This window comes from Passer montanus, unplaced genomic scaffold (genome assembly GCF_014805655.1).
Source record: "Passer montanus isolate IOZ18808 unplaced genomic scaffold, ASM1480565v1 scaffold160, whole genome shotgun sequence".
Classification (NCBI taxonomy): Eukaryota; Metazoa; Chordata; class Aves; order Passeriformes; family Passeridae; genus Passer; species Passer montanus.
The window spans coordinates 488,887-768,732 of record NW_024363161.1 but is presented as its reverse complement, the minus strand read 5'-3'; the positions used below and the strand labels follow the sequence as shown (position 1 = coordinate 768,732).

Here is a 279,846-nt window from a genome sequence, read left to right as displayed (position 1 = left end):
CCATTCCCAAAAAACAGCGCCATTCCCAAAAACCAGTGCTATTCCTAAAAACGGCATTGTCTCCAAAAAACAGTGCTGTTCCCAAAAAACAGCATTGTTACCAAAAAAGGGCATTGTTTCCAAAAGTGGTGTTGTTCGCAAAAAACAGTGCCATTCCTAAAAAACGGCGCCCATTCCCAGAAAACAGCGCCATTCCCAAAAAATAATGCCATTCCCCAAAAACAGTGCCATTCCCAGCCCCTTCCCAGCTTGTTCCCATCCCAATCCCATTGGTTCCATTCACAGCCTATTCCCAACAACTCCCAGCTTATTCCCAGCTCACTCCCATCCCAATTCCACTTTTCCTATTCCCAGCCCATTCCCAGTCTCATTCCCATCCTGATCCTGCTGTTTCTGTTCCCATTCCCAGCCCAATCCCGCTGTTTCTGTTCCATTCCCAGCCCAATCCCGCTGTTTCCGTTCCCATCCCGCTGTTTCCATTCCCATCCCGCTGTTCCCGTTCCCATTCCCAGCCCAATCCCGCTGTTCCCATTCCCATCCCGCTGTTCCCATTCCCATCCCGCTGTTTTGTTCCCGTTCCCAGCCGATCCCGCTGTTTTCCAGGGAAGGGGATGGTGTCCCTGAACGGCCACGCCGGCCCCGTGCAGTTCCTGGCGCTGGCTCTGAGCACTTTGGCCCCCGACGCCCTCCGGGCCGAGCAGGACGAGCCCGACGAGGCCGAGGAGGAGAAATCCCCGGATCCGGAGGGGCTCCAGCCGCGGGAAATGCGGAAAAAAGGGATTTTGTTACAATACCGGCTGCGCTCCACGGCCCACCTGCCCGGGCAGCTGCTCTCCGTGCGGGAAGCGGCACCGGGAACGCCGGGAACGCCGGGACACGCCGAGGAGGATGGATCCATCTACGAGCTGGCCGACGATCCCGACGTGTGGGTGCGGAGCCGGCCCTGCTCCCGGGATTCTTCCCGCAAGGAAATCTCCTCCGTGGCCATCGTGTCCGGAGGCCGCGGGTACCGGGATTTCCGGGCGGAATCCGCGCGCCGCTCCGGAGCCGCCGACAGCTCCCTGCTCATCTGGCAGCTCCCGCTGGCGCTCTGAGCCCGCCTGGAATTCCCGAATTTCCTACCTCAGGAGTCCCCCGAATTCCCGGGAGCGGCGCCGCCCTGGGCGCTTGAGCCGCTGCGAGGAAGAAAACTGGGAAAAAACGCGGGATTCTCCCCCAGATCCAGCGGATCTGGAGCTGGGAGCGGCGGGGTTTGCCATTCCCAAAAAACAGCGCCATTCCCAAAAAACAGCGCCATTCCCAAAAAACAGCGCCATTCCCAAAAAACAGCGCCATTCCCAAAAAACAGCGCCATTCCCAAAAAACAGCGCCATTCCCAAAAAACAGCGCCATTCCCAAAAACCAGTGCTATTCCTAAAAACGGCATTGTCTCCAAAAAACAGTGCTGTTCCCAAAAAACAGCATTGTTACCAAAAAAGGGCATTGTTTCCAAAAGTGGTGTTGTTCGCAAAAAACAGCGCCATTCCTAAAAAACGGCGCCCATTCCCAGAAAACAGCGCCATTCCCAAAAAATAATGCCATTCCCCAAAAACAGTGCCATTCCCAGCCCCTTCCCAGCTTGTTCCCATCCCAATCCCATTGGTTCCATTCACAGCCTATTCCCAACAACTCCCAGCTTATTCCCAGCTCACTCCCATCCCAATTCCACTTTTCCTATTCCCAGCCCATTCCCAGTCTCATTCCCATCCTGATCCTGCTGTTTCTGTTCCCATTCCCAGCCCAATCCCGCTGTTCCCATTCCCATCCCGCTGTTTCGTTCCCGTTCCCAGCCGATCCCGCTGTTCCCATTCCCATCCCGCTGTTTCGTTCCCGTTCCCAGCCGATCCCGCTGTTTTCCAGGGAAGGGGATGGTGTCCCTGAACGGCCACGCCGGCCCCGTGCAGTTCCTGGCGCTGGCTCTGAGCACTTTGGCCCCCGACGCCCTCCGGGCCGAGCAGGACGAGCCCGACGAGGCCGAGGAGGAGAAATCCCCGGATCCGGAGGGGCTCCAGCCGCGGGAAATGCGGAAAAAAGGGATTTTGTTACAATACCGGCTGCGCTCCACGGCCCACCTGCCCGGGCAGCTGCTCTCCGTGCGGGAAGCGGCACCGGGAACGCCGGGAACGCCGGGACACGCCGAGGAGGATGGATCCATCTACGAGCTGGCCGACGATCCCGACGTGTGGGTGCGGAGCCGGCCCTGCTCCCGGGATTCTTCCCGCAAGGAAATCTCCTCCGTGGCCATCGTGTCCGGAGGCCGCGGGTACCGGGATTTCCGGGCGGAATCCGCGCGCCGCTCCGGAGCCGCCGACAGCTCCCTGCTCATCTGGCAGCTCCCGCTGGCGCTCTGAGCCCGCCTGGAATTCCCGAATTTCCTACCTCAGGAGTCCCCCGAATTCCCGGGAGCGGCGCCGCCCTGGGCGCTTGAGCCGCTGCGAGGAAGAAAACTGGGAAAAAGCGCGGGATTCTCCCCCAGATCCAGCGGATCTGGAGCTGGGAGCGGCGGGGTTTGCCCGGTTTCCCTGCGTGTGTGTGTGTGTGTGTGTGGGTAATCCCTAGAGATAGAAATCCCTGGATTATAAATAGGCTGTAAATTATTACCTGTAAAAAGAAGGAATCTGTATATATTGGGAATGCCGGGAAGAGCGGGAGCAGCTCCCGAAAAAGCGGCTCCGGCTGCAATATCCACTTCTGTTCCCAACTGGGAATTTGAGGATCTTCCATACTGAAATCCCCTGGATTTGGGAGCCGAGCCCACTCGGCTTCCCGAGGAAAGGAAAACAGGGGAAGCGTGGAAATAAATCCCATAGGAATGGCCGTGGTTTCCTTGGTTTGTGGCTTCGGGGCTTTTCTGGGATTTGGGAGCAGCATTCCAAGGGTTCTGCTTCCCTGGGAATGCTCCAGGATGGGGCTTGGAGCAGCCCAGGAATACAGGTTTCCAATGGAATGGGATGAGCTTCCAGATGATTCCAACCCATCCCGGGACTCTGGGATTCTGATGCACCCCCTTGGAGCTGCACATCTTAAAAATCAGGTAAAAACGCCCAAAATTTCCTCTTTTCCCACTGGGAATGGGGTGGGATGGAGGGAAAATCCATCCCTCATTCCTCTATTTTTGCCCTCTCCATCAGCACTGGAGAAATCCCATCCCAGGGAGTCGGAAACTCACCCTGGGACTGGATCCATTCCCGCCTGTAATGGGGATTCCATGGGGAGCATCCCAGGGGTGGGATGGATACTCCCGAGCCCTGGAATGGGAACTGCTGATAGATATTCCATCCTCATCCCAACTCTCTCAGGGATATTCCATCCTCATCCCAACCCTCTCAGGGATATTCCATCCTCATCCCAACCCTCTCAGAGATATTCCATCCTCATCCCATCCCTCTCAGGGATATTCCCTCCATCCTCATCCCAACCATCTCAGGGATGTTGGAATCCATGGAGCAGCCGCCGCCCCCGCAGGGCCGATCCGGCGCCAGGGGCTGAAACGATCCCAAAGAAAATCGGATTTGCTGCTCCCGCTCCCTCTGAGCTGGGCACCGAGCCGGATTGTCCGAGGCCAGCGCTGCTTTTCCCACATTTCCCATTCCAGGCTGGGAATTGGGGTCAGGGGGTTGATTCCAGGGCAGGCCCCGCTCCTGCCTGCCCCGGGGGTCCCGTGTCCGACACCGGCTGCGTCGCCCGCCTTGGGGACATCAGGTGGCATCGAGTGACACTCGGAGGCTTTTAACGCCTCACCCCGGCACGGCTCAGCTGCTCCGGGCGTCAGAGAGCTGGGAATGCTCCGGATCCAGGGATTTCATGGTCTGATTCCTGCGCACAAACACCGCAGCGGCCCCGGCTAAAAATAATCAACGGTGGCTGCATTCGGGGCTGATTGACGAGCTCCGCAGGCGGCGGCGGCTCCTGGGAATTCCGTGGGATGAGGGGTTGGGAATGGGACTCATGAGGGCTCATCCTGTTTGGAAAAACTTCCCAGGGTTTCAATGTGGGTAGAGAGGGAGCAGAGCCAATTCTAGGGGAGAAATCCAGGAATATTTCACCCCCAAGGTGGGCAGAGCTTCCATGTATTCCATGCAAGGAGGGGCAATTCCATGCTTTCCCTGCATGGAGAGGCTGGAAACTGGAATGTCCATGACTTGTGGGGGCTCATCCCCTTTGGAAAACCTTCCCAGGATTTCCAGTGTGGGTTCACAGGAAGCAAAGCCAATTCTAGGGGGGAAATCCAGGAATATTTCACCCCCAAGGTGGGCTGAGCTTTCCTACCTTCCATGCAAGGGGTTAGAATCTGCAACTTGTGAGGGCTCATCCTCTTTGGAAAACCTTCCCTGGATTTCCAAGATCAATAAATAGGGAGCAGAGCCAATTTTAGGGGAGAAATCCAGGAATATTTCACTCCCAAAATGGGCTATGGAAGAATTTACGTAGCTTCCGTACAAGGTTGGGTTGGACACTGGAGTGTCTGAAGCTCTTGGGGGCTCATCCCATTTGGAAAACCTTCCCAGGATTTCCAGTATGGGTTCCTAGGGAGCAGAGGCAATTTCAGGGGAGAAATCCAGGAGTATTTTGCCCTCGGATGAGTTTTTCCCCTTCCTTGAGCAGAATTTGTCCTTCCCAAGTTTTCCAGTCCCTGCTGAGGAGGTCCCTGTCCTGCTCATTCCAACTCACCCCAGCTCTCCATGCTCTCCTGGGCTACAAACAGGAATGCAGAGGAAATTCCAAGGGTTTTCCTCCTGGCTGCTCTTCCCAAGGAAGCACTTCCATGTGAACTCCTCTCTGGCTGCATCCGTGTGCTGGTGGGAACTGGGGATGGAAAAGATGGACATGGAACACTCCAGGTCTTGTTCCTGGGATCTGGAGCTCCTGGGAAGAGTTTTCCAAGTTTCCAGAGGCAGCTGCCTCAATCAGGGATCATTGTTCCCTGCTCTTCCTGGGAGTTGGGCTCTGCCAGCAAAGGGTGCCAAGGGGAGAAGCTGAGGGAGCTGGGAACATTCCAGATCCTGCTCCGGCCCTGGAATCCAACCTCATCCTCCGGGCTCGCTGAAAAAGCCTTTCCTGCCCCCAAATGCCTCTCCTGAAGGATCTTTGGGATGTGGACTGGCTCTGCGGGGCAGGATGTGGATCCTTGGGTGGGAGACACGCAGACATCCCCCAGTCCATCGGACATCCCCCATTCCATCGGACATCCCACACTCCATAGGACATCCCCCAGTCCATCGGACATCCCCATTCCATCGGACATCCCCCATTCCATCGGACATCCCACACTCCATAGGACATCCCCATTCCATCGGACATCCCACACTCCATAGGACATCCCACACTCCATAGGATATCCCCATTCTATCGGACATCCCACACTCCATCGGACATCCCACAGTCCATCGGACATCCCACAGTCCATAGGACATCCCACACTCCATAGGACATCACACAGTCCATAGGACATCACACAGTCCATCGGACATCCCCATTCCATCGGACATCCCTCAGTCCATAGGACATCCCATACTCCATAGGATATCCCACATTCCATCCCACTCCCATCCCCTGGCTTGGGCTTTGCAGGGGATTCAAGGGAGCTGCTGCTGAGGCCTTTCTGGGTTATTTTTGTCTCATTCCTTAAGGAAAAGGGAGGTCGATTAATCATTCCTGGATTTTCCTGCTCCAGGACGAAGTCCTCTCATCTTTATTTCCCTGTCACTCCAATCTCCCCCAAAACCAGCTTAGAGCTGGTGCCTGTCCGAGCTTAAACTCCCCCAGGGGCTTATCCTGACCGGATTCCTGGTTTTTGACAACCCTCTCAGAGCTCCGCGGCTCCTTTTCCCAAGATAATGGGATTAATTACAGCCGGATTTGTGTTCCCTGCGCTGGGTTTGGAGGAACCGCTCAGAAACGCTGATGGCTTCGCCTTCCCCCTCCTTCTCCTGCTGGATTTGGGCTCTGGAATCGCTTCCCTTGGAGCTGGTGAGTGACCAGGAGGCTGCGAAGATGATGGGGAAGCAGCAAGACCAGGAGCTGCAGGATCCCAGGGATTTTGGGAGGCTGGGCTGAGGAAACAGCAATGGCGGTGCTGGAAGGGGATGTTGGAATGGTGGATGTTGCAATGGTGGTCACGTTGGAATGGTGGATATTGAAACGGTGGCCATGTTGGAATGGTGGACGTTGGAATGGTGGCCATGGTGGAATGGTGGATGTTGGAATGATGAATGTTGGAATGGTGGGTGCTGGGATAATGGGTATTGGAATTGTCGCCATGTTAGAATGGTGAATGATGGAATGGTGGCCATGTTGCAAGGTGGCCATGTTGCAATGGTGGATGTTGAAATGATGGCCATATTGCAATGACGTATGTTGGAATGATGGACACAGTGGAATGGGATGTTGGAGCCATGGCTGTTGGATGATGGCCGTGGTGGAAGGGGATGTTGGAATTATGACCATGGTGGAAGGGGATGTTGGAATTATGGCCATGGTGGAATGACAGATGTTGGAATGATGGCCACACTGGAAGGGGATGTTGGAATTACAGCCATGGTGGAATGACAGATGTTGGAATGATGGCCACACTGGAAGGGGATGTTGGAATTACAGCCATGGTGGAAGGAGATGTTGGAATCATGGCTGTGCCACTGGCCAAAGCCAACCCATAATGATGATGGCCCCATGGCAAACCCATAGTGATGCTGATCCCATTGAGAGAAGGAGCCATGTGCCACAACAAACCCTGATCCCAATCCTTGGGAATGGTGGATCCATGACCAAACCCCCACCCATCATGGTGCTTGACCCCATGGCAAACCCACAGTGGAGGGAACCCATAACTGATGTCAATCCCAATCCCCCACTGGGATAAGGGGCCACGTGCTGCACCAACCCCTCATCCCAACCCTTGGGAATGTTGTCGTCAACCCCCCAAGCCTGTGGGGGTGGGACAAACCCATCCCCAGGACACTCTGGACCTCCTGGATGTCCGAGCCCCCCTTCACCCCCACCCTTGAGCATTAATTGTGTGCTAATTACCTTCTCATTAAGGCTCCAGGCCAGGCTCTTTCCCAGCTCCACCACGGATTTGGGCAGCTGGGAGGAGGTCGGGAGGTCCATCCCTAATTCCAGGCCCGCGTGAGCACCCCCCATTAGTGTAATTAGCCGTGCTAACGAGGAGCTGTGATGTTTTATGCATGGCGCCTAATTTAACTCCGGCAAGCTCCCGCTAAATTTAACTCCATTAATCATTGATTCCCAAGGGGCCGGATCCCTGATTAGCGTCACATGGATTAGGGCAGGAAAGGGATTTAAAATAAACCCCCCTCGCCCTTCTCCTGCGGGAGACGGAGCCACCGGTCCTTGGATGAGTCTGGAATGTGGCTGGAAGGCGTCGCTCCTTTCCTGGGTTTCTTGGTGCTGTTTTCTGGGAAAAATCAGGGAAACAAAAGCATTGTGGGATCATTTCCCCCTCCCCATTCCCAATCCCAGTTTTCTTGGCCATGTTTACACAGCAGAGCCGTCAATGTTTAATTTTTTATTGCAGGCTCCAAGAGTTTATGGAGCAATTCCCAGATTTCCTTGATGAATTCCCAAGGGTTGGGAGCCTCCGGTTGGTCCTGCATCACTCAGCCCATCCAGATGCCAGCAGATCCAGCAATCCCCACCACGGACATTGAAATTCCTCAAGGAGTTTGAGGACAAGGCTCGAGTCCCTTTGGTGTCCAGCTGCTCCCAGTTTCCTCCCATTCCTTAAGGAAAAAAATCCCCCTCATTATTTCAGAGTCACTGGATTTTAAGGGATTTTCCCCCTTCTTTAGCCCCATCCCTGCTGTATTCCATGGATTTGGACCATTCCCACACCTCCTGCTCAGGGATGGGGATTTGGGAGATGTCCATGAGCCTCTTCCAGCAGGTGGAGCCACCAAAATACAGACATTCAGGTCTAAGCATCCACATCCTGGGATGGGGGAAAATTTGGATTAGGGAGTTTGAGCTTCCATGTCCTGGGATAAGGGACACCGGGATTTAGGGCGACATTGGGATTTTGGGGAACATTGGGACCTGGGGGTGTCTGACCATCAAAATCCCGGTGGGGGGGAGGATTCTGGGATCCGGGTTGTGCAAACATCCAAGTCCTGGATTGTGGGGACATTGGGATTTGGGAGGGACATTGGGACATGGGGGTCTGAGCATCCTTGTCCTGCAATGGGGCAGAACATTGGGATTGAGGGATCTGAGCATCCAAGTCCTGGACTGGGGGGGACATTGGGATTTGGGGGAACATTGGGATTTGAGGGAACATTGGGATTTGAGGGAACATTGGATCAGGAGTCTCCAAGCATTGAAATCCCGGCCTGAGGGGTGATTCTGGGATCTGGGTTGTCCAAACATCCAAGTCCTGGATTGTAGGGACAGTGGGATTTAAGGGGGACATTGGATCAGGGGGCTCTGAACATCCCAGTCCTGGAACCTGGAGTTGTCCCAATATCCAAGTCCTGGATTAAAGGATCAGGATTTGGGGGGTCTGAGCATCCCAGTCCTGGATCAGGGGGACAGCAGGACCTGAAATTGCTGAGTTTTCCTCCCAGGCAGGTGAAAAATGAAGGAGAAATGGGAAAACTGGAGCCAAGGCCAGGCTGGGATCGCGTCTTCCCAAGGCCCAGATGGAGCAATTAGAGGACAAATCCTTCCCGGGGCTGATCCCACTCCAGGAACGCAAACACTTCCACGGGGGGTCCTTTCTGAGGCTGCTGCAAATTCCGAGCCTGTAATTCCTTGATGGAAATGGGATATTCAGCTACTTGAGACGGCTATGAGAACAGCGGAAAACATGGAAAAAGAGCATTTCCCACCTGTAAAATTCCCTGGGGCAGTGGGCTGGGAGCCAAAAATCCCACAAAAAATGAATGTCCAGGTGTGTCATTACCCAGCCCAGGTGGGTTTGGGATTTGGGAAGCAGCGGGAGAATCCCAATCTGCCTCCCTTCCTCCTTTAACATGTCCTCAGGTCATGGATTCCGGCCCTGGGGAGCAGAACCAATTTCCCAACGTTTCCAATTAAACGCTTCCCATCCGAGCCGTTAATTAGGACGTTCCAGGGCACTTCCCAGGCACTCGAATTTCCCAAATATAATTATTAATATCCCATGAAACAATGAATTATCGCCCACAATTAAAATTAATTACGTTTCTCCAAGTTAATTAAATTATTCTTCGGATAGGGAGATGAGGGAATTCCAGTATCCAAAGGAGAGGCCCCGTGGGGGACCTGGAGGAAGCAGAAGCGGGGAGGGGGCAGTGCTCCAAAATTCCAGGTTTTTCTTGGCTTCCCATATTCCCTGTCCCATTCCCTTGGGCTTGGATACAGTGGGGTTTTCCATGGGAAAAAAACCCCCAATCCTGATATCTTCCATTCTCCAGGAAAAGAGATTTGAAATAAATGCTGATTTTTATGGAAAGTGGGAATTGGGTCTGGAGCAGAGGCCAAGGAATGCTCAGGGAATGCTGAGCAGAGCATCAATCCATGGGAACACATTCCCCGAGCTCCAAACCCCCCAAATTCCAGCAATTCCCCCTTCCACGGCCCAGGCTCGGTTTTTTTCACCAGGTTTCTAAATGCAGGGAATAATTCCAGAGGTTTGGAATTCCCTGTGGAAGGAGTGGCTCTGCTCCAGGCCCGGCAGCTCCTTTGTGTCCCACCAGGATCCAAGATCCAGGATCCAGGATCCAGGATTGTTTGCCCTTCCTTGTTCCTGTCCATAAATCTCCGTTATCCCCCGAAATTGCCTGGAAATAACTCGGGGTCATGGAGCTGCTCCGGGTAATTTTCCTGCATTTATCCACTGGGAGGGATGGGATGGGATGGCTCGAGTGGGTTTTTATTCCCTTCTCACTTTCTTAGCTGGATTAACCCTTCTGTGGGAGGAAAAAAAGAGGGAATGGTGAGATTTTCCACTCTGTGTTGTTCTCTTCATTTGGGAACAGCCCCTGGGCCTTTTCCCACCCCTTTTCTGGGAAAATTTGGGAATCAGGACCTTATGGGGAAAGGGAGAAAAGGAAAAGCTGCAAATAATGGGAAAATAATGGCAAAAAAGGAATTTCTCTTTTTTGAAGGGTCCAAGATGGAGTTAAATCCCAATGGATTGGGATAAAAGAAGGGATTTTGGGATGTGTTGGGTACCTGCGGGGGTCTCCTCTCCCTAAAAATTTTTGGTTTATCCCCCTTTCCTTCCTCTCCCCTTTCCTGCTGCATTTATTCCCATCCATATTTAAATCTCGATGTATAATTCAAATATTCCTGCCCTGGATTTCCTCATTCCAAGGACTTTCCTTCTCCGGGAGTCCCTGGAGTCCCTCCCTGGATTTCCCCCATCCTCGATGTTCCTGTTCCGCAGCCAAGGATAAAAACCCTCCTGCAGATCCCCAAAAGCCCCACAAAAGCAAAAAATTCCCACTGAATCCCAGCCAGAGAAGCACTTAAACATCTCCTCAGTGATTAACAAGGAATAAATGGCTGGATTTGGGATGGATCTGGGATTTTGGAGCTGCACAGGGAGGAGGGAAGAGCCGTGGGAGAAAATCCCACTCCTTGTTTTACATCGCCACCGATTTGTTCCCATTTTTCTCCCATTTGCACCCAGGAGTTGAAGCCAGTCTGGGAAAAATGGTAAAAAATTCCCTCTGGATGTGTCCAGGAAAATCCAGGCTCTGCTGAGCCCCTTCCGTTAATTCCAGGAAAATATTCCAAATTCTGCTCTGCAAGAGGAGGGGAAAACAGGGAGAAAAATCCCTTTATCCCCCGGGAATTCTGTGTTTTCCCGCTTTTCTTAATCTCAGGGGATTTTTGGGATGCCAAACTTGTCATCACGGGGAGATTTTTATTATCCAGAGGTTTTTAGGAATGCCCAAACCCTTTCAACTCAAATATTTTCCAAAGAAAACCGGGGACAGGGAGTAAAGCTCAGCCTAGGCTGGGTTTAAACCCAGCTTTGACCTCAGCAGGAGCCGCAAATCCTTCCCCAAGGAGCCAAAAAAGAGGATTTTCCTGCAGGAAGCAGCTGCCTTGGGTAATTTCCATTTAAATTTTCAAGTTTTTACGTAAATTTTGCAGCTTCCCCATTGTTTTTGGAATTTCCCTTTATTTTTTCCAATTTCCCCCCACATTTTCCCCTATTTTTTTTAAATTTCCCCATTATTTATAGAATTTCCCTTTATTTTTTCCCATTTCCCCTCCCTTTCTCCCTATTTTTAAAAATTTCCCCAATATTTTTGGAACTTCCCTTAATTTTCCCCACTCCCCTCCTTTCCCCTTATTTTTAAGAATTTCCAATGATTTTTTGAATTTCCCTTTATGGTTTTCCAATTTTCCTCCTTTTTTTTCCTTTTTTAAAAAAATATTTCCCCATTATTTAAGCAACTTCCCCTTTTTTTTCTCTCCCTAATTTCTGTTCCCCCCCCACACACACTTTTTAATACCTTTTTTTCCCAAAATTTTCCCCATTATTTTTGGAACGTCTCTTTATTTTTTCCCAATTTCCCTCTTTTTTGAGTTTTCCTGGCTGGGATGGGATTTGTGCCACCCCAGTGTCCCAGCCTGGGATTGGGATGGGATTTGTGCCACCCCAGTGTCCCAGCCTGGGATTGGGATGGGATTTGTGCCACCCCAGTGTCCCAGCCTGGGATTGGGATGGGATTTGTGCCACCCCAGTGTCCCAGCCTGGGATTGGGATGGGATTTGTGCCACCCCAGTGTCCCAGCCTGGGATTGGGATGGGATTTGTGCCACCCCAGTGTCCCAGCCTGGGATTGGGATGGGATTTGTGCCACCCCAGTGTCCCAGCCTGGGATTGGGATGGGATTTGTGCCACCCCAGTGTCCCAGCCTGGGATTGGGATGGGATTTGTGCCACCCCAGTGTCCCAGCCTGGGATTGGGATGGGATTTGTGCCACCCCAGTGTCCCAGCCTGGGATTGGGATGGGATTTGTGCCACCCCAGTGTCCCAGCCTGGGATTGGGATGGGATTTGTGCCACCCCAGTGTCCCAGCCTGGGATTGGGATGGGATTTGTGCCACCCCAGTGTCCCAGCCTGGGATTGGGATGGGATTTGTGCCACCCCAGTGTCCCAGCCTGGGATTGGGATGGGATTTGTGCCACCCCAGTGTCCCAGCCTGGGATTGGGATGGGATTTGTGCCACCCCAGTGTCCCAGCCTGGGATTGGGATGGGATTTGTGCCACCCCAGTGTCCCAGCCTGGGATTGGGATGGGATTTGTGCCCTCCCCGTCCTCCACACTGGGATTTCATCCTCTCCTTGAGCTGCCCCATAAATCCCAGCCCACCCTGGAGCCTTTCCAAGCCTCTGGAATGGGGGACGCCTCCCTGAGGGCACCTTTGACGTCCCAACCTCCTTTTTGGGGTCGCTCCGGTGCCAGCAGCGTCCTGGATTTTGGGATCTGCTCCATTTCCTCCGTCCTCTGGCCAGGGAGGGACTTTAATTAGCAGGGCCTGGAATTAGGGCATTAATTTGGGAAGCAGGAATTGCTCCGTGTCCCTTGTGCTGCGTTGCACCAACCACGGCTGCAAAACACCGAGAATTTGGCAATTCTGGGGGAAAAAACCAAAAATCTGCCTTTTTTCTTTAATTTTCTTCCTGCTGTGGTGGAAACGCCAAAGGTGGGGAAGGCCCAGCTGAGCTTTTCCTGAGGAAAGGGAACAAAAATTCTGTGGAATCAGGCACTGATTGAAATTCCAGCTTGGATGGAGCTGGAAAGGAGGAGAACGCTGCAGTCCCAGCAGGTTTGGGAACCTTTGCGGATTGGGAATTGGGAATTGCTCCCTGCTGGAGCCACCAAGCTTGGAAAAGGCCTCCAAAACCATCAAGTTTGGGAAAAGATGGGGATTTTTGTAACCATGGACCCCTCCATGGGGTTTGCTTGGGGTTTTGCAGAGGGAATCAGGAATTTTGTAAAGGAAAAAGGAATTTTGCTCAAGGAATAAGGAATTTTTGCTGAGGGAATAAGAAATTTTTGTGGAGGGAATAAGGATTTCTGCAAAGGAAAAAGGAATTTTGGAAAGGAAAAAGGAAATTAGCAAAAGGAAAAGGAATTTTTTGGGGGGGAATAAGGAATTCTGGACCCTCTGCATGGGGTTTTCCTGGGGGTGTGCAGAGAGAATAAAGGATTTTGTGGAGGGACTGGGGAATTCTGAAGCGGGAATAAATAATTTTGCAAAGGAATAAGGAATTCTGTAAAGGAAAAAAGGAATTTTGCACAAGAAATAGGGAATAAGGCTTGGGTGGGGCTGGACAGGACAAAACCAATTCCCAGCACGTCCAGGAACCTTTTAGGGGCAGAACATTCCAGGGAATCAATGGAGTTGTTCCATTTGGAACCGGGACTAAAAGCCTAATTCCAGCTTTTAATGGGCCGGGAGGAAAATGGGAAGCGACATAATGGGATGAGCTGGGAGCCGTAATGGGATGAGCTCTGAGCGGAAAAGCTCCGCTGAAAAGGGAGGGAAGAGCAATTAATGGGATCGTTTGGAGGGATTTGGGAGCTGGCTAATGGAAGTGTCAGGGCTCCCTTGCGATTGGAGGGAAACCTGACTTGTTTCTCCCAAAAAAACGGCGGAGTCGGTGCATGGAACAGCAGGAGGAACTGGGAAAGCTGGGATTGGGTCCACCTGAACTCCAGGTCTTCACGTGGCGGGAACATTTTGGGAGAAATCCTTGGTTTTGGATGGATAATCATAATTTTTGACATTGTCTTCCCTGCTCTCCCATTCCAGCCTGGTTTTGGGAAAATTTGGGATAAATCACCATTTTTTGAAGGACAACCACAATTTTGACATTGTTCTTTGCTGCCCTCCAATTCCAGCCTGGTTTTTGGAATATTTTGGGATATTTTGGGATAAATCCCCCTTTTTTGAAGGACAATTGTCAGTTTTAGCATTGCCCTTCCCTGCTCTCCCACTCCAGCCTGGATTTTGGAATATTTTGGGATGTTTTGGGATAAATCCCTGGTTTTTTGAAGGATAATAATCAGTTTTGGCATTGTCCTTTCCCTCACATTCCAGAGTGTCCCAGCTCGGCCTTGGCTCCAATTTTCCAACTCCTGCAGGGAATGGGATGAGGATCCTTGAGATTCCCACTTCCAGGACTGGAATTTCACCTCCCCAAATCCCATCTCTGCAGGGAAATCGTGGATTCTCCAGGATGGATGGAATTTTGTTATGTTGGGAATTCTCCTCCCTCTTGTTCCCGGGGCATTTTCCCACTCAGTCCACAAATCCACATCCCAGAATGGAATTTTCCATATTTTTTCCTCATTTTCCATTCTTCCACCAACCCCTGGGAGATGCTGGGAAAAGACATCGGAATCGCTTCCAGCCCCATTCCCATCCCATTTATCCCCCCTGTGTTTTTCCCTCCTCCATCCTCTTGGATTTCCTGGGAATGTCATGTTCCCTTCTTGCTGCTGGATCAGCACAGGAAATTTAGATCCAGGTGGAGCCAATTTCTGTCCAGAACCTCCCAATTTTCCTTGTCCCAGAACATCCCTTGCTCCAACCACAAACTCACGATCCTCTCTTATTTTCCGTCTTTTTCTCCCCTCTCTCCCTCATGGAATTGCTCATTCCAGGTGTTTCCAGGTGCTGGCAGGGAATAAACGCCGGGATCAGGAGTTGTTCCATTAAATTAAATTTCTCTGTTCCCATTATCAGCGGGAAAAGCACAGCTGAGGAGCTTTGGGAATGGGGAAATGTCCTTATCTGCAATTCCATATGTGCCAGGCGCTGGGAATTGGGAACTGGGAACTGGGAATTGGGAATTGCTCCCTGCTGAAGCCACCAAGCTTGGAAAAGGCCTCCAAAATGACCAAGTTTGGGAAAAAATGGGAATTTTTGTAGCACCAGACCCCCTCTTTGGGGTTATCCTGGGGATTTGCAGAGGAAAGAAGGAATTTTGCAGCGGAATAAGGAATTTTGTAAAGGAAAAAGGAATTTTGCACAAGGAATAAGGAATTTTGCAGAGGGTAGAAGGGATTTTGCGTAAGAAAAAGGAATTTTGTGGAGGGAATAAAGAATTCATGGGATGAAGGGGTTGGCCCCAGGGCTGGACAACACTTCTTGGCCCTCTGTCCATGTGGATGGAAAAACTGGGATCTGGAGCTCTGGAAGTGCGATCTGACCCCATGGAATGAGCCACAGAACTCTTGGATTCGATGCTCAGAGTGAAGAGGAATATTTCTGTTTAACCTTAAAAATCCCTTTCCAGAGCTGGAGTGGGTCCCTGGCCATGGATCAGCAGCTCCTGGTGGATTCCCCCTGGGAATGACCTTGGAATGACCTTGTTTGGGATGCCCCAGGTCCCAGAAATGATGAGTTCATCCCCCAGCTCACGTTTATCCCAAAAAAGCTCCGGAGCATCAATTCCGTGTTCAGCCCTTGGAAAAGCTCCGCGATGACCTTGGGTGTCTCCCTCTCCTGCTCAGCCTCGGATTTTATTTAAGGGAAGAGAAAAAAGGGGAAAATAATTTGGAAATAAACCAAATAATGGGATTGAAGCATCAGGAAGAGCAAATTATCCCATGGGATGATCTTGGAATGTGATGAAGGCCCCACCCCAACCTGAGATCAGCAATGACACTTCCTGGACAACATCCTGGGAATTTTCCTGGCTGGGACGGGTTTTGTGCCATCCCCATGTCGCAAACTGGGATTGGGATGTGTTTTGTGCTGTCCCAAACTGGGATTGGGATGGGTTTAGTGTCATCCCAGACTGGGATTGGGATGGGTTTTGTGCCAATCCCATTGTATTTACTGGGAAAACGGGAAAAATAAATTCTAGTGAGCTTGAGTAGAAGTAAAGCCTCATTTGAGGCCATTTTCCTCCTGTTCAAAGTGGGATTTTTATGGGTTTTCCTGGATTTAGAGAGTTTTGGGGAAAGGGAAGATTTGAGATGAAATGTTATATTTTTTGGGAATAATTCCTCGTAAAGGGCTGGTCCCGCCCCGTTGTGTGCCGGATCACTTCTCCCTTTTTTTGGGATTTGTTGGAGGGATTTTGTTGCACAAAATGCTCATAATCCCACAAAAAAAAAAAAAGGGAATTTTCATTATTGGAAGTAAAGACTGGAGACACAGACACGCTGAACCACAGCAACACCAAACCTCTCGTTCTTCTCTTAATTAATTTATCAGCATCGAGCTTTTCCCACCTTTCCCCTTTTCCAGTGGATCTGCTGAGCGCTCCCCACCCCGCTCATCTCGTTCCCCCGGGATCCGCTCCCGCGCTGTCGCTTCCGTGAATCCTTCCCACCCTTCGCGGGTGCTGCCGTGTCCCCGAGCCGTCCCTGGTTGATTTTAAGGCTCCGTGACAGGTCAGGGACTGGATCGGTGGCGTTGATCCCGGGATTGCGGCGGAGCCGCCGCCGGAGCCACGGAAGTCACAGCGCATTAAGGGCGTGAGAAGGCCCCGTGGTGGCACCGGGAGATGATCCTGGCCCACAGATGATCCCAGCCTGGAGGTGATCCCGGCCCGCAGATGATCCCGGCCCGCAGATGATCCTGGCCTGGAGATGATCCCAGCTGGGAGATGATCCCGGCCCACAGATGATCCTGGCCCGCAGATGATCCTGGCCCGCAGATGATCCCGGCCCGCAGATGATCCCAGCTGGAAGATGATCCTGGCCCGCAGATGATCCCAGCTGGGAGATGATCCTGGCCCACAGATGATCCTGCAGAGCCAAGGGATAATTAACGAGCATTTAATGATTCCTGATGGCCGACCAGGGTGGGATAAGGCAGGAGAGGGATGAGTTTTCCCCGGATTTGGTGCCTGTGGGGATGATCGTGGTGCTGGAGCAGGTTGTGTGCGTTCCCACTGCGAGATCCGAGCCTTTGGGGCGCTGTTATCTCAAATCAATGTCCTCTTCCTCCCCCTTCCTGCTCCAACCTCTCCCTTTCCTCCTTTGGAGCGTGACAGTCACGGATGAGTTGGGATTATCCAAACCCTGCCTCGCATGCTGAAGGTGAAGGTGAACCCACCTTGGGTTTCTCCTTTGATTGGGTGCCAGGACTGCCCAAAAAACCAATTCCTGCCTTCTCTCCCATCCTTTTCCTGCGAAATGCCTGGATCCCGCTGGCGCCTGCAGGGAGGAAGTCAACCGGAAGGGAGGAAAAGCTTGGACTTGGATCCGGAGCAGAAACCAAGCCCTGCTGGTGCCAGGCCTGGAGCTGTCTGCTCCCGTCACGGTGGGGGTTCGTTTTTGCAGCTTTTCCTGCCAAAACCACCCCGGGGCGGCTCCGCTTGGATCCAGCTCCTTCCTGGGAGGCTGGGATCCCATCCAGGCCCTGCCGGGCGGCTTTGGGGTCTCTCGGAGCAGAGAGGGATGATGAGGTTTCGCTCCAGCCGAGCCGAGCGCCAAAGCTCTCGTTAAAATTGAAGGCGCTTGGCAGAGTTTAAATCTGAAACTTGGACAAAGCCGCGGTTTTCTCCCCCCCAAAGTACAATCAATTCCTTTAGTCTATAAATATCCTCTATAAATAGCGACGGGAAGAGGTTTTAATATTTCCAAAGGCTCTTCTGGGGGAAGAAAAGCTGGAAAATTGGGGCTAAACCCCTTTTTTTCCCCATATTGGCTCAGCAAATGCAGCGCCGCACCCTCGAGCACCCCAGAAAAGCCTCTTGGCTCTGCTCCGAGAGCCTCCAGGAGATGGGTTTGGAAAAAGCTCGGGAATAAAGCGGGTTTTTATTCCCAGCCGGCTGTCTGGAAGAGGCCGAGTCCGTAATGGGGTCAATGACTCGGCCGCGCTTCCCCCGGGCTTGGCAAGAACCTGACAAATTGCAGAGCTGCCGCCCGCCTGCGCTGCTTTCCCGAGACCTCCGAGCGGGTCATTAGTGCCTAATTAGCGCCTAAACGCTCTCATTTGTCCTGCCCTTGTCAGCCCGGCCCGGGGAGATCCCGCTCGGCCTCCTCCTCCGCATTCCACAGGCTGGAGCGCGGAAAGGCGAGAAAAGCCATAAACCCGAGGGGCTTTGAGTTTCTGCTTCGCAAAGAGATCCAATCCCAGCCCAGCACGGGCTAAAGCCTGGCTCGGCTCTTCATTCCTAGACTTGGCCTTTTTTTTTTTTTTTCCCCTGAGCCCTGCTTGGCTCTTCCTTCCTAAAGCCTGACTTGGCCTTTTTTCCCAGAGCCCAGTTTGGCCTTTCCTTCCTAAAGTCCAACTTGGCTCTTTCTTCCTTTCTAAATCCCCGTTTGCCTCTTCCTTTCCAGAGCCTGACTTGGCCTTTTCCTTCTAGAGCCCAGCTTGGCCCTTTCCTCCTAAAGCCTGTCTTGACTCCTTCCTTTCTCCATTCCCACTTGGTTCTTCCTTTCCAAAGCCCAACTTTGCGTTTTCCTCCTAAAGCCCAACTCGGCCTTTTCTTTCCAGAGCCTGACTTGACCTTTTCTTCCTAAAGCCCAGCTTGGGCTCTTTCTTCCTTTCTAAATCTCTGTTTGGCTTTTCCTTTCCAGGGCCCAGCTTGGCCTTTTTTTTCCAGAGCCCAATTTAGCCTTTCCTTCCTAAAGCTCGACTTGACCATGTCTTTCTAAAGCCCCACTTGGGTCCTTCTTTCCCAAACCCAACTCAGCTCTTCCTTTCCAAAGCCCGACTTGGCCTTTCCTTCCTGAAGCCCCCAGCAGGGCTTGGCCCATCTCCATGCCTCCTTCTCCTTCTTTTCCCAAGGAAATGATGGAATTCCCATCCCTGGAAGTGTTCACACCCTGTGGACGTGGCCCTCGGGGCTGTGTTCAGAGCTGGGTTCACGTTGGACCCCACGACCTTGGGGATCCTTCCCAACCTCCCCAGTTCCACGATCCCTCTTCCCTCTGCTGGCTCGGGTGCCGCTGTCAGCTCCTCCTGCTGAAATCGCCTCCAGTTTAGGAATAAATTCCCAGGTTTTGTGTTATCGGGATGGCAAATCGAGTTTGGGGTGGGGTTGAAACATTCTGATGGTTTTTTCCCTTCTTTTTCCTCCGGATTTTTTCCATCTCACTCAGAGCCCAGCTCGGCATCGCCGGGTGACAATGTGATGACAGCGGCTCCGAAAAGAGGGGGAGGTGATGGATTCGTGCAGGGGGGAGAAAAACGGGGAAGAGGAGGGAGGGAGGCAGGGAAGGAGGTCGGGAGGGAGCGAGGAGACGTGGAGATGCCACTTCGCCGCTCGCGCTCCCCGTGATTATCCCATCCCGGCTCCTCGGAGCTGGATCCACCTCCCCTTCCCTGGGAGATGGGACTCGTGTCCTCCCCCGCTTCTCCTGGCTTTTCCCAGGGTTATTTTTATAGATTTTGTATTTTTTATATTTCTACTTTTCCATAAATAAATCAGGAGCCATCCCAGCGCTGTGCGGTGTGAGGACGTGGAAGGAGCCACGTGGATCTGGGATTGTCCCTTCCCACGTTCCACCTGGAGCACAAAGAACGCCAGGGTGGCTCCAAAATTAAAGCAAAATGGGTCTTTTCCCTAAAATAATGTGGAGTTTTCCTCTTTTTCCCCCCAAGCTGTGGGTAAGACCTTGCAGGCTGAGTTCATTAGTTTTTAATTCATGTGCAGTTTGGGCTGGAACCCAGCTGTGTGAAAGGTCTTTTGGGATGCAGATTTTTGGGATGAGGGTTTCCATCCATGGAGGCAAAGCAGGCTGGGATTCACGGTGGGATCCAGGGGTTGTTTTCCCTGTGGTTCCCTTGTGAATCAGTTGTCAGCTGTGCCCTGGCTCTAATCTCATCCCAGGCCCTTCCTTTGGATTTTGGGGATCTCGTCTCCCCAAACCCTGATCCATAGGTGCGCCTGCATCCCAAATTCCCAGCCAGAAGGAAAATCCTTCATGTCCAGCCTCCGATCCTGTGGCACGTGGGGGTCGCAGAGGCCGGAGCTGCTCTCAGCCAGGTGAGAGCTGACAGAGAAACCCGGACAAATCCCGATTTTTATTATTTCCTTCTTTCCCCTCATTTCTGTCTCACCTTGAGCTCCCCCCCGGCTCTTCCCGAGGCGGCGGCACCTGGCTCCGGGATTATTTTTCCCATCCCTTTTTGGCAGCGCTCCCTCCTCCGGCACAAACGCAGCTCCTATAAATAACCACGGCTCGTGCTCGCTCCCCCTCCCTCCTTCCCTCGGATCCGTCTTCCTTTCTCCTTGTCTGTCCCTTTCTCCTGCCGGGAGGAGCCGCTGGAAAATCCAGGAGTGGGGGTTGAGCTCATCCATGTGCCCCTCATCCCTGGAACTGGCTGCACCCAAAGCATGTGGGGGAATTTTTAATTGGATTTCTGCAAACCTCCCCACCTGCCAGTTTCCTCCCCAGCCCCCCCATCATGAATTCCTGAATTCCCTTTGATCCTTCCCTATGGTCCCAAATCCAGGCAGCCGCCCCCTAAAAATTCCCCCCAAGGATGGCACTGGGTTTCCACCCCAAAAATATCCTGAAATCTGTGCATTTCCCAAAGGAAAATGTTGGTGATGATGTTTTCCAGCCTTTTTTGGGCACGACAGGTTTGGAATGGACTGGGAGGGAATGGCTGCGTGTGGATTAGGAGCAGGGTCCCTTGGCCCATGGGAATGTGGAATTCCAGAAATAATTCCAGGGCTGGTATGAGCACAAAGCTCCAAAAAGTCAAAATTATCCTGATAAAATTGCCTGAATTTTTGGGAAAAGCTAAAACTGAGCTCAACCTGGAGGATCCCGAAGGATAAATTCGGGTCTGGAGAGCGGAAACCGCTCCACGTGCGGCCAAGGATGGATTTGGGATCCCCCATCCCAGGGGATGGCGGGGACGGCAAATCCACCTTGGACTTCGGGTTTTTCCAGCAGGGAATTTGCCGGGAATGTGGCGGGGTTGGGATAATGAGATGCTGCTCACGCTCCCTAATGAAGTGCCGAAGGAAGTCGGCGCCGGCTCCCGGCAAATTAGATCGGGATTATTGGAGCAGTGAGAATGGAAGGATCCGAGATGGTATCGGAGCGGGAGGGAAGGGCTGGGAGGGGAGGAAGGATGGAAACCCCTCCCAAAACCTGGATCAGGGCAGGATCTCGGTGGCCAACTGGAGCGGGAATGGGATGTGGGAATGGGATGTGGGAATGGGGTTCTCTGGAGCATCCCCAGCTTTCCATGGGCTGCATCTCCCCAGATTTGCTTCTGATCCCATTCCTGGCTGCATCTGGCTCCCCTGCAAAGGAGATTTTCCTACAATTCCCAGCTGGATTTGGTTCCCTGCTCCTTTCCTTGGATGTGTGCAGCCTCCAAATGTGGCACATTTGGGAATGTGGGGGATATGGGAATGCTGGAATCCTCCAAACACGAGGTTTTTGGGAATGTGAGGGATATGGGAATGCTGGAATCCTCCAAACACGAGGTTTTTGGGCATGTGAGGGATATGGGAATGTTTGCATCCTCCAAAATGGAATGTTTGGAAACATGAGGCTCAAGTTGGGATCATGGTCAAATTTCTCAGGAAAAAACCCATTTCCAATGGATTTTTCCCCAATTTGGCCCTTCCCATCCTCAGCCAAGCACTGCTGGGAATGGGATGAGCCAGATCCGGCTGCCGGCTCCCCCATTTCCCTTCCAGCCACAATTCCCAGCTGGATTTGACTCCATGCTCCTTTCCAGGAATTCCTTGGATGTGTTTGCATCCTCCAAACATGACAAATTTGGGAATATGGGGGATATGGGAATGTTGGAATCCTCCAAATGTAGCGATGTTTTTGGGATTAGGAGGGATATGGGAATGTTTGCATCCTCCAAAATGGTGTTTTGGGAATATGAGGGAAATGGGAATGTTCTCATCCTCCAAATGTAGCATTTTTGGGAATATGAGGTTTAAGTGGGGATCGTGCTCAAATTTCCTTGGAAAAAAATGAGTTTCCAATGGATTTTCCCCCAGTCTGGCCCTTTCCCATCCTCAGCCAAGCACTGCTGGGATCAGGATGAGCTGGATCCGGCTGCTGGGTCCCCCTTTTCCCATTCCCACAGGATCCCTCAGGAAGGAACCACCCAGCAACGGAGCTCATTAAAAGCGTGGAAAACACAAATTTAATTAAAACCAACCTTGCCTTTACCAGGAAAATAAATCCGCCCTTTTCCATGGAACAATGGATTTTTCCAGCCCTCCCGTGCCGGGATTCCTCCCTCTTTTCATCCCTCTCCTTTATTATCCCTGGCTGGGAGCAGGCGCTGCCTGATTTCCATAAATTTGCATCAGGAATTGGGGGGAGAAAGGAGGAGGGGAGAGAAAAAAATCTGGAAAAATGAGATTTTCCAGTGCTGAGCTCGCTCCGAAGCAAGGAGCCCCAGCTGGAGGAGGGAAAAGGCAGGAAGGGGTGGGAAGGATCCTGGATTTTTAAAGTTCACCCATTCCCTGTTTTTTGGGGGAGAGAAAAACTTTCCCAAGCTTGTCAGGGAGCCGGAATTCCCAGTTTATCCAGATGCAAACCTCTAAAACAGGATCCGCAGGGCAGCCCTAATTCCAGGGATTTGTATTTTTCCTGGGAAGGATCTGGAATTTTCTGGCTTTTCCACGCTGGAAATGTCGGCTGCGAGTTTCCAGGTGAGGGAAAGGCCTTTGGGACCTCTGGGGCTGGGCTTGGAGGATGGGATGGGATAAAATCTGGGATTTGGAGGCTTGGTTTTCTTCAGGATTGGCTTTTCTTGGGATTTAAGGAAAGGCCAATCCATGGGAGCATCATCTGGGTGGGAGAGGAGCATGGAGATCCAGATGTGGGAATTATCCATACGTGGGATAAAATGTTTGAATTCCCCGGCTGGAGAGGCTGAATCCCAAAGCTGCTCCATCAGGATTGTCAAAATTATTCCCAATTGTTTCTTGGATGGGATTTTCCAGCTTTTTTGTGGATAAGCACAAGTTTTTGGGATGGTTTTCCTCCTGATGGAAGTTTCTAGGGATGGAGACCAGAGATTGAGGGACCGAGGAGATGTTGGGAAGAGGCTTTTCCTCACCCCCTGGAGCCTCTCCGTGGCATTTCCAGGGATCCATCCCTTTTCCCAGGGAATAAAGGGCAGGAAAAGAGGAAACAGCCTCAGGGTGCAGCAGGAGGGGTTGAGGGTGGATATCAGGGAAATTCCCTTGTGGAAAAGGTGGAGAAGCCCTGGAATGAGCTTCCCATCCCTGGAATTGTTCAAAAATCCCTCGAGGCATGGAATTCCTGTGGGAATGGTTGGAATCCATGACCTTGATGGCCTTTTCCCTTTTCCCACCTGAACAATTCCATGATCCAACAGCCAAGGATGGGGATTGACCATGGCGTCAAATCCCAAATCCCAAACACTTTTGGGATGTTTTCCTTGTTTTTACTTGGAAATAAACCCAGCTCCGAGGGTTTTCCATTCCCAAGGAGAAAATGATCCCTCAATCCACAGCGAGAATCCGGCAGTTTTTTGGGGAGGGAATGCCCAGAGGGAGCCATTTCCAGGTTTTTGGGGCTCAAACTCTTTCTCTTCCCATTCCATTCCCACATCATGGATGGATCCTGGGCATTCCTTTATCCCTGTCAGAGGTGGGACAGGTGCCTGGAAGTGATGCGGAATTCCCAAGATTTCAAGGAATTATGGATGAGTTATGATGGTGCCAGTCGAGGCTCGTGGTCCCATCAGATCCCATCCCAAGATCTGGGGGAATCATGGATGATTTATGGAATTCTGGAGGATGGCAAAGGGGCGTGGTCCCGCTGGATCCCACCTTCATCATCCTGAAGTCGGGATTAAATCCGGGATTTTTGCAGCCGTTCCCAAGCCCTGGTTTCCATATTCCAGCCAGTTCTGAGGATGGAGAAGGTGGGAAAGAGCTGGAATAAATTCCTGGATTTGAGGAATTCTTATGGGAGTTCATCTGCTCATCCCGGAAAGGGAGAAATTCCCGGGAAGTCGACTCGTGTCACATCCCAGCCGGTTTTTGGTTCAATTCCACGGAAATCCCATTTTCTTCTCTGGAATGACCTGGGGCAAAGACAAATCCCTGGAATTGGGGCTTTGCTGCCTGCTCAGCCCTTCCTGGGCTTCCACCTTGGATCCAGCTTTGATCTCCAGCCCTTCCCCATCCCGCTTCAGTGGGATGTCCTTCGGGAATGAGGGCTGGAATATTTCCAGGGGTTTTTTCCCTGGTTTTTCTCCTCCTGTGTAGAGTTTTGGGGGAAACTGAAGCATCTTCCCCCCTTTTCTTTGGTTTTCCAGCCTGGATTTTCTGCCTTTCCTGGGAATTTTCCATTGCCTGTTGATCCAGGCTCATGGATGGAGATTTTCCTCTTTTTCCTCAGCTTTTTTTCCCTTTTCTCCCTTTTTTGTCTTCCCCCTCCCTTTTTTGTCTCCCCCCCCCCTTTTTTCCCTCCCCTCCCCTTTTCCCCCTTTTCCCCCTTTCCCTCCACTTTTTTTTCTTCTCGGAAAAATTTACTTTTGTTGGTACCTCCAATGCAAAACCAGCACACCCTCTTTTTCCCCTTTTCCCCTTTTTACAATTTTTTCCTTTTTCCCCCTTTTCCCCTTTCTCGAGCTCCCTTTTCCCAGGAAAAATGCAGCAAAAAATGGATTTTTAAGGAAACCTCCCCTGACCTCTCCCCATGGATTTTGGGATCAGGAGGAGTTCCTCACCTTGGGAAGCAGAGCAGCAGCTCCTCCTGATCCCCTGGAATTTCAGGAGCTGCTACTTTCCCAATCCAGGGGTGAGAATTCCCATCAGGAATTCTTCCAGCTGAAGGAGGAGCCTCCCGCTCTTCCCTCGGGAACGGGAGCTGGGGGTGGATTTTTCCATCACCGCCTCGCACTGGGAATATTTTACACCTTTTTAGGTTTGGTTTTTTTTAATTTTTTTTTTCCAGGGGGCTGGAGAAAAGCTCTGGTTTGTGGATTCCAGAATTCCAGGGTTTTTTGGGGAGGTGGGAACAGCTGCACCCACTGGTGCCACGGAGTCGCAGTGGGAGTGGGAAGCTCCTGGGAACGCAGGGAGCAGCGGGAATGTGCCGAGCGGGATTTGGGGGAATTTCTGATGATTCCAGGCCTGTTGTGGGGTCAGGTTGGTTTTCCCAGTGTGGGATGTTCCCGTTGGATCTGTTCCCGGCCAAGCCAAAGGAAGGAACGGCTGGAAAAGCAGGAGAGGAGAGGTTTTGATGGGAATTCGGGGGTTTTTGGGGTTTGCAGGAGGAAAGAAGTGAAGTTGTGCTGGGATGACAACGGGATTTGTGTTCCTGGAAATCTGGGGTTTTTTTGGGATTTGCAGAAGCAAGCATCAAGAATTGTGTTGGGAGGATAACAGGATTTCTGTTCCTGGGAATTTGGGGGGTTTGGGGATTTTGCAGGGCAAAGCAGCGAAGTTGTGTTTGGGGGACAACGGGATTCTACAGTGCTCCTGGGATTTGGGGATTTTGGGAATTTTGCAGGAACTTGGAAGTTGTGCTGGTGCCACGTCAAGGATTCTGGGAAAGGAAGGCAACAAAGCAGCAGGAGGAGCCGGGATTCCCAAATTTTGTATGGAAACATTTCCAGAGCTAGTGGAGCTGTGGAAACTTGGAGCGATCTGAAGGAAAAACCTCTGGGTTCCAGGATTTTGGGATCCCGGTGCAATCTGGATTTAATTGGGGTGAGGGGATTGAACCCCCCAGGGAGCTGGGAATGAGCTGGGAAGCTGGAATTGGAAAGGGAATGATGATGTTGGGAAAGAAAAGGTCAGAGTTGGGAAGTGGTGGGAAAATCCCGCCGGATTCCTCTGCCAAGGATGCAGCTTTGGGAGCAGCCAGGAGAGGTTTTGGTGGGAATTTGGGGGTTTTTTTGGGATTTGGCAGGAGCAAATCATCAACACTTGTGCTGGGGGGCGACGGAATTTGTGCTTCTGGGAATCTGGGGATTTTTTGGGATTTTGCAGGAGCAAAGCAGTGAGTTTGTGCTGGTATAACAATGGGATTTGTGTTTCTTGGAATTTTGGGTTTTTTTGGGATTTTGCAGGAGCAAATCAGTGAGTTTGTGCTGGTATAACAATGGGAGTCATGTTTCTTGGAATTTTGGGGTTTTTTGGGATTTTGCAGGAGCAAAGCAGTGAGTTTGTGCTGGTATAACAATGGGATTTGTGTTTCTTGGAATTTTGGGGTTTTTGGGATTTTGCAGGAGCAAAGCAGTGAGTTTGTGCTGGGAGGACAACGGGATTTGTGTTCCTGGGAATTTTGGGGTTTTTTTCTGGGGATTTTGCAGGAGCAAAGCAGTGAAGTTGTGCTGGAAGGATGAAGGGATTTGTATTCCTGGGAATTTTGGGTTTTTTTTGGGATTTGCAGTAGCAAAGCAGTGAACTTGTGCTGGTATAACAATGGGATTCGTGTTTCTTGGAATTTTGGGGTTTTTGGAGATTTTGGAGAAGCAAAGCAGTGAGTTTGTGCTGGGAGGACAACGGGATTTGTGTTCCTGGGAATTTGGGGTTGGGCTGCTGGGGGGTGCAGCCAGAGGGGACTGGCAGCATCCTTGAACCCCCACTTTTCCAGGGAATCCGGGCTGTTCCCGATGGCCGGGAATTGGCCGTGTGGGACCAGGAGTCATCCTGAGTCAGCACTTCCAGGTGGGCCGGGCCACCCGGAACGCGTGGGGGAGAGCGCCTAAATCCGGCTGGGAATGACTCAGAGCACGAGGGACTGGCTCAGCCACCCCCAGCTCCCTTCTCCTGGATTCCCAAAGCTCCGGAGGAGAAGGAAAGCTCCGGAGGCCTCAGAGGGATGGATTTAGGATGGCTCTGCTTCCATCCCTCAGGAAGCTCCAGCTTGGCCACTCCCATTGGCATTTTTTCCTTGTTATTTTAATTTATTCCTGAGGATTTCAATTTTTCATGGAGCTTCCCATAGTTGGAAAAAACCCCTGGAATGTGCAATGAGCATATTTCTCATTTTCTCCCTCCTTTTTTTTCATTTTTCTCCTTTTTTCTCCTCCTTTTTCCTGCTCCTTTTTCCTCCTTTTCTTCCCCCTTTCTCTTTCTTCCCTACTTTTTCCTCCTTTTTTTTGTTCTTTCTTCCCTTCTTTTTTCCCCTCTCCTTTTTTCCTGCTCCTTTTTCTCTCCTCCTTTTTTTCCTACTTTTTTTACCTCCTTTTTCCCTCCTTTTCCCCTCATTTTTCCTTTGCCTTTTCTCCGTGTCCAATCTGGGACAATCCCTGTGGCAAAGGCTGCTGGGGTGGCTCCATCCCTTCCTTCCCAACCCCTCCCAGGGCTCTTCCTGCTCCCATCCCAGCTTTTCCAGCTCCTTCCAACCTTGGGAAACTTCTCCCCGAGGAGCAGGAGCCATTCCAGGGGAGCAGATGGCTGAGGAGGAGGAAAATCATGGATGCAAATTCTCCGGGATGTCTTTGCAACATTCCCAGTCAAGGTCGTGCTGCTGGGAAAAGCATCCTGCAGGATCTTCCCCCCGTCCCCCAAACTTTGGGATATTTCATGGATATTTGAAGCCTTCAAGCGAGGAATCCTCATCCATCAGCTGGGACAAACCTGGATTTTTAGGGATGCTCAGGATCCTGGGATGGCAATTCTGGGCTTGCAGCAGCCGGAATTGCTGAGAGTTTGTGACATCTCCACAAAATTACCATTCCCAGATTTCCCAAGTCTGGGAAATTTCCCGGATTTCCCAAGTCTGGTTTCCTTGTGGGAAAATGGGATCTTCTGGAGATTCCCCACAAGAAACCCTTTGGAATGTGGGGATTTATTTGGATATCCAGGGGAGAATCAGTAGAAACGGACCCAAAAATTCTCAAAGCCACAGAACTTCCCTGGACCCCTGGAAAACTTCCAGACTCCATCCTGGGATGAGAAAATTCCATGTTTATTTCCCCCCACGTGGATTTAGGAGGAGCAGCAGAGCCAGGGGTGCTGGAATTCGAGAGATCAAAGGAATTTGGGCCTCATTATCTCCAAATTCCAGGGAAGCTGAGGCTGAAAGCCGGGAAATCTCCCAGCAGCCGAAAGCTGAGCGGGATGGAGGGAAAGCAGAATTCCCAAATCCCTGCTCTGCTGACGAGGTGGAAGCGCGGAGCTGAAATCGCCGTGGAGCCTTCGGAGCCGCGGCGGCTCCGAGCGGGAATAATTCCGCTTGAAAGAGCCGGATTGAGGCGGAGAGGGATTTTTCCCAAAGAAGTGACAGCTCGGAGCTGGGCTGTGGCGTGGGGAGTTATTTTGGGAGGAAAGGCGGATTTCAGTGTCATTCCAAGGAGTTTCATCTTCTGTCGGCAAACTCCATCCCTGGATTTTGTGCTGCCATTGGAACAGCTGGAATTATTTGTATCCCAAAGTTCTGCCTCATCCCAAAATTCCTGCTTGCTGCTGTAGGAATAACCGGGATGAGGAAGCCTTGGCACAATTTATCCAGGGAATCTGGGGCTGCTCCGTCCCTGGAGTGTCCCAGGACAGGGCTTGGAGCACCCTGGGATAGATTTGTTCCAACCCGAAGCATTCCAGGACTCCATGTGTTGGGTTAGGCGGAATAATTGGGATAAGTCCTTCCCTAGGAGGGTGACAAGACCCTGGGATGGAATTCCAGAGCAGCTGTGGCTGCCCCTGGATCCCTGGAAGTGCCAAGGCCAGGCTGGATGGGGCTTGGAGCAGCCTGGGATCATGGGAAGTGGATTGGAATGGGATCAGCTTCCAGATCCTTCCCAACCCATCCGAAAAATTCCGGATTTGTCACAGCCTGTTCCCATCTTTCCATGACCAGGTGGGGATGGAACCAGCTGGAGATGTCCCCGTTTCCCAGCCAGTATTCCCAGCTTCCAGCCAATATTTCCAATTTCCAGATCAAAGTGAATATTCCCAGTTCCCAGTCAATATTTCCAGTCAATATTCCCAGTTCCAAGCCAATATTTCCAGTCGATTTTCCTGGTTCCCAGAAATATTCCTGGTTTCCAGCCAATATTCCCAGTTCCCAGTCAATATTTCCAGCCAATATTCCCAGTTCCTAGTCAATTTGCCCAGTTCCCAGAAATATTCCTGGTTTCCAGCCAATATTCCCCGTTCCCAGTCAATTTGCCCAGTTCCCAGAAATATTCCCAGCACCCAGGTAAATATCCCAGAAATATTCCCAGTTCCCAGTCAACATTCCCAGTTCCCAGTCAATATTTCCAGTCAATATTCCCAGTTCCAAGCCAATATTTCCAGTCGATTTTCCTGGTTCCCAGAAATATTCCTGGTTTCCAGCCAATATTCCCAGTTCCCAGTCAATATTTCCAGCCAATATTCCCAGTTCCTAGTCAATTTGCCCAGTTCCCAGAAATATTCCCAGCACCCAGGTAAATTTCCCAGAAATATTCCCAGTTCTCAGCCAATATTCCCAATTCCCAGCCAATATTCCCATTTTCCAGTCAACATTCCCAGTTCCCAGTCAACATTTCCAGTCAATTTTCCTGGTTCCCAGTCAATATTCCCAGAAACATTCCCAGTTCCCAGTCCTGGATGCTCCCCACGCGTTCCCAAATCCCTTTGCTTCTCGAGGGCCCTCCGTGCTTCCGGGGCTGGAATTTAATTTTGCTTCCCAACCAAAAAATCCCCACACCCCCCCAAAATCTCCTGTGCAGGAGTGAGAATTAATTAAATGAATTTAAAATTAATTAAATTAATTAAATTAATTAAATTAATTGAATTAATTAGTGGCCATTGTGTCATTAACGCCAGACTTTAATTAAATTGTGTGGAGATAACGACTCTGGAGCTTCCCAACAGCCGAACATTCCCAGGATGAAAAAATTCCTCCTAAAACCCATCCAAGGCGAGTCCTGTCCTCCGGCGAAGCTCCGAAGTTGGAAATTCCAGGTGATTTTCCACCGAAAAATGGAAATTCCTCCTCTCCCTCCCCTCTTAGTCAATATTCCCAGTTCCAAGCCAATATTTCCAGTCGATTTTCCTGGTTCCCAGAAATATTCCTGGTTTCCAGCCAATATTCCCCGTTCCCAGTCAATTTGCCCAGTTCCCAGAAATATTCCCAGCACCCAGGTAAATATCCCAGAAATATTCCCAGTTCCCAGTCAACATTCCCAGTTCCCAGTCAATATTTCCAGTCAATTTTCCTGGTTCCCAGTCAATATTCCCAGAAACATTCCCAGTTCCCAGTCCTGGATGCTCCCCACGCGTTCCCAAATCCCTTTGCTTCTCGAGGGCCCTCCGTGCTTCCGGGGCTGGAATTTAATTTTGCTTCCCAACCAAAAAATCCCCACCCCCCCCCAAAATCTCCTGTGCAGGAGTGAGAATTAATTAAATTAATTTAAAATTAATTAAAATAATTAAATTAATTGAATTAATTAGTGGCCATTGTGTCATTAACGCCAGACTTTAATTAAATTGTGTGGAGATAACGACTCTGGAGCTTCCCAACAGCCGAACATTCCCAGGATGAAAAAATTCCTCCTAAAACCCATCCAAGGCGAGTCCTGTCCTCCATTGAAGCTCCGAAGTTGGAAATTCCAGGTGATTTTCCACTGAAAAATGGAAATTCCTCCTCTTCCTCCCCTCTTTTCCATCCTTTTGGAGCTTCCGGGTGTTTCCTGGGATTGGATCAGGGAAATCCAGGATCTCCTCAGCTCCTTCCCGTCTCTTGGAAAAGACAATCCCGTGGGATGGGGAGTGCCGGGATCCGAGGGTCACCCATGGGATTTGTCCATGGGATTTCCAATGCCACGTGGGCTCCTGTCCTCCGGCGAAGCTCCGAAGTTGGAAATTCCAGGTGATTTTCCACCGAAAAATGGAAATTCCTCCTCTTCCTCCCCGCTTTTCCATCCTTTTGGAGCTCCCGGGTGTTTCCTGGGATTGGATCATGGGAAATCCAGGATCTCCTCAGCTCCTTCGCGTCTCTTGGAAAAGAAAATCCCGTGGGATGGGGAGTGCCTGGATCCGAGGGTCACCCACGGGATTTGCCCATGGGATTTGCCAACGCCACATGGGGTTGGTGGTGGTGGCACATTCCAGGAATTCTTTGGAATGTTGGCTGCAGGGAAAGCTGGGAAATTGTTGGCTGCAGGGAAATTCCCAAGGAATTTTCCTGGCTGCGCTGGAGGGAAAATTGGGATTTATTCCATGGGGGAAATGTTCCCAAAGCTCCTTGTCCTGCAAAAACTCCTCTCCAAAGGGCCACGCCAAGGTTGGATTTATTGATCCAGGAGCAGAGCCTGGAGCTCGGGAATTCGGAACCTGGGAAATGTGGGATAGGGGAAAGGTGAAGAATCAGGAGGTCCTGGAGGAGGAACCAGAAACGCTGGGAAAATCCCTGGGGGAAACTTTACTTGGTAAGAGGCTGGAATGTGACCGTATTTTGTGGATTTGGGATCTCTATTTTCTGGATCTGGGATTTATTTTGTGAATTTGGCATCTATTTTATGGATTCAGGATATGTTTAGTAGATTTGGGGTCTGTTTTCCAGATTTGGGATCTATTTTCTGAGTTTGGGATGTATTTTGTGGATTGGGGATATATTTTGTGGATTGGGGATATATTTTGTGGATTTGGGATATATTCTGGATTTTGGATCTATTTTGTGGATTTTGGATCTATTTTCTGAATTTGGGATCTCTTTTCTGGATTAAGGTATTTTCCCTTTGTGCCATGGTTTGGATTCATTTTCCAAGAAAATCTTCCCTGTCTCCCTCAGATCCCTTTTCCCTGTTTTTCCCAGCTCTGCTTTCTCCACCTCTTTCCAGGTGTTCGGATGGATCCAATCCCTCATTCCCGTCCCTCTCCTGCCCGAGGAGCAGCCATTTCCGTATTTATTGAATTCCTTCCCCGGGATCCGCAATCCCCGGCTCATCCCACTCCTGGTGCTGAGGGGTGGAGCGGGGATGGGAGGAGTGGGAAGAGACAGAAGGGAAAACCGGCAGGATTCAGGATCCTGCTTTTCCTGCCCTGTTCCTGCTTGGAATTCCTCAGCCTGGAGCAGCCCAACCATCCCAGCTCCCATGGGAGCCACCAGAACCAGGTGGAATTTTCCAGCTCCAAGGATCCCGTGCTGGGATCCAAAGGCTGCTTTCCATGGAGTTCATGGAGAAGGAGGCGCCGGGATTCTCCTGGAGATGGGAGCGGGATTCTGGAATTCCTGCTGGAATTTTGACACTTCCACATGGGTGGTTCCTGTCCCAGCTCCTGCTCCGGCTGCTCCAGCAGTGATGGGAAGACGGAAATACGGGAGGATGGGAAGATGGGAGATGGGAAAACGGGAAGATGGAAATTGGGAAGATGGGAAGAATTGGGAAGGCACCAGGATGGGAGGATCAGGGCAGGATTTGACAGCGATTCCCAAATTCCAGAGCAGCACTGGTGGCACTGACACCTCCTGCTGGGAGGAATTCCCAAAGGAAGCAGAGCGATCCCTCCAGGATATGGAATTCCCAGAGGAAGCAGAGCAATCCCTCCAGGATATGGATGCAGCAGGAATTCCCCAAGGGGAAGCCAAGCCGGGAATGCGGGATGGGGCAGAATTTGGGAATCGGGGATGAGCCGTGCTGGAGGTGCCAGCCGGGAATGCGGGATGGATGGGAATTGGGGAATCAGGGATGAGCCGTGCCAGGAATGCAGGATTGTTTTTCCAGGAGTGTCAATATCCCGGGATCCATCCCACGGCATCTCTGCTTGCACAGCCCCGGCTCTGTTTGCTCCCGAGCCTTTGGGGTGGGAAATGTTTGGAAAAGCCACTCGTCCCGGTGCCAGCTGTGGGAATCCCGCTGGATCCGCTCCTGCCGCCTTCCCGGAGGCTCCAGGGACCTCTCCCATCCCACTGATCCTGCGGAGCCTTCCTGGACTCCATTCTTCCCAAGGTTTGGGGAAGGAGGTGGAGCTGGAAAAGCTCCCAGTGGCATTCCCAGTTTGGGCATGTCCCAGCACTCCAAATTCCCAAGGAAAGAATCTCTGAATTCCCAAGGAAAATCCCCTTGATGGGCAATTTTCCAGGAAAAATGTCCCGTTACCTATGGAAATATCCAGGATAAACCTGGGATGGGCTCCTGAAAGCTCCGGCACTGGAAACAAAGGGGATCCGAGAGGCCTCAGGCAGGGAAGGATTGGGGTGGACATCCAGAAAAAAATCCTGGAAATCTCTGGGATGAGATGGCAGTGGGGCCAGGCTTGGGGACCACGCATCACCTGCAGGGAAAAAATTCCATGAAAAACTGGGAAAAACAAACAGCAGGAAGGAGGGACCCGTGCAAAGCCAGGGATGCTCCCAAAAAATGTCAGAAATATCTTAAAATTTCCTAAAATCCCAACTCTTGGTGGAGCGGCCTCAGGCCTGTGTAGAATTGTTCCCACTTTTCCAAGGGGTTTTCCCTCTGTCCCTGTGTCCGTCGGGCTGGGAAAGCATTCCACGGGTGAGATTTGGGGCTGGAAAATGCTCTGAGGGGTTTTTCCTGTCGGCTGGAGCTGTAGCCAGGTTTTTTGGGATTTCCACTGGAAAATTCCCTGTTGGAAGGGGCTCTGAGCATGAAATGAGTAGATTAAGGATTTATGTTTTTTTAATTTTGGGGAATTTTTAGGAGCTGCCAAGTGCCAGCAATGCAGAAGTAGGCTTAAGATCCCCCATCCTTCCCCTCTATCCCAAAAATTCCACATCCAGGCACTGATTCTGTTTTATTCCCAAACCAGCACTTCTGGCCCTTCTTTCCAAAAACCAGCCCCCATTCTCATCTGGCTTCCTGGGTCCCTCCAAGATAAATCCCAATTATTCCTCTCTCCCCAAATCGTGGGATCAAACCCCAAATCCGGCTGAAATCCCAAATCCGCTTCCCTCATCCAGCCAGGAGTTTTGGGGCTCAGCTCCAACTCCTCACCCTTCACCAGGCCTTGTGTGGAATTGGGAATATTCCCTCCTTTTTTTTTCCCAGGCGTCTCCACTAGAGAACCGGCTCAATCCCAAAAAAATCCCATGGGAATTCACAGAGAACCCAAGTCCATCCTTGATCCCCTCGATTCTACAGAAATTCCAGTAAAAATTCCAAATTCTTTGCGAGCCTCAGGTTTTCCCTTCTTTCCCCTCCTTATTCCCCAGTTTTTTCCATCTCCTCGGATTTTTTCCCGTGGTTGAGCTGGTGACCAGCCCAGCTCCGGGAGTGCCGGATATTCCCAGCCTTTCCTCGCTCCCACTCTTGGATTTTCCTGGTGCTCTTTCTGGATTTTTCACCAGGGAATTTTTCATCCCAATCCTCCAGTTTTTTGTTTGCTCCTCCTTTCCAAACCCCATTCCAGGAGGGACTTCCTGCTCCAAAATTCCTGGAATTTGTCCGAGGTGATGTTCCATCAAAACTTCCTCCCTGGGATTTGCTCCCCAGGATGATGCTCTGGGATAAATTCCTGATTATTCCAAATTTAGGACTCCACCCCTGAATTTGGGACTTTGTCTTTCAATCTGGGATTTTTTCCCTAAATTTGGGACTTTCTCCCTAAATTTGGGACATTCTTGCTAAATTTGGAGTTTTCTTTTCCAGTTTGGGACTTTCTCCCCAAAATTTGGGACTTTCTTCCAAAAAAAGTGAGACATTCTTGCTAAATTTGGGATTTTCTTCTCTAATTTTGGACTTAACCCCTGGATTTATTCTGGAAAGATCAAGGAAAAAAGAGAAACTGGAAAATTTTCCCCTTGGGAGTTTTTTCGGCCCAAATTCCCATTTCTGAGGATTCTCACCTGGAATGTGCTGCCCCAGATTCCGGCTGTTCCCAAGAGACGCCTGGAATGAGGCTTGGGCCTGGTTTTCCTTGGGAATCTGGGAAGGACAGGAGGGCACCAGCTCCATCTGAAAACAGGGATTGATTTTTTTAGGGAGTGAAGGGATCCAGCTTTAGATGGGAACACAGGAAAATCCGTATTTATGGAAAAAACCTCGGAATAATCATTTGGATGAGGCAGGAGCAGCATTCCCCACTCATTCCCTCCCTTCCCAAGGCCGGGAATTCCTCAGGGCATTCCAAGGCAGCTCTCACCAGCCACTGGATTCACGGGGAATTAAAATCCAGGGGAAATGGGAGCGATCCGGACACGGCGGGATTCGCACCCCGCGATTTCCAGAATTCCCTGTCTGCTCCGATGTCCCGGGAGCGCCTGATGGGCCGGGAGCTGCTCCTGGGAATTCCCCTGGAATCTGGAGGCTGCCAAGGAAGCTTTGCCTCCAGAAAACGAATCCAGCTCCCAACATTCCGGGTTATTCCCCTTTATCCTTCTCCCCAATTTGTGGGATTTGCTCCGGGGCGAGGTTGTGCTGAAAGGGGCTGAAATTCCCATTGGGAAGCTGTGGAATTGTAAGAATTTTTTTAATCCTGGTTTATTTTTGTTTTCCAAGGAGGTGTCGGAGCTGTCGGATCTTTGGGAAGCAATTCCCAGCTTCTGGAAAATCTCCACCCGCCTCATCCAGGGGTGGCTCCCATCCAAAGGAATGTTCCAGCCATGGAAACAGCCCTGGCTGAGGAAAGCGGGAGTGCTGGGGGAGCAGAAGGGTGGGAATGTTGCCTTTTTCCATGGAAAAATGGACAGGAAGAGCCAGACTTTGGGCTCCGGCAGCCGAGGGAAAAAGTCCTGGACTGGGGCATCCCGTGGTGATGGATTTGGGAATTTGTGACTCCTGGTTGTTCAGTTTTTCATGGAAAACTCCTTGTAAGGGGGAAATGAAGGATCTGAACTTGGAATTTGAGATTGGATTTGGTTTTATCCCAGATTTCCAGGCATTGAGGGATGGGTGACTCCAGAATTTTGTCCTGGAGTCTTTTCCCAAGCAGAGCCCCAAAAGAGGATCCTGGGAGAGAAAACTGAGATTTTCCATGGAATGGCTTTCAGGGGGATTGGAGCAGCTGGAATTCCAGCCCAGCCAGTAACACCAGTCTGATCCAAACTGGTGGGACTTGATTCCCAAAAAACTCTCTGACAGGAACTACCAGGAGCCAAAAATGCCCAAATCCATCACCATGGCATGGCCCAATCCAAGACTTTTTCTCTGGGCTGGAATTCCAGCTGTTTCCCATCCCCACCCCAGGGAAAACTTTTGTCCCAGCGTTTTTAACCCAAATTTTAGCCCCCAAAAAGGATTCTGAGCAGGTTTGGGGGTTTTCCCATGGAATTGGCTTTGTCCAGCTGGAAATCAGGGAGCGTTCCCCTGGGATTTTGGGAATGGGTGGGGGTGGAAGGCTGGAGGGAAAGGATTTGGGAAGACAGGGAGAGCACCTGGAAATGAGAATAAGGGATAAACATGTGGATTTTTGTACAGAAAGAGTTGTGGATCTCCAGCTCTTCTGCCCTCAGGAAGCCCCAGGCATCCCAATCCCTCTTCCCAAGGAATCCTGGCAGCTTCCCGAAGTCTGAGAGTGAAGGCAAACCAGGAAAAGCTGTGGGGCAAGGCCCTGAAGGGGTTGGGCTCCCAGCCAGGATGGAATTTTGGGGAGCCTGGGATCATTCCAGGCTGGATCCGGGGGTTCAGGGAGACAGGAATTGCCAAGGGAAGAGGGGGCAGGGGGGAAGCGCTGCTCCCAGTGCATCCCTGTGGGTCCCTGTGCATCCCTGTGGATCCCTGCTCCTGGATCCTGCATCCCACATCCCTGCCTGCATTCTGCTCCTCATCCTGAATCCCAACCCCATCCTGCATCCCAGCCCCTCTGTATCCCACATCCCTGCTGGATCCTGCTCCCTGTCCTGTAGCCCACATCCCTGACCATATCCCAACCCTGGATCCAACCGTATTCCTGCCTGCATCCAACATTCCTGCCTGCATCCCATTCTCATCCTGGACTCCACATCCCTGCCTGTGTCCTGCTCCTTTTTCTGCAGCCCACATCCCTGCCTGCATCCCAACGCGATGCCCGCCCGCCGCCCGGCGCGGGGGCCCCGCTGAGCCGCCCCGCGGGCACCATGCGCGCCATGAGCCCCCTGCCCCTGTGGCTGCTGCTGTGGCACCTGCGGCACCTGGCGCTGGGTGAGTGCCACCCCCAGGGGACAGCGACACCCCCGGGGCCGCGGGAGGGATGGGGTGACCCCCGCGCCCCTCCGGCCACGGGGCGGGCTCGGGGCTCGGCGCCCCCGCCCTGGGGTTTGGGGTGGCTGGGGGAGGGATGGGGGGCACCCACGGGGAGGAGAATCCACGGGTTTGGAGTGGGGAATTGGGGTTTGGTACCGGGGGATGAGGTCTGGAGCTGTTAGTGGGGCACCCCCTAACCCAGTGCTGGTGTGGGAGCTGTTATTGGGGCACCCCATAAACGGGAACTGGTGTGAGAGCTGTTACTGGGGCACCCCATAACCGGTGTGGGAGCTGTTATTGGGGCACCCCATAAACGGGAGCTGGTGTGGGAGCTGTTACTGGGGCACCCCATAACCCAGTGCTGGTGTGGGAGCTGTTAATGGGGCACCCCATAAACGGGAACTGGTGTGGGAGCTGTTAGTGGGGCACCCCCTATCCCAGTGCTGGTGTGGGATCTGTTAATGGGGCATTCAATAACCCGGTATTGGTGTGGGATCTGTTATTGGGGCACCCCATAACCCGGTATTGGTGTGGGAGCTGTTATTGGGGCACCCCATAACCCGGTGTTGGTGAGGGAGCTGTTATTGGGACACCCCCTAAAAAGGGGGGTTTTAACGGGGCACCCCCTACCCGGGCACTGCCGCTGACCCATGAGCCGGGCGCTGGGGTGGAGCCGTCCTTGGGGCGCCGTTTTTGGGGTGCGAGGGCCGGGGTCTCACCCTCGGGGCCGCCCCGTGTCCCCTTTCCCCGCTGCTCCCCAGCTCCGGCTGCGCATCCAGCCCTGCTCCAGCCGCGGAGGGGGGGCTGTGCTTTGGGGACCCCCACGAGCTCAGCTTTTGGGGGCTCGCAGCCCCTCCTGCCCCTTTGGGATCCCCAAATCCCCCACAAGGAGCAGCACCCCCCAAATTCCCGCTGTCCTGGGGGATTGCAGCTCCCGAGCTCCCAAAAACCCCGGGACTCCCCACGCCAGCCCCAAACCCGGGGCTCCGGGGAGGGAAAACCGCCCGGGGAAGGAAACTTTGCCCTCGTCGCGCCCCACGAGGAAGGAAACTTGCGCCTCGTCGCGTGGGATTTCATTCCGTGTCCATTCGAGGCGAATTCCCTCTTTTTGCCCCAATTCCCGCTCGGCGGGTCTCAGGTGGCCGCTCCTTCCCGAGACCCCGGGAAACGGGAGCTTTTCCAGGCGCCGGGAGATGGAGGCACGAGCGCAGCCTGCTCCGCATCTCCCCGGTTTTTTTGGGTTTATTTGGGTTTATTTTTGATTTTTAATGGACTTTGTGCTCTCCGGGAAGCGCCGGCGGGCGCTGCAGGGCGCGGGGCGGGGGAGCCGCGGCTCTGCGGGGCCAGCTCCACACAAAGGAGCCGATTCTTCCCCGCCTGCTCCCGATCCATCCCCCGGGCACGGCGCAGCCCCGGCCCAGCCGGGCGCTGGGATCGGGGCAAGAATTCCCCGAACCCCTCTTTTCCCTCGGCCGTGGGGTTCGGGTCCTGCCGGGCTGCGGCTGCTGCTCCGAGCCCCCTTCCCGAGCAGCCCGAGCATCCCGCGATCCCAGCACCGGGAATAAAACCTGCTCGGGAAAAGGGGGGAACTTGTGCCAAACGCAGCCCCGGCTGCCTCGCCTCCCCTCCCCGCTCTCCTCCGCCGCCGTTTTAAGGTCATGGATAGACAATTTCCAAGGAACAACGCATCCCCCCGGCTTTCCCGGAGCTCCAGCTGTCTGTCACTGGCGCAGGGATCATTTTTCCTGCCTCTCTCCTGCTTTTTTTCTCGCCGCAGATCGGGCGGTTGCTCTCGTGCTGTTGATTTCCTGAGAGCGGCTGCGGGGGAATCTCTGCTTGTCAGGGTTTTTTTTGGGGGGAAAAATGGGATCAAAGTTGGTTTGTGAAGGGGTTGGAGGAGCTCGGGGAGCCCGGGGGGGTTGGGGGTTAGGAAGTGATGGATCCGGCGTGGGGAATTGTTTGGGTTTGGGCATCCACGAGCTGGATTTGGGCTCCTAAACCCCACTGGAACTTGGCTGCATCCCGAGGATCCGCCGTGGTCGGCATCTCCTTCCCTATGGAAGCCGTCCCTGTGCTCATTTTGGGGTTCCCAACCCAAACCACCCCGGAATTCTGTGATTCCCCCGCTCGGCTGTCCCAAAAATCCCATCCCGAGCTCTGTTATTCCATCAGCCAGCCACAAATCCCGGCCAAATCCCGGGCTGGGGGCGCCTCCCTTTGCTCGGGGCAGCGGGGGCTGAGCTGCTCCCGAATTTGGGGGAGGGGGCAGAGCTTTGTTCCCGAATTTGGGGGGGCAGAGCGCTCGCCATTCCCGAATTTCCGAGCGCAGATGGCTTTTTCCTGGCTGACGGCATCCTTGGCTGGAGCCGCCGCCGTGCCCTCCCCTCCCGTCCGTGCCCTCCCCATCCCGGCTGGAGCAATCCAAGGGATCCAGACCCCGGGAAGCTCCAGGTGGGCACGGCCCCACTCCCCGCTGTCCATCCCTGCACCTGCCGTGTGTCCCCAAAACCCTTTTTTGGGGGAATTTTTCCTGCTTTTATTGTCCCCTCATCCGCATCCCGGAGGTTCCCCCAGGAATCCTCTGGAATCGCTTCCCACCCCACAAATCATCCGTGGGAAGGTTTTTTTGGGGCTTTCCAGCCCTGCTCTGCATCCTCACCGGCTCAGGAAAAGCCCTTTTGTGACCCCGAGCGCAGCCGGGATCATTCCCGAGGTGTTTTCCAGCCCTCCGGGAGCATCACCCCTGCGATTCCTGCTTTTTTTCCCCCTTTGTCCCCGGCTCAACCTCTTCCTTTTGCCAAAAAAAGCCGCCGGGGCCGGGGCTAAGTGGGTTAAGGAGCCGTCAGGAGGGAAAAACGAGGCCACGCGGAGGAGGCAGCGCTGGACCATGGAAAAGGAGAGGAGCGCCTGGAAAAGGGGCTGGAAAAGCTGGAAAAGCCCCCTTTTCCCTGGCTGAAATGCCTGAAATGCGGCCCCATAAAGGGCTCCTGGGGCTGTTTTAGCGCCCTGGGAGGGATCAAAGTGTCGAGTTCCTGCAGATTTCCAGCGCCTTTATCCCGGTGGGATTTGCTTCGGCTTCTGCTTCCAACCCCAGCCGGGGAAAATCTTTTTAAAAAGGGAAAATTTAAGTGTCTGAAGCTCCTGGGCTTTGCAGGGAGCTGTCCTTGGGGATATTCTTGAAAAACCCAGCTTGGGAAAAGCGCTTTGCAGTCGGGGTTTTGCCTGGAATTCTCTCCCCTCTGCATTCCCCCCGGAGGTTTTCCTGGCAGGGGTTTTCCCAGCTGACAGGGAGCGCCCCAGGTGGAGCATTCTCCAGCCTGGAAAATGCGATTTTCCCTCGTTTTTGGAGGGAAAACCCAGCGTGGAGCTTTCTCCAGAGTGGTGAGAGTCACCTGCTCATGTTTCTTTGGAATTTGGTGGGAATTGTGTCCTGGGGGAATGAGGGAAAAGGAGGAGCAGGGGTGAAATCCTGCTTTAATTCACCTGCAGGTGCCAAAAATCCACCCCACATTCCCGCTGTCCTTTCCTGTTCATGCTTTTCCCATCAAATCCCGCGTTCAGCTCTTTTCTGGGAGTTTTCTCTCCCATTTCCACGAATCCCACATTCCCACGGAGCCTCTCCAGGTAAATCCAGGCCGCGCAGCCCCTTCGGAAAATCCCCCTCGCTGTGCTAATTGCCCTTTCCCAATTAGCCCAATTTCCCTCCTCCCACCAGCTGCGTTTTGGAGCCGCCACTTCCAATCCAGAGCTCGGGGAAAAGCCGCAGCTCCGGCGAGGATCTTCCCTCTCCTTGTGCCTTTCCAGGATAACCGGGATAACCTTCGGGAAGGGAAGATATTCCCAGCTTTACTGCTCCCTGGAAAGGCTCCTGTGGCTGCTCCCAGAGCGTTTCCAAAGTCCTCCAAGCCCAAATTCCCTTGGGATTATTGGCATCCTCCAAAACCCAATCCCGGGAATGTTGTAGGGTTTGGCTTAGGAACGTCGGTGCCCTTTGGCCTGGGATGAGGGATTCTGATCCAGGTGCTGGGACCCTGGAGCTGAGCAGCCCCTGCCCTGTGGGGGCTGTCAGGTATTCCCAGCTCCATCCATGGGCTCAGCCTTGGAATCTTGGGATGCTTTGGGTGGGAATTCCATGGCCAGGGACAGACCCCACTGTCCCAGGTGGCTCCAAGTCCTGTCCAGCCTGGCCTTGAACATTCCCAGGAATCCAGGGACAGCCACAGCTCCTCCGGGAAAGCTGTGCCAGGGCCTCGCCTTCCTCACAGCCTGGAATTCCTTATCCAGAGCTCGGGGAAAAGCCGCGGCTCCAGCGAGGATCTTCCCTCTCCTTGTGCCTTTCCAGGATAACCGGGATAACCTTCGGGAAGGGAAGATATTCCCAGCTTTACTGCTCCCTGGAAAGGCTCCTGTGGCTGCTCCCAGAGCGTTTCCAAAGTCCTCCAAGCCCAAATTCCCTTGGGATTATTGGCATCCTCCAAAACCCAATCCCGGGAATGTTGTAGGGTTTGGCTTAGGAACGTCGGTGCCCTTTGGCCTGGGATGAGGGATTCTGATCCAGGTGCTGGGACCCTGGAGCTGAGCAGCCCCTGCCCTGTGGGGGCTGTCAGGTATTCCCAGCTCCATCCATGGGCTCAGCCTTGGAATCTTGGGATGCTTTGGGTGGGAATTCCATGGCCAGGGACAGATCCCACTGTCCCAGGTGGCTCCAGGTCCTCTCCAGCCTGGCCTCGGACATTCCCAGGAATCCAGGGACAGCCACAGCTCCTCCGGGAAAGCTGTGCCAGGGCCTCGCCTTCCTCACAGCCTGGAATTCCTTCCCAGTAACTCATTTCAATTTCCCCCCTGGAATTGTGGAGCCATTCCCTGTGTCACATACATTCCCAGGAATCCAGGGACAGCCACAGCTCCTCTGGGAAAGCTGTGCCAGGGCCTCACCTTCCTCACAGCCTGGAATTCCTTCCCAGTAACTCATTTCAATTTCCCCCCTGGAATTGTGGAGCCATTCCCTGTGTCACATCATTCCAGGCCCTTCTGAACGGATCTTTTCCATCTTTTCTGTCAGCTCCTTCAGGTCCTGGAAGGCCAAAATTGGGTCAACCCAAAGCTTCTCTTCTCTCCAGGCTGATCATTCCCAACTCTCCCAGCCTTTTCTTGGATCACCCTGGAGCCTCCTCTGGATTTGCTCCATAGGGCAGAATTCCCAATTTTCCTGCTCTGGGATCAGCCCTAGACTTGGGAGGTTTCCGTGCCCTGCTCCAGGTCCTTCTCTCAGGGCTGCTCCATGTGCTCATCCCAGCCTGGATCCACCCTGGGATTGTCCTGCTCCCTGTGCTCATCCCAGCCTGGATCCATCCTGGGATTGTCCTGCTCCCTGTGCTCATCCCAGCCTGGATCCATCCTGGGATTGTCCTGCTCCACGTGCTCATCCCAGCCTGGATCCATCCTGGGATTGTCCTGCTCCATGTGCTCATCCCAGCCTGGATCCATCCTGGGATTGTCCTGCTCCACGTGCTCATCCCAGCCTGGATTCATCCTGGGATTGTCCTGCTCCATGTGCTCATCCCAGCCTGGATCCACCTGGGATTGTCCTGCTCCGGGTCCTTCTCCCAGCCTGGATCCATCCTGGGATTGTCCCACTCCTGTTCTTGTTAAACTTCAGGAGATTCCCATGGGCCACTCCAGGACTTTTCCAGGTCTGGAAGCCTGGAGGCTCCTCCAAACCATTCCAGGCCTTGCCTGGACCTTGCATCCCAAATCCATGGCTGGTCCTGGAGCATCCAGATGATCCCAACAGCCGCCTCTTCCTATGGAGATGTTTCCTGTGGTGGTTTTTCCCACAAAAATGCTCTTTCCTGCTGGGAATTCCTTGGCTTTGGAGTGCTTGACCAGCTCTCACCTCGTGCCCCAGGATCTGCTGAGGAAAAGCTCTCGGGATAAGAGTGGGGTTTTAGTGGGAATGCAGCTGAGCAGAGCCCAGGATCTTCCCGAGGCTCCGGCAGCGCTTGCCGAGGGAAAAGCTCTGCAGGGAGCTGGGAATGGGGCTGGGAGCTCGCCCTGGATGGCTGGGAATGGGCACAATTCCTACCTGGAACAGGTGTGGGGGGGATGAAGCAGCATCACCCCCTTGCAACTCCCAGTGATGGGATTTTGTGGGATTTTCCTCAATTTTCCAAGACAAATCCTCGACTTCGGCCACACCACATCCAGCTCTGTGCTCAGACCCCACAGAGAGGAAAAACGAGGGAAGGAGCCCCCAAATCCTTAATTTTGGGAGGCAGCTCCAGCCGAGCGAATTCCCGGCTGGCGAATCCCGGCGGGAGGGATGCAGCTGACGGCTGGGGCTGGAATCCTTCCCGATCCAGCTGCTCTCTGTGCCCTTTTGTTTGCTTGCGCGGCGCTGCCGGGCTCGTTCCGAGCTCGTGGCTGGCGCTCCCGTTCCATTCTCTGCTTCCCACTTTTCCCCTCTTTTTTTCCCAAAATAACCCGTCAATCACGGGCTTGTTTTCAGCGCGCTGGGGCCCGGATCCGGCGGGAACGCCAAGGGCGGGCGGATTCCAAAGGCAGGGATAACAACCCACGGCTGTTGTTCCCTCTTTGGAATTGTTGGTTTTATCAAATTAGGGGCTGGGGGCTCTCCAAAGCCTTCGGATCAGGGAAGGTGCTTCATTCCCACTCCCAGCTGGGATTCAGCTCCAAGGAGGTTGGGGGAACGCCAGGAAGCACCACAATTCCCAGTGAAGGGAATGGAGGTGGGACTGTGCCTCCACTGGGCCCTTCCCAGCCTCCAGGCCACAGATTTTGGCTCCTCTTCCTCATGTGGAAGATCCCACCTGGAGCAGAGGAGGCAGGGAATTTGTTTGTCTCCTGCCCAAAGCTCTGGAATAATTTCCCATTCCTATAATTCCTTGGTCAATATTCTTTGGGCAGAGGGGATTAAAAGCCCCTCTCCATCTCCTTGTGCTCGGGGATAAATCCTGAAGCTGCTTCTGATCTGGCCAGGACAGGGAAAGCGGGAGCTGGGAATCTTCCTTTGGGATGCACCTCCTGCTTCTCCACCTCTTCCTTCCCTTTCCAAGGATCTGCAGCTCCAGGGAAGGGCTGGCTCCAGGGAGAGGAGGAATATTCCTTCGTGAGGGGAGTTTGGGATCAGAGGGATGGATGGGAGGAAGGGTGAGGAGGGATCTGCTTCCTCATGGTCTCCTGTCCATGGAAATGCTTTTTTTGGGGACAAATTCCATGGATAAGCCTGGATTTATGGGTAGAATGTTGCTTTGGAGGCCACGCGTGCCAGGCTGGTCCCAAGGTGGGAATTGCTCCTGAAACTGGGACCTGGAAAGGAGGGAAGTGATGGAAGGGACATTTTTGGGCAGTGATTGTCACCATGGGATGTTCTGGCATGGATTTGGGAATCTCTGGCTCTTCCTGGCGGGACTGGGACAGCAGGAGAAGGGCACAGAGAATCCAGCTCAGCAAATTCCAGCAAAATCCTCAGGACTGTCCTGATTTTGGGATAAGGGGGATGCAGATGGGCTCTCTATGAGCCTCTTGTGGAGGTGTTCCCCTTCCTCATCCTGAGTTCTCCATGGCTCCATCTTTCCTTTGGAAAAACCCCATGGATTGGGTGGGATTTGCCTGGGAAGGGATTTTGATGGGATGGAAATTCCCAGCCCAGCTTTGCCCCTCTGGAGGGAGCATTCCAAAATTCCAGCTCCAAGGCTTCGGAAGATTCCAAGCCTGGATTCCTGGACCAGGATTTGGGATTCTCCTGCTGCTCCGTGGAGAATCTTCCTCCTTTTTTTAGGCCTGGCCGCCCCCGTTCCCTGCGGATGAAGCTGCACAAAGTGTGGGAACACAGGATCCACGTGGGAACACGGGATCCACGTGGGAACACGGGATCCACGTGGGAACACGGGCTCTGCCATTCCACCCTCTGCAGTTCTGGAGCATCCCGAGAACCGGGGGCGGAATTTGGCTCCTTTCCTGGCCTTCCTCCTAAAAATAAAGCAGGGAATGTTGGATTACGGGAGGACCCCGTGACTTGGAGAGGGGTGGGAGGGTTTGGGGGGCTGGAAAGGCCAATGAAGCTGAAATATTCCCAGGGAACTGCTGGGGAGTGGGATTTTCCATGGGGGATGGATGGATGGAAGGATGGATGGATGGATGGATGGATGGATGGATGGATGGATGGATGGATGGATGGATGGATGGATAAAAATAGATCCACTGTGTGGGATTTTCCATCCGGGACAACAGGCTAAATCCATTGGGGAGTGGGATTTCCCATGAAGGATGGAAATGCTGGATCCACTGGGGGATGGGATTTTCCATGTGGGATACGAGGCTGGATCTGCTGCTGGAAAAGCACAGGCAGATCCTGTTCCAGAAAAGATCCAAAGGATTCAATTCCCACCAGGAACAAGGGTCCCAGAGAGCCCATCCTGCATGGAAAAGCCTCCAGCACTCTGGCTCCACTCGGAGTCCTTCCCTTTGGAATTGGATAATGAGATGTTTTCCGTGAACGCCAGCTCCTGGTGACCCTTTTGAAGTTCTGTTTGCATCTCCCTGAGTTATTCCAGCTTTTTTTCTGTAGGGAAGCGCTTTGTGAGGAGTGGAGATTATTTGGATTCCTCCTGAATTTCTGCCATAATTAGTGTGGGGATTGGGAGGCGAGAGGAGCTCACGGAAGCACTTCCCAAATGAAACCTTCCCTTTCCTTGGAATTTGCAGGGTTGTTTTTATTTAGGGCAGGAAAATCTGGGAGATTCCATGTGGGAGAGAGAGGGTTTGGGCAATGGGATGGTCGGGATGCTCCCTCTGCTCTTGGTTTGCATGGATCACGCTCCAGATCTGCTCCAGATTTCCCACCAGGAGAAAAAAAAGTGTGAAAAAAATCCTGGAGTTTTTAGGCTGAAAAGATTTGATTGGAATGATTTTATCTTGGGGGGAGGGAGGAAATGGGAATAGGGAGCACTTCCAGCCTAGAAAATGAGTTGGGAATGGGAATGCAGAGCACTTCCAGCTTGGAAAAAGGAAATGGGAATGAGAAAGGAAAACACTTCCAGCCTGGAGAATGGAAATGGAAATGGAAATCACTTCCGACCTAGAGAATGGGAATGGGAATGGGAATAGAAATATAGGGAGCACTTCCAGCCTAGAAAATGAGTTGGGAATGGGAATGGAGAGTACTTCCAGTTTGGAAAAAGGAAATAGGAATGAGAAAGGAAAGCACTCCAGCCTGGAAAATGGAAATGGAAATGGAAATGGAAATGGAAATGGAAATGGAAATGGAAATGGAAATGGAAATGGAAATGGAAATGGAAAGTACTTCTGACCTAGAGAATGGGAACGGGAATGGGAACGGGAATGGGAATGGGAATGGGAATGGGAATGGGAACGGGAATGGGAATGGGAATGGGAATGGGGAGCATTTCCAGCCTGGAAAGTGGGATGGGAATGGGAATGGAGAGGACTTTCAGCTTGGAAAATGGGAATGGGAATGAGAAGGGAGAGCACTTCCAGCCTGGAAAATGGGAATGGGAATGGGAATGGGAATGGGAATGGGAATGGGGATGGGAATGGGAATGGGGAGCTTTTCCAGCTGTTTAACATCCCAGGCACTCCTCTCAGCCCCACTGAGCAGGAAAACCTCCCGCATTCCCAGCCTCTCTTCCCGCCCTCCCGGGAGCACTGAATTAAAGGAATATTGGATGATCCCACGCTTGGTTATGTTTTATTAATGCCGAGCCTCGGCCTCCCAGCACATCCAGAGGATCTGAGGCTCTGCCGGCCGTTTGTCCCTCTTTTCCAAGGTCTGGCTGCCACTGTTATTCCCAATCCCACTCCTTATCTTGGCTGGTAGGCCAGGCTGGGGTCTTCAGGAACAGGAGGGAAATTTGGGATGAAAAATGGGAATGTGTGGTTTGTCTGAGGATTCTCTGTGTCCTGGAGGGCTTTGGGATGGGAGTTTTGCAGCAGGAATAGGGATGGATTTGGGAATAGGGATGGATTTGGGAAAGCCGAGTCATGGACACCATGTGGAGCCATGGAAAAATCTCCTGATTTTCCAGCTTTGCTCCATCTCAGGGGTGGGACAACCCCCAGAATGTTAGATTTGAGGGAAAAGATCCCAAATAATGCCAACATTCCACGAGCAGATCTAAAGGAGGAATCAGGGCCGGGATATTTCTCCATCAGCCTTTGGGATCAGCGGGAAAAGCCAAACATGGATAATGGGACAGCTCTGGAAGTGCTGGGAGAGGGAAAGGTGCAAATTAGCAGTGATTTCCCAGGAGAGCAGGGATGGATCGGGATTAAGGGAAGAGCCCCAAGGAGATGGATCGGGATTAAGGGAATAGCTCCAAGGAGATGGATCAGGATTAAAGGAACAGCTCCAAGGAGATGGATCAGGTTTAAGGGAACAGCTCCACTCCAAGGAGATGGATCGGGATTGAAGGAAGAGCTCCAAGGAGATGGATCGAGATTGAAGGAAGAGCTCCAAGGAGATGGATTGGGATTAAGGGAAGAGCCCCACACATCCTCTCCATGGAAGGAGGAAGTGTCAGGAATCAGCGCCTGGAGTCGGGGCTGGAAGAGGGAGCTGTCTGTTAATTCCATTAGGGATGCAGAATTACCGGGAGAGCAGAGGGATTATCAGTCACGGAGTGTGAACCTGGAGGAGAGGAAGCAGTGATCACAATCCTTCTTTGTCCAGGGAATGGGGCTGGAGAGAACGGGAAAGATGGAGCTGGGTGAGGTTGGGCCAGGGAGATCCTGAGGAATGGGATCACAGCGTTCCCAAGGGATGGGATCACAGCGTTCCCAAGGGATGGGATCACGGCTGTCCTGAGGGGTGGGATCACAGCGTTCCCAAGGGATGGGATCACAGCGTTCCCAAGGGATGGGATCACTGCTGTCCCGAGGGATGGGATCACTGTTGTCCTGAGGGATGGGATCACGGCTTTCCCAAGGGAGGGGATCACGGCTGTCCCAACAAATGAGGGAGAGTTTGGATATGGCTGCCCCTTGTCCCTGTGGCCTGGGAGAAGCATCTCCAGGCCAGGGCCAAATTCCAGAGCTGGGAATCCTGGTGGGCATTGTGGTTGTTTCCATGGGGGGTCTGGAGGAGTCTGTCCCAAAAATCCAATCTGTCGGACCCTGAGGCCACACAGCCCTTCCCTTCCCTTCCCTTCCCTTCCCTTCCCTAAAAACCTCCAGAACATTCCTTCAGGGATACCAAGGATTTTCCAGCTGAGCTGAGACCCTTTGGGGCTGATCCAGGTGCCCCAGGCACCCCCCAGGTCATTTTTTTGGGCAAAAGCCGCACATCACACCCGGAATTCCAAAAACAAAGTGGATTTTGGAGCTCCTGGGACTCCTGCATGGACTGGTTTTATTTTTGCTCTTTCTCTGCCTGAGGTTGTGCCTCCGGAGAAGGAGTTCAGAAGGGAAAAATCCCAAAATATCAGTAACGATGATCCCTGCCCGGTTCCTCCGGGCAGGAATCGATGGAAGGAGCAGAGATCGCCCGGAGCCGACAGCTGGGAGGGAGGGGGGATCGATGGCTCCTCGTTTGTCACCAATCAAAAATCTGGGATAATTGGATTTCCTGCAAGTGGAGAAATAAATCAGGGAATTCATCATCCAGGTCAGGGTCACCCCTGCTCCAGGGCCACCGAGGTTTGGGAAAACCTTCTTGGAACTGGTGGGAAACCCAGGGGGGGCTTCCAAACTGAAACCTGCTGACTTCCCTGAATGGAATTAATGATTTTCCCTATTTTTCCCATCCCAAGCCTGTGGGTCTCCCGATAAAGCTGGAAAAAGAGGAGTTTTGGGGAGGACTGGGGAGTTTGTGGTGGGAAAATTCCTTCCTGGGGTTATTTTTGGGGGCAGGAGAACCTCTGATAACCCCCTGCTGTTTTTTCAGGATGGGATTTTTGGGATGTCCAGATATCCCCTTGCTGTTATTCCAGGATTTTTTGGGATCTCCAGATATCCCCTTGCTGTTATTCCAGGATTTTTTGGGATCTCAAATAACCCCCTGCTATTATTTTGGGATGGGGTTTTCTGGGATCTCTAAAAAACCCTTATATCTGGAATAAAATATTCCAGATTTTTTTTTTTGAGATCTCTAATAACACCTTACAGTTACTCCAGGATGGGATTTTCCTGGATCTCGGATGAACTGGAAAGGACCTTGCTTTCCCCTTCCCAAGTGGGGAAACTGAGGCACGGAAAGACCTGGAACCATGGAATGCTTTGGCTTGGGATGGACAGGGACATTTTCCACAGGTCATTGTTTCAACCTGGACTTGAGCACTTCCAGGGACAGGGAGCAGCTCCTGGCTCCTTCCTGCTCCGTTGATTATTCCCACTGGGATTAACTCCAGCAGGGATTAACACCCCGAGCTGTGGCTTCCCAGAATTGGCTGCTGGTGCCATAATCCCCATCCCCACAGAGCTGGAACAGAGGGAAAATCCTCAGCTGCTGTCAGCAAATCCCTCCCAAGGCACCAACTGAGCTCTGCCAGGGGTTTGGGATTTTTTCCCCAATTTTCCAACCCTCAATTCTGGTTTGGGGCTCTAAAAAGGAGCACCGGGTGCAGTAATTCTCTTTTTTTACTCTGGGATTGCATTCCTGGGATGGATTTTGTACGGCAACACCATCTGGGGATAAAATCCTTTATCCCAGGTGAGGTTTTCCATAATCCTGGTGCCCAGGGGTGGCATTCAGAGGGTGCAGCTTCCTGGGAAACTCCAGGAGCATCCGGCTGGTGGGAATCTCTTCCTTGTTGGGATGCAGAGCTGAGCTGCTGGAAAAGGAGGGCTGGGAAATTGTTGGTGTGGAGGAAAATCCCATTTCCAATATTTTCCAGTGCAGGATCAGGATATGGCCTCTCTTTCTCCTGCCACACTTAATTCGGGATTAATTCCACATCTGCACACGGAGATCAGATCCCGCTGTGTTTTCCGTGGAGCTGCGTGATTAAAAACCAGGGAAAAGCAGAACGGGGGGAATTTTCAGCCCTGGGACACCTGGACATTCCGGTTTGGAGCGTTAATCCAAGTTAATCCAGGTGTTGAGGAGGCACCATGTTCTGATGGAAGGATTTTAGGGAATGTTGAGCTATTCTGGAGGCATTCCATTGTATTTGGTGGTCGGTGGTCGCTCCCGCTTGGTAAAATTTGGATTGTAGGAAAAATCCCTGCCTGGTGAGTTTGGGATTTGCTGGGGATAGACAAAACTCCGTGGAAATGGATCGGAGAGTGATCCATGGGGCAGCTGGAAAAAATAAGGAAAAATTGGGATTTTTTTTAACAGTTCTCAGGTTTCACTGGGATCTGCTAGAAAAATGAGGAAGGAACTCCTTCCTGGGATTTATCAGCAGGAGGGAATTCCTGCCCTGCAGCCCAGACTGGGGCTGGAAGCACTTCTGGGTGGAACACTCAGGAAAATCCAGCTGATGTGGAGGAAACCCACGGGCAAGCAGGAAATCCTGCAGGAACAGCGTTTGTTTATAGGGAAAAGGGAAAATTTGGGATGAGAGGCAGCACCTCCCACCTGCCGGGCCTCGTTTGCCCAAAATCCATTGGCTTCATCCCATGGAATGGCAATAAAATCGGGGAGCGACCGATTGGGAGAATTCTGCTTTAGTTAACTTGGGGGGAGTTGATTGGCAGCTGGGAATCAGCCCTGATTTGCATATTTGCATAGATGCAAATGAGGGCCGTGATCTCCATTTATCAAACGAGGTGTCTCAGACCCAGCCTGGCCCTGTGGAATTTTTGGCTCTGTTATGGTTCCAGCAGCTGTTCCAACATCTGGGGAGAGGCCACGAGGCGCCGGCGGAGCCATCGCTCCAAATTAGGGATGGTGCCAGGTTTTTGAGGGAATTTGGCTCTGCTGGATTCACCTTCCCACCTTTCCCGGGATGAGGCATCGTTTTGGATTCTGAAAGCACCCAAAATGATCCAAACAAAATGAAAAATCTGGAAAAATCCTTAAATAATGAGGAAAAGCGGTTAATGGAACAGGAGAAATGACAGCGGAATGATGACAAACGTCTGGCTCTTCCCAAAATCCCGATCCAACAACCCAGGAGCTCTTCTCAAAATCCAAACCCACTGACCCATCACAGGCTCTTCCAAAAACCCCAACCCAATGACCCACCCCAAGCTCTTCCCAAAATCCCAACCCAACAACCCATCCTGAGCTCTTCCTGAAATTCCCAACATCTTCCAAGCTCTTCCTGAAATCCAAAGCCAATGACCCATCTTGTGCTCTTCCCAAATTCCCAATGACCCATCCCAAGCTGCCGCTTTGAGCAGCTGTGGGAGCTCCAGTGGGGTGTCCAACATTTTATTTTATGGGAATATCAGTGGGATGAAGATGTGGAGATAAAATATTCCCCCCTCCAGCACTGCCGGGGGGGCCGAGGGATTTTATGGAAACATTGGAAGGGGAAAGTGGGGGAAAAGTTATAAATAAAACTTCCCAGCGCTTCGGTAAATGCTCCTAAACATCCTTCCCATCCGGAGATAAATATTCCATGTGTGATTTACAGCCCTGCATTCCCAGGCTGTGTGGGCAGGGGGATAAAATCCCATAAATCACTGGGAATATCAATGCAGCCACCACATTCCCGCTGATAAGCAGCGTGGGCCGGGAAAATCCATCTTTTCTGTGCCAGCTGCGCCTTGACAGAGTTGATTTAGGGAGTTTTGGGATTGGGAGGGGCTTCCCGAGTCTTGGGAAGGTCTTGGATCCTTCTTTGTGTGTTTTCATGGAGAGGGATTCTCTTCTGCAGGAGTTCTGTTTTGGGAGTGTTGGGATTTTGTCCCAAACAGAAAATAATTCCCACCCATCCCAGGGAAATACTGCCCAAATCTGACAGATCCTGGCTTTCCAATGGATGTTGCTTCCCTCCTGTTTTTCTTGTGTTCACCCCCAAATCCTCACTTTTCCAGCATCCCTGGTTTTGTTCCATCAATCCCAGGGACATACTTCCCAAATCCAACCAACCCTGATTTTCTGGTGGCTGTTGCTTCCCTCCAACCCTGGTTTTCCTGCGTTCATCCTGAAATTCTCACTTTTCCAGCATCCCCCGTTTCGTAGCCACTGGATTTATCTCCTGGGATGGGCGGGATGCAGTCCTTAGATCCACCATGGAATTTAATCTCTGAGCATCCAGGAAATCTCTGGATTTTTGGGATGAGGGATCCCCTTAACAGCCAAATGATAATTCCAAAGCCATTCCGGGCGTTTGTAGCAGGGCCTGGTCTCCCTCCAGCCAAAGCCGTCACGCTTTTCCCTCCAAACATCCATCTTTTTCCTGGAACGCCGCATTCCCTGTGGATTTGTGCCGGAGATGTCGAACAAGCACGAAATCGACGCCGCGAGCCAAAGCCAAGCCGGGAACGGGCTCCCTCATCCCGTGCTCCAATGAGCCGGAACAGCTCCGAGGAGCTTGGGAAAAGCCGGATGAAGACGTTCGAGGATTTATTCCAGCCCATGCCCAAGCCACAGAGCTGATTCTGACGGCCCGGTCCCACACGGATTTGTTTGTCGGGAGGCGCACGGCAAAGGCGGAAAACGCTGGAGTTTTCCTGGGATTTACTGGGTGTGGAGAGAGCTGGATTTGAGTCATTGTGGGAAGGAAACTGGACAGGGAAAAGTGGAACTGTGGGAAGGAGGAGATGGAAGGAGGATGGAGATTGGAATCAGAGAGATGGGACACGGCACCACCGGGAGGCTCCCAAATCCCAAATTTCCTGTGGCCTTTCCGCTCCCAAAGTGCCCAAACTCTCCCTTTCCATCTGAATTCCTTTATTGTGCTGAGGTTGTGCTGATGGAGATGAAAATCCCACGGAGCTGCAATGTTTGGAATGCTTCTAGCCCAGCAGGATCTATTTGGATCTCATTCCTTATTTTTCTGCTGCGTCTGGAGCTGCTGGAATCGCGGAACCAATCCCACACCTCCAGAATATAAAAGTGACTCCGGAGCTCATCATGAGAAGAAAACCAGCCCAAAAATAGATTTTTCCTGAAGATCCATCAGTATCAATCCTTGGGAAGCCCTCGGGTGGTATTGGAGATGCTTCCCATGGACACAAGGACATTGGGAATCATGGCACAGAGCAAATTGGGAATTAATCCTTTTTCTTTGGCTGGGATATTTTGGGATATCTTTTCTTTGGGATATTTTGCTTTGGATGAATCTGGGATTTAAGGAAAAAGGGAAGCTGGACAATGGTTAAAAATTCCCTCTCAATGGGATTTAGGTGTTGAAATCCTTGGAAGCTGGATTCGGGGGACTGGTTTTATCGTATTTTATAAAAATAGGGAATCATGGAATGGGTTGGATTGGAAGGACCTTAAATCCCACCCCAGTCCCTGCCATGGACAGGGACACCTTCTCCTATCCCAGGTTTCTCCAAGCCCAACCAGGCTTCAGACACTTCTAGGCATGGAGCAGCCTCAGCTTGTCTGGGCTGAATTCATCCAGAAAACTCCATCGTTCCATAATTCCCACAAGGTTTGCCCATGGAATGTGACAGGAAACAGCCCCCGGGGCCCCGGCTTGAAGTGGTTCCCTCACTTCATCTTCATTTGAAAGGGGCTGGGAGGCCAAAGGATCTGCTCTCAATCCATGGATTGATCCAAAGGATTGATCCAAACCATTGATTCCCATCACAAAGAGGCCTGGGACACATCCATGGGGTCTGGCACGTTCTGCATCCCACTAATTAGAGAAAAATGGGCCCAAAGCATGGGCTGGATGTCCCCCTGCTCATTCCATAATTTTCTCCTGATCCATAAAAATTTAGGAGCTGGTTTGGTCCGGCAGCCCCGCCTAAGGAATAATTCCAGATCCAGCTGCGGAATCGTTCCCTCCCACTTATGGAAATGAGGGAGGGAAGCGGCGCCTAATGAGATGTTTGTGAGGGAAGAGGAATTTTAATTACTGGCTCTTAATTGTCTGCTCGGCCTGTTAATATCCCATTTTCCCGGGATTAATGCCATTCGCTCCCTGCCAGCCGGGCTCTTCCTCGCCCGGGGGTGATGCCAACTTTCCCGGGTTTATCTGGGGAATATGCCCGTTTTCCAAAAGCCAGGATGACTTTTGGGAAGGCAACAGAGGGGTTGAGGAAGTTTGACCCTGCTGGCGCTGAGCTGGTGGATTTTTGGGAAGCAAAGCTGAATATCCAAGGAAAACTCAGCACAAGGCTCCCCCAGTCCATTTTTCCCACTTCCCAAAGGCCCATTTTCTTGGAAGCGTGACGCCGACTCCGGCTGTCATGTCCCATTCCCTGGCTGGTGGTAAACCCGTGCCAGACGCTTATTCCCGTTTAAATGAGAAATAAAATCCTGCCGCAGCTTTCCAGGAGGAAAAGCTCCGGATTCAGCAAAATTCCACCTCTCCGGATGGGGCCGGCTGGGAATTCTTTGCCCTTGGAGTCCTCCCGGGTTAACAATGAGAGGCATCATCATATTCCGACTGTAAATTGTCCTGGAATGTCATAAATAAGGCATGGCCAGAGCCGGGGAGGGAGCGGGAAGGAATTTGCTGCGTTCCCAAGAACAACTGGAGCTGCTGAATTTTTCATGGACAAGATGTTGCAAAGTGCCGCCAGTCAGAGCGCATTCGGTTCTTGCGGATCCAGGGGTTCCATCCCCAGATCCGCCAGAGCTGCAGACGTTCCACGGTCAGGAATTTGTGGGAGCACTCCCGGCTTTTTCCAGGGGAGTTTGCACCCCTTTGTATCCCACCTAAAGGGGTGAAATGTCTCCTGCTCTCCTTAAATCCTGGGGATTGTGGGATATTGGCTGGTTAAGGGAGCGCTGGGGTCTGTTTTCCTGTTCCCTCCTGGTTTTCCCATCCCAGCCCAGCCCTAGGAAAAGGGAGGCGGAGGAATGGGAGGGAATTATGGATAAGCCCCATTAATCACTGGCTAATTAAAATGATGAAGTGTTCATGTTGTCACCGGCTCCTCGAGGATGCTGGGGACATTCCAGAGGGGGCTGGAGCTGCTGGATCCCAAGAATCCCCTTCTCTGGCTCCACCCCAAGCTCCCACTCCGCTCTGATCCGCTGCTGCTTCCAAGGACCCTTCCTAAAAGGATGGGGAGGGGTTGGACTTTGGGGACACGGAAATGGGAAAAATCCATCCTCAGCTGGGGCTGCCCCACCCTGTGATTTGTCCAAACTTGGATGGGACTTGGAGCAGCCTGGGATAGTGGGAGGAGTCCCTGCCCATGGAACAGGATGAGCTTTAAGGTCCCTTCCAATCCAGTTGCAGAATTCCACTGGATTGAGATTTTTGGAAAGCACTGGGAGCCAAGCCCAACCAGGCTTCAGACACTTCCTAGCATGGAGCAGCCTCAGCTTGTCTGGGCTGAATTCATCCAGAAAACTCCATCGTTCCATAATTCCCACAAGGTTTGCCCATGGAATGTGACAGGAAACAGCCCCCGGGGCCCCGGCTTGAAGTGGTTCCCTCACTTCATCTTCATTTGAAAGGGGCTGGGAGGCCAAAGGATCTGCTCTCAATCCATGGATTGATCCAAAGGATTGATCCAAACCATTGATTCCCATCACAAAGAGGCCTGGGACACATCCATGGGGTCTGGCACGTTCTGCATCCCACTAATTAGAGAAAAATGGGCCCAAAGCATGGGCTGGATGTCCCCCTGCTCATTCCATAATTTTCTCCTGATCCATAAAAATTTAGGAGCTGGTTTGGTCCGGCAGCCCCGCCTAAGGAATAATTCCAGATCCAGCTGCGGAATCGTTCCCTCCCACTTATGGAAATGAGGGAGGGAAGCGGCGCCTAATGAGATGTTTGTGAGGGAAGAGGAATTTTAATTACTGGCTCTTAATTGTCTGCTCGGCCTGTTAATATCCCATTTTCCCGGGATTAATGCCATTCGCTCCCTGCCAGCCGGGCTCTTCCTCGCCCGGGGGTGATGCCAACTTTCCCGGGTTTATCTGGGGAATATGCCCGTTTTCCAAAAGCCAGGATGACTTTTGGGAAGGCAACAGAGGGGTTGAGGAAGTTTGACCCTGCTGGCGCTGAGCTGGTGGATTTTTGGGAAGCAAAGCTGAATATCCAAGGAAAACTCAGCACAAGGCTCCCCCAGTCCATTTTTCCCACTTCCCAAAGGCCCATTTTCTTGGAAGCGTGACGCCGACTCCGGCTGTCATGTCCCATTCCCTGGCTGGTGGTAAACCCGTGCCAGACGCTTATTCCCGTTTAAATGAGAAATAAAATCCTGCCGCAGCTTTCCAGGAGGAAAAGCTCCGGATTCAGCAAAATTCCACCTCTCCGGATGGGGCCGGCTGGGAATTCTTTGCCCTTGGAGTCCTCCCGGGTTAACAATGAGAGGCATCATCATATTCCGACTGTAAATTGTCCTGGAATGTCATAAATAAGGCATGGCCAGAGCCGGGGAGGGAGCGGGAAGGAATTTGCTGCGTTCCCAAGAACAACTGGAGCTGCTGAATTTTTCATGGACAAGATGTTGCAAAGTGCCGCCAGTCAGAGCGCATTCGGTTCTTGCGGATCCAGGGGTTCCATCCCCAGATCCGCCAGAGCTGCAGACGTTCCACGGTCAGGAATTTGTGGGAGCACTCCCAGCTTTTTCCAGGGGAGTTTGCACCCCTTTGTATCCCACCTAAAGGGGTGAAATGTCTCCTGCTCTCCTTAAATCCTGGGGATTGTGGGATATTGGCTGGTTAAGGGAGCGCTGGGGTCTGTTTTCCTGTTCCCTCCTGGTTTTCCCATCCCAGCCCAGCCCTAGGAAAAGGGAGGCGGAGGAATGGGAGGGAATTATGGATAAGCCCCATTAATCACTGGCTAATTAAAATGAAGTGTTCATGTTGTCACCGGCTCCTCGAGGATGCTGGGGACATTCCAGAGGGGGCTGGAGCTGCTGGATCCCAAGAATCCCCTTCTCTGGCTCCACCCCAAGCTCCCACTCCGCTCTGATCCGCTGCTGCTTCCAAGGACCCTTCCTAAAAGGATGGGGACGGGTTGGACTTTGGGGACACGGAAATGGGGACAATCCATCCTCAGCTGGGGCTGCCCCACCCTGAGATTTGTCCAAACTTGGATGGGGCTTGGAGCAGCCTGGGATAGTGGGAGGAGTCCCTGCCCATGGAACAGGATGAGCTTTAAGGTCCCTTCCAATCCAGTTGCAGAATTCCACTGGATTGAGATTTTTGGAAAGCACTGGGAGATGAGAAATCTGGGAACGGGAGCACTGGGCCATCTCCATAAATAAATCTTGGATTTCCATGCGGGATGGAAGGAGTCAGGCACCCAGAGAAGATGTGGAAGGGGCTGCCTGTGCTGCTGGGATTCCTTGGAAGGCTCCATTACTCCAAGGCCTTTCCTTGGGACATTCCCACCCCATCCCATCCCCTCCCTCCCCTCCTCCCCAGGAACCTCAGAGAAATTCCAGCTGCTTGTGCTTCACCCCTGACCATTCCCATGGAGTTTGTGGGCAGAAATCCCCATGGAATGCTGGAATGGGCTGGAAATTGGGTTTTCATCCAGCATCCCGCACTTCCAGGGCTGGAGCAATTCCTGCCTCATCCCTGGGAGCTCTTTTGTAATTGGAAGCACCGAGCTTGTTCCAATGCTCTCCTTTATGAACGCGTCACTCCCGATTTCAAAGGACATTTCCTTTATCCCTCCCTTCCCCCCTCCTCCCCCTCCTTCCCTTTTCCCTTTTTTTAAATCCCCCTTAAACTGGACGGTGCCAGAATTCCCAGCGATTGCCAGCAAAAATATCCTCTCCTCCCCAGGGCTGCCATCTAATCAGAGGGATGAATTTCCAGAGGGCTGAATCCGATCCGGGGGAGGCCCGGCCCGGCATTCTCTGGAAAACCTCGGATTGAAAAGAGCAAAGGGGAAGCGGAGCGAGGCTGAGAAGGGGACGCAGATAAAGGGAGGCTGATAGCGCGAGGGATGACTGAAATTTGGGATGGGCTCTTCCTTTTGGAAGAGTTCTTCCCACCCAGCCGTTCCCGTCACAGCCGCTTTGTTCTCCTCAGTAAATCCCAAAAAAAAGGAGCCGAGGGAGGCTTCGGAGCAGCGCTGGCACCTGGCAGTTGTTCCCTGTCGGGAGGGGAGGATGAGGGATGGGATTCGCACGTCAGCCACAGCCAAGCAGCGGGGTCTGGACGGCTCCATCTGGATTCCTGCTTTATTTTCCTTTGTTTTCCCGCTTTTCCCCCTCCCCTCCACGCATCCTTGGCCGGCTCCTGTGGGGACTCGGCATCTGTTTCCCTCTCCCTCTTCTCTCCTTCTTTTCCACAACTTCTGGACTGGTTTTGCTCTGGATTTGAGCAGTGATGCTCTTGGAGCATTTGAATTTTCCCCTTCCTGCCTTTTCCAGGCCCAGTCAGGGCTCTGGATCCTGATCCCACAGCACCGGAGCAATAAATCCTGCAGCTCCAGAGCTTCCAAGCAGGAGAAGCTCGGGTGCATCCAGTGGTCCCACCCTGATGTTTTTAGGGACGAAATGTCTGGATTTAAGGCCCAGCCAAGCCAGAATTCCCAGGAGTATGGGTGGAAGCTGCTCCCAGTGCCAGTTCTGAGTGGTTTTCCAGCACATGGAGGAAGCAGAGAGGGGAAAAATTCCAATTTTGGGGGATTTTTTTGGCCACCCAGAAGATGCAGGTCAGGGATGGGTTTGGAGGAGGATTTCCTTGGAAAAAGGCTTGGATGGGTGGATTTGCTGGGATGGCTGGGGCCATCCCAAACTTGTTCCTTTTTGAGTTTAAAAACCCACCAAAAATCAGGGATTGGTCCAAACACCACCAAAAGCCTTGGCCGGACTCGTATGGGGGTGGATCCCTTTCCCATGGAAGTACACGGGTCTGGAAGGGAATAGCTTGGGAAGAGGGTTGGAAAACATCGGAAAATGCTGAGCTGGGAACTCCTGGATCCCATGGATAGAGGGAAAATCCAATTCCCACTGCAGCTGGGCTGGGATGGGGATGGATCCATTTCCCATGGAAGTGCACAGGTCTGGAAGGGAATAATGTGGGAAAAGGGATGGAAGACATCCAAAAATGCTGAGCTGGGAACTCCTGGATCCCATGGATAGGGGGAAAATCCAGTCTCTGCTCTGGACTGCAATGGGGATGGTTTTGCATGGAAGTGCACAGCTCTGGAAGGGAATAATGTGGGAAGAGGGATGGAAACCATCCAGAAATGCCACTCCGGGAACTCCTGGATCTCCACATCCCACGGACAGGAGGGAAAATCCAATCTTTGCTCCAGCTTTGCCAGTTCCTCCCTGGCTCCCTTTAATCTCCGGTTGATCCGGGGGCAGGCAGGAGCTGCGATCCCGCCCGGGGCTCCGTGGAAAGGCAGGAGCTGCGGTCCCACCCGTGGCTCCGTGGAAAGGCAGAGCTCTTCCGCACGCACGGAGGCTCCATCCCGGATTCCTCGGGGCGGATCCTGCCGCGCTGCCAAGGATTTGCTCATCCCCCACCCTCCCCGCCGCTTTTCCGTGCCTGTTGCTGGTCCCGGCGTTCGGAAATGTCAAAAGCCGAGCGAGGGGAATCGGGGCAGCCGGAGAGACCTCGGCTGCCCTTCCTCCCTCCCTCCTCCTCCTCCTCCTCCTCCCGTTCCTGCCTTTTCCATCCGCACAGCCCCGAATCCAAGGGGCCCTCGTGCAGCCTTGGCAATCGCAGGGATTTAATATCCCGCCCGGGGCTCCGTGGAAAGGCAGAGCTCTTCCTCACGCACGGAGGCTCCATCCCGGATTCCTCGGGGCGGATCCTGCCGCGCTGCCAAGGATTTGCTCATCCCCCACCCTCCCCGCCGCTTTTCCGTGCCTGTTGCTGGTCCCGGCGTTCGGAAATGTCAAAAGCCGAGCGAGGGGAATCGGGGCAGCCGGAGAGACCTCGGCTGCCCTTCCTCCCTCCCTCCTCCTCCTCCTCCTCCTCCCGTTCCTGCCTTTTCCATCCGCACAGCCCCGAATCCAAGGGGCCCTCGTGCAGCCTTGGCAATCGCAGGGATTTAATCCCCGCTTTAGGAACAAAAATAAACCCTGGACAGGCAGGGAGAGGCTGGAAAGGCGCCGGCCCCAGGCGGACAGGGAGTGCTGGCCAGGATTTGGGTCAGTCCCAGCCAGGAAAACCAGGATTTTGGGATACAGCATCAAAATTCCCTCATTCCAAGCATCATTTGGGGCTGAAAAGAGATTTAACCCTCAGCCCTACCCTCAAACAATCCCAAAAATCCACTTTTCCCCCCCGTATTTCCTTGTGCAGAGCTGTTCCCGCAGCCCCCCAAAAGCAGCACAAAACGGGATTTTCCGGCTTTTTCCCGGTGTTCAATATTCCAGGCCACGCTGCCCTGCTGCCGCAGCCGGCACGTGTTCCCGGAGCGTGTTCTCCCGCAGGTCGTGCCTGGGATTTATGGCACAAACACCTCCAAGTTGTTTTACAAGGAATGCTGAGCCTCAGGATCACCGCCTGGGAGGCACAAAAATCCCGGGAATTCACCTTCTGCCCTCGCAGGGCATCTTCCACAAAGGAATCTCTGCTTTCCTGCCCCATTTCCAAACCTGCTCCTGTTTCCCGGACTTTTGCTCGGCTCTTTTCCCACCTGGTGTGAGGAGAGATTAAAAAAAGAGATTTTTCAGTGGGTGGTTTTTGGGTGGCAGAGCTGTTCCCGCAGCCCCCCAAAAGCAGCACAAAACGGGATTTTCCGGCTTTTTCCCGGTGTTCAATATTCCAGGCCACGCTGCCCTGCTGCCGCAGCCGGCACGTGTTCCCGGAGCGTGTTCTCCCGCAGGTCGTGCCTGGGATTTATGGCACAAACACCTCCAAGTTGTTTTACAAGGAATGCTGAGCCTCAGGATCACCGCCTGGGAGGCACAAAAATCCCGGGAATTCACCTTCTGCCCTCGCAGGGCATCTTCCACAAAGGAATCTCTGCTTTCCTGCCCCATTTCCAAACCTGCTCCTGTTTCCCGGACTTTTGCTCGGCTCTTTTCCCACCTGCTGTGAGGAGAGTTTAAAAAAAGAGATTTTTCAGTGGGTGGTTTTTGGTTTGTTTTTTTTTTGATGTCCCAGTGTCAAGCAGGGCAGGATGCCTGGGATTTGCCAGGCTGTCAATCCATCAATTCCCAACAGCCGCAGGAAAGGCAGGAAAATAAACCAGGAATGCAATTCCTGGCCCTGCTGCCCCCCTGGCTGCTTCCCTCTCCCGATTTCCCAACAAATCGAGGGGAAAGAGGGAGAAAAGGGACGGATGGAGCTGCCCGGGCTCTGATTTTCCTCTGGAGCGAGGCTGGATCTGGAATCCGGCTGTGGGGAGATGGGGAAGGAGCTGGAAAACCCTCGGGTGGGGGTTGTGCATCCTCGGGGGAAGGTGTTGGGGAATTCCCATGAGGAATGAGGAATTTGGGAAGTTTTGTGCAAGCACGGGGCAGGGAATGGGGAGAGATGATGGAGCCCAAAGGGAAGCTGTAGGCAGAGCAGGAATTTGCAGTGGGAATGGTGGCCGCTGGGATTTTCTGAAATTCAGGAAGGATTTCCTTCAATTTTTGGCTTTTTTGGGGTTGTTTGGGATGGCTCAAACCCATCCCTGTGAGGGGTCAAGGCTTTCACTGGGAACTAACAGTGCCATTAATCCATAAAATTCCTGGAAACCAGCAATTCCAAACTTCCCTGGGGCTCAGCTCTCTTTCCCTGTTTTTTTTCCCCACTTTTCCAGGATATCTGACAGTCAGCATCGAGCCCCTGCCCCCGGTGGTGGTGGGAGACGCCGTGACCCTGAAATGCAACTTCAAAACCGACGGGAAAATGCGGGAGATCGTCTGGTACCGGGTGAGCTCCGACCCCTCGGGAATGGGAATGCGCTCGGGAACAGAAGGTCAGGGCTGGACCAGGCAGGAAAGGCAGCCGGAGCTCGGGCTGATGGGAATAGCAATTCCAGGAGGAGGAGCGAGGCAGCTGGGCTGGCCTGGGAAATGTGGCTGGGAGGGATGCGGGATGGATTTGGGATCATCGGGATTTGGGATTATTGGGATTTGGGATCATCGGGATTTGGGATTATCGGGATTTGGGATCATCGGGATTTGGGATCATCATTGGATTTGGGATCATCATTGGATTTGGGATCATTGGATTTGGGATCATTGGGATTTGGGATCATAGGATTTGGGATCATCATTGGATTTAGGATCATCAGGATTTGGGATCATCATTGGATTTGGGATCATTGGGATTTGGGATCATTGGGATTGGGGATTATCGGGATTTGGGATCATTGGGATTTGGGATCATCATTGGATTTGGGATCATCAGGATTTGGGATCATTGGGATTTGGGATCATCAGGATTTGGGATCATCATTGGATTTGGGATCATCAGGATTTGGGATCATCATTGGATTTGGGATCATCAGGATTTGGGATCATTGGGATTTGGGATCATTGGGATTTGGAATCATCATTGGATTTGGGATCATAAGATTTGGGATCATCGTTGGATTTGGGATCATCGGGATTTGGGATCATAGGATTTGGGGTCATCATTGGATTTGGGATCATCAGGATTTGGGATCATCATTGGATTTGGGATCATCAGGATTTGGGATCATCATTGGATCTGGGCTCCACATGGAGCCCTCCTCTTTTTCTTTTTGGAGTGGCTCCCAGGTGGGTTTAGGGATGGCTCAGGATTGGGTTGGGGTTTGGAGTCGGAGCTGAGGTTGGCGCTGCTCTGCCAAGAGATTGGTGGGTGGAAAATGATGGGGAAAAGAAGGAATGGGGGAAATTTGGGATATCCGGGTCTGGGGAGAAGTTTGGGGTTCTTCATGTGGAGCTTTCAGAAACAAAAATTACCCTGTTCCCAACATGTTTGGGAATTTGGGATGTTGAGCAGGAGGGAAGCTCCTGGCTGTATTTGGGAAAGGGGGGAATTTGGAACCTGGCTTTCTTTGGGAAAGGGGTGAATTTGGAACCTGGCTTTATTTGGGAAAGGGGGGAATTTGGAACCTGGCTTTATTTGGGAATGGGGGAAATTGGGGGCCAGTTTTATTTGGGAAAGGAAGGATTTGGATGTTGGTTTTATTTTGGAAAGGTGAATTTGGGGACCAGTTTTATTTGGGAAAGGGGCATTTGGATGTTGGTTTTCCTTGGGAAAGGGGGAATTTGGGGACCAGTTTTATTTGGGAAAGGGGCATTTGGATGTTGGTTTTCCTTGGGAAAGGGGGAATTTGGAGCCTGTTTTTATTTAGAAAAGAAGGATTTGGATATTGGTTTTATTTGGTGAAGGAAGAACTTGGAGGCAAATTTTCTTTGGGAAAGGAGGGATTTGGAGCCTGGTTTTATTTGGCAAAGGAAGGACTTGGAGGCTGGAGCTGCCCCTGGATCATCGTTCCCAAGCCTTGATCCAGCTTCGGGTTCATCAGTCCTGACCTTTCTCCAGGGAAATTTGGGATAAGATGCCAACCACAATTGGTTTTATCCAACAAAACCTGAAGTTTTCCAGGGAAAACTCCTGGAGGAGGCAAAGAGAGGGCAAGGAGTGCCAGTGACATCAGATGGAGCAGCTGGGAATATTTTTCCTTGGATTCCCATCCTGTTCCTGCTCCCTGAACAAGGAGCTGCTCTTCCCTAATGCTGTCCTCCATTCCCAGGTTTATAAACAGGGAAAAAGGATGGGTGCAAATCCGACTGTTGGAACTCTTCCCTAATGCTGTCCTCCATTCCCAGGTTTATAAACAGGGAAAGGATGGGTGCAAATCCGACTGCTGGAATGTGGTGTGTGCACAGGAACATCTCCACGGAATCCGAGATGGATTTTCCTGTAATTATTTATGGATGGACCCCTAAACGCTGGACAGGCAGGGAATAGAACCCCAAACCTGCCCCGAATCCAAAATTCCAGCTTGGAATTGGCTCCACCTCCCCCTTTTTTCAGGGAGGAATTTTTTTCTGCTGGCTCCGCCGTCTCCACCAGGTTTTTCCTTCCCTTTTCCACTCGGTAATATTGGATTAACCCACTTTCCCGGGAGCTGGATTTGCATAATCCCCCCTGCGAGGAGGGATGTGGGAGCGGCTGCTGCTCCGGAGCAAACGATGCTCCGAGAAACCTCGGAGGGAAAGGGAAGGGCAGAAATATCCCAGCTGTGATTTTTATCCCCACAAATCCTCCCTTTCTTCCAGGGGTTTTTACCTCTCCTTCCCTCTTGCTCCTTTCCCAGGGAGCTTCCCAGGTTTGGGAAGTTTAATTTTTCGTGGAGCATCTCAGGATTTGCCCAGTTCTTTCCTGATTTTAAGGGATTTTCTCCTGTTTTTCTCCCTGCCTTGCCTCAGTCCTGGACTTTTGCAGCTTCCCAAAGCTCCCGTGGCAGCTCCGGGGTGTTGGAGGTGATGGATGGATCCGGGAGAGCCGGGGCGGAGTGCCTCAGTCCTGGACTTTTGCAGCTTCCCAAAGCTCCCGTGGCAGCTCCGAGGTGTTGGATGGATCCGGGAGAGCCGGGGCGGAGCCTCTGGAGCTGTGGGATTCTGTTTATTCCGCCTGTAAATCATGGGAATGTGGCTCCGGAGCGCTGGATTGGGGTCACGCCCAGCTCCTTGTTCCCGGGATTTATTGGACAGGAGCAGAAGGAGCTCCTGGAGTCTGAGGGATCTGAGCTGCTCCAGGGGCAGGAAGGGGCAGGGAAAGGGGGGAGAGAGGAGGAAAAGTCAATGGCAGCACTTTGGTGGGGACTGGAGTGGGGAATAACCCCTGGATCCATAACCCTGGGATGGATCCATAACCCTGGGATGGATCCATAACCCTGGGATGGATCCATAACCCTGGGATGGATCCATAAGTCATTGGATCAATCCACAACTCATGGGATGGATCCATAACCTGTGGGATAGATCCATAACCCACAGCGTACATCCATAACCCCTGGGATGGATCCATAACCCCTGGGATGGATCCGTAACCTGTGGGATGGATCCGTAATCCACGGGATTGATCCATAACCCGTGGAACATATCTATAAAACCTGGGATTAATCCATAACCTGTGGGATGGATCCATAGCCCCTGGGATGGATCCATAACCCACGGGATTGATCCATAACCCATGGAATACATCTATAACTCCTGGGATGGATCCATAATCCGTGGAATACATCTGTAACCCATGTGATGGATCCATAACCCCTGGGATGAATCTATAACCCACAGAGTACATTCATAACTCATGGAATGGATCCATAACCCCCAGGATGGATCCATAACTCCCAGGTGGGTGATCCCGTTGGGATCTCTGCACTCCGAGGCTGAGGAGCCTCATCCCATGGGTGAAACCCCATGGAGAAACCCCACACTGCAACCAGCCCCTGCAATTCCAGCAATTCCTGGATTCCCCAGGCATGAGGGACAGCAGGGACAGCCCTTTCCTCCCGCTGGGAAACCCCTCAGCTGCTGGAACGCCGCTGTTTTCAGAATTCCTGGGATGAGCAAAGGGAATTTTTCCGAGAATAAACAGGAACACATCCCACAGGCGGAGGCGTTAATTAACATCCAACAATCCCAACACCTCCGCAAGGTGTGATGTTCCCGGGAACAGGTGTGAACATGGATCTGCACCTGGAGAGCTCCCGAAAAAGCCTTGGCAGGAGACGGGGGTGGCAGAATCCGCTCGGAATGAGGCTGGCAACACCCGGACCTGTTCACTGGGTCCCGGTGCCGGCGTCTCCGGGGTTGCGCCAGATCCCAGATTTGTGTGGTCGGTGCCAGGATGGGAACTGGGAAAATGACTTCTTTTCCCAGTGGAGCTCAGGAAAGCAGGAGAGGGAGGGAAAATCCTTGGAGGCCCCACTCAAGCTCTGTGCAGCAGGAAGGGAAGCGGAGCTGAGCTGGGCTGGGCCCAGAGCATGGGAATTTGGGAATTTGGGAATTTGGGAATTGCAAACGGGGTTTGGTGGATCTGGGGTGTCAGACCAGGGCCAGGAACCATTCCCTGGTGCTGAGTGGGATTCCTGGGATGTCCGGAATGAAGGGTGGGAATGGAGGGGAGCCCACGGAGCTCTGCCTCCGTTAATTAGAGTTTGGTGCTCAGGGTAATTAGCGGGGAGGGAATGAACTGGAGCTGGGATTGCTGGGAGCAGGGCCCTGGCATTGCTCCTGGTGGTATCCCTGCAGTATGGGAATTGCTCCTGGTGGTATCCCTGGAGTATGGGAATTGCTCCTGGTGGTATCCCTGCAGTATGGGAATTGCTCCTGGTGGTATCCCTGGAGTATCGAAATTGCTCGTGTAGTATCCCTGGAGCATTGCTCCTGGTGGTATCCCTGCAGTATGGGAATTGCTCCTGGTGGTATCCCTGGAGTATGGGAATTGCTCCTGGTGGTATCCCTGCAGTATCGAAATTGCTCGTGTAGTATCCCTGGAGTATGGAAAATCCAGAGTTTTCCAGGATAACGAGTTTTTCCCATTGGTTGTGACTCTTTGAGGAATGGGTGGGGGAGGCAGGAAAAAACCTAAATCCAGAGTTTTCCAGGATAACAAGCTTTTCTTGTTTGCTTCTCCAGGGAATGGGCAGGAAAATCCTAAACCAGGAGTTTTCCACTATAGAGTTTTCCTGGTTGATTCTCCAGGGAATGGGCAGGAAAATCCTAAACCAGGAGTTTTCCACTATAGAGTTTTCCTGGTTGATTCTCCAGGGAATGGGCAGGAAAATCCTAAACCAGGAGTTTTCCACTATAGGGTTTTCCTGGTTGATTCTCCAGGGAATGGGCAGGAAAATCCTAAACCAGGAGTTTTCCAGGATAGAGTTTTCCTGGTTGATTCTGCAGGGAATGAGCAGGAAAAAGTGAAACCAGGAGTTTTCCAGGATAATGAGTTTTTTTGCAGTTGATTCTCCAGGGAATGGGCAGGAAAATCCCAAATGTGGAGTTTTCCAGGATGAAGCCTTTTCCTGGTTGATTCTCTAGGGTATGGCAAGGAAAAACCTAAACCCGGAGTTTTCCAGGATAATGAGTTCTTCCCATTGTTGTGATTCTCCAGGGAATGGACAGGAAAAATCCCCTAAATTCAGAGTTTTCCAGGATCACAAGTTTTGCCCAGTTGATTCTCCAGGGAATGGGCAGGAAAATCCTAAACCAGGAGTATTTCAGGATAAAGGGTTTTCCTGGTTGATTCTCCAGGGAATGGACAGGAAAAAACCCTAAACTGGGGTTTTCCAGGATGATGAGTTCTTCCCAGTTGATTCTCCAGGGAATGGGCAGGAAAATCCTAAATCCGGACTTTCCCAGGATGATGAGTTCTTCCCGGGGCTCTGACGTGGACACTGCACCCCCTCCTCCTCCTCCCTCCCCAAACACGGGGAGTGCTGCAGCTGCTCCAGGGAATTTTCCCTCTTTCCAGAGCCATTTCCATTTGCTTGGAGAAAGGGAATCCATCAATCCATGCTCGGGACACGGAGCCTGGATCAGATCCCAATTCCGGCCCTTTCCAACCGCTCCCTTCATCCCACATCCATCACTTCCCAACGATTTTGGGTCCTTTGGGCATCCTGATGGGAGGCTCCAGAGATTTTAATGGATTTTGGGAACAGCAAATGTTCATTTTAATGGATTTCAGGATTTGATCGGGTCACTGTGGAGGAGGGGGAGGCAGGCAGGAGCTGCCTTGGGAACAGCTGAGTTTTGTCGGGAATGGGATTTTTCCTGGGATTTATGAATAATGCAGGAAGAGCAGTGTCTATAATATGTTCGTGTGCTTCTTTTCCCAAAATTCCTGGATGTGGAGGCATCCATTAGGACAGGAACCATGGGATGCTGCCTGATTCCTCCTTTTATGATTCCCAGTTCAGCTGCAAATTCCTATGGAGCTTCTCCCCCCAAAAAATTCCCCCGTGCCTGGAAAAAAGGCTGGAATTAGGGCTGATCCCTGGAGAGAGAGAAATCCTGATGAGGCTTTTTCTGGAATTCTCTGGAATTCCCTCAGGATTGGAAGCGGCTCTCCCAGAGGGTGATTCCAGCTCCCCTTGGATGGGGCAGGATTTGGTCCCACATCTGTCCAGATGTGCTGGGAAAATCCCAAGGCTGCAAACGCCCGATCCATGGCTGCCACCTCCATCATTCCCAGCACTTCCCACCCTAAAAGAATCCTTAAAATCCCTTTGGATTTGGCTCCCTTCTCCATCCCGGAGCAGCTCCCAGGTTTCTCCTCAAACGCAAAGAAAAGTCCGGAAAAATCCTTGGAAACTTCCCAAGGCCGGAGATTTACAATTCCTGTCATTTTTTCCACTTTTCTTTATCCCTCATCCATGCCAGGGTGGAATTCCTTTCCCATAAATGCCTCAGCCTGGGATAATAAACTGGAACAGGTTTTTTTTAGTGATGGATTTTTTTTCCTCCTTTTCCACCACTTTTTGCCACTAAAAAATCGGGAAGAGGGGAAATGGGGAATAACTGCAGAATTTTGGCCAAGTGTTGGGTGGGGATTTGGGGTTTTGTCCTTGGGAAATTTTGGATTTGAGGATTAAATCCCAAAGTCTTCTTCTGCTGTTCCTGGTTTATTTTAAAAAATGGGAAATTTCACTCTCTGCTGGGAGCTGGTTTAGCCCCAAAATTCCCATTTTCCTCCATATTTTTCCACTAAAACTCCTCCTGGAAAGCAGAGAAGATAAATCCAGAGGCACGGGAAGACACAGGGAACAGAGTCCTAAAAAAAAGCAATTTTCCATTTAAAAGTGACAATTCCCAGGTGGAAAATGGAATAACAGGATGGAAAATGTAGACTGAGATTTCACCTCAGCAGGGCACCATAAATCCATAAATTCCAAAGAAATGAAAGATGCTGGGATTCTATGGATAAATATGGAAGTCACGATATAATAAAAACAAAAATTAAAATAAAAACAAAACCAAAATTCTAATATAAATATTTAAATGCACCAGATAAAATATTAAAATTACTATATTTACAACATTTAATACAAATTAAAATTTAAATAATTTTATTCAAATCTAAATAAATACCAAAATAATAAAAATTACATTAAAATGCAAATAAATATTTTAAAACCTAAATAAATACATTCAAATTTAAACAAATCTATTCAAATCAAAATCAATTTATTCAAATTCTCAGAACGAAAACCCTTTGAAATATTCCAAGAAGGGCCCAAAATTCCCAGATTTGGGACACTGGGGTTGTTTCCCGCAGGTCACTGACGGCGGCACCATCAAGCAGAAGATCTTCACCTTCGATGCCATGTTTTCCACCAATTTTTCCCAGATGGAAAACTACCGGAAGCGGGAAGACCTCGTCTACCAATCCACCGTGCGGTGAGTCCTTTCTCCCTATTAATTCAAATTTTTAGGATTTTTTTCCCTATTTTTGCCCCATTGAAAGGATTCCAGCAGAACCCATGCCCCTTCCAAGGAGTATTCCCAGTTTTCCTGATGATTCTCAGGGAAAAGGTGGCGAAAATGGGGATTTTTAGAGGTGGGAATGGGCAGAGAAATCCAACGCTTGGGAAAATTGGGAAAAACAGATCCATATTTATTTATAAAACAGGAACAGGAGCGTCTCCTTGCTTTTATTCCAAGTGGGAATCACTTCCAGAATTCCAGGTTTATTCCTGATTCCACACCTGCTCCATTCCCGCTGCTCTAAAACCGACTCTGCAGCTTGGAAAAAAGGTCAGGAGAGGCTTCAACCCCGGGGGAAAAACTGGGATGGAATTTCCCTTCTTCCCAGTTTCTTTCTGGCTTCATTTCCTCGGGAAATGAGAATTTCCTGATCGGATTTTCCCAGCTCATTTTTCCTGGTGTGGGGAGTAAGAAAAACCTGGATTTCCTCCAGTCTTGGGAGGTTTTCCAGCTGGAAATATCCAGAGTGGCCCAGGAAGGGCTGGGCCTGGCTCATCCCATGGGATGAGCGGGTGGGAAATGGGAAACCCTTCCCAATCCTTTGGGATTTGGGGTTTTTTGGGGTGTTTTTGGCTGTTTTTCCCTGCTACGTTTGGAGTTGGTTTTTATCCGTAAGGAAAAGCACAGCTGCGTGGGAATGAATGTGGATTTAGAGTGGGAAAAGGGCGGGAAAACGGGGCTGGGGAGGGAATATTATGGGATGGATCAGGAGGAGCCTCAGGCCCTGCTCAGGAGAGGCTCGGGAGGAGTTTGGGATGCTCAGGGAGGCGTCAGGAGATGCTCAGGGATTACTCCGGGAATGCTTCGGGAATGTTCTGGACATGCTCAGGGTGCCCGGGGGTCACTCAGAGGATACTCAGGGGTCACTCAGAGCATACTCCAAGGTTACTCAGAGGATACTCCAGGGATATTCAGGAGAAGCTCGGGATGCTCATGAGGATGTTCACGGGGAGCAGGAGTTACTGCAGGGTTACTCAGAGGATACTCAGGAGAGTCAGGGGATGCTCAGGACACTCGGGGGTTACTCGGAGGATACTCCAGGCATGTTCAGGAGAAGCTCGGGATGCTCACTGGATGTTCAGGTAGGTCAGGAGGAACTCCAAGGTTACTCAGAGGAGTCAGATGATGCTTGGGATACTCAAGGGTTACTCGGAAGATGCTCAGGGGATGTTCTGGAGATGCTCCAGGGATGTTCCCGGGATGTTTAGGAGATGCTCCAGAGTTGCTCCATCCCTGCTTTGGTTTCCCTGGATCCACAGAGCTGCTCCTCAGATGTTGAACAAATTCCTGATTCCTGTTTGGAAAAGGTTTTGGCAGCTGCAGGCAGGAATTTCCCATCCCTGACTCCGGGGCTGTAAATCCAGCTGTAAATCCAGTGCTTCCCTTGGGATTTGGCCGTCACTTGCCTCCAGACAGGAAAATCAGGGAATTAAACTGGATTAAAACACTCCCTGTGCCCACGGGAGGAATTCATGGGATGAGGATTCAAACATTCCCTTTGCGTGGAATGAGGGATCAGGAGCATCCCTGGAGCAGGAGCAAGGATCAAACATTCCATGGAATGAGGGACTGGGAGAATCCTGGAGCAGGAACAAGGATCAAACATTCCATGGAATGAGGGACTGGGAGAATCCTGGAGCAGGAACAAAGATCAAATATTCCATGGAATGAGGGACTGGGACAATCCTGGAGCAGGAGCAAGGATCAAACATTCCATGGAATGAGGGACTGGGAGAATCCTGGAGCAGGAACAAAGATCAAATATTCCATGGAATGAGGGACTGGGACAATCCTGGAGCAGGAGCAAGGATCAAACATTCCATGGAATGAGGGACTGGGAGAATCCTGGAACTGGGAGAATCCAGGAACAAGGATCAAACATTCCATGGAATGAGGGACTGGGAGAATCCTGGAGCAGGAACAAGGATCAAGGATTCCCTGTGCATGGAGTGAGGGATCAGGAGCATCCCTGGATCAGAAACAAGGAACATTCCATGGAATGAGGGACTGGGAGAATCCTGGAGCAAAAGAAAGGATTAAACATTCCATGGAATGAGGGATTGGGAGAATCCTGGAGCAGGAACAAGGATCAAGGATTCCCTGTGCATGGAGTGAGGGATCAGGAGCATCCCTGGATCAGAAACAAGGAATCAAACATTCCCCGCTCATGGAATATTTCCCAGACCCGACAATGAAAAGCTGCCACTTTCCTGGCTCCAGCGCTCTGTTTTCCTCCCTTTCTCCACATGTTGAAGAACAAATGGAATTTGGGAGCAGAAAATTCCCCCGCCCCAGGGCCAGGCACTTGAAAGCCTCGGGAATGTTTGGGAAAGTGGGTATGGAGCTGGGAGATGTCATCAGGAAAAGGGTTTTCACAGCTTGCCTTTTTTTCCCAAGGAAAACAGGAGCTGGTAGGAGGAGGAGATCATCCCCAGAGCCAGTTTTTCCAGTCATTGGATTTTTTTGGGAAGGTCCTACTTGATTTTGGGCTCTCAAAGAACTGAAACAAGCCCAGGAAGGGTTTGGGGACAGAGGAAGCATTTCCCAATCCACGTTTTTGTTCCTGTTCATTCTCTCTTTCTTTTCCCATCTATTTATTCTCTCTTTTTTTGGGAATCTTTGCCGTGGTTCAGGCACAGCTGGAGCCATCCCAAGGAGCTTTATCCCAAGAGGAGCCATCCTTATCAGTGTGATCCCGGTCCTTGGTCCTTACCAGCGCTATCCCTGTCCTTATCAGTGCTATCCCCATCCTTATCAGCCTTTTCCAAGTGGAACCATCCTGGGGACATTATCCCGGGAGAAGCCGGCCACATTTGCGTTTTCCCGGTTTCTTACCAGCGTTTTCCCAGGCAGAACCATTCTTATCAGCTTTTTCCCGGGTGAAGCCGGCTTTATCAGCGATTTCCCGCTCATGATCAGGGTTATCCCAGGCAAAACCATCCCAGGGAACGTTATCCCGGGAGAAGCCAGCCGCATCTGCGTTCTCCCGGTTCCTTATCAGCCTTTTCCTGCTCCTTATCAGCGTTTTCCCGAGTGGAGCCAGCCCTATCAGCCTTTTCCCGGCCTTATCAGCACAGCCCAGGGGCTCCGGCACCGCCTCCTTCCATCCCAGCTCTGTGCCGTGAAGAGCAAAGCTGGGAGAGATCCAGTCCCTCCAATCCCGTTTTTTCTCCTTTCCCTTGATTAAAATCCCACCCTCGTCCTACAGCGTCGCTTTGGGAATTCCCATATCCCTTTTTTCCCTGTATTTCTGAGTTGAGGATGCGCCAGGGAGCGTTTGCCTTTCCCGGGCCGGTTGTTCCCTGTCTCCCATCCTTGGGAATTCCAAACTGAGCCAGCCAGGCCCCAAAATCCATGTTCAAATCCAAAGGAATCCTTCCAAACGGGCTGGAACGGGATCAGAGCTGCTCCAAAGTGCTGCTAACGGGAGATTCCCGATCTGTGCGTGGATAATCGGAGCCTGGAACAGATGGTGGAGGCTCGGTTGGAAGTGTTGTATCCATGGAAAGGAGGGATTGTTCACTTCCAGGGGATCCTTCATGCGGGAAGGCAGCCAGGGGCTGGGAGAAGGGAAAAGAGGAACTGGAATCCCCCTGGAAGGGAAAATTCCCCCAAGCAGGATTTTTAACTGGGATGCTCCATGAGGGAATTGCTCCCATCCACATGGGATGGATGAGGTGGGATGAGGCTGCTGGAGAGGAGGGATGGATCTCCTGGAAGAGGGAATGCTGCCAGCTGGAAGGTGGGATGATGCTGGGATGCTCTTCTCCACCACGGCGGGATGGCTGTGCCAGCTGGAAAGGTGGAATGTTGCTGGAAAAGCAGGATGAGGCTTCTGGATGGTGGGGTGGGATCATGGTCCTGACTGGAAAGGTGGGATGCTTCCAGCTGGAGAAATGGGATAAGGATGACTGGAAAGGCGGGATGCTCCAGCTGGAGAAATGGGATAAGGATGACTGGAAAGGCGGGATGCTTCCAGCTGGAGAGGTGGGATAATGCTTCTGACCGGAAAGGCCGGATGTTCCCAGGTGGTGAGGTGGGATGAAGCCACCTGGAAAGGCGGGATGCTGCCGTCCAGTGAGGGAGAAGGGTGGGGTGCTTCCAGCCATAGAGGTGGGATAATGGTCCTGACGGGAAATGTGGATGACTGGAAAGGCGGGATGCTCCAGCTGGAGAAATGGGATAATGATGACTGGAAAGGCGGGATGTTTCCAGCTGGAGAGGTGGGATGATGCTTCTGACCGGAAAGGTTGGATGGTTCCAGGTGGTGAGGTGGGATGATGCCACTGGAAAGGCGGGATGTTTCCAACTGGAGAGGCGGGATGCTGCGATCCAGTGAGGTGGAATAACGCTTCCGACCGGAAAGGCCGGATGTTTCCAGCCATAGAGGTGGGATAATGGCCCTGACTGGAAATGTGGGATGTTTCCAGGCAGTGAGGCGGGATGATGCCAACTGAAAGTGTGGGATGCTTCCTGCTCGAGAGGCAGGATGCCACCATCCAGTGAGCTGGGATAATGCTTCCAACCGGAAAGGTGGGATGCTTCCATCCACTGAGGTGGGATAATGCTGCCAGCTGGAAATGCGGGATGTTTCCAGCTGCAGAAGTTGGGATGGTGCTTCCGGCCAGAGAGGTAGGAAGTCACAGATCAGCAAGGAGAGATGGGGCCAGCTGGAGAGGTGGGATGGTGCTGCCTGGAAATGTGGGATGCTCCCAGCTGGAGAGGTGGGATGGGATATTGGCTGGAAAGGCAGGATGCTCCCAGCTGGAGAGGTGGGATGGGATATTGGATGGAAAGGCAGGATGCTCCCAGCTGGAGAGGTGGGATGGGATATTGGATGGAAAGGCAGGATGCTCCCAGCTGGAGAGGTGGGATGGTGCTGCCATCTGGGAAGGAGGGATGGTGCCAGCTGGCACTGTGGGTTGGGTGGGATGGGATGGTGCCGGCTGGAAAGGTGGGATGGTGCCGGCTGGTGAGGCGGGATGGTGCTGCTGAATGGAAAAGTGGGATTCTGAGGACCAGAAAAACGGGATGCTGAGGATCAGCAAGGTGGGATGCTGAGGACACTGAGGACCAAGTGGGATTCTGAGGAGCAGAAAGGGGGAATGGTGAGGATAAGAAAGGTGGAACAGTGAGGACCGGAAAAGTGGGATTCTGGGGATCAGAACTGTGGGACACTGAGGAGCACAAAGGGGGGGGTGGTGAGGACCAGAAAAGTGGGATGCTGAGGATCAGAAAGGTGGGATGGTGAGGATTAGAAAGGTGGGATTCTGGGGATCAGAAAAGTGGGATGGTGAGGAGCAGAATGGTGGGATTCTGGGGATCAGAAAAGTGGGATGCTGAGGAGCAGAATGGTGGGATTCTGGGGATCAGAATTGTGGGATGCTGAGGATCAGAAAAGTGGGATACAAAAAGTGGGATGCTGCTGGCCAGGGAGCGGGGATGCTGCCCATCAGCCAAGTGACCCTGTGCAGCCTTCCAAGCATTCCAGCTCCAGCAGCATGGATTGTTTGGCACAACTCCTCCTCTCCTGTTTTTCCCAAGTCTCTCTAAAGCCCCTGGATAAAAGGTGGATCGATGAGCCCTCTGGCTTCACTGGGAATTTGGGATTTGCTGTGCGGAGTGTCTGGCAGGGCTGGTGTCAAGGTTTCCATTGGCATCTGCGGGCAGGCGATGTCTGTGGCCATGGATTTGTGCTCCATCCACGTCTCCTTCCAATAATGCAATTCCTTCCCCTCGGAGGAGCTGTCAGTGCCAGGGAACTCCGGCTGCTAAAGCATTCCCGAGCTCCTCCCGCAGACTTTGGAGTTATTAAGAGTTTATTGATCCCTGTCCAAAGCTGCGCTATCCGGGTGCTGACGGATGAATCCCACGGGAAAACAGGATGGGGATGGAGGGGTGAGCACTGTCCCTCCTCCGCAGCCTTCCCGAGGTCCGCATTTCGGACAACGGTCCCTACGAGTGCCACGTGGGGATCTACGACCGAGCCACGCGGGAGAAGGTGGTCCTGGCCTCTGGGAATGTGTTCCTGAATGTGATGGGTGAGCGCCAGGATCGGGATCGAGGGAAAACACTGTGGGGTCTTAGGGTGTGGGAACAGCAGGGATTGGGATTGTTCTGCCATCCTTGGGGGTAGGAATGGGGGTGGAATGGGGACAAGGATGGGGATGGAATGGGGATGGGGACAAGGACAAGGATGGGGAATGGGGTAGAGACAAGGACAGGGATGGGGAATGGGAGAGGGACAAGGACAGGGCTGGAGATGAGGGTGAGGATGGTGTGGGGAGGGGGATGAGGATGCCCATGGGGATGGGAATGGATATGAAGGTGGGGATGGGACATGGAGAGAGATAGGGACAGGGATTGGGACAGGGAATGGATTGAAGGTGGGAACGGGGATGGGAGCAAAGATGGGCATGGGAATAGGAACAAGGATGAGAATAGGGATGAGGATGAAGATTAAGGATGAGGATGGGATGGGGGTTGTTGAGGACTTAATCCTGACTTCCCTTCTCTGCCCCTGCAGCTCCCCCAACGTCCATCTCGGTGCTGGCTGCAGACACCCCGGCGCCCTTCAGCCGCTACCAGGCGCAGAACTTCACCCTGGTGTGCGTGGTGTCCGGTGGGAAGCCCGCGCCACTGGTGAGCTCCCTGTGGGATCATCCATCCCACTGGCACAGGGAATAACCCAACACCTCCTCTGGAAAATCCACCAGATCCTTGTGCTCTTCCATCAGGCCAAACCTGCTCCCCAGATCCCATCTTTCCATGGAGACTGTGGGATTTGGGAGTAGGGAAAGGACCAAACCTTTGGGATTCAGGAGCAGGGAACCAACCAGGCCTTTGGGATTTGGGAGCAGGGAACAAACCAAATCTTTGGGGTTGGGGAGCATGGAATGAACCAAACTTTCAGGATCTGGGAGTGGGGAAAGGACCAAACCTTTGGGATTTGGGAGAGAATGAACCAAACCTTTGGGATTTGGGATAGAATGAACGAAACCTTCAGGATTTGGGAGAGAATGAACGAAACCTTCAGGATTTGGGAGAGAATGAACCAAACCTTCAGGATTTAGGAGAGAATGAACGAAACTTTTGGGATTTTGGAGTGGGGAAAGGACCAAACCTTCAGGATTTTGGAGTGGGGAAAGGACCAAACCTTCAGGATTTGGGAGTGGGGAAAGGACCAAACCTTCAGGATTTGGGAGAGAATGAACCAAACCTTTGGGATTTGGGAGTGGGGAAAGCACCGCGCGTTCCATCCAAAGGGATGCTGAGGACACCCCTGCCACACTCATTGTCCCCTTTGTCCCCTCCAGGTGTACTTCAAGCGGGACGGGGAGCCCATCGAGGCCACCCCGCTGCCGGAGCCGCCGGCCGGCGCCAGCAGCTGGGCCCCCCGGAACCTCCTGCACCGCGACCTGGACGACACCAAGCTGCCGAAATCCCTGGCGGCAGACGGCGAGCTGGGAATGGGAAACCCCTTTCCCACGGCGGATCCGCCGCGGGGGCTGGCGGCCGAGCGGGATTCGGTGACGGAAAGCATTCCCGAGACGGTTGTGAGCCGGGAATTCCCGCGCTGGGTGCACATGGCTGAGCCCATCTATTATTTCCGGCACACGCACGCGCCCGTCAGCGACGGCACCGTCGAGGCCCGGGCCACCCTGACGTGGACCCTGAACCCCCAAATCGACAACGAGGCGCTCTTCAGCTGCGAGGTCAAGCACCCGGCGCTCTCCATGCCCATGCAGTCTGAGGTCACGCTGGGTAAGCCAACGGATTTGGGGCTTTTCCTGGGTTTTAGGCACTTTTGTCCGTTTTGCAGGATTTTTTTCTTTTTTTCTTTATTTTTTTTGGCTTTTCTGTTTTCATTTTTTGGCCTTTCTCTCCGGGTTTTGGCCTTTCCCTAACGTTTTTTGCCTTTTCAACCCATTTATGGTCTATTTAATATTTTTTTATTTTCCCACTATTTTTGGCCTGTTTTCCTTTTTTTTCCCTTATTTTTTCCTTTTTGTTTCTTTACTTTCCTCTCAGTTTTTGGGTTTTAAATTTTTTTTTTGCTTTTTTTCTCCATTTTTTCTTTTTTAAAGTTATTTTTTGCTGCTTCTTTTTTTTTTGGCTTCTTTTTTTTTTGGCTTCTTTTTTTTTTGGCTTCTTTTTTTTTTGGCTTCTTTTTTTTTTGGCTTCTTTTTTTTTTGGCTTCTTTTTTTTTTGGCTTCTTTTTTTTTTGGCTTCTTTTTTTTTTGGCTTCTTTTTTTTTTGGCTTCTTTTTTTTTTGGCTTCTTTTTTTTTTGGCTTCTTTTTTTTTTGGCTTCTTTTTTTTTTGGCTTCTTTTTTTTTTGGCTTCTTTTTTTTTTGGCTTCTTTTTTTTTTGGCTTCTTTTTTTTTTGGCTTCTTTTTTTTTTGGCTTCTTTTTTTTTTGGCTTCTTTTTTTTTTGGCTTCTTTTTTTTTTGGCTTCTTTTTTTTTTGGCTTCTTTTTTTTTTGGCTTCTTTTTTTTTTGGCTTCTTTTTTTTTTGGCTTCTTTTTTTTTTGGCTTCTTTTTTTTTTGGCTTCTTTTTTTTTTGGCTTCTTTTTGGCACTTTCCCCCCATTTTCCTGGACTTTTCCACAGGGTTTTGTTTTCTGTTTTAATTCCACATTTTGCTTTCCTTGCACCCATTTTCTCTCTCCTTTTGTCCTGTTCTTCTGGGGGTTTTTAGGTACGCGTGGGGATCCCATGGGGTTGCATCGGGATAGAGGTGGTGATGCCAAGGCTCCACAAAACTTTTGATGAGAGGAGGGAATCTGGGATGTCCCTCAGGCAGGAGAAGGGATTTTCCAGGTGTTTATGGCCCCCCAGCCATGAACAGTGTTTAGGGTGGGGTTTGCTGGGATAAAAAAGGATTTTTGGAGAATCTGTGTCGTGATGAGCAGAAAGAGGGTGTTGGAGCTAAGGATGGAGCTGTCACCTCCATCCCAATGCCAGGAGATCCAAGGACATCCCATGACCCTTAGTGGCCGCCACAAAGCTCATCCCAGTGGGAATTGCCAGGGAGGGAATTCCTGAGCTGGCTCCTGCCTGTGGAGCTGTGACAGGTTGATGGGATTGAAGCCAGGGAATTTGGGTCCCCACATTCCCAGGTCCCTGGAAGAGCAGAAGCTCCTCAGGTGACTGTGGGATCAACAGGTCCATCACCACCTCTCACCCTGCCAGGAGCTCCCCTCCCCTCTCCTGGCTCCCTCTGGAAGAGGCTGAGCTCTCCATGGGGTTTTCCAGCCTCAGGACACTCCTCTGGAAAGGTTCTCCCAGCCTCCAGCCAGGTGGAGCAGCCTGGGCTTTGCTCCAGGCCAAGTGGAACACTTGGCTCCTCATCATCTCCTGGAGAGCTTCTCCTTGGCTTCCTGACATCTTCACATTAAATCTCTTCTTCAGCATCCAAAACGTATGGAAATCCTTCATTTTCCCACTTTCTGGAGCTCTTCGGTTTTAGATCCAAGGTCAAGACCTCATGGTTTTGCTGTTCTTGCCCAGGAGGTCCAAGACCTGGATTGGCACAGCTCAGCCCACATTGTTCCCAGTCCCCAAATCCAGGGCTCTCCCCATCCCTGGAGGTGTCCCTGCAGCTCCTTGGGTGCCCATCCACTCCTGATTTTTGGGAACCATCCCAGCAGATCCCCTTAACCCCTTCCCTACATCCACAGTATAAATACACACTATGGGTATACCTAAAGCATAGATTCCCAATAAAAGAGAAGATATTCCCAATAAAAGCTGCATTAAACCCAACACCAACCCAAAAGCTGCCTTTTGGTCCCAATCAGGGCGTGGTGGGATCACCTTCAGGGCATCCCACCTGGTCCTGCTCCAGAGGGCCACATCCCACCTGGAAAGAGCAGTCCATGGTCTCAGGGTGTCCAGCAGAGCATCCCAGGGCAGGGATGGCCATTCCAAGGGCTTCCAGCATCCTCCACCACAGCTCTCTGGTGGCTCTTTGTCCCTCTGTGTGCTGCTGGGGTCACACCCAGGTCCATTTTGTCCCATCCATGACATCTGGCCCAGCAGGGACATCCACACAGCCCCAGGTGGAAGCAGGAGCAGGTCCGGTGTGGTGTCCCTCCATCCCAGCAGAGGAGCATCCCTAGTTTGGCATGGGAAAAGGGATTCCTGTTTTTTTCCATGCTGTCCTTGGGATTTTGTGCCAGCCAGGCTTTGGGGTTGCCTTCTGTGCTAACGGCACCTGGGTGAGACTCACCAAGGCCACATTTTTTGGGAATACTCCTCTGAGGTGTCCATCTCCCTGGCTTCAAACCAACCTGATCCTTCTTGGCCTTTTTTTCCAAGTGGAGAAGGGCTTGGTTGGGAAATAACTCCTTCCCATCAATCCATCAGCCTCACACTTCTCCCGTTCTCCCGCCCGGGGGGTCCTTCCCTCCCTGTCCATCTGTCATTCCGGTGTCACTCAGCCTGGCCATCAATCACAGAGCCGTCACCCCCTGGGCTGCCACCCCTGACCGGGATCATCCATCAAAGCCTCGTTAACCCCTCCAAGGGCAGCCCCGGCACCGGGAATGTCGCGTGGCACTGACGGCTCCTCCTGTCCCCTTCCCGTGCAGTTGCTCCCAAGGGTCCGAAGATCACGATGACCCCGACGAGGGCGCGCGTGGGGGACACCGTGCGGATCCTGGTGCAGGGCTTCCAGGTCAGCATTCCCACGGCTGCAGAGGCCAATGGACAGCCTTGATCCAAGGATGTGGATGTGGGCTTGGCTTGGTGGCCTTGGTGACATCATGGTCCCTATGTTGGGATGGGTTGACCAAAGTTGTGGCTGTTCCACCCTGGAAGTGTCCAAGGACAGGCTGGGTGGGGCTTGGAGCAATCTGGGACAGTGGAAAGCGTCCCTGCCCATGGCACGGGGTGGGATGGGAGGAGCTTAAAGGTCCCTTCTAACCCAAACTCAGACCTAAACCCAGACTCAGACCCAGACCATATTCAAACCCAAAGCCAAATCCAAACCCAAATCCCAGCTCAAACCCAGGCTTAGACTCAGACCCAGACCCAAACCCAAACTCAAGCTCAGACCCAAACTCAGACTCAAACCCAAACCCAGACCCAGACTCAGACCCAAAACCAGATGCAAACTCAAGCTCAGATTCAAACTAAATCCAAACCCAGACTCAGACCCAGATGCAAACTCAAGCTCAGACTCAAACCTTAACCTAAACCCAAACTCAAACCCAAACCCAGACCCACACTGAAGCTCAGACTCAAACCCAACCTTAAGCCCAAGCCCAAACCCAAACTCAGACCCAAACCCAAACTCAGACCTAAACTCAAGCTCAGACTCAAACCCAACCCCAAGCTCAAACCCCAACCCAAACTCAGACCCAAACTCAAGCTCAGACTCAAACCTAAACCCAACCCCAAGCCCATCCTCAGCCCCAAGCCAGATGTGATGCTTTCATCTCCAGCTTTGCTCGTTCCCGCTCCCCTCTGACCCCGCTCTCCCTGCAGAACGAGGTGTTCCCGGAGCCGCTGTTCACGTGGACGCGTGTGGGGAGCCGGCTCCTGGACGGCAGCGCGGAGCACGACGGGAAGGAGCTGGTGCTGGAGCGGGTCCCGGCCGAGCTCAACGGCTCCATGTACCGCTGCACCGCCCAGAACCCGCTGGGCTCCACCGACACCCACACCCGCCTCATCGTCTTCGGTACGGCCTCACCGCGGCCCCGCCGTGCCCCCCGCGGGTTCCTGCTCACCTCCTCCCCCCTAAAATTGTTGCTCTGCTCTTTGTTTCCCGCTAGAAAATCCGAATATTCCCAGAGGACCAGAAGACTCCAACGGTGAGCGGTGCTGGTGGCACCGGGATTTCCATGGAGATGCTCGGGGAGGGAAGGGCCATGCAGAGGGCCTGGCCTTGCCTTGGCCCCGGCCCTGGGCCACCTCTCCTTGTCTCACTCCGAGCCCTCACCCATCTCTCCTTGCCTTGTCCCAAGCTCTTGTCCATCCTTCTTTGACTCATCCCAAACCCTTTCTGATCTGTCCTTGTCTCATCCCAAGCCCTTTCCCATCTCTCCTTGCCTCACTCCAAACCCTTGCCCATCTCTCCTTGCCTCATTCCAAACCCTTGCCCATCTCTACCTCGCTCCAAGCCCTTTCCCTTCTCTCCTTACCTCATTCCAGGCCCTTTCCCATCTCTCCTTGCCTCATTCCAGGCCCTTTCCCATCTCTCCCTGCCTCATTCCAAGCCCTCATCCATTTCTCCTGGCCTTAATTCCAAGCCCTCATCCATCTCTATTTCCTCATTCCCAGCCCTTTCTCATCTCCTAGTCTCACTCCAAGCCCTTTCCCATCTCTCCTTGCCTCATTCCCAGCTCTTTCCCATCTCTCTTTGCCTCATTCCCAGCCCTTTCCCATCTCTCCTTGCCTCATTCCATGTCCTTTCCTACCTCTCCTCATCCCCAGCCCTCTCCAGTGTCCTCAGGAACATCCTTGCACCAAAAGGGACCCCGAGGATTCTCCCACCCCATCCCTCATCTCCACCTGACCCCACCCAACCCCCAGGCCAAGCTTTGGGGGGAGATCCCCTCCTAGCCAGTGGTGCTCCTGTCCTGCTCTGAACCCCAGCGTTGGGATGTGGCTCCATGAACTCCTGATCCCTTTTTCCTCCTCTCCAGGTTCACTTCCCGGCCACTGCGGCTTCAGATTCGTTTTGGCGCTCACCCTGACAGTGATCCTGGAGCTCACGTGAAGCTTCACCTCCTCTTCCTCCTCCTCCTCCTCTGTCCAGCTCCTCCCAGCATTCCTGCCTCCAGCCATCGGGTCTCCCGCTCTTTATTTTCTATACTCTTGACAGTCTCGGTCTCTTTCCGTGTCTTGGCTTCCTCAGACGATTGAATTAAAGGGAAAAAGGAAAACCTCTTCTGGGAGAAGGTCGTAATTCATGTTTTACCTGTGCTGGGATTCCCACCTCCATCTCAAGGTTCCCAGCACTGTCTTGGGATTCCCAACTCCGTCTTGGGGTTCCCAGCTTTGTCTTGGGATTCTCGGTTGTATCTCGGGGTTACCAGCTCCATCTTGGGATTCCCAGCTCCGTCTTGGAGTTCCCAGCAGTGTCTCAGGGTTCCCAGCACCATTTTGGGACTCCCAGCTCTTTCTTGGGGTTCCCAGCTCTGTCTTGGGATTCCCAGTTGCATTTTGGGGTTCCCAGCTCTGTCTCAGGGTCCCCAGCTCCATGTCGAGGTTCCCAGCTTTGTCTTGATGCTCTCAGCTCCATGTTTGGGTTCCCATCACCATCTAAGGATTCCCAGTTTTGGGGCTTTGCAAGTTCTTGGAAGGGGGAGCAGGAGAATTCGAGGATTCAAGGACCAAATTTTCCCTGGAAAACCCCACGTGCAGCATTCCCACCACCCCGAGATGCTCCAGCCTCGTCTCCCCGGGGCGAGGACCGGCACACGGCCCCGGCCCTCCCGAGGCCGCGGAGGCGGCGCCGGGAGCCCAAAGCCGTGGATCACTGGGTTTATCCGGTGGGATTCCGGCTGTGCTGGGAGCCAGGGCCCCCGTGTGCCACTCGTCCCGGGCTGGCTGAGGAATGACAAGTGACAGCGGCTCCCGACCCCAAATGTCAGCGCTCACACTTGAGCGGGCAGCGTGTCCCGTTGGCACCGGGCCCCTCGTGGCCAGCTGTCCCCATGGAAACGGGCTGGATCCGGCCATTCCTGCCATGCCCCATCCCGGGAGGGCGTCAATCCCGCAGCACGGCAGCTCCTGGCAAAATCCAGGTGGTTTTGCCCCAGTCCTGGAGGCTCTCCAGCCTTTTGCTCGTTGTGGAGCACCCGGCTGCGGGCCGGGATCTCCTGTGGGGAAAGGATCCCGAGGACGGGGCGCTCCCAAGCCTTTTGCTCTGGGAACTTGTAATCCTGGAGGATTATTCAGCAGCCATGTGGTGCCTCATCTTCCCAAAGCCCCGCACGAGCGCTAAGCATCATTATCACCGTGATGATTAATTATTATTAAGCAGATTCCAGCCTTTCCCTGCTCTGTTGCCAGCCTTGCTGCTTTCCCAGCCTCGGAGGAGCTGAACGAACCCACAGCAGCTCCAGAGCTCCTTCCCATGCAAAATCCCTGAGTTTTACCCTTTGGATTGGGAGCAGTTGGATCGGGACCGGCTGGGATGTGTGGGAGGATCAGCAGCTCTGCTTCCATCCCAAAGGAATGGCATCCAAACATCCAAATCCCATTGGACCTGTGCTTCTACTCCACGGACAAGAAGAAAATCTTCGTCTTTTCAGAAGAAAATCTTCATTTCTTCAGGAATTCTCCCTGCCTCAGTTTCCCTCCACGCTCCGGAGGGCCTCCCCCATGGATCTTCCTGCCCTTCCTCATGGATCGGAGCCGCTCCAGGAGCCTCATCCCGCCCTAATTAAACAAGCGCCAGGATTAAACAGCCATTAGGCCTCCCCGCTTGGAACAGCGAGCATTTCCAGCCGCCCGAAGCTCCATTTAAATGCAAATGTGGCGGGTTTAGCCCAGAACCGTGGAAGTGAGGAGCATTCCCGTGGAAACGAGGAGCAATTCCCGCGGGGGGCCACCACCGGCTGCGCTCGGTGCCACCCCGGGAGCGCTGGGATGTCCCCGGCCAGCGGCTGGGACAGGAACGCTGGGCTGGGTGGGCCTGCATCCCAAACCCTGCCCGAGTCGGGATGCTCTGGGAAGAATCCCTGGGAAAAGGGATGGATTTCCTGGCGTGGATGGATCTGCCAAAGGCTGGGACCTTCCGAGCGCCAGCACAGAGTGAGGGGATTTGGGAGTTTCTCCCCATTTTGGGGCAGAGCTACTCCCTGTTTTCCTGATTTCCGGCCAAAACGAGGCACACAAAGGGAATCCATTCCACCACCCACAGTCCCACCAGAAGGAATCATCCACGCTGTGCTGGACCCCCCTTCCCCTCCCCACCCTCTCCCTGCAGGTAATGGCAGAGACCCCAATTTTCCCCCCTTTCCCCCATCCCCGATCCCGTTGTTCGAGGCGCCGGCAGTGAATGATGCAGGAGGAGGCTGGAGGGGAAAGGAGCGGCTCAGGTTGTTCCATTATTGATGAGAGCTGACAGATCCGCTCCTGACAACCTTCCGAGGAGATCTGATTAGCTCGGAAAAAAAGCACCGAAACCGCAGCGCCTTCGCGAGGGGCTGACGGCAGCTGAAAACCCCAAAGGAGCGGCGTTATCGACGTTCCCGAATTCCAGGGGACTTTGAGAAAGGTTCTAGCAGGTTTGGAAGAGGTAATTACGCTCAATTAGAGTCACAAGCGCCGAGACGTCAGCGCTGCTTCTCCCGCTCCCCTCACACCGCAGGCAGGGATAAACGGGGATTTATCCAGCGGATAAATTTATTTATGGTGCGTTCTTTGGGATAGCGGGACCGGGGGTGCTCCGGCCCTGCAGGAAAGTCAGCGGCAGCTTCGCTCCGCGCCTCCCCCGCCTCCCCCCTCGTTGCCGGCTGGGTTCGCGGGGCTGCCGAGCACATGAATAATTCATCCTCCTCCTCCTCCCCGGCTCCCAAGCGCCGGGATCTTTGCAGATCCAGCCCGGGATGAAAGCCCGGCAGGAGCGGTGAAGGGCCCGGGAGGTCGCGGCTGCCAGACCCTTTCCCAATTAGCCGAGCCCTGGAACGCGTGCCCAGACTCCACACGCGGCCCTCCTCCCGCAGCTCCGACACCGCCCGGGCTTCCAGGCAGGGAAAATTCTCCTTTTCCCAAGGTTTTGGCCAAACCGAGGGCCCCAGGGATGGATTTGGGGCTCTGTCTCCAGCAGGATGGAGGAGAGAGGCCGGGTGGGTTTGGCTGGCGCTGTTTTGGATGCACGACACCACCTGTGCTCCAAAACCCAGCTTTAAGCGAAATATCTTAATTCCCCCAAGCTCTTCTGTGCTGCATTTCCCCACAAGGGGGGGCATAGCATCCCAAATATTCCCCTAAATATCCTAAATAAAATATCCTAAACATCCTCCATTGGTGGATCCGTGTTCCCAGCAGGGACGAGCGCAGGGATCCCTGAGTGCCGAACCAGCCCGGGGGTCATTCCTGTGCTCCCTTTCCATCCTCTTCAGGGATACAAAAACATTTTCAGTGTTTAGAGCAGGATCCTCCAGCTGGAGGGTCAGGGCACCCAGCCCCATCCCCTCCACCACGGGAATTTCGGCCTTCCCGGGAATTTCAGCATCCCAGCCTGGGCAGGGGACACCTCAGCACCCAGGGGTGCCAGGGGTGGTGGAGAATCTGCCCCGAGGGGGTTCAGAGGCTCCTCCCCACCCCAAAATCTCGGGAACAGGCTGGTGGGGATCGGCTGCTCGGTTGGGATGAGGTCTGGGAAGTTGAGGACACCGGGAATGAGTTCCTGAGCTCCCACTGGAGACCCCTGGCAAGGCCCCCTCGCGCCGCAGCCCCCCACGGGCTGGGACACGGCACCAGCACACCCCCCACATCCCCCGGCTTCATCCCTGAGGAAAATCCCAGCAGGGAGCGAGTCCCTGAGTGAAAGCAGGAGCTCCCACCCACCCCAGCTTGGCTCTTTCTTCCCTCGCTCTTTTCCGCCTCTCTCGGGTGTTCCCCTGGGTCCGATCCCCTGGAGTTCTGCTCCCTTGGCGGCGGTGGCAGCGATGCCATTCCCCCCCACCGTGGTCCTATTTTTGCTGTCTTTGGGACAAGAATCCCCCGAAATCTTCGGAATTCAGGCCAGGAGCAGATCCACCACCAGCACCTTCCCGGGGAGAGAACGCAGCCCTGCCGTGCCTCAGTTTCCCCATGGTGACTCCGATCCCTGCAGCATCCCTCAGGAATGACAACTCCCATGCCGAATTCCTCCCTGCTTTGATTCCTTCCTTCACTCCTCTCCTCGTGCCCACAGCCGAACTCCAGCCCGGTTTCCTGCCCAGCTCCCGGATTTTCCCCCTTCCCGACGCCCCCAGCTCCTTTTCCACCAGCTCCTCCTTCCCGGCCACTTCCACGGCGGCCTCCGAGAGACCCCACAAGCTCCGGGGCTCTTTCCCGTCAGCCCTCGTTAGGCAGCGCGCGGCAAACCAGGGCCGCTGAATTAATTAATCACTGAATTAATTAATCACTGAATCAGCCGCTGAATTCGTCACCCGGCCGTGCCGCGGAGCAGCTGCTCGGCATCAGCCCAAAGGGCTCCCGGCTGCTGCTCCCTCCCTTTTCCGGAGCGCCGAGGGATGAGGAGCCGTCGCTGGGCACAACAACTTTTTTCTTTTTTCTCCTTTTTTCGTTGTGTGACCCTTTTTAAAGCACCGCAGAGCAGAAGCAGCTCCCCGGGGATGTTTTTCCTGCCTTTGTGCCCTTCCCCGAGCCTCTCTCTCCGTTTCCCAGGCCAACAGAGCCGGCCCTGGGCTGCACCTTTCCCTGGAGCCCAGCCCATCCCAAACATTCGCGGCTCCTCCGGAAGCCTCCTGCCAGCTCTGCCCGCTCAAAGTCACCTTGTCCCGGCCCGCCGCGCTCCGGCCTCTCCCGGCAAATCATTAATCGGCTCCTCGGCATTCCCGCATGGAAAAATGCCCCAGCGGGTGCCCCCGGCCTGGCACTCGGACATGCAGCTGCCCGGGAAGCTGCTCCTGTCGGCGGCTGCGCTGCTGCTCCTGTCCCTGGCCTTCAGGTTTTATAGGAACCGCTCCCCTCCCCCGGGAAAAATCCCACCGGGAGAGCAGCGGGAGAACCGGGATGGGGATGGGGATGGGGCTCTGAGGAGGAGGAGGAGGAGGGATGGGGGGGACAAAGCTGGGAATGGCCCCGGGATGCGGCACGAGGCTCTCCGGGGGGAGCAGAGCTTTCTAAGGAATGAGGAGGAGGAAGGAGAGGAGGTGGCTTTGGAGCTGATTCCCAGGAAAGCCCGGTTTGGTCCGGCCAGAATGGATAGGGAGCTGGGAGGGAAACTGGGATGGAAGTTGGGAATGAAGTCAGAAAGTGAAGCAGGGGTTGAGCTGGGGAGTGATCCCAGGAACAGGACGGGAAGTGAGCCGGGAAAAGAGCTGGGAAAAGAGCCGGCAAGCAAGCTGGGAAGCAGGCTGGGAATCAAGCCGGGAAACAATCCAGGAAGAAAGCCAGGAGGTGAGCCAGGGAGCAAATTGATAATGAAGCCGGGAATGGAGTCAGGAAGTGAGCAGACAAATGAGCTGGGAAACAAGCTGGGAAATAAATTGGGAATTAAGTCAGGAATCGAGCTGGGAAGTGGCCTGGGAAGCAAGCTGGAAAGTGAGACAGGAACTGAGGGGGGAAGTGAGCTGGGAAGCAAGGCAGAAATTTTGCTGGGAAGTGAGTCGGGAATTTTGCTGGGAAGCGATCTTGGAAGCAAGGCAGGAGTCGAGGTGGGAAGCGAGCCGGGAATATCGCTGGGAAGCGAGCTGGGCTCTCACGACCCCGGGGCCGTGGCCGGAGCCCGGGGCAGCCCCGCGGGGAGGGACGAAGCTGCCCCGAGCTCCCCAGGGGTGCCCGATGCCCGGACAGAGGGGGATGGATGCGCCCAGAGCACGGAGCAGGATCCGGCTGGAGCAGGGAGGAGCAGGGAGGGCAGCACGGGGACAGTGCGGACCCTCAGCGTCACCTCCAGCCTGGGGCTGCTGCTGACGGCGAGCGAGGCGGGCTCGGACACCTCCTACTGCTTCTCCTCGGTGGCCAAGATCCAGGTGGAGGAGAACTTCATCCCGGAGCGCCGGGACAAGGACGGGGATAGCCCGCCCAGGCCCGGCCTGCGGGGCAAGGTCTACGACTACTTCATGCAGTCCACGTCCGAGTCGGTGTCCAGGCGGAGGTCCCTGCCCTTCATCCCTGCGGGGACATCCCAGCGCCGCGGGGAGCGGGACCAGGCAGAGCCGCAGAGCTCCGGAACCCAGGGGGAGAATCCAGCTTTGGAAATCCCTGATCCCGACAGCTCCTCAGCTCCACAGGAGGACGTGGAGAACCCTCCAGAGCCATCTTCTCCCGGCTGGAAGGGCAGCACCCTGGGGATGGCACCCCAGCTCCCGTTGCCCGGTGGGGTTCCAGCTGCAGGTCCTGAGCTGTCCCAGGTGTCACCCCAGGTGCCACCCCAGGTGTCACCCCAGGTGTCACCCCCCGGCCAGGTGCACCTGGGGAACTGCTCCGAGGTTCTGCGCGCGGCCAAGGCGCGGCAGCAGCGGGCCCTGCAGGACACCGCTCTCCAGGTGATGAGCGACCACCTCCTGCAGGTGCTGCGCTCCCCGGCCATCTACGGCCGCCTCAACGCCGGCGAGCGGGAGCTGCTCCCGGCGCTCCGGAGCCGCGGCCGGCCGCGCCTGGTGGTGGCCGACGTCCCCCCGGCCGAGCCCGGCCACCGCCGCGGCCGCCTCTGCTACTACGACGAGGACGGGGACCGCTGGTGCCAGCTGTGCCAGCTGCCGGCCGAGGTGTCCGGGCGGGGCTGCGCCGTGCGCTCCATGTTCAATTACCTGTTCGTGGTGCCCGGCTGGGAGGGCACGGGCCGGGCACGGAGCCCCTCGCGCCGCGTGCTCTGCTACGACCCCCTGGGCGACAGCTGGCACGACGTCTGTCCCCTGCGCCAGGCGCGGCCGCGCTGCCAGCTGGTGGCCCTGGACGGCCACCTCTACGCCATCGGGGGCGAGTGCTTGGCCACCGTGGAGCGCTACGACCCCCGGCGCGACCGCTGGGCCTTCGCCGCCGCCCTGCCCAGGGACACCTTCGCCGTGGCCCACGCGGCCACCGCGTGCGACGGGGACATTTACGTCACCGGGGGCACCCTGCGCTCGCTGCTGCTGCGCTACGACGCCCGCGGGGACAGCTGGGCCACCAGCCCGGCCGTGGGTGACAAGGACAGGACGGCCGAGCTGGTGAGCGCCCACGGGTTCCTGTACCGCTTCCAGCTGCGGCGCGGCGCCGGCGGCACCGAGGTGGCCGTGTCGCGGTGCAGCGCCAGCGCCAGGCTGTGGTACCGCTGTGGCAGCCACCCCCTGCCCGAGCCGGCTGGGCTGCGCTGCGCCGCCCTGGGCGGCCTCGTCCACTGCCTGGGCCGCGGGTTCCATCTCCGCTTCCTCGCCGACCCCGTCTCGCCGCGCTTCGGGGCCAAGGAGCTGCGGCCCTTCCCGGCGCCCCACGGGAGCCTCCTGCCTGCCGTCCTGGTGCTGCCCGAGGGGGGCACGGAGCCACCGCGGCCCTGAGGGTCCCCAAGGAGCCGGGGCAGCCAGAGAAGGAGCTCCCAGCCCGAGCTGTGCAATTCCAGCCCTCCATGGACTCGACTTCCTCCCAAACTCCAGGATGGAGGAAGGGATCAAACCCTTGGATCTGACCTCTTCCCAAACTCCAGAATGGAGGAAGGGATCAAACCCTTGGATCTGACCTCTTCCCACACCCCGGGCTGGAGGAAGGGATCAAACCCTTGGATCTGGCCTCTTCCCAAACCCCAGGATGGAGGAAGGAATCAAACCCTTGGATCTGGCCTCTTCCCACACCCCGGGCTGAAGGAAGGGATCAAACCCTTGGATCTGACCTCTTCCCAAACTCCAGAATGGAGGAAGGGATCAAACCCTTGGATCTGACCTCTTCCCACACCCCGGGCTGGAGGAAGGGATCAAACCCTTGGATCTGGCCTCTTCCCACACCCCGGGCTGGAGGAAGGGATCAAACCCTCGGGCGCTGCAGGGATTCCCAGCCCGGAGGAGGCTCCAGGAAGAGCCGGGAGGAGCTGGGCGGACTCGTTTGCTCAGGGGAGGTTAAACAGGGCCGTGTTTGCTCGGGCGGCAGCAAATCCCGGATCTCCGCGGGCTCCAGCTGTCCGGGACCTGATTTAGACCTGATTTAGGACCTGGTTCAGACCTGGCTTAGGCTCCAGGCGGGGAACATTGACCCGGACACGGATGGGGAGTGGTTTGGGGTGGAGGTCGCTGGTACAGCTCACTCACCCTGGGAAGAGTTCGGGGCTGGCCTCGTTATCTCTTATCTCGTTATTTCTCACCTCCTCCTCCGAGGGCAGTGGTCTGTGTTTAATCTCTGTGTAAAGCGGTGCCGGGGGTTCAGGCACAGCTGGGCCTAAATTAAAGCGAACATTCGGTGAAATGAAGCCCGCGCCTCGTTTTAAGCCGAGCCTAATTGGAGGCAAGAGCGCGCTGCATGTTCGACATCGCTAATTAGGCACGGCCGGCAGCTCCGGGGAGGCGAACACGGGAGCAGCGCTCCATCATTCCCTTTTTCCAGGAGCAGACACTCCCTCATTCCCTTTTCCCAGCTTTTCCAGGAGCAATGCTCCATCATCCCCTTTTCCCAGTGCAGACACTCCCCCATCCCCTTTTCCCAGCTTTTCCCAGTTCAGACATTCCCTCATCTCTTTTTCCCAGCTTTTCCCAGCTCAGACACGCCCTCATTCCCTTTTCCCAGTTTTCCTGGGAGCAGATGCTCTCTCATCCCCTTTTCCTAGTTATTCCCAGTTTTTCCCAGCTCAGACACTCTCTCATCCCCTTTTCCCAGTTTTCCTGGGAGCAGATGCTCTCTCATCCCCTTTTCCTAGTTATTCCCAGTTTTTCCCAGCTCAGACACTCTCTCATCCCCTTTTCCCAGTTCAGACACTCTCTCATTCCCCTTTCCCAGCATTTCCCAGCTCAGATGCTCCCTCATCCCCTTTTCCCAGTTTTTCCGGGAGCAGACACTCCCTCATCCCCTTTTCCCAGCTTTTCCAGGCAATCCCTGCTTATCCCACAATTCCAGAGGGGCTGGGGGAAAGGAGCTCAAATCCCCCCAGTTCCACCTCCAGCTATGCCAGGCTGCTCCAGCCTGGCCTGGGACACTTCCAGGGATGGGGATTCCAGGTTTTTTGGGAATTTCGCGGCTGCTCGGCGCGGTTTAGGAGAGCCTGGGTTAACATTCTCTCCCAAAGTGCTCCCGGTAGGATTCCTGGCACTGCCTGGAGCCTGCGGACGGAGGGCCGGGAACCTTGGGAGGCTGCGTTAATTAATGAGCCTGGGGCCAAGGTAATTAATTAACCCGGGGCTGCGTTAATTAACAAACCTGCCCAGGCTGCCTCTGTTGGCGGGGGATGGGTGAGGGACCCCTCCCTGCCATGGGAAATGCAGGAATATGTTGGAGTATGAGGATTTTTTGGGATTTATGGAATTTCCCAGCTGAAACACCCCAAAAGAGAGACTCAGGGATGTGCGAGGCTGAAATTCCTGCCCGACAGCCGAGGGATGATCCCTCTGGAATGGCCCCGGGGTAAGGGGGGAAGGACTGGGATAAGGGTGGGGGAAAATAAACGGAAAAGGACAAATCCAAACCCAGGCTCAGACCTGGAGGTTTTGCTCCCCACTCCCAAATCCTGAAGGTTTGGTTCATTCTCTCCCAAATCTCGAAGCTCTGGTTCTTTCCCTCCTGCCAAATCCTAAACATTTGGTTCATTCTCTCCCAAATCCTGAGGGTTTGGTCTTTCCTCACTCCCAAATCCCAGAGGTTTGGTGCATTCCATGCTCCTGAATCCCAAGGGTTTGGTTCATTCTCTGCTCCCAAAACCCAAAGGTTTGGTCCTTTCCCCGCTCCCAAATCCCGAAGGGTTGGTTTGTTCTTTGCTCCCAAATCCCGAAGGTTTGGTTTGTTCTCTGCTCCCAAATCCTGAAGGTTTGGTTGGTTCCCAGCTCCCAAATCCTGAAGGTTTTATCCCTTGTCCCACTCCAGCCTCCTTCTCCCACCCCGGGGCCATTCCAGAGGGATCATCCCGCTGCTGCCTTGTTGGAATTCCCACCTCACTCATCCCAGAGTCTCTTTTTTGGGATGTTGCAAACCAGAAATTCCGTGAATCCCAAAACCTCCTTATTTTCCCCATCCTTATTTTATTCCTTGCTCCTCTCGCTCGTGCTCCCCCACATTTCTGCTTTTCCCACGCCGAATTCCCGCTGCTGGATCATTCCAGCCCCTTGGAAGGTGCGAACCCCTCCCGTCCCCATCCCAAATCCCGATTTTTGCCCTTTCCCTGTGACCGCTGCAGAGGAGAGCTGGCGGTGGGTGGGAACGCGGCCCTGGAGCCCTTCCAGAGGACATTGGATTGTTTTCCATCCCAGGAAAGCTTTCCCAGATCCCGCCTTTCTCCGGGCGCCGTTTCGTGTTTCACCTTCCCTGTAACCCCTTCGTGCCCGCCGACCCCGCGTTCCCGAGGGACGAGCGCCAAGGACGGGGCGCGGGCGGCGCTCCCTCCCCCGCTCCTGCACTCTCCAAGATTAATTTTGGGAAGCATTTGGAGATTAAAAACAACCGGGGACATCCCGGCCTTGTCCTGCCGGCAAGGACACACAGGCCAGGAGTGTGTGGGAATGGCTTTGGGATGAGGGAAAGGGAAAACAAAGGGAAAAGGACAAATCCAAACCCAGGCTCACACCTGGATGTTTCGTTCCCTGCTCCCAAATCCTGAAGGTCTGGATCATGACCTGCTCTCAAATCCCAAAGGTTTGGTTCATTCTGTGTTCCCAAATCCCAAAGGTTTAGATTGTCACCTGCTGCCAAATCCCAAAGGTTTGATTCGTTCTCTGCTCCCACATCCCAAAGATTTGGTTCATTCCCTGCTCCCAGATCCCAAAGGTTTGGCTCTTTCTCTTCCAAATTCCAAAGGTTTGGTTCATTCCCTGATCCCAAATCCAGGAGGTTTGGTTAGTTCACTGTTCCCAAACCCCAAATGTCTGGTTCTTTCTCTCCCAAATCCCAAAGATTTGGTTCATTCTCTGTTCCCAAATCCCAAAGGTTTGGTCCTTCCCTTTCATTGGGATGTCCTGGATTTTCATGGAAAGGTTGGAAAAGCTGCCACAATTTCCAAGGAAAAGGGTTGGGAGCGCACGTGGTGCATCCCAATAAACTCCACTCCTTCCCCCATGGATCTTTCTGGAAGTATCCAAGGATGAACAGCCAGAGGTCACCATGGATCCCGTGGGAGTGGGATTTTCCCTGGAATCTGTGGATCCATGGATGGGAACAGGGAGAGCTGCTGGATCCAACAGGAAAAGCAGCTGGGACTCCTGAAAATCCGGGAATCCCTGGAATTGTGGGGACTCTCCAGCAGCTGGGACTCCTGGAAATCCAGGATCCTGCGGGAGTAGGATTTTTGCTGGAATCCATAGATCCGTGGATGGGAACAGGGAGAGCTGCTGGATCCAAAGGGACAGAAGCTGGGACTTCTGAAAATCTGGGAATCCCTGGAATTGTGGGGACTCTCCAGCAGCTGGGACTCCTGGAAATCCAGGATCCTGCGGGAGTAGGATTTTTGCTGGAATCCATAGATCCGTGGATGGGAACAGGGAGAGCTCCTGGATCCAACAGGAAAAGCAGCTTGGACTCCTGAAAATCCAGGAATCCCTGGAATTGTGAGGACTTTCCAATAGCAGAGACTCCTGAAATTCTGGGAACTCCTGGAATTGCCAGGGCTCTGCAGCTGGAACTCCAGAAATGCTGGGATTCCCTGGAACTCTGGGGGCTCTCCCTGTTCCCACCCCCAGATCCAGGGAGCAGGAAAAGTTCATTCCGGGATAATTTTCGCAGCTCCAGCAGAATTCCCGGCACACCCCAAGCATCCGGAGCCGCCTCAGCATTCCCGTCATTTCTGCTTCCCAGCTTTTCCCCAGTCCTGCTTCCTCAGCGCCTTCCCTTCCGCTCTGTTTTCCCTGGATTTGCTCCCGGGAAGCGTCAGCAGAGCCGGGTCTGGGGAGCGGAAGAAAAGCTGAGCTGGCTCCGGGGGCTCCGCCGGAATTCCAGGGGGAGCTGCGGCTCTGGAAAAGCTCTGGGAAAGGGCTGGGAAAGGTCAGGGATTCCCAGGCACTGCTGGATCCCCCTCATCCCCCTCCTGGAGCTCCATCCCAATCCCAGAGCCGGAGCCACCCCTGGGATCGTTGTCCCTGATCCCAAATCCCGCTGGAACGGCAGTGGGATGGGAATGGGACGAGGTGTTCCTGAAGGATCAAGGAATATCCCAAAGGATCATGGAATAACCAATATTTGACCTCCAGGGATCAAATCCAGCTCCAAGCCCGGCTTAGACATCCCAAATTTCCTCATTTCCAAATGCTCCCGGGGCTCTGGAAGTCTTGGGAATGTTTCCATTCCATGGGGAGCTGGATGAGCCCTGAACCCTCTGGAGGGAGAAACTTTTCCCGAAATCCAACCTGAATCTGCAGGTGACACCGAAATCCAGGGAATGTGGGAATTTCCATCTCCATCCCCCAGGAACTCCAGGACTGTGCAGGGACTGGGAAGGGTCCAATCCAGAGAAATTCCTGGAATAACGCCTGGAATCCAGAGCCAGCGGGAAGAGTCCCGGGCTGTGCCCCCAGAGGGATCCCAAGGGAATCTGAGATTCCCAAGAGAATCCCAAGAGATCCCAAGGGGACAGAGCTGGGAAAACCAGCAGCAGGCCCTGCCTGGAGGGGGAAATTGGGATTTCTGGGGAATTTTCTCCTGGACATCTCCAGCCCCCTGGGATGGGATGGGATTCATAAAAATCCACAATTCCCTAAATTCCCACGCCATTCCAGCTGCACTTATGGGATTCCCACCCCAATCCCATTCCCACATCATTCCCAAACCGTTCCAGCTGCATCCGTGTGGGATTCCCATCCCAATCATCTCCATGGGATTGGGGCCTCTCCTGCTTTTTTGGGGAACATTTCCTGGGGTTTTGAGGAACATCTCCATGGATGAGGGGTCTGTCCTCCTTTTCTGGGGAACATCTCCATGGGTTTTGGGATCTGTCCTGATTTTTGAGGAGAATTTCCTGCACTGGGATGTGATTTCCAGGGTTTTGCTTCCCTAAAGCAGCGGCACTTCCAGAGGCGCTGGAAATCCCAATCCTGGAGAAATTCCATTAAAATCCACCCAGGCCGAGGTGTTTTAACTGAATTCCAGGATTTTTTGCACACTGGGAATTTTGGAGCTGGAGAATGAGGATGGAATTCTGGGATTTTCCTTTCCTGGGGGATCCAGATTTTCCAAACCAGCTGGAGAAGGGGATGAAGAATCCCAGGAATTTCCTGACGATCATAGCGCCCATAAACCAGAATTTGGGATTATCTCAATCCTGAATTTTGGATTTCAAGGGATAATTTTCCATAAAAGAGCAAAAATCTGTGAAAGAGGGGAGGAGAGAAAAATCCAGGAGCACAGGAATCAGCAGGGATTTTAAAATTTGGGAATTTTCAAAGGAAGCTGAGCCAAACACAGCTTAAAAAACCCCAAATCTTCAAGATTCTCAGATCCTCAAAATTCCCTTTTCCCAAGTTTTTTTCCCTGGGCGTTGCTGCCATCTAGGGGCTCCCGGTTGAAAACAGGGAAAACCGGAATTTATTCCCGGTTTCCCAGCATTATTCCCAACTTTTTTTTTCCTTTGGCTTTTCCAGCTGTATTTTCCTGCTTTATTTGCAGCTTGGATCTTCCCGGAATTTTTATTCCTAGATTACACCCAGGGTTTTTTCAAGATTTTTCGTCCCCACAAAAATCATGTTTTATCCCTGGAAAAATCCTGGCAAAGACTTGGATGCTTCCCAGAATAAAACTAGGAAGGCACAAAACATCTTTGGGCCTCAGCCAGGACGCAAAATTCCCAAAAATGGCAGGAATATGGGAATTCCCAGATCCTCATCCCAACAAATCCCTCATTCCCACAAGGACATGGAGCAGGATCCTCATTCCGCCATTTTCCTGCCACATTTCTGTAGGGGAAAGTTGAAAATTCCATAATTTTGGAGTTTTTTCCTAATTTCTGCTTCTTCTTCCTCTCAGCCACCCAAAAGCATTTTGGGAATGATGGAACGTCCAGGGAAAAGTGGGAATTCTCATCCCGTTCCTCCTTGGGATCCACCCACTTGCTCTTTTCCCAAAATATTCTCATTCCCAGGAATCCTGGATTCCTTTACTTCTCGGTGCTCCTCATCCTAATAGGGGGAAAAAAAATTCCACTATTTTGAAATCAAGTTGAAGTCGAGAAAAATCCCGTTCCTCCTTGGGATGCACCCACTTGCTCTTTTCCCAAAATATTCTCATTCCCAGGAATCCTGGATTCCTTTACTTCTCGGTGCTCCTCATCCTAATAGGGGAAAAAAAAATTTCCACTATTTTGAAATCAAGTTGAAGTTGAGAAATGGGAATTTCCAAGGAAAAGGGAGCTCCAGGAGTGAATAAGGAACAGCCAAAGAAATGGGAAATTCAAAGGAATTCAAAAGAATTCCTGGAATTTTAAAGGGAAAATGTGATTTATTCCAGATTTTCCTGGAGCTTTTCCTTTGAACTTCCCTTGGATCCATCCGGGCTCATCCCGAGGGCTCCGAGCACGAGGATCCTGCTGCATCCCTCGGAGCTGCTCTGTGCCAGGGAATGCCAAAGGGGGAGGGAAAAGCAGGAATTCCAGCAGCCTGTGGAAAAAATCACCTCAGAAAGAAGAAAATTTGGATTCCTGAATTTCCCTGAGGCCACGCTTGGAGGATATTGGAATTTCAGGGATTTATCCAGGCTCTGCTGGGTTTTTCCCCACGGGAAGGGCTCAGGCCAGGTTGCATCCGAAATTCCTGCAGGACAGGCAAAGGAAAGCAAGAGGGGAAAGTGAGAATTCCAGCAGCCTTTGGAAAAATCCAAGGGAAATCTGGAATCTGGGCAGTTTTTACAGCCTGGAGTAACCAAAGGAATCCTTTCCCACGGGATCAGTTCTCCCAGTCCTCCTCATCCCATGGGCTTCCCTTGGGATCCGTATCCAGTTCCGACCTCCTGGAAAACCCTAGAGCACGATGGAATCCCAAATTCCCCGCCCCAGGCATTCCCTGGGATTTCAGGGGGAGGATGATCTCTAAAAAACCTGGGAACAGTGATACCCCAACCTTTCCCACCCCTCAATTCCAATGAAATGATCCCAAATCCCATGGAAATGATCCCAATTCCAATGAAATTATCCCAGTTCCAATGAAAGGATCCCTATTAACTCAGATTCCCTATTTTCCCAGTCCTGAACGTCCCAGCTCCTGGCCTGGTGTTCATCCAGGATATTCTTCAGTGGAATCCTGGAATTATTTGTGCTGGAAGGGCTTTAAATCCCATCCCATTCCCACTTCTTTCCATGGGGAGACTCCAGGAAAGGATATTCCCTGTACATCCCAGGAACATCCATCCCCCAGCTCTTCCCACCCCTCAATGCCAATTGGAAATATCCCAGTTCCAATGGAAATTATCCCAATTCCAATGGAAATTATCCCAGTTCCAGTGGAAATTATCCCAATTCCAATGGAAATTATCCCAGTTCCAGTGGAAATTATCCCAATTCCAATGGAAATTATCCCAGTTCCAATGAAATTATCCCAATTCCAATGGACATTATCCCAGTTCCAATGGAAATTATCCCAATTCCAATGGAAATTATCCCAGTTCCAATGGAAATTATCCCAATTCCAATGGAAATTATCCCAGTTCCAGTGGAAATTATCCCAGTTCCAATGGAAATTATCCCAGTTCCAATGGAAATTATCCCAGTTCCAATGAAATTATCCCAATTCCAATGGACATTATCCCAATTCCAATGGAAATTCTCCCAATTCCAATGGAAATTATCCCAATTCCAATGGAAATTATCCCAGTTCCAGTGGAAATTATCCCAATTCCAATGGAAATTATCCCAATTCCAATGGAAATTATCCCAATTCCAATGGAATGATCCCGATTAACTCAGATTCCCTGTTTTCCCAGCCCTGAACTTCCAGATCCTGGTGCGGGCAGGGATTTGGGATCAGCTGGAAGGAAAGCCTGGGATTGTCCAGGATGAAGGTGTGGGAATTTCCTGGTGTCCTTCAAAGATTGATCCAGTCTCACATCCCGGTACCGGTGGAGATTTGGGATCACCTGAAATGGAGGTGTGGGATTGTCCTGGTCTCTCCCAAAGACCGATCCAGCTCCACATCCCAGTGGTGGCAGGGTTTTGGGAACACCTGGAATGAAGGGATTGTCCCAGTCTCCAAAGGCAGATCCAGCCCCACATTTCAGGGCCAGTGGAGATTTGGGATCACCTGGAATGAACACATGGGATTGTCCAGGATGAAGATGTGGGGTTGTCCTATTTCAGGGCCAGTGGAGATTTGGGATCACACGGAACGAACACATGGGATTGTCCAGGATGAAGGTGCTGTCCCGGTCTCTTTCAAAGCCAGATCCAGCTCCAAATCCTGGTTCAGAGAGGGATTTGGGATCACGTGGAATAAAGGGATTGTCCTGGTGTTCTCCAAAGACGGATCCAGCTCCACATTCCAGTGCTGGCAGGGGTTTGGGAACACCTGGAATGAAGGAATTGTCAGGATTGTCCTGGTGTCCTCCACAGCCAGATCCAGCCCCAAATCCTGGTACAGGTGGAGATTTAGGATCACCTGGAATGAAGGCATAGGATTGACCCAGTCTCTTCCAAAGCCAGATCCAGCCCCACATCCCGGTGCAGGCAGTGGTTTGGGATCACATGGAATGAAGGTGTGGCATTGTCCTGGTGTCCTCCACAGCCAGATCCAGCCCCGTGTCCCAGGACAGATTCCCATGGACTCCAGGATCTCCAACATCTTTCCCCAGGGTGTCTCCATGGTTCTGGTGGGAACTGGGGATCAAACACCGGGAAGGCCGAGGGAGCTCATCCCACAATTCCTCCCCGTCCCGACAACGTTGGGTTTTTCCCAGTCCCAGGACAATCCCTTCCTTGGCAGAGGGGACACCCCCAGCAGCTCCTTCCCAATCCCGCTCCCCTGCTCCAGGCTCCTCGGACCCTGCTGGATGCTCGGGTCCCACTTGGAGCTCCCTGGAATTCCCCATCCTTGGCATCCAGGATTTTTATCCCCACCAGGAGCTGGGAGGAGCTGGGGGCTCATCCAGACCCCCAGATGAGGCTGTTGGAATGGCTCAGGATTCCATGGAATTCTCCCCACCTGATTCAGGGCTCTGGGAAGGAGGATCCGAGGTTCCAGTGCTGCTCGTCCCATCTGGCCCGGCATTCCCAAGTCTCCAGGGCCACTGGAACCTCCTCAGAGGAGTTTTGGAGGTGTCATTTTAATAGGAAATCTGGTTTTATGGAAATTATAATTTATAGAGAAAAACCTTTTCTAGAGAAAATATAATTTTATGTAAAATCAATCATTCATCCATCCGTATCCTGGGGATGGAGGGATGGATGGATGGATGGATGGATGGATGGATGGATGGATGGATGGATGGATGGATGGACGGACGGACGGGAGCTAAAGGGAAGGATAACGAAGAATAACAGGGAATCTTTTCCCGAACCTTCCCGGCCGAATCCACACGGTGGCAGCAGGGATCTGCCGATGGAGCGCCGGGATCTGCCGCGCTGCTTATCCCAAAAAACCCACGGGATCAGAAGAACCGCTCCATGGAAGGGGTTCAGAGACCCCCGGAGAGATCCCAAGGGAATTCCGCTCACAGCGAGAGCGGGAGGGAAACGCCCCTGAGCCGTGTCCCGGCCGTGTCCGAGCACAGCGGTCCCGGGACACACGCACCCTCTGGAGCTGGGGGTTCCTGCAGGAACTCCAGGAATTCCCCCCTCAGGTGGCACTGTGGGCCAGGGAAAAGGATCCCGGAATGGTTCAGGTTGGGTTGGAGGGACCTTCGAGCCCATCCCAGTCCATGTCCGGGCACTTTCCCCATCCATCCCTACAAGCTGCTCCCATCCCTTTGGCATCTCTGTGGCCTCCTCTGGACCTTCTCCAGCACTTCCATGTTGGAGCAGAGAATTCCAGGTGGGATCTCAGGAGAGATCCTCCCTTCCATTCCCTGCTGCCCTCATTCCTTGGGACACACCAGTGACACGGATTTGGGGCTGGAATGTTGGGATGAGGATGGTGGGATAGAGGGATGGGATCCACAGAAATCCCATAAAAATTCCCAAAATTCCTAGTCCTGGTCTAAACCCCTGGAATGTGCTTTTTTCCCTATGGAAAATCCCTTTATTTTCCCTTTTAATTCTGTATGACCCCAAAGGATTGGGGGCTTTATTCAAATATTAATAAAATATTAGCAAATACTTTAGTGTGAATATAAAATCAGTAATAATTAATGTAAATAAATAATAATAATAAAGTGTGAATATTAAAATAATTCCTGTTGAAGTCTCAGTCCTACAATTAAAAGCATCCCAAATTATTTTATTTTTCCTTTTCCTTTGATTGTTTTATCAATATATTTGTGTGATTTAGAGTTTACAATAATAGTAGTAGTAGTATTACTACTAGTAATAATAATAATAATAATAATAATAAGTGAGTTTATTATTGATAATTTCTGATTTAATAAATATTTGTATGATTTATTATTGATAATCCCTGCTTTAATAAATATTTGTATGAGTTTATTACTGATAATTCCTGATTTTTATCAATATTGTGTGGATTTATTATTGATAATTCCCGATTTCCATCAATATTTAGCTAAGTCTATTATTAGTAATCCCTGATTTAATCGATATTTGTGAAAGTTTGTTATTGACAATTTATTTCCATAATTGATAATTGATATTGATTTCCATCAATATTTGATGAGTTTATTATTGATAATCCCTAATTATCATCTATATTTGGCAAATTTATTATTGATAATTCCTGATTTCTGCCAATATTTCATGAGACTATTGATCATTCCTCATTTTTATCAGTTTGGCTGAGTTTCTTGCTGATAATTTCCGATTTTGATCAATATTTGGGATCACTGACTTGTTCCTGCTGGGTTTTTTAACCTTCATGCTCCTCCTGCTGGAATTTCTTGGATTTCCAGGGGGATTTAGGCCTGGCTTTACCTCACCTGGTGCAACAGGTGAGGCTTTGTTAGACCTGGTATCAATAATTATTGATAATTATCCTCATTAATCCCAGCAAGGGAGGGATATCCCACCCAGGAATTCTCAAAAAGCAGCACAGAACCTAAAACCCATGGAAATGCTGCCCAAAAACCCACGGAGATGTTCCCAAAAATCCGGACAGCCCCCAGTCCCATGGAAGTGCTCCCATAAAGCAGGACAGATCCCAATCCCATGGAATTTCTCCTCAAAAAGCAGGACAGATCCCAAACCCCATGGATATGTTCCCCCAGAAAAGCAGGACAGACCCCAATGTCATGGAAATGCTTCCCAAAAACCCACGGAGATGCTCCCAAAAATCAGAACAGGCCCCAATTCCATGGAGATGTCCCCAAAAAGCAGGACAGACCCCGAACCCACAGAAATTCCCTTCAAAAAGCAGGACAGACCCCAATCCGATGGACGTGCTTCCCAAAAACCTATGGAGCAGCTCCCAAAATTCAGGACAGACCCCAAACCCATGGAGATTCTCCCTAAAAGCAGAATAGGACCCAATCCCAGGGAAATTCTCCCCAAAAATCAGGACAGATCCTAAAACCCATGGAGATGTTCCCCAGAAAAGGAGGACAGACCCCTCATCCATGGAGATGCTCCTCAAAATCCCATGGAAATGCTCCCCAAAAAGCAGGAGAGGCCCCGATCCCATGGAGGTGATTGGGATGGGAATCCCACATGGATGCAGCTGGAAGGGTTTGGGAATGATGTGGGAATGGGATTGGGACACTCCTGGGGACACCGGGACACTGGGGACACTCCTGGGGACACCTGGGGACACTGCTAGGAGCACCCAGGACCTCCTGGGGACACTCTTGGGAGCAACCAAAATCCACTGGGGACACTGCTGGGAACACCCAGGATCTGATGGGGACACTCAGAATCCCCTGGGGACATTTGGGATCACCTGGGAACCACCTGGATCTGCTGGGGACATTGCCAGGATCTCCTGGGGACATTGCCAGGATCTCCTGGGGACACTCAGAATAACCTGGGGACATTTGGGATCACCTGGGGACACTGCCAGGGACACCCCGGATCTGCTGGGGACATTGGCAGGATCTCCTGGGGACACCCAGAATCTTCTGGGGACACTTGGGATCTCCTGGGGACACTGCTGGGGACACTTGGGATCATCCTGGGGATCTGCTGGGGACATTCCTGGGACACTCCTGGATTCCCCGCTCCTGGAAAAGGAGAACTCCTTGAATTCATTAACTCATTAATCCATTAATTACTGTTTTTTCCAGCGCCCATCCCGCGGCTCCCGAGCTCCTCCTCCCCTCTTCGCCTTTCCCGGGACCCCGCGCCCGTCCCGGCTTCTCCCGGCGCAGAAAAACTCCGCAAAAATGCGGAAGTCCCGCAGAAATATTCTCCTTTCAATCCGCGTTTTTCAAGGTGGATTTCTCTCCCTTTAAAGGGAGATTCCTGGGATAATCGCTTGGGAAAATAACGCTCGTCACGGCGGGATCTCCCACGGAAACCCTTCCCACATCCATCACTGAACTGGAACGAGCAGGAACCAACTTCATTCAAGGATTCTGGGCTTGGTTTGGTTTTGATTTTTCCGTCCATGTGCTGAAAATCGGGATCGAATCCTTCGGGTTTTCCTCCTGAGCAGCCTCTGAGAGATTTTCCAGGGAAATTTCTCCTTCCTGGGTGCGCCCCGCTGCAGAAATGGGATGACATACCTAGAAAAATAATAAAAATTTAAAAATAAGAAAAGGACTTTTAGGGAGAATCCTAATTAATAATTTTAAGGGTTTTTTGAGGAGAATTGCAATAAGTAAAATCGCTGATTGGGGAGATTTTCCAGACGGGTTTAAGCAAGCTGAGAGCGTCTTTTCCATGGAGAAAATGGGATGTGGAGCCCTTTTATCCCAAAAATCCGCCTTTCCAAGCGCGCATCCGAGTGGGAAACCCTCCCGCGAGGGATGCGGGGGATAACGGGATGCTCCTAAAAAAACCCCAAATAATCCCAGGCCGATGGCAGCGCGCGCTCCCGCGGGAATCGCGGCATTTATCGAGCAGGAACACACCTTAGGAAACCATGGAGATGCGCCGGGAAGGTGCGGAGCGCAATTCCCGCCGGGAAAGCTCCGGGAATTCCGCATCCCGATGGATGCCGCCTCTAATCCAGAGAAGCGGCCTCGGCTTTTGTCCGCGAGGCAGAGCCGGGAGAAGATGGGAAAACTGCAAAAAAAAAGAAAAAAAAATTCAAATTTAATCCAAAAAAAGGATTTGGCGCAGGTGACCCCCCCTGGAGCGGATTTTTGGGGTGATGGGTGGGGACAGGGGTGTCCCCACCCCCAGTGGAGACAGTCCCTGCCACCCACGGCGGGATCTCCCACGGAAACCCTTCCCACATCCATCACTGAACTGGAATGAGCAGGAACCAACTTCATTCAAGGATTCTGGGCTTGGTTTGGTTTTGATTTTTCCGTCCATGTGCTGAAAATCGGGATCGAATCCTTCGGGTTTTCCTCCTGAGCAGCCTCTGAGAGATTTTCCAGGGAAATTTCTCCTTCCTGGGTGCGCCCCGCTGCAGAAATGGGATGACATACCTAGAAAAATAATAAAAATTTAAAAATAAGAAAAGGACTTTTAGGGAGAATCCTAATTAATAATTTTAAGGTTTTTTTGAGGAGAATTGCAATAAGTAAAATCGCTGATTGGGGAGATTTTCCAGACGGGTTTAATCAACCTGAGAGCGTCTTTTCCATGGAGAAAATGGGATGTGGAGCCCTTTTATCCCAAAAATCCGCCTTTCCAAGCGCGCATCCGAGTGGGAAACCCTCCCGCGAGGGATGCGGGGGATAACGGGATGCTCCTAAAAAAACCCCAAATAATCCCAGGCCGATGGCAGCGCGCGCTCCCGCGGGAATCGCGGCATTTATCGAGCAGGAACACACCTTAGGAAACCATGGAGATGCGCCGGGAAGGTGCGGAGCGCAATTCCCGCCGGGAAAGCTCCGGGAATTCCGCATCCCGATGGATGCCGCCTCTAATCCAGAGAAGCGGCCTCGGCTTTTGTCCGCGAGGCAGAGCCGGGAGAAGATGGGAAAACTGCAAAAAAAAAAAAAGAAAAAAAATTCAAATTTAATCCCAAAAAAAGGATTTGGCGCAGGTGACCCCCCCTGGAGCGGATTTTTGGGGTGATGGGTGGGGACAGGGGTGTCCCCACCCCCAGTGGAGACAGTCCCTGCCACCCCCTGACCCCAACCCCAGACAGACCCCGGGGTGCGGCCGCAGCCTGACCCCCCTCAAAATTATAATGACAATTAATAATAATAATAATAATAATAATAATAATAATAATAATAATAATAATAATAATAATAAATAATATAGGAGCTCTTTGCGTGCCCGGAGTTTCAGGACAAAGTGAATTTTTTCCTATTTTTTTTCTCTTTTTTTTTGCCTGAAAGTGCCGAATCTTCCCCCAATTCCAGCAGAGCGGGGCGGGGGAAGGAGGGAAAACAAACGCGGCGTTTGAAGTGCGGGATTTTCCTGCCGGCGAGGTGACCCCGGAGCGGCGGGGAAGGAGGGCTCGGGCTCGGCTCCCGGGGTTTCACCTTCCCCCAGCGCCGGGAGAGCAGAAATATTTAATTTTCAACTTTATTCCCAGGCTCCTTCCCCCCCATCCCGGCAAATACTATAATTACGGCGGCAGGAATGCGGCGGAGACGGGGCCGGGGCTTTTCCCCCGGAAAACTCCGGGAATTGGCGTTTTTTGGGAAGAAGCGAGATTTATTTTCGTTCGCCAAAGCCGCGCCTGAGCCCAGCTCAGAGTTCGGGCGCAACTTGACACCTCGGGAAGGATTTTAAAAATCGCTTTTCTCCCTCCTCACTCTGCCCCGGTTTTTTTAATTTCTGTTGGAGGGGATTGGGGCGGAAAGGCAGAAACGCCAAAGCGCGCAGCTTTAGGCGCGGCTTAGGCCGAGCTGAGGCTGAAGTTGGGCTCCAGGCCGGGTTTAAGCCCAAAGCGAAGGCGGGGGCGGGCCGGGCCGGGCTTGGGGGGTTTTGGGGAGGGGGCGGCGGGCCCGGGTCCCTTCCCCAGCTGCGAACAAAAGGCGGCGGCGGCGCCGGCGTCACGTCCCGCTGCGCGCCCGTCCCCGCGGCCCCGCGGCTTTTGGGGCGAAATCGGGAATTCTCACCGGGACAGGGCCGGCCCGAGCCCGCCCCGTCATTAACGCCGCTGTTAATTAATGAGGGCGGTACCTGGGCTGGGCAAGGTGAGGGGGCGCTGGGCCGGTCCCAAAGGCGGCCCCACAGAGAGGGGGGGTCGGGTGAGCCTTTCACACCCCCCAGGGAGGGACGGGAAAAGGGGGAAAAGCGGCTCCAAACCCCGCGGGGGGAGCGGGACGAGGGGTGAGGAGCAACTTATTTATTTATTTATTTATTTATTTATTTTATCTCATTTATTTCTTATAATTTCATTTATTTCTTATAATTTCATTTATTTCTTATTAATTTGGGGCTTTTTTTAATTTCTCACAATACTTTAAAATATTTTCTAATTTTTAATTTTTTATTTAAACTTATTTTAATTGTTATTTGCTTTAATTTTTCTTCATTTTCATTGCCATCCACTTTGATTTTCTTTTATTTTTAAGTTTTTTTTATAATTTTTATCAATTCTTTTTTATCTCTTTATTTTTTTAAAATTTGTTTTAAAAAACTTTATTCCATTTTTCAATCCACTCCGCAATTCCCCCACCCCGAGCCGGGCTCAGCCCATGCTCCGCCCGCCTTTCCCCTCCTGGAATCCGCTTAGAGGGAAAAAAATCCCTAAAAAATCCCAAAAAACCCCACCAAAAACCCCCAAACACCCACAACCCCGCAATTCCTGATTTATCCCTGCTTTGTTTCCCCCCAAATCTTTCCCAGCCGCTCGAGGGACACCCCAGCTGTCCGTGAGGAGCCCGAGAATGACCAAAAACATCCCCAAAAAACCCCTCTGGGAAGGAGCGCGGGGCTCCTCTCCCATTGGCGCCGGGGCCGGGCGCGGATCCCCCTTCCCATAAAAGAAAGGAGCCGGAGCCTATCAGAGCCTGCCCGTCCTTCCCACCGCCCCAACTTCCCCGCCGGAGCAACTTCCAGCCCCCTCCTCCTCCTCATCCTCCTCCTCCTCATCCTCCTCCTCCTCCAGCGCTGCCACAGCCGCGCCGCGAGGAGGAAGAACCGCAGCGCACCGAGCGAATCCGGGGGGCCGCGGCTCCCCCCGCTCTGCCCCCCGAGCCAGCCCCGAGCCAGCCCTAAACCAGCCCCGAGCCAGCCCTAAACCAGCCCTAAACCAGCCCCAAACCAGCCCCGAGCCAGCCCCAAGCCCAGCCCAGCTCCCAGGCAACTTTGGCTGTGCCTGCTCTTCCCGGGTGACATTCCAGCGGAGCGGCCGCTCGGGACACAGCCCCCAAACTTTCCCGGGAATTTCTGGTGGGTGATCCCCCCTCTATCCCCACCCCTTCCATCCCCAGCCTTGCAGCATTTTGATTTTTGTGCTTATTTTCTGAAGCGTTCTCGGGTTTTTTGTTTTGTTTTTTTTGGTTGTTTTTTTTTTTTTCCGCGCTCGGAGCCCAGATTTCTCCCTTGTTTTGCAGCCGCTGGAAGGGCTGGGAAGGTCGGAGGAGGCGGCCCCGCAGCCCCCGGTCGTGCCCGGTGTCCCCCCCAGCCCCGGTTCGCAGCGGAGCCCCTCGGCCGCGGCCGCCCCCCGACCATGGCAGCGCTGCCCGGGACGGTGCCGCGGATGATGCGCCCGGCGCCGGGGCAGAACTACCCCCGCACCGGCTTCCCGCTGGAAGGTAGGTCTGGAAAACCTGGAAAAGCGCTCTGGGGAGGGGGATAGGGCTGGAAAAACGCCTCTCCATCCCTCTGGAATAACCTGGGGGGGCTCTTAGCTGTGGAAAAGTGCTGCTCCTTCTCGCTGGAATCACCCGGGGAGGGCCTTGGGGTCTGGAAAAGCGCTGCTCCATCCCTCTGGAATAACCTGGGGGGCTCTTGGGGTCTGGAAAAGCCCCTCTCCATCCCTAAAAGCGCCGCTCCATCCCTCTGGAATCACCCGCGGGGCCCTTGGGGCAGGGGTGCGGCTGAGCTCCGCTCCTGGGGGGTTCCCGAAATTCTCCCAACTTCTCACCCCGTACCCAGCCCCTTCCCGCCGCGCTCCCCGCGAATTCCCGGGATTTGCTTCGCTGTTTTCCCGTGTTTCGAGTATTCTCGGCCATCCCGCAGGGTTTTTGGGGCAGCTTCTCCCGCTTTGGGGTTTTTTTTGGGGGGGGTTGGGTTTTTTCTAGCGGGTTGGTTTTTTTACATCCCGACAATTTCACCTCCGCGTCAAAGCGGGGGGAAAACAACCAAACTGATGGGATTTAACTTTTCGGAGGGGAAAATAGGAATAAAAACCTTGATCCGGGGAGCAGCGGGAAGCCGGGATGATGTCCTTGGCCGGGGCTGGCGAAGCGGGGACTCGGGAGCTGTCACCTCGCCGAGTGTCACCCATCCTCCCTCCGCCGTGCCTTTGTCACGCGGGGAAAAAAAAAAAAAAGGGAAATTTTTATCCGGGACCCCTCTGGCCGCATTTATTAAAAGCGGAGAAAATTTCATCCCGCCCGTGCTCAAGTGGCGAATGGCAAACCCGCGGAAAACCACGCAGGCTGCAAAACACACAGGGCGCGGGGATTTGCTGAAGTGCTTTTCTGTAGCAAATGAAGTAAAACAGACGGCAAGGGAAAGGATCAAAGGATTACAACAATATTTGCACAACATGACTGGGAATAATGAAAGGAGAGAGCGGCCGGCGCTTTTAGCGGCTCTTGAATGTAAAATTGGCCACTCGAGTGTTATCTGTCGATAATGATACATCCAGGGAGCGCCGGCCAAAGTGACTCGGAATTAGCGGTGCATGATTCTCGCTAAATCGCCAGGCAATTTCTGGAATCGACTTTTCTTTGTAGCGAGAGAGGGGAGGGAAAAAAAAATTATATCTAAAAAAAAATAAGAAATAAAAATCCGCCCCCCTCGCCTCGCCTGGCGCTCGCCCCCTCCAGCCTCGCGCAAATTACCCAGCTGAGTTCTGCCCCCTCCCGTCCTGCCTCCCCTCCTTTTCGCTTTAATTTCCAGCCTGTGAAATCGTATTAATCTGCGAGATCTGCGGCGCGAGGTGTTCGATAAATTGGGGAGGGGGCGAAGGAGCCGCCGCTGCCCCCGCGCCCGCAGAGGCGGCGGCGAAGCGGCCGCGGGGTAAAATCCCCCCCAAAGCCACCAAAAAAAACCCCAAAACCACCAAAAAAAAGCTCCCCTAGGGTGTTTCAGAGGTGATTTGCAAAAGTTTGTTTGAAAGCGGAGCTCCGTAAATCGAGGAGAGGTTTTTTGGGGGAAGAAAGGAGAAGTTTTGGGAGCGTTTTGTTGTGCGGGTTTGGCTCTCCTCGCGTTTGAAACGCCGGGAATGGTTTCAAACCGAGCTGTGAAACCCCAAATCCGGACAAATTTCCAGGGATGGACACACGGGGATTTCTCGGGGATGGGCGCGCGGCTCGGGGGGGATTTTTATTTTCCCACTTTCCATGGGAAATTCTCACGCGTGGTGCCGGGATAAACAAAAACACCGGGATAAACAAACACCGGGATAAATACGGGATAAACAAACACGGGATAGACACCGGGATAGACACCGGGATAAGCACGGAGCGCAGGGCACGGGCGAGACTGTCTCCCTTCTTTCAAACCCCCAAACCCCGGGAGAGAAGCGGGAGATGCGGGGAAGGACACGCCGGATTTTTCCCCCCCTAATTTAACTTTCCCCCGTTTTTTTGGGTCGGGTTTTCTCCCCCGCGTCCCTCGCAGTGTCCACCCCGCTGGGCCAGGGCAGGGTGAACCAGCTCGGAGGGGTTTTCATCAACGGGCGCCCGCTGCCCAACCACATCCGCCACAAGATCGTGGAGATGGCGCACCACGGCATCCGGCCCTGCGTGATCTCCCGGCAGCTGCGCGTCTCCCACGGCTGCGTCTCCAAAATCCTCTGCCGCTACCAGGAGACCGGATCCATCCGGCCCGGGGCCATCGGCGGCAGCAAGCCCAGGGTGAGTGCGCTGCGGGCACCGCGCCCCGAAATTCCGCCTTCTTTTGAGGGGCAGCGAGAGTTTTCCCAGCGGTTTTGGTTGTTTGGTTTGGTTTTGGGGTTTTTTTTAGGGGGGAAAGGGTTTTGATAAAGTTGCGGTTTTGGGTTTCTGGTGGGGAGAAAGAGGGGCCCGAGCTGGAGGTGGTGAATGCATTAAAGAGGTTTCTTTTTTCTTTTTTGTGGCTTCCACGTGCAACAAGTGGCGCTCGTTGGAGCGATCCCGGCGGGGTGTGGGGAGCGGGGAATTCGGGATTCTTTGGGAATAGGAAACCCCATAAACACCCTAAAAAGTGTCCCCTGCACCGCCTCCCCGGAGCTCAGGGTAATCCCACCCTGCGGGCTCTCTCGACTCTCAGAGACCCCGTTTTTAGGATTTGGGGGAGCAGGGCCTTTTCCCAGCTTTATTTCCCTCCTTTCCCTGCTCCCAATCCCCATTTTCCACCCCAAACCTCGCAGCCCGGCCGGGCAGGGCTGAGCTGCGCTGCTTCTTTTGAATTAAAAGCGCTTTTCCCCTGCTCTCCCTCCCTTCCCCCCCGCCCGGCCGCCCCGCGGGGACACCCCGGCGCCCCTTGGGCACAAAAGCAGGTCGCGACTCCCGACGTGGAGAAGAAAATCGAGGAATACAAGCGGGAGAACCCTGGGATGTTCAGCTGGGAGATCCGGGACCGGCTGCTCAAGGACGGCCACTGCGACCGCAGCACGGTGCCCTCAGGTGAGAAGGCAGCTTGGCCACACTCCCCGGCCCCGCGGGGGAAGGGTTATCCCGAGGGAAAGGTTTTCCAGAGCATCCAAACCCCCTCCTGCCTCTGCCTGGATGGAGCGGGGACAATCACCCCGAGCAAAGCCCGGGACTGGGGGGGTTTGTGCCCCGGCTGCTGCAAAACCGAGCCCAAACCAAGCCCTTATCCCAAATTTTTCCGGCTCCCTGGAAAGCCGGGGGGATGCTGGGGCAGGGGGAGACCCCCAGAGGTGGCCCCCAAATCCAGGGGGAAAGGGGAGCTGTGCCGTGGGGGCTGCCCAGCAACGTCCCCATGGGGCAGAGATCCCGAGGAGTCCGGGAATCCAGGAGATCCTGAGATCCAGGAGATCCCAAGACATCCAGGGATCCATGAGATCTATGGATCCACGGGATCCTGAGATCCAGACATCCAGAGATCCCGAGAGATCTGGAGATCCCCGAAGTCCAGAGACACATGAGATCCCGAGGGATCCTTTAGAGCCATGAGGTCCTGAGCTCCATTAGACCCAGGGATCCATGAGATCCTGAGATGCCGAGATCCATGGGCAGCGAGGCTGCACCCCAAAGTTCGGCCTGCGGGGACGTGTTTGGGGCGCGGGGGCTCTGCGGGGGCCGTGAGGTCCCGCCGGGTTTTGGGGCCGCTCTGTAGGACCAGAACAGGCCCGGAGCTCCATCCCGGCCTGGGAACTGGGGGGAATTCTGGAATTGTGAGGTGACAGAGCGTGTGGTGACCTGGGCATGGCCCACCCCGGGACTTTGGGACATGCCGGTGCCGCTGGGGCGGGCGGCCAGCGGATCCCAGTTTGGGAGCTGGGGTGGCTCGGCAGGTGCATCCCCACGGGAAGAGCGGCACTCCCCGCTCCTCGCAGGCAGCTTATACTCGCCTTTCTGCCTTTGACTGTCCGAGGTTTAGTGAGTTCGATTAGCCGCGTGCTCCGCATCAAGTTCGGCAAGAAGGAGGAGGACGAGGACTGCGACAAGAAGGAGGAGGACGGCGACAAGAAGGCCAAGCACAGCATCGACGGCATCCTGGGCGACAAAGGTACCGCGCGTCCCCGCGCCGCGCCGGGGGGGACAGCGGGGACACGGCCCTGCCCCCGGGGGTGGCTCCAGAGCCGCCGAGTTGGGCTCTTCCCAAAAAACCCCTGCGGGGAGCGGGGCTGCCAGGAGGAGGAAGAGCTGTCGGTGCTTTGCTCGGGATCAATTATCCATAAAAAGGGCCGGGAATGGCCGGAGGGGGGGAGAGGCACCTCGGAGGCCGTAAATGAATTTGTTAAACAGATTTCGCCTAAGTGGTCCCCTGGAACCGGGGCTGACAGGTGACCGATGGCGCCGATCAATATCAATTAGGGACGGGAGCCGCCGGCTCCGGGGGGACACGGGGGGGGCCCCGCAGCGGCGCCGCACCCCCCGATTATCCTGGGAAAAATTACCCAGGGAAAACCATCCAGGGAAATGATCCAGGGAAAGCGATCCAGGGAAAAGCATCCAGGGAAAATGATCCAGGGAAAGCGATGCAGGGAAATCCCTCCCGGCGCAGGCGGGGGAAGGCTCCGAGCCAGGCCGGTGGCGGGGCTCTGTTGTCACCTCCCGAGCGCGGCTCTTGCTCCCGCTGGCAGGAAAATTCCAACTTTTCCCAGCTGGGAATGCGGGGCTGGGGGTGGGAACTGCAGCGCGGGCAGCGCCGTGGTTCTAAAAAAAAAAAAAAAAAGCAAAGAAAAGGTGGAATTTTGGGGGAGCATCCGTGAGATCCGTCAGGGATAAACGGGGAGTTGGAGCAGCTCGGTTCGAGCACAAAACGAGCGCCTTTTTGGGGGGGAAACGGCGATTTTTGGGGAAAACGGTGATTTTGGGAGTCTCGAGCAGAGGGGAGTTGGGATTTTTCGGTTTTCTCCCGAATTGGTGCCAAGCGAGCACGGGCTGGGCTTGGGCCGGAGCTGGGATTTTGGGGGGATTTGTGGCATCGCCGCTCTCGGGGTGAGCGGGATTCTCCCCCAGCCCCCAATTTCCCCCAGTTTGGGACACGTGAGGGGAATTTTGGGGTAGAAAAGGTTTCCCCGAGCCCCCATCACGGGAGTTGGAAATGAAGGTGACAAAAGGGATTTTGTTTTATTTTTTTCTTTAAGGATCCGATCCTTTTTTTTTTTTCCCCTTTTCCCAACCTTGAAGATGAACTTCACTTACAAAGACCTTGGGGTCTATTGAAGCTTTATAAGGAAAAGATTCCTGACCACAAAAGCAAACAGCGGAGGAAAAAAAAAAAAAAAAGAAAAAAGGAAAAAAAAAAGAAAGGGGGGGAAAAGGGGGAAAAACCCGAGGCTGCCTCAAAAATGGAGTAAAGGGATGGGGGAGGGAGGGCGCGTCCATTCTCATTCAAAATTCCGCGAGGAGGAGAAAAACTTTTGGACAAAGGGCCGAGGACGGGAAGAAAGGGAGATAAATTATTCAAAACTCCCTGCTGTTAGATAGTTTTGTAATATTATCGGAGCGGCTGCTGCAGAAAGGCAGAGCCGTTGGACGCTGCAAAATGTTGCTGTGATTTGGGAGAGGGGCGATGCTCATTTGCAAATCGGGGCCATTGTGTCCGCCAGAAGCTCCCCCCGCTCACTTTCGGAGTGTTTTTAATTTTATTAGAGGGGGGAAAGGAGGTTTGGGGAGGGGGGGTTAAGTTGTGTTTTCAGCCAGGCTCGCCTCTCGGGAAAAATATCTTTATTTTTGAAAGCGCTGGTTGAGTTTGTTTTCCCCCCGTCCTCGCGTTTTCGCCGTCGCCACCCCCAAAGGAACAAATGAAAAAAAAAAATTTAAAAAAAAATAAGAATGAAGGAGCGGGGAGCTTTTTATCCCTGATTAGCACGCAAGAAGTGCGTGTCAAGAGGCAAAACAAAACGCTCCCTTCTGCCTTCATGGGTGAGGCCGCGGACAAATCAAACACGAGCCCCCGTTCCTGGATGAAAGGGGGCTAATTTGGGCAAATTCCCGCGGCCGGAGCCTGTGGAGCGCCGCGCTCCCTCCGAGCGCGCAGGATGCCCCGGCCCCGCGGAGAAATCCCAATTTCTGCGCAATTCCCGGGTTTTTGTCCTCGCGCCGAGGAGAAATCCCCCCTAAAAACCGCCTGAATTCGGGTTGTTTTTTTGGAGTCCTGCGCATCTCCAAAAGGAGCGTCCGAAATTCCGAATTTGCCGCTGTCCCGGCGGATTTTAACGCCTGGGAAAGTTTTAATGGCCCCAATTAAGATAATTGATGAGCCCGCTCGTAAAGCAGTGGCGGGCGGCGGCTGCGCGCTGGGAAATTTCTGCTGGGGAAAAAAACCGCATTTCTGCTCGAAAAAACCGCAATTTCTGCCCGAAAAAACCTCAATTTCTGCCCGAAAACCCCGCACTTTCTGCCGGGAAACACGGCGATTTTACACCCCGCAATTCAAATCTCCTCAGAGCTGTTTTCCCTCCACCCCGCTCTCATTTCCAGGTGGCTCCACCAAAACCAACCCAACCTCGCACGGCTTGAGGGAGGGGGGGGAATTTTTCTCAATTTCTGCGCCCAACGCGACTTCTCCCTCCGAGAGCTGCGGGGGGAAAGGGGCGAAAAAAACTTTGCTTTTGCTTTTTTTTTTATTTTTAATCTTTTTTTTTTTTTTTCCGCCGCTGCCAAGCGCTCCGTGGCGGGTTCTCCTCGCGGGGAGCCGGGGGAAGACAGCCCTAAATGCTCTCTCTTTTTAAGTGGGAAAGAAAGCTTCCACCCTGCGCCTGTTTCTTTCTATCGTCTGCTTGGCATTTAATAATGTTAAGACTTATTAGAGCTGGTAATGAAAACTGTGGCTGTTGAATAGGGAGCTGTGTTGGAGAAGGGTGTAATAGCTCCAAGGCATGCTAAGAAATGTATTTATCCCCAATCAGTACTCACTCTCTGAGTTCCCAGCACAAACGTTAAGTTGAAGGGTTTTAAGGCAGATTAAATTGAGCCTTTATTTCTTTGCACTTTCATCTTTAAACGGCTCACTCCAGCTAGCCCTGGGCGGATATTCATGAGGCTTCACTTTGGGTTTTTTTATTTTTTTAATATATGTTTATTTTATATTTATATATATATATCTCCTTGTTAAGAGCCAGTTGTTGTTGTTGCTATTTATTATGATTATAATTGTAATTATCATTTGGGGTCGTTGTTATTTATCAGGGAGGGGATGCGCCCCTCTCTCCCTCGCTGGGGGGGCAGAGGGGGGAATTTGGGCACCCCCAAATTTCGGGGGTGGAGGGAATTAATTGAGACCAGACCCGGGGGGTCTCTGGTGTGTCCCCCACCCTGGGCCTGTCCCCCCATCCCCGGCGTGTCCCCCCGGCAGCAGCGGGGCCCGGCGGCGCTGCCCCCCCGAGCCCCGCGGGGTGCGGGGGGTGCTCGCAGGGACCCCCGGCTTCTGTTTTGGGGGTGAAAATGCGGATTTTTAAGGGAATCTTTCCCTCCCCTTCGCTCTGTGCCCCCCAAGTTTGTGCCCTAGGCCGATTTTGGGGGAACAGCAGGATCGGGGTTCCGATTTTGGGGGAAAAGCGTCATCAAGGTTCTGATGTTGGGGGAAAAGCGGGGTTGGGGCCCCGATGTTGGGGGAAAAGCGGGATTTGGGCTCCGATTTTTGGGGAAAAGCGGAATTGGGGCCCCGATTTTGGGGGAAAAGCGTCATCAAGGTTCTGACTTTGGGGGAAAAGCGGGATGGGGGCTCCGATGTTGGGGGAAAAGCGGGATTGGGGCCCCGATGTTGGGGGAAAAGCGGAATTGGGGCCCCGATTTTGGGGGAACAGCAGGAGAGGGGCAGGATCGGGGTTCCGGTTTTGGGGGAACAGCGGGATCGAGGTTCTGATTTTGGGGGAAAAGCGGGATTGGGGCTCTGATTTTGGGGGAAAGGTGGGATAGGGGTTCAGATTTGGGGGGGGAAAGCGGGATTTGGGCTCCGTTTTGGGGGGCGCAGCGGCGGGCTCGGGGCTCCCCGGGGCTGGGGACACTGCGGGAGGGGGACAGGGACAATTCCAGCCGGGAGCTGCCAGCGCCGCTCCCGCCGGCTTTTTGGGGAGCCGCAGCCAGCGGGGGGGTTCGGAGGGTCCCGCCCGATTTGGGGGAGCTCGGGAGGAGCAGAAAGGGACGGGGGCACCCCCGGAGCTGCGCCGGGGCTTTGTTCCCCAGCCGGGGAGGGGAGCGCGGCTGCGGGGCCGATTTATCGGCGAACAATCGGCGCGGGTTTAAAAACCAACACGCGGCTCCTCGGTAAATGTGTGTTTAGAGGCGCGGGGGGGGCCGCGAGCAGACACTTCATCAAATCAAGGGATTACCAAAGGTTGGCAATCTAATCAAACAGAGCCCAGGCGGGATTTGTGAGTGTTGCGAGCGGGATCAGCTCTAATAATGGGGGGCAGGAGAAGAGATAGGGAGGTGTCAAGCAATTCATTGGCTTTAGGCTGAGTTATTCTGTGCATATTTCAGGCCGAGAGGAGAGGGAAGAGAGGGGAAGAGGAATAAAAAAAAAACGCAGGGAGAAGGGAGAGGGAGAGGGAGGAGGGGGGCTGGATGCGGGCGCACACGGAGCTTACATGTCACAAAAAAAGCTGAGACAAATGAGGTACAACAATAAACACAGATAACAATTACAAAGGCAAACAGTGGCTTTTGGGAACGGGAACCTGGGCTACATAAACAAAGTCGGCAAATGTTCGCAAGATAAACTCCTGCCTAAATCGAGTGTGACGGGGAGGAGAGAAGAGAGGAGGAGAGATAAGGCTGGAGAGGGGAATAAACGGGAATAATCGAACACGAGGCGTTTGAAAAAACAAACTTGAGACAAGGATGCGGCGAGCGGGGCTCGGCTGTACGGCGGGGAGAGAAGGGATGTCGGGGAGATGTTTGAGATCCGGGGCTCGGCGGGGGTTGGGGGTTTTTCCTTCTTTCCCCCCTTTTTTGGGGGGAGAAGAAAAGGATCCATCCTGGAGAGGGGGAACGGGGAGGGAATCTCGGGGTCAGAGGCAGGTGGGGAGCCCCGGCCGGGAGAGGAAACGCGTCGGAGACGATTTAATGTGGAATTTGGAGGTGATTTCATTACCCAGGGCGGGTGGGAAGCAGATTTGGGGCGAAGCGGGGAGATGGAGCCGCGATAGAGCAGCACAGGAAGGGAGCGGGGAGGTCTCGTCCTGATCCCAGGTTTGGGCCCCAATTGGGCCGGGAGGAGGGGGCAGAGCCGGGATTAAGGCAGGAGAGGCTGCGAGGGGAACGCGTGATCCAGGGGTTGCTGCAAACAAACAGATCTCCCCCAAAAACCCCGCTTTTAACCCGAAATCATCTCAAGCAGCAGCCGCAGGCCGCGCTGGGTCTCGCTCTCCCGTGGAGGATTTTTCCAAGCGGGAATTGCGCGCGGGAGAGGGGAGAGACGTGTCTGCAGCGTGGTTAAAGGAATTAGATATTTACCAGTTTGAAATAAGCCTGGGTATGGGAAAAAAAGGGGAAAAAAAGCGGGGGGAGAGGGAGAGAGAGAGCGAAGATGAGACGGGAGAACACTTCAAACGAATTCATCATCTGGAGTGGCGAAGGGGAGATTTAGAGACAGTATTGGGAAGTTATTTAGATATTAATAACATATTTTCCTGAGGCGTCAGGAGTGCCTCCATACGCACTTTTCCCTCGCAGCTATTTGGCTGGGTGAAATATGGGAGACCCAAATGTTGGGGAGAGATAACACAATCAGCCGAGCCCTGGTCCTGCGACTGCATCACGGCGTTAAACCCGGATTAACCTCCCCTTCCTCCTCCTCCCCCGCCGCCGCTTCACACCCCCCGCTCCCCAAATTCCACCCCCACGAGAAGCTTTTTCCAAATTTTTCAGGGGAATTTCCGCGGCGGGGTTTTAAAGCGCGCAGAACAGCGGGGAGGGACTCGCTGCGGCATTAGGGTGAAGGATCTTTGGGAAAATTGCGTTTGCCACAAAAGAGAGAAAAAAAAAATCGAATCAAGGCCCCTCTGCAGACCTGGGCTTTGCGGATATTCTGTATTTATGGGCATTATTCTTAAAAAGAAGTAGGAAAAAAAGCCCTGCCCCTTTTCTTCCTCTTCCCCACGCGGTTTTAGTCGCCTTTTAAATGGATTCTATTTTATTTTTTATTAAACCGGAACTTCAGCCCGGTTTGGGCTTTGGGGTTTTTGGGGGGCGAGGAGGTTTCGAGAGGGTCAGGAGAGGAGGGATCCGAGCGGGGGCAGGGGAGCCCCGGCCGGGAGCGCCGAGGGGGCAGGGCGGGAGGCAGACCCCGGAATTGGGGTTTGGGGGGCTCCTCCTGCCCCTCATGCCAGGAGGAAGCGGGGATGGAGGAGTTGGGAAGCGCAGGTGCAGCTCCGGGGGGAGCAGAGCTCGGGATGGGGATGGGGATGCGGCTTCGGCGGGGAGAGGGAGGGTCGGGGTATCCCCCTCCCAAAAACCCCTCCTGCTCCTCCTCCTCCTCATTCCCGGCTCATCCCGAGGCTGGCGCTCGGCGGGGCCGCGCCACAAAAGGAGCTGGATGTCACTAATGCCACTTTATAAAGACATTTGTCACCCGCAGTTGGGGACAAGGGGAAGGAAGGGCCGGGGGGCGCGGGGAGGGCGGGAGGCGCCGGCGGAGCGGGGCTTGAGAGGGGCAGGGGATGGTGGGCATGGGGAGGAGGATGATGATGGTGATGATGATGATGATGGTGATGGTGGCGATAGTTTGGGGGCACTGCCTGGGACTGACCCGCGCACTTGAACGGCCCTCGGGGCTGTGGGGAGGCACAGGGGGGCTTGGGGCTCCTCGGAGAGGGTTTGGAACTTCTCGAAGGGGGTTTGGAAGTCCTCGGGGGGAGCTGCATCCCCACGGAGGGGGCTTGGAGCTCCTCAGGGAGGGTTTGGAACCCCTCGAAAGGGGCTTGGAGCTCTTCAGAGGGGGTTTGGAACTCCTCAGGGAGGGTTTGGAAATCTTCGGGAAGGGTTTGGAGCTCACTGGGGAGGGTTGGAACTCCTCGTGGGGAACTGCGTTCCCTTGGAACTCCTCGGAGGGGGTTTGGAGCTCCTCGAGGTAGTTTTGAGCTCCTCGGGGAGGGTTTGGAAGATCTTGGGGTAGTTTGGAGCTCCCCGGGAAGGGTTTGCAGCTCCCCGGGAAGGGTTTGGAGCTCCCCGGGGAGGGTTGGAAGACCTCGGGATGGTTTGGAGCTCCTCGGGAAGGGTTTGGGGCCCCCCGGGAAGGGTTTGCAGCTCCCCGGGGAGGGTTTGCAGCTCCCCGGGGAGTGTTGGAGCATCTCGGGGGAGCCGCATCCCTCGGGATGCTCCGGCGAGGGGAAGCGGGCGGGGGCTGGGAGCAAACCCCAGGGGCGAGGGGGAGCCGGGGCGGGCGAGGGGCGGCTGCGGGAAATGGAGCCGCTGCGAGCCTTTGATCCCGGCTGCTCGCCCTTATCGGGAGCGCTCCCCCACAAAGGGAAGTTCATCACATTACAGCGGCTCGCGCCGTTAATTAGCGGCCGCGGCTCTGGCGGGAGCGCGCGATCTGAGCCGCGTTTAGCGCTCGGCTGGCTCCGGGAGCGGGAGCGGGGGCGGCTCCTCCCTCGGGAATAACGCTGGGAATTACACTGGGATAGCGCTGGGAATAGCATTGGGATAACACTGGGATAGCGCTGGGAATAGCATTGGGAATAGCATGGGATAACACTAGAAATAGCCTGGAATAGCGCTGGGAATGGCGTTGGGATAGCACTGGAATAGCACTGGGGAGAGCGTTGGGAATAGCGCTGGGATACCTTGGGAATAGCATTGGGATAGCACTGGGAATAGGATTTGGAATAGCATTGGGAATAGCGTTGGGATAGCACTGGATGCTCGCCTTTGATCCCGGCTGCTCGCCCTTATCGGGAGCGCTCCCCCACAAAGGGAAGTTCATCACATTACAGCGGCTCGCGCCGTTAATTAGCGGCCGCGGCTCTGGCGGGAGCGCGCGATCTGAGCCGCGTTTAGCGCTCGGCTGGATCCGGGAGCGGGAGCGGGGGCGGCTCCTCCCTCGGGAATAACGCTGGGAATTACACTGGGATAGCGCTGGGAATAGCATGGGAATTACACTGGGATAGCGCTGGGAATAGCATTGGGATAACACTGGGATAGCGCTGGGAATAGCATTGGGATAACACTGGGATAGCGCTGGGAATAGCAGTGGGAATAGCATTGGGAATAACACTGGAAATAGCCTGGAATAGCGCTGGGAATGGCGTTGGGATAGCACTGGAATAGCACTGGGGAGAGCGTTGGGAATAGCGCTGGGATACCTTGGGAATAGCATTGGGATAGCACTGGGAATAGGATTTGGAATAGCATTGGGAATAGCGTTGGGATAGCACTGGAATAGCACTGGGGAGAGCGTTGGGAATAGTGCTGGGGTACCTTGGGAATAGCATTGGGATAGCACTGGGAATAGCGTTGGGAATAAACAGCATTGGGATAACACTGCGACATCATTGGGGTGTCATTGGGATAACATTGGGAATAGTGCTGGGATAGCACTGGGAATAAATAGAGCTGGGATAGCATTGGGATATCATTGGGATAGCACTGGGATAACATTGGGAATAGCGCTGGGAACAGCATTGGGAATGGCATTGGGAATAGTGCCGGGATAGCATTGGGAATAGCGTGGGATAGCACTGGGATAGTGCTGGGGATAGTGTTGGGATAACACTGGGGTATCATTGGGATAACTCTGGGATAGCATTGGGGATAGTGTTGGGAATAGCACTGGGGATAGCATTGGGATAGCACTGGGATATTGTTGGGATATCATAGGGATAGCATTGGGAATAGCGTTGGGATATCATCTGGGATGTGAATTGGGATGTAATTTGGGACACCATTTGGAATTGCTGTATCTCCGCTGCTCCGGGGCGGGGCGGGGCTCTCCGGGCGATGAACTCCGCGGCCGCCCGGAGCTTTTGGGCTGGCGGAGGTTTTGGGAGCGTGGCTTTTCCCAGGGAAATGTTGGGAAAGAATTCCCCAAAACGCCCAGCCAGGTTTTTCCCGGGAGAGGGAGGGACGGGGCGGGTGTGGGAATGTCCCGGCCCAGGGATGCTCCTCACCCCCCCTGCGCCGGCAGCGATCCCGGGGGATCCCGGGAGCCGAGGGAAAACTGGGGCTCCACGGGGGCGGGACGGGAGTGTCCCCTCCCCACAGGGAGTGTCCCCTGTCCCACAGAGAGGTGTCCCCCATCCCATCGAGGTGTCCCCTGTCCCATCGAGATGTCCCCCATCCCATCGAGGTGTCCCCTGTCCCATCGAGGTGTCCCCTGTCCCACAGAGGTGTTCTCTGTCCCACAGGGGTTGTCCCCTGTCCCACAGAGAGACAGACGACCCCTGCCCCATATTGGGGTGTCCTCTGCCCTGTAGAGGGCTGTCCCCTGTCCCACAGAGAGGAGTGTCCCTGCCCCATATGGGGTGTCCCCTGCCCCACTGGGGGATGTCCCGCTGCCCCACAAGCTGATCTTCCCTTGCCCCACTGAGGGCTCGTCCTCTGCCCCAAAAGGATCCCCCTGTGCCCCACCGAGGGGTTCTGCTGTGCCCCTCCAAGGGCGCTCCCTGATCCCAAAGGACGCTCCCTGATCCCAAAGGATGCTCCCTGCCCCAAAATATTCTCTCTGCCCCAAAAGATTCTCTCTGCCCCAAAGGACACTCCCTGATCCCAAAGACACTCCTTGACCCCAACAGTCTCTCGCTGATCCCAAAGGATTCTCTCTGCCCCAAAGGACACTCCTTGACCCCAAAGGACGCTCCCTGACCCCAAAGGACGCTCTCTCGCCCCGGGGATGTTTCCGTGGCCCCACACGCTATTTTTACCCCCATTCTGTTCCCTTCCCCTCCCCCTTCCCACCCCCTGCCCCGGGCCCGGCTCTGCCGAGGGAGGGAAAGGGAAAGGGAAAGGGAAAGGAAAAGGAAAAGGGAAAGGGAAAGGAAAAGGAAAAGGAAAAGGAAAAGGAAAAGGAAAAGGAAAAGGAAAAGGAAAAGGAAAAGGAAAAGGAAAAGGAAAAGGAAAAGCCCTCCTCGGTTTTCCCCGTGCTCCCTCGGGGTTTTTTGGTGCTAAAATTGGAAGGAGCCCCCGGCTGACCCCGGGCAGCGCTGCCCGGCCCCGGGGGGACCCCGGCCCCGACCCTCAGAGCCGCCTTTGTCCCAGCCCCGGATCAAAGCGACCCGGGGACATCTCCGGGAGAGGGGGCGGGGGTGGAACGGCCGTGCCCAAACCCGAGGAGGAAAAAAAAAGCGATTTTCCGATTTTCCAAACCGCCCCTGCCCCGCTGCCCTCCCCGGCTCGGCAGCGCCGGGCGACCCCGTCCTTTATTTAATTTATTTAATTTATTTTTATTCTCGCGGTCGGGACGCGCAGATTTGCATTTTTATTGGGAATTAAGGGGCGAAAGTTGATTCCAGCAGCCGCCTTTGGAGCGGCTCCTTTCGGAGAGGAGCTGGCAGCACCCGGGTGGCTCTGGGCTGCCTCGGAGCTGGGAGGAAGCTCCTGAATCCACCCGGGAACTTCCAGAGCTCCGCAGGGACCGGCAGGATTTGGGTTTTTCCCGGAGAAAAATCCACCCGCGCGGAGCCTCGTGGGTGCTTTAATCGCGATTAATTTGGCGTTTTTTACGTTTTCAGAGGAGGGAAGGAGAGGCAGGAGGGGGTACAAAGGACACCCCGGTGTCGGGGGACATTCAGGGGACACCCAGGGGACAGCGGTGTTTAAATCGGGCCCCGCACATGGGATGGGGAAAGGGAGCGCCGCTGCCCTGCAGGGCCGGGGGCGCCTCAATTAATGACCAAAATCTCTGCACGGCCCTAAACGATCCGGGGAGCGGCGGCCGTGCCGATTTTAGCAATATTCCTATTTATTTATACATTTTTATCTCGCTTTCCGCGCCAGGCCGGCGTTTTCCAGAGAGACTCGTGATATTTTTTTTTTTTTTTCCCCGTGCGGCGACTTAATTATTTTGAAATTCCGTCCCCGCTCCCTCCCGCAAAGACGCCGTTTGATGCTGAAAAGCAGCAAATGGAGCTATTTGAAGCTTTCCCCCCCCTTTCCTTCCCCGGGAATGCGGATATTTGGGCTGTACCTGGCTGCTCCGCTGCTTTTTTCCCGGAGTTTTTTCCCCTTAATCTCCTTCCAGCCGCAGAGCCTCCCCCGCGCGGGGCTCGCAGCGGGATCGCGGCGATTTCCACGCCCGAAAACTTCGGCGAAAGGAGGAGGAAAGTTTGAGGGCTTTGACAGACGGTTTGTTTTGCCGGTTTGTTGTTGTTTTTTGGGGTTTTTTGTTGTTTTTTTTTTGGTTGTTTAAATAAACAAACCCAGCCAGGCGGTTTTTGCCGTCCCAAATTCACCACGGGGGGTTGGAAAGAGGAAGAGCCGGAGCAACTTCGGGTGGTGAAACCCAAAGGATGCTTTTTGGGTGAAATGATATAAAAATAACTCCAAAAGAACTCCCGAATCCCCGCCATTCCCGAGGGAAAACGCTCCCAGGTTCACGGAGCGGAGAGGGAGAAATTCCCCAAATTTTGCGCGGCCCTGCCAGGGAGTAAAGCGGGGATTCCTCCCTTGGATCAGCCCCAAGGGATAAAACAACCCCAGCTCCGGGCTCGGGCTCAACCGCCAGGAGCCAAAACCACCCCGCACCCCTAAATCCGCGGGGAACCCCAAATTTGGGGGTGATTTTCCCCCTGCCCGGCTGGGAAGGGAAAAGCGGCGCCGCAGCCTCGCTCCTCCGGGGCTGCCGGAGCCCCGCGAGTTCTCTGGGCGATTTTAAACTTTCCCCCGGTGGAATGTGATCTTTTTCAACTCTTTTGCCGCCGCCCTCCTCTCTCCCCGCTATTTTATTTTATTTTTTTTCCCCTCCCCGCTCTGTTTTCTCCCCTTAACCCCGCTCCTTTTTGTGCGCCCGCCTTTCATGGCGAGCGCGGCTTTCCAGCTTGCTACACTTTCTAAGTGCCTCAATGGCCACTTTAGAAATACAAACAACTTTTAGAGATAAAATAACCAAACCAGAATGGGACTTTCAATGGGGGAATAGTTGTTGTCCTTTACCATGGAGTGTGCAGCCGCCTCTGCCTAATCCAGCTTTCATTTTCACCGACAAATGCCAAGAATCTATATCTGTCTCCCAACCCCTCGGGAGCTTGATTACACGACAAAAGGCTGCCATTATCCGCCGCAGAAAACAGGGAGGGGACACGGGGGGCTCGGGCCTCTGAGGATGAGGGCATCTCCAAACTATTGACTTAGTGGATGAAGTCAAGAGCAAACACGCTGAGATCTGAAGGGGGGGAAGGCGCTCCGGGAGCAGGGGGGGATGCTCGGGGAAGCGGCGGCGGAAAAAAGCGGCGGAAAGTCCCTGAAAGTAGCGCGGAAGGGACGGCAGAGAGGTTGGGGAGGGTGGGATCCATCTGGGAAAGGTTTTCCTCCCTTCCCGTCTCGCTCTCTCTCTCCTACTCCCCGTTCGTATTTATTTTTTTTAATTTAATTTTTTTTCCCCCTGATGGTGCCATTTGATTTTTTTAAAAGATCTTCTCCACCCGTCCCCACGGGGAATTCGGCGCTTTCCTGACGCTGGGAAAGGGGGGGAAAAGGAGGAAAACCCCAAACCGCGCTCCTTGGGGGCGATGGGATGGTGCGGGAGTCCCCACCCGCTGTGACCCCAAGAGAGCCTCACCCCAAAGTTTGGGGGGCCGGGGGAAATCCCCGCCCCAGCCTCGCGGCCGGACCCCGATTTTGTCCCCAAACCGGGTCAAGGTCTCGGCCGCGGAGCCGCGCTCGCTGCCGGGGAATTTGGAAGGGGAATTGGGGGTTTGGGGCGTGGGGAAGGGGTGAGAGCCCGGCGGGGCGGGCAGGGCGAGCAGCCGCCCCACAGCGCTGTCTCCCGGCCCATCGGGGCGCGGAGCCCGGCCCGGAGCCATCCCGGGTCACCTGCGGAGAAATCCGCACCGAAGGAATCCCGCCGCCCTTAATTAATCCTTAATCAACGCGGCGCAGCGGGGCCTCGAGGAGCCGCTTTTGGGGCGAGAAGCTGCGGTTCAGCCGCCCCCGGCCCCAAACCCGCTCCGGCTTCGGGGGTTTAAAGGTGCTGGGGCCGGGCCGGGGGGTCCCACACAAAGGGGCAGGCCGGCGGGGAGCTGGGCAGGACCCGGAGCATCCGCTGCAAGCTCCAAAGGAGCCTAAATTCAGCTTTTTAAGCGAAATTCCTCCTGGCGGGGAGCGGGCTGGGTTTGCGGCGCTCGGAGGGTTTTTCTCCTTGCAGCCGGAGAGCCGAGTTTAATTATTGTGAATTTTTAAAGAATATTATTTGCGTTTCATGGTGTGCAGGGAGAGGTGCCGAACCTGCGGGAGGCTGAGCTGGGATGGGGCTGCGGCGCTTTGGGTTTTCCACCTTTGCTTTGGGAAAAGCCGCGCTCCCGGTGCCGCGGACAGCTCGGTGCCCGGCAGGGAAAGAGCAGCTGCTGAGACAGAGAATAAGTGTTAAAAGAAAAGGGGGGGAAAAAAATCCTTGTAATCTTGGGACGTGTTTAATCTGCGTCTCCCCGAATCCCAAAAGGCAGCGGGCCCCGTCTCTCTGATTTATTTTTACGCTCGCCTCGTTTGCATCCCAAAGAAGTAAACTGCTATTTTTAACCGCCGGTTTAAAGCTTAATTAAAAGCCCCTAAACTGATTGTTTTGAAAATTGATTTAGAGGAATGGCCCCAGGGCTGAGACGCTATCGCAGCCAAGGCGCGGAGCTCGCTGCGGGTTTAACCCCGGAGCCGCCGGTGCGGGGACGCGGGGGACACGCGGGGCCGGGGTCCCCGCGCCCCCCGCCTCAAAAGCTCTTTGTTAGCGCGGCTCCGGCCCGCCGGCCGCGGCCCCGGCCGATTCCTGGGGTGACGGCCTTTAATTGAATTAATTGAATTAAGGGGAGCTCGGGGAGCCGCTGACCACGAGGTGCCCCCAAACCCGGCTCGGCTGCGGGACGCTGAGGATTTTTTGGGTGCCCAAACCCCTTCGTGCTCTGCCCAAGTCCCTTTTCCCAGCGCTGGGAGATTCCAGCCGCCCGGAATGATCCTCCGAGGGGGCTTTACCTGCTGGCAAGGGCTGGGACGGGAGCTGGGGCTGGCATCTGCGGGAGAGGGAGGGTGGGGAGGGAAGTGGCGTTCCAGCGCCGTAATTAGATGTAAACAAGAATAGAGAGGGGGCTCCGTGGTCAGACAACTCGATTGTGAGCGGATTAACACCTCGGTAAACCAATAAAGGCCCCGAGAGGCTGCGGGCCGGGCAGGACCGGCCGCGGCTCCCCCCGGCACGTCAGGAACCCCCCCAAAAAGCGGCCCCGACACGCGTGGGGCCGCCCCCGGTAATCCGGGGAGTCCGGCTTTGGGGGGTCTTGGCAGAGGTTTGGGTTTCCGGGGGGTTCTGCTGGTCAGGGGTGGTTCCCTGCCCTCCCTCGGGGTGCCCAGGGGCCTGGAATGGTTTCCCGGCACCCCTGGCCCTGTTAATTAGGGCAATAAATGAGTTAAAGAGGATCTCCCGCCGCCCGAGAGGGGCAGGGCTCCCCCACCTCCACACGTGCCAGCGGGATGGTTCCTCTGGCACGAGGTTCCTGCAGCCCTTTAATTTCTCCATCCCCTCTTAATAACAGCTTAAAAATAATAAAATCCTCACAACCAGCTCGAGCCAAGCCCCGGCGGGCGCAGCTCCCCGGGTTCGCCTCCCACCGGGCTTTTGTGGCCGCTCCTTTGGCTCCCGGCTCGGCTTCCCCCCAGACTTGGAGCGCACGGAGGAGTTCAACCTTCGGGAAGAATAAAACCCCCTCGGGTGGCGCTTTGAGGGGCGCGGCGCTACCTGCGAGCCCGGATTTCGGATCTGTGGCCCGGCTTTGGGGCCGAGCGGGACCCGAAGGGCTCGGAGTCAAAGCGAGTTGGGTAACCCGGCTCCCCTTTGTCCCCCCCGGGCTCGGGGCTCGGCGGGCAGCGCCGATCGGGCCGCGGGTATTTCTTCCTCCCCGATTGCAAATAAGCGCAAGATTAGCACCAGCAGCTGTTTGGAATTGGAACAATGGAGAGACCTAGGAAGTGGCGAAATTGAAAAAGGAGAACCCCCCCTCCCTCCCCTGCTCGCCCGGCTCAGAGTTCACCGAGTCAGACTGCCTGACTCGCCGTGACCTCCGCGGGGCTGTTCGCGCACGGGGACCGGGGGAAAGGGGGGGAAAAGGGGGCGGGGGGCGCAGCGGGCGCTTTAATGAAATTTCCTCCAGAAAAGGAGGAGGTTCCGCCAGGTTCTGGCGGCGCTGGACGCTCCCCTTCGGCCGCCCGGCTGCCTTTGGGGTTTTCTGGGGATGATCCCCCCCTCCGCTCCTCCTCGGGGTCCCTCCCCGTTTTGGGGCGCTGCCCCCGCGCTGCCCGGGCCGCCCTGAGAGGTTTCAATGGGATCCCCTAATGGATTTGACTCGGAAATCTCGACTTGACCAGTTTTTTCCTCTTTAAAACAAACTCATTAAACTTGTCAACACTCATTAGGGCCTTGAAGCGCTGAGCGGGAGCCGCCGGGGGCTGCCCGGGGAGGCAGCGCTGGGGAGGGGGCGGCGCGGCCCCGCTCCGCGGCCACGGAGACGGCGCTGCCAGCAAAACCAGCGCCTTAAAAGAGAAATCAAGGGAGGACAGAGGGAGCCGGCACGGGGAGGGGGCCGTGCCTTGGAAATGGGGGCGGCCCCGCGCCCCCCCTGCCCCGGGCTCGCCTACAAAGGAGGCGCCGGCCGAGGGGAGGGCTCCGGAGGGGGCTCGGGGTTTGGGATCTTCCCGGAGATTTGGGGGCGTTGGGGGGATGGATCCGCCGGGCTGCGATTCCTGCGAGCGCCGGGGGAAGGGGGGACGGGAGGGGGAAAGGTTAGAGGCGGCTCCCGGCCCTAAATCCCCTGGAAATGAGGCTGCTCTCCGAAATTCCTTCCCAATCCCCCTGCCCGCGATATTGGCAGAGCTGTAAAATTAGTCGGGGATCGTCTCAATCCTGCCGGCAGGACGAAAATTGCTTTGGGGTGGGGTTTGGGGGGCAATTAAATAATTAAATGTTGCGCACTTCCCCGTCCCTTTTCAGTAGCGGTTTTGTTTAGGGTGGACTCCGATCGATTTTTTTTTTTTTTGTGGGTTTGTTTTGGTTTTTTTGTGGGGTTTTTTGTTTGTTTTGTTTTTGGGGTTTTTGGGTTTTATTTTTAACGGGTTTATTCTGATGCTTTTCAAGCCTCGCTTCTCCTTTAAGGGGCAAAACCCCGCCACCCCCACCTCTGTTAAAAATAAAAAAAACCCCTCCGAGCCCTTCTGTTCTTCCCCTCCCTGAGAATGAGAACATCAGCTATTCAAGCGTATTGATGAACTCCCCCAAAAAGTTTATTAAGAGGGGCGAAAACAAAAGGACTAAAGGCCGCAGGCAACTGGACAGACAGTTTATAAACTGAGCTGCCATTGTCCCCCCGAGGCAGATGCATGAATACCTCTGAATGGGGCCCTTTGGAGTGACAAGATCAAGCCAGACAACAGCATGGTAAAAGGAAGGAGCGCTGCTTCTCCCTCTCCGAGCCCAAAGATCTGCTCCCCCTGCTCCTGCCGCATTCACGGACATCTGCAGGGGGAGGAATAAATAGCTCCTTACAGCACCGGCGCCCGGGGGGGCTGCTGTGCCCCCCCGGCCCGGCTCTCTGCGCCATATGCTGCGCTCGGCTCCTTCTGGGCAGCGGGCGAGCCCCACAAACCCCGAACTTCCCTTCCTTCACTCCTTTCCCTTCTCTTCACTCCTTTCCCTTCTCTTCACTCCTTTCCCTTCTCTTCACTCCTTTTCCTTCTCTTCACTCCTTTCCCTTCTCTTCACTCCTTTCCCTTCTCTTCACTCCTTTCCCTTCTCTTCACTCCTTTTCCTTCTCTTCTGTCCTTTTCCTTCTCTTCTGCCCTTTTCCTCCTTCGCTCCTTTTCCTTCCTTCACTCCTTTCCCTTCTCTTCCCTCCTTTTCCTTCTCTTCGCTCCTTTTCCTTCCTTCACTCCTTTTCCTTCTCTTCGCTCCTTTTCCTTCTCTTCACTCCTTTTCCTTCCTTCTCCCATTTTCCTTCCCCTCCTGTCCCTTTCCTTTCCCTCTCTCCCTTTTCCTTCCCTCTCTCCCATTTCTCCCCTCTCTTCTTTTCCTTCTCCCATCTCTTTCCTTTCCTCCTCTCCCTTTCCTTTCCCTTTCTCCCATTTCTTCCCCCTCTCTCCTTTTCCTTTCCCTTCTTCTTTTCCTTCCCCCGTCTCTTTCCTTTCCCCCTCTCCCATTTCCTTATTCTCTCTCTTTTTCCTTTCCCCTATCCCCTTTCCTCATCCCTTTTCCTTTCCCTCACTGCTTCTTGTTTTCCTTCCCCCTTTTCCATTTCTTACCTCTCTCCCTTTTCTTTTCCCCTCTCCCTTTTCCTTCCTCCCCTCCATTTTTCCTTTTCCTTCCCTCCTGACCATTTTCATTCCCCCTTTTCCCTTCTTTCTCTCCCCTTTCCTTCCCCTCTCCGTTTTCCTTCCCCTTTTTCAATTTTCTTTCCCCCCTGACCATTTACCTTCCCCTTTTCCTTCCCCCGTCCTTTTTCCTTCTCTCTCTCCATTTCCTTCCCCCTTTTCCCTTTTCTTTCCCCCCTGACCATTTTCCCCCCTTTTTCCTTGCCCTCCATCCCTTTTCCCCCTCTCTCCCTTTCCCTTCTCCCCTTTCCTTTTTCCCATTTCACAATTTATGGCCCTGCCTGTCCCGGAGATCCCTCGTGGTCAATTAGGTTTGCTCAGAGCAATTCCACTTAACAGGCTTTGATGGATTTATTTGATTTTAGGGTTTATTTTATTTTAGGGTTTATTTTATTTTACTTTTCCCTCTCCTTTCCCTGGATCTCGGCCCTGTGCTGTCAGGATGAGGGGATGGGGAGTGGGAAAACTCCCTGAGCATCCCATGGAGAGGAGCAGGGGATGGAAAACCTGGAAAAGTCCCCAAATCTGGGCCCAAACCCTGCTGGTTCCCCTCGTTTTGCCCCTCCAGACCCTGTCCCCGACGAAGGGAACAAATTTAGGTTGAACTGAGCAGCTTTGGATTCTCTCAGAAAATTCCCAGGAGCTGAGTGAGCACCTCAGACAAAATTTAATTAAATTGATTTAATTCAGACAAAAATGACCAAGCTTTGAGTGGGGAGAGGTGTTGTGTGAGTGTTTGAAGTGGCAGAGGCTCAGATTTGGGATTTGGGGAGGTTTTGTCGTCTGGAGTGTGGGAAAAGCAGGGAAAGGGTGACTTTGTCACCTCCTTGTCCCTTGGAACAACTTCCAGGGGTGCAGATCCCAAAAAACACCCGGGCAGGGAGGGAATTGTGAAGGTGAGGGCAGAGAATTCCCAGCACAATTCCCACAGCCAAGCCCCTCAGTCACCATCTTCCCATTCCATCCCATGGACCCCATCCCATGGATCCCCTTGATCCCATTCCATTGATCCCATCCCATCCCATTGAACCCATTCCACTGATCCGATTGATCCCATCCCATCCCATGGATCCCCTTGATCCCATTCCATTGATCCCATTCCATCCCATTGAACCCATTCCACTGATCCCATGGATCCCATCCCATCCCAACCCATCCCATGGATCCCATCCCAGGGGACCCTGCTGGCACTCAGGGGTGTCACCTCCCCATGGGGAGGGATTTTTGGGATCATTTTTTGTGACACCTCCCCCTGGGGAGGGATTTTTGGGATCATTTCCCAGGGATGATTCCTCAGAGGCAGCTCCAAGGGCTGTGCCGGGAGGGGTCAAAGAATGCCAAAAATCCCCAAATTCCCTCTTTTCCAGCCCCACTGGACCTGGAGCCCCTGTCCCAGGGCCCCCTCCAGGGGCTGATCCCACTCCTGACCCCCAAACCCGCACTTGGAGCTTCCCAAAGGAGCTCCTGGAGAGGGGCCGGAGCTGCAGGGGCAGAACCAATGGATTTAACAACCCCAAAAAAACCCAAATTGGCAGCAGGGAGAAAAAAACACCCAGAAAAGTGGGGGAAAACACCCAGAAAACAATGGATTTAACAACCCCAAAAAAACCCAAATTGGCAGCAGGGAGAAAAAACACCCAGAAAAGGGGGAAAACACCCAGAAAAGGGGGGGAAACACCCAGAAAAGGGGGGGAAAACACCAACTAAAGGGAAAAATACCAACCCAGGGGGAAAACATGGCAGGCAAAGGGAAATGTTGGGAATTGGGGAGTCCCTGGGGGATCAGCTCTGTAGGGAATGCAGGGAGATGGGTTTGGGGTCAGCCCTGCCATCCCAATCCCTATCCCAAGGTGAGCTTTGGGATGGAATTCCCACCCTCAGCAGGGCTCCGGAAGCAGTGTTGCCTCTCCAAAGGGACAATGCCAGCTTGGATTGCTCTGGGATAAAGCCGAGCAGATTCCCAACCCCTCGTTTGGGGAGGAATGGGAAAACCTCATTAATTAATTAATTAGCCCTTCAAGTGAATGCATCCTGGATTTTCTGTGGGATCACACTGGCTTTACCAACCTGATTTTCCCAGATTTTGGCAGGACGTGGGATCCTTTCCAGCCCTCCCAGAGCAGGAATATTTGGATTATTTCCTTTTGGGATTTCCAGGAGGTGCCTTTGCCTGAGAGCGTCGCAAAAAAGGGGGAAAACAGAAACAGCTGCAGGGCTGAGGGGATGAAAAAGCCCCAGATTTGGGGTCATTCTCACTCCCAGAGGGGGAAAACCCCAAAAAAAACCAAAACAGGATCTCCCCACAGAGCCAAGGAGCATTTTCCAGGCCTATCCCGCAAAACTTGGATCCTATTTTGCTGGGCCAAGGTGACAAAAAATCCCCAGATTTGGGGTTGTTTTCACTCCCAGAGGGAAAAAACCCCAAAAAATGAAACAGGAACTCCCAACGAAGCGGAGGAGCGTTTTCCAGGCCGATTCCCTGATCCTGGATCTCGTTTTCCTGCTCCAGGCGTTATCACTTGTTGCTGATCCCAGCCCAGCAGGTGCTGTCAGCACTTCCTGATGATTTATCCAGGATTTATCCAGGGCTGCTGCACATGCCTGGAAATCCCAGCCAGGCCAGAAGATCCCAGACTAAATTAGGGATTAAATAACCCAGGGATGGGAGAAAAAAAATCAGGAATTTTAATGAAAAAAATCAGCATCTGGAGTAGGCAGATGGAATTCCTTATTCAGCACAAGCTAAAGTAGATCCATTAAATTCCCTGGTTATGGAAAAATCCCAGCTGTGGAAAAATCCCGGGAATGAGGGGGAAATGAGAGGTTCCAATCCATGAAAATCATGGAGTCTCCAGGCATTGAACCCCACTGCCTTCAGCTCAGAAATTCCCATTTTAGAGGAAAAGCAGAGGGAATAAATCCATGGTCTTGTGCTGGGAGAGGAGGGATGGATAAAGGATGGATGGATGGATGATGGATGGATGGATGAGGGATGGATGGATGGAAATTCCCTGGATTTGGGCCTGAGTTTGTGGTTCCCCAGAGCAGGGAAGAACCGGGGATAACCAGAGGGAAGGGGCTTTCCCAAGATTTTCCTGGAATTCCAGCAGCAAAGCCAAGGCTAAAAGCTCATGCAGAAATCCCTGAAGCACAGCCCTGGCTTTTCATTCCCTTCCAAAACCTTTGGCGCATTTAGAGCAGCAAATTCCCAAATTCCCGTGATGTCTGCGGGAGTTTTACTCAAAGGTGAAGAGTGGGCCTGGAGATTTGGGAGGAAAATCAGCTGAGAGGAAAGCCCAGGAATAAAGCCTGGCCTGCCAAGGCTTAGCTCTGTGGGCGGCTTTATCCCGAGGAGCCCCATCCCATCCTGTCCCTGAGAGGATTCCCGGTGTAAACGGCAATTTAGGGATTGGGGCAGCCCGCTAAGAAGAATTCCAGGAATCAGCTCCATGGAGCTCCCAAAGCCTCCTCCCGTGGCACCGGGAAGAGCCAAAATCCCGGGAAAAATCCAGGGACATCCGCGGAGGTGTTGGAAGCTGCTGAACTCCCCAAAATTGGGATTTTTCGGGATGATTTGGGGGTTTTCAAGCAGGGCCTGGAGCTCATTCCTGGGTATTCCTGGCATCAAACAAGAGGCTGCTGCCCCCAGCTGGGTTCCAGCGCTCCGAGCAAAGCTAGGCTCGCTCTGCCCTTAATTAATTAATTAAAGACACAATTGAGGGCTCACCTCTGCTCCCAGGGAGGGGACGGGGCCCTGCCACAAAGCCATTCCCTGCTCCAGCCAGCATTCCCAGTGGGAAGAGCAGGGGGCCATTATTTACTTGTTTCCCGGGACAATTCATGCCAAATTTGTTTCTCCCAGCTCCCATTGGCAGCAAAAATTCCATCGGGGGTGCAGAGAGGAGGAGGAGGGAATTTTATTCCCATTAAACCCTGAAATCAAAGCACATTTCCAAAAAAATGCCTCAAAAACTTCAGAGCTTTTGGTATCTCCTTTTTTCTCTTTTTTTTTTTTTTCCCCCCAAAATTTTAATTTTCAAAAACGTTTTGAAGATTTCCAGGTTCAACATCACAAACGTGAGCTTTGATGCTGGAAAAGGGCCCCAAAGAGCTCCAGGCCACATCCCAGTTAACCCAAAAATCCGGGATCAAAGGCTGCTGGCACCACTGGGAATCCCTTGGGGGCACTGAGGGTGGGGCAGATGTTCCCGGGTTTATTCCACCCCAGACTGGGCAGTTTGTGATTTGGGACAGAAAGGAAAGATTTTGGGAAGGGTTCCAGGGAAACGGGGGCAGCTGGAAAATCTGGGAATGTCAGCAGCACATCCTCAGTGGGGTTTGGGGTTTTCTGCACCCCAGAAAAAGGGAAAAATAATCAGGATTTTTTATGGGAGGGAATGAAAGCCTGGAGGTGCCACCTCGTGTGCCACTGGGAGCTCCCAGTTCCAGAAGGAATTCTGTGTCTCCTGAAAGGAATTTTGTGTCTCCTGGAATTCCTCCACATTCCCAAACCAACTTTGAGCGGAGTCTCAGGGATCAAAGGGCGAGAAATGGATTTGGGTTGGCTTTGGGGAGTTCAGGGAGTTGGAGGGATTTGGGATCTGGGGATCCACGAGTTCCTCACCTCCTGGGTTTTCCTCCTATCCTGTGTATGGAATTTTATTTGGGAAACGATTCCCTTCCTTTCCCATCTCTAAATCTTTTGTGGACAGTGGAGAAATCTCTGAATTCCCTGCAGGGAACATGGGATATTCCATGGGAGATTTCCATGGATCAGAGCAGGGATCAGTTCCTGCCCCTGCCTTCCCACATCCCCATGTCTGCTCTGGGATTCACTGGGGTTTATCATGGAGAAATCCATGAATTCCCTGCAGGGAACGCGGGATATTCCATGGGAGATTTCCATGGATCAGAGCAGGGATCAGTTCCTGCCCCCCTTCCCACATCCCTGTGTTTCTGGTCTGGGATTCATTGGGGTTGATCCATGGAAAATGGGTTTGTGTTTTCCTGGGGCACAGGAAAAGGCTGGCGCTCACAACCGCATCTCCCGATTAATCCATGCGCTCCTGGGGGCCGGGAATTCCCCACTGGAAATTCGCTCCTGATTGTCTCAGCTCCCAAACCTGCAACCGCTTAGGCCCGGCTTTAATTCCCTCCATCTGAGCGGCCCCACGGAGGGAGAACCGGGAGATCCTTCCACTCCCACCTCCTGGGAAACTGGGAACAGCTGGAAAGGGGAGTGGGAATCTGCCTTTCCCCAGATTTGGGATCGTTGGCTCATTGGGAATCGGCTTTTCCCCGGATTTGGGATCGTTGGCTCAGTGGGAATCTGCCTTTCCCTGGATTTGGGATCGTTGGCTCATTGGGAATCTGCCTTTCCCCAGATTTGGGATCGTTGGTTCAGTGGGAATCAGAGTTTCCCTGGATTTGGGATCATTGGCTCATTGGGAATCTGCCTTTCCCCAGCTTTGGGATCGTTGGTTCAGTGGGAATCAGAGTTTCCCTGGATTTGGGATCATTGGCTCATTGGGAATCTGCCTTTCCCCAGATTTGGGATCGTTGGCTCATTGGGAATCGGCTTTTCCCCGGATTTGGGATCGTTGGCTCAGTGGGAATCTGCCTTTCCCCGGATTTGGGATTGTTGGTTCAGTGGGAATCAGAGTTTCCCCGGATTTGGGATCATTGTCTCATTGGGAATCTGCCTTTCCCCAGCTTTGGGATCATTGGCTCATTGGGAATCTGCCTTTCCCCAGATTTGGGATCGTTGGTTCAGTGGGAATCAGAGTTTCCCTGGATTTGGGATCATTGGCTCATTGGGAATCTGCCTTTCCCCAGCTTTGGGATCATTGGCTCATTGGGAATCGGCCTTTCCCTGGCTTTGGGATCGTTGTCTCATTGGGAAAATGCCTTTCCTTGGGTTTGGGATTGTTGTCTCATTGGGAATCTGCCTTTCCCTGGATGGGAATCGGCCTTTCCCTGTATTTGGGATCGTTGCCTCAGTGGGAATCGGCCTGTCCCTGGGTTTGGGATCATTGGCTCATTGGGAATCGGCCTTTCCCCGGCTTTGGGATTTCCTTGGATATTCTCGGAGCAGAGCTCACGCAGGAAGGATTTTGCCATAAGTAGAGGATTTATGGAATTTAAGGAATTTCATCTCTTAACTCCAGATATGGATTTAAAAATCCCTAATTTTCCCCCATTTCCAGGTTATGTCATCCCAAATGCAATTCCTAACTCCGAACCCCACCCTGCTCCTGCATTCCCTCTATTTTCCCTAAAAAATACAGAACTGAGTCATGGCATTGAGGGCTGAAAATCCAGAATGTTCCACAATTCCTGAGTCCAAGGCTGGGCTGGACGGGGCTTGGAGCAGCCCAGGATAGCAGGAACATCCTGGGGGTGGCACCAGAAAATCAGGGGATGCTTTGGGCTGGAAGGGGCCTTAAAGGCGGAATTGGGAATTCTTCAGCATGGCCTGGAAATGGGGATGGGGTTGGACATCCCTGTTAATTATCACCCCTTAAATCTGATTCGTAGACTGGTCCTTGTGGTCCCAAATCCCAAATCTGCAATGATTTATCCCACATTTCATCTGAGGGTCCCATATCCCAAATCCACCATGATTTATCCCACATTTCATCTGAGTGGTCCCATATCCTAAATCTGCCATGATTTATCCCAAATTTCATCTTCTAAGTAGTCCCACATCCCAAGTTCGCCATGATCTGTCCCATATTTCATCTGAGTGGTTTCACATCCCAAATCCACCAAGATTTATCCTGTATTTCATTTGAGTCAGCCCATATCCCAAATTTGCCATGATTTATCCCATATTTTATCTGACTGGTCCCATATCCCAAATCCCCTTCCAGGGCCTGTGCAGGACAGAGGGAATTTCAGTGTTAATTGGGAAAGGGCCCCGTTAACACCCTGCAAGTGGGGTCAAAGCTCATCCTAAATGGGATATCCAGGGAACACTCGGCTTTGGGGGATTCCCTGGCTGTGATCCCAGAATTCCCCCATTCACTGGTCCATTCTGGGAATGGGGAATGGGGCAGGATCAGCCCCGTGGGATGCGTTAACCCCAGAGAGGTCCCTCCTGGGAACCCCAATGGGAGCTGCGGGATCCAGCCCAGACCTGGGGGAGTTGTAGGATCCAAACCTTTGGGATTTTCATAATCCATCCCAAACCTGTGGAAGTTGTGTGATCCGTCTCAAACCTTTGGGACTAGTGCAATCCATCCCAAAATCATGGAATCTGCATAATCCATCCCAAACCTATGGCATTTGCACAATCCAAATCTTTGGGATTTGTGTGATCCATCCCAAACTCTTGGAATTTGTGTGACCCAAACCTGTGGAATTTGTGCAATCCATCTGAAACCTTTAGGATATGTGTGATCCATCCCAAATCTCTGGGATTTGTGTGATCCACCCCAAACATTTGGGATTTGTTTGACACACCCCAGACCTTTGGGATTTGTGTGATCCGTCCCAAACCTGTGATTCCGTGACCTGGGCAATTCCCGTTCCTTCCCTTCCCAGTCCCCGGTGTGCCACCAGAGCTGGCAGTGGCAGCTCCTGTCCCCAGGGGAGGTGACCCCAAACCCAACCCCAAACCCAACCCCAACCCCTGCCTGGGCTGTGACCAGGGGACTTGGTGTCCCCAAAGTGCTCTAAGTGTCCCCAGGGTGCTCTCAGTGTCCCCAAAAGGCTCTCAATGTCCCCAAAGTGCTGTCGGTGTCCCCAAAGCTGTGCGGGCTCAGTGTCCCCAAAGGACTCTCAATGTCCCCAAAGTGCTGTCGGTGTCCCCAAAGCTGCCAAGGCGCCAAGAGAGCTGAACCAGGACAGGAGGCACAAATCCCCAAATCCCGCTCCCATTCCTTTTCACGGATCCTCTTTGGGATCCCAGATCCCCCCCAGGTGTCCCCGAGCTCCGTGTCCAGGGCCCAGCTCGGGATTCCGGCCAGAATGGGAGGGATGAGCTGGAATTTTGGGAACGGGGCTCGTGGGGGTGCAGCCACCTGGGCAGTGCTTCCAGAGCCTCTGGAAACCCTTTGGGACCATTTGGTTGGGATTCGGCTGGGATTTCGTTGGGATTCGGTTGGGATTTGGCTGGGAATGGTTGGGATTCGGTTGGGATGTGGTTGGGATTTGGTTGGGATTTGGCTGGGAATGGTTGGGATTCGGTTGGGATTCGGTTAGAATTTGGTCGGGATTTGGTTGGGATTTGATCCACCGGCGCCGCAGCAGAACCTCTGAGCGCTTCCCACCTCCAAACCCTGGAGCAGATCCAGGCCTCTGGAAGGGAAATGATCCCAAAGGGTTCAAAGGACGCAGGAAAAGAAGGGACCCTGGGTTTTGTGTTCTTTGTGTTGTTTTGTTGTTGGCTTTTTTGATTTTCCCAAAGTTTGGAAGGAGCGCCCTGAGTTGTTCTCCAGCACTTCTGGGAGCGTGGCCAGCCTGGCATTTCCAAATAATTCCATTTGCTCCAGCAGCCTGGAGGGCAAATTCATTCCCAGGGAATAAAATTTCCCAGCTCCTTGGCGAGGAATTTTTGATTTTCCATCCTCTTTTTTCACAAGGAAGGGGGAATTTTCCATTCCCAAAAATACCGGGAGGAGCTCCCTCGTAATTCAATTTAGGAAATAAACTGGGAAGGGATTTTGCTGGGAGAATTCCTGCACAGGGAGGTTTGGGATTGCGTTTTCTTGGAATGTGAGGAATAATCGGCTTCCATGGAGTAGAAGTGGCCTGGCTGCACATCCAGAATTTGGGTTTTTCCTGCCAAAACGGGAAGGGTCCCATGAAGACGGAGGCGTTGACCAAATCAAATTAAATCCAGGGATTCTTGGGATGCTGTGGGCTTGCTCAGCCCAATATTCCCAAAAATTTGGTAATTTTTACTGGGGCATCAATTTAAAAATGTGTCATTCCCCTTTCCTGGGCTCCACTGGGAAGAAAATTCCTGACAAAACTCCGAGTTCAGGTTTGGGATTTTAAGCACAGGGAATCCTTTTAGGATTCCTGAACTTCCTGGGAAGGGGAGGTTGATATTTGGGGAATTTTATAGGGATTTCAGCTGTGGAAGTGCAGCCCGTGGGGCTGCTCCCACATGGGGGACATTCCAAGGGAGTTCTGGAAATCAGGGAATGGGGGATGGAAAAAGGATCTGGGAACACTGGGAACTGTTCCAGGGCATGGAGCTGGAATGTCGGGATGTGCTGGGGAAGGGGGGGTTGGGTGTCCTGGATCTGCACCGAAGGAGGGAATTCAAATCCTTTTGGGGTCACCTTTGCCTTTTCCCAGAGGTCCCCAAGGAAAACCCTTCAATCCCAGACCCTGGCACTGGGGAAACTGGGCTGGATTGGGATTTTGGGGGCTGGTTTGGGGTTTTTTGAGGCTGCTTTGGGATTTTAGGGGCCAGGTTGGGCTTTTTGGGTCCGGTTTGGGCTTCTTAGGATTGGTTTGGATTTTTTTAGAGCTGGTTTGTGTTTTTCTAGGCTGGATTGGGTTTTTTCTGGGTTGGTTTGCGATTTTTGGGGCTGGTTTGTGGTTTTTGGGGCTGGTTTGTGGTTTTTGGGGCTGATTTGGGTTTCTCAGGGCTGGTTTGGGATTTTCAGGGCTGGTTTGGGATTTTCAGGGCTGATTTGGGATTTTCAGGGCTGGATTGATCTTTTCAGGGCTGGTTACATATTTTCAGGGCTGGTTTGGATTATGCAGGGCTGGTTTGGGATTTTCAGGGCTGGTGTGGGATTTTTGGGGTGGGTTTGGATTTTTCAGGGCTGAATTGGGATTTTCAGGGCTGGTTTGGTGTTTTTGGGGCCACTCCCTGTGCCCGCACTCCCCTGGCAGTGGCAGCCACCACGAGACGTGGCAGCAATTAAGAACTGAGCGCCTCTCCCAGCAATCCTGGAGCTAAGGAACCACCATGGTCCAGTGCCTCAAAAATCCCCATTAGCCCACGCCACTTATGGCCATAAAATTCCTCGTTTTCTGCTTTTCATCGGCCTCACCCCGGAATCTTCGTTTTGCTTTATTTCTACATTTGCACTCCAACAATGGCAATCAGCCCGTGCCCAGAGTGTTGCAAATCAGAAATTTGTCCACATTTTTTCCACCACCTTCCCGGGCGAAGGCGCCTTTTTCCCTGGGAACGGCCGGCAGCGGGCGGGGGAAGGGGCCGGAGATTGATCGGGGCCCTTGGAAGTTGCTGGGATCGGGGCAGGGAGAGGGAGAGCAGCAGGAATTCTGCCTGGGAAGGCAGCTCGTGGTGGCAGGAGCTCCTGGGGAAAGCGTGGAGCCTTCAGGGAGCTTCCCTGAATCTTCCCCCCACTCTGAGGGTTTGGATTTGGGGTTTTTTTGGGGTTTTGTTTTGGTTTAAAGTGGCCCGTACTGGTTAAACTGGGAGAAAGAACCCCGAGGTTCTGCCTGTGGAGTGAGGAAAAGGAAGAGCTGAGGGTGTTTTGTTCTGTCCCTCCCGGCCTGGGAGAGGTTTTGGGGTTTTGGTTTTGGGGTTTTGGCAGCTGAGTGCTGCTTTCCCCAGATTTGGGGAAAAAAATCCAGTGCTGGGGACAGCTCCCAGGCCATGTCCCCTCATTGTGACACCACCTGGGCTGTCCCTGTGGGGACAATTTCAGGGGTCAGCCCCACAAATCAGCTCCAGGCTCTCTGCAGAGGTGGGGACAGCTCCCAGTTCATGTCCCAGTGCTGTGACACTGCCTGAGATGTCCAAGTTGGGACAATTTCAGGGATCGGCCCCACAAATCCGCTCCAGGCTCTCTGCAGAGCTCCCAGATCAAGTCCCAGTGCTGTGACACCACCTGGGCTGTCCCTGTGGGGACAATTTCAGGGGTCAGCCCCACAAATCAGCTCCAGGCTCTCTGCAGAGCTGGGGACAGCTCCCAGTTCATGTGACACTTCCTGGGCTGTCCCTGTGGGGACGATTTTGGGGCCAAACCGTTCTGGGGCACCAAGAGCCCTTCCCAGGGCCTCGGGGCCGAGCAGCTGATCCTGAATTCAACCCCAGCCCCACTTCCCCTGTCGGGCTCATCCCTGTTCCCGTCCCACGGGGCCATCCCGGCGTGTCCCCGAGCCGGGGCCAGCTGGAGCAGGGACAGCCACCCCCGGTGACCTCTGAGTCCAGCTCTGAGCACAGCCTCGTGCTCCGCGCCCTTCCCAGGGAGCTTTGTTGGAATCCAAAGAAATAGGAGCAGGGAGAAGGGGGAAAAAAAATAAAAAAAGGAGATTTTTAGGACTTAGCTGCGGCCTGCCCGGATTTCCCTCTCTGGCATTTGGACGCTGGAGAAAGAAATGGCTGGGATTTAAAGAGGAAAATTCCTGCTGGCAGGAGCAGCCTGGCGCGGCTGCGGGGGCAGGGGTGGCCTCCTGAGGGCTCATCCTAAGGGGTTTTTATTCCTAAGGGGGTTTTATTCCTAAGGGGGTTTTATTCCTAAGGGGGTTTTATTCCTTGCTGCCGTGGGGATATCGGGAGTTGTTCCGCTCAAATCCGTCCTCTCTGTCCCCGTGTGAGCGCCGCCCTTCCTGAGCCATCCAAACCCGGCTCTCCCTGTGGGATCTGCCCCTGCTGTCCTCTCCCTGTCCTGCTTTCTCCTGGGATCGTGAGATGGGCTGGGCTGGAGGGACCTGGAGCCCATCCTGCTCCACCCCAGGGATCCTGGGTGGCTCCAAGCCCCGTCCTGCCCAGCCTTGGGCACTGCCAGGGATGGAGAAGCCACAGCTTCTCTGGGAAATCCATCCAGGGCCTCTCCGCCTTCACAGGCTGGGATTTATCCCAAATATCCCATCCAAACCTCCCCTCTCTTGTCTCGAATCCTGTCATTCCCTCTCCCACCCTCGTTCCCCACACCTTTCCTAAAAGCCCTTCCCATTGGAGTTTATAATACTGGAAAACACCTTTCCCTAAAAACCATTCCCACTGGAATTTATCCCTCCCTGCCAGGGCATTCCCAGCCCCTCTCCTGGAATATCCTCTGCAGGCTTGGGGGACGAGACAGAAGGAAGGTGTGAAAATTTCCAGTGTCCCTCTGTCCATCCATCTGTCCCTCTGCGGGGCCAGACCAGGTTCAGCCAGCCCCAATTAGGGCCATTAATTAATCAAAGGGGCAGCCTGGGTCACCCAGAGCCTTCCCTTCCCTTCCCTTCCCTTCCCTTCCCTTCCCTTCCCTCCCTTTCCCCCCTTTCCTCTTCCCCCTGCTTTTTCCACTCTTTCCCCTTTTCACTCTTTTCCCCTCTTTTTCCCCCCTTTTCCCCCTTTTCCCCCGTTCACCCCTCTTCCACTATTTTTCCTCCCCATTTTCCCCCTTTTCCCCTCCTTTTTTCCCTTTTCTTCCCTTTCCCCCACTTCTTCCTATTTCCTCCCCTTTCCCCCCTTTTTCACCTTTTATTGATGCATATCAATATTTATTGATCCAGATAAAATTCCCCTTCCCTGCTCTCGACCCCGCCATTCCCAGGGCTGCAATTCAGATATAATAATTCCCATTTCTATTTAACAATTCACTTTTCTATTTAATAACTCATATTTAGATGCAATAATGCATATTTCTATTTAATAAACAACGAATTAATTACTGGATTAATGAATTAATTGATATTTATCTCCTTTTACCCGGGTCTGTTCTCCATCCCCCCCATGATTTTGGCGTCACATGGATTTTTATAAACCCCTAAATCCCAGATATTATTTTTATAGGGATGTTTGTCTTTCCTGGGATTCCTCCCACCTACATCCAGGTGTGAACCTTGCCAGGAACTCACCTAGATTTCCATTTATTCCAATTTATTTCCATTATTCTGATTTATTCCAATTTATTTCCATTTCTCTGGGACACAATAAATCCCAGCTGGAGTTGTTACCCCCCTAAAACTCAAGGAAAGGGTCAAAAAGGGCCAAATCCAGGCTTTTTAAGGAGAAACAATTCCATCATGTGATGAAGGTCGTGAGGAAATCAGGATTTTCCATAGATAGAAACCCATTTTTGGATAAAAAAATCAGATTTTTCATGACCTGACTGAGATGATTTTTGCCTCCTCCCAGATACGCAGATTCCAGAGTGGAATCTTGCTGGCAAAAAAATGAAATTTTGGGGTTTTTCCCTCCTCTTTCTGTACACCAACATCGTTCCAATCCCAATCCCTGTGTTTCCTCGGATGCTTTTCCAGCCCCTGCAGAACTTGATCCCAGGGATCAAATATCAGTTTTTAATGGGAAAAAACCTCCCAGCTTTTGGCAGCAGCAGCAGCCGGGAATTCCCGGCCCGGGGAAGATCCCCCTGGGCGATCCTGGACTGTCCCGAGTTTCCATCGGGAATTGCTTGGCCCTGGGAGCTGCCGGGGCAGGATTTGGGATGAAATTGGCCCTTTTTGGTGTGGAAACTCCTCCGGGAAGGCGTCAGCAGAGGGTGACATTGTGCAGGATTGGGGAATGTTGGGGAATACCCGGAATGCCACCAGCAAGACTTGGGAAAATCCAAAGGGGCCTCAAAATCCTAAGGAACGGCCTGAAATTCCAAGGAAGTGCATTGGGCTCTGGGAAAAGGGATTTGGGATAATAAGGAGCTCCTTTCATGAGTTTGCTGTGGGAATGTTTTAGATCTAAACCTCAGTCCTGTGCTAAAAATTCCAGATTTTAGGAATGGCAGGGAATTTTTTAAACACGTAAAATGAGGCACCTGATCCAACCTTTTCCATGGTTCTGACGGAATTTTGAGGGTTCGGAAGGGGAACTTTGCTGCTGTGGGAATGAAATGGATCCAAGACCTGTTCCGTGGGAATGGGAAAGGATAGAAAGGTGGAATTTGGCTTCTTGGAGGGAATTCCCGTGGGAATTCTGGGATAATCTACGGATTTATCACAATGAGGATAATTTATGGATTTGTGGTTGTGGTGAACTGGACTGAGCCCGAGTGGGGAGAGTTCAGAGCCAGGTGTTGGAATTTTGGGGGATTTCAGATCCTTTGCCTGTGGATTGGGAGCTCCCGGGGTTTCCATGGCTCTGGAATGGCAGGGAATGCAATGGCAGGGAATTCTGTCATTCCCAGCCATTCTCAGTCATTCCCAGCCATTCCCAGTCATTCCCAGTCATTCCCACTCATTCCCAGCCATTCCCAGCCATTCCTGACCATTCCCAGCCATTCCCAGTCATTCCCAGTCATTCCCACTCATTCCCACCCATTCCCAGCCATTCCTGACCATTCCCAGCCATTCCCAGGTCCCGGGACCTCCAAGGCTGAATATCCTGGTGGAGCTTCCCGGGATTTAAATGAATATCCCAGGAGAGCATCCCAACCCTCCTGTTTTCCAGAGCTCTGGCTTTTCCCAAATCCCGATTTTTTTTGGAGAAAGTCCTGCCCCCATTGAGTCATTTAGAAAACATCCATGAAAACAAAGGAATTCCAGGTTTTTCCAAAGGCACCTGGGGTTTCCAAGCTGGATTGGCCACGTGGCTCCCGAGTGTTTCCCTGCCTGGAACTGGGATCTCTCCCTGGACTTGGGATCTCTCCATGGCTGCCACGGCTCTGGAATTGTCCAGCAGCTCCAGGAGCTCTGGGATTGGAGTCTGGGAATCTTTGGGAATCTTTGGGAATCTTTGGGCATGGAGGGAAGAGGGGCAGGCCAGAAAATTCTTTGACTCCAGGGAATGTTCAGGGAATGTTTCACTTCCACTGGAGCAGGAATTTGATATTCCAAAGAAATGATCTGTTGGGAATCACGTGGTGGGAAGGTGCCAGGACTCCCATCAGTTCCTTTTGGAACCACCATCTCTGGAGGGCCCAGGAGTTGGTTTTATTCCCAGTGAAAAGGAATTCCCACCCTCAGCTTCTCCCTTGCCCAGTTTTCCCTCCCCAAAACCCCTCCAGTCCCAATCCTGGGCTGCAGGAACCCCGGAAAAACGGGGAGAAAAAAATCCCCAATGTTGTTTCCGCCCCCAAAATGCCGTAAATCTGAACAATTCCAACCACTGAAGTTTGGGAGTGTCTCACATTCCAGGGGGAAGCAATGCCTTAATCCAGTTCCCCTCTCCCAGGAGGGAAAGCTCCTGGAGTGTCCAGGATGGAATAATTTCCCCACATTTCCAGGCAGGAACATCAAAACTTCCTTAAGAATTCCAGGGAATTCATTCTGCTCTGGAAACTGGGGAGCAGGGCTGAGGGAGAGGGGTTTGGCTCTGGCAGGGTTGGGCTCAGCCTTCCGAGCCTGGAGCCAAATCCCGGATTCCTGGAGACCTGGATGGGTGAGGGAATCTCATGTGGCCTCCTCAGAACCCCTCAGGGAAAGGTTTTTCCTTTCCATTCTTCCTGGGATATTTCATTTTTTGAGCTGAGGGTGGGAATTTTCTCCTAGCAGCTCTTCCCTGTTTGGTTTTCCAGGAGTTTTCTTGGGGTTTCCAACACTTTTTCCAGCCTTTAGGATCTGCTCTGTTGGTGGTTTAGCTCAGAATGGGTTTGGTGCCATCCCACGGTGGTTCTGGAGACTCTGAGTGCCAGAACCAGGAGGCTGAGTGTCCACAGGGAACCCGGAGATCCCACAAGGATCTCAGAGACCCCGCCTAGATCCAGGCACAAAATTCCCATCCCTTTGGTGCCGTTGTGGTCCCAGGGGAACCAAAAAATTTGATGTCAGAGCAAATCCCTGGATAGCGAAGTCCCAAATCCTGTGGAACTGGAAGCTTGGGAGATTCCTCCTGTCTGGTGGCCTTGGGGACATCCATGTCCTGTGTCCTGGGAAACTCCTTGGGAGCTCCAGCCTTGGGGACATTTGTGTCTTCTGTCCTGGAAAATGCCTTGGGAAACTCCTCCTCGCTGGTGGCCTTGGGGACAGCCGTGTCCTGTGTCCTGGGAAACTCCTTGGGAGCTGCAGCCTTGGGGACAGGTGTGTCTTGTGTCCTGGAAAATGCCTTGGGAGCTGCAGCCTTGGGGACAGCCGTGTCTTGTGTCCTGGAAAATGCCTTGGGAGTTTCCTCCTGGCTGGTGGCCTTGGGGACATCCATGTCCTGTGTCCTGGGAAACTCCTTGGGAGCTCCAGCCTTGGGGACATTTGTGTCTTCTGTCCTGGAAAATGCCTTGGGAGACTCCTCCTGGCTGGTGGCCTTGGGGACAGCCGTGTCCTCCCCTCACCCAGGACAGCCTGGGATGGGATTGGCCTCCCTGTCCTTCAGGGGAATTGGTGTCTGAGACCCTGAGGGATAAATTGGGGCAATTTCCTGCAGGAATGGGGCTGCAGAGCTGGCCCTGGTGCGAGCGGGGGCTCAGGGCTCAGGGTTCCCAAGGATGAGCTGCTCCTGCCATTGTTCCTGTGAGAAACGAGCTGGGAAGGGAACATTCTGTGCCAAAAACCAGGAAAAATCCTCCGTGCTTCCCTGGTGGTGCTGTGCCCGCTCCGTGCCCAAACACCTCGGTGTGGCCACCAGGAATTCCCTGCTGGGCCCCGAGCAGGAGGAATTTGGGATTCCTGCCTTGTCCCTGCCTGGGAGGGGCAGAGCTGGGCTCTGTCCCTGCTGGGGGCCGGGAGCTCTGTCCCATGAGCAGTGGGAGCTCCATCCCATGGGGAATGGGAGCTCCATCTGATGAGAAATGGGAACTCCATCCCATGAGAAATGGGAGCTCCATCCCTGAAGGAATGGGAGCTCCATCCCATGAGGAATGGCAGCTCCATCCCATGAGGAATGGCAGCTCCATCCCATGAGGAATGGGAACTCCATCCCATGAGGAATGGGAACTCCATCCCGTGAGCAGTGGGAGCTCCATCCCATGAGGAATGGGAATTCCATCCCTGAAGGAATGGGAGCTCCATCCCTGGATGAATGGGAACTCCATCCCATGAGGAATGGGAATTCCATCCCTGAAGGAATGGGAGTTCCATCCCTGGATGAATGGGAACTCCATCCCATGAGGAATGGGAATTCCATCCCATGAGGAATGGGAGCTCCATCCCATGAAGAAACCAGGCCTTTTCCATCAATGGAAACCCGTTTTTGGATAAAAAATCTGATTTTTCGTCTCCTGACCGAGATGATTTTTGGGCAGAGCAGGGTGGGAGCAGTTCCATGGGAGCGGGATGTGATCCCAGGGTTGTCGTTGGGCTCCTGGAGGAGAATCCCAATTCCAGCACCTGTGTGAGAAGCTGCCAGTCCATCCTTTATTCCTCCTGCCCTGACTGTGATGCCTTTTGGGGCTACCTAAAAACAGTGGCCAGACAAAACAAAGGGAATAAAAAGCAAGTGTATTTATTGAAGGGCCCTCAGGTAGGGGCTGCACCTAAAAATGGAGCACAGCTCACAGGTTTTCACACTTATAACTTTGGTTCATTTGCATATTGGGGGTTCATCTCCCAATTACAGCTTCAGCTAATGAAGTCATTTACCCCAAGTTTGCTCCCCCAACTCCCCTTTGTTTGGGCCCTGAGGCAGTGAGGTGTCCTTGACTGCCAGGCCTGGAGAGGAATTGCTGTGTCTGCCCAAACGGGAGAACAGCAGCTGCCACTGCGTGTGGAGCTCAGAGTTCTGCACTGAAGAACTGCAGGGTCACAAATACATGGGAAAATACAAAAGCTCAAACGCTGAGGCATCGGCTGGTGGCTCCGAGCAGCCCCAGGAGCGCGGAGGAGCCGCTCTGTCCCTCCCCTCGTTCCGCTGCCCTGCCCGGGCCGGCGCCGCCGCATCCCCCGGCCCGACCCCTCCGGGCCCCGCGCCTCCCTCCCTCCCTCCCTCCCTCCCCCCGCGGCATCCCGGGCTCCTTCCCGGGGGTTTTAATATTCAGGCCGTACCTTCCACATGAGCAGTGCTGAAGAGCCGGGTGTCGGGGTTTATTGATATCACCCGGGGCCGCGCGGGGCTGTCAGCTGCACATTCAGCCTCCCGCGACCCCCTAAGGTGCGGGTCCTGGCAGCTCTAAAGGAATCCGCACAAAAAAAAATCCCTTTTTTTGTTCGGCCCAAGGTGAGACAATGCGGGCAGGGCCCTGCTCCAGATGACAGCGCTGATAAAGGAGCGCGGCGCAGGGATATCTTCCTTTCTTCGCGCTCCTTCATTCAATCCTTCTTTCTGTCACTCGCATTCTCTCCTCCCTGCGTTTCCCTTTCTTCTCTTTCTTCTGGCGGCCGCGGCAGGGCCGGGCCCGGGGGTTCAATCGCGGGCGAATGTCACAGCCCCGCTCCCGGCGCATCCCGGGGCCGCGTCCCGCTCGGGGCCTTTCTGCCGAGCGCGTCCCGGGGGTTCCTGACATGAATGGAGAGCTGGGAGCGATTTTTTGGGGGAAAAGCGGGCAGGGGAGGGGGGAAATGCGGAGAGAAAGAGAGAGGAGGTGGGAGAAACGCGGGAGGGAAAGTGGAGTTTGCGGCGAGGCAGGAGGGCGTGAATATCCACATAGAAATATATTTCTATGTATAAATACATATCAACGTATTTATAAATATATAGAAAATTAATAGTATAGAAAATTAACACCCAAATCAAAGAACACAGGGACACAGCGAGCAGGCAGGGGATAAAAAATCAGATATTCCAAAAATCCTCTGTGAGTTTTGCTGAATCCCTGATTTCCCAGCTGGAGCACGAGAAGAGGGAAGGAAAGAGGCAGCTCGGGGCCACCTGATTTCCCAGCTGGAGCACGAGAAGAGGGAAGGAAAGAGGCAGCTCGGAGCCACTGGGATCTGTCCCTGGATCAGGGATCTGTCCCTGGCACTGGGATCTGTTCCTGGCACCGGGATCTGTCCATAGCACTAGGATTTCTACCAAGCCCTGGGATCTCTCCCTGAATCAGCGATCTCTCCCTGGCATTGGAATCTGCCCCTGGAACAGGGGTCTGTCCCTGGTATTGGCATCTGTCCCAGCACTGGGACCTCCCACTGGCACTGGGATCTGTCCCTGGCACCGGGATCTGTCCATGGCACTGGGATCTGTCCCTGGTACAGGGATCTGTCCCTGGCACTGGGATCTGTCCCTGGCACCGGGATCTGTCCATGGCACTGGGATCTGTCCCTGGAACAGGGATCTGTTCCTGGCACTGGGATCTGTCCATGGCACTGGGATCTGTCCCTGGCACCGGGATCTGTCCATGGCACTGGGATCTGTCCATGGCATTGGGATCTGTTCCTGGCACTAGGATTTCTACCAGGCCCTGGGATCTCTCCCTGCATCAGTGATCTCTCCCTAGCACTGGGATCTCTCCCTGGCACTGGAATCTGCTCCTGGAACAGGGATCTGCCCCTGGTATTGGCATCTGTCCCAGCACTGGGACCTCCCACTGGCACTGGGATCTGTTCCTGGCACCGGGATCTGGGAAAACAAGGAAAGCAGGCAGGGCTGGGGTTGAGGTTTTCTCTTCTTTTTTGCTGGGGCCAGGATGAATTGTACGAGACAGTATTTCTTGTTTGGATTCAGGTGTTATTAGTTTTTACCTATGTTGCAGGCTCACAAACTGAGTTTTACAGTACCTGAACAAACTAAAAATGGAGCTGTATCTTTCTCTTTATAAGGCTTTTTAAAGATAAACTGTTTAATTTAGAAATGACCTAATTTTTTTTTTTTTTACTTTTAACGTAGTAACTAACTACTTGTGACTTGTAATGTGGATTTTTAAAATCTAATTGCACAATATTACTTAAACTTATGAAGAGGAAGGTGAAGAAGGACTAGCTTCTGTCTTAAAACTTCTATCTTGTTTTTTATATTTTACTACATTCTATAACCTTAAACCCTTATGTTTCCTTCTATGTGATATTATACACTTTTTTTTAACAATACACTAATAATCTTAGTTTTGTTATTTAATTTTGGAAGCTTTCTCTACAGCTCTGGGTCAGATGCAATGTTCTCCTGGGGGTCAGCACAGAAAGCCTGAAATTCTCAGAAACCTGAAATTCTCAGGGTTCCAACAGGCTGGAGCTCAGGGTGGGATCCCAGCCAGGTGGGCACCCCCAGGGTGACCCTGGCCCTGGCCCTGTCCCTGCCAGGAGTGGCACGGAGTGATGGATCCCAGTGAGCTGGGCATCCCCCAGGTGTCCCTGGCCCTGGCTGGAGCCAAATCCCAGTCCAGGAGTGGCACAGATTGAAGGATGCCAGCCCCAAACTGGGGCTGAGGACCCCCAGGGTGTTCCTGGCCCTGACCCTGGCTGGAGCCATATCCCAGTCCAGGAATGACACGGGTGCCAGCCCCAAACTGGAGCTGAGCATCTCTGGGTTGTCCCTGTCCCTCTCCCTGCCAGGAGTGGCACGGATTGGGTGAATCCCAGCCCCAAACTGGAGCTGGGCATCCCTGTCCCTGTCCCTGTCCCTGCCAGGAGTGGCACGCGTTGGTGGATGCCAGCCCCAAACTGGGCCGAGGGTGAGGAGGAGCAGCCGTGCCCAGCCCACAGAGCTGCCCCAGGGCCCAGAGGAGCCGTGCCAGGACAAACAGGGACAGGGAATGTTCCCCTCTGCTCCTTCCCCCGTGATGTCCCAATCCCCAGTGCCACAGCCACGCTGTCCCTCGGGCCTGGCAGTGTCCCTGCAGGCCGGGATCCGGGCTGGGATCCCTGCCCTGGAAATCCAGGGATTGTCTGGGATGGGATCCCTGGAAATCCAGAGATTCCCCAGGATTGGATATCCATCCCTGCTGCCTTACCCTGTAAATTGGATCCCTGTAAATCCAGGGGTCATCTGGGATCAGATCCCTGTAAATCCAGAGGTTATCTGGGATCTGATCCCTGTAAATCCAGGGGTTATCCAGGATCTGATCCCTGTAAATCCAGAGGTTATCCAGGATCTGATCCCTGTAAATCCAGGGGTTATCTGGGATCAGATCCCTGTAAATCCAGGGGTTATCTGGGATCAGATCCCTGTAAATCCAGGGGTTATCCAGGATCTGATCCCTGTAAATCCAGGGGTTATCCAGGATCTGATCCCTGTAAATCCAGGAGTTATCCGGGATGGGATCACTGTAAATCCAGGAGTTACCTGGGGTCGGATCCAATCCGATCCCTGTAAATCCAGATACACCTTGGGCAGTCAGAAGCCTCCAAGGCTACACCCAAAATGGACAATGGGCACGAGTTTTTCAGACAATTATAAATTTTTAACCCCATTTGCAGGTCAGGGGTTAATGCTCCAATTACAGCTTCAGGTAATGAAGTCATTTACCCCCAGTTTGCTGCCCCCAACTCATTTTGTTTATACTTTTCAGGGCCTGAGGCTGGAGGGTGTCCTTGAGTTCAGGTCCAGAGGAATTGTTGTGTGTGAATAAAACAGGAGAGCAGCAGCTGACAGAACAGGCTGTGGAGTTTGGAGCTCTACACTGAAGCAGTACAGGGTCTGAAAACTAGAAAAGCTAAATCCTAAGGCATTGCCCTCCTTCTCTCCTTCCCTCTGTGAAGCACACGTTCGCTCTCCTGTGAAAATGTAAAAAGTTCAATAAAGGACAATAGGAGAAAAGGACCATAGGTTAAAGGTTATTATGAGTGCTGTTATCTTTGGGGATCGTATTTAAATATTTTTTCTATCACATCAGTCTGTTGCATATTCATAGACCTTTATGCATAGTAATATTTTTCTCTAAACCAGTTTATATGTTTTGAGAATTGTTTATCCTGGCTCCTCCCTCGGTCTGGTTTTTAGAGCACGTGGGTTTCTTGGTTGTTGTTTTAGTCTTTTTTTGTCACCTCCAGTTTTTGGGCCTTGGTCCACACTGGTTTTAGATGGCGAGAGCTGATAATTGGAATATCTGTAGCAGGTGTCCTCATCCTGTGTTCATTGGATGTTATCCCATCCCAGCAGGCATTTTAACACAAGTATAGTTATTTCACTACTATGCTTAATTAACAACAGAAATAAAAAATATATCTTTATAACAAAGTTACTCAGACACTGCATGTATAAAATCCATTTTAATATTTGCAAACGGCCAGTATTATAATATGCAATATTATATTTATTATATATTATATATTACATATTATATTATGGGTTATATATTATATAGTATATAGTATATTATGTTACATGTTATATATAATACATAGTAAATAATGTATAATATGTAAAGAATATATTTCTATAATATATAAATGCTAATATTAGAGATAATTTATATGGTGTATATATTATAATATAATATATCTGTAACACGTCCCTCTCTCCGGGCTGGATCCTGCGCCTGCCACAGGCACGAGGCCATGAATATTGAATGCCAGAGGGGCCTTTTATGGACCCCACAGATGTGCCGGGACTCGGGGCCGGCCCCATCACCTCGGGCCGCTTGAAAAGGCCGAACAAAAGCCCGGAGAGAGAGGGCGAGGGGCGGAGGGGGCAGGGAGGCGAGGAGCAGGAAAAAGTTGAAAGCGAAGAAAAGAGGGCTGGAGTTGATGGATATTCCATCTGTTTGTGTCCAGGGCACTCACAAAGGACGTGGCTCCTGTCTGCCCTCCCTCCCTCCCGGGCTGCCGCCGAACGGTCGCCATGGGTTGGGTTTGTTTGCCTCCGGAAGGAGAGGAAAGTTTTGGGGTTTGGGGTGTGTGTGGGGACAGGGCAGTGGGGTCAGGATCAGCCCCGTGGATCTCACTGTTTTCTGGGATCAGATGAGCTCCGTGGATCCCGCTGTTCCCACTGGGATCCTCTGGAATCCCATCTGGATCAGGTCAGCTCCATGGATCCCGCTGTCCCCACAGGGAGCTTCTGGGATCACATCAGCCCCATGGATCCTGCTGTTCCTACAGGGATCCTCTGGGATCTGATCTTGGATCAGATCAGCCCCATGGATCCTGCTGTTCCCACAGGGATCCTCTGGGATCCCATCTGGATCAGATCAGCTCCGTGGATCCCATTGTCCCCACAGGGATCCTCTGGATCTGATCTTGGATCAGATCATCCCCATGGATCCTGCTGCTCCCACGGGATCCAATTTAGGATCAGATCAACCTCGTGGATCCCGCTGTTCCCACAGGGATCCTCTGGGATCCCACCTAGGATCAGATCCCTGTGGATCTCTGTGGATCCCTGTGGATCCCAAACGGAATATTTAACCAAAGGAAAGTTCTGTCTGGAATCCTTTTCTATGTTTATTGGATGTTATCTTATCTAAGCAGGTATTTTAATATAAGTATACTTATACCAGCTATTTCATTAATTAACAACAGAAATAAAAACGATATCTTTATAACAAAGCTACTCCAACACTGCACACACAAAATCTATTTTAACATTTGTGAAAAGCCAATATTGTAATATGCATCTGTAACAGTGCTGGGAACAACAAAATCATGGCAGGACAATTCTGTGCTGCCTTTTCGGGCTCCTCGAGGCCCTGTTTGCACCTGGATGGGGTCGGTTTGCTCCTGCCCGGGAAAGAGGAGCTGGGAAGGCCGGGAGAGCTCCAATTCCAGCTTCTGGAGCTGCCAGTGGGAGGCCCAGCTCAGGAGAGGATAAATCCCAATGTCCCGCTGATCCCGGCTCGTTCCGTGTCCTCCTGGGGTGAAAAGCCAATATTATAATATGCATCTGTAACAGTGCTGGGAACAACAAAATCATGGCAGGACAATTCTGTGCTGCCTTTTCGGGCTCCTCGAGGCCCTGTTTGCACCTGGATGGGGTCGGTTTGCTCCTGCCCGGGAAAGAGGAGCTGGGAAGGCCGGGAGAGCTCCAATTCCAGCTTCTGGAGCTGCCAGTGGGAGGCCCAGCTCAGGAGAGGATAAATCCCAATGTCCCGCTGATCCCGGCTCATTCCGTATTCTGGAGCAGCAGGAAGCTCGGGATGTGCCATCCCACCTCTCCTGCCCCACGGGCATTGCTTGGGATGGTGGATCCAGGGATTCCTCCGTGCCTGAATCCCAAAGATTCCTCCTTCCTGCCCCACAGGCGAGGCCCAGGGCAGGATCTTACCTGTAATCATGGGATGGGTTGGCTTGGATTGGGTTGGGTTGGGTGAGTTGAGTTGAGTTGAGGATTGGATTTGATTGGATTGGATTAGATTGGGTTGGGTTGGATTGGATTGGCTTGGATTGGATTGGATTGGGTTGGATTGGATTGGGTTGGGTTGGGTTGGATTGAGTTGAGTTGGATTGGGTTGGGTTGGAGTGTCTTGGGTTGGGAGCATCCTCCTGCCACAGGCAGTGACTCCTTCACTATCCCAGGCTGCTCCCAGCTCTGTCCAGCCTGGACACCTCGAAGGATCCAGGGGCAGCCACAGCTTCTCTGGGCACCCTGTGCCAGGGCCTGCCCACCCTCACAGCCGGGAATTCCTTCCCAATATCCCGCCTAAACCCCCTCTCTGGCAGTGGGAAGCCATTCCCTGTGTCCTGTCCTCCATCCCTTGGCAATTGTCTCCATCTTTCCTGTGGCTCCTTCAGGCCCTGGAAGGCCACAATGAGGTGACTCCCAACTTTGGGACAGTTCAGCCTCTTCTCCAGGCTGAACTATCCCAAATCCCTTGGCCTTTCCTGCCGGGAGCTGCTCCATCCCACTGATCCCTGTGCACCTGGGCTGGGCTGGATGGAGAGGTCTGGAGCAGGGGATCCTCTGGGGGCTCTCACCTGGGGCTGCTCAGATCCTGCTGGCACCTTCCAGTGGGTTTTCCTTCCCTCCTTCCCTCCTTCCCTCCTTCTCTCCCTCCCTCCTTCCCTCCTTTTCTCCTTCCTTCCCTGCCTCATCCCATTAAATCCCAGTCAGCCACCTCCGGGTGGGATTTACGGAGCATCCCCGTGGCTGCAGCAGCTTCAGGGGGAGTTTGCTGCAGCCAGGTGAAACACAAGAGGTGCAGCCACAGCCCAGCCAACCCCAATCCCACACTATCCCCAATCCACACCATCCCCAATCCCACACCATCCCCAATCCCACACCATCCCAAATGTCGCCAGTCCCACTCCCTTCCCAATCCCACTCCCTTCCCAATCCTTCTCTGTCCCCAATCCCACTCTGTCCCTAATCCTGCTCCCTCCTCAGTCCCACTCCCTCCCCAATCCTGCTCCCTCCCCAATCCCAATCCTGTCCCCTCCCCAATCCCAATCCCGCTCCCTCCCCAATCCCACTCCCTCCCCTGTCCCAATCCCGCCCCCTCCCCAATCCCAATCCCGCTCTCTCCCCAATCCCAATCCCACCCCCTCCCCAGTCCCAGTCCCGCTCCCTCCGCCCTCTCCGGCTGGTTTTGGGGCGGTGCAGCCGGCGGGCAGAGGGAGGCAGGGCAGGGCCCGTGCCCGCAGTGAATGCGGCCCCACGCCCGGCGCTGCCGTCCCGCTGCCAGCGGCTCCAGCACCGGCTCCTTGCGGAGCATCCCGGGCTCCGGCTGAGCCTGGAGGGCCTCGCTGCGCCGGCTCCTCCTAATCCCCTTGATTAATTGAACTCCGCGGCCAAGGGGAGCCCAGAAGCTGCGGCTGGAGAGGAGGGAGGCGGGGGAGACGGGGATGGGGACACCGCCAGGCCCCGACTGCAGATGGCTTTTCCTCATCCCTGCCTCCAGTTCCAGCCTCCTCCTGCTCCTTCCAAACCCCTCCAAAGGGCTCTTGCTCGTTGTTCCCCGAGGTGAGCCCACAGCTTTGCTCAGGAATGGATTTTGGGGCCGTAATTCCCACATTTCCTCATGCTGGGATGAGCCCCGGGACAAGGCCAGGCTTCTCTTTGTGATTTTTCCCCGCACTTCTCTGGCCGCTCCAGGGGGGTTTATTCCCTTTCCCAGCTCCTCCTGAAGGTGCAGGACTTGGCACTGCCCCACACAAACCCTCAGCAGGTCCCTCCACGGGGCCACGTCTCCCCTTGGCTCCCAAAAATTGCCCAGACATTGGAACATCTCCCTCGGAGCAGCGGGAAGAGCTTCCCACTGCATCCCTGCTGCCACTCCCAGGATGAAACCTCAGCCTTTTTGTTCCTGAAATTACCATTTCTTTCTAAAAGCAAAGAGATCTGGGCAGTTTGAGCTTTTCATTCTGAGCTGCAGAGCAGTTACTCTGAAAAAGAGATGAAAAAACAATGGGATTGCTCCAAAAAATCCCAAATACAGCGGGATGAGTGTGAGTCCTGTAACCCATATGCTTCTCTCCTGGTTTTCCTTTCTCTCCTGGCTTTCCCTTCTCTCCTGGTTTTCCCTTCTCTCCTGATTTTCCCTTTTCCCTTCAGTTTTCCCTTTAGTTTTCCCTGTTCTCTTCAGTTTTCCCTTTCCCTTTAGTTTTTCCTGTTCCCTGCCTTGTCCTGCTGGGGCGTTTTCCCCCTGCTCACTCCCGGCTCTGCTTTTCCCGTCAGTCTTTCCCGGGATGAGCTCCCGGTGGAGCTGCTGTCGGCCAGCCTGCTGCTTCCCATCCTTCATCCTTCCCACCCAGCGAGGTGCTGCTGGAAATTTCTGCACCTTCCCCTTTGCAGGCTGAGCAAGGCTAAAACACCACCAGGTCATTCCTGCGGCAAAAATCCCTGGAAATCTGAGGGAAAAATTTGAGTGTCCCCCTGCTCCCGCTGCTGGCAGCCACTGCTCACACAGGGATGGGTTGGAAAAAATGAAGGGTTTGAGTTTGGGATGAATCCCCAGCTTTGGGATTCTCCACAGCTTTGGAAAACCAGTGGCACAGGAGCTTTGGGGAGAACGTGGGAATGGATTGCCCGGGACATTGCAGCTGGTTGGGAATGGGAACGCCCTGTGGGGCTGGGAGGTGAGGGAGCTGCTCGTGGGGCGTGCTGGATGTGCCAGGAGCCCGTCCCAGCTGGAAAGCATTCCCTGTCCTTCCCCACATCCCTGCCTGACAGCAGCAGCTGCTCCGGCTGCGAGCAGCTGCTCCCAGGCATTCCCTGGGAGTTTTCCTCGCTTCCAGCTTTGAGGTCGGGCTCTTGGAGCCGGGCACTTGGCACCGGGAGCTGTGGCTGCTGTTCCCAGCCCTTCCCGGCCCCCGGGGTCACTGGGGATGGGGGCGGGGGCGGCTCCCGCCGGCTCTGGCACGGCTGGAAAATGGGGATAAGGCCTGGCAGGAGCCACGGAAGCTTGGGAATGGAGAGGTTTATCCTGATCTTGGTATCAGTTATCTCCACCCTTTTCACCCTGGAATCAGCACCACGGTGGGGACAGAGGGTGACAATCCCTCGGCCTCTCCCGAAACCTCGTGGACAAACCAGGGATCCTTTAACAGAGCTGGGGGGTTTCCCTTCCCAGGTGGAATTTGGCAGAGATCCTTTCCCGAGGGGTTTTCCCTGCCCCTGGGAGCTCTGGAGCCCAGGAGCAGGATGGGAGGAGCAGCCGAGCTCATTCCTGATGGAGCAGGAGCTTCAGGGAATGTGCTGGAGCTTTCCAGATGTGCCTTGGCTCCTCCAAGGCCCAGATGTGCGGGCTCCTACCTGCCCCACATCATCTGGGGCCCAGATGTGCAGCCCTGCTGTTCTCAAGCACAGATGTTCCTTCTCCTGGAGACCCCAGACCTTCCCTGGGAGTGGACAAATCCCAAAAATCCCATTTAGAAACAAATTCTGGTGACGCGTGGGAGAACTTGGAAAATTTTTTAGGATTTTTTTCTTTAGGATCTTTAAAACGTGGGGCAGTTGCTGCCCCTCTGAAGCTGTCAGGGAATTTCTCACTGATTTTGGGGGAAGAAATTCAGAAATTGAAGGGTTTGGATGTAAAAGCTGAACATATTTAAGGCATTTAATGGGGTGCCAGAGCCCGAAGAAGGGAAAACTTCTCCAAGGGATGTTTTTTCCTCCAAAAACAACCCCTGGAGCAGAGCTCCCCTGGATCCAGCACCTTCTCTGAGGTCCCACAAGCCCCGGGACATAAAAGGAATTTTGTCAGGAATGCAGAGGCTTTTTGTGGTGATCTCAGTACAAACGAGGCGGCTCCGGGGGGATCTGTGCCTCCCACCCCTCAAACCCCCCAGCAGCTGTCGAGAGCCACAGCTGCAGCTCCCAGCGCTGCCAAGAAAAAAAGCAGATTTTTGGGTGATGATAATATAGGAGCCGAACAAAAAAGGGGGAAAAAAATAGGCTGGAAAACACAGTTAGAGACTTCAGGGAACTTTATGGTCAAGCTGAGCTTATGTAAACCTGCTTTAATCCTAAATTAGCAAAGGTTCGCCTGAAAGAAAAAGGACTTTGCTGTGAGCACGATTTGGTTCTGGCTCCCAGCGAGGCTGGGTGGTTCCTGTGGAAAACAACAGCCAGGCTTGGGAAGGGAAAAAATCAATTAGTCCAGTGAATTCTCTGTTTTCTTGGGAAAGAAGGAAGAGGTGGCAGGGCCAGAGCTGTCCTGACCTCGGAGGTTTCCCGTGTCACATTGTCCCTTCTCTGCTGCCCTGGGCTGGGGACACATTTTGTGGCCTGGCTGAGACCCTCCAAAATCAACATCTGCACCCCACAGGGGACCCATAACCCCACACGGAACATCTCTGGAGCCCAGGATTGCTCCAGGAGAGACAACATTGGAGTTGCAGCTCCTCCAAAGGCTGCTGAGGACCTGGGGGACATCCATGTGGGGCCTTCTGCTCCATCTCCAGCCAAAAACATGGGGCAAAACTGGGTTCATTTATTCCAGCTGGCTTCACCAGAGCCCCAGGAGGCCACACCTGGTGCTGGGATCACGGCAGGGAGAAGGGAAAGGGAAAGGGAAAGGGAAAGGGAAAGGGAAAGGGAAAGTCCAGGTGGAGGAATAAGTGACTGATTAAACACTGGGAAAGGACTGGATGGAGTCTGAATTCCGTAGGAAATTTGGGAGTTGAAGAGCTGAGTTGTCTCCTGTGGGCAGCCCAGCCTCCAGTGAAGCCAAGCCGGAAGGGTTTTTTCATTTGTAAAAATTCCCAATTGTTCCTCTTTCTTTTCTTTCCTAAGTATAAAATACTGAAATCTTCAAGCCCTTGACAAAACACCGGAGAAAATTGGGCAGCACATCATGTGTTGACAACATTTCAGTTCCTGTCTTTTTCAGGGCAAAATGGGCAACTCTGTTACAGGAATTTCCAAGGAAAAATGGAAATTCCTTGAAATAAGCCAAACACTGGGAGTTCTTTTCTCTGTAACAATTTGAATCAGGGACTATGGGCTCCCCTTTTTCTGTGAGAAGTTTTGATTTCCCAAGGTTTTCTTAGCAATGTGGGGAAAAATAATGATAGCAAATGCCATAAACAGCATAAAAAGAGTGGATGTTCTGTCCACAGGACAGAGAAACTGGAGATTCCTCACCCTGGAAGTGCCCAAGGCCAGGCTGGACAGGGCTTGGAGCAACCTGGGACAGTGAAAGGTGTCCCTGCCCGTGGAAGGGGTGGAATGGGATGAGATTTAAGGTTCCTCCCAGCCCAAACCAGCCTGGGACTCCAGGATTCCCATGGCTGAGGAGACTGAGGCATTTTGTTTTTCCAACTTATCACTTCTATTGAATTTTGCTGCACTGCAGATACTTTTCCCAACAGGCTGTTGTCACACATATACACATATTCTAATATATAGAATACATAGTTATATTCTAATATATAGAATATAGTTCTATAGTTATAATATATTATACATTCTATATATCTATATATAATAGAATATATAGATTCTACTATAACTTCTAAACTCAGCTTACTCTATATAACTACACTCCTACATTACAAACTCATCATCTTATTAATACAGTTTCTCACTTAAGGTGTATTCTTACTTACAACTATAAAAACATATTTATCATTTTTCTACTTAATGTCTGTGTATTGTACTTTTACATTAATCCAATGCACAGCCTTTTTGTATCAATCTAATTTACATTAAGCTAATTAATCTGTATTTAAATTAATCGAATTAATCTATTTTTACATTAATCTAATGTACAGCCTTTTTCTAAGGTTGCAGATGAAACCCTTCAGTGTTTGTAGAAGTTTCTGTTTTTCCGATTCCCATATGGGAAGATTCTCACATGGGAACATAATTCCAGTCAGCAAAATTTCAGCAAAATAAAGCTGACTTTGTTGGGGTCTTTACAGAATTCACAGAATCACCGGGTTGGAAGAGACCTCCAAGATCATGGAGTCCAACCCTACCCCAACACCTCAACTCAACCCTGGCACCCAGTGCCACATCCAGGCTTTGTTAAACACACCCAGGGATGGTGACTGCACCACCTCCCTGGGCAGCCATTCCAGAACTTTATCACCCTTTCTGTAAAAAACTTTTTCCTGATATCCACCCTATATTTCCCTTGGTGCAGCTTGAGACTGTGTCCTGTGGTTCTGTCAGTGCTGCCTGGAGAAGGAGCCCAGCCCCAGCTGGGCACAGGCACCTTTCAGAGAGAGTAGGGAGTGATGAGGGCAGCCCTGAGTCTCCTTTTCTGCAGGCTGAGCACCCCAGCTCCCTCAGTCGCTCCTCACAGAGCCCAATATTTTCCCCCGTGGGACTGAGCCCCCTCTCCTGAGCTCCCGTTTGTGCCTCTCCGCAGGGAACCGCCTGGACGAGGGCTCAGACGTGGAGTCGGAGCCGGACCTGCCGCTGAAGCGCAAGCAGCGCCGCAGCCGCACCACGTTCACGGCCGAGCAGCTGGAGGAGCTGGAGAAGGCCTTCGAGAGGACCCACTACCCCGACATCTACACCCGCGAGGAGCTGGCCCAGCGCACCAAGCTCACCGAGGCCCGCGTGCAGGTAAGGCCCGGCCTAACCGGGTGCGGCCCGGTCTAAGCCCTCACTCCCCGGAGTAACCCTGTGCACCCCCGGGTTAACACTGCACATTCTGGCATATCCTGTGCAGCCCAGCCTAACCCTGTGCAGCCTAGCCTAATCCCATGCATCCCGGCCTAACCTCAGGCTTCCCATCCTAACCCCACACATCCCAGCCTAACCCCACACTCCCCAGCCTAACCCTGTGCACCCTACCCTAATCCTGCACACCCCAGACTAATCCTGCACTCTCTGGCCTAACCCTGTGCAGCCCAGCCTAACCCTGTGCAGCCCAGCCTGACCCTGCACAGCCTAGCCTAACCCTGTGCAGCCCAGCCTAACCCTGCACAGCCCAGCCTAACCCCACACTCAGCGCACCAAGCTCACCGAGGCCCGCGTGCAGGTAAGGCCCGGCCTAACCGGGTGCGGCCCGGTCTAAGCCCTCACTCCCCGGAGTAACCCTGTGCACCCCCGGGTTAACACTGCACATTCTGGCATATCCTGTGCAGCCCAGCCTAACCCTGTGCAGCCCAGCCTAACCCTGTGCAGCCCAGCCTAACCCTGTGCAGCCCAGCCTAACCCTGCACAGCCCAGCCTAACCCTGTGCAGCCCAGCCTGACCCTGCACAGCCTAGCCTAACCCTGTGCAGCCCAGCCTAACCCTGCACAGCCCAGCCTAACCCCACACTCCCCAGCCTAACCCTGTGCACCCCAGCCTAATCCTACACACCCCAGACTAATCCTGCACTCCCTGGCCTAACCCTGTGCATTCCAGCCTAACCCCACTCATCCCAGTCTAACCCCACTCACCCTGGCCTAACCCCGCTCACCCTGGCCTAACCCCACTCTTCCTGGCCTAACCCTGCTCATCCCAGCCTAACCCCGCTCACCCTGGCCTAACCCTGCTCTCCCTGGCCTAACCCCATTCTCCTCGGCCTAACCCTGCTCATCCCAGCCTAACTCTGCTCTCCCTGGCCTAACCCCACTCTCTCTGCCTGGAACATGGCTGCTCCTTCTCTGCTCCTTCACTTCCTTCATCTTAACAGAGAAAAACCTTTGCTAGAACGGGGTTAAACAATCAAATTAAAGCAGATCCATACTGGAAGCTTCCAGCCTGGCATGGACACACCCAGTCATGGGATTCCTGCAATTTGATAAGGATGATTAATTAGGATTTCTGACTGGTACATTGGGGGGTTCAGTTGTCCCAGGAGCTCGCCCCATGTCAGCCCCAAGGGCTTCTCGGCCCCATTTTCTTCTCAGATTGTGGTTGGAAAACAAAATGTTCTTCTTGGAAATACGGCTCCACAGAGTTTTAGGGATGCGTTAGGAGGTTAATAATTGTCCTAAAATCTTGGGGAAATGTAGGAAAACCACCAGGAGCCACCTAACTCTGGGATGGCACCCCACAGAGCTCCGGATCATGGGGAAAACCCAAAGCTCTTTGGGCATCACCTCCCCTTGGAGAGGAGCTGGGAATGAGGCGGCTCCAAGGTGGGAGCTGAGGTCAAATCCAGCTCTGCCTCTCGGGCCCCGTCCAACTCGTCGGCATTCCCACGGATTCAGGGAGGCCCTCTGCATTTGGCCCCTGCAGCGGTACCAGCTGCAGGGTTTGCATCCCCGTTGGGAGCGGCAGCCAAAGTTTGGCATTTTCTCTTGGAGGCCATCCCTCCGCCTGCCCGGGGGGGTTATTCCCGGCTGGAGCAATCCCACATTTCCCAGCCTGGCCCCGCGGAGCAGATCGGATTTTGCGACGTTTGCAAGTTCCGCGTGTGAATTTTCAGACAAGTTTTGTTGGGTTTTTTTTTTATCCCTTGGATCTCCCAAGAGCACAACAAGGGCAGGCTGTGGGGGGGAAAGCAGGAGAGGGGAGGAGCGGGAAGGGAGGGTTTGGAGCCGGGAATTCTGACATGGGCACGATTAATGGCCCTGGGGGGAGCAGCACACAGAGCCCCTTATGTGTCCCACATAAAGGCTGGGGCAGCACTGGGATCAGCAGATCCCAGGATAATGGAATCCCTCGGGAAGGGGGAGGGATTGGGGATTGGGGATTGGGGATTGGGGATTGGGGATTGGGGATTGGGGATGCAGCACTGGGATCAGCAGATCCCAGGATAATGGAATCCCTCGGGAGGGATTGGGGATTGGGGATTGGGGATTGGGGATTGGGGACTGGAGACTGGGGGGGTTACAGCAGTGAAATGGGGACCCCCACAGTCCATGCCCCCAGCAGGAATCCCGGGCACTGTGGGAGCATGGAAAGGGCTCTCCTGGCTCTCTCCTGCCAGAGAAATACTCCTGGAATGAGTTTTTCCAAAAGAAAATGAGCATTTCCAAAGGAAAATGAGCTTTTCCAAAGGAAAATGGACTTTTCCAAAAGAAAATGGTCTTTTCCAAAGGAAACTAGGCTGGGTTTTCCTGGGGGTGTCAGGATAAGGACGTGCTCACCCAGGAACTGCCTTAGAGTTTTGGGGTTTTCCCCTCCAATGTTTTTGGGTTTTGGAGTTTTTCCCTCCTGGGAATGGGGTGTCCCCCACTCCTGGTTAAGGATTTTTCTCAAAGAATTGTCCAGCACTCCCAGCACTGTGGCAGGTGCTGCCACCTCCCTGCAGCTTCCTCCTGGATTTTCCTGGAGCCATCATCCCACTAGAGGATGGCTGTGGAGACTGGAAAAGGAAATCCAGCACAATTTGGGCTGGCCTGGCTTTGATCTTGGCCCAGGGAGTTCAGAAGTGTGGATTTGGTGGCCGTGGAGGATCAGGGCCTGGGAAAGTGGCTCATTAAGGGAATGAAGCCACCCAGGGTTGGAATGTGTGAATTCCCTCGTTTTGTTTTGCATGTTTTTGCCCTAATTGTGTAGGTGGGCACAGGCTGAGCATGGGATAGAAAATGGATGTTCCTGTGGTAAATAATGGGAAAAAATGGGATTTTGAGGCAGAGCAGAGTTTAGGGAACACTGTGGGATGGGGCACAATGGACACTGAGGAGGAGGGGAAGAGCCCCAAAACGCCAGGGAGAGCACAAACCTTTCCCAAGGATCTGGGAGAACGGAGGGAGGAAGGACAAGCCAAAAAAAAAAAAAAAAAAAAAAAAAAACAAAAAAAAAAAAAAAAACCAAAAAAAAACAAAACAAAAAAAACAACACCAATTTGTTAATTAATTTCATTTAAAAAGCGCTTTTCCCTTGTCCCAAGCTGGGATCTCCCAATCCCTCCCTGCTCCCAGGCCCGGGGTGAGGAGGCTCCTGCCAGGGCTGTGCAGCAGCTGCTCTCCGAGGCACATTCCTGCTGCCTTTCTCATTCCAGCAGCCTGGCACGGGTGGCTCCTTCCCACCACCTGATTTTCTGGATATCAGGACTGATCTTCCACCGCCTCTCGGGACCTGCAAACGTCACTCAGCCAAGATCTTGTGCAAAAAAATTTAAAAAAATAGCCCCACACACAGACAAACCCACATGGGCACATCCAGCAGGGAATCTTCTCCCACCTCGGGGGCTCTCTGCTGCTGTGACTGAGTTTTTAAGCCAAGAGTTGAGTTTTGGGTGTAAAACGGCTCTGAGGCAGCAGGGCCAGCTCAGAGCAGGGGTTGTTTATGAGGCATGGAGGGACAGGACAAGGGGGAATGGCTCTAAACTGAAAGAGGAACAGTTCAGATGGGATATCTGGAAGAAAGTTCTCCCTGTGAGGGTGGGCAGGCCCTGGCACAGCATTCCCAGAGCAGCTGTGGCTGCCCCTGGATCCCTGGCAGTGCCCAAGGCCAGGCTGGATGGGGCTTGGAGCAGCCTGGGACAGTGGAAGGTGTCCCTGCCATGGCAGGGGTGGCACAGGAGGGGCTTTGAGTTCCCTCCAACCCAAACCACCCCGGGATTCATTCCATTATTCATTTCATGACTCATTCCATGACTCATTCCATGATTCCATTAAGGGTCTCACCAACATCTGCCCGTCTTCCTCATCCCTGAGCTCCACGTGTGGGGTGGGGGCAGAGGCACGGAGGGGTCTGTGACCCCAAAGAGGGACAGGAGAGCAGCTGCCCCACATCTGGTCCTCGTTCCACTCATCCCCTGGATCACAGCTCGGGGTGGCTTCCTTCCTGCATCCAGTTCATGTTCCTATTCCTACATCCAATTCCTGTTCCTATTCCTGCATCCTATTCCTGCACCCTATTCCTATCCTAATCTTATTCCTATTCCTATTCCTATTCCTATTCCTATTCCTATTCCTATTCCTATTCCTATTCCTATTCCTATTCCTATTCCTATTCCTTCCTATTTCTGTTCCCGTTCCTAATCCTATTCCTGCATCCCGTTCCTGCACCCTATTCCTATTCCTATTCCTATTCCAGTTCCTGTTCCTGTTCCTATTCCTACATCCTATTCCTATTCCTTCATATTCCTATATCTGATTCCTGCATCCAGTTCCTGTTCCTATATCCCATTCCCGTTCCCGTTCCCACTCCTATTCCTGTGCTGCAACCCCCCTTTGACACTCCCTGGGCAGTTCCAAGGGGATTTATCTTCCCTCTCTCTGCCCCTCTCTGGCAGAGGGCGAGCCCCCGAGTGCCGCTCGCTGTCCCCATCGCGGCGCTCCCGTTCCCGTTCCGTGCCGTGCCGTGCCGTGCCGTGCCGTGCCGTGCCGTGCCGTGCCCGGCAAGCCGCGGGCTGTGTCCGCCCGTCCCGGCGGGCCCGCAGCTGTCGGGGTGCCCGCAGCTCGGGCACGCTGGCAGCCCCCCAGGCCCCCGGGCGGCTCCGGAGCCCCGCGGCTCTGGCCGGGTCCCGGCCGCGCTTGGGGATGCGCGTTCCGTGAGTGTGAACGGGTTAATCCCGGCTGAGCCGAGCCAGAGATGAGCCCGCGCGGATTTCCGTGGGAATTCCAGGGATTTGTGCCTGTGCGAGGCGATGTCCTGACTCAGGGAATGTCCCGAAGGAATTCTCACCCGTCTGCGAGCCCCCCTTCCCTCCGCCCTGCCAGAAAACAATCCGTGAATGTCCCGGGCCTTAGGGAATTAACAGGAATTCACTCCGTTCGTTTGGTGGGAGCTTTGATTCTGATCTTGGATGTTTCCTGGGATTTTTCACCCGTTTTTGTGATTATCTCACGGATGGTGTCAAAGTTTTGATGTGGGGGAAAAAAAACCAAACCCAAACCTTAAAAGGCATTTTGTGACAACTTTGAAGCTTTTCTCCCTGGCTTTTCTCCTGGTGGAGGGACTTTTTCCCAGAACAATCCATTTCCCATAAACAATGGGGAATTTGTTTGTGGGGCGGAATTCAGCAGGAATTTTTGCCAGGAGATTCTTCTGTCGGGGTAGAAATGACTTCTCCAAGGTGTCGGTGTCACAAAAGCCACCAGGCAGCAGCCATGGGGTGGGGAGCTGGAATTAATCCTTGTCCTGGCCAATCCCACTTGTGGAGTGGTTTTCCCAAAGCTGTTCCATTTTTAGGGTGGGTTACCAACAACCCTCACTGTTTATTTCTGTTATTTCACCGGCAGGAAGAAATGAGAAGTAAAACAAAACTGTCCCAATTATCAACTTCCAGCTTGGAGATTTCTCCACTGGGAATGTTTCCCATGAATATTCACTGGTGCAGAGGGAATATTTCCAAATATTCTCCTTCTTTTCCCCGTGCTGTGATTGAGCCAGGTATTGAAGGCTCTGAAATTTTACATCCGAAAAATCAGCCAAGATTTCTCCCCCCAAAAATCCACAGAGGGTATTTTTGGCTCCTCAACATCACCTGGGGGTGATAAAAAGCCTTGGGGCAATCCTGGGATCTGGGAGCATTCCACAGAAATGTGGATTTTTGGGGATATTTCGTTCGGGGCTGCAGCACCTCAGCCCCACAAAAGGAATCATGGGTGGCTTCAGTGTTGGTTAATTACTAATGTATTTATTTTTTGTTGTGAGGTAGGATTAGGAGAAAGGTAAAATAGGTTTTAAATTCTTCAATTAATAAATTATAAAAATATTTATTAATAAATTAATTAATTATTTTAAATGTAATACATTAATAAATTTATTATTTAGTAATTAAAGGAAAGAGCAATAAGAATTAGAATTAATTTTTTAGAATACCTTTTTGTTTCTTAACATTACATTTGCATTTACATTTACCACACCGAGAAATTCCCTTTTCCATGGGAAGGAGCTGCAAGATCCAGCAGAAAATCCTTCCCCACCTGATCTTCAGGCAAGGATGAATTGTCTGAATTTGAATTCCAAGCCCCAGCATCTGGACAGGGAGGCCTGGAGAGGGACTTTGTGAAGGGTCTGGGGTGCGAGGACAGGGGAACGGGAATTCCCTGGAGCAGGGAAGGTTTAGGTGGGATTTTGGGACGAAGGTCTGGCTGTGAGCTGGGGAGGCCCTGGGAGAGCAGCTGGAGATCCCGGGAAGTGCCCAAGGCCAGCTTGGAGCACCCTGGGATGGTGGGAGGTGTCGAAATGGGAATAGGATCACCCTGAGGGTCTGTAGGGCCAGCTTATTTAGGATGTGGGGCAGGGAATGTGTGACCCAAAGGGAGAATTCCACAGCAGAAAAACTCCCTGATTCCCCTCCCCTGAGGCATGGAGGATCCAGGAGAATTCCCTCCCGGAGAATTCTCCTTTGAGGCATGGAGGATCATTTTACTGATCCCAGAGGATCTCTGCACCCACAGAATGGGGCCCTCTGGGGTCAGTAAAACTGGATTTTAGATCAAATCATGATTTTGTGCCGGGATGGGACAAAATCTGTTATTTTGGAATGAGAACCTTGGAGCTGCCTGCTCCGGCTGTTTGTGCTGCCCTGCCTTTCCTTGAGCCTGGGGGAGCCCCTGGTTGAGTCCTTGAGCCCCTGGTGCCCTGCAGGGGTGGGAATGGTTGGGTTTTCCAGAGGCCAAAGCCCTGGAGGAGCCCCAGTTTGTGTTTCCTGGCTGCCCCACACTATTGTGTTTGCAGGGACCCCCTGGCAGGGAGGAATGATGAACCTGGCTCCATGTTCTCAGAAGGCCAATTTATTACTTTATGATACTTTATTATATTAAAGAATGCTATACTAAACCACCCTAAAGAATACAGAAAGGATATTTACAGAAGGCTAAAAGATAATAATGAAAACTCGTGACTCTTTCCAGAGTCCTGACACAGCTTGGCCCTGATTGGCCAATGAGCCAAAACAACTCGCACCAAAATCCAGTGAAACAATCACCTGTGGGTGAACAATCTCCAAACACATTCCACATGAGCACAACACAGGAGAAGCAAATGAGATAAACATTGTTTTCCTTTTCTCTGAGGCGCCTCAGCTTCCCAGGAGAAAAGTCCTGGGCAAAGGGATTTTTCAGAGAACGTGAATTCTCTGAAACCACACCAAACCAAACCCTCCAGGCTGCACACATTTAGGGCAGCAGGGTCTGTCCCACTGGCCCCAAACCAAACAGGGCCTCTGGGGCTCGCAGGAGCAGAGCTTCTGCCCCAAGACTTCCTCCCCAGCCAGGGCAGGGACCAAACTCCTCGTGCTCCCCATCCCAGAGCTCCGGTTCCAGCCAGTAAAGCCCAGGAAGGGAGCAGTGGCCAGGGCTTCTCCCTCCGCAGGGACCCCGGTTTGGTTCATGGGCTCAGCACTGGGAATGTTCCCACCATCAGGAGCAGGCTTTGCTGGGCCAGCTTTTCATCCTCCAGCCACTGAAGCTTTTCCCCAGAGCTTTTCTTGGCGGAGGAGGTCTCGGTGGCGGGGCTGGAGGTGCGGCTAAACCCGGCCTGGCTGAGCCAGGAGCAGCAGAAATCTGCCCCGACACCTCCTGCAGCTCCCGGGCTGCAGCAGCAAAGCTGGCCCTGAAATGTTCCCCAGCAGCTCTTAAAGTTTGGCTGCCAGGAGAAAAATAAAATGTTTATAAAATATTTACAAAATATTGCAGCTTTCTCACAGCACCCAGCCCTTCCTGGTGTTTGTCCCCTGCCCCGAGTGCCAGCTCAGACCCAGGGTTAGGCAGGAATAATCAGGGAACCAAAACACAGGGATGGGTTTAAAGTTTATATTTGATTTGTATTTAATATAAATGATAATAATTTATATAATTATTATATTTTATTTATATTTTTATAATTTATAATAATTTATATTAAGTTAACATTTTATTTCTATTTCATATACATTATAATAATTTATATAAAGTTAATATTTGATTTTAGCAGCATCTCCTCTGCCAACTGGAATCCCCCCTGGCAAGGGGGTGATTACTAATGCATTTATTTTTCTGTTGTGGGCTAGGATCAGGAGAAATATAAAGTAGGTTTAAAGTTTTAAAAGGGTATCAAGAAAAATTTATTAACAGTAATTAAAAGAAAGAGAATAACAAGAAATTCATAAGAATTTGAGTAAAATTTTTAGAATTTTTTTTCTTTACAGTGATACACAGGGATAATCAGGGAAGCAAAACACAGGGGTGGGTTTGAAGTTTATATTTAATATAAATTATAATAATTTATATAAAGTTTATATTTGATTATAGCAGTATCTCCTCTGCCAGCTGAAATCACCCCAGGCAAACAGAACTTGTAAAATGTGGAGCTGGAAAACACTGATGGCAAACAGTGGCCAAAAGCTGCTGTTCCATGGGAATATTTAATTTATAAATATTATTAATTCTGTGCTGAGGGGTAAAGCTGCGGCACTGGGCAGGGCAGGGCTTGGAGCTGGGAGCTTCAGGAAGTCTCATGTAGAAGTGGAACCTCCATCCCATTCTCTCCATCCCATTCCCTGTTATCCCATTCCCTCCATCCATTTTCCCCCCTATCCCATTCCTTCCATCCCATTCCCTCCATCCCATTCCCCCTCTATCCATTTTCCCCCCTATCCCATTCCTTCCATCCCATCCCCCCTCCATCCATTTTCCCCCCTATCCCATTCCCTCTATCCCATTCCCTGCAATCCCAGTTCCCCCTCTCCCATTCCCCCTCTATCCCACTCCCATTTTCCTATCCATTTTTCCCCCCATCCCATTTCCCCTTTATCCCATTCTCTCTATCCCACTCCCCTCTATCCCATTCCCTGTTATCCCATTTCCCCTTTATCCCATTCTCTCTATCCCACTCCCCTCTATCCCATTCCCTGTTATCCCATTTCCCCTTTATCCCATTCTCTCTACCCCACTCCCCTCTATCCCATTCCCTTGAGGGTATTTTTAGGGAACATTGCAGCCCTCGAGGAACCAATCTCCCAATGAAATATTTCCCTGCTCACAAGAGCTTGTTTAACCAAAACCAGGTGGTTTCCCAAAAAAACCCCACTCACCTGTTCACTGAAATCCTACAAACAGCTGCCACCTCCAGGAACGGGGATGTGCCAGCAGAAATTCAGGCTGAATTCCCTGGATAATCTCATTTGTGAGGAGCCATTTGTTCTGCTCCACTAACCTGGTTTAAAATTGAATATTTCATATTTATCTCCACCACATCACCCAGCAGAGGAAGAGGCTCAGCACTGAACCGGAGCAGGGACAGCAGGAAAAAAAACCCAAATGGGTCCCAAATCTGCGTGTCCTGCTGGGATTTTTTCCCCTGTTCTGTCAGGAATTCTCTCGGTGGCCTCGGTGATGCTCCCACATCCCTGGTGTCACAACCAGCAGAGGAAACGTCCCCACTGTGGTGTGGTGTGGATTTAGGGGATCCCACCTGGAAGGATGGAGCAGGGAATATCCCAGGGCTCTCCCCAGCTCCAGTTCCTCCCTAAAACTCCTCTGCCCCCCCAAATTCCAGTTTTTGGTAGGACAATGCCCTGCTGTGTTTCAGGAGAGGCCCTGACCTGACAAAATCCCCTATGGAATATTTGGGGTATTCTGACCTGGCAGAGTCCCCCTTTTTCCAGCTGGAAGGGCCCTCAGCCAGCCCAGTGGAATATTTGGGGTGTGCTGATGCAAAATCCCCCTTTTCCAGCTGGGAAAGGCCCTCAGCTGACCTTGTGGAATATTTGGGGTGTGCTGAGGCCCCGAATCCCCTTTCCCCAGCTGGGAAAGGCCCTCAGCTGACCTTTTGGAATATTTGGGGCGTGTTGAGGCCCTGACCCAGCAGAATCCCCTTTCCCAGATGGGAAGAGCCCTCAGCTGACCCCGTGGAACATTCTGGGTGTGCTGAGGCCATAAAAGAGCCTTTCCCACCTGGTTCCTGCAGCCCCTGAGCACAAACAGGTGCTGCAGCCCCTTGGCTTTCCCAGCCCTGTTTCCATTTATTTCCTCATCCACCCCATCCATCTTTCTCCCACATCAAGTCCTGATTAGGCTGAGCAGGAGCACAACAGGGTTTTTTTTCCCCCCTCTCACAGGAGGCTCTTTTTGACCTTCCTTTCCTCTCCTTGTCTGACAAATTGTGGGAGCTGACCCAGAGCTGGGATAATTCGCTCCAGCCTCATCCTGGCAGGCAGCTGCTCCGGCAGGGTGTCTCAGTTTGAAAAGACAGGTGTGTGCTGAGGAAGGCAGGAGTCTCCCCTGAAATGGAAACTGTAAACCCCCTCCCTCTGAATTATTATAAATTTGAAATTAAGGGTCTCTCAGGCAAAGATACAGGAGCAGGAATAACTGTTCTTTACTAGGGGAGAAAAATTTTAAAACAAAAAAACCCAAAAAAAACCAAAAAAAAAACCCCAAAAACAAAAAAAAAAAAAAAAAAAAACCCCCCCCCCCCCCCAAAAAAAAAAAAAAAAAAAAACCCCCCCCCCCCCCCAAAAAAAAAAAAAAAAAAAAACCCCCCCCCCCCCCCAAAAAAAAAAAAAAAAAAAAACCCCCCCCCCCCCCCAAAAAAAAAAAAAAAAAAAAACCCCCCCCCCCCCCCAAAAAAAAAAAAAAAAAAAAACCCCCCCCCCCCCCCAAAAAAAAAAAAAAAAAAAAACCCCCCCCCCCCCCCAAAAAAAAAAAAAAAAAAAAACCCCCCCCCCCCCCCAAAAAAAAAAAAAAACAAAAAAAAACAAAAAAAAAACCAACAAAAACCCCCACAATGCAGTAATACAAAACAAGCCTGCCAGAGTGAGAACAGGAGCTGCCCCCTGTGGGTCAGGGTGGTGGCACAGTCCCATCCCATGGGGGCTCAGCCCTCCTGCAGTGCGATTGGCTGTGGGAGAGATAAAGAAAACTGCCCAAAGAACAGCAGAGAACTGCCCCACAGATAGGAATAGAATACACAGCCCCATTTCCAGCCTGAGCTACAGGAATGGGAGGCTTGAAGGATATCCAGGGTATCCAGGATATTCAGGATATTCAGGATATTCAAGAGTGTGGCTGAGCAAGGTGCAGTGGCACAAGGACTCCTTGGGTATCTCCATCCCAGCTTTTTCCACCCTCTCTCTGCTCCCTCTCAGCAATGCCAGGTGGTTTCTAGGACACATTTCTTTATTTAAATGCATTATTTGGGAACTGATCCATGGGGAAAACCCCAAAAGCAGCAGGTACAGCTCCTCTGGAACCAGCAGCTGCTGATTTTCCTGCTGCTGATTCCTCCCCCAGCCCTTTCCCCAAGGGCCGGCCCCAAATTCTGGGTTGGTTCTGCAGCGTCTGGGGAAGGGAGTTTGGGTTGTTTCTGCAGGATTTGCAGAAGGGAATTTGGGGTTGTTTCTGCAGGATTTGAGAAAGGAGTTTGGGGTTGGTTCTGCAGGATTTAGGGAAGGGAGTTTGGGGTTGCTTCTGTAGAATTTGCAGAAGGGAGTTTGGGGTTGGTTCTGCAGGGTTTGGGGAAGGGAGTTTGGGGTTGGTTCTGCAGGGTTTGGGGAAAGGAGTTTGGGTCTGGTTCTGCAGCAGTTGGGGAAGGGATTTTGGGTTTTTTTCAGAAGGATTTGGGAAGATATTTTGGGTTTGGTTCTGCAGCATCTTGGGAAGGGAGTTTGGGGTTGGCCCCCAAGGTGTGGGAACCCTTCTGTAAGCACAGTCTTGGAGAAACCTCCCCGGCAGCTCCCAACCTTCCTCCTCTCCCTCCTCTCCCTCCTCTCCCTCCTCCGTGGCGGCTGGAGCGGGCCAGGCTCCTCGCCAGGCTCGCCATGGTGTAACAGGATCCCGTGGCAGGGAATCTTTCGGGGCTGATAAACCCCGAGCAGGCGGGAACTGAAGGCAGGTTCCCTTTGAAGTGCACCTCGCATTACAGCGAGCTGCTCCAGCCTCGGGATTTCAACCACCAATAAAATGATTTATGAGCATAAAAGGCCCCAGCCACCTTCGAGCTGGGGGAAGGGGAGGAATTGCAAACGTCATTAGCTGCAGAGGCTCTGCTTTTTCTTCTCGGGGTTAGAAATGAGGGGCAGAAGGGACCTGTTTGGGCCATGAAATTTGAAAAATGAAAAAATGAAAAATTAATTTATTGACAATAAATAACATAACTAAATATTTATAATATATAATAATATAGATTAATGTATAATAATACAAACAGATTTATTAACAATAAATAACATAAAAGAATATATTTATAACATAGAATAATATATAATATAATAATATAGAATATAGTAATATATTTAAATAATTTATTAACAAATGGCCCATGCTTGTGGGGCTGCAGCCTCCAGCCAGGCTCGGTGGGAAAAGCTGCTTTAAATTTCTGGGAACCTCTTTTGAGGCAGGTGGATTTTTTAGGGTTATCATTTCTCGTTTGTTTGGCTCCAACAAACGCCGAGGTCTCGCACTGGCTCCGGCACCTTCCAGAGTGAAAGAGCCTCAATCTCAGCTGGCTGAGTGTGGAAATGGCCCAAAATGTGAAAAATAGGGGGTTTATCCTCAGTTTAACCTGTGTAAGGACTCAAATTGGTTGATTTCAATCCCAAAAGCAACAGTTTTCCTGGAGTCACAGGAGGAGCGTAATTAGGAACTGGATTTCCTGGCTGATAATCCTCTCCCTTGGAGTTTATCTTCCCTTTCTTCTCCAACACTGCAGACCAAAAAGGCTCATCCCCAGGGTGGCTCTACCTGGCTGTAAAAGGATCCCGAGGATCCTTTTATCTCTGATAAAACAAAGGAATTACGCCGGGTGGGGGAAGCGGGACGGGAGGTGCCGTTCTCACACAGGTGGATTTTAATCCTGAACAGATTTAAAGTGTAAATGAGACAAAAATCCCCTCACACGGGGCATGAAACGGCACAAATCAGTTCTGAGCTGTGTTTTGAGCACACAAGTCAGACCCCAGGGCAGCCAAGTCCTCCTGTCCCACCCTAGAACATCTCACTCCACATCTTCTTCCACCTCATCCCAGGTGGATTTGCAGCCTCTGGCTCTTGGCTGGGAAAAGAAAAATAACTTTCCCTCCTTTGGGGAGGTCAGGAATCGCTGGGGTGGCTTTGGCATTCCTGGGGTTCCCTTCCTCTTCCTCTTTCTGTGCCTGGATTTGGATTTTGGCCATGGTTTTGCTTCAGGTTTTGGACTTTGATGTGCTGATCTCTGCACTGGGATCTTGATCTTTGTGGGGTGGCAGCTCTTCCAGCCCCAGCCCTTTCCTCTGCAAAGAAAGGTTTATTCCTCTCCTCTTCCTCTGCAAAGAAAGGTTTATTCCTTTCTTCTTCCTCTGCAAAGATTTCTCTCCTCATCTGCAAGATTTATTTATCTCGTTTTCCTCTGCAAGGAGAAGGTTTATGTCTCTCCTTTTTCTCTGCAAAGACAAGGTTTATTCTTCTCTTTTCCTCTTCAAGGAGGTTTCTTTCTCTCCTTTTCCTCTGCAAAGACAAAGTTTGTTTCTCTCCTTTTCTTCTTCAAAGAGGTTTATTTCTCTCTTTTTCTCTGCAAGGAGAACATTTCTTTCTCTCCTTTTCCTCTGCAAGGAGGTTTATTCCTCTCTTTTCCTCTGCAAAGAGGTTTCTTTCTCTCCTTTTCCTCTACAAAGACAAGGTTTATTCCTCTTTTTTCGTCTGCAAAGAGAACATTTCTTTCTCTCCTTTTCCTCTGCAAAGAAAGGTTTATTCCTCTCCTCTTCCTCTGCAGAGAGAAGATTCCTCTCCTTTTCCTCTACAAAGACAAGGTTTACATCTCTCCTTTTTCTCAGCAAAGACAAGATTTCTTTCTCTCCTTTTCCTCTGCAAGGAGAAGGTTTATGTCTCCCCTTTTTCTTTGTAAAGACAAGGTTTATTTCTCTCTTTTCCTCTGCAAGGAGGTTTATTCCTCTGTTTTCCTCTTCAAGGGGCAAGATTTCTTTCTCTCCTTTTCCTCTGCACAAGATTTCTTTCTCTCCTTTTCCTCTGCAAAGCCAAGGTTTATTTCTCACCCTAAGCACCAGAAATCCCGAGCTGTGGGAGTGTGACAGGACAGGAGCAGAGCACTCACAGCCCCAGTTCCAAACTGGAATTTGCACTCGTGCAGGATGAGAAAAGGCCCGGGGATCCTCTTTGCATGACCAGGGCACACAAAAGGTTATTCAGGTTATTTCTTTATTCCTTTGTGCTGCTCCCCGCTCCCAGAACCTTCCACGGGCAGGGCTGGATGAATGCAAAGTGCTCGGGGTCCATTCAGGGCTCTCCCTCAGCCCTGTCCCAGATTTGGGGCATTTGGGTGCCAGGAGCCGCGGCCCCGCTGGCCCCGCTGCCTCGGGGCTCAGGGCATGCGAGTGACCCATTTCTGTCACCCTGCTGAGGGCTCTGGGCAAGCAGGGCCCGGGGCCAAGGAGCTGCCAGGGCCCCACGAACCTCCCAGGGCTCGCTGACAGCATGAAGGGAGCCGGGGGTTCCTGGTGTTTGTGGTGGGAAAAGGGTGGGAAATGGGGCCTGGGCCTGCCTGAGGCACCGCGGCCGCCGGGAGCGGCGTTGGCTCAGACGGACCCCAGAGCAAACCCAGGAACGGGGAACAGATCCAGAGAAAGCCAGAGCAACCCCAGAGCAAACCCAGGAATGGGGAACAGATCCAGGAACCCCAGAGCAGCCCAGGAACAGAGAACAGATCCAGAGAAAGCCAGAGCAACCCCAGAGCAAACCCAGGAATGGGGAACAGCTCCAGGAACCCCAGAGCAGCCCCACAGGGAAAGCCAGAGCAGCCCAGGAACGGGGAACAGGTCCAGGAACCCCAGAGCAGCCCAGGAACGGGGAACAGATCCAGAGAAAGCCAGAGCAACCCCAGAGCAAACCCAGGAATGGGGAACAGCTCCAGGAACCCCAGAGCACCCCAAAAACGGGGAACAGGTCCAGGAACCCCAGAGCAGCTCCACAGGGAAACCCAGAGCAGCCCAGGAACGGGGAACAGATCCAGAGAAAGCCAGAGCAACCCCAGAGCAAACCCAGGAATGGGGAACAGCTCCAGGAACCCCAGAGCAGCCCCACAGGGAACCCCAGAAACGGGGAACAGATCCAAGAACCCCAGAGCAACCCCACAGGGAACCCCAGAGCAACACCAGGAACGGGGAACAGGTCTAGGGAACTCCACAGGAACCCCACAGGGAACCCCAGAGCAAACCCAGGAATGGGGAACAGGTCCAGGAACCCCAGAGCAACCCCACAGGGAACCCCAGAGCACCCGAGGAATGGGGAACAGATCCAGGAACCCCACAGGAAACCCCAGAGCAACCTCAGAGCAAACCCAGGAATGGAGAACAGATCCAGGAACCCCAGAGCAGCCCCACAGGGAAAGCCAGAGCAACCCTAGGAATGGGGAACAGCTCCAGGGAAAGCCAGAGCACCCCAGGAATGGGGAACAGATCCAGGGAACCCCAGAGCACCCCAGGAATGGGGAACAGATCCAAGAACCCCAGAGCAACCCCAGAGCACCCCAGGAGCAGGGAAACAGATCCAGGAACCCTAGAGCAAACTCAGAGCACCCCAAAAACAGGGAACAGATCCAGAAACCCCAAACCAACCCCTAGGGGAAGCTCAGGGGACCCTTCCCAGCAGGCACAAAGGGGAAGCAAAACCCCCTGAGTGAAAATTGTCTTTTCCTGTAAGAATAACACCCAGGAATGGGGAACCCTTTATAGGGAACTCAACAGAAAGGTGCCCACTTTGAGACTGGGATCCTGATGGGGCTTGTGGGGCCACGGTTCTGTGGTGTCTGGGAAGGGAGTTTGGGGTTGGCTCTGCAGGATTTGGGGAAGGGAGTTTGGTTGGGGCTTGATTTTGTAGCAGCTGGGGAACGGAGTTTGGAGTTGGTTCTGCAGGATTTGGGGGAGTTTAGGGTTGGTTGTACAGTGTCTGGGGAAGGGAGTTTGGGGTTTTTCAGTAGGATTTGGGAAGGGAGTTTGGAGTTGATTTTGCAGTGTCTGGGGAAGGGAGTTTGTGGTTGGCTCTGCACCATTTGGAGAAGGGAGTTAAGGATTGGTTCTGCACATTTGGGGGAGTTTGGGGTTGGTTCTGCTGGATTTGGGGAAGAGAATTTGGGGTTGGTTCTGCTGGATTTGGGGAAGAGAATTTGGGGTTGGTTCTGCTGGATTTGGGGAAGGGAGTTTGAGGTTGGCCCCCAAGGTGTGGGAGCCCTTTTGTAAGCGCAGCTCCTGCTCTGAGCTGAGCAGCTCGGGAATCTGATGGAAGGGGGGGGCGTTTCCCCCAGTCCTGATTTTTGCTCCATTTTTTCCCATTGCTGTGAAATTCAATCGTGTTTTGGAGCTCTTGAGGCCTCCCAAAGCCCAGCAGCTGCCTTCTCATCTGGCCTGAAAGCTTATCCTCGTGAACCCCAAACAGAACAAGCCTGAGAGCCCTCTGTGGTGAAATGGAGCAAACCCAGCCCACGAGACAGCTTGGGCAGCTCTTTTTACCCTGCAGAAATATTTCCACCAAAAAACACTGGGAAAACCCTTTTTACCGTGCAAAAATGAGATTTCCACTGATGAAACACTTGGGAAACCCTTTTTACCCTGCAGAAATGGGATTGCCCCTGATGAAACACTTGGGAATATCTTTTTTACCCTGCAGAGATTTCCCCTGATGAAACACTTGGTAAACCTTTTTTACCCTGCAGAAAGGGTGTTTCCCCCGATAAAACAATTGGGAATCTCTTCTTACCCTACAGAAATGAGATTTCCCATGATAAAACACTTGAGAAACCCTTTATACCCTGCAGAAATGGGATTGCTCCCCATAAAACACTCGGGAAACCCTTTTTACCCTGCAGAAGGAGATTTCCCCCAGTAAAATACACCAGGGCTGCCACACGCCTAGGAGCACATCCCATAAATTGGGGGTTGTGTGGGTGACCCCAAATCCTGGGTAAATCTCCGTTCTGGGGTTGAGCAGCAGGAATTACAAAACCTCCTCTGGAGCCTTGCCAGTGAAGCAGCAGAGCTGAGCCCAGCTGTGCCCTGGAGTTTAGGCTGGGTTTATTTTAATGCAGAGGCTGCAGCACCGTTCTGGGCTGGCTGCAGAGCTCTTGAGGATGCCTTGGGAAGGCTGAGCTAGAACAGAGACTGGACAGAGCTAAGGAATGAAGTAGGGATTTATTGAAAGGATCTCCTCATGGATCCACCTTGGGCAGTGCAAGAGCCCAGCCAGGGCTGCAACCAAAATGAACCAAAATGGCCCCAGAATGAACCCAAGGTGAACCAAAAGGGCACAAAATGAACCCAAGATGAACCCCAAATGGTCCCAAAATGCACGGCTGGTCACAGGGTCTCTCACTTGTATCAGTTCTGCTCCATTTGCAGGTTGGAGTGAATTGTCCAGTTCCAGCTTTAGCCCATGCAGTCCCATCCTCTTTTTCTCTCTTTCCCATCCTGTTTTTCTCTCTTCAGCCCACGGTGTTTGTGCTCCTGGGCCTGAGATTTGGATCATTTGTCCTTGGTCCCAGCTGGAGCAGGAATTGTTTTGTCTCCCTGCTCTGTGCAGAGAGCTCGCCATGCCCTGATGGGAACCCAGACCCACACGCTAGAGCAGCTCAGAATGTGAAAATAGAAAAGCCAAACCTGAGATATCAGCACAGAATGTGAAAAACAGAAAAGCTAAAACCTGAGATATCAGCACAGAATCTGAAAAAAATAGAAAATCTAAACGTGAGGCATCAGGGCAGTGTTTTGGGGCTCGTGCCAGCACCGAGCTTGGTGCAATTCCATGAGCACTGAGGCTGGAAAAGCTGGAGAAGCTTTTAAGGGCTGTTATCCCGAGGAGTCTCCATCTCTTTCCTGGGAGCTGGTGGCTGCTCTCCCAGCTTCCGAGGGACAGAGCTGTGCTGTGACTCAGCTTTACAGGAGCACTGCTTTAAGCCACGCTGATCCCGACTGCTCCGGGGTTTGTTTGCCTGTTGTCCTTACTTCCCATCCCTAAAATAAAGCCCAGACCCACACACTAAAGCAGAACAGAACCTGAAAAATATAAAATCTAATCCTGAGGCAGGGCAGGGCTCAGCAGGGCTCTGGGAGGAGCCAACCCCGAACTCCCTGCGGGCGGGTCTGTCTCTCGAGCTTGTCCAACACCGCGAGCACGATGCTAATCTGGCCATTTATCCCTCCTAACAGTGCCGCTATTATGGCGCTTAATCCTGCGGCAGAATTCCCAGCCTGGCAGATAACAGGGACGGCCAGGTGGCAGCGGGGCATCTCCCGGGGATGGACCTGGGGACACACAAACCCCACCGTGGGTATGGGCCCCTCGGTTTGGGCAGGACCTTGAGAGCTTGAGCACATGGGGCTGGATTGGGCTCCATGATCTTGGAGGTCTCTTCCAACCTGGTCATTCTGTGATCCCCTGTCCATTCCCGGGCTGGGAGCAGCATCCACCCGACATCCTGGTGGGGACGGGGCTGGGCTTTGGGGCCAGCAGGGAGAGGAAGTGAGGAGGGACAGTGGGGACTCACCTCCACACGCTGGGGTGAAGGACCTACCCTGGCCCAGGAGCAGCTCGAGCCTGGCTTTGGCTTTGGCCAGAAGGTGCTGCTGGCAGGTAGGGCAGGCACAGCTCAGGTGTGACCTGTGGGGATTTTCTTGCCCCCAGGTGTAGTGGGCATTGCTGTCACCCGCAGGGTGTTCTCTGTCCCCCCAGGTGTGGCTAGCAGACCATTCCCGGGCTGGGAGCAGCATCCACCCGACATCCTGGTGGGGACGGGGCTGGGCTTTGGGGCCAGCAGGGAGAGGAAGTGAGGAGGGACAGTGGGGACTCACCTCCACACGCTGGGGTGAAGGACCTACCCTGGCCCAGGAGCAGCTCGAGCCTGGCTTTGGCTTTGGCCAGAAGGTGCTGCTGGCAGGTGTGACAGGTGGAGTTCAGGTGTGACCCGTGGGGCCTTTCCTGTCCCCCGGGTGTGCCAGGCATTGCTCAGGTGTCACCCACAGGGTGCTCTCTGTCCCCTAGGTGTGCCAGGCATTGCTCAGGTGTCACTCATGGGGTGTTTGTGTGCCAGGCATTGCTCAGGTGTCACCCACGGGGTGTTCCCTGTCCCCCAGGTGTGCCAGGCATTGCCCAGGTGTCACCCACGGGGTGTTCCCTGTCCCCCAGGTGTGCCAGGCATTGCTCAGGTGTCACCCACGGGGTGTTCCCTGTCCCCCAGGTGTGCCAGGCATTGCCCAGGTGTCACCCACGGGGTGTTCTCTGTCCCCCCAGGTGTGGTTCAGCAACCGGCGGGCGCGCTGGCGCAAGCAGGCAGGAGCCAACCAGCTGGCAGCCTTCAACCACCTGCTGCCGGGGGGCTTCCCGCCCACGGGAATGCCGGCGCTGCCCCCGTACCAGCTGCCCGAGTCCTCCTACCCCAGCACCACCATCTCCCAAGGTGAGCCCCCTGCTGCCCTCCCCCAGCTCCCCTGCGCCGGGCTGGGCGGTGTTTGAGGGCTTTGGGGTCCCTTCTGAACCACCCCGCGATTCTCTCCTTGGGCTGCCCTGGTCTGTGACACCCTTGGGAGCCTCTTGTGGGTTTTGTTCCCCTGCTGCCCTCCCCCAGCTCCCCTGCGCCGGGCTGGGCGGTGTTTGAGGGCTTTGGGGTCCCTTCTGAACCACCCCGTGATCCTCCCTTGGGCCACTCTGGTCTGTGACACCCTTGGAAGCCTCTTGTGGGTTTTGTTTAGTTGGGAAATTGGGGTTTTTCCTCAAGTGATTGGAAATTCCTCTGTTTTCCTCCATCCCACGTCCCTTTGGCTGTGTCCCCGTGTCCCGTGGCTGGAATTTTGGACGTGGAGCACATGGGGGTTGTGTGGGTGACCCCTCATTCTGGGTAAATCTCCATTCTGGGGTTCAGCAGCGGGAATATTCCCCTGGAAGGAATATTGTTAATTAGTTAGTTACCTCGTAAATTGGGGGTTTTGTGGGATTTACCTTATTCTGGGTAAATCTCCATTCCAGGAGATTTCAGCAGCGGGAATATTCCAGTGGAAGGAATATTGTTAATTAGTTACCTTGTAAATTGGGGATTTACCCAATTTATTATTTATTATTTACCCAAATTGTGTGGGATTTACCTCATTGTGGGCAAATCTCCGTTACAGGGTTCAGCAGTGGGAATATTCCAGTGGAAGGAATACTGTTAATTCCAGCTGCCTTGTAAACTGGGGACTGTGTGGGATTTACCTCATTCTGGGTAAATCTCTGTTCTGCGCAGGAATATTCCACTGGAATGAATATTGTTAATTCCAGCTGCCTTGAAAATTGGGGGTTGTGTGGGCGACCCCTCTTTGTGGGTAAATCTCCATTCCAGAGTTCAGCGGCAGGAATATTCCACTGGAAGGAATATTGTTAATTAGTTACCCTGTAAATTGGGGATTTACCCAATTTATTACTTACCCAAATTGTGTGGGTTTTACCTCATTCTGGGTAAATCTCTGTTCCGGGGTTCAGAAGCAGGAATATTCCTGGAAGGAATATTGTCAATTCCAGCTGCCTTTGGCCTTTCCCAAGGAATTCATGGCTTTTTTGGGGGGAGAAAACGAAGTCAAACCCCAGACTTTTGCCAAGCATGGAGCTGCTGGGTCCCAGGATGGCCAAGCTGCCATTCTTGGGTTTCCCAGGGGTTTCCTGGGGTCTCCTGGGGGTCTCCCAGGGGTTTCTTGGGGGTCTCCCAGGGTCTCCTGGGGTTTCCGGGGGGATCCCAGCCCGTTGGTGTCCGTGTGTCCCCGCAGACGGCGGCAGCACCGTGCACCGGCCGCAGCCGCTGCCGCCCTCCACCATGCACCAGGGCGGCCTGGCCGCCGCCGCCGACTCCGGCTCTGCCTACGGCGCCCGGCACAGCTTCTCCAGCTACTCCGAGAGCTTCATGAACGCCACAGCCCCCGCCAACCACATGAACCCCGTCAGCAACGGCCTCTCCCCGCAGGTAGGTGCCCGTTTCCAGCCTTCTCCGCGTTCCGCGAGCGCCGACGACTCCGGGACGTCGCGGCGAGCCGGCACCGCGGAGCGATGGTGGCTGCTGGGGTTGGTGGGGATGGGTTGGTGGTGGTGTGGTTGTTGTTGTGCTCAGGAATTGCTGCGGGGAGAGCAATTGGTTGGTTTGTTAATGAGCAGCAGCTCTGTGGTGAGCCCAGCGCTGGTCATTCCCACAGCCAGGTTGGGGTGAGGGGATCCCCAACACCTGGAGCGCCCCTCACCACCAGCCCGGAGCAGGGGGGCCCCTCCGGTGCTGGGTGTGACCCCAAGGGCAGCACACCTGAGGGTGGACTCCAGCTCATCCTGGGGGGCAGATTTAGGCACAACCTGGAGCTCCTCCAGGTCTGGCTGAGCTCAGAGGTGGAGATTTGGGGTTTGATTTGGGGAAACTCGTGCAGACAATGCTGCTGATCCTGCACGAGGCGTGGGTGAGCTGTGGAGGAGGAAAGGAGTCTCCAAGCTCACCTTTGTTATCAGGGGGAACTGAGAATGAGCAGCCAGGACTTGTCCTTATCCTGAGGGACACCAAATCCCCTTTTTTCCACTCTTGGTCACTCATGGGATATGGAGTCAAGTGAAGGGCAGCAGTTGTTTCAGAGGAATCAGTTTATTTAGGATGGGAAACCAAAATAATCTGGAATGAGGAGGAGAAACGAGGTGGGCACCTGGAATGGAACAGCTGCAGAGGTTTGGAGAGGAGTCCAACAAGCAGGGACACCGGGGGGGCGGAGGTTGAGGTGCAGCAGTCTGGGTGTGAAAACAAACACGGAGTGTCAGTGGAAAGAGGAAAACTTTGCAGCTTCTCTGGAATGGTTCAAACCCCACGCTTCTGGCTGTGAGTGGGAAAACCATGTTAAAATGTGACTGGCACGGGGTTGGATGGGAAAATACTGAAATGTGACTGGCACGGGTCTGGATGAGAAAATACTGAAATGTGATTGGCACAAGGCAGAATGGGAAAATATTGAAATGTAACTGGCGTGGGGCTGGATGAGAAAATATTAAAATATTGACTGGCACGGGGTTGGACGGGAAAATACTGAAATGTGCCTGGCATGGGGCTGGGTGGGAAAATATTGAAATGTGACTGGCATGGGGCTGGATAGTGCTCCAAACAGGGACATTTGTGGGGGAATAGGCAGATATCCCTCTGACAAGGGATTTCTGAGAGCACTGGGCTCAGGCTCAGAGGATACAGCCTGGGATTGAAAGACAGGCCTGGGTTAGCTGGGCCAGGGCCCGGGATTAACTCAGATGATCCCAAGTGCAATTTATCCCCACGGAATAAGGCGGGGATGAGATGCCTGGGATGAGCCCCAGGCGCAGAGAAGGCCATCCTGCAATTTCCATTTCCCTTCATCCTCTCCTGCCCAGTCCTGCAGAATCAGGGGCTCATTGAAAGGACCAGACCGTGGCTTTTCCTCTGCTTATCCCAATCCCAAATTCCCCTGCCCCCAGGCTCAGGCTGGGGACAGATATCCCTGAGCCCATAAGCCCTTTGTATGGGAAAGAGAGGATCCTTTATCTGGCAGGCCTGAAGAAAAGAGAGCTTTGCACCCCCAGGAAGGGGAGATTCCCATTTTCCCGACGCTTTTAATCATGTGAGGGCCAAGATATCGGTGTGGAAATTCGTCTGTTCCCTTTGTGTGCTGAGAGCCTAACCCAGGTTATTTCCCGGCTGCTTTACATTCCCTGATCAAAAAATTCCTTCCTTTCCAAGCCCTCTGCTGTTCCTAGTGGAGGGAGATGAGAAATGCTCCCAGCAGGATGAAGAACTCGTGGATTTGTCCTCTTCTAGGGAAGTTTTGGAGGGTCTCTTTCTGGGGTGCTCTGTGTGATTTATGAGTTGAGCTGAGCGCAATCCGGCTCTGCAGCGGCATTCCAGGGAAATCCCAGGAAAATTCCACCCTCCCACTGCCCGAGGTTCCTGTCTGCGGGGGAAGGACCAGCCAGAGGGAAAGAGGGGTTCAGGAGGGGGGAAAGAGAGGTTCAGGAGGGGGAAAGGGGTTCAGGAGAGGAGAAAGGGGGTTCAGGAGAAGGAAGAGAGGAAGTTCAGGAGGGAGGAAAGATGTGGTTCAGCAGGGGGGAAAGAGTGGGTTCAGGAGCGTGGAAAGAGGGGATTCAGGAGAGGAAAAAGAGGGGATTCAGGAGAGGAAAAAGAGGGGGTTCAGGAGAGGAAAAAGAGGGGGTTCAGGAGAGGAAAAAGAGGGGGTTCAGGTGGTGAAAAAGAGGGGGTTCAGGAGCGTGGAAAGAGGGGATTCAGGATGTTGGAAAAACCACGCTGGGAGCTGAGGGTGAGGGTGATTTGTCTCTGGCCGGGTTTCTCCTTTCCCCCGTGGCTGCAGCAGCAGCAGGAGAGGATTTCTTGGCACTTCAGACAAGGAGAGGGGCCTGGGAGCTCCCAGCTTTTGCTCCCTATCCAGTTACCCCGGGATTGGGTGTCCCAGCTGGAATCCACGGGCTGGGCTGGCAGCTGGAGCCCTGGAGGAGAAGCACGGCGTTCCCGTTCCCAAAGAGAAAATGGGGATTTGGAGTGGCCACTGCAGTGTTCCCAAACAGAAAATGGGGATTTGGAGTGGCCACTGCAGTGTTCCCAAACAGAAAAAGGGGATTTGGAATGGCCACTGCAGTATTCCCAAACAGAAAAAGGGGATTTGGAGTGGCCACTGCAGTGTTCCCAAACAGAAAATGGGGATTTGGAGTGGCCACTGCAGTGTTCCCAAACAGAAAAAGGGGATTTGGAGTGGCCACTGCAGTGTTCCCAAACAGAAAATGAGGGTTTGGAATGGCCACCGCGGTGTTCTCGTTCCCAAACAGAAAATGGGGATTTGGGATGGCCACTGCAGCGTTCCCATTCACAAACAGGGATTTGGGATGGCCACCTCAGTGTTCCCATTCCCAAACAGGGATTTGGGATGGGCACCTCAGTGTTCCCAGTCCCAAACAGAGATTTGGGATCTCGTTCCCAAACAGAAAATGGGGATTTGGGATGGCCACTGCAGCGTTCCCATTCACAAACAGAAAGTGGGGACTTTTTGTGTGGCAACTGTGGCATTCCCATTCCCAAAGAGAAAATGGGGATTTGGGATGGCCACCACATCGTTCCCAGTCCCAAATGGGGATTTGGGGTGGCCACTGCATCGTTCCCATTCCCAAACAGGGATTTGGGATGGCCACCACGTCCACCACGTTGTTCCCATTCCCAAACAGGGATTTGGGATGGCCACCACATCGTTCCCAGTCCCAAATGGGGATTTGGGGTGGCCACTGCATCGTTCCCATTCCCAAACAGGGATTTGGGATGGCCACCTCAGTGTTCCCAGTCCCAGACAGGGATTTGGGGTGGCCACTGCGGGTCCATCCCCGGCCGTGCTCCCTCTCGGGGCAGATCCTGCGGGAGCTCTGCCCAGGGCTCAGGCGGGATTGGTTTAGTCCCGGTTTTCCAGCCGTGCAAAGCCCAGCTCAGCTGCTGGAGCCCCCGGCTTTCCCAGGCTGTTCCGCCTCCATCCCAGAGCTCGGCTGGGAATTCTGGCTCCCACGACTTCACCCACAGCGATGGATTTTGTGACACTTTACCCGAAAACACCAGCTCGGCTGGGCTGAGCTGGTGGGGGGTTAAGCCCAGCTGGAAATTAAGCCTGACCCAGCTCCTTGTCCAGCACCCGTTTCTCACTTCCAGCCCTGGAATGGGGGGAAAAAAAAAAAAGTAAAAAAAAAAGTAAAAAACTTTGTGTGTTGAGATAAGGAGAGTTCAATAATTGAGAATGAAGTAAAATACAATTATAATTATAATAATGATAAAAATATAGAAATCTATTAATTTGTTATTTTTATGTATTACTTTTATCTTATTTTATTATTATATTTCTATATTTATTTATATTTATTATATAAGCATAACAATATATTAATACATTCATTCATTATATTCATTATATTTCTTTATTATTATATTGATATATTTATTTATAGTAATTAAATAATAATAGTAATAATAGTGATGATGATGATAATAATAGTAATAATAATAGTAATAATAATATTAATAATAATAATATTATTAATAATAATAATAATAATAATATTGGAAAGCCAAGTGCTGCTCACTGCAGTTGTTGGCCAATGCCAGACCCCCCAATCCCAGCCCCTTTCCAGGAACTGTCCCAGTTTGTGCCCAGGGAATGGGGACATCCCATGGTGTGGAAATCCCTTTGTCCCAGCTCGGGTCACCTGTCCCAGCTCTGCCCCCTCCCAGTTCCCTCTGGGACCCTCCCCAGTGGCAGAGCAGGAGATGAGGAGGGAAATAAAAATTCCTTGAGTGAGGCTGGGATGGACAGGACTCGGTGACCCCCGACCCACCGGGCTGTGCTAACCCCGTCCCCATCCCAGATCCCAAAGTCTGGGAGGGAATTGTCCCTTCCCAAGATGTGACCAGGAGAGAATCCCAGAGGATTAAAGCAGGACACAGAGTGGGGGCTCCCTGCCCCTTCCAGGACCTTGGGGAGAGACCCCAGGGTGACCCAGGCAGGGATTGGGATGGAGCAGGGACTGGGATGAAGCAGGGACTGGGATGGAGCAGGGATTGGGACAGGGCAGGGACTGGGATGGAGCAGGGATTGGGATGGAGCAGGGATTGGGATGGAGCAGGGACTGGGATGGAGCAGGGATTGTGCTGTCCCCAGCCCAGCTGGGCTGACCCAGAGCAGTCCCCAGCTCAGTTAAACTGGCCCAGAGCTGTCCCCTGCCTGGCCGGGATCCCATAAACGCCCCACAAATATTCCCAGATTTCCATCCCAGAGGAATCATTCCCAGTTCTTTGGGAATCCCACCGAGCTCCCAGAGAACAAGGCCAGGTCCCAGACACCCCGAGCCAGGCCTGGCCTCACCCTGGCAGAAAAACAAACCCTGCACCAGCTGGGGCTCAGACCCAGCTTAACTTAGGCCATACCTGGCCTAGAATTGTCCCTCCCTGAGCTGGGATAAAGTCTGGAATAAACTCCTGATAAATCTTAAACAAATCCTGGTAAATCTTAGAATCATCCCACGAATTTGGCTTGGGAAGGACCTTAAGGCTCTGCGGATCCCAACCCCCTCCGCTAGGCCAGGGTGCTCCAAAGCCCGTCCAGCCTGGCCTTAAACTCGGTTTTAAGTCCAGTTCTGTCTGGATCAGGATGTGCCAGCCCGTCAGGAGCTGTGCGTGCTGCACTGGGTGCTGAGGGGCAAAATTAGGGAATTAAACTGAGTATTAGAGGACCCAAGTGGAGCCACTTTGGCTGATGCTGGGAGATCCCCTCAAACAGCAAAGAAATCAGATTTTTCTGTATTTTCTGCTGCTTTTCACCCCCAGCCTCCTCTGCCTTTTCACCCCCAACCTCTCTTCTGCCTTTTCAAGGTCTCTGTGGATTTTTGGAGGGTTTTTTGCAGGGTTTCTTTGGAGGGTTTTTTTGGGGCTTTGTTGGAGGGTTTGTCTTGGAGGGTTTGTTTGGGGGGTTTGTATTGGAGGGTTTGTTTCAAGGGGGTTGTTTAAGAGGGTTTGTTTTAGAAGGTTTGTTTTGGAGGGTTTGTTGCAGGTTTGTTTTGGGGGGGTTGTTTTTGAGAGGTTTTTTTTGAGGATTTGTTTTGGAGGGTTTGTTGCAGGTTTGTTTTGGGGGGTTGTTTTTGAGAGTTTTTTTTTTGAGGATTTGTTTTGGATTATTTGTTTTAGAGGGTTTGTTCTGGAGGGTTTGCTCTGGAAGGATTGTTCTGCAGGGTTTGTTTTGGATTATTTGTTTTGGATGATTTGTTTTAGAGGGTTTGCTTTGGAGGGTTTGTTTTAGAGGGTTTGTTTTAGAAGGTTTGTTGCAGGGTTTGTTTATGGGGGGGCTGGTTTTGAGAGGTTTTTTTGAGGGCTTTTTTGTTTTAGAGGGTTTGCTTTGGAGGGTTTGTTTTAGAGGGTTTGTTTTAGAAGGTTTGTTTTAGAGGTTGTTAGAGGGTTTGTTTTGGGGGGCTTGTTTTTGAGTTTGTTTTTTTTTTTTTTTAAGGGTTTCTTCTGGAGGGTTTGTTTTGGATGATTTGTTTTAGAGGTTTTTTGGGAGGGTTTGTTGCACTGTTTCGCCTCCTACAGTTCCTGCTGCTCTTTGAGATCCGGCCCTAAATCCGTGTGCCTGTTCCCCAAAGCACCTCGGGGTCTCCAAGGGCTTCTCCACAGCCATAAAAGCTCAGCTTGGGGCAGGTGGGGCTGGGGAACAGCTCAGAACGGGGTTAAAAGGCAGGAATTCCAGACCTTGTCGTTCCTGAGAGCTCGGGAACAGCCCTGCTGGACCTGCAGGGCTTGAGACAATCCCAGAGGCACAAAGAGCCAAGAGAAACTTGGTCACTCCTCGGAGTTGTGGCTGGCATTTTCTCAGGGCTTGCAGCGGCTCTGGGGTTGTGCTCCCTGGATTCATTCCCAGCGTCTGGAGCTTGGGATTCCCAGTCCCAGGTTTGGATCCCTCCTGGCTCTGGGAATTCCTTCCCTGATTTCCAGGGATCCACTGGGAATTCCTTCCCTGACTTCCAGGGATCTCTCCTGGCTCTGGGAACTCCTTCCCTGATTTCCAGGGATCCACTGGGAATTCCTTCCCTGACTTCCAGGGATCTCTCCTGGCTCTGGGAACTCCTTCCCTGATTTCCAGGGATCCACTGGGAATTCCTTCCCTGACTTCCAGGGATCTCTCCTGGCTCTGGGAATTCCTTCCCTGACTTCCAGGGATCCTCCTGGCTCTGGGAATTCCTTCCCTGATTTCCAGGGATCCACTGGGAATTCCTTCCCTGACTTCCAGGGATCCTCCTGGCTCTGGAGAGGCCGCTCTGTCTCTCTTCCCTCAGTGCCACCAATCCCTCTCTCCGTCTGGTGCCTTTATTTTTTTTTTTTTCCTTTTTTTTTCCTTTTTTTTTTTGTCGGAGACACTGTGCCTGTAATAAGCATTCAAAATGAGTCTTGCTGGGCCAGGAGAAAGGGGAGGGGAAGAAAGAAGGGGAGGAGAGGATGAGATTTGGTGTGGGGGGGGATTTGGGGAAGGGGGAAAAGGAGGAGAGGGTTTAAATAGCAAAGAATTAGAAAAAAAAATCTGATGCAAATCACTGGTAGAGAGAAAATTATGTGCAATTACCCGAGCGATACTGGGCAGCCGTGCCCACCCCAACCAACAAGATCTCATTAACAAGCAGAAAATAAGATTGAAATGGTGTGTAAAAGAGCTGAAAAATGAATTTGAATGCTGCATTTGTCCACAATTACCCCCTCGTTCACACATATTTTATTGCAATTTTTTTATTATTCTTAATCTTTCCATCCCTCAAAGCAGATTGGGAACATCCTGGCATTACAGTTGCTGAGGGAGGAAGCATTAAGGATTCCCCGTTTCCCTGAAAGGAGACCCTTCTCCCGCTCGAATTTTCCAGGCTCGGTTTTGGCCGGATCAGGATTCATTTCCCGGCTTAGCCGGGTGCAGGGCCGTGTGCTCCCTCATCCCTTAACACCCCCCACGCCGGGGGCTTCCCTTCCCCTCTCTCCTTCCCCCTCCAGGCTTTCCCTCCTCCGCATCCCCGTTCCTCCAGAGCATCCCGATCCCTCCGCCGTGCCCTGGTGAGCATCCCCGCATCCCTCCCCTCCCCAGCCTGTAATTCCTGTAAATCCGCCTCCTTCCCTGCCGGGGCTCGGGAAAGGGACCCGGCAGCTCCGGGCTCCTCTGGGAAAAGCGGCTCCCCCTCGGCTCCGTCTCCCTAAACTTTTAACCTGCACATGGCCGGGTTTCCACTACAGTTTCTGGCATTTTTGGGGATATATTTCACCCAACAAAGCCCATCTGCTCTTGTCAGTTTGACGCCTCTGCTGCCGGCAGCGGGAGCGGCGGAGAAGGGAACATTCTTCCCGTGTGAAAACAGATCCGTCCTTGTTTGCCTCCGGCTCCGAGGAGGGTGGGCAGGGGGGATTCACAGCCCAGGGGCCTCTCCGCCCTCCGTGCCGAGGTTCCCTGGGTTCCCTCGATCGACTGGGGCGCTGAGATCCCGCTGGAAACCCATCGGGAGCAAAAAAGCCATGATTTTATTCCCTTAACCCGAATTCCTCTGTGATTCCCATTCCAGAGGTTGTTCCCTCTGAGACAGGAAAATATTGGGAACACGGAAAGATTTGGGATTCCCACTGCAGAAGTTGTTCCCCGCGTGTGTTACTGAGACAGGAAAATATGGAAGGATTTGGGATTCCCACTCCGGAGGTTGTTCCCTGAGTGTGTTACTGGTAGGAAAATGGAAGGATTTGGGATTCCTACTCCAGAAGTCTTTCCTTGCGTGTGTTACTGAGACAGGAAAATATTGGGAACACGGAAATATTTGGGATTCCCACTCCAGAAGTCGTTCCCTGCGCGTGTTACTGAGACAGGAAAATATTGGGAACACGGCAGGATTTGGGAAGAATCGGTCGATTCCCGAGGCTGGAATCCCAGGGGAATTTGGGGCTGCCTTTGGCGGGCCCAGGATCGGCCCCCAGGGCACTGCAAGCTCAGGGAGCAGCAGGACACAAATTGGGGAGGAAAAGGGAAGAAATAGGAGAAGAAAAGTGGGGAGAAACCTGAGGAGAAGACCAGGAGCGATGGCAGCAGGAAGGAGACGCGCGGGGAGGTGTGGAAGTGCCTGGAAAACCCCAGATGTCGAATTTAAGGGCTGAGACACAGAAATCTGTCCCCCAAAAGCTTCCAATCTCCGTCCCCAGGCAGAGCCAGCCGGAGCAGGTGGGTGGAACGGGAATTCCTGAATTCCTTTACCTCCCTGCCCCGGCTCCTGGCTGTTCCCCGCTCCGGGAGGATCCGAGCGCTGATTTTTGAGGCAGCTCGGGCAGGGCGCGGAGGGAAGAGGAGCCATCAGCAATTAACGCGCAGCAATTAACGCGCAGCGCTGCCCCGCGCTCCCGGCCCCTCCGCGTCCCGGGGAGCCGGGATCGGGGCAAGGGCAGCCCGGAGTGGGGGCAGCGAGGCAGGGGGGACGCTTAAAAGCCAGGAATGCAATGAAAGGAATAAATAATTGGGGTTGGGAGGCGGGGGCACGCGCCGCATTGCCGGGGTGCGCATTCCGGCTGTGCCTGCTCGGTCCAGCTGTGCTCCAGCTGTGCCCCGCCTGGGAGAGCCGTCCCGGGCAGGAAAAACCCACAGCGGCGCGTTCTGCCGCGGGCCGGGTCCAGCCCCGAGCTGTTCGCCCCTCGCGGGGTTCCTGGGGTGAATTCCGGGGGTGCCGCGGTGGGAGAGGAGCCGGGATGGGGAGCGCAGGCGGGATCAGGGATCTCCGGGCGGGATCCCAGCCGGTCCCAGCTCCGCCCGGGCAGGATGGACAGGGGGCCGTGAGCCCCTCCGCGGGCACAGCTCTGCCGGGGCTGTGTGAGGGGGTCACACTCGGTGGGGTTGGGTTTCCCTTTACTTCCTATCCTAAGGAAAGGAAGAGGGAAATTCCCTCCCGTCCCAGCTGGGATCACTGCGGCTGTGTGAGGGGGTCACACTCGGTGGGGTTGGGTTTCCCTTTACTTCCCATCCGTGTGCGCTAAGGAAGAGAGAAACTCTCTCCCGTCCCAGCTGGGATCACTGTTGGAGAGGCTGCAGGACTCTGGGGGCTGTGTCCACCCCTGGAGCATCCCCGGGAGCTGCTCAGGGGGATCAGTCCATGAAGTCCCAGAGCCTCAGGAGAGGTTTATGGGATGAGATAAATCCCAGAAGAATGCTGGGCTGAGCTTTGGTGTGAGGTGGGGGAGAATTTTGGGGCCGCGTCAGCTTCCAGAGCGTCCGGAGGAACCCTCACACCACCCCGGGGGGCGAGCAGGAGCCGGGAATGGCTCTGCAGGGTGGGCTCGGAGAGTTTGGGGTGCCAGGGAATGGCTCTGCAGGGTGGGCTCGGAGAGTTTGGGGTGCCAGGGAATGGCTCTGCAGGGTGGGCTCGGAGAGTTTGGGGTGCCGGGGAGTGACTCTGCTGTGGACTCGGACATTTTGGGGTGCCAGGACCGGGCAGGGACATTGCTCAGACAGTTTAAGGTGCCGGGGAATGGCTCTGTGATGTGGGCTCGGACAGTTCGATGTGCCAGGGCCGGGCAGGAGCCGCTGCGTGCCCCGGGAAGTGCAGAGGGAGGAGATCCGGGAGCCGCAGGGAAGGCCCCACACACTCCCGGGTGCGGGGTCCTTTCCCCGCCCGGGTTCCCCCTGCGCGGCGCTGGATGTGCGGGAACACCTCTGGGTGCTGCGGGGCCACCTCTGGGTGCTGCGGGGCCTCTGCTGCCCAAAGCCGCCGCTGCCTCCTCCAGGATCAGTTTACGGCGGGGCTGGGGATCACAAACCCGGGGGTTGGGGATCACAAACCCCGAAGTTTGGGGATCACAGACCCGGGGGGATGGGGATCACAGACCCCGGGGCTGGGGATCACAAACCCGGGGCTGGGGATCACAAACCTCGAAGTTTGGGGATCACAAACCCGGGGGTTGGGGATCACAGACCCCGAAGTTTGGGGATCACAAACCCCGAAGTTTGGGGATCACAAACCCGGGGGTTGGGGACCACAAACCCGGGGGTTGGGGATCACAGACCCCGGCGGGGCTCGGGGCGAGCGGATCAAAGGTTCGCGGGGCCCCGGCTCGCCGCTCTCAGCTGCGGGCTGCCCTTAAACCCATCCCGTTTGGAGATGAGGGGGATCTGATTTCAGGGAATGGCACCTGAGAGGGGATCGTGAGCCTCGCGGGGCACGGCACGGGAGCCCGGCGGGCACATCCAGGGAAATCACCGGGCTGGCGGTGGTGGCACGGGGAAAGAGGGAATGGAGGGGTTGTTTGGGGAAATTATGGGGAATTTGGGAAATTAGCCAGGCTGTGGGGTTTGGGGGAAAGAGGGAATACAGGCATGGAGGGGTTGTTTTGAAGAGTCATGAAGAAAATCAGGGAAAAATCAGCGGTTTGCAGGATTGAGGAGAAAGAGGGAATGCAGAGATGGAGGGGCTGCTTGGGGAAATCAGGGAATTTGGGAGATTCACCCCGGCTGTGGGCGTGAGGGAAAAGCGGGAATCCAGCCGCGCAGGGGTGGTTTTGGGAAATCACAAGTCGCGGTTCGCGGGAGTGAGGGGAAGGGGCCAAACCGATGAGTTTTGGGAGGGAATTCACGCCCCAGGCCAGCTGAGGTGACACCGCGCTGTCCCCGCAGCTCTCACCGCGCTCCTGCCCTGGCCCTGCCGAGCCACACCCGCCCCCCCAGCTGACCCTCGGAGGGACACAGGGGGGACACTGCCCATGGGGACAAGGGAGGGGACACTCCTGATGGGGACACAGAGAGGGGTTGTTTTGAAGAGTCATGAAGAAAATCAGGGAAAAATCAGCGGTTTGCAGGATTGAGGAGAAAGAGGGAATGCAGAGATGGAGGGGCTGCTTGGGGAAGCACGGGGAATTTGGGAGATTACCCCGGCTGTGGGCGTGAGGGAAAAGCGGGAATCCAGCCGCGCAGGGGTGGTTTTGGGAAATCACAAGTCGCGGTTCGCGGGAGTGAGGGGAAGGGGCCAAACCGATGAGTTTTGGGAGGGAATTCACGCCCCAGGCCAGCTGAGGTGACACCGCGCTGTCCCCGCAGCCCTCACCGCGCTCCTGCCCTGGCCCTGCCGAGCCACACCCGCCCCCCCAGCTGACCCTCGGAGGGACACAGGGGGGACACTGCCCATGGGGACAAGGGAGGGGACACTCCTGATGGAGACACAGAGAGGGTCGCTCCCTATGGGGACAAGAGAGGGGACGCTGCCTTTGGGGACACAAAGAGAGGACACTCCTGATGGGGACACAGCGAGGGGACATTCCCCATGGGGAGACAGAGAGGGGACACTGTCTTTGGGACACAGCGAGGGGACACTGCTGATGGGGACACAGAGAAGGGACATTCCCCATGGGGCCCCCGCTCTCTGCAGCGGCTCCGAGCTGCCCTGGCTGCCTCGGCTCGGCTCTCGCAGCTCTCCCTGTCGCTGTCGCTGTCCCCGTCGCTGTCGCTGTCCCCGTGCCGTGCGGCGCCCCCTCTCCTGTCGCCTCTCCTGTCCCCATTGATGTGCCGAGGAGCTGTCTGCTCTGCTCTGCTCTGCTCTGTCTGCTCTGCCACTCGCGCGTCTCTTCCGAGAAGGGATCAGAAGTTTCAGCGAGCGCTCGGCGCCTCTCCTTTGATCCATGTCCTGAGGCCTGCTTGACAGCGAAAAAAAGCATGGAGACAAAACGACTCAGTCAAAGTGATTCCTGACAACTGTCTCCATGAGATAAGGAAGCTCTCTGTGTCTTGGTGTTTTTTTTTTTTTTTCTCCTCTTCTAATACCGCCTCTCCGTTTCCATAAGAAGCGGAGTCACTTTAAACCAGAGGAGCAGCGGAGAAGAGCCGAGCACAGAGCCGAGCTTTATCGCGCTTCCTGTCTCCGTTCCCAGTCCTTTCTTTTTAATTTTTTTTTCCTAAAACCCCCTCTTTTCCCCCGTTTTTCCTGCCCTCCTTCCCCCGGTGCCGCCCGTAACGCTGAGCGATGCCGGCGCGGTGGCCAGGACATCATTCCGAGCGCAGGGAGATGCCAGCTGTCCCCGCGAGGGGCGGCGGGGGACACCGAGAGCCATTGTGTGACAACGAGCAGCCCTTTCAGGAGAGGGAGGCGGCCTCATTACGAGCCGGGCTTTACCCACCGCTGGCCACTTCAGCGGCCTCGGAGCTGCTCCCCGCTGCTGAGCCCCGCAATTTTCTTTAGGATTCTTTGATTTCGCTTTGCCGGGCTCGTGGCACGCAGGGAATGTCACCCCCCCTCTTTGCAGGTGGCCTCCGGGCGACACTGGAGGGTGCAGGGAATGGGATTGGGGATCCCAAACGCAGGGATCCCTCGGGACAAACAGCACACGGAGGGGACACGGAGGTGGCTCAGGCCGCGGAGCACGGGGACACGGGGGGACAGGGCCACTCCAGCCGTGAGGAGCTGCGGGAATGCAGGCTGGGTCCCCAGTGGATGGTTCAGGACGGATCCCGGATCCCAGCCTGCTCCAGCCCAGCCCCGCAGAGACCTCGGGTGACCAAGCCTGGCTTGGAGCCTGGAGCCCCGGAGGTGGCTCGGAGCTCCCTGGCGGGACAGGGGACAGAGGCACGCTCAGGGGTGGGGACAGGGACTGGGGAGTCATGGAAGGGTTGGGCTGGAAGGGACCTTGGAGCTCTCATCGTTCCGGCCCCTCCCGTGGGCACGGACTCCTTTCCATGGGCACGGACCCCTTTCCATGGGCAGGGACTCCTTTCCATGGGCAGGGACTCCTTTCCGTGGGCACGGACCCCTTTCCATGGGCAGGGACCCCTTTCCATGGGCAGGGACTCCTTTCCATGGGCACGGACCCCTTTCCATGGGCAGGGACCCCTTTCCATGGGCAGGGACTCCTTTCCATGGGCACGGACCCCCATGGGCACGGACCCCTTTCCATGGGCAGAGATCCTTTTCCAAGGACAAGGATCCCTTTCCGTGGGCAGGGACCTCTCTCTTGGGCACGGACCCCTTTCCATGGCAGGGACCCTTTTCCACGGCACGGACCCCTGTCCATGGCAGGGCCCCCTCCCACCATCCCGGGCAGCTCCGAGCCTCCCGTGGGCCCCTCCGGGCCCGGGCCCGCGGGCTCAGAGCCCCTCCCGGCCCTGCAGAGCCTCTCGGCCGGGGAGTTCCTCTCCCCCTGCTCGCCGTAATGAGCCTTTTGTGGCGGGTTCGCTCCGGAGTGAAACTCCATTAGCGGCGGGGCCGGGGGGCGGCGGGGGGCGAGGGTCCCTTCCCCCCAGAACCGCGCTGCACCGCGCTGATAAACAGCAAATATCGGGGAACAGGATTTCCACATTATCTGAGCGCGGCAGAAAATCAAAATTTCAGTCTAAATCCGAGGAGACGAAGCTCATAAGCTCCTCCAGCTGATACAGACGCCGAGCCCAGCCGGCAAAGGCTCAGGAGGCACAAAATAACATTTTTCCTTAAAAAAAAAAAGGAAAGAAAGAAACGAAAAAAAAAAGGAAGTAAGAGAAGAAAAGAAAAGAAAGCAAAAAGAATGAAGGAGAAGGGAGAAGCAAGAAATCTTTGGGGGCTGCCTGTGGGGGAGGGAGGAGGAGAGGTGGTGCGGAGAGGAGCATTGTGTGGGGCTGCTGCGCCTTCCTGCTGAGGGGAGAAACACCCGGGAGCGCTGGGGAGGGGCTGGCAGAGCTGGGGAGGGGGCTGGGAACGCTGGGGAGTGATAGGGAGAGCTGGGGACAGGGCTGGCAGAGCTGGGGAGGGGGCTGGGAACGCTGGGGAGTGATAGGGAGAGCTGGGGACGGGGCTGGGAGAGCTGGAGACAGGGCTGGGAGAGCTGGGGACAGGGCTGGGAGTGCTGGGGACGGGGCTGGGAGAGCTGGGGACAGAGCTAGGATCAGGTCTGGAGAGCCGGAGAGTGCTGGGACAGAGCTGGGTGCCCTGGGGACAGAGCTGGGAGCGCTGGGGACAGGGCTGGGGAGGGCTCTGGGCCTGCGGGGGACGCTGCCCATCCCAGGAGGGTCCCAAAGGGCGACCCCGCTGCCCTGGGCCGGACCTGCGGGCCCGGAGCAGCTGCCCGAGGGGCTGGCCCCGCTCCGTGAGTGCAGCTGAGCCCCGAGCCCGGCTTAGGAGGCACGGGGGCCATCCCGAGCCCAAAGCCCAGCCCGGTTCGGCTGGCACACGGGGCAGGAGCCGCAGCGGCCCTGCCGGGGGAGCGATGCTGGGGATGGGGGGAACTGCTCCTGGAGAGGGATGGGGAACCCTAAAAACCGGCAGCGGGGTGGGAACGGGGCAGCAGATGCCGGGGGTAGGGGGAACTGCTCCTGGAGAGGGATGGGGAGTCCTAAAACCCCGCAGTGGGGTGGGAACGGCTCAGCAGTGCGGGAGTGGCCGCGCTCGGTGGCCCCGGGGGCCGAGGGACGCGGAGGAATTCCCTGGAGGAATTTCCTCCCTCCCGGTGTGGACCCAGAACTGTTCCCAGCTGGAGCAGGAATTCCCAGAGTATCCGGTGTGGCCGTGCCCCAGCCATCCCCGCACCCCTGGTGCTCTGTGTCCTGACCTTCCCTGCTCCGGGGACTCCCCGAAGGTGCCTCTCCCCCAGGGTCCGCGGGGTTAGCCCGGGGGTGCGGCCCGGCCGCGGCTCTGCGCCCCCCGCGCTCCCCCCGGGGCTTTTCCTCGGCGCCGCTTGGGGCAAGGAAGGCGAGGGAGCAGGGAGAGCTGCAGGAAGGGTTTTTTGGTTCCTCCTCCTGCTCCATCACCGGCTCCTCGAGGCTCAGCACACAAAGGAATTCCTCGCCCCGCTGCAGCTCCGCTCCCAGGAGTGCCCATCTCCCTTTCCCCCCGCATCCCTGTGCCCATCCCTGGAGTGGCACCTTTCGGGCAGGCGATTTTAGGGCGATTTCAGGGTCTGTTCCAGCCGGGGCACGTCTCTGGCATAAGCCCGGTCCCTCCGTGCAGACCCAGGGCTGGTGGTGGAACTGAAGCCCAAAATTTGGGGTTTTCCCGGGCAGGACTTCAGGCTCTGCACAACTCCAGCGCTGGAGCGAGCTCTGAAGGAGGGGATTTATTTGGGGTGAGGAGGAAGAAGGTGTGGAATGGACGCCTTTGGAAGCATCACATTTGTGCTGGCAAAGTGAATCCTCGAGTTGAAATTTGGGAATTGCTGGGATGCTGCGGGATTGTCCCACCCTCTGCCCCGCCGCTCCCGTCAGTTCTGTCTCTGCTCGCGGGCCAGGTGGGCAGCGCTGCTTTCCCTGGAATATTTCAGCTCTCCCTTCTCCCAGGTGCTCGCACAGAAACCTCAAAACTGAGAATCGGGGACTCAGGCCAGGGAGGGCTCTCTGGTCCCACAGCTGGGGCTGAGCTCGGCGCTGCCGGAGCCATTTCACGCCGGCTTAGAACCGGTTTTAGAGAGCCCCACACCTCGCTCAAGAGGAAGATCTCAACGCCGTCCTTTAGGGTTGGTGCTTTGGGGTCCCCTGGCGCTCAGGCGGGGCCTTCTCGGGGTGCTGAGCAGGGCTGGCAGTGCCTCGGTGCCACTCTTTGTGTCCCCAGCAGAGCTTTGGGCTCTCTCAGGGATTTGTGGGGTTCTGCTGACATCCCCCAGAGCCCAGGGGTAATTCCCAAAAAAATCCGGCCCAGCTGCCCAAAGATGTTCTGCAACACCGAACCCCTCCCTCAGCAGCCAAACCCCGGGAAAGGCTGGATTGGGGTCAGAAAGGCTGGATTGGGGTTGGAAAGGCTGAATTGGGGTCGGAAAGGCTGAATTGGGGTCGGAAAGGCTGAATTGGGGTCGGAAAGGCTGAATTGGGGTCGGAAAGGCTGAATTGGGGTCGGAAAGGCTGAATTGGGGTCGGAAAGGCTGAATTGGGGTCGGAAAGGCTGAATTTGGGTCAGAAAGGCTGAATTCGGGATGGAAAGGCTGAATTGGGGTCGGAAAGGCTGAATTGGGGTCGGAAAGGCTGAATTCAGGTTGGAAAGGCTGAATTGGGGTCGGAAAGGCTGAATTGGGGTCGGAAAGGCTGAATTCTGAATGGAAAGGCTGAATTCAGGTTGGAAAGGCTGAATTCGGGATGGAAAGGCTGAATTGGGGTCGGAAAGGCTGAATTCAGGATGGAAAGGCTGAATTCAGGTTGGAAAGGCTGAATTCGGGATGGTGAATTCCGAATGGAAAGGCTGGATTGGGGTCAGAAAGGCTGGATTGGGGTCGGAACGGCTGAATTCTGAATGGAAAGGCTGGATTGGGGTCAGAAAGGCTGGATTGGGGTTGGAAAGGCTGAATTGGGGTCGGAAAGGCTGAATTCGGGATGAAAAGGCTGGATTGGGGTCGGAAAGGCTGAATTGGGGTCGGAAAGGCTGAATTCTGACTGAGGGCAGGGCTGGGCTGCTGGGGGGGTCCAACACACCCCAAACCCCCACAGGGGAGCTCCTGGGGGGTTGGCTCTGAATTCTCCGCTGGCTTTTGCTGCCAGGGCTGTTCCTCCCCCCGAGCCCCGCAGCTCCAGCCCCGCTGTCCATCCCCGCTGGGGTCCCTGCTGCCCTCCCAGTGTTCCCAGTGCTCCCAGTCCCTCCTGCCCCGCGGCTCCCGGCCCGGCCCGGGCTCCGCTCCGTTCCGTTCCGTGCCGGGGCTCCCGGGGCTGGCAGAGGTTTTCCCCGGGGCCGGGAGGTCAGGCCCAGCGAGTGTTTCCGTTTAGTTCCAGATGCCAGCCTGACAGGTGCCGCCTCTTGATGGATTCCCAGCTCCCCCGAAAGCGCCCGGCCCCGCCCAGCCCTGCCAAAATTCGGGGGGAAGCTGTGCCACTCTGGGGGGTTCTGTGCCCCCGCGGGATTCACCTCCGGCACGTCCCAGGGGGGAGTTTGGGGTGGGAGGCACGGCCGGGAGCTCCCAGTTCTCCCAGTTCTCCCAGTTTGGCCGCCGTGCTGCGGCTCTGACCTAACCCTGCTGTCCCCAGGGGTGCCAATGTCCTCCCGAGCTCCAGGAAATGAGGATTTGGGAGCCAGGGGGCTCCGGTGGGGTCGCTGCGGGGTCCGGCTGCTGCCAGGGGATTGTCCCTCTCAGGGCTGGTGACTGAGAGGTGACAAAGAGAGAACGTCACCAAATCTGAACTCAGCCCCTCCCGCGGGGACTCTGTGGGGGCTGCAGCCAGAGACCCCTGAGACCACCCTAAAGATCCCCAGAGACCCTCAGAGACCTTCTGAGAGCCCCAGAGACACCAGAGACCCCCAGAAAGCCCCTGAGACCCCCCGAGACCCTCAGAGACCCCTGAGAGCCCCAGAGACACTTCTGTGCCCCCGCGGGATTCACCTCCGGCACGTCCCAGGGGGGAGTTTGGGGTGGGAGGCACGGCCGGGAGCTCCCAGTTCTCCCAGTTCTCCCAGTTTGGCCGCCGTGGTGCGGCTCTGACCTAACCCTGCTGTCCCCAGGGGTGCCAATGTCCTCCCGAGCTCCAGGAAATGAGGATTTGGGAGCCAGGGGGCTCCGGTGGGGTCGCTGCGGGGTCCGGCTGCTGCCAGGGGATTGTCCCTCTCAGGGCTGGTCACTGAGAGGTGACAAAGAGAGAACGTCACCAAATCTGAACTCAGCCCCTCCCGCGGGGACTCTGTGGGGGCTGCAGCCAGAGACCCCTGAGACCATCCTAAAGATCCCCAGAGACCCTCAGAGACCCCTGAGAGCCCCAGAGACCCCTGAGAGCCCCAGAGACCCCTGAGACCCCCCCCAAAGATCCCCAGAAACCCCCAGAGACCCCTGAGAGCCCCAGAGACCCCTGAGACCTCCCCAATGATCCCCAAAGACCCTCAGAGACCTTCTGAGAGCCCCAGAGACACCAGAGACCCCCAGAAAGCCCCTGAGACCCTCAGAGACCCCTGAGTCCCCCAGTGAGCCCCTGAGACCTCCAGTGAGTCCCTGAGACCCCTGGGAGCCTCTGAGACCCCCAGAGAACGAGTCAGAGCCCAGGAAAACCGAATCCCTCAGGTGCTGCCTCAGCCCATGGGGAGATTTGGGGTTTTCTGTCTTTTTTGGGCACATCTTTGGGGTCCAAACCCCGAGAGTTCTTTGCCTCTCTCTTACACCCTTTTTCACATTCTGGGTGTCCAGAAATGCCAGAAATCCCCACTCCGGTCCAGAACACTGCCCAAAAGCTGCTGATTTCACCCCAGAACATCTCTGCACATCCACGCTGGGGAAATTCCCAAAGTTTATGGAGCTGTGGGGTTCCAGAGGGGAGGTAAATCCCAGTTACCTTCAGAGAACTGGGGGGGTTCAAAAGGAAGTAAATCCCAGTTACCCCAGGGTGCTGGGGGGGTTTGAGGGAGGTAAATCCCAGTTACCCTTGAGAACTGGGTGAGTTCAGAGGGGAGAAAAATCCCAGTTACCCCAGAGAAATGAGGGGTTCAGAGGGGAGGTAAATCCCAGTTACCTCAATGAGCTGGGGGGTTTGAGAGGAGGAAAATCCCAGTTACCCCAGGGAGCTGGGGCAGTTCCAGGGGAGGTAAATCCCAGTTACCCCAGGGAGCTGGGGCAGTTCCAGGGGAGGTAGACCATCCTAAAGATCCCCAGAGACCCTCAGAGACCCCTGAGAGCCCCAGAGACCCCTGAGACCCCCCCCAAAGATCCCCAGAAACCCCCAGAGACCCCTGAGAGCCCCAGAGACCCCTGAGACCTCCCCAATGATCCCCAAAGACCCTCAGAGACCTTCTGAGAGCCCCAGAGACACCAGAGACCCCCAGAAAGCCCCTGAGACCCTCAGAGACCCCTGAGTCCCCCAGTGAGCCCCTGAGACCTCCAGTGAGTCCCTGAGACCCCTGGGAGCCTCTGAGACCCCCAGAGAACGAGTCAGAGCCCAGGAAAACCGAATCCCTCAGGTGCTGCCTCAGCCCATGGGGAGATTTGGGGTTTTCTGTCTTTTTTGGGCACATCTTTGGGGTCCAAACCCCGAGAGTTCTTTGCCTCTCTCGTACACCCTTTTTCACATTCTGGGTGTCCAGAAATGCCAGAAATCCCCACTCCGGTCCAGAACACTGCCCAAAAGCTGCTGATTTCACCCCAGAACATCTCTGCACATCCACGCTGGGGAAATTCCCAAAGTTTATGGAGCTGGGGGGTTCCAGAGGGGAGGAAAATCCCAGTTACCCCAGAGAACTGGGGGGGTTCAAAAGGAAGTAAATCCCAGTTACCCCAGGGTGCTGGGGGGGTTTGAGGGAGGTAAATCCCAGTTACCCTTGAGAACTGGGTGAGTTCAGAGGGGAGAAAAATCCCAGTTACCCCAGAGAAATGAGGGGTTCAGAGGGGAGGTAAATCCCAGTTACCTCAATGAGCTGGGGGGTTTGAGAGGAGGAAAATCCCAGTTACCCCAGGGAGCTGGGGCAGTTCCAGGGGAGGTAAATCCCAGTTACCTCAATGAGCTGGGGGGTTTGAGAGGAGGAAAATCCCAGTTACCCCAGGGAGCTGGGGCAGTTCCAGAGGAGGTAAATCCCAGTTACCCCAGGGTGCTGGGGGGTTCCGGGGGCTCAGGCGAGGCAGAGAAGGTGATTTCCTGCTCAGGTCACTCCCAGCTCCAGTCCTGGCAAACCCCGGGGGATTTCCCCCATCCCTTTATCAGGGTGGATCCCCCCCCGCAGGAATGTGGAGATTAAAACCCCAAAGGGCGCCCTGAGGAGCAGGGAAGGACAAATCCAGGATCCTCCGAGGTGCTGCAGCCTCCTGAGCAGCACAGCAGCACCAAGGTTGGAGGGAAGCAGCCAATGCCTGAACATTTATGTAAAAAAAAAAAAAAATCAACTTATTAAAATTTCACCCGGCTGCATCTCCTGCTTATTCAAACAGTGCCAATTTCCGTGGATCTCATATCAGCTCCCAGCATCTCCCAGCCTCAGTGCTTGGGTTATATGGGAAGAGAGAGAGAGAGGGGGGAAAAAAACTGAGCAAAATAAAAAGCTGCTATCTGACAGAATCTCTCCTGGGGATCTCAGTTATTAAAAAAAAAAAAAAAAAAAATTTTTTTTCTCTTGGCTGCTGTTTGTTAAATGTGCAGGAGCCATAGGCAAATTTTTGCTAATTTTGTGCATGCTTTTATCATCCTGGTGATTCACTGGCAGCTTTATCCTCCGATAAGTGGATTAGTTGTTGAGCTAAACAAAAAGGTGTTTGACAAGCAGGAAGCTCTAAAGAACATATTTGTTTTCCGAAGAATGGAGCTGTGTTTGTGGCTGGGTGCAGTGCGGGGAATTTCATTACCCGAAAGGAGAAAGGAGAGAACTCCGAGCTCTCCTGCCTTGCACGTTGGGGTCCTGGGTTTGGAGTTTGGCTGCTGAGCAGGGGTTTGGTGGTGGAGAACACCTTTGGGTTCATTTGGGAATAACAGCCGGATGTATTTAGGAATAACCCCTCTGAGGGGTGTCAGCAGAACCCCCCAGCTCCCAGTCAGAACCCCATAATTCCCAGTCAGAACCCTACAATTCCCAGTCAGAACCCCATAATTCCCAGTTGAAGCCTCACAATTCCCAGTTGAAGCCCCACAATTCCCAGTCAGAGCCCCAAGATCCCAGTCAGAGCCCCAAGAACCCAGTCAGAGCCCCAAGAACCCAGTCAGATTCCCAAAATTCCCAGTCAGAGCCGCACAGCTCCCGCTCAGGGCTGGGCTGTAGGGCTGGGATTGAGGAGGGTGCAGAGGGAGATTTTGTCCAAAAGGAGGAGAATGGGGCTGAAATGAATCCTTGACTCCACCCAAACCTTTCCCTGTCCCACCCGAGGGTCTCCTCTGCCTGGAGGTTTCTCCTCACGGTACCACGGGGGAAGGTGGCGATTCCCAGGCCAGAAATGGGGGCACAGGGATTTTATCCCGTTTAAATGTCAGCCTGGAGCCCTGAGGCTTTGCCAAGGGCCTGTGCTGGCCCCACACCCCTTCTCTGCAGGAGCTCTTCATTCCCACATTTCTGCAGCCGTGTGTTTGCTCTCAGCCCCTCGGAGCACTCCCTCCCCCCTCCACTCAGACACCCTCAGGCCTTGGGCTGTGTTAGCCAAACCCCTGGGAATAACGGGAATTTCTTCTTGGAGCTGCCAGGAGCTTGGGGACAGTGACAGGGGCCATCCCTCACAAGGATCAGGAGCCAGGCCCCGGCCTCCCGCTCTCCAGCTTGGGGGATGTCCTGGAACAAGGGAGCTCCACCTGCTCATCCTGCCTGGCTGTGCTTCCAGGCTCTTATCCCATCTCCTGTTCCATCCTTTTCTTCCAGGCTCTTATCCCATCTCCTGTTCCATTCTGCTGTTCCAGGCTCCCATCCGATCTCCTGTTCCAAGCTTTTATCCCACCCCCTGTCCCATTCCATTCTTCCAAGCTCTTATCCCATCTCATCCCATCTCTTATCCCATATCCTGTTCCATCCTTTTCTTCCAGGTTCTTATCCCATCTCCTGTTCCAAGCTCTTATCCCATCTCCACTTCCATCCCATTTTTCCAAGCTCTTATCCCATCTCTGCTCCATTCCGTTCTTCCAAGCCTTTATTCCCTCTTCCATTCCATCCCCCTTTTCCAGTCTCCCATCCCATCTCCTGTTCCAATCCCTTATCCCATCCCCCTTTTCCCAATCTCCCATCCCATCTCCCGTTCCCCCGTGGCCCCGGCATCCATCGCTGTCCTGGCAGGACCCCCCAGGTTGTGGTGGCACCTCTCTGTTTGCTCCCGGTGTCACCTTCCCTCCATCCCGGGCTCTCCTGGCAGGGACAGTGAGCAGCCACCCTCAATTCCCCTTCCCTGTCATTCCTGGTTTTTCCAGCCTGCCGTGGGGCCGGAGCAAGGCCGGCTGACCCCGGTGGTGACGGGGCTGTGGCCCTGTCCCCTCCTGGCCGGGCAGCTCTGCAGTGACACCTCGGTGGGGGCTGTGGGGGTGACTTTGGGGTGCACAAGGACGGGCAGTAAATCCCTGGGGATGCCCTTGGGGTGGATCTCCCGGGGAAATGAGGCCTCTTCCCACATCCCGCTGATCCCGCTGCCAACCCCAATGTTCCCTGTCATCCTTTGGAGCCAGAGCCAGGCTTGGTGACCAGAGCAGCATAATCCCAGTGCTGGCATGGCTCTGGCCCTGCTGGCACTCCCGGGACCTGCAGAGAGGGAAGGGATGGCTGTGCCATCTCCTCCCCATCCCATCCCACCCCACCCATCCCATCNGGAAGCAGGGAGGGAGGGAGGGAGGGAGGGGGACGCGGCCGCGGAGGAGCGAAAGGTCCCCAGCTGGCTGTGAGTGGCATCTGCGCGCGGAGCGCAGCCTCCAGCTGAGAGCTATTTCACTATTTATTTACATGTAATTATTGCTATGAGGTGCAGATATTAACACTGTCAAGAGCAATTTGCCCTGACATTTTTCACTCGCTCTGTTCCCTGACGGTCGGGGCTGGGTGGGATTTTTCCGCTGCCTCTCTCTGCCGCTCCCTCCTCGCGGCCCCGCTCCGCTGCGGGCACCGCGCTGCTTTCATCCCGCGCCCCTCGCAACTCATTAAACTTTGAAATTTAATTTTGGCCGGGCGCGGGGAGCGGCTCCATCCCATCCCATCCCATCCCATCCCATCCCATCCCATCCCCGATCCTCCCCCCGTCACGCCCGGGGATTCCAAGCCGTTTTTCCCTGCCGAGCGCCGTCGTTTTCCCGGGATTCGGGGAGGGAAGGAGGGAGCGCTGGGAGGGGGCAGGGCTGAGCTCGGAGCGCGGCCGGCAGCGCTCGCTGTGGCGGCTCTGGCAGGGATGAAACCGGAGCCGGGCGCGGGGAGCGGCTCCGGCCCCCCCGGCCCCGCCGCCCCCGCCCGGCAGCCGAAGCGCTCCCGGTGCGAACAAACCGAATTTACCGCTGGCCGCGTTTTCAATTGCGAGGCAATCTCGGCCTCAACCTTCGCTGCATCTCAAACACCCCAAAGGTGCTCGAGCGTTCACGGCGGGGACCCTGCGAAAGCAAGCGCAGAACAAAGATTTTCCCAACCTCTGGCCCACAAAAATCCGAAGATTTTCCCAACCTCTGGCCCGAGCAGCGCAAAAATCACCCCCTGCCCCAAAAGTGGGCTCTGCTTCTGGCTTTTTGAGCCCCGTTTTTCCTCTTCTCTGCCTGCCCGAACCACCTGACTGCTGGTGACACTTTAAATTAAGACTTCCGGCCCGCGCCGGAGCCCTGATTTAATGAGGCAGTTGTTGGATGTCATTTAATAAATCCCGGTTGTGCATCAGGGCTTGTTTGCCACGGGGCGGTGGGGACGTGACAGGCACAGCCCAGCCCGGCTTGTCCCCTCAGCCGGGAGGGGATTTGGGATCCCTCGGCAGCCAGGAAGGGATTTGGGATCCTTTAGGGAGAATTTAGGAGTGGGTGACCAGGCCAGAGTGTGTCAGGGCTGTTCTTGGAAGGAGAAATTCCCATAAATTCTGGGTATTCCTCAGGGCTTGTGCCTGCTGGATTTTTGGAAGGGATTTTAACAATCCCTCTGTTTTGTCTACAGCAATTTCAGCCCTTTTTTTTTTTGGTCATTCTTAGGGTTTGACCCGACTTGGCTTTGCAGGGAAAGGTTCAGGAATTCGGGACTTTCTCCCTCTTTTCTTCTGGATTTGGGAATTTCTTCCTGGGGAAGGGCAGGCCCCAGCTGTGGATTATCCGGGGTTTGGGGGGTTTGCTCCCCTTTGTGTGCAGGTGACACAAACAAACAGCAGCGGGGTCCTGCTGTGCACCTGTAACCCCGTCCCAAAGGAAAAGGGATCACCGGGAGGGCTGGGGGTGATGGAGAGAGCAAAACGGGGTCGTTTCATTCAGCACACCCTGGAGAGTTTGGTTTTCCCTCTTTGTAAGCAAAAGACAGAAATTATCCTGAGTGGATCGTTAATTTCCTCCTGCTTTGCCCCAAATCGCGGCGTTTTGCCTCATTTTGGCCTCTGCCTCGATGTTTGTGTTTGCATGAATCCCTCGCCCGCCCCCATTTCCATGGATGCCGATGGAAAGGTTTTTTTCCTCGGGAAGAAAATGCTGTTTATCCTTCCCACAGCGTTTATCCCTCACCTGCTGACCCTTTGTCAACCTTTGCCAGGAGGAGCTGGGATTTAAAGCTGGAGCTTCTCTTTTTGTGGGTTTAAATCAGGGCCCAGTGTGGAAATTCCACATTTTCTGTTCTCAGCTCCTCCTCCCCACCCCAATCCTGTGTGTGGCACTGAAACAAAGCTGATGAAACCTTATCAAACATTATCAGACCTTATCAGACCTTATCAACCTCCCTCACACCTCCCAGGGAGAGACCCCAAACCACCTCGTGGTCTGAAGTTCTCATTGCTAGGCTTGGCTTATCCCAAGGCTGGTTGGAACGAGCCTGGCAGCGTTTGGGATGCTCAAATTCCTACTCCACAATAAACCCCAGCGCCGGCTTGAGTTTTAGCCTTTCTTGGGCTCAAGTTCTGCCTTTTTTGAGCTCCAGTTTTGGCCTTTCTCGGGCTTGAGGTTTACGGGGTTTTGGGCTGGAGTTTTACCTTTTTTGGGCTCGAGTTTTGGCCTTTCCTGTGCTCAAGTTTTTGCTTTTTAGGGTTCAAGTTTTGGCCTTTCCTGGGCTCAAGTTTTGGCCTTTCTTGGGCTCGAGTTTTGGCCTTTCTTGGGCTCAAGTTTTGACCTTCCTTGAGCTCATGTTTCAGCCTTTCTTGGGCTCAGGTTTTAGCTTTTATTGGGCTCAAGTGTTGGCCTTTCTTGGGCTCAAGTTCTATGGGGTTTTTTGACTCGAGTTTTGTCTTTTATTGGGCTTGAGTGTTAGCCTTTCCTGGGCTCAAGTCTTGGCCTTCCTTGGGCTCGAGTTTTGGCCTTTCTTGGGCTCAAGTTCTATGGGGTTTTTTGACTCGAGTTTTGTCTTTTATTGGGCTTGAGTGTTAGCCTTTCCTGGGCTCAAGTCTTGGCCTTCCTTGGGCTCGAGTTTTGGCCTTGCTGGGCCTGAGTTTTGGCCTTTCTGGGCTCGAGTTTTGGCCTTGCTGGGCTCGAGTTTTGGCCTTGCTGGGCTGGTTTTCCTGGGGGCAGGGGCGAGCTGAGCCCTGCCGTGCCTGCTGCTGCTGCTGAGCGCTGTGATCAGCTCAGAGCCCTGGAAAACGGCAGAATATTCCAGAAACGAGGCCGATTCCTGCTCCTGCACACTTTGGACCGTGTGCGCTGTGCCTGCCGGGGTGGGGTCGCTCCCCCTCCGGGAGCTCCGCATTCCCGGTTTTTGTGCGGACAGGAGCTTTTCCTCCTCCGCGCAATGACCAGGGCAGAATTAATCAGGCGGGGCTTTGCTGCCGCTGACCCGCGGGCACCCGCAAAGCCCCGGCAGCAGCTGCTCCATACATTAACTCCCTCGGCCTTAATCTCGGGTTTAAAACCGGCTCTTGGTGAGGCGGGGACGGGAGCAGGCGGGACACGGAGATTTTCCCAGGATCTCTCAGGTGCAAAGGCTGGCAGGGCTCAGGGCAGGCAAAGCCCGGGCTGGGCTCTGCTTTTTGGGGTTCAGCTCTTCCCCGCAGTTGTGCAAAGGCACCCGCAAAGCCCCGGCAGCAGCTGCTCCGTACATTAACTCCCTCGGCCTTCATCTCGGGTTTAAAACCGGCTCGTGGTGAGGCAGGGACGGGAGCAGGCGGGACACGGAGATTTCCCCTGGCAGGGCTCAGGGCCGATAAAACCCGGGCTGGGCTCTGCTTTGGGGGGTTCAGCTTTTCCCCAGAGCCCCAAACCCCGCGCCAAGGTCCCGGGTCCTCGCTGAGCCGGAGGGTGGGAGCAGAACCGGGGTGGGGATGAGGACTGGGATGGGATCTGGGATCGGGATGGGAGTGGGATGGAGAGAGATGGGATTGGGATGGGATCCAGATAGGATTGGGATGGGATCGGGATGATATCTGGGATCGGGATGACGTGGGATGGGATTGGAATGGGATCGGGATGGGATCAGGATGAAGCGGGATGGGATTGGGATGGGATCTGGGATCGGGATGGGATTGGAACGGGAGCGGGACGGGAGCGCGCAGCCGGGCCAGGAGCGCGGGCGCTGTCCCCGCTGCCGGCAGCGGTGACATGTGCCAGCTGTGCGCGGTGTCCCCCGCTTGTCACTGCCCAGCGCCTGCCACAGCCAATCTGCGTCCTAATCGCCATCAATTAACACGAAACACTTTCTCCCCTCGCCCCCCCCGCCCCCGGCGCGGACAGCCGGCCCGGAGCTCGGGATAAAGAGGGAGAAGAGCCCCCCCAGCCCCGACCCTCTCCCCCTTCACTTCCCACTAACTCAGCGCAACCAATTAGGCATCTGACACCCGCGCGGGCTGACAAATTGTTTCTGTCATCTGCTCTCTGTCTTTCATTAAACGGGAGGCGGAGGGGGGCTCGCGAGGGGAGGGGGCGGGAGATGTGATCTCCCATGCTTAGCGAGGCCAGATACATTAATTACAAAACGGCCATTTGCGGCATGAAAATGCATTAATTAAATTTATGCAATCATTATCTTTAAATAGTCATATCTTGGAAATGATCAGCCCTTCCTGAGTCTTCCCTCTCCTCCGCTAAGTATCTCTAATCCCTTTTCCAGCGGTTATCTCGGGATCAGCGGAGCCTTGTGTGCTTTTAAACTTCTGCGGCAGGAGATGCCTCCAAAACCCGGCTCGAGGGAGCGGCCCCGCGCTGCTGCCCTGGCACCGCGGCCAGGACGGGCACAGGGCGAGGCTTTGCCGCTTTTTGCAGGTTTTGGAGCGAGATGTTCTCATAAAAACCTCCTGGCTCGGCCGGGAGGTGCGGGGTTAGGGAATGAAGCGCTGGCGTTTGTGCGGGAGGGCGGGGGATGCGCTGCGGGTCGCGCGGGGGATGCGGGGCTGTTTTCCTTGGAAAAGCTTGGATCTCAGTCAGGCAGCGCCCTGGCACCGGCGCGGCTCTGCCAGCAGCCAGCCGCCTTCCGTCAGGGCGTCTGGTTCTCAAAAACATCTCCTGGTTCGAGGCCATCGATGGCGTCTGTGAGGGGAAAAAAAAAAAAAAAAAAAAAAAAAAAAAAAAAAAAAAAAAAAAAAAAAAAAAAAAAAAAAAAAAAAAAAAAAAAAAGGAGTTTTGTTGCTCTGATGATCCAGATCGCTTCGTGGTGGCTTTGCTTTGTCATTCTAAAAGATATTTTAATTCGGAGGTGGCCAAAAACTCAAATTGTGCCCGCAAAGGAGCGGGAAGGGCGGCGAATGAGGCGTTAACCCAGGAGCTCCTGCTTTCCCCCTCGTTGTTCCGAGGCTTCCCCCTTTGGATGAGCACACGAATAAATAAATAAATAAATAATCCCCGGAATCCAGCGGGGCTCGCGCGGCCGCCCGGGTACGGCAGAGCCGAGATCAGGCAGGGATTGATCTCATCCCCTCGACCTCGGCAGGAAAGCTCCGCCCGAGCGGCTTTTGGGGAGCCGGAGGAGCCGGGAGGGAGGGGACCGAGACCCCGCTCCCGGGCCTCCCGCAGCGCTGCGGGGGAAGGTTTTGCTCTGCTCTTTGTGTGCCTGCGCCGCTTTTAATCAATCCTGTCGGGTTTTATTCCCAAAACCGGCAATTCCTGGTGGGGCAGTGCCCGGTCAGACGGGGGCGTTCGGACCCCGCAGTTTGGGATTAGGGCCGGGTGGAATTTGGGGTGCGGGCAGCGAATGCTGCCGGGTTTCTCCCGTCTGGGGGGCAGGAATGAGCTCTGGGATTTCAGGAATCGCCTCGGGCGGTGCCAGTCCTGCCCAGGATCCCCTCGGGCTCTCTCCGGGAAGCTCGGGATGGAATCGGGGCAAACAGGGCACACAAAGAGCTCCTTTTCCCGGAGCATCCCCGGCAATGGCCCTTCCTGGAGAGAAGGGAAAAGCCTGGCCGGGGGCAGGAGAAGTGTTTGAGCCGCACCATCGTGCTCCCTTAGCCCGGGTTTCAGCGCGGACCGCGCTCCCTGCCCCGCTGCATCCACCGGGCTCTGCTCCGCGGCAGATGCGGCTCCTTCACCCCCGGCTCCCGCTTTCCTGGCGGGTGTGGAGGCTCGGGTTCGGTGCGAGCCAGCAGCTCCCGAAACCCCAGCAGCAGAGAGGGCTGGCAGGGAGAGCACGGGCAGGGCTGGGAGCGGCGTTTCCTTGGACTCGGGAGCTGGGATTTTCCTTTGGGTGAAGGAAAAAGAGGCCCTGACTTTAAAAATCTCCCCCCATGGCAACCCCAGAAAATCCACCCGAGAGCCGAGGCCCTGCCGGGATCTCCCGGGATCCTGCTCAGGCTTTGGGGCGGGCTGGGAAGAGAAACCCTCCCCTAAAAATCCTCCGGGAATGGGGAAAGGGAGCGAGCAGGGAGCTCGGCGCCGCCGATTTCCCTTCCCTGGGCAGCGGGGGCTGCTCCGGGCTCGGCCAGCGCTGCACTTGCTGCTCTCACGGCTCGGTTTCCCCGCCGTGACCTCTCCCGGCCGGCCGGGTGTCTCTTACACCGCGCTAAGCCGGGCTTAACTGATTACAGCCCTCGATAGCTCAGAGAGAGCGGGGGAGGCAGAGAGGAGCCCGGGGCGGGGCTGGGGCTGTTGATGCCTTTTGGGGCTACCTGAAAACAGAGCCAGACAAAATTAAGGGGATAAAAAGCGCTTGTATTTACTGAAGGGCCCTCGGGTACATTTTGGGCAGACGAAACCCCCCAGGGGCTGCACCCAAAAATGGACCGTGGGTCACGGGTTTGTGAGTTTTGTGAGGTCACGGGTCACACTTTTGTACGTTTGGTCCATTTGAATATTGGGGATTAATCCTCCAATTCCAGCTTCAGCTAATGAAGTCATTTACCCCAAGTTTGCTCCCCCAGCTCCCTTTTGTTTGGGGCCCGAGGCAGTGAGGTGTCCTTGATTGCCAGGCCTGGAGAGGAATTGCTGTGTCTGCCCAAAACGGGAGAACAGCAGCTGCCACTGCGTGTGGAGCTCAGAGTTCTGCACTAAAGAACTGCAGGGTCACAAATACATGGGAAATGTAAAAGCTCAAATACTGAGGCATCACTGTCAGCGTGCAGGGCCGGGCTACCAATGAGCCCACGGGGCTATCAGTGAGCCCACGGGGCTGTGATTCAGCTCACGGGGCTATCAATGAGCTCACGGGGCTATCAATGAGCCCAGGGGCTATCAGTGAGCCCAGGGGCTATCAGTGAGCCCAGGGGCTATCAATCGGTGCCCGGAGCTATCAGCGCACGGAGCAGCCTTGCCCAGGGCCGGGCGCTGGGGTCCCCGGGGATTCTTTCAGGGGCTATCAGTGAGCCCAGGGGCTATCAATGAGCCCACGGGGCTATCAATCGGTGCCCGGGGCTATCAGCGCACGGAGCAGCCTCGCCCAGGGCCGGGCGCTGGGGTCCGCGGGGATTCTTGGTGCTGCAGCTCCTTTGGCACTGGCAGAGGCTCCCCCGCGCTCTCCGGGCACGGGGGGCCTGGAGCGGGCCCAGAGCATCCCAGGAATTCTCTTTTGGAAGCTCCATCAGCAGAGCCCGGGGGCTGCACTGCCGGGATTGGGATTGGGAATGGAGCGAGGGAGAAGAGGGACAAGGGAGGAGGAGAAGAGGAGAGAGACCTTGTCGTGGATTCGGGTCTGGCTTTGTCAGAGGAATAAGAGAAGTTCCTAAAGCAGCTGGAATTTGCTGAGACCCCTGGTGTCGCTCTCGCAGCACAGCCACAGGTTTTGGGCTGTTTTATGGGGAACCTTGGGGTGTGTTTGTTCCTTTCCTGGTGTTTTGTATCTCTCACCAAGCCCCCAGAGCTTCTCCTTCCCCACCTGCCCCCAATGGGTCTGAACTGACCCAAAAATGGACCCAAAAATGCAGAACAAAAGCCACAAGCCCAACCCATTCCCAACCCCAAATCTACCCCGAGTCCTTCCATTGGTCTGGAAGCATTTGGGCATTCCAGTTTTCCATGGTTGTGCATTCCCTCCTTTCTCTCCCAGGTGACTTTGTCCCAAAACTCCACGAACAAAGATTGATATTCCTGCCCCAGATACTCGGGGGGAAGTGTCCCAGGGATGCTTCCCATCCCACCAGGGGGATTTTCCCACCCAGACTCTCCCTTCCGAAATATTCACGGAGAAATGGAAGGTTAAACACGCGGGGGTGGAAGCAGCACCAGGATGGAGTTTGCTCGTGGCAGCTCAAAAATCAGGAGGCTGGGGCAGCTCCGTCTGCTGAGCAGCACACGGGCAGCCTGGGCTCCACCCTGGGTTTTCTCTATCAAATGTCTCAGGATCCCAATGAAATCTGGGAAATCTGGTGTGCCACGAGGCAAGGCACGGCGTTGGTGGGTGTAAAGCACAAACTGCCCCTTGCCCGAGGGGAGCTGCGCCTGGAAATGGGAGCGCTGTGGGAGCTGGGTGTGGAGGGGCTCCTTCTCCTCTTGGCCAGAGCCTCTCCCGGCTCCAGGAGGGAGGAGCAGCTCTCTCCCGGTGCTTCCCGGTGGGTCAAATCAGTGCCTGTAACCTGGGCCCCGCTGGCCTGCCCAGCCCCCACGGCACAAAACACCCTGGTGTTTCCTCCCCGGCGACCCAGCCCGGCACAGCCTTTGCCTCCTGCTTTTCCCTGGGGACAGCAGAGTCTGGTGGCCCAAGGCAGGGTTTGGTCCCAGGCCAGGGACAATGGCTGGTGTTTCTGAGTGGAGTTGGTGTCCCTCAGCAGTTTGGTGTCCCATGTCAGGGACCGTGGCTCATGTTTAGGAGCAGAATTTGGAGTCCCAGAGCAGAGTTTGGTGTCCCAGGGCAGAATTTGGTGTCTCAGAGCAGAGTTTTATGTCCCAAATCAGAGTTTGGAGTCCCAAGTCAGGTTCCATGGCTCATGTTTGTGAGAAAAGTTTGGTGTTCCAGAGCAGAGTTTGGTGTCCCAGAGCAGAGTTTGGTGTCCCAAGTCAGGGACTGTGGCTCATGCTTTGGACCAGAGTTTTGTGTTCCAAAGCAGAGTTTGGTGTCCTAGAGCAGTGTTGTGTCATTGTAATGGGGTCTGGACAAGTGGCATAGACTCTCAAGACATTCACAGAAGGCTAATTTCACTTTATTAAGAAAATCTTTGCTTTTTATACCGTAGTTTGCTGCAGGTGGACTGAATCGATCCTTTAATTAAAACACCATCACTATTGCCTAATTAAGAAACCACCCTTTGGTAAACAAATCCCCGTAGCACATTCCACATGTGCACAACACCAGGTGCAGCAGGTTAAGAGAAGAATTATTTATAATTCTTTTCTCTGATCTTCTCTCAATCTTTCCCAGAACGATGCCTGGGAAAGTTGCATTTCTCTCTGTGGCCAGAGAGCTGCTGCACAGAGTTTGGTGTCCCAGGCCAGGGACCATGGCTCGTGTTTTGAAGTAGAGATTGGTGTCCCAAAGCCAAGGACGATGGCTGGTGTTTTAGAGCAGAGTTTTGTGTCTCAAATCAGAGTTTGGAGTCCCAAGTCAGGTCCCATAGCTCATGTTTGTGAGCAGAGTTTGGTGTCCCACAGCAGAGTTTGGTGTCCCAAGTCAGGGACTGCGGCTCATGTCCCACAGCAGAGTTTGATGTCCCAAGGCAGATTTCAGTGTCCCACAGCAGAGTCTGGTATCCCAAAGCAGATTTTGGTGTCCCAAGGCAGATTTCAGTGCCCCAGAGCAGGGTCTGGTGTCCCAGAGCAGATTTCGGTGTCCCAGAGCACAGTTTGGTGTCCCAAGCCAGGGTCTGTGTCTCATGTCCCCAGCCCAAGCAGCTTTTAACGCAATTCCCGCTGTTCCCCTCCCACTCCCGCTTCTCCCGTGGGATCTCTCAGAGCCCTCAGCGGACGTTTGACCCCGCGGTGCTCCCGGTTCCCCCGTGGGATCCCCGCTGCTCCCTCCCGGAGCAGCCGCCCCGTCCCCTCGGGCCGAGCCCTCCCCGCTCTTTCCTCAGACCTTGTCTGTGATTTGTACATCCCTACAGAAGCAGGGTGCCCAAAACAAGATGCAGTGCTCCCGCTGGAACCTCACCATAGCCCTGAACAATCAGGTAACAACCTCCCACCCCGCTCCTCCTCCTCCTCCTCCTCGCAGCCCCGCGGCTCCGCTGTGCCGCGGCTCCATCGCATCCCGGCTCCATCCCACCCCGGCACCTCCCCGAGCCCTCTCCATCGTCGGTGTGTGGCGGCTTCCCATCCATCCAGCGGAGCAGGGCCATTGTAGGGCACAGGCGCTCATCTCCATGTCACCTGCCGTGTCCCCGAGCCCTTCCCCGCGGCGCCGCAGCGTCCCTGGGGCTTCGGAGCCTCGGGAAGGCGGCGCTGGCGGTCCGGGGTTGGTTGGTTGATGTTTGGGGGTGCTCTGGAGGGCTCTGCTGTCCCGGGGGTGTAGGGAATGCGGGATTCAGGCATGCCGTGTTCCGTTCCCAGCTCTCCACACGTTTTCCAGCAGAGGTTTGGGGTAGGAAATCGGGATTTTGCAGCAGCCCTGGAGCAGGCCCGTATCAGGAGGAGCTGTGGGGTTGTGGGGGCTCCTCCACTGCTCCCCTCAGCTCCTGGAGGGAGATGAACACTCGGGGAGCAGCCCTGGGATGCTCAACCTTGAATCACCCAAAATCCGAGTGGAGGCTTCGATCACACCCGAGAGAGCCAGGGTTGAGCTCGAGGTCAGCGAGGTGACCCCGGAGGGAATCCCTGGGCTTGGGAAACCCCTCCAGGGTCCTCATGGGCACCCCCTGCCCACCAAACCCCACCGCAGGGCTCCAGTTTGCTCCAAACCCTGCCTGGCAGTGCAGGAGCTGCAGTGGCAGGATCAGGGATTTTCCTGGTGCAGGAAGGGTGAAGCACCCTCTGGATCTGCAAAGCAAATTCAGTGGGCGCTCGGTCTGGAATGCTGGGATCCAGCTCAGCTGCGGTGATTTAGAAAATATTCGAAATTAATTGCTTGGTTTTGTGAGTGCAGTGTTAGCGATTGCTACACAAGTCATTTTAGTCCTACCTAGGGGCATATTTGCATATATTTATCCTCCTTTCAAGTGGAGATCTTTGGGGAAAGTGTATTTATCTCCTCCTAACTCTTTCTTCGGCTTTCAGCCGTCCTACAGTCACCTCTTCATTTTGTTCCCATTTAATGTATGTGTGGAATAATCGACTCTTCCTCTTCCCGCCAAGTGGAAATGAATCCACAGAGATCAAAAAGCATTAATGTGGGGAAGGGTTTTTCCTTCTGCCAGGAGCAGGGTGAGAGAGAAAGATGGGAACGATGGAGCTGGGTCCCCCAAAACTGCCTGGGAGGGCAGGGCACGACCTGGAGAGGAGCTGGAGCAGCCGGGGGTGCCAGGGACCGAGCTCCTCCCGGGAGGAGCTGGGAGAGCTTTGTTAAATCCCGGGGATCCAGCAGGTTCCCGGCAGGAAGGTTTGCCATGCCCGGGAAAGGGAAGTGGGAACAGCCCAGAAGCTGGAAGCCAGGGAGATTTCAGCCTCCCCTGCAGGGAATTTCCCGGGGCTTCTTGCCTGGTGTGGCCCCAGAAAATCCGACGGATCCCATTCATTGCCAGCCGTGTCCCAGCCAGGGAGGATTTGTCCCTGTTCCCAGAAAAGCCCCAGGAATCACAATGGCAGGAGCCCTTGATGGCTGTGTCCCTGGTGTGTTCCTGATGTGTCCTTGGATGTGTCTATGGAGGTGTCCCTGGATGTCCCTGGGTGTGTCCCCAGATGTGTCCCTGGATGGGTCCCTGCAGTGTCCAGGAGCTGACAGGGGTCACCTGGAGATCCTGGGGAGCTTCTGGGGCAGGGCAGGAGCTGTGGTCACTCCAGGGATGTTTTAGGGTAGGAACTGTGGTCACTCTGGGAATGTTGTAAGGAAGGAGCCGTGGTCACTCCAGGATGTCCTATAGCACAGGCGCTGTGGTCACTCAGGGATGTTTTAGGGTGGGAACTGTGGTCACTCCGGAGGTGTTGTAAGGAAGGAGCCGTGGTCACTCCAGGATGTCCTATAGGGAAGGCACTGTGCTCACTCCAGGGATGTTTTAGGGAAGGGGCTGTGGTCACTCCAGGGATGTTTTAGAGCAGGGGCCGTGGTCACTCTGGGGATGTTGTAAGGATGGAGCTGTGGTCACTCCAGGGATGTTGTAGGGCAGGAGCCATGGTCACTCTGGGGCTGTCCTATAGCACAGGCGCTGTGGTCACTCAAGGATGTTTTAGGGCAGGGGCTGTGGTCACTCTAGGAATGTTGTAAGGAAGGCGCTGTGGTCACTCCAGGATGTCCTATAGGGAAGGCGCTGTGGTCACTCCAGGGATGTTTTAGGGACGGAGCTGTGGTCACTCTGGGATGTTTTAGGGCAGGGGCTGTGGTCACTCTGGGAATGTTGTAAGGAAGGAGCCGTGGTCACTCCAGGATGTCCTATAGGGAAGGCGCTGTGGTCACTCCAGGGATGTTTTAGGGAAGGAGCTGTGGTCACTCTGGGGATGTTTTAGAGCAGGGGCCGTGGTCACTCTGGGGATGTTGTAAGGATGGAGCTGTGGTCACTCCAGGGATGTTGTAGGGCAGGAGCCATGGTCACTCTGGGGCTGTCCTATAGCACAGGCGCTGTGGTCACTCAAGGATGTTTTAGGGCAGGGGCTGTGGTCACTCTGTGGATGTTTTAGGGCAGGAGCCGTGGTCACTCCAGGATGTCCTATAGCACAGGCGCTGTGGTCACTCAAGGATGTTTTAGGGCAGGGGCTGTGGTCACTCTGTGGATGTTTTAGGGAAGGAGCCGTGGTCGTTCTGGGGATGTTTTAGGGAAGGCGCTGTGGTCACTCTGTGGATGTTTTAGGGAAGGAGCCGTGGTCGTTCTGGGGATGTTTTAGGGAAGGCGCTGTGGTCACTCTGTGGATGTTTTAGGGAAGGAGCCGTGGTCGTTCTGGGGATGTTTTAGGGAAGGCGCTGTGGTCACTCTGTGGATGTTGTAGGGCAGGAGCCATGGTCACTCAGGGATGTTTTAGGGCAGGAACCGTGGTCCCTGCAGGGCTGTCCCGTGGCTCTCAGCAGCCGCCAAGGAGCAGCCACCAGCTGTGCCAGGGCCAGGCCTGGCCACCAAATTCGGGTGCTGCCCTGCCCTTGTCCCTCTGTTATCTGTCCCCATCACTCGGGTCCCCTCCGGCCCCCCGAGCCCCAAAAGCGGATCCTGATTGCCCAGCTGGAAGGTCCTAATTGCGCTTCCCTCCCCAAAGCCGCCTCCCTTTATCATAAAGGGTGCACATTTCCCCCGCTCAGCTTCCGCGGCCACAGGCCCCGAGGGCCAGCTCAGAAATGGAGGGAATTAATTACATTTTTTTAACTCCCCTCCTTTTATAGCAGGGGAGAGAGCGATGAAACGTCCCGGGGGAGCGGGGGGAGCTGCCGAGGAGGGTGGGGAGGGAGGCAGCAGCAGCAGGAGGTGAGGGGGGAGCTGCTGCTTTCATCCAGGAGGGTCTTTGTGCATCAACCCCACACCTCAGGACCTCTCCCTGCTCGTCCCCGCCGCAAAGGTGACCTCGGGAATGGCAGGGGACGAGGCCCAAGGCTGCTGGCATTGGCTCAGCCCCGAGTGCGAGCCCGTGGTTCGGGCCAGGGGAAGGGAGAGGATGGGGATGGGAGGGAGGGAAGGAAAGGGACGGTCCCGCTGTCAGTCCCGCTGACGGACAGCGAGCAGATCCTCCTGCAGATAAACCCCGGCAGATGTGGAGCGGGCATTGATTTTTAGTCAGGGATGATAATGCACCAAGAAGTCATAAATTAGAAGGCAGCAAGGTCAGAGAGGGACGGGAGAAGGACTTTGCATTCTTGAGGAGGGGATGCAGAGTTCAAAAGTGGCCTGGAGAATGAGTTTCTGCAGCTGCAGGGAGCAGCCCGGGAGGGCTCTGCAGGGTTTGCCGTGCGGGGTGGAAGGAGGGAACGGGAATCTCCGCTTCCCGCTTGATATTCCAAACCCTTCGTGTCCTGGGGTGGGGAAAGGTGGATCTGCCCTCGGCTGAACCTGTGCAGAGCTCAGGGAGCTCAGCCCCAAATCCCCCTCAGCCTGTCCGGGAAGGGGATTCTCGGCCCCAGATCCCCCTCAGCCCCTCTGGGAAGAGGAATCCCAGCCCCAAATCCCCCTCAGCCTGCCCAGGAAGGGGCTTATTGGCCCCAAATCCCCTCAGCCTGTCCGGGAGGGGCAGGGGTTTCCCATGGCCAGTGTTCTTGGACAGGACTGGAGAGTTTTGGGGCTCTGCTGAGCTGTGAGGGTCCCCTCGGTCACCCCAAATCCACGGGAACATCCAGCTGGGATGAATCCCCTGCCCCAGAGGCAGCCGTTCCCCACCCCGGCTGGGCTGGGAGGGAATCCCGACATCCTGGTGGATTCCCAGAGGGAAATCCAGCCCTTCCTGTCCCCTTCGGGCCGGGCCGAGCTGTCCCTGGCAGGGCAGTGTCCCTGCAGGGATCCTGGAGGGGGAGCAGGGACCGGGAGCTCTGCAGGGCTGGGAGGGAATCCCGGTGTCCTGATGTTCCCCGTGGAATTCCAGAGGGAAATCCAGCCCTTCCTGTCCCCTTCGGGCCGGGCCGAGCTGTCCCTCGCGGGCAGTGTCCCTGCAGGGACCCGGAGCTCCGCAGGCCGGGGCTGCTGGAGCCAAGGCCGGCCTGGAGCGGCTCCAGGGGCAGAGCTGAGCCCAGGAACCGCTCCTGATTCCCACCCATGAAAGCCAATCCCTGTTTTTAGCGGGATTTGTGGAAGCACCCGCCCCTCTCCCTGAATTTGGAGTGTGAATCTGGGTTTCATTTGCCAGCCTTGCTTTACATCCCCCTTTTTCTCCTAAAAGGAAGTGTTAATGTGGCTCTCCCCGCCTTGGGGAGCCGGCTCCTTGCTCGGGGTAATCAGAAGCAGCTGGGGCGCTGCGGGGCCGTGCCCGGGAGGAGCGGGAGCGGCACAAGCCCCGCTGCTCCCCGAGCGCTTCCCCTCTGAAATCCCCCTGCACCTGCGGGCTCGGAGCGCCGGCCCTGCCCGGGCGGCTCAGGGAGGGCGAGCAGAGAGGGCAGAGCTCCCAGGAATAGCCCACAACCCCCCGGCCGCGTTTTCCGCGCGGGTTTGTTGTTTTGAACAGCCGGTTCTGCTCGTGAATTGGCTCCAGCCGTGCCCGAGGGTCCTGGGTGTCCCCCCGGACACGGACCCGGCTCCCCCAGCCCGGGGGATGCTCCAGCCCGGAGCTCTCCCTGAGCCCAGGGGACCGGGGCTGAGCCAGCCAGGGTTTGTGGGCTTTGGGGGGAGCCCACAAATAACTCTGCTGTTGGAAAAGCCCCCAGGCTGCCCTTCCGTGATTTCCCCGCTCTGCAGAGCCCGGGGGGTCCGTGTTGCACCCCCAGGGCAGCTCAGCACCCCAGTCCTGGATTAACCCACTCTCCTGAGCGTTAAATGCACTTTCCTCTCTTCATCCCCGCTCCTTGGGCTGGGGACCCCACGGGGACATTTTCAGGGCTGAGCATTCCCATGGAAGCACCTCGGGGCTCAATCCCTGCCCAGAGGCTCTGGAGAGCCCATCCAGGCTCTGCTCAGCTCGGTGTGGGGGCGGCTGAGCCGGGTTTAACTGCTGGGGAGCAGCGGAGAAGTCTGAGCTCGGTGCAGGGTGGAAACCTGGAGGAGGAAGGGTCAGTGAGCCCGGGATGGGGGCAACGAGCCCAGGATGGGGGGCAACGAGCCCGGGATGGGGGGATGGAGCCCGGGATGGGGGGAATGAGTACAGGATGAGGGACAACGAGCCCAGGATGGGGGGGAACGAGCCATGCGTGGGGAGGAAGGAGCAGAGATGGGGGGAAAGATCCCGGGATGGGGGGAACGAGTCATGAATGTGGGGGAAGGAGCCAAGGCTAGTGGGAAAGGAGCCAGGGATGGAGGGAAAGGGCCAAGGATGGGGGGAACGAACCAAGGATGGAGGGCAATGAGCCAGGGATGGGAAGAACGAGCCCTTCCCTCTCTCAAACCTCACTCCCAGCCCCACACCCAGCCCAGCCCTGCGCTCGGGGTTAGATGGATTTTCCAGGATTTTACCCAACCCCCTCCACCCCCCGCTGCCGAGTTCCCCTCCCGGACAAATTCTCCTCCCGGAGCGGGGCCGGGAGGGGATTTTCCATGCAGGCAAAGCGTCTTTGCAGCTCTCCCGGGCCCTTCCGGGGGGAGGAGGAGATGCTTTAGAAAGCAGAGGCCAGCTCGTGGCTGGGCATTCACCCCGGAGCCCGCTGGGGCAGGGAGGAGGGGCCGGGAAGGTGTCGGGGTGAGCAGGAAGGGGAGCCTCGGCCCCACGAACCCCCCCGGTGTCCTTCCCGAGAATGCAGCCCCGGCACAAAAGCTCACCAGGCCGCTGCTGGCGGATAAAGGGCTCATTTTACCACTTGCCAGGCTCCAAATATTTCCAATTTGCCACTTTAATTGATGTCAATAAGGTTATGCTAAATTCGGAGATTTGGAGCCGCTCGGCATCTGAGCGCCGGCCGGGCCCCCCGAGGTGACCGTCCCCTGTCCCCGCTCCCCCCGCCCCAGCCCGCGAGCCCAGACACGACCGAGAGGCTTCGGGAGCCCCGGCCCTTCCCCTGCGAGCCCTTTCCACCCTTAACTCGGAATTACCCCGCGGAAATTCTGCTGATCCCTGGCGGGACCGGGGTCCCCTCACCCCCAGCTCAGCCCCGGGAACAAATCTGGCATTTCTGCTGGGGAAAAAAAAAAAAAGGTGAAAAAAAACACCAACAAAAACCCAATTAGTTCATCTGGTTCAGGTCTCAAAGCAGGAAGATTTTTTGTGTGCAAATTCAATTAGATTTTCCACCGGAGCACTGAAAGGAGCCGGACCAGGACCTGTTACCCTTTAACTTTTGGGGGCAAAGAGACCTGGGACGTTCCAGCCCCCGAAGCTGCATCAAAGGCAGCGAGGGTTTGATCTGCTTTGCTTGGGGACCTCGGCAAACCTGACTTCCCAAGGACGGCAAGATTTTTTCCTCACCGTCCCTTTGGGAAAATCGGGATTTTCCTCCTGGATTTCCGTGGCCCCTCTGCTCATCCCTGGCAGGGCAGCAAAAAATATCCCCAAATCGTGAGTGGGCTGAGTGGAATTGCTGCATCCTCCCTGTTCAGGGCTGCGAGGGGAGCCCCGGCGGGGTTTGGGGGAGCAGAGCTCGGCTCTCCCTCCCTGCCAGCCCCGTGTGGGCGCTGTCCATCCCAAAACGCCCTTTTGGGGCCGTTTCGGGGCCGTTTTGCCCCCGCCCGGCCCCTGACGGTGCCTCGGTGTCTCTGCAGGTGATGAGCATCCTGAGCAACCCCAGCGGGGTCCCGCCGCAGCCCCAGGCCGATTTCTCCATCTCTCCCCTCCACGGCGGCCTGGACAGCACCAACTCCATCTCGGCCAGCTGCAGCCAGCGCAGCGACTCCATCAAGTCCGTGGAGAGCCTCCCGACCTCGCAGTCCTACTGTCCCCCCACCTACAGCACCACCAGCTACAGCGTGGACCCCGTGGCCGGCTACCAGTACGGCCAGTACGGGCAGAGTAAGTGCCGGCAGGAATTCCCCCTTCCCGGGAGCGGCAGGAGCCGGGGGGGAGTGGGGGTTGCGTTTATGCACCCAAATTCTGCCCGTTGGGGGGGAGACCCGGGAGGTTTGTCCTGCTGGAAGTGAAATCGGCTCGTGGGTTGCTCCTCCCTTCGCAGGCGAATCAAAAGCGCCTAAAAATGGGATGTTTTAGGTGAAATTTGCTGTCAGGAAAAGGCAGCTCCAGCCCCTTCTCCTTGCTCAGAACCACCAGGGCTGGCTCACCCTGCTCAGCCGGGGAAAGCTGGGCTTTGTAAAGCTGAGCTCAGCGTGTCCCTGCCTGCCCTGCCCTCCCCAGGCCGCGGCTGGGAGCTTTTCCTGCAGAGCGCCTCTGTCACCAGGGCTGGAACCCCGAGCCTGCCCTGGCAGGGACAGCGTGGCCCAGGTGTTGTCCCTGCGGGGTGACAGGGACAGCCTGGCTGGAGGTGACAGGAACAGCCTGGTCAGGGGGCTGTGTCCCTTTCGGGTGACAGGGACAGCCCAGCAGGAGGTGACAGGGACACGCCACTCATGGAGTGCTGTTCTGGCTGGACGACAGGGACAGCCTGGCCAGTGGGAGCTGTCCCAGCTGGGTGCCAGGAACAGCCTGATCAGGGGTGACAGGGACAGCCTGGCAGAGAGTGACAGGAACAGCCTGGTCAGGGGGTGCTGTCCCGGCCAGGTGACAGGGACAGCCCGGCTGGAGGTAACAGGGACAATCTGGCAGGAGGTGACAAGGACAGCCCAGCCAGGTGACAGGCACAGCCCGGCCGGTGGCAGGCACAGGGACAGTCCGGCAGGAGGTGACAGCCCGGGCTGCTCTCACCTGCCGCGTGTCCCCGGCCGCGGGGCGCTCGCAGCGCCGCTGACCCGCGAGGGTTAAAGGTGCATCCTCTTCCTCGGGCGCGCTGCCGCTGCCCGCAGCGTGTCCTCGGTGACCTCTCCTCCCGCGGCCGCGGCTCCGGGCCCGCTCTGTCACAGCCCTTTAATGTCCTTAACGCGCGGCCTCAATGAGAACCGGCTGTGGCGGCAGACGGGATCAATAGCGGCCCCCCCGCCCCTCCTCTTTTTGTTTGTCGGGAGTTTGATCTGTGACCCCTCGACCTTCCCCTCGCTTCTGGATGCGGGGCTGGACACACGTGCTATTGATAAAAATCTTAAACAAATTCCGATACCATGTATTTCCAATAAAGATTCCCTTGGGCGAGGCGTTAGTCACACCCATGTGTGTAAAAAATAAAATAAGGGGGCGAGCTGCGTTCGGCAGAGAGGGGGAAGGAGAAAGGAGGGTTTGTCTGGCTCTGCTGCAGGAATTTTTGCTCGAGCTGCTCGCGCGGTTTGTGTCGTTTCCAGGGCCCCCCGTGCCCGTTCGTGTCACCCCGTTGGTGACGAGCTCCCCGCAGTTTGCCTCGGTAATTAGCGCTGCCGAGAGCGGCCCCTCACGCGCAGTTGACCTTGGAACAGCGACATTTTTTCCTGCCTTTCCCCGTGCCTGTTGTGCTTTGCAGATAATTCCGATTCCTCCTCCTTTTGGGTTCTTCTCTTCCCTTCAAGTTCTGTTTTAACGCCCGTCGGCGTGAGGTGACCCCACGGGGTCATTTATTCAGATCAGCGCTCCTTCCTTCTCTGATGCGGCACAAAAGCATCAAAAACTATTTTTAGGTGCATCGAAACTATTTTTAGGTGCTACAATTTATTGATTGTATAACACAAAGTATCATTTGGATTATATATAATGCCATGGTGTATATAATATTAGGTCATTAATGGGATATATAATATAATTTAATCAATAGAAATTATAGGAATGGGGGTTATGGGGTTGGGGCAGGCTCTGTGTGGCAGGAGACAAACCCAGGATTTGGGAATCAGAGAATCCCTCTCCTCCCACTTCTCCTTATTCCCAGTTTTACACAAACAAACCCAGCCTACTTTTTCTCTCACTTAAACAAACAAACAAACAAACAAACACCTTCCGTGAATTTCTGGGTTTATTTTGGCTTCTGCCCCGCTAAACCAACAAACCCCATCCCTGATTTCTGGTCTGGGATCCCCTGGTGCCTCTGGGCTCTTCCCAGCGGCCCAGCAAGGGATGTTTGGGGTTTTGGGAGGATGGGATTGCCACTGAATTCCCAGCCTGGCAGGAGGCTGGAGCCGGGGAAGGTCGGGCTCTGCTCGCGGGGAACGAGGGATGGACAAAAGGAAACGGCCTCAAACGGCACCGAGGAGGTTCAGGTTGGATTTTGGGGGGAATTGCCGCATGGAAAGGGGCTCAGGCACGGCATGGGCTGCCCAGTGAGATGCCATCCCTGGGATTGTCCCCAAAGATGGATTCAGTGTTCGGAGACAGCGTTTGGGGATGGGCAGTGCTGGGCTCGATGATCTCAGGGGGTTTTTCCAAGCTCCCTGACGATTGCAGGATTTTGTGGGCTCCACCTGCTCGCCCCTCTCCTTCCCCCGGGGCCACCCAGCGCGGTGACACCAGGGACAGAGCCACCACCACCCCCCCGGTGTGTGCAGCCAAACCCCTGGAACACCAGGGAAAGTTCTGGAGGCGGGCTGGGGGCGATCCCTGCGGAAGGCGGGGGGATCACGGCCAGCACTGCCGAGCCGCTGCCGCTCCCGCTGGGCCATCCCGGGGTGCCCCCGCTCCCGGGGCCGCTCCGTCCCGCTCCGCGCTCCCGGAGCCCGGGGCCGCCGTAATGATGCCGGTGATGGAACGCGGGAGCGTGAAGGGAATTCTAATGGATCTGCCAAGTCTAATCAGGATTGGTGCGTGGAAGGGGCTCCTCTGGGGCCCGCCGCTGACAGGACGTTGATGGCTGAGATTTGTTTACTCATTGGCAGCGATCGGGCAGCTCCTGCCAGCTCCTGATTAATCTAATTGGGGCCATTAGAGGCGCGGGGGGGGCTTTGACTGAAGCCCGGCTAATGAGCAGTGTCACCGGCCTGTCCCAGCCCTGTCCCTCACCCCGGGCCGGCCGCAGGACCTGCTGTCCCCTCGGGGCTGGGGCTGCTCTCCCTTCCCAGAGGGAAGCGAGGGGAGAGGTTTCCGTGGGATGGAGGCAGGCAGGGCTCACGGCCGTGAGTCGGCAGTGGCGAGGCAGGTGCGAGCCCAGCCCTGGGCAGCCTGCACCGAAATCTTTGAAATCACATCTAGCAGCATCACCCAGAGTGGCAGCCTGCAAGGTTTATCCCAAACCTCCAGGCAGCTCCCTCAGAACCCTCTTTCTCCATGGCAGAATTCCTGATTTTTTCAGGTGTTCGTGGAGAAAGTCGAGGGCCTCCCCTCGGCTCTGCTGAGCCCCACAGCAGCTCCTGGCAGTTCCAGCCTGGCTCTGAGCCCTTCCCAGAGGAGCAGGAGGTCCCTGGTGTGTGTGACAGCCCTGGGCTGTTCCTGCTGCCCTGCAGGACCTGTCCTGCTCCTGGCAGCCCCATCCTGGCTCTGAGTTTCCCAGGAGAGCAGGAGGTCCCTGGTGTGTGTGACAGTCCCATCCTGGCTCTGAGCCCTTCCCAGAGGAGCAGGAGGTCCCTGGTGCTGCCCTGCAGGGCTGAAAGCCTGGTGGCTGAGTGTCCCCTGTCCTCACTGTCCCTTTCCCCCGCAGCTGCCGTGGATTACCTGGCCAAGAACGTCAGCCTGTCCACGCAGCGCCGCATGAAGCTGGGCGAGCACTCGGCCGTGCTGGGGCTGCTGCCGGTGGAGACGGGCCAGGCCTACTGAGAGCCCCTCGCCAGGGACCCCTGGAGACCCCCGCCGGCCCCCAGGGATCCTCCCTGCCCCGTTCCACCCCCGCTGCCGAGGCGATGGGAGACGGGGGAGCTCTCCCAGGATCCGGCTCCTCCAGAGCATTCCAGAGGCACGTCCGGCCTCTGGGGCCCGACTCCTCCTGTGGCCAGAGACACCGGGCTGGGTGCATTTATCAACCCCGCTCCAGCCCCCCCTCCAAAGCCCTGGCCACGGCATTCCCCACACTCCAGGACTTTCCATTCCTAGGTAGCTGGCATAGTCAAAGCCAAATGAGAGCTTTGATTTTTTTTTTTCTTTGTAAAGGGAGAAAAAGAGAAATGTTTCATTTTGTTTCCTTTTCTTTCCGTTGCTGTAAATTTGGTGAATGTTGTATAGGAAGGAATAACCCAGCTGAGCATTAAGGGTGATGTAAATCGGGACCACGGAAGACCTATGGACCAAAAATAAGGACTTGTTTAAAAAACAAACAAACAAACAAACTGCAAAGGCAAATGAAAGCAGAAAAACATTTATTCAAGGGACAGCAAATTTCCCCAGCCCAGCCCACCCTCCCTTCTCACCGGTGGCTTCCCAAAGCAGGGCCGGAGGGGCCAGATCGCTGCTAAGCAGGGCTGGGGTGGAATTCCAGCCAGCCTGGGACCTTTGGAAACGTGAACGGCTGCAGGAGGAGCGGAGAGGAAGGGCCCGGGTGACACTCACTGCTCCTCCGAGGGACAATCCAGACACGAGTGTCACCGCCAGGCCACGGCAGCAGAGCGGCGGCAGCGGGGACAGCGCTGGCCTGGCGTGAGGAGGGGCTGTGGACACACCTCACCGGTGGCTTCCACTGCTGGCCCTGCTGGCCCTGCTGGCCCTGAGCTGGCCGCAGGAGCAAAGACAAGAGGGCAGGGCCAGGAACTCACTGAGCAGAGCCGGGTTCTGCCATGGGAGTCCCCTGGAAGGGAACGGAGCTGAGCCTGGAGGAGCTGCCCTGGCCAGGACGTGGAGCCAGGACAGAGGAACTGAGGGGCTTCTGCAGCAGCCAGGACAGGAAGGGGCTCCAGCTGCCCCTCTGCACACTGCAGGGATGGGATTCATCTTCCTGAGGCATTCCCTGTTCTCACTGCCAGGAGAAAGCATCCATCCATCCCCCATCCATCCATCCCCATCCCAGCCCAGTCCCACAGTCCCTTTCTCTGCTGCTGGAGCCTCTCTCTCATTCCCCCCTAAGCCAGATCCTGTTCTCTGAGTTTCTCCCCCCACTTTTCTCCTCCTGCCTTTGTGTCACCTCCTGTCCTGCTTGGACAAGCCCAGCCAGCACCCCCAGGTCACCGCTGAGCGTCACCTCCCGGGGTGACACATTTCCCTTTTGGTTGATCCTTGGTGATCCCTGAGCATTCCCAGTGGGGCAGAGGTCACCCCTCACCTCCCTGTGCGGGGTCAGGAGGTTTGGCCTGGTTTGGTCAGGACAGCTGGCCCGGGATGGGGCAGGAGCTGAGGTGTGAGAGGCGTGGTGGCCACGGGCAGAGTTCAGTGTCCCCCACAGGCAGAGTTTGGTGTCCCCACAGGCAGAGTTCAGTGTCCCCCCTGAGCAGAGTTCAGTGTCCCCCATGGGCAGAGTTTGGTGTCCCCACAGGCAGAGTTCAGTGTCCCCCCTGAGCAGAGTTCAGTGTCCCCCATGGGCAGAGTTTGGTGTCCCCACAGGCAGAGTTCAGTGTCCCCCCTGAGCAGAGTTCAGTGTCCCCCCTGAGCAGAGTTTGGTGTCCCCTGCGGGTTGTCGGGGTTTGTGGTGCCCTGAACCCCTCCAGATCTCTGCTTTCACAGCAATTCTCTGCCTCTGTGCACTGCGGGACCCCGTGGCTGCTCCAGGCTGCTGAAGGAGACTTCCCTGGTTCTCCCCTCTCCCGCCCTTCCCGAACCAGCTGGAATGTTCTGGCAGCTGGAACATCTCCCTGGGCTCTTCCCCTGCCTGGCCCCTCCCCGTTCATCACGAGCCACCAGGCCACTGTCCCTGCAGCCATCGGGACCAGTCACCTGTCCTGGATTCCCAGTGTCCCTGCAGAGCCACACGTGCTCCTGTCAGCTTTGCTTCCCGCCTCCGGCAGAGCTGGCTCCACATTCCCAGAGGGATTCCCTGCACCTCTCTCATGCGGGAGCTGAACCCAGCAGCTCTGTGCTCCAGAAATCCTCGTGTCACACACGGAGCCCAAACATTCCCTGGATCACAGAGTCTGGGAGCAATTCCATTCCCACCTCCTCTCCTGGGGCACCTGCGGCCAGCGAGGCCGAAGGGACACAGAGGGGACACAATTCCCAGAGGGGACAGCGGAGTCCCAGCGCCCTGGACTGCTCGGGTGACCCTGGGGCCTCTCCCTGCTCTGCTCCAGAGATCTCAGGGAGCAGCGGAGCCTCTGCTGGTTCGTGCTTGTGCTTCAGAGCGTTGGAAGAGCAGAAAACCCGGCAGAATTCCAGTCCTGGCTGAAAGGTCATTCCCAGCAGGAGCCCCAAAGGGATCGGGGTGTCTCCAGGCAGCGATGGAAGCACCTGCTGGAATTCCTCTCAGCACCACTCACAGCCAGCGCTAAATCAGATTTCCTTATATTTAACAATATTTCCGACCATCCCCACCTGGGAGCACCTTCCTGCCTGCGCCCTCCTCTGTGCTGCTGGAATTCCATCCCATGCCAATCCCAGTTCCATCCCATGTTGATTCTTCCTCCTTGCCACTGGAATTCCATCCCGTGCCAATCCCTCCTCTGTGCCGCTGGAATTCCCAGCCCAGCCGCAGGGAAAGGCTCCATCATTCCCTGGGATCGCTTGGCTGCTGCTCCTGCCCTTCCCTCCTCTGTCACCTCCCCTCCTCACCCATGGACAGCTGGGCCTGGCCGCCTCACCCGAGGGCAGGACCCCAAAAAAACCCCAAAATTCAAAAGAGGGAGCACTGCAGAAACCTCTCTGCCAATCCCCTTCCCCAGAAAGTCCGTGGGCAGCCGGGCACTGCTGTAAATAGAATTCCTAGAGGAACGAAATAGCTCTTCTCTGACCTTCCCCTCGTGGTCGCACTTTGTACATTTAGTTGGGAAATTTGGTCATGTGCTGTATGTTTATAGAAAGTTGACCTTTTTTTTTATATACTAAGGAAAAAAAAAACCCACAGTCAGTGCCGTGCTAGTTAAAAAAACAAAAAAAAAACCAAAAAAAAAGGAAAAAAAGAGAAAAATATTTTAAAAAATTAAAATAAGGAAAAAAAGGGGATGGGGGGATGAACTGTAGAAATTTGCCTATTGTGTGTTTTCAAAAGACATTCCAGAATCTTTGGGGTGGGATGGGGTTGATTTTGGGCTTGGGTTGGGTTTTTTTGCTCTTCTTTTTTGTTTTGTTTCTTCCTTTTCTTCATGTATGAAAGTCAAAAGTAACTTTTGGTTTTGTTCTGTTGGTTCAGTTTTGTTTCATGGATTGCCAACCTCAGCTCCGCTGATGAGAGACAAATTTGGGGGGGTGGGTGGGACAGGGAGGGGACACGGCGGGGGAGGGCCTGGAGCTGGGACAGGACAGAGCGTGAACAGTGGGACAGCGGGAACCTGGCTGTGGCCACCTGGGCCACCAGCGGGGACTGAGACTGGAGAGCTGGACAGAGCTGGACAGCAGGAACCCGGCTGTGGCCACTTGCAGCCACCTGTGGCCACCAACAGGGACCAAGCCTGGAGAGCTGGACAGAGCTGGACAGAGCTGGACAGCAGGAACCTGGCTGTGGCCACCTGGGGCCATCCAGCAGTGACCAAGTGGATCCTCAGCTGCTGCTGACTCTGGGGGACCAAAAATCACCCAAAAACCTGAGCAACAGTGACCAAGGGACATGGCCAGAGGTGGCCACATTCCAGAGGTGGACACATTCCAGAGGTGGCCACATTCCAGAGGTGGCCACATTCCAGAGGTGGCCACGTCAAGGATAGACACAGCTGAGATGGCCACAGCAGAGATGGATACAGCCAGAGTTGGACACATTCCGGAGTTGGACACATTCCAGAGGTGGACACATTCCAGAGATGGACGCTTCAAGGATGGCCACAGCAGAGATGGGCACACCCAAGAATGCTCTCTCAGCTCCACTGCTCCCCCAGGCCTGCCAGTGACCCCTGCCCCGCTGGGGGACAGAGTGACCCCAAGGGGCTCCTTTGCCCCCCAGCCCCAGCACGGCCGGACTGGGCCCGGCCACCGCAGCAGATCCTTCGGGTCCTTTGTGTATTTAACGCTTCTAACCCGCCCTCCCCGGCGCCCCGCGGGTCCCCCTAGGCTGTAGGGCATCCCCCGTCCCCGTTCCCGCGGGATCGTCGCTTCTGTGTTCGCCTCATCGCCATCTGCTCCGGGCCGTGGGCGTGTGCGCGCCGGGCGTGTAAATACGGAACCGCACCATAATTTATTCAGCTATATGGAGTAGATTTAGTAGGAAGAGAAACTGGTTTTGCTTTAACTACCTGCTGCCTGTAGGTGTCTTTCTGTAACTCAGGCATAACTGTTATACATTAAAAAAAAAAAAGAAAAAAAAAGAAAAAAATCGATTCCAAGCGCCTTTGGGTTGGGGGAGAGCCTCGGGGATATCCAGCACACAAAGCAGGTGAATTCCAGCTGTTTTCCCTCAAAAGCCGGGCAAAACCCGGCTCTGGTTCGTGGCAAGGTGGAGAAGGCGGGCAAATAAATAAAACCCTGAATTTTGCCGCAGCTCCACGTGGGGTGGGTTCCCTGCTGCCACAGCCCAACCGAGCCTTCCTCCCTCGGTTCCGAGCAGCCCGGGCTGGGCCCCCGGCTCCGCGGGCACCTGGCTCGCGTTAAACACCGCGGCCAAGCAGAAAAATATTCCCAAAGTACGAGGGGTGCAGGGCTGGGAATAAACCTTGGGAACAAAGCCCTGGGTTCAGGAGCGCGCCCGGAGAGGTTCTGGATCCCGGGAACAGGAGCTGATCTCCAGCCGAGCCCCGTGTGCAGAGAGGAGATGAGCGGCCCAGGGAGGTTTGGGGCTGTCCCTCCTCAGAGGGGTCACCCCGGGAGATGCCCGGCCCCACAAATCCAGGTGGGGTCACCTTGGGATGGGAAACATCAAATGTGGAGTGGGAAACAGCAAGAGTGGGGTGGCAGACATCAAATGAGGGGTGGGAAACAGCAAGAGTGGGATTGGAAACACCAAGTGTGGGGTGGGAAACACCAACTGTGGGATGGGAAACATCAAATGTGAGACTGGAAACACCAAATGTGGGATTGGAAACACCAAGTGTGGGATGGGAAACACCAAGTGTGGGATAGACACTGCCTGGGTTTGAGTTTGGGGAGCAGGAAAGGCTGGAATTGCCAGCCTGAGGTCTGCCCTCGGCTCAGGGGAGGCCTGAGGGCTTTGGGATTGCAACCCCCCCACCTGCACCCCCTTTTCCAGCCCCTCCCTGAGACCCCTGAACCCCAACTGCTCCCAGTGCCGGGATATGCCACAGTTCTGGGAAAATGGGAAATTGGGGAGCCCCTGAGCCAAGGGCTGCCCACCCCAGTGGGGCTGGGGGAGCCTGGCAGGGCTGGGGGAGCTCTGGGCTGGAGGGTTTGGGGGTCTCGATGGGGATCCCTGGAAAAGCTGTCAGGAATGAGCTGGAAACTGCAGTTCTGGCACCGAGGGCACCACGCTGGCCCAAACCCCAAAACTGCAGAAATCACGGCCAGAGAGGCCCAGCCTGGTGTGGGAACCATCACCAACCTCAGCCCAGATCCCTCCCTGTGTCCTGCGGGAACGGCGTGTGGGATCTGCCCTGAGCCCCTTCCCACCCCAGACACAGAACTCACAGAAATCACAGAATCACAGAATTTCAGAATCAGAAAAATCATGAGCACAGGCACCTTTCAGGAGTTGCATCCCACCAGGACTTGCTGGATTTTTCCAGGGAGAAAGTCAGGAGCTGCTGCCGAGGGCAGCTCTGAGCCTTCCATGGGGTCACACCTGGGCTGTCACGGAGGGGATCCCGTTTGTCCAGGAACCCCAAACATGGTGACACTAAAATGGGGTGACATTTAAAGCACAGAGACACTATAAACACGGTGACACCAAAACAGAGTGACATTAAAAACACAGTGCCACTATAAACATGGTGACACTATAAACACAGTGACACCAGAATAGGGTGACATAAAAAGCACAGTGACACTAAAACGTGGTGACATTAAAATCACTATAAACACGGTGACACCAAAACGAGGTGACATTAAAAACAAGGTGACATTACAAACACGGTGACCCTCTAAATCTGGTGACACTTAAATGGGGTGACATTAAAAGCACAGTGACACTATAAACATAGTGACACTATAAACACAGGGACACCAAAATAGGGTGTCACTATGAACACAGTGACACTATAAACATGGTGACATCAAAAACAGTGACACAAAAACGGGGTGACATTGGAATCATGGTGACACTATAAACACAGGGACACCAAAACAGGGTGACATTAAAATCATGGTGGCACCATAACCATGGTGACACCCCACCTCCCTGGGCAGCCATTCCAGAACTTTATCACCCTTTCTGTAAAACACTTTTTCCTGATATCCACCCTATGTTTCCCTTGGTGCAGCCTGTCCTGTGGTTCTGCCAGTTCCTGGAGAGGGAGCCCAGCCCCAGCTGAGCACAGGCACCTTTCAGGAGTTGCATCCCACCAGGACTTGCTGGATTTTTCCAGGGAGAAAGTCAGGAGCTGCTGCCGAGGGCAGCTCTGAGCCTTCCATGGGGTCACACCTGGGCTGTCACGGAGGGGATCCCGTTTGTCCAGGAACCCCAAACATGGTGACACTAAAATGGGGTGACATTTAAAGCACAGAGACACTATAAACACGGTGACACCAAAACAGAGTGACATTAAAAACACAGTGCCACTATAAACATGGTGACACTATAAACACAGTGACACCAGAATAGGGTGACATAAAAAGCACAGTGACACTAAAACGTGGTGACATTAAAATCACTATAAACACGGTGACACCAAAACGAGGTGACATTAAAAACAAGGTGACATTACAAACACGGTGACCCTCTAAATCTGGTGACACTTAAATGGGGTGACATTAAAAGCACAGTGACACTATAAACATAGTGACACTATAAACACAGGGACACCAAAATAGGGTGTCACTATGAACACAGTGACACTATAAACATGGTGACATCAAAAACAGTGACACAAAAACGGGGTGACATTGGAATCATGGTGACACTATAAACACAGGGACACCAAAACAGGGTGACATTAAAATCATGGTGGCACCATAACCATGGTGACACCCAAACAGGGTGACATTAAAAACACAGTGACATCAAAAACACAGTGACACTAAAAGGGGGTGACGTTAAAATCACAGTGACACTGTAAACCTGGTGACACTAAAATGGGGCGACATTACAAACACAGTGACACCATAACCACAGTGACATTATAAACAAGGTGACACTAAAACAGGGTGATTTTAAAATCATGGTGACATTATAACACAGGAACACCAAAAGAGGGTGACATTAAAAACACAGCGACACTATAAACAGGGTGACACCAAAACAGGGTAACATTAAAATCACGGTGACACTGTAAACACAGTGACATTAAAAACACAGTGACACTAAAACGGCGTGACATTGAAATCACGGTGAAACCATAACCACGGTGATGCTAAAACAGGGTGACATTACAAACACAGTGACACCAGAACGGGGTGACATAAAAAGCACAGTGACACTATAAACACGGTGACATCAAAAACGGTGACACAAAAACGGGGTGACTTTAAAATCATGGTGACACTATAAACACAGGGACACCAAAACAGGGTGACATTAAAAACACAGTGACACTATAAACAGGGTGACACTGAAACAGGGTAACATTAAAATCACAGTGACACTGTAAACACAGTGACATTAAAAATCTGGTGACACAAAAACGGGGTGACATTAAAATCATGGTGACACTACAAACACAGGAACACCAAAACAGAGCGACATTAAAATCACAGTGACACTATAAACACAGTGACATTAAAAACACGGTGACACTAAAATGGGGTGACATTACAAACACAGTGACACCATAACCACGGTGACACCAAAGCAGGGTGCCACTACAACACGGTGCCCTTATGGCCACGGTGCCAGCGCGAACACGGCGACACTGGGACACGGTGCCGTGCCAGACACGGCGCCGTCATTCCCGGTCGCGTCCCGGCTCTCAGACCCTCTCTGCTGCCCGCTCCCGGCCCCACCCGGCCCGTCCGGGGCTCGGTGCCCGCCGGGCAGCGCTGGCATCCCGGCCGTGCCCTCTGCGGGCCGGGCAGGGGCAGCCCCGGGGGGCCGGCGGCGTTAATCCGGCCCTAAGGAGCTGATAAGGAGTTGATAAGGAGCTGATAAGGCGCTGATAAATCAGCTCCCAGCCTCAGTGACAGCTCTGCTGGCCCTGGCACCCGCGGCGGTCACAGCCCGGCTCCTGCGAGGGACCCGAGGCCAAGCAGGGACTGTCGCTGTGCCCTGGGGGGCAAACTGTGCTCCTTTCCTGCCATTTATTTATTATTTCTTGTTTTCTATTTTTATTTATTAATTTATTGGGGGTTTACTTTTATTTTTATTTAATTATTTTTATTTGTTCATTTATAATTTATAATTTATAATTTAATATTCATTATTCACTATTCACTATTCATTATTCATTATTCATTATTCATTATTCATTATTCGTTATTCATTATTCATTGTTTATTGTTTATTGTTTTTATTTCTTATTATCTATTATTTTTTTATTGTTTTTATTCATTGTTTCTATTTTTATATTTTCGTTTTGGTTTTGGTTTTTATTTATATATTTATTGCTCTCTGGGGTCACAGCTCTTCCCTCTGGCCCTCAGGACCTCTGTGTCCCTCGCAGCCTCCCCTGACCTCCCCACTGGATGTTCCCCTGGAATTTCCATATTCCCCTAGACCTCTGATATTCCCCTGGAATTCTGTGTTTTGCTGCTGGAAGGAGCCCAAGCCAGAGGGATTCCAAGTCCACAGAGACCCCACGCACAGGAAAATCCCCCAATATCAATAATTTTGTCCTGGTTCTGTAGGGCAGAAACCCCCAGAGGAGCAACTCACACTTCCCTTTTCAACTTCACAACCAAAAATAAGTTGAATATTTCCATTATTTTCCTGGATACTCTCACAGTTACTCTTGGACTCGATGATCCCGATGGATTTCTTCCAGCCCAGTATATTCCATGATTTATAACCCTGCAGTTCCATGATCCCATAATCCTACAATTCCATAATTCTTCAGTTCTATGATACTATAAACCCACAATTCCATGATTCTATAATCCTACATTTCTGTGATTCTATAATCCTACTGTTCTATGATTCCATAATCCTACAGTTCCATGATTGTATAATCCTATATTTATGTGATTCTATTTGCCCACAATTCCATGATTCCCTGACCCTACAATTCCATTATTCCATGATTCTGTGATTTTATAATTATGCAAATCCTTGGTTCTCTGATCTTACACTTCCATCATCCTATAATCCTACAGTTCCATGATTTCATAAATCTCCGATCCTGCAATTCCATGATTCTATTATCCCATCATTCTGTGACTCTTTAATCCTGCACTTGCAAGATTCCACAAGCCTACAATTCTATGATTCCATTATTCTATAATCCTATAATTGTCTGATTCTATATTCCTCTAATTCTGTGCTTCTTTAATCCTGCAATTCTGTGATTCCATAATTCTACAATTCCATGATTCCCTGATTCTATAATCCTACATGTCCATGATTCTATAATCCTATAATTTTATGACTCTACAATGCTGCAAATCCATGATTCCATGGTTCTGTGATTCCATAATCCTGCGAATCCATGGTTCGCTGTTCCTACACTTCCATGATTACATGATTCTATAATCCTACAATCCCATGATTGTCTGATTTTGCAATTCCATGATTTCATAATCCCATACTTCTGTGATTGCATAATCTTGCAATTCCATGATTCCATAATTCTACAATTCCATTGTTCCCTGATTCTATGTAATCCTACACTTCCATGATTCTGTAATCCTACAGTCCCATGACTGTCCGGTCCTGCAATTCCATAATTCTATTATCCTATAATTCTGTCATTCTAGAACCTTGCAATTCCATGATTCTCTGATCCTACAGTTCCATGCTTCCATAATCCTACAATTCCATTATTCTGTGATTTTATTATCCCAGAGTTCCGTGGCTTTCTGATCCTTCAATTCCTTGATTCTATCATTCCATCATCCTGCAATTCCATGAGTCTACAATCCTACAATTCCATGATTCCGTGATTCTGAAATCCTACAATTCCACAATTCTATAATCCCACAACTCCATGATCCCATGATTGCATAATCCTACAATTCCATGATTCTGTGATTTTATAATCCTGCAATTCCACAGTTCTATAATTCTGCAATTCCACAATTGTCTGATTTTGCAATTCCATGATTTCATAATCCCACACTTCTGTGATTGTATAATCTTGCAATTCCATGATTCCATAAATCCATAATCCTGCAATTCCACAATTCTGTGATTTTATAATCCCAGAATTCCACAGCTCTCTGATCAATTCCATGATTCTGCAACCCTGCAATTCCATGATTCCATTCTCAGAGGGAATTTCAGGAACAGACAAATCCCGTTTCCCGAGGCTCTTCCCACCTCTTTCCTTTCCCAAGGAACAGGAGGAACAACCCGGAAGGGAAACAAAACATTTTTCCCTTTCTGAGCTGAAATTCAGAACATTCTTTGAAGCTCAAACTAAAGAAAATTAATTTTTTTTTCTCTCTTTTTATTCAAAACTCAGCAATTGAACCTTTTTGGAAAGGTTCCTGTTGTACAAATGAAATGTTCCGACCTGTTTCCATCCCTCCCTTCTTCCACCGCCTTTTCCAGCACCGGGGATTCCCGAGGGAGTTTTGCAGCTGGAATTTCATGTGGGTTTAAGGGCCTGAACCTTGCCCTCGTCCCCAAATCCTGACCAATCCCCAAATCCCAAAGATCTGAGGGAAAGGGGAGCAGCAAACCCTGGCCCTGCCGGCTGTGGGTGCTCCAGGAAGGTTTTGGGAGGGTTTGGGAATCTGGGAAGGTTTTGGGGCGGATCTGGGATCCCGATTTTTATGGGTGCAGAAAATCCATCCCAAAGGGTGATCCAGGCCCCTGGAAGCAGAATTCCCAGGAATTTCCATGGGAAGAGGATCCCCACACTGCCTCCCTGCCCAGCCTCAGCTCCTGCTCCCCAAAACTGGGGAAGCAGCTCCAGAATTCCCACTTGGCTTCGGCGCCTGGGTTTTTTGGGAAGCACAGGTGCCCGTCCCAAGAAGGCATTCCTGTTCCTTCATTGTGGGCTTATAGAATCATGGAACTGTGGGATTATAGAATCACAGAACTACAGGATTATGGAATTATGGGATGGTAGGATTGGGGAATCATGGAATTGTAGGATTATAGACTCACAACTGTAGGATTACAGAATAACGGAATTGCAGGGGGCTAGAATAATGGAACTACAGAATTATAGAGTCACAGAATTGTAGGATTATGGAATCATGGAATTGTAGCATTATACAATCACAGAAATATAGGATTAGGGAATCATGGAATTGCGGGTGTATAGAATCAGAACTATAGGATTATAAAAACACGGAATTGTAGGATTATGGTATCGTGGAATAGCAGGGTTATGGAAACATGGAATTGCAGGGTTATGGAAACCTGCAATTTAGGATTATAGAATCACAGAACTATTGGATTAGAGAGTCATGGAATTGTAGGATTATGGAATCATGGAATTGTGGGTTTATAGAATCATAAAACTATAGGATTATAGAATCACGGGATTGTAGGATTATGGAATAATGGCATTTCAGGTTTATGGAATCATGGAATTGAAGGATTATAAACCATGGAATCATGGAATATGCTTGGCAGGAAGGGATCCCTTCCCTTTCCAATTCCCATCCCATCCCATCCCCCTCCCCATTCCCCATCCCCACTCCCATTCCCCATTCCCCATCCCCATTCCCATTCCCCATTCCCATTACCACCCCCATTCCCCCTTCCTATCCCCACCCCCATCCCCCTTCCCCATTCCCACTTCCTCACCCACCCCCCTCCCATAACCATTCCCCATTCCCATTCCCATCCCCATTCCCATTCCCATCCCCATCCCCATTCCCATTCCCATTCCCATTCCCATTCCCATTCCCATCCCCATCCCCATTCCCCATTCCCATTCCCATCCCCATGGTTGGGATTCCAGCCCCTGGGAAAAGCCTTTTCCCCCTGGCTCAGGCACCCAAGGGGAATTAATCCCAAAGTTTTGTGGGGATCAGGGACAGCCTTTGGGAAAGTCTGGAGCTCCTTTTTGGGATCACAATTCCTCGGGGGTGGAGGAGCAGAAAAACCCATTTTGAGTGGTTTTTAGGTGGTTTATGTCAATGTTTTCTCAGGGATCCCCATCCCCATTCCCCATTCCCATTCCCATCCCCATGGTTGGGATTCCAGCCCCTGGGAAAAGCCTTTTCCCCCTGGCTCAGGCACCCAAGGGGAATTAATCCCAAAGTTTTGTGGGGATCAGGGACAGCCTTTGGGAAAGTCTGGAGCTCCTTTTTGGGATCACAATTCCTCGGGGGTGGAGGAGCAGAAAAACCCATTTTGGATGGGTTTTAGCTGGTTTATGTCAATATTTTCTCAGGGATTTTATTAATGAATTTTATTTAGGTATTATTTTAGGTATTTTAGGAGTCCTTTTAGGTACTTAGGCTTTTTATTCAGGTTTTTATTTAGGTATTATTTTAATTATTTTATTCAGGTATCATTTTAGGGGGGGGTTAGAGTTTTTCCAGTCCTTATTTAAGTATTATTTTAGGTATGTTATGTAAGTATTTTATCTAGGTATTTTGTTTATGTATTTCATTTAAGTATTATTTCAGGTATTTTATTTAGGTATTTTATTTACATATTACCTTAGGTAATTTATCCAGGTATAATGTTAGGTGTGTGACTTAGGTACTTGATCTAGATGTGCTATTTAAGTATTTTATTTATGTATTTCATTTGGGTATTATTTTAGTTATTTTATTTTGGAACTTTATTTACATATTACATTAGGTAATTTATCCAGGTATTTTTTTAGATGTGTTACTTCGGTATGTTATTTTGGTATTTTATTTAGGTATTATTTTAGGGGATTTTTAAGGGTTTTTTCAGTACTTATTTAAGTGTTATTTCAGATCTATTGTTTAGTTATTTTATTTAGGTATTAATTCAGATTGTTACTTGGGTATTTTGTCTGGGTATGGTATTTAGATATTCCATTTAGGTATTACTGTGGGTATTATTTTAGGTATTTTCTCGATATTATTGTAGGTAAATATTTTGGGTCAATAACCCCTAACCCAGCCCCTCCCACCTCCCAAACCTCTCACCCTGAGAGGAGCCACATTCCCAGCAAATCCCGCCGGGAATGCTCCCAGCCCGGCAGGATCCCGTTCCAATCCCTGATCCTGGGGAGGTTTAGGCAGCCCAGGGCCCTTCCCAGCTCCTGATCCCGATCCCACTGATCCCACAGCCCAGGGCCATTCCCAGTTCCAACCCCATATCCCCCATTCCTGATCCCAGGGATGGTTTTCCTACCCCACATCTCTGTTCCTGATCCCAGGGATGTTTTCCTGCACCCCTATCCAGGTCCCTGACCCCAGGGAATGTTTCCCTGCCCCATATCCATGTCCCTGTTCCTGATCCCAGGGATCTTTCCTACCCCACATCTCTGTTCCTGATCCCAGGGATGTTTTCCTGCCCCATATCCAGGTCCCTGTTCCTGATCCCAGGGATCCATACCCCCCGTGGCTGATCCCAAAGATATTTGTTTCCCTGCCCCACATCCCCGTGGCTGATCCCAAGGACTCTGCTCCCCCCAGCCGGAGCTCTCGGCGCTTCCCGAGCGGTTCCAGCTCCGGAGCTGATTAAACTGGGCTGTGGCCCTGCATAAAATCAGGGAGCTCCGAGCAGGGCCGGGGACACGGGAGGGAATTAAATCCCTCAGGGAGGATTTCCACGCCAGGCCCGCTCCTTTCTTTTTTCGGGATTAATTGTAATTAAGATCCCGGCCCGGCCTCGCGCTCACCTGGCGCAGAGCAGCCCGGAATTTTAACAATTGTAACGTGGGAGTTCAGCTCATCCTGCATTCCCAGAGCATTCCCTTCCCTCATCCCCGTGCCAGCGTTCCCATTTTCTGCTCCCGGCTGGGAAAATTCCTTTGGGGAGAGTTTTCCTGGGAAAGGGGGGCTAGGGGAGGGGAAGGGAGCAGGGTGAGGTGCAGCATTCCCAAATCCACATTCCCAGGAGAAAGCAGCCTGGGGGAGCAGGGTGAGGTGCAGCATTCCCAAATCCACATTCCCAGCAGAAAGCAGCCTGGGGGTGCAGGGTGAGGTGCAGCATTCCCAAATCCACATTCCCAGCAGAAAGCAGCCTGGGGGAGCAGGGTGAGGTGCAGCATTCCCAAATCCACATTCCCAGGAGAAAGCAGCCTGGGGGATCAGGGTGAGGTGCAGCATTCCCAAATCCACATTCCCAGGAGAAAGCAGCCTGGGGGAGCAGGGTGAGGTGCAGCGTTCCCAAATCCACATTCCCAGCAGAAAGCAGCCTGGGGGAGCAGGATTCCCCCCTGGAGGCTCCCAGGTGCCCCTCGAGGGTGCAGCAGGCCCAGCCTGGGGTGTCTGCGGTTCCCTCCATCCCAATTTCCCCTCAGAATTCCCCGGGAGCGGAGCAGGACCCAGGAGAGGAGGAAATCCCATTTTCCCAGGGCTGGGGGTCCCGGACACCCCAATTCCCACCTCAGGCTCTGCTTTCCCTCAGCACCCCCTGGGCATCCCCAAAAATCCACCAGGGAACAGATCCAGGGGCAGGAGAGGGCAGCTCCTGATGGGAAATATTGGGAATATTCTCCTACAGCCAGGAGCTGGAAGCAAAGCTCCATTTTCCCTCACAAATCCCCAAAAATTGACTGCAATCCCTCCCTCAGCCCCTTTGGGATCGAGTTTCCTGTGCCGGATTTGCCTCACGGACCCTCTCCCCTCATCCCCACCTTTCTCTCCTTTCTCCTTCTTTCCCTCCTCTCATCCTTTTTTTTTTTTTTTCCCCCCCTAGCTGGGAAATAAATAAATAAAGATAAATAAATAAATAAATAAAGATAAATAAATAAAGTCTCGAGGAATCCTGGCTGATTCCTGCACGTCCCTCACCCCGAATTCCACCCAGTCCCTCCTCTCATCCTTTTTTTTTTTTTTTCCCCCCCTAGCTGGGAAATAAATAAATAAAGATAAATAAATAAATAAATAAAGATAAATAAATAAATAAAGTCTCCAGGAATCCTGGCTGATTCCTGCACGTCTCTCACCCCGAATTCCACCCAGGACTGCCTTTTGTACAGAGCCAGGCTAATTATTATTAATGGCAGATTTGGGTTTATTTCAACCAGGAGACCAAAAAAAAAAAAAGTTAAAAAAAAATCCGAGGGGGAAGAGGGGGGAGGACGAGGATGGGAGGGGAGAGGGGGGAAAAAAGGAAAAAAGGGAGAGAAGAAACCCAGAAGAAACTGTTCACATTTCCCGAGACATGGACAAAGCTTTTATGAATATAACTGGATTTGTAACAAGCATTGCAGCTGCATATAAGGCATTCAGACATGGAGACAATTTTACTAGATAATAGACTATCACGCAGGATACAATTTAAATTAAAAAATGCAATTTTCACCTTGAAATGAACAAATGATTACAATTTCTATACAAATTAAGGCATTCAGGCTCTCTTTCAGTAGTGGCATCAGCCCATGAAATATGACATAATTACCATGAAATACATTTTCAAATATTTTGATTTTTGTCCGCTGCTTTTAAAAAACACAGCCCGGGCTCACGCGCGGCCGTGTGTGTGTGCGAGTGTGCGTGGGGGGAGAGCTCCCATTATCCCACCTTCTGGGGAAAAACACATTAAAAAGAAAAGCAAAACTCCCCAAAGATTAAACCTCCCCCCTCTCCCTCCTCCCCGCTCCCCCTCCTCTTGACTCGCGAGATAAAATTGAAAAAAAAAAAAAAAAATCAGACAGAAAGAAAAGGGACGCAAGCGAAAGGCTCCAAAGCCTCGAGATTTATCTAAATTACTACGCTTATCTGCAAAAATCACATCTGCCCGTTATCTGCGGCTCCGCGCATCGCCCGCCCCTCCCGCGCCCGCTCCCATTCCGCTCCTTTTAGTTTTTAATTATTTTTCCATTATGCTCCCCTCGCCGGGCTGCGGCGACAAGGGGGACCGGAGGGGCGCTGACCCCGCGCGGGAGGGACGGGAGCAGGGAATTACGGGATGGGAATGCGGGAGGAGCTGGAATTTGGGGGGCACAGCGCTGCGGGGAGGGGGGCTCTGCCCCCCATCGCTGTGCAGGGAAATCCACCGGGAGCAGCAGGAGGAGTGCGGGAAACACGGCTTGGAAAGGAGGGAGACGGGGAATTTGGGGGGTGAAAATGCGGGAATGACAGGGGGGATTTTAGGGAAAAATACAGAAATAAAAGGGAAAATTTTGGGGGAATATACAGAAATAATGGAGGGAACTTTGAGGAATATACAAGGGGGAATTGGGGGGGGGAAAAAGCGGGAATGACAGGGGGGATTTTAGGGAAAAATACAGAAATAAAAGGGAGAATTTGGGGGGAATATACAGAAATAATAGGGGGGAACTTTGGGGGATATACAGAAATAATGGAGGGAACTTTGAGGAATATACAGAAATTATAGGGGGAATTTGGGGGAATATACGGAAATAATAGGGGGAATTTGGGGGAATATACAGAAATAATAGAGGGAATTTTGGGGGAATATACAGAAATAATAAAGGGAATTTTGGGGGAATATACAGAAATAATAAAGGGAATTTTGGGGGAATATACAGAAATAATAGAGGGAATTTTGGGGAATATACAGAAATAATAGAGGGAATTTTGGGGAATATACAGAAATAATAAAAAGGGAAAATTTTGGGGGAATATACAGAAATAATGGAGGGAACTTTGAGGAATATACAGAAATTATAGGGGGAATTTGGGGGAATATACGGAAATAATAGGGGGAATTTGGGGGAATATACAGAAATAATGGAGGGAACTTTGAGGAATATACAGAAATTATAGGGGGAATTTTGGGGGAATATACAGAAATAGTAGAGGGAATTTTGGGGGTAAAATACAGAAATGACAGGGGGAATTTGGGGGAGTATACGGAAATAATAGGGGAATTTTGGGGGAATATACAGAAATAACAGAGGGAATTTTGGGGAATATACAGAAATAATAGAGGGAATTTTGGGGAATATACAGAAATAATAGAGGGAATTTTGGGGGAATATACAGAAATAATAGAGGGAATTTTGGGGAATATACAGAAATAATAGAGGGAATTTTGGGGAATATACAGAAATTAAAGGGGGAATTTTGGGGGTAAAATACAGAAATTATAGGGGGGATTTTCAGGGGAAAATACAGAATTAATAAGGGGAATTTGGGGGAAAATATGGAAATAATAAGGGGAATTTTGGGGGAAATATGGAACTTGTTGAGGGAATTTTGGGGGTAAAATATGGAAAAGGGAATTTGGGGGGAAAATATGGAAATAATAAGGGGAATTTTGGGGGTAGAATATGGAAATAACAAGGGAAATTTTGGGGGAAATATGGAAATTGTTGGGGAAATTGCTGGGGGTAAAATATGGAAAGGATAAGGTGACCTTTGGGGCTAAAATACATTAATTATAGGGGCAATTTTGGAGGTAAAATACAGAAATGGCAGGGGGAAATTTGGGGGTAAAATACAGAAATGAATTTTGGGGGTAAAATATGGAAAAGATAAGGTGACCTTTGGGGCTAAAATACATTAATTATAGGGGCAATTTTGGAGGCAAAATACAGAAATGGCAGGGGGAATTTTTAGGGTAAAATACAGAAATAAGGGGAATTTGAGGGTAAATAATAATTTTGAGACCCCTCCAGTGAGTTTTCCCCAGCCCATCCTGGCTGCCCATCCCAGGGCTCTGTCCCTTTGTCTCCCCCTTTTTTTAGGGAATCCTAAAACCAACCCCGGGTGGGGCGGCCGGGCAGGGCCGGGGTGCAGCCGTGCCAGGCTCGGCTCCTCCAGCCCTCAGGGAACACCCGCAGCAGAGGGTTTGGGTGGGATTTTGGGAAGGATTTCCTGGCTGGGCTGGAATTCCCGGAGAATGGGAATCCTCTGGAATTCCCAGGGAAGCCCCAGGACCCCTGGGAGTGTCCGAGGGTCGTTGGCCAGTTTGGGACAGGGCTGGTGGCCCTGCCCGGGGGTGGCCCTGGTGGGATTCCAGGCCCTTCCGAGCCATTCCAGGGTTTTTCCAGGATTTCCTGTGTTTTCCAGGATTCCAGACTGGGAGGATGGGACTGGGGAGTCCCCCCTTCCCCTTGGGGTGAGCCTGAGTTTAAAAGCTGCCTCCATTCCAATCCATTCTCCTGGAGTGGGGCAGGATAATCCTGGATTTTGGGCCCAGCTCCCACATTCCCGGGTTTTGTGCCGGATTTTGGGAAAGCTCAGGCAGGGTTTGTCCCTTTCCTCCCAGCTGGATCCCACCCTCCAGGAATCCAGGGATGGACAGGCAGGTTTCCCCTGAGCAGCAGCTCCCAATCCTTGTTTTTCTTGGAATAAAATCCCTTTTCCCACGATTTCCATCCCCTGTCCCTGCCTGCAGAGTCCCTGCAGGAATTGGGGACCTCGCTGGGATGGCTCCAGCCTTGGTTCCCTCAAGGTTTATTGACCTCCAGCCCCATTCCTCAGCTTCTAATCCCAAAATTTGGAGCTTCCATTCCGAATTCATGCACTGGGATCCGTGTCCTGCTCAGCAGCACACCAAGCAGGGATGGGGGAGGATTCATCCCATTTCAGTTTGGGAATTGTGAAAAAAATTAGATTTTTGGTGGTGGTGAGCAGCTCCTGGCTGCTCAGCTGGTGCAGCTCCCAGATTTTTCACCAAAATCTGGAATTCCTGTGAGCTGTCCACGAGGAAATCCTGGTGTTCAGGGCTTGGCTGCTCTCAGGGAATGATTTCCTGTGGATTCTCTCAGCTCTGGGACAGGAACGACAGAGCAGCCTTGGAATCGGCCCCCGCTATAAATAATTTCATTTTTTATTAACATATTCTTTTAACTTTGGCCACCTTCATCTCGAAAAGCTCGCAGCTGCTGCTACCCAGTAACAGATATTGATTTTGGGCTGGAGAGCTGCGCCGGGGCAGAGGACGCTGAGCAGAGCCTCCAATCGATAATTTCAGCTGAGAAATTATTCCGAATTTGGGAAGGAAAAAAGCTTTTTAGTGGGAGTGGAGCTGCCTGGTCTGCACTCAGTAAATGAAATAAAAACAAAATCGTGGGGTTTTCCTCAAAAAGGAGGAGAGGAGGAGTCAGGCAGGGGAAGGAGGACAGGGCAGGGGGGTGGGGTGGGATGGGATGGGATGGGATGGGGTAATGGGATGGGATGGGATGGGATGGGATGGGATGGGATGGGATGGGATAATGGGATGGGATGGGATGGGGAACGGGAATGGGAGGACTCTTCCTTATCCATGCTGAGAATTTGGGAATGAGTTCCAGAAGAGGCTGCAGCACACCAAGAGCATTCCCAGGATAGCTCTGGCCCCAGGGCAGCCCTCCCTGTGGGGCCGTGGCTGGGGCTCAGCTTTGGGATTTTTATTGGGTTTTGGAGTTTTACTGGTATTTGGGTTTATTTCCCTAGAGTTTGTTCCTTTAACCCAAAGTGCAGAGAAAGGGGCCTCACCGAGAACATTCCCCATTCCCATTCCCGTTCCCATTCCCACAGGATTTTAACCCAAACGAACCCAGATGTGTCTCCATTGAGCCGCTCCTGGAGCCAGACTCCCCTTGGGATGGGACACGGGAAAAGCAGATCCGAGTCCACTCCGGGTGTTGGGACAGAGCCGCTCCTCCCTGCCCAGCCCCAGAGCTGTCCCCTGCCCCAGAGCTGTCCCTGTCCCCAGCCCCAGAGCTGTCCCCAGCCCCAGAGCTGTCCCTGCCCAGCCCCAGAGCTGTCCCCATTCCAGAGCCCTTCCCAAACAGCTCCAGAGTTTGGAACCACCCCCAGCTCTGCTCAGGACCCTCTGAACGTGTCCCAGGGGATTCCCAGGGCTGGGAGGATCCATCCTGGCCCTGCTGAGCCCACGGGGTCTGGGAACGCCGGGAATGCCGAGTGTCAGCCCATGTTCCATGTGGGCAATGATCCCTGGAGCTCACTCGTGGCCAGGCTGGGAAGAGCTGGGGCTGCCCAGAGCCAGCTCCTCCCAGAACCTCCCATTTCCCAACTCTCTCATTTCCAGCACTCCCATTTCCTGAACCTTCCATTTCCCAACTCCCCCATTTCCCGACCCTCCCATTTCGGGGCTGGCTCAGCTCTCTGGTCCCCTCCCCACTCGGGAATGTCCAAACCCTTCCCCCCAAACGAACCCAGATGTGTCTCCATTGAGCCGCTCCTGGAGCCAGACTCCCCTTGGGATGGGACACGGGAAAAGCAGATCCGAGTCCACTCCGGGTGTTGGGACAGAGCCGCTCCTCCCTGCCCAGCCCCAGAGCTGTCCCCTGCCCCAGAGCTGTCCCTGTCCCCAGCCCCAGAGCTGTCCCCATTCCAGAGCCCTTCCCAAACAGCTCCAGAGTTTGGAACCACCCCCAGCTCTGCTCAGGACCCTCTGAACGTGTCCCAGGGGATTCCCAGGGCTGGGAGGATCCATCCTGGCCCTGCTGAGCCCACGGGGTCTGGGAACGCCGGGAATGCCGAGTGTCAGCCCATGTTCCATGTGGGCAATGATCCCTGGAGCTCACTCGTGGCCAGGCTGGGAAGAGCTGGGGCTGCCCAGAGCCAGCTCCTCCCAGAACCTCCCATTTCCCAACTCTCTCATTTCCAGCACTCCCATTTCCTGAACCTTCCATTTCCCGACCCTTCCATTTCCCAATTCTCCCATTTCCCGACCCTCCCATTTCGGGGCTGGCTCAGCTCTCTGGTCCCCTCCCCACTCGGGAATGTCCAAACCCTTCCCAGGCTCTCCTTTCCAGCTGGGAATGCTCCAGGCTGCCCCGGGGTGGGGATGGCTTCGCAGGGAAGCCCCAGGGAAGGGCTGGAGGGAGCTCGGGAGGGGCCCTGGCACCGAGCCGGGCTCAGAGCTGGGCTCATCAGGGCTGGGCTCGCCTCCAGCCACAGGGCACGGGTGTGGAGGGCCGAAAGCACCTGGGGCTGGGGTGGTGTCATCATCATCATCATCACCATCATCACCACCATCATCATCATTGTCGTCGTCATCATCACCATCATCATCATCACAACCATCATCATCACCATCATCATGACCACCATTATCACCATCATCAATCATTACCATCAGCAGCAGCACTTTCTTTGTATCATTTGTTAATTTTATTCTTATTTTAATTATTACTTCCCATCAATTTCCCACCTCCAAAAGTACCAGAGGTTATTATCAGAGGTACCAGGGGTATTATCATCACCATCATCACCATCCTAATCATCATCATCATCACTGTCATCATAATCATCATCACGATCGTCATCATCATCACCTTTGCATTATTTATTAATTTTATTTTAATGTACTTAAAATTTTAAATTTAAATTTTAATTATTTTATTGTTATTTTTACTTTTCTATTTTATTGTTTATTATTTTTATTATTTATTATTCCTTCCCATCAATTTCCCGTCATTAGGGAATCCGAAGCTTCCAAAGGGAAGCAGAACCCTTCCCTGCAGACCCAGGGGGTCCGTGCCGCTGGAATTCCTGCCGGGATTCCTGCCGGGAAGCCCGGGAAGGCCCCGGCCATCGCCTCCTCCCTGCCCGGAAGGGTTTTCTCGCTGGCTCCGGCACCGGCCCCACTCCCGGTGCCCAAATTCCCCCCCGAGCCCATTTTGGCAGCCCCGGGCTTGGCCCGGCTCCGCCCTGGGGAGGCCGCTGGGAACGGGAGAGCCCCGGGACGGCTCCCCGGGATTTCTGGGAGGTTTTCCGAACTCCCCGTGGTGCCTCAGGGTTTTAACTTTTACATTTCCCTGGATTTGTGACCCTGCAGTTCTTTAGTGCAGAACTCTGAGCTCCACACGCAGTAGCAGCTGCTGTTCTCCCGCTTTGGGCAGACACAGCAATTCCTCTCCAGGCCTGGCAACCAAGGACACCTCACTGCCTCAGGGCCCAAACAAAGGGGAGCTGGGGGAGCAAACTTGGGGTAAATGACTTCATTAGCTGAAGCTGTAATTGGAGGATTAACTCCCAATATGCAAATGGACCAAAGTTATAAAAGTGTGAAACCCGTGAGCCGCGCTCCATTTTTGGGTGCGGCCCCTGCCCGAGGTACCTGAGGGCCCTTTAATAAATCCTCCTGCTTTAATGACCGTAATTTCCCCCGGCTCTGCCCTCGGCATCCCCCGCCTCTCAGGCCGGCCCCAGCTGCGCTCCCGCCCGGCGCGGAGGACGCGGAATTGAGTTCTGAGAGGCTCCCGCAGCTGAGGCAGATGCGGCTCCGAGCGGCTCTTTATGTATTCATGAGCTGTGTGGAAGGGAAATAAAAGGATTCATTACCACGCAAAGTGTTACTAATGACATGTACCTGGTGCCGGGCACCTCTGGAAATCTAATGCGGCGCGGGCGGCAGAAAATGCATTCCCTTCTCCGGATGGAAAATTTCCCCTCCTTGGCCCTGCCTCATTCCGCATTCACTAAAAGCAACATTTACAATTCTTCTGCCATTATGTCCTACCAGGGCCTCTGCGCCTCTTGGCACGACCTTGAGATGAGCTGAAAATTGGAAATTCGCTGCCGCAGCCGGGCTGGGAGGGCGGGAAGGGACCGGGCCCGGCTCCGGCTCTCCGGGCTGGGAGAGGGAAGGGAGAGACAAAAATGCAGGGAGAAAGGGAGGAAAAGAGAGAGAAACGGGGTGTGGAGAGAGAAAGAGAAGGGAGAGAAAAAGGGAGAAAGCGAGAGAGAAAGAGACAAAAAGGGGGAAAGAGGAGAGAAAGAGAGAAATAAGATAGAAGAAAAAAGGAGGAAGAAAGAGAAAAAATGAGCGAAAAAAAGAGAGAACGGAATGGAGGGAGAAAGAGGGGTGTGGAGAGAGAGAGCAAGAGAAGGGAGAGAAAAAGGGAGAAAGCGAGAGAGAAAGAGACAAAAAGGGGGGAAGAGGGAGAGAAAGAGAAAAATAAGAGAGAGAAAAAAAGGAGGAAGAGAGAGAGAAAAAATGAGCGAAAAAACAGAGAACGGAATGAAGAAAGAAAGAAAGAAAGAAAGAAAGAAAGAAAGAAAGAAAGAAAGAAAGAAAGAAAGAAAGAAAGAAAGAAAGAAAGAAAGAAAGAAAGAAAGAAAGAAAGAAAGAAAGAAAGAGAGAAAGAGAGAAAGAAAGAAAGAAAGAAAGAAAGAAAGAAAGAAAGAAAGAAAGAAAGAAAGAAAGAAAGAAAGAAAGAAAGAAAGAAAAAGAAAGAAAGAAAAGAGTCCTTGATTCTCGAAGTTCCCCTGAGGAGCAGGTGGGGCGGGGCACAGGGATCAGGGATAAATGGATTCATGGGAGCGGTTCTGCTCCATCTCACAGCTCTCACTGCCGGTGCTCCACGAGGTGTGTGCACAGAAACTCCTTTATCTCATCCCAGATCGCGGCCCAGCCCCGGGGCAGGTTTCGGGACGCCCCTCGATGCCCTGGGGCTAGCAGTTTGCAGCGCTGCAGGATCCCTCCCACGGCCGCATTTCCTATGGGAAGCGCTCATCCCTCCCGGACTGCCTCGGTGGGACGGGCTCGCCCCACGCCCACCCCGGACCCTTCACTTCCCCCCAGTCCCTTCCTCCCCCCCAGCCACACTCGAGCCGCTCTTGGAGGTTTTCTCCCAGATTCCCTCACTTTTGGAGCATCCTCGTTCGGATCAGGTTCGGGCTGGGCTCTGGGGAGGGCCCGGCTTTCGGGAATTACCGATTTTATCTGGCTGTGAGCGGGGAGAGCTTCCCAGAGTGGGAGGAGAAGGGGCTGGGGGGTTCTGCTCCCACAGCCCCCACGCTGAGGCACCCCTGGTCAGGTCATTCCTGGGTGATCCCAGAATCCTCATCCCGGTGAGATAAATGAGACGCTGGGGAGGGGCTGCCCGCGAGGGACAGCGGGGTGTGAGCAGGGAGCCTGGCACTGCCAGGGGAGCAGAACCAGCCTGGTGCCAAACCCCAGCTCCTCAGATTCCATCCGTATCTCTGACAGGTCAGGGCTGGGCTTGGCCCCTCCGGAGCTCAGCCAGGCTGGAGCTGTGCCTGGAGCTGGTCCTGGAGCTGCGCCTGGAGCTGTGCCTGGGTCAATTCTGGAGCTGTGTCTGGAGCTGTTCCCAGAGCTGGTCCTGGATCAGCTCTGGAGCTCTGCTGGAGATGTGTCTGGAGCTGGTCCTGGAGCTGTGCCTGGATCAGTTCTGGAGCTGTGTCTGGAGCGGTGTCTGGATCTGTTCTGGAGCTGTTCCCGGATCAGTTCTGGAGCTGTGTCTGGAGCTGTTCCCAGAGCTGTTCCCAGAGCTGTGTCTGGAGCTGTTCCCAGATCAGTTCTGGAGCTGTTTCCAAAGCTGTTCTGGAGCTGTGCCTGGAGCTGTGCCTGGATCCGTTCTGGAGCTGTTGTGGAGCTGTTCCTGGATCAGTTCTGGAGCTGTGCCTGGAGCTGTGCCTGGATCCGTTCTGGAGCTGTTCCTGGACCAGTTCTGGAGCTGTTCCTGGATCCATCGCAGCCTCGTGTGTTCCCGGACCTTCCTCGGGCAGGAAAAGTCGTCACGCTGCCCTCCCCCAGTGCCCTCACCGGTGACATTTGAACCTCTGCTGATCTCCCCTCATTCACAGAAAATCCTCCCTTTGCACCTCGGCTTTTCAGGGAAACAAAAATCGCCTTCCCCTTGTTCCCCTCCAGCCCTTCCCTCTCCCGGTTCCTGTCTGGCCGTGCCTCGCTCTCCTTTCCACCCTGCACAAATCCCTGCCCAGATCCCTGCCCGGATCCCAGCCCAAATCACTGCCCAGATCCCTGCCCAAATTCCTGCCCACATCACTGCCCCTGCCTACATCCCTGCCCAGATCCCGGTTCCTGTCTGGCCGTGCCTCGCTCTCCTTTCCACCCTGCACAAATCCCTGCCCAGATCCCTGCCCAGATCCCTGCCCGGATCCCAGCCCAAATCACTGCCCAGATCCCTGCCCAAATTCCTGCCCACATCACTGCCCCTGCCTACATCCCTGCCCAGATCCCTGCCCAAATCTGTGCCCAAATCCCTGCCCTTGCCCCAGTCCCAGCCCCAGTCCCTGTCCCGGTCCCTGTCCCGGTCCCTGTCCCTGTCCCTCCCTCCCTGCCTCTCCCGGCCGGGTCCCCCCCCGGCCGCGGCCGTTCCCTGTTTACCGAGCCTGTTTGTGTCGGTGCTCAGCTCTAATTTAATCAAGGCCGGACGCGATTCCAGCCTTGTTTGCCCAGCCCGCGGGCCCCGCTCCTGATTAATTCACGGAGCGTCACAAGCGCTGTTCTGCCTTGTTTGTCACCGCTGCCATCGCGTCCCGCGGCTGTGCCCGTGCTCCAGGCTGGGAGAGCTCCCGACGTGGGGATGGGGACTGCAGGCTGAACCCAAACCCTCGGGATGGGGATGGGGGCACCAGGCTGAACCCAGACCCTGGGATGGGGACACCAAATCCTTGGGATGGGGGCACCAGGCTGAACCCAGACCCTGGGATGGGGACACCAAACTGAACCCAAACCCTCGGGATGGGGATGGGGGCACCAGGCTGAATCCAAACCCTCGGGATGTTGGATCTGAATTCCTCCTCTGTCAAGCAGGGATGAGAATCCAGGGTGGGAATCTCTGGAATCCCTTTGGATCTGAATTCCTGCTCTAACCCAGACCCTGGGATGGGGACACCAGGCTGAACCCAAACCCTGGGATGGGGATGGGGGCACCAAGCTGAATCCAAACCCTGGGATGGGGGCACCAAATCCTTGGGATGGGGACACCAGGCTGAATCCAAACCCTGGGATGGGGGACACCAAACCCTCGGGATGGGGGACACCAAATCCTCGGAATGGGGATACCAGGCTGAACCCAAACCCTGAGATGGGGATGGGGATGGGGATGGGGATGGGGATGGGGATGGGGATGGGGGCACCAAGGTTTCCCCCAAACCCCTGAGATGGGGATAAGGATGGGGGCACCAGGCTGAACCCAACCCCCTGAGACATCCACTGAAAATCCAGCAGCTCTGGCTGTGCCCCAGCTCCCTGCTGGGGAAAATTGGTGGCTCTTGTAGGAATTGCTGCTGGGGAGCTCCTCCTGGTCAAACAGGGATAAACTTCCCAAAACTGGAGTCCTGGGGATCTGTGGGAATTCTGTGTTTGTCCACTCTGCTGGGCTGGAATCTGCAGAACCCCTTTGGATTTGGATCTGAATTCCTCCTCTGTCAAGCAGGGATGGGAATCCAGGGTGGGAATCTCTGGAAACCCTCTGGATCTGAATTCCTCCTGTATCAAACAGGGATGGGAATCCAGGGTGAAAATCTGTGGAATCCCTTTGGATCTGAATTCCTCCTGTATCAAACAGGGATGGGAATCCAGGGTGAAAATCTGTGGAATCCCTTTGGATCTGAATTCCTCCTGTCAAACAGGGATGGGAACCCAGGGTGGGAATCTCTGGAACCCCTCTGGGTCTGAATTCCTCCTCCATCAAACAGGGATCCGCAGCATTCCCAGGTGAGGAGCGAGGGTGGAGCTCTTCATTCACCGGGAGGTTCCTCCTGCGGGTTCTGTGTCTGGGAGTTGGAAAAGCACAGGAAAAGATTCCCTCGCCAAGCAGGAGAAGCTGGAAAAGGAGGGTGTAGCTGCAGGGAGTATCTTGGACTGGTTGGAATTACTGTGGGGGAATTACTGCGTGGAATCACCCGACAGGGAGGGAACGGCTTCATTTCCGATGGGATGGGATGGGATGGGATGGGATGGGATGGGATGGGATGGGATGGGATGGGATGGGATGGGATGGGATGGGTGAGCTGCTCTCCCCAGGAACAGCATTGTCCCCATGGGGATGAGCTCTGGATTTTCCACGAGGGCCGTGAGGTTGGGCTGAGAAAAGGGGGATGGAAAAGGAGCGGGAGCAGGGTGGATGGGGGGGAACCAGAGTTGCGGCCGCTTGGGTTTCAGACCTCTCGGGGAGAAGCGGAGCCCTGAATATTTTCCCAGGCTGCGAGCAGGAGCCGCAGCTGCTCCCCCAGCCGGGCCTGAAGCGGTGCCAAAGCCGCGGCGTTCCCGGTGAAATCGGGAGCCGGGGAAGGTTCCAGGCCGAAGGATGAGAGCCCCCCGGCAGCAGCTGCTCCCGCATTGCCCAGCCCGGAGCAGCGGCGGGGGAGGCGCGGGCTCTCAGTGCCGGTGTCAGCGGGGAATTATCGCCCTTTATCGCCTTCCCCGCAGCCCCGGCGGCTCCGCAGCGCCCCTCCTCATCCTCGGGGCACAGGGAGGGGCGCTGCAGCCGGCGGGACAGGCTTCGGTGGGGAACGGGAGCAGCTCCCGCGGGGCTGGGCGGGCGCCCCGTGTCCTCCGAGGGGCTGGAACCGGAACCCGGGCAGTGCCCGCTTCGGGGGCAGAACCTGCAGGGAATGAGGGTTTCACCTTCATCCTGCCGCGCTCAGTCCCTGCCCCTCAGCAGGGAGCAGCATCCCGGCTCCAAGCGGGATTTCTGCTGGAGCTGCTCCCTCCGGAGCCAGGCGAGAGCGGGGCAGCGCCAAGGGGCGGGACAGGGCAGGGACAGGGCAGGGACAGCTCTGCAGTTCCCGGACGAGATGGACTAAACCCCTCCGAGGCGGGAATGGCTCGGGGCCGGGGTTTTGGCAGATTGCCCCACCAGCACTTCAGCTCAGCCCGTCCCTGCTGGGCTTGGCACGGGATGATCCGTGCCGGGAGCTCAGCCCGGTTTAAGCGGCTGCTCCCGGCCGGACAGCGCGGAACCGCTCGGCTCCCTCCCGAGGCTGCTTTATCCATTTCCCTGGGAAAATGGACCTGAGGGGGGGTGGAGCTGTGCCAGGAGGCTGGGAGGGGGTCAGGGACCCGAGCAGGGGGCGCTGGGCACTGCCCGGGCTGCCCGGGGCCTGGCCACAGCCCCGAGGCTGCCGGAGCTCCGGGAGCCCCGGGCTGGGATTGTTGGGGTCGTGTGCGGGGCCAGGGGGGATCAGCGATCCCAGTTATCCCAGTGACCTCTCCAGGGATGGATCAGCGATCCCAGTGACCCTTCCAGGGGCTGGATCAGTGATCCCAGTGACCCTTCTAGGGATGAGATCAGAGATCCCAATGATCCCAGTTATCCCAGTGACCCCTCTAGGGATGAGATCAGAGATCCCAATGATCCAAGTAATCCCAGTGACCTTTCCAGGGGCTGGATCACCAATCCCAGTAATCCCTCCAGGGATGGATCAATGATCCCGGTGGGTCCCTTCCAGCTCAGGACATTCCCTGAGGCTCTGATTTATGATCTCTGGGATGCAGAGCCCCCGTGGCACATCCCAAATGTGCCACCCCAGATCCTCCCCAGGGGCTCGTCCCCCCCTCAGCCACCTCCCGCCCTCGTTCTCCCTCATTCCCGGCGGAGCTCTTTCCCCGGCATTCCAGCTTCGGGAATCTCATTCCCGAGCAGCAATGAATCCCTCAGCCTGGCACGGCCGGGCTGCCAAACCCTCCCGAACTCCCGGGTCGTGCCCGGGCCGTGCCCCGCGGGAAGGATTCCTGCCCCGGGAAAGGCGCTTTGTTCCCGGCAGGGAATTCCCGGAGATCCGTGGCACCAGGGCCAGGACACGCTCCCCGAGGGAGGGGGACAAAGCTCCCGACAGCGGCAGGAACGCCCCGGGGCAGCGCTGGGGTGCGGCCGCAGCAGCTCCGCTGGTGGGAATGTCCCTTTTCCAGCCCACGTTTCCTCGTGTTTGACAGGAATTTCCCTTTTCCAGCCCACATTTCCTCGTGTTTGACAGGAATTTCCCTGTGCGAAGGAGCTTCTCCGTGTGTTTGACAGGATCCAGCCCACGTTTCCTCGTGTTTGACAGGAATTTCCCTTTTCCAGCCCACGTTTCCTCGTGTTTGACAGGAATTTCCCTTTTCCAGCCCACGTTTCCTCGTGTTTGACAGGAATTTCCCTTTTCCAGCCCACGTTTCCTCGTGTTTGACAGGAATTTCCCTTTTCCAGCCCACGTTTCCTCGTGTTTGACAGGAATTTCCCTTTTCCAGCCCACGTTTCCTCGTGTTTGACAGGAATTTCCCTTTTCCAGCCCACGTTTCCTCGTGTTTGACAGGAATTTCCCTTTTCCAGCCCACGTTTCCTCGTGTTTGACAGGAATTTCCCTTTTCCAGCCCACGTTTCCTCGTGTTTGACAGGAATTTCCCTTTTCCAGCCCACGTTTCCTCGTGTTTGACAGGAATTTCCCTTTTCCAGCCCACGTTTCCTCGTGTTTGACAGGAATTTCCCTTTTCCAGCCCACGTTTCCTCGTGTTTGACAGGAATTTCCCTTTTCCAGCCCACGTTTCCTCGTGTTTGACAGGAATTTCCCTTTTCCAGCCCACGTTTCCTCGTGTTTGACAGGAATTTCCCTTTTCCAGCCCACGTTTCCTCGTGTTTGACAGGAATTTCCCTTTTCCAGCCCACGTTTCCTCGTGTTTGACAGGAATTTCCCTTTTCCAGCCCACGTTTCCTCGTGTTTGACAGGAATTTCCCTTTTCCAGCCCACGTTTCCTCGTGTTTGACAGGAATTTCCCTTTTCCAGCCCACGTTTCCTCGTGTTTGACAGGAATTTCCCTTTTCCAGCCCACGTTTCCTCGTGTTTGACAGGAATTTCCCTTTTCCAGCCCACATTTCCTCGTGTTTGACAGGAATTTCCCTGTGGGAAGGAGCTTCTCTGTGTGTCACCTGTGCAGAGCTTCACCAGCACAGGGCGGGGGAGGGGAAATCCCAGGATTTTTCTGGGCTCCAGGGACCCCCACAAGGGGTTAAAGCCCTGGAATGGGGTGGGGTGGGGTGAGGCCGTTCCAGGGACCCCCACAAGGGGTTAAAGCCCCACCCAGGCTCCCCTTACCCTGCCCGGGGCCCAGCTTGGGGTTCACGAGCAGCTCTGTCTGTAAAACCCGATGATGATCGTGGCTCTGCCCTGACTGATGGTCCAGGGGAAACACCAGCCCTGGGCAAGGTGGATCTATTAAAACCTCTTTAATAAATACCTTCATCACTTCTCACCATACGTGGCAGCATTTGGGGTGCCTCAGGTGCCCTCCCACCTCGCCCCAGTGCCATCCCAGTGCCCTGCAGGCAGTGGCTCCTCGGTGTGGAGTCTGGCAGAGCCCTCCTGAGCCAATCGAGCTGCAGAACTGCAGAGCTGCAGATGTGCAGATGTGCAGCCCCCGGGCAGGCACCGGCAGCGGGGATGGAGCCGAGGGGGCTGGCACAGCTCCTGGGCACCGCCAAACCAGCCCCGGGCTGGGTCTGCCCCTCGCTGGTGTGTGACCCGAGGGCAGAGCTGCCGAGGAAGAGGAGCCCAGGGCAGCTCCGAGCCTCCCTGCGGGTCTGTCCCGCTGCCTGCACCCAGATGGAGCTACGTCCCTCCCTCCCTCCCTCCCTCCCTCCCTCTTGGGGTGCCTCAGGTGCCCTCCCACCTCGCCCCAGTGCCATCCCAGTGCCCTGCAGGCAGTGGCTCCTCGGTGTGGAGTCTGGCAGAGCCCTCCTGAGCCAGTCGAGCTGCAGAGCTGCAGATGTGCAGATGTGCAGCCCCCGGGCAGGCACCGGCAGCGGGGATGGAGCCGAGGGGGCTGGCACAGCTCCTGGGCACCGCCAAACCAGCCCCGGGCTGGGTCTGCCCCTCGCTGGTGTGTGACCCGAGGGCAGAGCTGCCGAGGAAGAGGAGCCCAGGGCAGCTCCGAGCCTCCCTGCGGGTCTGTCCCGCTGCCTGCATCCAGCTGGAGCTGCGTCCCTCCCTCCCTCCCCTCCCTCCCTCCCTCCCTCCCTCCCTCCCGGCAGCAGCAGAGCCGGGGCTGAGGGAGCAGAGCCCTCAGCCGGATTTTGGGCGGCTGGAGGGGGAACCCCGCGGGTGTTCCGTGCCCCAGCCCGGCTCTGTCCCCTCTGCCGGGTGCGGGGTCACGCCTCGGCCCCAGCGCCGGGATTGGGTTGCGATGCCGCGGCAGGCGGAGGGTGAAGGGCAGCCGGGGCTCCTTCCCGCTCTGTCCCCGCAGGAGGAGCCCGGGTGGTGTCACCGGGCCCGGCTGTCCCCGCACATCGCCGGGGCCGCATTCCTGGGGAGCCCGAGGGGCCACCAGAGAGCAGAGGTGTCACCCCCGGCTTCCCCGGGGAATGGCAGTCCCAGCGGGCTCCGTGCTGCCTGCGGAGCCCTCAGCCCCCCCGGGCTCGCTGCCTTTCCCTTTCCCTTTCCCTTTCCCTTTCCCTTTCCCTTTCCCTTTCCCTTCCCCTTTCCCTTTCCCCTCCCCTCCCTCCCTTCCCCTCCCGGCAGCCCCGGCCCGGCCCCGGAGCGTTCCCGGTTTTTGGGGTGCCCGGTTCCCGGGGGTTCGGCTCTTTGGGGCGGCCCCGGAATCGCTTCCCCCGCCCGGCCCCGATGCCAGCGCTGTGATCGCAGCTCTGCCGGAGCCCGGGGGGGCCCGGGGGGGCAAAACCCCCCGAAGGAGCGGGGGCAGAGCGGGGCTGCCGCGGGAGCAGGCGGTGATCGGCCCGGGGGATGCGGGAAGGAGCGCGGCGAGCGCGGATCCCTTATCGGGGGGATGGAGAGCGGCAGCTGAGATGGAGCCGCTGATACATCCTAAACACCAGCAGGGCCCGGAGGGGCTGCGGGAGCGGGGAGGGAGGGAGGGAGCCGGGGCTGGGCTGGAGGGACGGGAGCAGATTTAGGGACAGCCCCAGGAGAGGAACCCGGGGGCAGAGGGCCCGGTGTGATGGAAGGGCGCTCCGGGAAAGGCACCGTGGGGATGAGGCTTGTGCTGGGTGAGGATGAGGAGCGTGAGGAGGATGAGGAGGATGAGGATGCGGCATCCGGGGGCAGTGCTCCTTGAAGGATGGTGCCAGCCCTGGGGACAAAGGGCTGGAGCTCCCCCTGCCCACCCTGGCCCAGGATCCATCCCTTTGGATACACCAGGATCCATCCCTTTGGGTGGACTGGGATCCAGTCTTTGGATGCAGCAGGATCCGTCCCTTCGGATGGAGCAGGACCCAGCTTTTGGAGGGATCAGGATCCATCCCTTTGGAATGAGCAGGTTCCACCCCTTTGGATCTGCCAGGATCCGTCCCTGTGGATGGCTCTGCACGGCTGGATCAGCTCTGACCCTCCAAGGTCCCATCCCTTGGGACCCCGAGTGGTTCCGTGTCCCCCTCCAGCTCCAGCCCCTCCCGGTCCCGGGGCCGCAGGGGCAAAATTCCCCCTGATCCCAAGGTTCCCTCCTGATCCCAAAATTCTCTCCCAATGCCAAAATTCCCTCCTAATCCCAAAGTCCTCTCCCAATCTCAAAATTGTCTCCCAATCCCAAAATTCCTTCCTAATCCCAAAATGGCCTCTTAATCCCAGTCCTCTCCTAATCCCAAAAATCCTCTCCTAATTCCAAAATTCCCTCCTGATCCCGAAGTTCCCTCCTAATCCCAAAATCCTCTCCCAATCCCAAAATTCCCTCCCAATCCCAAAGTTCCCTCCTAATCCCAAAATCCTCTCCCAGTCCCAAAGTTCCCTCCCAATCCCAAAATTCTCTCCCAGTCCCAAAATTCTCTCCCAATCCCAAAGTTCACTCCCAGTCCCGAGGCCACCCCGGGCCAGCCCAGCTCCGCTGCCGGGCCCCCAGCTCCTCCTGCCGAGCCGAGCCGAGCCGAGCGGGGCCGGGCGGCCCGGGGGGCGATTCGGGGCGATTCCCGTTCGGGGGTCCCTGCCCTGCTCCCCCCGGCTCCGGCTCCATCCCGGGGCTGGGCGCTCTCTCCCCCGAGCTTTGCAGGGCTTGGCTGGTGCCAGGCTCGGGGGTGCTCGAGGGGCTCCCAGCCCTTCATTTTCGGGGTTCCCCCTGCCCGAGGTGGGCTCGCGTCTCCTCGCCGTGCCAGCCCGGGGGATGTGAATCCCCTCTTTATTTGTTTTAGCTGGAGGCTGACATCCTGCTGCATTCTCATGACTCCGGGACCCGCGGCTTTAACAAAAATGTTAAATATTAGGAGCCTCTCGGTGATTTTGCGGCGTTTTCGGAGGGGAAGGGGAGTGCAGGCACTTGCTGTTAAACCCCCGGTTTGTTTGTGGAGCGGGGACGCCGCCCCCGAAGCCTCTCCCCTTCCTCGCTGTTTCTTTCCCGGCTCCCTCCCTGTGGGAAAATCCGGCTCCAGAGCTGAACCCTGCGGCTCTTCCCTCCCGTGACCCCCCCGGGCCCCACGGCACCTCCTGCAGCCCCGGTGCCACCGGACCGGCCCCGGGCTGAGCCCCGAGGAGCCATCCCGGCCTCGCAGCCCCCCCGGAGCCGCTGCTTTTCCCTCTTTTCCCGTTTTTTGTTTTTGGGGTTTTTTTTTTTTTTTTTTTGGGGTTTTTTTTTTTTTTTTTTTTTTTTTTTTTTTTTGTTTTGTTTTGTTTCGGGTTTTTTGGGATTTTTTGTTTTGTTTTGTTTTGGGGTTTTTTTTGTTTTGTTGTGGGTTTGTGGTTTTTTTTGTTGGTTTTTTGGGGTTTTTTTGGGGATTTTTTGGGGGTTTTTTTTTTTTTGTTTCTTTTTGTTTGTGTGTTTGGGGTTTTTTTCCCCCCCCCCCAGTTTTCTCGCTTTTCCGGGTTTTTTCCCCGTTTTTCCCCCCAGTTTTCCCCCCGGTTTTTCCCAGTTTTTTTTTTTCCCTGTTTTCCCCGGGTTTTTTCCCAGTTTTTTCCCCGGTGTTCCTGCGGAGAGCGGGATAACGATCTCCATCTGCCGCTGGCTCCCCGAACTGCAAACTCCTCCTGCCCGCAGCCCGGGGATGCTCCGCTCCCCAGAGCGCCCCAGGGGCCGGGGAGGAGAAGCCCCGGGCAGGAACGGCGCGAGGAGAAATGAAATGAGGCAGAAAGAGGAAAACCACCCCGGGGGGCTCTTTTTCCCTGGAAAACCCCGGGATGGCGCTCAGGGTTCCTGGCTCTGCCCGCGCCGCGTTTTTCCCCTGCTGAGCCCGCCCTCCCTCCCTGGCTCTTTCCTCCTCCTCATCATCCTTTTATTCGGGGCTGGGAAAACGGGAAAGCGCGGGAAGGATTTTTGGGCTGCTCCCAGCAATCCCTGCCAGCACTAGGAAGGGAGGAAGGGATGGATGGGGGGATGTTTTTTGGGGGATCTCACTCCGTGCCCCCCCGGCCGTGCCCCGCTGCCCGCTCCCGGCAGCGGGAGCTGCGTCCTGCGGGATGTTCCTGATCCCGAATCCTGTGGGATGTTCTGAATCCTGAATCCTCTGGGATGTTCCTGATCCTGAATCCTGCGGGATGTTCCTGATCCTGAATCCTGTGGGATGTTCTGAATCCCGAATCCTCTGGGGTATTCCTCATCCCGATTCCTCTGGAATGTTCCTCATCCCGAGTCCTGTGGGATGTTCCTGATCCCGAACCCTGTGGGATGTTCCTCATCCTGAATCCTCTGGGATGTTCCTCATCCCGAGTCCTGTGGGATGTTCCTGATCCCGAATCCTGTGGGATGTTCTGAATCCTGAATCCTCTGGGATGTTCCTCATCCCGAATCCTGTGGGATATTCTTGATCCCGAATCCCGTTGGATGTTCCTCATCCCGAGTCCTGTGGGATGTTCTGAATCCCGAATCCTCTGGGGTATTCCTCATCCCGATTCCTCTGGAATGTTCCTCATCCCGAGTCCTGTGGGATGTTCCTGATCCCGAATCCTCTGGGATGTTCTGAATCCCGAATCCTGTGGGATGTTCCTCACCCCGAACCCTGTGGGATATTCGTGATCCCGAAGCCCGTTGGATGTTCCTCATCCCGAGTCCTGTGGGATGTTCCTGATCCCGAATCCTCTGGAATATTCCCTTTTCCCTTCAGCCCGGCCCTTCCCACATCCCAAACCTCCTCCCCACCTGTGCCAGGAGGCTTTCCAGCCTCTGCTTGGGAAATGGGGGAACCTGCAGCTCCCAGAGCCGGGAATTGTCCCCGGGGGGAGCGTGACCCCCCCGGGCAGCAGCACCGGGCACAGCCGCCCGTGGGGGGAGGGAGCGCTGGAATCCGCCCAGGCCGCCGGATTTGGGGTTTTTAGCAGGAAATCAGGCAGGCTGGGAGAAGAGGGAGCCCTGAGGGTCCCCCCAGAGCAGTTCTGGGGGGGTCCCCAGGCTGAGCTGCAGGAGGGGCGGCCGGCCCCGCCCTGCCCGGAGCACGGGAAGCAAAAATGTCCCAGAAAAAAACCCCAAATTTGGTGCCAGCTTCCCTCTGAGTGCCTCTGCTGCCAGGGCAGGGATTTAAAACTCATTTATTGACCCCTCAGGGGTCTCCTCTGACCCCCAGAGCCAAAAGCCATCAGGGACAGCCCCTGCCCCATTGGGGACCCCCCTGTCCCCCCCCCGTGGTTGGGTGTCCTGTGCCCAGGGTGGTCCCCACATCCCTGGGGTTTCCAGCCCCATGGCCTGGCCAGAGCTGCAGGAATTCCCCTTGAAGTTAAACATTTCTCTGGAAAAATATAAAATTTTTAAAAGACAGACTGGTGATCGCTCTCTGAACAGCACTAGGGCAGAAATTGCAGTGGTTGTTGTTTTCTCTTTTGGGGCAATCTGGGCAATTTGAATTTAAAATGGAAAAATAAAAAATAAATTTAAATGTAATTTTTAAAGGGTTTGGAGGGGGGGGAAGTTTGGTTGTGGGGTTTTTTTTGTTTGAGTTTTTGTAGGGTTTTTTGTTGGTTTTGGTTTTGTTTTACGGATTTTTGGTGGGTTTTTCTGTTTGTTTTTTGTGGGTTTTGTTTTGTTTTGTGCTTTCTTGTGGTTTGGTTTTTTTGGTGGTTTTTGTTTGTTTTTTTGTTGGTGGTGGTGGTTTGGGGATTTTTTGTGGTTTTCTTTTGTTTTGTTTTTCTTTTTGGCGTTTTTAAAGTGGTTTTTTTTTTTCTGTTGTTTTGTTTAATTTTTTTTAAATTGCCCAGGAAGAAGAATCCTCCCTGCTCATTGCAGGGCAGCAGGGGCTGATCCTGTGCTGCTCTCCCGGGCAGAGCCTCCTCTTCCTCCTCTCCCAGCTCACCCCACAAGGATTCCCAGTCCATCCCACAAGGATTCCCAGCTCACCCCACAAGGATTCCCAGTCCATCCCACACAGATTCCCAGTTCACCCCACAAGGATTCCCCGTTCATCCCACAAGGATTCCCAGTCCATCCCCCATGGATTCCCAGTCCATCCCCCATGGATTCCAGCCCCCCCTCCTCGTTCCCCGTCCTTCCCCGGGCTCTGCTCTCCCCGCCGTTGGTGCCTCTCTCCCCGCACCGCTCCGGGGTTCCGTTATCCCGGGATGGCCGGGAAGGGTTCGGGATCCGCCCCTGGCCCTGCCTGGCCAATGATCCCCTGGCGGGAGCCGGGGTTATCCCGGGAAAACCTGCCCTTTATCCCGGGAAAACCTGCCATTTATCCCGGGAAAACCTGCCCTTTATCCCGGGAAAACCTGCCACTCATCCCGGGAAAACCTGCCACTCATCCAGGGAAAACCTACCATTTATCTCAGGAAAAGCTGCCACTTTTCCAGAGAAAACCTGCCCTTACTCACCCAGGAAAAACCTGCCCTTTATCCCGGAAAAACCTGCCCCTCATCCAGGGAAAGCCTGCCCCTCATCCAGGGAAAGCCTGCCCCTCAGCCAGGGAAAACCTGCCCTTTATCCCGGGAAAGCCTGCCCCTCATCCAGGGAAAGCCTGCCCCTCATCCAGGGAAAGCCTGCCCCTCAGCCAGGGAAAACCTGCCCTTTATCCCGGGAAAGCCTGCCCCTCATCCAGGGAAAGCCTGCCCCTCAGCCAGGGAAAACCTGCCCTTTATCCCGGGAAAGCCTGCCCCTCATCCAGGGAGAGCCTGCCCCTCATCCAGGGAACTCGCGCCCCTTCCCAGCCGGGCCTGGCTCACCCCCCTCCCGCTCCCGGCTCCGGGATGTGCCCGGGAATGCCGAGCCCCAGGGGATGGGGCTGGAGCTCTGCCGGGCACTCCAGAGCTGTCGCTGCTCATTTGGGGGTCACGCCGAGCCCCCCGAGCCCCCCAGGCCCCTTTTCCCCACCCGGGGGGCAGGAGCTCCCCCTGTCCCCACCTTCCCGGGTGTTTATCAGCTTGGAAAAGCCAAGGTTTAAATGGCATTAGGGCCTGACTTGGAGCCACAAAAGCCATGAAATTCAGAGCTAAGGCTCAAAAATCCACTTGACACTCGGCCCTGAGGCGTGACAGGCGCTGGGGGCCGGGGGGGCTTGTCCCAAACTGGGTGACAGGAGGTGACAGGGCTGGAGGGGACAGCGCCGTGGCCCCACCTGGGTGATGGTTTGGGGACAATCCCAGGGCAGGGCTCTGTGCTCCCTGCTGGGGTCTGGGGTGGATTTGGGGTTCTCTCTCCTCCCTGACAGGGTTTGGGGTGGGTTTGGGACACTCTCCTTCCCAACGGGGTTTGGGGTGGATTTGGGGTTCTCCCTTCCAGGGTTTGGGACACTTTCTCCTCCCCAACGGGGTTTGGAGTGGATTTGGGGTTCTCTCTCCACCCTGCTGTGGTTGGGGTTTTCTCCTGCCTGCTGAGGATTTGGGGTGTTCTTCTTCCTCGCAGGGTTTGGGATTCTTCCCTCCCTGACAGGGGTTTGGGGCTCTCTCCTCCCTCTCAGGGTTTGGGGGTTCTCCCTTCTGGGGTTTGGGGTGGGTTTGGGACACTCTCTCCACTCTGCTGTGGTTTGGGGTTCTCTCTTCCTGCCTGCTGAGGATTTGGGGTGTTCTTCTCCCTGCCGGGGTTTGGGATTCTCTCTTCTGTGCTGGGGTTTGGGGTGAGTTTGGGGCTCTCCCCTCCCTGCCAGGGTTTGGGGTGGGTTTGGGGTTCTCCCTTCCCTGCCAGGATTTGGGGTGGGTTTGGGATTCTCCCCTCCCTGCCAGGGTTTGGGGTGGGTTTGGGATTCTCCCTTCCCTGCCAGGGTTTGGGGTGGGTTTGGGATTCTCCCCTCCCTGCCAGGGTTTGGGGTGGGTTTGGGATTCTCCCCTCCCTGCCAGCGTTTGGGGTGGGTTTGGGGCAGGGCTGGGCTCCCTCGTGCCCTCCCAGCAGGCTGTACCCAGATCTGGAGTAACAGCGATGAGGATGAGGGGGATGATTAGAGTGAAAGGGGGCAGGGTGGGATGGGATCTTGGGCAGGAATTGTTCCCTGGCAGGGTGGGCAGGCCCTGGCACAGGAGCCCAGAGCAGCTGGGGCTGCCCCTGCATCCCTGGCAGTGCCCAGGGCCAGGCTGGGCAGGGCTGGAGCACCTGGGACAGGGGAAGGTGTCCCTGCCATGGCACGGGTGGCACTGGGTGGGATCTGAGGTCCCTTCCCACCCAAACCATCCCGGGATTCTGAACGAGGCCCCTCCTGTTCCTGCCTCTCTCCCCAGGCAGGGGAACCCCATTTCAGCAGAAAATGTGAAGCTGGGGTGGTTTTACTGAAAGATGCCCAGTGCTGACCCACCCTCGCTCTTTATCTGACAGCAACCCGGAGAAATCACTCACAAATCAACGCAGAGAGGCTTGAAAATTAATTTATTGCACGTTTTTCCAGCTGAGCCAGGATGCAGAGGAGCTGCAGCCACTCCTGCCTGCCCTGCACAGGGCAGTGCCACCACTGCCCCCCACACCCCGGGCTCACCTGCCAGGGCTGCAGCCCTGCAAACGCTGTTAATTGAGCAGTAATTAATCCTAGGGGTTAAAACAAACCCATCAGTGATTAGAGCTGAGCTGGAGGAGCAGGGCCGTGTGCTCCAGATCCCTTCTCCTGTTCACACTGCAGCTCCCACCCCGAGCCCTGCCTGGGGGAGAGCCCAGGTCAGGCCTGGTTTAACTCCTCATTTAAGGCCTGGTTTAATTTTAACTCCTGGTTTCTCTATTAGTCTATCTCCTGGTTTAATTTTAAGTCCTGGCTTAACACCTGGTTTATCTCCTGGTTTAAGGCCTGTTTTATTTCCTGGTTTAAGGCCTGATTTATTTCCTGGTTTAATGCTTGATTTAACTCTTGGTTTAAGGCCTGGTTTAGTTTTAACTCCTGGTTTAAGGCCTGGTCTTGGCAGCTGGCAGAGCTCTGGGGCTGGGCTTGGGTGGGACAGCGGCTCCCAGGGTGGGAGGGCTGCAGCCCCTGCAGCTCCTGCAGCTCCCACAGCCCCTGCAGCTCCCACAGCCCCTGCAGCTCCCACAGCCCCTGCAGCTCCCACAGCCCCTGAAGCTCCCACAGCCCCTACCCCTCACAGGGGGGACAAGGAGGGTCCCCCCAGCAGCTGGAGCAGGACATTCCCTGATGCCCCAGGTCCCAGCAGCTCTCCCAGCCCTGCCAGGGCACACAGGGGTGGCAGCAGCAGGGCCAGCCTGGCCTGGGCCCCAGAGGCAAAGCCAGGGCACAAAGGGGGGGCTGCTGCTGCCCCGGCCCAGCCCCAGCCAGCTGGGACAGCCAGGGGGGCTGGGATGGGGCTGGGAATGGGATAAGGCACTGGGGCTCATCCCAGGCAGCACCAGGGCTGTCCCCTCCAGAGCTGTCCCCTCCAGAGCTGCCCCCTCCAGAGCTGCCCCCCCTCTCCTGGCTCCAGGCTCCTGCCCAGCCCGCTGAGGGGCTCAGGCTGGGGACAAAGCCCAGCCCAGGGGACAGAACCAGCCTGGCTGCCCTGCACACCCGGGATTTGGGCTGCTGGGGACAGGGAGGGACGTGGCTTGGTACAGGGGACAGGGACAGATCCCAGCCCCGGGGAGAGGGAACCTCTGGGGGTGGGAGAGCCGGGAGGAAAAGGGAGCCGGGTCCAGCTGTGCCTCTGCAGCCAGCCCTTCATTAATGACTGACCTAATTAAGCATGCGCACACAGAATCACTCAGGTTGGAAAAGACCTTTAAAGCCATCAAGTCCAACCACTGCCACACTCACCATCGTGTCCCCAAGTGCCACACGACTGAGGACACCACGAGGAGCTCCAGCTTTACCATTTAACAACGCTTTTTTTTTTTTCTTTTTTTTTAAATGACTCCCGGGAGGGGGTGAGGGGTCAGTAGTGTAAGTGCTGTGGGTGGCAGTGTCCCCGGGCTGGCTGTCCCCAGGGTCACTGCATGTAGGCGTAGCGCCAGTCCCCCAGGGGCACGTGGGTCTCCTTGATGGCCTGCGGGGACGTCCAGCGCAGCAGGTAGTGGGGACCACCAGGCTTGTCATTGGTGCCTGTGGGGACAGCAGGCAGGGCTGCTGACACCACGAGGGTGGCAGGGACACAGAGGGACAGGAGGACATGGAGAGACACGGGGCACAGGAGGGACATGGAAGGATGGGGACATGGAGAGACACGGGGCACAGGAGGGACATGGAGGGGCACAGGAGGGACAAGGAGGGATGGGGACATGGAGGAACATGAGAGACATGGAGAATGGGGACACGGAGGGACATGGGGCACAGGAGGGACACAGAGGGACATGGCAGGACACATAGGGTACAGGAGGGACATGGAGGGATGGGAGGGACACTGAGGGACACGGGACATGGTAGGATGGGAGGGACACAGAACAAGGGGCACAGAGCACAGGAGGGATACAGAGAAATGGGAGGGACATGGAGAGATGGGAAGGACACAGAGGGACACAGAAGGATGGGAGGGACACTGACACAGAGGATGGGGACATGGAGGGGCACGGAGGATGGGCACAGGAGGGACACAGAAGGATGAGAGGGACACAGGGAACAAGGGGGACAGGAGGGACACAGAGAGACAAGAGGGACATGGAAGATGAGAGGGACACAGGACACAGGGAATGGGAGGGACATGGAGGGACATGGAGGGACATGGAGGGACAAGGAGCACAGGAGGGACACAGGGGACAGGAGGGACACGGGACAGGAGGGATGGGAAGGAGAGGAGGACATGCAGGGATGGGGACAAGGAGGGACAGGAGGGACACACGGGGATGGGGACATGGAGGGACAGGAGGACGCACAGGGACAGAAGGGATACAGAGGGATATGGAGGACGGGAAGGACATGGAGGGATGGGAGGGACACAGGACAGGGACATGGAGCACAAGAGGGACAGGAGGGACATGGAGGATGGCAGGGACAGGAGAGACACAGAGGACAGAAGGGACATGGAGAGACACAGAAGGATGGGGACAAGGAAGGACATGGAGGGACACAGAGCACAGGAGGGACACGGAAGGACAAGGAGGATTGGAGGGACAGGAGGGACACAGAAGGATGGGGACAAGGAATGACATGGAAGGACAGAAGGACAAGGGACACGGGGCACAGGAGGGACACAGAGGGGAGCTGGGCAGGGCCTGGCCAGCAGCCCTGGTGTCACCTGAGATGCGGGAGCCCCCAAAGGGCTGCTGGGCCACCACGGCCCCCGTGGATTTGTCGTTGATGTAGAAGTTGCCGGCGGCGTGGCGCAGCAGCCTCAGGGACTCCTCGATGACAGCCCTGGGCAGGGACAGCACAGGGACAGCCTGAGCACTGCCCAGGGGCTGCAGAGCACCACACTGGGCTAAGAGGGGCTCGGGTCCCCTCCAGGGGAGCCTGGGTCTCCTCCAGAGGGGTCTGTGAGCCCTCCAGAAGGGTTTGGGTCCCCTCATGCCCAGTTCCAGGCCTCAGGGGTTTCACACACACACAGCCACTGCATTTTTGCTGCTTTGGGTTTTTTTCCAGCTCCTTTCTCTGTTTGCATTTCATGGTGATAAAATGAAGGTCGTTATCACTCATTATCCATGGAAATGTGGCTGCCCCATCCCTGGCAGGGTCCTGGGAGCAGCCTGGGACAGTGGGAGGTGTCCCTGCCCTGCCAGGGGTGGCCCTGGATCAGCTCTAAGGTCCCTCCAGGCCAAACCAGCCCAGAATTCTGTGACAATTTTGGGTCATTCTCTCTGAGGTCACACCACTCTTTGCCCTCCTGCTGCTGAGTGGGCTGGGGGATCACCCCCCACGTGCTCCATACCTTCCTTTGGGATAATTCCTCACTGAAAAAAACACTTTTTTGGGCTAAGAAACCCCAAAAAATGAACAAAGCTAAACTTCCAAACCATCCCTTTCCTCCCTCAGAGGAGGGGCAGCAAAAGCAGCACCAGCGCGGTGGGGAACGCTCTTGGAAGGGAGGAAGAAGGAAGATCCGTGGCTCAGCCCCGATGGGAAAAGCACCCCCAGCTGCTTTTTGGGGGAATTTTAGGGAGTTTTGGGACTCACTTATCCTGGGCGAAGATCGCCCCCGTGAGGCCGTAGGGGGTGCTGGTGTCGATGAGCTCCAGCACGTCCCGGTAGCGACCCTCGGGGTACACGAACACCGTCAGGATGGGCCCGAAGATCTCCTGGGCAGGCAGGGAACACCAGAGACCGTCAGGACTGACCCCAAAAAACCCAGACAAACCATCAGGATGGGCCCCAAAACCCACACACCCTGTCAGGATGGGCCCCAAAACCTCCTGGGGATGCAGAAAGCACCAAAACCAGTCAGGACTGGCCCAAAAAACCCATACAGACCATCAGGATGAGCCTGAAATCTCCTGGGAATGCAGAAAGTACCAAAAACCAGCAGGATCCACCCCAAAAAACCCATAAAAACCACCAGGATTTGCCCCAGAAAACCCACACACTGTCAGGATGGGCCCAAAAATCTCCTGGGAATGCAGAAAGTACCAAAAACCAGCAGGATCCACCCCAAAAAACCAATAAAAACCATCAGGACTGGCCCCAAAACCCACACACACTGTCAGGATGGGCCCAAAAATCTCCTGGGAATGCAGGAAACACCAAAAACCATGAGGACTGGCCCCAAAAAAAACCCATACAGACCATCAGGATGAGCCTGAAATCTCCTGGGAATGCAGGAAACACCAAAAACCATGAGGACTGGCCCCAAAAATCCACACACTCCATAAGGATCAGCCCAAAAATTTCCTGTGAGTTCAGAAAATCCCACAAACTGTCAGGATTGGCCCCAAAAACCACCACACACCATCAGGATTGGCTCTAAAAACCTCTTGGAGCCCAAAGAATGACACAAACTGTGAGGATCAACCCACACACTGTCAGGATGGGCCCAAAAATCTCCTGGGAATGCAGGAAACACCACAAACTGTCACAACTGACCCCAAAAAAACCCATACACTCCACCAGGATGGGCCCCAAAACCCACACACACTGTCAGGATGGGTCCCAAAATCTCCTGGGAATGCAGAAAGTATCAAAAACCGTCAGAATCCACCCCAAAAAACCCATAAAAAAAATCAGGACTGGCCCCAAAAACCTCCACACACTGTCAGGATTGGCCCCAAAATCTCCTGGAGCCCAGAAAGTACCACAAACCATCAGGATCAGCCCCAAAAATCCACACACTCCATAAGGATCAACACAGAAATTTCCTGGGAGTTCAGAAAATCCCACAAACTGTCAGGATTGGCCCCAAAAACCATCACACCCCATCAGGATTGGCTCTAAAAACCTCCTGGAGCCCAAAGGATGACACAAACTGTCAGGATTGACCAAAAAAACCCCATACAAACCATCAGGATTGGCCTGAAAATCTCGTGGAAGCCCAAAGAACAACACAAACCATGAGGATTAGCCCCAAAAACCCAAACACACTGTCAGGATTGGCCTGAAAACCTCTGGGGAATGCAGGAAACACTACAAACCATCAGGATCAGCCCCAAAAAACCATACAGACCATCAGGATTGGCCCCAAAATCTCCTGGGGATGAAGAAAATACCAAAAACCATCAGGATCAGCCCCAAAAAACCCAAACAAACCATCAGGATGGGCCCAAAAAATTCCTGGGAATGCAGGAAGTACCACAGACCATCAGGATCAGCCCCAAAAACCATAAAAACCATCAGGATTAGCCCCAAAACCTACACGCCCTGTCAGCATCGGGCCAAAAATCTCCTGGAGCCTAGAAATACCAAAAACCATCAGGATTAGCCCCAAAAAACCCACACAAACCATCAGGATCAACCCCAAAATGCCACATACCCCGTCAGGATTGGCCCCAAAAAATCATCAGGATCGGCCCCAAAATCTGGAGCCCAAAGAATGACACAAACTGTCAGGATTGACCCAAAAAACCCCATACAAACCATCAGGATTTGCCCCAAAATCTCTTGGGAATGCAGAAAATACCACAAAGCATCAGGATCTGCCCCCAAAACCCATAAAAACCATCAGGATCATCCCAAGAAAACCCCACAGACCCCATCAGGATCAGACCCAAAACCTACACACCCTGGCAGAATCGGGCCAAAAATCTCCTGGAGACTAGAAAGTACCAAAAACCATCGGGATCAGCCCCAAAAAACCCATACAAACCATCAGGATTGGCCCCAAAATCTCCTGGGAATGCAGAAAATACCACAAAGCATCAGGATCAGCCCAAAAAAACCCACATCCCCCATCAGGATCAGCCCCAAAATCACCTGTGAGCCCAAAGAACACAAACAAGGAGGATCAGCCCCAAAAACCATCACACACAGTCAGGATCACCCCAAAGAACAGCACACCCCATGAGGGTCGGCCCCAAAATTTCCCTTACAGCCCAAAAATCTCCTGTGCAGCCCAAAGAACAACACATCCCACGAGGATCAGCCCCAAAACCAACACACCCCATCAGGATTGCCCCAAAAACTGCCTGTGAACCCAAAGAATGCCACAAACCATGAGGATCAGCCCCAAAAAATAACAAAACCTGTGAGGACTGGCCCCAAAATCCCCTGGGAGCCCAAAAAACAATGAGGAGCAGGCCCAACATCTCCTGTGCAGTGCAAATAAACATCCCATGGGGCAAATCCCATGAGGATCGACCCCAAAAACCAACACACCCTGTCAGGATTGGCCCCAAAACCTTCTGTGAGCCCAAAAAGCAACACACAGAGTGAGGATGGTCCCAAAAAATTCCAGTGAGCCCAAAGAACCCCACACACCGGGAGGATCGGCCCCAAAAATATAAAAACCTGTCATGACCAGCCCAAAAATGTCCTGTGAGCCCAATGAACCCCACAAACCAGGAGGATGAGCCCCAAAAACATCAAAATCCATCACAATCAGCCCAGAAATCTCCTGTGAGCCCCAAAACCAGCACAGACCATGAGGATCAGCCCAAAAATCTTCTGAGAGCCCAAAAAACTACACACCCCGTGAGGATCAACCCCAAACTCTCCCAGAGCAGCCCCAAAATCTCAGCCCAAAGCCGGGATCAGCCCAGGAACCAGCGGGTGCAGCCCCACCCCAAAGAACCCGATCCCAGGGCAGGAACCCATTCCTGTGGGAACCCCCCCAGAGCTGGGATTTGGGGTGGGAACCACAGCTCCCTCATGATGGGGTTCCCAAAAGGATTTGGGATGGGATCCCACAGGGATTTGGGGTGGGATCCCACAGAGATTTGGGATGGGATCCCCCATCTCCCTCATGATGGGGTCCCAGGGGTCCCACAGAGATTTGGGGTGGGATCCCCCACCTCACTCATTATGGGGTCCCCACAGGGATTTGAGGTGGGGTCCCACAGGGATTTGGGATGGGGTCCCAGGAATCCCTGCAGGGATCTGGGGTGGGGTCCCAGGTTGCCCCACAGGGATTTGGGATGGGGTCCCACAAGGATTCAGGATGGGGTCGCAGGGTGTCCCACAGGGATTTGAGATGAGGTCCCACAGGAATTTGGGGTGGGGTCCCAGGGGTCCCTGCAGGGGTCTGGGGTCCCACCCACCTCTCTCATGATGGGTCCCGGGGGTCCCTGTAGGGATTTGGGGTGGGGTGGTGGGGTCCCAGGGGTCCCTGCAGGGGTCTGGGGTCCCACCCACCTCTCTCATGATGGGTCCCGGGGATCCCTGCAGGGATTTGGGGTGGGGTCCCGGGGGTCCCTGCAGGGGTTTGGGGTGCCCACCCACCTCTCTCATCATGGGGTTGCAGGGGGTCCCACAGGGGTTTGGGGGGGGTCCCACCTCTCTCATGATGGGGTCCCACAGGGTTTGGGGTGGGGTCCCACAGGGGTTTGGGGGGGGTCCCACCTCTCTCATGATGGGGTCCCGGGGGTCCCACAGGGTTTGGGGTGGGGTCCCACAGGGTTTAGGGGGGCTCCCACCTCTCTCATGATGGGGTCCCGGGGGTCCCACAGGGGTTTGGGGTGGGGTCCCACAGGGTTTAGGGGGGCTCCCACCTCTCTCATGATGGGGTCCCGGGGGTCCCTGCAGGGTTTGGGGCAGGGTCCCACAGGGTTTAGGGGGGCTCCCACCTCTCTCATGATGGGGTCCCGGGGGTCCCTGCTCTCCACGATGCAGGGCTCCACGAAGTAGCCCACGCTGTCGTCGCAGCCGCCGCCCGCCAGCACCGTCAGGTTCGGGGAGCTGCGGGCGTGCTGCAGCCAGCCCCTGATCCTGGCAAAGGACTGGGGACACGGGGACAGGAAATGAAGCTGGGGTTCAAAAGGGGGCTTGGGGTCTGGAAGGGGGTTTGGGTTAGGAGTGACAGGAAATGAGAGGGGCTGGTGGTCTGGGAAGGGGCGTTTAGGGTTTTAAAAGGAGGGGTTTGGGTCAGGGATGACAAGAAAAGAGGGGGTTTGGGGGTCTGCAAGGAGGTTTGGGGGTTTAAAAGGGCATTTGGAGGTGTGGAAGGGGGTTTGGGGGTCTGGAAGGGGGTTTTGGGGTGGGAGTGACAGGAAAATAGTGGGTTTGAGGGTCTGAAAGGGGGTCTGGGATGACAGGGAATGAGGGGGTTTGGGGGTCTGGAAGGAAGTTTGGGGGTTTAAAAGGACACTTGGGGGTGTGGAAGGGGGTTTGGGGGTCTGGAAGGAGGTTTGGAGGTTTAAAAGGAGGTTTAAGGGTCTGAAAGGAGGTTTGGGTGTTTAAGGAAGGGTTTGTCTCAGGACATGCTGCTCTCGGTGCCCTCCTGGCTCAGAAGGAGGGGGAGCAGGGGATGCACAAAAAACCCTCATGGCCAGGATGATTTCTGGGGGAAATTCCCAAATTTTCACAAGCAGGGCACACAATGCTCAGCTGCCAGACAGCTCCACCTGATCCTTGTCCACCTGAGCAGCAAACCCAGCCTGGGCTGCTCCGGGCTCACCTGGATCCCTGTCCCCATTTCTGCAGCAAACCCAGCCTGGGCTCCTCTGGGCTCACCTGGATCCCTGTCCCCATTTCTGCAGCAAACCCAGCCTGGGCTCCTCTGGGCTCACCTGGATCCCTGTCCCCACCTGAGCAGCAAACCCAGCCTGGGCTGCTCTGGGCTCACCTTGTCATCGATCACGGCCGAGAAGAAGGTCCCAAAGTCCTGGGTGGGCTGCGGGAGGCAGAAAGGGGGGGATGAGAGCACGCCCTGCACCCCAGAGATGCCTCAGGAGCAGGGGCAGGTGCACGTCCCCCCAAACCCTTGCCCGTGTCCCGGGAGCCGCGGCTCTCGGGCAGAGCCCTCCCTGCAGAGCCGCTACAAGTTAATTTCCAATCAGGGCCGGGAGCTGCGGGGCGGTGGGGGAGCGGGCGGGCATGAAAAGCTCGCTTCAATGGGAATTAGCAGCCGGTTCCCGCAGCCCCTAATCCCATCAGCCTCCCGCTGAGCCGCAAAGCCCTTCAGCAGCCCGGCAGCTCGGCTCACATCTCCCACTTTGATCTTCCCGTGCTCCTCCAGCAGCTTCTCTTTGATGTGGGGCCACAGCGAGGCGGGCGCGTAGAGCCGGGAGCAGGCGGAGCATTTCTGCCCGCCGAACTCGAAGGCCGAGCGCAGGGTCCCGTTCACGGCGCTGCCCACGTCCGCAGAGCTGTGCACCACGTGGAAGTTCTTCCCTCCGCACTCTGCGAACGGGAAAGGGCACGGCAGGAGCTGCCGAGGCGGGGCAGCTCCCACGAGGGGCCGGGGGCTCCCCCGCCCGGGGGGCTTACAGGGGAGCTGATGTCTATATATGTGTTTATATATAATTTTATATATATATAATGTTTATATATAATTTATATATATATAAAATATATAATGTTTATATATAATTATATATATAAATAAATAATGTTTATATATAATGATCTATATAAATATATAATGTTTATATATATAATAATCTATATAAATATATAAATATATATATACAAACATATATACACACGTATATATTTTATATATATAAAATTATGTTAATATGTAATGTAATAAATATATTAATATTAATTTATAATATAGAATATAGTTTATAATAGTTTATTATATAGTTTATAATATAGTTTATAATTTATAATATATAATATATATAAATATATTACTATATGATATAATATTGTTATATTATATATAAAATATATTTTATATTTTCCATGGATTTGTGATCCTGCAGTTCTTTAGTGCAGAACTCTGAGCTCCACACGCAGTGGCAGCTGCTGTTCTCCCGTTTTGGGCAGACACAGCAATTCCTCTCCAGGCCTGGCAATCAAGGACACCTCACTGCCTCAGGGCCCGAGAGATTAAACAAAAGGGAGCTGGGGGAGCAAACTTGGGGTAAATGACTTCATTACCTGAAGCTGTAATTGGAGGATTGACCCCCAATATGCAAATGGATCAAAGTTATATAAGTGTGAAAACCCATGACCTGCAGTTCATTTCTGGGTGCAGCACCTGGGGGGCTTTGTCTGCCTGAGATGTACCTGAAGGCCCTTCAGTAAATACAACCACTTTTTATTCCCTTACTTTGGCCTGGCCTCTATTTTTATGCAGCCCCATAAGGCATCGGTGCCCCAGGAATTCTGAAGAAAGCAGGATTTGGGGTGGGACTCACAGTGTAGAGCAGGAGCACGGACACGAACTGGACCAGGCTGTACAGGGCCATGTACTTGAAGACCCCGAAGGAGGTGACCAAGGAGCACCGGCCCTCCCTGGGGGGGGACACAGGGGGGACACAGTGTCACCGGGAGGGATCTGCGGCACTCCCGGGATTCCCCCGCACTCCCGGGATTCCCCCGCTCACCGGATGACCCTGGGCACGCACTCGATGGTGGCCACACGGGAGGTGAAGGGCGAGGCCACCGACGCCTCGGCCTCGGACAGGGAGATGCCGACGTCGGCCGCCCGCAGCGCCCCGCAGTCGTTGGCACCGTCCCCGCACATCCCCACGCAGTAGCTGCGGGAAAGGGAGCTCACATTCCTCAGGGAATGGGAAAGGGAGCTCACATTCCTCAGGGAATGGGAAAGGGAGATATATAATTTTATATATATATAATGTTTATATATAATTTATATATATATAAAATATATAATGTTTATATATAATTATATATATAAATAAATAATGTTTATATATAATGATCTATATAAATATATAATGTTTATATATATAATGATCTATATAAATATATAAAAATATATATACAAACATATATACACACGTATATATTTTATATATATAAAATTATGTTAATATATAATGTAATAAATATATTAATATTAATTTATAATATATAATATAGTTTATAATAGTTTATAATATAGTTTATAATTTATAATATATAATATATAGAAATATATTACTATATGATATAATATTGTTATATATAAAATATATTTTATATTTCCCATGGATTTGTGACCCTGCAGTTCTTTAGTGCAGAACTCTGAGCTCCACACGCAGTGGCAGCTGCTGTTCTCCCGTTTTGGGCAGACACAGCAATTCCTCTCCAGGCCTGGCAATCAAGGACACCTCACTGCCTCAGGGCCCAAACAAAGGGGAGTTGGGGGAGCAAACTTGGGGTAAATGACTTCATTAGCTGAAGCTGTAATTGGAGGATTGACCCCCAGTATGCAAATGGACCAAAGTTATAAAAGTGTGAAAACCCATGAGCTGTGCTCCATTTTTGGGTGCAGCCTCTGCCCGAGATGTACCTGAGGGCCCTTCAATAACTACACCTTTTTTTATTCCTGTAATTTTGTCTGGCTCTGGTTTTAGGCAGCCCCAAAAGGCATCAGGACCGGGAGAGCCGTGACCCCAGGATAAAACCCATGGAAAGGGACCAACCTCAGTTCCCAAACTTTGGGACCCCAACCAGCACCTCCCAGCCAAGCACCAGCTCCACCCTAAAACCCCACCCCCACAGCGCTGAGTATCCAGGGATCTCCTGCACCTCTGCCCTCAGGGATGGGAATGCTGCCCCTCTCCTCCCCAGGCAGAGGAGGAGCTGCCCCCTGAACCCCCAAAAAGGGCCGGGGGGGTCGGTACCTCCGGCCAGGCGCGGGAAGTTGCGGTAGCGCTCCAGGTTATCCGAGACCTGCTTCCAGAGCCTCCTGAAGGTCCTGGAACGGGAGGGAGGAGCTGCTCAAGGCTCTGCACACAGGGAGAGGGACAGGGGTGATGGCACCTGTGCAAAATCCCTAAAAAAGATGGGAAATCCCCCCAAAAAGGGATGCTCTGATGGGAAACCCTCCAAAAAGGGATGGGAAATCCCCCTAAAAGAGGGATGCCCTGATGGGAAATCCCCTAAAAAAAAAAGGATGCTCTCATGGGAAACCTTCCAAAAATAGAAAGGGAAATCACTCAAAAAGAGGGATGGGAAATCCCCCAAAAAGAGGGATGCCCTGATGGGAAATCCCCTAAAAAAAAAAGGATGCTCTCATGGGAAACCTTCCAAAAATAGGATGGGAAATCACTCAAAAAGAGGGATGGGAAATCCCCCAAAAAGAGGGATGCCCTGATGGGAAACCCTCCAAAAAAGGAATGCTCTGATGGGAAACTCCATAAAAAAGAAAGATGGGAACCCCCCCCACACCCCCCAAAAAAAGGGATGCCTTGATGGGAAATCACCCAAAAAAGAATGCCCTTAGGGGAAAGCCCCCCAAAAAAGGGACATCCTCATGGGAAACCTTTCAAAAAAAGGAATACCCTGTGAGAAAGCCCCCCCAAGAAAGGGATAGTCTGCACAGGGAAGTGGGACTGGGAGCACAGGTATTAAACAAAGGCCCCACAGCAGCTCCATGGCTTTAAAAATAAACTGTTGCAGGGAAAAGCATGGAGTGAGCATCCAGAAGTTTCTGTTCCTCCCCTTTCCCCCCTGCCCCTTCAGGCCTCGCTGTGACAAAGCCCTGGGCTGGAAAACAATAAAAATGGAAATGGCCTCGCAGCAGGAGGCTCAGCCACCAGCTCAAGCTGCGAGCTCCCCACCTGGGCAGCCCCTGCTCACCCGAGCGTGGCCTGGCCTGGGGAGGGGTCCCGGGGTCTGACAGCCCCTGCAGGGACCCCTCAGCACCTCTGACACCCCCTGGGACACAGCCAGAGCCCAGGGGGCAAAACAAACCCACCAGGGTGCAAACCCACCCAGGGGCACACCAAACCCACCTGGGGGGAAAATCAAACCCACCTGGGGGGCAAACCCACCCACAGCACCCCTGGGAGTGTCACTGCCACTCTGGCTGTTCCTGTGCCCCGAGCTCAGCCCCAGAGCTAAAACCACTGCCCCCCCAGCACCCAAACCCGGCTCAGCCCCTTTTTGTCACCACTTTTAACCCCCTATTTCGATGTCACCGTGCAACCACGTCCTGCCAGCTGCAGCAGCCCTTCCCAGCGCCCAGGAGCCCCCTGCCCCTCCCTGTGCCCCGTCCCAGCCCCTCCCTGCCCTCCCCTGTCCCCTGTCCCCAGCCTACGGCACGCTGCCGGTGAAGTTGAGGCCACAGAAGTGCTCGGAGCTGGTGACAGTGTCCCCAAACTCGGGGCCGTCGGAGGGCACGAACTGCACCACGTTGGGGGGCAGCCCCGCCTCCAGCAGGATCTTGTAGACGGCGTAGCTGGAGAGCAGGGCCGTGTCACTGGGCTTCCACAGCACCACGTTCCCCTGCGGGCACAGAACACCTCAGCAGCCAGTCGGAATTCCTGGAGAATTGTCCCACAGCGGTGGCAGCTCGCGGGGACACGCAGCCTTTATTTCTTTCCTGTGTTCCCTATTATTCCATATATTCTCCACACACATATGTGTAGCTCTGTTGTATTAGTGACTACACTTCCCAGTACTTTTCCATGGCCTTTCCTGAGGCAGAAGGACAAAAATTCCAGAGCTCCAAGCCCCAGGGGGAATGAGGCCCCAGTGCTGTCTCGGTTCTTCCTGGGAACCAAAGGTGAGAACAACTCTGGGATATTTCATGGACAGAGCACAGCCAGTGCTGAGGGGGCACTCCAGACCAGGGGGGACTGCATCACCACTTGTCCTCCCAGCTGGTGCTTTTTATCAGTTATGCTGATTTCGTAAAACCTGCAAAAATGTCCTCATCCCTGTAGGGGTGGGCTTTTGTGGACATCTTTCCATAACTGTCCCTGAAGGCTTCCAAATAAAGATCTGCTCTTGTATTGCCTCCTTACTAAAATTATCCCGAGTTTCACTTCCAGGTTGGGAAAAAGGCAGCACCACCTTCACCCAGCACTGCTTGGGCAGGACTGGTGTGCCCTGCTCAGCACAAATCCCCCCTTTTCTCTCACCAGCAGCTGTGCCAGCCTTGCCACCCTCCCTTCCAGGGCTGAGCTCTGCCTTCCCCAAGAGGAGCTGGCACCACGGCCCTGGTTCCTGCCTCAGGACACAGGAATGTGCTCCCAGTGTCACCAGCACTGCCACCAGCCCTGGGCAGGGCAGCAGGGCAGCGAAACCAAACCTCCAGCTGGATTAACCAGGCACAAACAGCACGAGGGACTGGAGAACTGCACTGGTGCCACCCTTGGCCCTGTGCCACCCCACCCTGGGCCCCACGGCTCCCTGTGACTGCCCCGTGTCCCTGTCACACGGCTCGGCCTCCCCTGCAGGGGTCACAGCCCTGGACAGGCAGTTCTGGACTCCTGTCTCCTGCTTTCCAGGGATTTGCTGTGCAGGGAAAGCTCCCCCTGGGCACAGCTCCTCCCTGGGCCCCTCCAATCCTCCGCTGCAAACACTGACAGAGCCCTGCAGAAAGCTGGGAATCCAGGCCAGGCTGGGCACAGCGTTCCCACAGCCTGGACTGCTCTGATCCCGAGGAAATCCCGTTCCCAGTTCCCAGGACAGACTGCATGCACCTCTCCAGTGTCTAACCCCCGTGGTGACAGAAACTCTGGGGCTCTAATTAACATTCCCCTGTTAAGCAGCAGTTTTTAATGGGGCTCTAATTAACATTCCCTACTAAGCAGTGTTTTCTCCTGACTTTAATTCCAGGTGCCCCCTGCTGCTGAGCTTTCCAAGGCTCCTGCTGATGTCCTGCTGCCTCCTGCTCCCAGCCCAGGGCAGGGATCCCATCCCCCTGCAGCATCCCGGGGGGAATTCACTCCACATCGAGCAGGGGAGCTGGGGCAGCCACGGGATGTCCCCAGCTGTCACTCAGAGCTGCCAGCAGGGGTTTGTCCCGTCCCAGCAGGGCTCACCCGCTCTGGGATGAGCTCAGCCCACATCCCACACCCAAGGGTGTCCCTCAGATCCTGGGGACCTCTCTCCCCACAAATCTTCCCAGCTCCATGGTGGCTTCCCCCTCTCCTTGTCCCCTCCACTCCTGCCCTAGTGACAGGTTCAAATGCTTCACTCAAATATGGCTTTAAATGTGACATTCCCAAATTAAAAGCTCCCCAGCCTCTCTGGGGCCAGCAGGAAATCTGAGCCTGATTAGCAAAGAGCTGAGGACAAATTGTTGGTTTTTCTTCTTTCTCAGTACAACAGCAAATTAATTATTCCTGGCCCAAATCCACCAGGTTATCATAGTCTCTCCCCAAAATCCACCCTGCAGAAGCAGGAACTCCTGTGCTCCATGGGCTGGGACACAAATGGGAATGTGCAGAAATGCTTTTTACCAATACTTTTTTCAAATGTTATTTTTTCAGACCTTCTGGGCTCTCCTGTCTGCCAGTTTGGTGCTAAATGGCAGAGCCATGGCCTGCCCTTGCCTTCCTTGGCCCTCACACACCCACTGCACCCAGACAGTGTCATCCCAGAGGAATTTGAGCAGCTACAAACTGGTTACACTTTCATGTCCCGACAGCACCCCGAGCCCAGGTAGGAAATCAAACCCTGCTGTGTTAATTCCCAGATCCCAAACCCAGCCTGGGAAGGAAAAGACACCTTGCTTCAGAACAAAAACCCCAGAAGGGCAGGTTTGGGCAGTTTGTGCTTTTCCAGCACTTCCCCCATCACACTGGAAATCCAGACACTGGGGTGTTTGATTAAAGCCTAAATGCTGATTGGGTCAAGGGGTCCAACAGGCCCTGGGTGAGTCTGTGGAACAGCCCCAGGGGGGCTCAGCTCCCTCCTCGCCCACCCCAGCCCAGCTGAACCTGAGGGCTGGCATCCCTCTCCCAACCTTTCCTGGGACTGTCCTGTCCCCTTGCCCTGTCCCATCTCCCTGTCCTGTCCTGTCTCCCTGTCCTGTCCCCTTGTCCCCATGCCCTGCCCCCCTGTCCCATCCCCGTGCCCCTGGGGGGATGCAGCCGTGGTGCAGGGGGGAATGCAGTGCTGGCTGTGGCTGCCCCTCCCGAGCTCAGTTCCCAAGGATGGGGCCTCCTGCATGGCCTCACGCTGATCCTGCTCCCAGGAGCAGCAAGGAGTGAGGATCAGCCTGGATCCCCTCACAGAGCACCTCCAGCCATTCCCACTGCCAAAAACCACCCAGGCAGCCCCTCCTGCCCTGCTCCTCCTGCTCAGCCAGCTTCTTCAGCACCCCTGTCTGAGGCTGGAAATGGGGGTGTGTATTCTATTGCAATCTGTTAGAGGTGGGGCAAAAACCCACAGAAAACTGCCCAGTTAACAGAAGAGAACTGCTCCACAGACAGGAACAGAACACACACCCCCCTTTCCAGCCTAAGACATAGGGATGAGCTGGGAGCGTTCCCAGCTCCCTCTCCCATCCCTGGGAGGTCTGAGGGATATTCGGGATATTCTGTTCTTTGGGCAGTTTTCTTTATCTCTGCTAAATTACATTGTTATTTAGTTTTTTTTTCTTCCTAGTAAAGAACTGTTATTCCCGTTCCCATATCTTTGCCTGAGAGCCTTTTAATTTCAAAATTACAATGACTCAGAGGGAGAGGGTTTACATTTTCCATTTCAGGGGAGGCTCCTGCCCTCCCCAGCACACACCTGCTGTTCAAAGACCCCTACCTGCCCGACCATGGTCTTGGCCAGCACTTCAGCTCGCCGCGGGCCGCTCAGCATGTCAGCTGCCTTCAGGAAGATCTGGGCCCGGTCCTGCACAGGCTTCAGGTCCCATTCCTTCCTGGCTGCCAGGGCAGCGTTAATGGCCTTGTTAATGAGCTCCTGTGGAGGCAAAGGGGGAAAGGCAGCAAGGAGGAGCCTCTCCAGGTTCCTCCCCACCACCAGGTCGCCAGGAAAAGTGAGGGTCACCCACCCCAGGCACAGACCACTGGTGCCATCACAACCCCGAGTCTGCAGCTCCTGGTGGGTTTGTTCCAGGATCCCTGGGGCTTGGAAAGGCTCCTGGAGCCTCCCTGCTCACAAAATTCATTCCACTTGCTAAACCAAGGCCAAGTGCTGCTGCT

The 279,846-nt window shown here is 54.0% G+C and overlaps 7 protein-coding genes across 10 annotated transcripts in view; 4 read left to right on the top strand and 3 right to left on the bottom strand.

Annotated features, from left to right (window-relative positions):
- The window catches only part of LOC120499429 (rho guanine nucleotide exchange factor 10-like protein), a 16,191-nt gene extending 13,333 nt beyond the window's left edge, over nt 1-2,858 (top strand). The window contains exon 11 of the mRNA XM_039703161.1: nt 2,078-2,858. Within this exon, the coding sequence (XP_039559095.1) occupies nt 2,078-2,390 (313 nt within the window). The 3' untranslated portion in view covers nt 2,391-2,858. The remainder of the gene's footprint in view (nt 1-2,077) is intronic.
- A 27,508-nt stretch (nt 2,859-30,366) lies between these two features.
- Nucleotides 30,367-36,829, bottom strand: LOC120499437. The gene is made up of 4 exons (XM_039703171.1): nt 36,252-36,829; nt 34,684-34,792; nt 32,975-33,149; nt 30,367-30,499 (listed from the first exon to the last, which is right to left on the bottom strand). The coding sequence occupies exons 1-4, from the start codon at nt 36,827-36,829 to the stop codon at nt 30,429-30,431; spliced, it is 933 nt and encodes a 310-aa protein (XP_039559105.1). The 3' UTR covers nt 30,367-30,428.
- An 11-nt stretch (nt 36,830-36,840) lies between these two features.
- Nucleotides 36,841-82,300, top strand: IGSF21 (immunoglobin superfamily member 21). Its single transcript, XM_039703170.1, has 10 exons — nt 36,841-36,955; nt 61,735-61,847; nt 69,201-69,322; nt 75,332-75,450; nt 75,936-76,051; nt 76,726-77,173; nt 80,001-80,086; nt 80,899-81,091; nt 81,186-81,224; nt 82,059-82,300. The coding sequence occupies exons 1-10, from the start codon at nt 36,892-36,894 to the stop codon at nt 82,130-82,132; spliced, it is 1,374 nt and encodes a 457-aa protein (XP_039559104.1). The 5' UTR covers nt 36,841-36,891; the 3' UTR covers nt 82,133-82,300.
- Nucleotides 82,301-86,741: 4,441 nt separating this feature from the next.
- On the top strand, nt 86,742-90,694 carry KLHDC7A (kelch domain containing 7A). The gene has a single exon (XM_039703172.1). The coding sequence runs from the start codon at nt 86,943-86,945 to the stop codon at nt 89,574-89,576; it is 2,634 nt and encodes an 877-aa protein (XP_039559106.1). The 5' UTR covers nt 86,742-86,942; the 3' UTR covers nt 89,577-90,694.
- Nucleotides 90,695-106,571: 15,877 nt separating this feature from the next.
- PAX7 (paired box 7) lies at nt 106,572-224,291 on the top strand. Of its 3 annotated transcripts, none has more exons than XM_039703132.1 (10): nt 106,572-106,687; nt 106,852-107,052; nt 109,091-109,326; nt 109,950-110,076; nt 111,017-111,145; nt 158,946-159,145; nt 178,609-178,774; nt 180,114-180,307; nt 220,070-220,316; nt 223,942-224,291. In XM_039703132.1, exons 2-10 carry the CDS (start codon nt 106,968-106,970, stop codon nt 224,055-224,057), a joined length of 1,500 nt encoding a protein of 499 aa, XP_039559066.1. In that variant the 5' UTR covers nt 106,572-106,687; nt 106,852-106,967; the 3' UTR covers nt 224,058-224,291. The 3 variants fall into 3 exon arrangements, with proteins under 3 accessions (XP_039559066.1, XP_039559064.1, XP_039559065.1); XM_039703130.1 differs by having other exon boundaries at nt 111,011-111,145; XM_039703131.1 differs by having other exon boundaries at nt 109,947-110,076.
- A 39,954-nt stretch (nt 224,292-264,245) lies between these two features.
- Nucleotides 264,246-279,846, bottom strand: part of ALDH4A1 (aldehyde dehydrogenase 4 family member A1) — a 17,634-nt gene continuing 2,033 nt past the window's right edge. Inside the window, exons 5-14 of the mRNA XM_039703160.1 lie at nt 279,449-279,604; nt 278,869-278,875; nt 275,997-276,201; nt 274,579-274,652; nt 271,980-272,176; nt 271,620-271,667; nt 270,622-270,774; nt 266,588-266,709; nt 265,713-265,831; nt 264,246-264,583 (exon numbers count right to left, since the gene is read on the bottom strand). Coding sequence (XP_039559094.1) covers nt 264,471-264,583; nt 265,713-265,831; nt 266,588-266,709; nt 270,622-270,774; nt 271,620-271,667; nt 271,980-272,176; nt 274,579-274,652; nt 275,997-276,201; nt 278,869-278,875; nt 279,449-279,604 — 1,194 coding nt within the window. The 3' untranslated portion in view covers nt 264,246-264,470. The remainder of the gene's footprint in view (nt 264,584-265,712; nt 265,832-266,587; nt 266,710-270,621; nt 270,775-271,619; nt 271,668-271,979; nt 272,177-274,578; nt 274,653-275,996; nt 276,202-278,868; nt 278,876-279,448; nt 279,605-279,846) is intronic.
- Nucleotides 272,919-273,483, bottom strand: LOC120499422 (polyamine-transporting ATPase 13A2-like). 2 transcript variants are annotated; one of them, XM_039703153.1, is made up of 3 exons: nt 273,334-273,483; nt 273,145-273,241; nt 272,940-273,022 (listed from the first exon to the last, which is right to left on the bottom strand). In XM_039703153.1, the coding sequence occupies exons 1-3, from the start codon at nt 273,471-273,473 to the stop codon at nt 272,966-272,968; spliced, it is 294 nt and encodes a 97-aa protein (XP_039559087.1). In that variant the 5' UTR covers nt 273,474-273,483; the 3' UTR covers nt 272,940-272,965. The 2 variants fall into 2 exon arrangements, with proteins under 2 accessions (XP_039559086.1, XP_039559087.1); XM_039703152.1 differs by having other exon boundaries at nt 272,919-273,241.

Excerpts from the sequence above, each read along its gene's own strand:
- LOC120499437 (XM_039703171.1), bottom strand. The coding sequence starts at position 36,829 with ATGCAGGCAGGGATGTGGGCTGCAGAAAAAGGAGCAGGACACAGGCAG. Across the intron at positions 33,150-34,683 it reads TCTGGGGCAGCACATTCCAG|GTGATGCGTGGTCCCCAAGC; the intron begins GTGAGAATCCTC and ends TTTTCCCTGCAG. Across the intron at positions 30,500-32,974 it reads TATCCTGGATATTTCCATAG|TGGAAAATCACCTGGAATTT; the intron begins GTAACGGGACAT and ends TCCATTTTTCAG.
- IGSF21 (XM_039703170.1), top strand. The coding sequence starts at position 36,892 with ATGCGCGCCATGAGCCCCCTGCCCCTGTGGCTGCTGCTGTGGCACCTG. Across the intron at positions 77,174-80,000 it reads GCAGTCTGAGGTCACGCTGG|TTGCTCCCAAGGGTCCGAAG; the intron begins GTAAGCCAACGG and ends CTTCCCGTGCAG. Across the intron at positions 80,087-80,898 it reads TCCTGGTGCAGGGCTTCCAG|AACGAGGTGTTCCCGGAGCC; the intron begins GTCAGCATTCCC and ends CTCTCCCTGCAG.
- KLHDC7A (XM_039703172.1), top strand. The coding sequence starts at position 86,943 with ATGCCCCAGCGGGTGCCCCCGGCCTGGCACTCGGACATGCAGCTGCCC.
- PAX7 (XM_039703130.1), top strand. The coding sequence starts at position 106,968 with ATGGCAGCGCTGCCCGGGACGGTGCCGCGGATGATGCGCCCGGCGCCG. Across the intron at positions 178,775-180,113 it reads CAGCACCACCATCTCCCAAG|ACGGCGGCAGCACCGTGCAC; the intron begins GTGAGCCCCCTG and ends GTGTCCCCGCAG. Across the intron at positions 180,308-220,069 it reads GCAACGGCCTCTCCCCGCAG|GTGATGAGCATCCTGAGCAA; the intron begins GTAGGTGCCCGT and ends GTGTCTCTGCAG.
- LOC120499422 (XM_039703152.1), bottom strand. The coding sequence starts at position 273,473 with ATGTGCGGGGACGGTGCCAACGACTGCGGGGCGCTGCGGGCGGCCGAC. Across the intron at positions 273,242-273,333 it reads TGCGTGCCCAGGGTCATCCG|GGAGGGCCGGTGCTCCTTGG; the intron begins GTGAGCGGGGGA and ends GTCCCCCCCCAG.